The 288,358-nt window shown below is 39.1% G+C and overlaps 2 long non-coding RNA genes across 2 annotated transcripts; both read left to right on the top strand.

Moving 5' to 3' along the window:
- The first annotated feature begins 102,907 nt into the window (after positions 1–102,907).
- On the top strand, positions 102,908–234,999 carry LOC134761327 (uncharacterized). Its single transcript, XR_010139842.1, has 9 exons — positions 102,908–103,079; positions 175,169–175,303; positions 178,600–178,766; positions 182,255–182,442; positions 183,213–183,320; positions 184,227–184,407; positions 208,389–208,562; positions 210,410–210,543; positions 234,674–234,999. It is a non-coding gene; the product is annotated as an uncharacterized LOC134761327 (long non-coding RNA).
- Positions 235,000–250,776: 15,777 nt separating this feature from the next.
- LOC103890565 (uncharacterized) lies at positions 250,777–272,453 on the top strand. The gene is made up of 3 exons (XR_654882.4): positions 250,777–250,870; positions 252,548–252,659; positions 272,415–272,453. It is a non-coding gene; the product is annotated as an uncharacterized LOC103890565 (long non-coding RNA).
- Positions 272,454–288,358: the final 15,905 nt, after the last annotated feature.

The following is a 288,358-nucleotide window of genomic DNA, read 5'->3' as shown; positions in this document are numbered from 1 at the left end:
TGAGTTAATTTTTGTGAAGTGTGTATGGCCTGTTTCATGATTTATTTATTTGTTTGCACATGGATGATCAGTTGTTCCAGCACCATTTATTGAAAAGACTATATTTTCTTCATTGTATTGCCTGTTTCCTTTGTCAAAGATTACTTGACTATATTTATGTGAATCTATTTCTGGTCTCTCTGTTCTGTTCCACTGATCTAGTTGACTACTCCTTCACCAATATCACACTGTATTGATTACTGCAGATTTATAGTAGGTTGTAGTCGGCTAGTGCCTGTCCAACCTTGTTCTTCTCCTTCAATAATCTGTTAACTATTCTGGCTCTTTTCTCTCCCCATATAACTTTTAGAATCAGTTTATAGATATATCCAAACTACTTGGGATTTAGATTGGGATTATATTAAATCTATAGGTCAAGTTGAGATAAGCTGGCATCTTGACAATATTGGGGTTATTTATGAAAATGGAATATTTCCCTAATTATTTATTGATATATGTATTTTTTATTCTTTGACTTCGTTTATCAGAGTTTTGTAGTTTTCCTCATATTGATCTTGTATATAAGTTGTTAGACTTATGCCTAAGTATTTCTTTCTTGAGGATGCTAATGTAAATGTTATTGTTTTACATTTTATATTCCACTTGTTCATTGACTTTTGCATATTAACCATGTATTCTGCAACATTGTTGTAATTGCTTATTAGTTCCAGGAATTTTTTTTGTCAATTTTTTTGGATTTTCTACATAGACAATCATATCATCTGCAAAGGCAGTTTTATTTCTTCTTTCCCAATCTGTACACATTTTCTTTTTTCTTTTTTTTGCCTTATTGCATGAGCAAAGACTTCCAGTAAAATATTGAAAAGCAGTAATAAGAGCATACATCCTTGCCTTGTTTCCTTATTTTCAATATTTGCAGAAAAGCTTTGGGTTTCTCACCATTAAATATTGTTAGCTGTAGTTTTTTTGTAGATATTCTTTATAAAGTTGAAGAAATTCTTTATCTATTCTAGTTTACTGAGAGATTTTCATTATAAATTTGTGTTGGACCTTGTCAAATGTGTTTTCTGTATCTATTGATATGTTCATGTGATTTTTATTTCTTTGGCCTGTTGATTGTGATGGAATACACTAATTGGTTTGCAAATGTTAAGCCAGCCTTGAGTACCTGGGATAAATCCATTTTCTGTGGTGTTTGATTCTTTTTATACATTACTGGATGAAATTTTCTAGTATTTTACTGAGGACCCTAGCAGCTGTGCTCATGACAGTTATTGGTGCTTTCTTACATTTTCTTTTCTTACATTTCCAAAGGTCTGTCTGGTATGGTATTAGAGTAATGCTGGCTTTATAGAGTAAGTGAGAAAGTATTCCATCTGCTTTTGGCATCTAGAAGAGATTGTAGAGAATTGGTATAATTTCTTTCTTAAATGTTTGGCAGAATTGTCCAGTAAATCCATCTGGACCTGGTGCTTTCTGTTTTAGATGATTAATTATTGATTCAATTTCTTTTGTAATTTAATTCAATTTCTGAACTTATTCAGCTTCTTTATTTCTTCTTGTGTGAGTTTTGGTAGATTGTATTTTTCAAAGAATTGGTCCATTTCATCTAAGTTATCAAATTTGTGGGCATAGAATTTTTTACAATATCCCTTTACTATCCTTTTAGTGTCCATGGGGTCTGTAGTAATGGTCCCTCTTTCGTTGTTGATGTTAGTAATTTGTGCTTTCATATATAACTTTTAACACGTCCCATTTCATAGGACATCAAAATGCATCACATCTAGAGCCATATGGGAACCCAAAAGATTAATGTCATATGATACTACTGGCAGCAGATGAACACCATATATTCTCTTTTAAGGACAAAGACATTAAGACCCAGACAGGGCTACTGAGCAGCCCAAGTCGGTTAGCTAGTTCCTGGAGAGCTTAGATAAAAATTTTTCTTATCAATTGCACAAAATTTTCATCCACCACTACCTATTTTTTCCTCCTCTTCTAGTGTTTTTAACTCTATAATTCCCATTTACAGAATTTTGCTAATACACTTGGGACTGGCAAACCTGAAAAACTGGACGACTGAGAAACCATTTTCTACAACTACTTTAAAAGTTTTTAGTTCTTGGACTACATCATAGTTCATGCCAGATCTCTAGAAAGTCAATTGAATACTTGATTTAGAGGACAAATATTATCTTCCTGACATCTATTCAGTAATCCACGCTTATTATGAAACCTACACCATTCTTGCTCAAGAGACAGAAACAGAGGCAGAAATTGAGGCGGCCCAGAGTGAAAGAACTCAAGTTCATTGCATCATTCTGTCATTCAACATATCAGTTGTTTCCACTCACTGTCACTAAGCTAAGGATATTTTGAAAATCTGAATCCACAACTCTCTTTATTCATTATTCTAGAATTCAGCTTAACTTCTTTCATTGCATAAATACTCTATTCTCCACTTCTTTCATTTTGCATTTTTGTATAACTGTCCTGTAGAGGGATGTGTGTGTGTGTGTGTGTGTGTGTGTGTGTGTGTGTGTGTATCTGTGTGTGTTGCAGACTACAGATTCATAGGTTAAAGGAACCAAGAAATTAAGAGAGGAGACAAATGAATAAACTGAAAGGGACAAAATAAGGATGGATACCAGGAGGCTGTGATAAGGTCACTTGATTATTTTTCCTCAGGAAGAGAAGATTGCAAAAACATTTGCTCATGCATTTCTAAACCTGTAAACAGTTGTTATACAGAATAGGCAGAGAAAAGCTTCATAGAGGAACAAACCAAAAAAAAAAAAAAAAAAAAAAAAGGCTTTGGGATCCAACCAGAAAAAAACTGAATTAAATAGAAAGAAATTTCTTGACACTTTTTAAGATGCGTAGCTCATGATACAGGAAAGATAGAGAACTTTGTTCTCTACAAAATATGTACCTACAAGGAAAAATCTTTGACTCTAAAGTAGTTTTTCCTCTAATCTCATCTTTGAATGGAAGGTGCTAGATGTATTAGTGATGGCAATGTTTGAAATGACAGAAATGACAGCTGCCCTCTCAGTTTTCCCCTAATCTAGTATTCAATAGTTTTAAGATTACTGCACACACAGTTTTCATCCCTGAGTTTCAGAGTTGTGAAGATTATGCTCTAGTTTCCCTAAAATTTCTCAAACTATCGCAATATTTAATTTTGATGAAGTGTTGCTGCCGTTGAAGCTGACGATGGTTATGATGATAATGATGGTAAAGATAATAATGACTCTTTCTGCAACACTGAGATTACCTAAAAAGAATACACTCAGTGGACTCCATAGGTCTTTAAACTTAGCTAGCCCATGAAAACAAGAAAAAAGAAATTAATTTGGTAGATTTAGAGCAGATATTTTCCATCTTGATGCTATTAACATTTTGGGTCAGAATTGTGTGTGTGTATGTGTGTGTGTGTGTGTGTGTGTGTGTGTGTGTATGTAATGGGCTGTCCTCTGCATTATAAGCTATTTAGAAGTACTCTTGATCTCTCTACCACAAACGAAAATATCTCCAGACATTACCAAATGTCCCCTGAGTAGCAAAACAGCCCTGGTGGAGAACCACTAATCTAGAGCTAAGATTGAGAGTCCAAGTCAGACTTCACTTTTAATGTCACCATTTAATGGTCCACCTAATTTGACTCAAACTTACTATTTTATCTCCCAAGTATTTTTCATCTTCTAAGGTGAAGATTCTCATAATTTGATAGCCATTTTTTGATACCTGCTACCTTAGGTTCTTTGTAAAAATTAATGTATGATTACGGCTGTTGCCTTCAAAAAGATTACAATTGAGTAGAGAAAATGAGATATTCTTAAATGACTAGAATGCAGTATAGTCCATGCTAAGGGACACAGGAATGGAACTATTGACAAGCATTAGGCATTCAGGGTGAAGCAAATCAAGTAATAAAATGAGCTTCAAAAGAATAGCCTTTGCATTTTGCTTTGAAGGAAGGATTGCATAGGATTTTCATGAGGCAAAATGAAGAGAAATGCATTCCTAGGAGTGGGATTATCCCACGAAATTATATTGATCTTTGAGTGTTCGAAGTTGGGTGAAGGATGTCAAGTTAATTCTAATAAAGTGACTTTACACGTAGGTTGCCTCCATGAGGGGAATGCAGGTCTCTGTTGGCAAGGACAATCTGAAAGTGAAATGCAATGAGCGTCAGTGGGCAAGATTTATGTGATCCACTCCTGAGAGACTAAATTATTTTCAATGTGCTAACGAAGTCAGGGATCTGAGTGTACATGATTGTGTAGAGTCCAGCCCTGCTGACTCACAGGGAGGACACTGTGAAGCATCGTTTTCCTTACCTAGCCACCTGTATGGGCATGAGCCCTGCTCACCTTAATGTCCAACAAAGCCTTTCTTCCAAGTCTGTGGTACAGATTAGACAAAATTTGTATAAAGAATACCCACTGTGACCCCATCTCTGCCGATGCACCCCTGCCTTTGGTACTTTTAACTTTTTGAAGTATTTAGAAATGACAAAAACTAGACAGAGTGATCCAATCTGAGGAAATCTCTGCATGGCGTGAGAGGTGCTCATGTACCATTAGGACTTCCTTCTGCACATCCAAGTCAACAGCTCAGCTAGGTCAGGCCTACCACAGGCATCTTGAGCATTTCCTGATAAGTAAGAGGACTGCATCTATAAAGTAAGCTCAAGCCACACATAATATCCAGGTTTCTCAACAGGACATTACTCACATTTTGGCTGGGACAATTCTTCATTATGCAGAACTGTCCTTGGGATTTCAAAACATTTATTAGCTTTATCAACAAATATCTTCTGCTGCCCAAGTCCCTGTGACCCCAGCTTCCTTCCTTCCCCTATTTCCATCGCTCCTGGGCATGAGGGCATGATTACTGCTGTTGAAAATCACTGGATGATTTTTGACCTTAGGATGAGAGCGTAAGGTGAGCGGGTGCCAATGGGAAATCCTCCTTTTGATCTTTCCACCGCCTTATTGGCCTGCTGGCCAGAGAGTGTTTAAGGTAAGAGACACAAGTGTTCACTCTTGATCACAGAAAATTTCCACATGGCTCTAGACTCATTTGACATCTTGGCATCAAGGAGTCTAATACTTAAACAACGTGAGGGTGAAGGGTGCCAATGCCCATGTAGTCCAAAATCCATGTATAACTTTTGACTCCCCAAAACTTAGCTACTGCTAGCCTACTGTTGCTAGGAAGCCTCACCAATAACATGAACAGTCGATTAACACATATTTTTTATGTTTTATGTATGTTATACTGTATTCTTACAATGAAGTAACCTAGAGAAAGAAAATATTATTAAGAAAATCATAAAGAAGAGAAAATATATTTAATATTTATTAAGTGGAAGTGGATCATCATAATCACCTTCATCCTCATCTTCACGTTGAGTAGGCTGAGGAGGAGGAGGAGGACAGGGAGGGGCTGGTCTTTCTACCCTAGGGGTGGCAGAGGTGGAAGAAGTGGAGGAGGTGGGAAGGGAGACAGGAGATGCAGGCACACTCCATGTAACTTCATGGAGCTATGTTGTAAGTTCTGCCTGACTCTTTTCTTTTTCATTTCTCTAAAAAAGTTTCTTTATTGTATCAATCCTTCTTCCACTGATTTTTGTAGTTTCAGAGCCCATATCATAGGAGTGCTCATATAGTAAAAGAAGACAAAAGCTGTTTCAAATCATCAGAACCCTCTGCCAGACCGTCTGATGTCAATTTGTTTTCCAGGACTGCTTTTCCTACATCTCCTTCCTCATCGTCTGGCACTGGCTCAGCAGCACTCATCTTGTCCTTACTAATAAATTTCCTTTGTGGCATTCTTTCCCAGAATAGGGCACTTTCATCTGCATTAAAAGCCTGTTCAGGCAGATGTCCTTTCTCCTCAATGATTTTCTTAATGGCATCTGGGAACTTATCTGCTGGCTCCTGGCTGGCAGAAACTGCTTCTCTTGTTATCTGGACATTTTTGAAGGCCAACTTTGTTTTCTAGAATTATCAAACCATCCTTTGCTAGCGTTAAAATCTCCAGTTTTAGATCCTTCACCTTCCTTTTGCTTTAAGTTGTCACACAATGACTTTGCTTTTTCTCAAATCATATTACAATCTATAGACATGCCTTTCGTATAGCCATTCTGCACCCTCATAAATGCTGTATTTCAATGTGAGATTAAAAAGGTATTTTACAAAATACCTTTTGTGCAAGATTTTCACACCTCCTAGTTAGCTGCAGTGACAGCTTCACAAATTTCCTTTTCTTTATTTACAGGAGCCCTAACACCGGATTCATTCATCTTAAAATGGTGTCACCACAGCTGCAGAGCGCAATCGATGGTGCATATCAAGCAATTCAACTTTTTCTTGTAATGTCATGAGTTTTCTCTGCTTCTTGGGACCACTTCCAGTATTACAAGTGGCACTTCATATGGGCCATGTGGTGTTATTCAAGGTTTATGATATTGCATTAAACATGATGAAAAAATACACAAGAACCTTGAGAAATCACTTTTCACTACACCACAGAATTTACTGGAAAGACAAATTGCTCATGCAGAGATGATTAGCATCATGCAGTGTTGTAGGTGGATATTTGAGCTCATTGCAGTAGCAATGGGAGATGACAATAATATTATTGCAGCAGTACAGTAGGTATCTGATATGGTTTGAATGGCTTGCCCCTTCCAAATCTCATGTTGACATGTGACCTCCGATGTTGGAGGCGGGCCTCGTGGGAGGTGTTTGGGTAATGGGGACAGATCCCTCATGCCTGGCTTGGTGCTGTCCTCACCGTAAACAGGGAAGTTCTCTCTCTCTGAGTTCATGTGTGATCTGGTTGTTTTAAAAAGGAGCCTAGCACCTCCTGTGTGTTAGGCTGTTCTTGTGTTGCTATAAAGAAATACCTGAGGCTGGGTAATTTATAAAGAAAAGAGGTTGAATTGGCTCATGGTTCTGCAGGCTGTACAGGAAGCATGATGCTGGCTTCTGCTTCGCTTCTGGTGAGGCCTCAGGAGGCTTCCAATCATGGCAGAAGGTGAAGCAGGGGCAGGCATGAGGTATGGTGAGAGAAGGAGTGACAGGGAGAAGGGGGAGGCCCCAGACCCTTTTAAACAGCCAAATCTCACATGAATTAACTGAGTGAGAACTCTGTTACCACCGAGGGGATGGAACTAAACTGTTTGTGCGGCATCTTCTCTCATGACCTAGTCACCACCCTCCAGGCCTCACCTTCTATATTGAGAATCACATGTCACCATGAGATTTGGGGGGAACAAACATGCAACCCGTATCACCTCTCCTTCTCTCTCTTGCTCCCTCTTTCTGCATGTAACATGCCTGCTCCCCCTTCACCTTCCACCATGATTGGAAACTTCCTGCGGGCCTCACCAGAGGTTCCGGATGCCCAAATACTGGAGGTGAGCCCTCTATGGGAGGTGGTGGGGATGATCTCGTGAATGGCTTGGTGCTGCCCTCATGTTGATGAGTTATTCTCTCACTCTGTGAGTTCATGTGAGCTCTGGTTATTTTGAAGGGAGCCTGGCACCTCCCCACTCTCTCTCTTGCTCCCTCTCTCGCTGTGTGACACACCTGCTCCCCCTGCACCTTCTGCCATGATTGGAAGTTTCCTGGGGCCTCATCAGGAGCAGATGATGACACTTGTGAGCCAAAATAAACCTCTTTTAGTAAATTACCCAATCTCAGGTACTTCCTTATAGCAATGAAAACAGACTAATTCAGTAATGAATATAGTAAGTTATAATTTAACGCTGCATCTTCCTATTTGTTTACATTTCTCTCAACTGTGAATGGCTTCGTGTATGGTCTCTAAGTGTTAACTTTTTAATAATAGATTCATATATATTTTATGGTGGCAAATTATGAAATAGACTAGTATCTACATATATTTTAGGCATTCATGACACATCGTTTCTTACATTTTTTGATATTTCTAAGATACATAGCTCATCTTCAAGTATTTTGCAAATTGTCACAAATATCTAAAAATATTTCCAATACATTTATTTTTTAAAATCTGCATATAAGTGGAACCATGCAGTTGAAACCTGTGTTGTTCAAGGATCAACTGTACAGTGAAAGGCACACCCTTATTTCTGTACTACTAACAGAGATAATGCTGCTAATTCATTTACACATGCTTTTTTAAAATCACCTCCAGTTTTAAAATTTTATACTTATGAAAGAGCTCCTCTAAACTTAGATAAGGATTTTTAAAACCATATGGTATTTTTGTGGAATATAAACAATGCTGTAAGCCAAAAACACTGGAAATGTCTGCCTAAATCTTCATATTGATTGTGAATTTTATAAGAAAACATTGTGACTTGGTGGCTGTGTCTTTTGCTTAGTATATGCCATCAAGAGGGTGCTCTCTTGGGACTGAGCAATATTCCTTGCCTTCAGTTCCATTTGTTTGGCACACTGTAGGTAGCAGTTTTACCTGTATAGCAGTAGTCAAATGTAGCATATCTTCATTTCCTTGTAGATGTCTTATATAAAACTCTCTGTTGATGATTTATAAGAAAATATCAAATTATGGTTATTTCTCTAATGGCTAGTGTCTTTTTTTCTAATATCAACTGTTATATTTTATATAAAATTGCTTTGTGCTTTATGGATTATAGTTTTATGTCCCTGTCTTTCTGTAAACACAATAACTTATTTCAAAGACAAATTATAGTGCCATCTATTTGCAGATATGTTAAATATCAAAACTCCACATATGGATCACAACATGCAACATGCACAACTCACTTGAAATCATAACAAATTAACCCCTGGGATCACACTTGCTCACGTGCTGAGAAATGAACCCCTGTGATTGCTCACATGCTGAGAAATGAACTCGTGATCACACTTGCTCACATGCTGAGAAAATGAACCCCCCGGGAATCACACTTGCTCACGCACTGAGAAATGAACCCCTGGGATCACACTTGCTCACGTGCTGAGAAATGAAACTGTGATCACACTTGCTCACGTGCTGAGAAAATGAACTCCTGGGATCACACTTGCTCACGTGCTGAGAAATGAACCCGTGATCACACTTGCTCACGTGCTGAGAAAATGAACCCCTGGGATCACACTTGCTCACGTGCTGAGAAATGAACCCCTGGGATCACACTTGCTCACATGCTGAGAAATGAAACTGTGATCACACTTGCTCACGTGCTGAGAAAATGAACTCCTGGGATCACACTTGCTCATGTGCTGAGAAATGAACTCGTGATCACACTTACGTGCTGAGAAATGAACCCCTGGGATCACACTTGCTCACGTGCTGAGAAAATGAACCCGTGATCACACTTGCTCACGTGCTGAGAAAATGAACCCCTGGGATCACACTTGCTCACGTGCTGAGAAATGAACCCCTGGGATCACACTTGCTCACATGCTGAGAAATGAAACTGTGATCACACTTGCTCACGTGCTGAGAAAATGAACTCCTGGGATCACACTTGCTCATGTGCTGAGAAATGAACCCGTGATCACACTTACGTGCTGAGAAATGAACCCCTGGGATCACACTTGCTCACGTGCTGAGAAAATGAACCCGTGATCACACTTGCTCACGTGCTGACAAAGCCAACGGTTTCACAACTCTCCCTTGACAGCTGCTGATTTTAAGAGGCATCTTGGGGGAGGAGCCAAGATGGCCGAATAGGAACAGCTCCCGTCTACAGCTCCCAGCATGAGCGATGCAGAAGATGGGTGATTTCTGCATTTCCATCTGAGGTACTGTGTTCATCTCACTAGGGAGTGCCAGACAGTGGGCACAGGTCAGTGGGTGACTGCACCGTGCGCCAGCCGAAGCAGGGGCGAGGCATTGCCTCATTCGGGAAGCGCAAGGGGTCAGGGAGTTCCCTTTCCAGGGGTGACAGACGGCACCTGGAAAATGGGGCCACTCCCACTCGAATACTGTGCTTTTCCGATGGGCTTAGGAAACGGTGCACCAGGAGATTATAGCCCCCACCTGGCTCAGAGGGTCCTACGCCCACGGAGTCTCGCTGATTGCTAGCACAGCAGTCTGAGATCAAACAGCAAGGTGGCAGTGAGGCTGGGGGAGGGGCGCCCGCCATTGCCCAGGCTCGGTTAGGTAAACAAAGCAGCCTGGAAGTTCGAACTGGGTGGAGCCCACCACAGCTCAAGGAGGCCTGCCTGCCTCTGTAGGCTCCACCTCTGGGGGCAGAGCACAGACAAACAAAAAGACAGCAGTAACCTCTGCAGACTTAAATGTCCCTGTCTGACAGCTTTGAGGAGAGCAGTGGTTCTCCCAGCACGCAGCTGGAGATCTGAGAACTGGCAGACTGCCTCCTCAAGTGGGTCCCTGACCCCTGACCCCTGAACAGCCTAACTGGGAGGCACCCCCCAGCAGGGGCAGACTGACACCTCACACGGCTGGCTGGGTACTCCAACAGACCTGCAGCTGAGGGTCCTGTCTGTTAGAAGGAAAACTAACAGAAAGGACATCCACTCCAAAAACCCATCTGTACATCACCATCATCAAAGACCAAAAGTAGATAAAACCACAAAGATGGGGAAAAAACAGAGCAGAAAAACTGGAAACTCTAAAAAGCAGAGTGCCTCTCCTCCTCCAAAGTAATGCAGTTCCTCACCAGCAACAGAACTAAGCTGGATGGAGAATGACTTTGACGAGCTGAGAGAAGAAGGCTTCAGATGATCAAATTACTCCGAGCTATGGGAGGATATTCAAACCAAAGGCAAAGAAGTTGAAAACTTTGAAAAAAATTTAGAAGAATGTATAACTAGAATAACCAATACAGAGAAGTTCTTAAAGGAGCTGATGGAGCTGAAAACCAAGGCTCGAGAACTACGTGAAGAATGCAGAAGCCTCAGGAGCCAATGCGATCAAATGGAAGAAAGGGTATCAGCCATGGAAGATGAAATGAATGAAATGAAGCGAGAAGGGAAGTTTAGAGAAAAAAGAATAAAAAGAAATGAGCAAAGCCTCCAAGAAATGTGGGACTATGTGAAAAGACCAAATCTACGTCTGATTGGTGTACCTGAAAGTGACGGGGAGAATGGAACCAAGTTGGAAAACACTCTGCAGGATATTATCCAGGAGAACTTCCCCAATCTAGCAAGGCAGGCCAACATTCAGATTCACGAAATACAGAGAACGCCACAAAGATACTCCTTGAGAAGAGCAACTCCAAGACACATAATTGTCAGATTCACCAAAGTTGAAATGAAGGAAAAAATGTTAAGGGCAGCCAGAGAGAAAGGTCGGGTTACCCTCAAAGGGAAGCCCATCAGACTAACAGCAGATCTCTCCGCAGAAACCCTACAAGCCAGAAGAGAGTAGGGGCCAATATTCAACATTCTTAAAGAAAAGAATTTTCAACCTAGAATTTCATATCCAGCCAAACTAAGCTTCATAAGTGAAGGAGAAATAAAATACTTTACAGACAAGCAAATGCTGAGAGATTTTGTCACCACCAGACCTGCCCTAAAAGAGCTCCTGAAGGAAGCGCTAAACATGGAAAGGCACAACCGTTACCAGCCACTGCAAAATCATGCCAAAATGTAAAGACCATCGAGACTGGGAAGAGACTGCATCAACTAACGAGCAAAATAACCAGCTAACATCATAATGACAGGATCAAATTCACACATAAAAATATTAACTTTAAATGTAAATGGACTAAATGCTCCAATTAAAAGACACAGACTGGCAAATTGGATAAAGACTCAAGACTCATCAGTGTGCTGTATTCAGGAAACCCATCTCACGTGCAGAGACACACATAGGCTCAAAATAAAAGGATGGAGGAAGATCTACCAAGCAAATGGAAAACAAAAAAAGGCAGGGGTTGCAATCCTAGTCTCTGATAAAACACACTTTAAACCAACAAAGATCAAAAGAGACAAAGAAGGCCATTACATAATGGTAAAGGGATTAATTCAACAAGAAGAGCTAACTATCCTAAATATATATGCACCCAATACAGGAGCACCCAGATTCATAAAGCAAGTCCTGAGTGACCTACAAAGAGACTTAGACTCCCACACATTAATAATGGGAGATTTTAACACCCCACTGTCAACATTAGACAGATCAATGAGACAGAAAGTCAACAAGGATACCCAGGAATTGAACTCAGCTCTGCACCAAGTGGACCTAATAGACATCTACAGAACTCTCCACCCCAAATCAACAGAATATACATTTTTTTCAGCACCACACCACACGTATTCCAAAATTGACCACATACTTGGAAGCAAAGCTCTCCTCAGTAAATGTAAAAGAACAGAAATTATAACAAACTATCTCTCAGATCACAGTGCAATCAAGCTACAACTCAGGATTAAGAATCTCACTCAAAACCGCTCAACTACATGGAAACTGAACAACCTGCTCCTGAATGACTACTGGGTACATAACAAAATGAAGGCAGAAATAAAGATGTTCTTTGAAACCAATGAGAACCAAGACACAACATACCAGAATCTCTGGGATGCATTCAAAGCAATGTGTAGAGGGAAATTTATAGCACTAAATGCCCATAAGAGAAAGCAGGAAAGATCCAAAATTGACACCCTAACATCACAATTAAAAGAACTAGAAAAGCAAGAGCAAACACATTCAAAAGCTAGCAGAAGGCAAGAAATAACTAAAATCAGAGCAGAACTGAAGGAAATAGAGACACAAAAAACCCTTCAAAAAATTAATGAATCCAGGAGCTGGTTTTTTGAAAGGATCAACAAAATTGATAGACTGCTAGCAAGATTAATAAAGAAAAAAAGAAGAATCAAATAGCTGCAATAAAAAATGATAAAGGGGATATCACCACCGATCCCACAGAAATACAAACTACCATCAGAGAATACTACAAACACCTCTACACAAATAAACTAGAAAATCTAGAAGAAATGGATAAATTCCTCAACACATACACCCTCCCAAGACTAAACCAGGAAGAAGTTGAATCTCTGAATAGACCAATAACAGGAGCTGAAATTGTGGCAATAATCAATAGCTTACCAACCAAAAAAAGTCCAGGACCAGATGGGTTCACAGCCGAATTCTACCAGAGGTACAAGGAGGAACTGGAACCATTCCTTCTGAAACTATTCCAATCAATAGAAAAAGAGGGAATCCTCCCTAACTCATTTTATGAGGCCAGCATCATCCTGATACCAAAGCCAGGCAGAGACACAACCAAAAAAGAGACTTTTAGATCAATATCCTTGATGAACATTGATGCAAAAATCCTCAATAAAATACTGGCAAACAGAATCCAGCAGCACATCAAAAAGCTTATCCACCATGATCAAGTGGGCTTCATCCCTGGGATGCAAGGCTGGTTCAATATACACAAATCAATAAATGTAATCCAGTATATAAACAGAACCAAAGACAAAAACCACATGATTATCTCAATAGATGCAGAAAAGACCTTTGACAAAATTCAACAACACTTCATGCTAAAAACTCTCAATAAATTAGGTATTGATGGGACATATCTCAAAATAATAAGAGCTGTCTATGACAAACCCACAGCCAATATCATACTGAATGGGCAAAAACTGGAAGCATTCCCTTTGAAAACTGGTACAAGACAGGGATGCCCTCTCTCACCACTTCTATTCAACATAGTGTTGGAAGTTCTGGCCACAGCAATTAGGCAGAAGAAGGAAATAAAGGGTATTCAATTAGGAAAAGAGGAAGTCAAATTGTCCCTGTTTGCAGACGACATGATTGTATGTCTAGAAAACCCCATTGTCTCAGCCCAAAATCTCCTTAAGCTGATAAGCAACTTCAGCAAAGTCTCAGGATACAAAATCAATGTACAAAAATCACAAGCATTCTTATACACCAATAACAGACAAACAGAGAGCCAAATCATGAGTGAACTCCCATTCACAATTGCTTCAAAGAGAATAAAATACCTAGGAATCCAACTTACAAGGGATGTGAAGGACCTCTTCAAGGAGAACTACAAACCACTGCTCAAGGAAATAAAAGAGGATACAAACAAATGGAAGAACATTCCATGCTCATGGGTAGGAAGAATCAATATCGTGAAAATGGCCATACTGCCCAAGGTAATTTACAGATTCAATGCCATCCCCATCAAGCTACCAATGACTTTCTTCACAGAATTGGAAAAAACTACTTCAAAGTTCATATGGAACCAAAAAAGAGCCCGCATCGCCAAGTCAATTCTAAGCCAAAAGAACAAAGCTGGAGGCATCACACTACCTGACTTCAAACTATACTACAAGGCTACAGTAACCAAAACAGCATGGTACTGGTACCAAAACAGAGATATAGATCAATGGAACAGAACAGAGCCATCAGAAATAACGCCACATATCTACAACTATCTGATCTTTGACAAACGTGAGAAAAACAAGCAATGGGGAAAGGATTCCCTATTTAATAAATGGTGCTGGGAAAACTGGCTAGCCATATGTAGAAAGCTGAAACTGGATCCCTTCCTTACACCTTATACAAAAATTAATTCAAGATGGATTAAAGACTTAAATGTTAGACCTAAAACCATAAAAACCCTAGAAGAAAACCTAGGCATTACCATTCAGGACATAGGCATGGGCAAGGACTTCATGTCTAAAACACCAAAAGCAATGGCAACAAAAGCCAAAATTGACAAATGGGATCTAATTAAACTCAAGAGCTTCTGCACAGCAAAAGAAACTACCATGAGAGTGAACAGGCAACCTACAAAATGGGAGAAAATTTTTGCAACCTACTCATCTGACAAAGGGCTAATATCCAGAATCTACAATGAACTCCAACAAATTTACAAGAAAAAAACAAACAACCCGATCAAAAAGTGGGTGAAGGACATGAACAGACACTTCTCAAAAGAAGACATTTATGCAGCCAAAAAACACATGAAAAAATGCTCACCATCACTGGCCATCAGAGAAATGCAAATCAAAACCACAATGAGATACCATCTCACACCAGTTAGAATGGCAACCATTAAAAAGTCAGGAAACAACAGGTGCTGGAGAGGATGTGGAGAAATAGGAACACTTTTACACTGTTGGTGGGACTGTAAACTAGTTCAACCATTGTGGAAGTCAGTGTGGCGATTCCTCAGGGATCTAGAACTAGAAATTCCATTTGACCCAGCCATCCCATTACTGGGTATATACCCAAAGGAGTATAAATCATGCTGCTATAAAGACACAAGCACACGTATGTTTACTGCGGCATTATTCACAATAGCAAAGACTTGGAACCAACCCAAATGTCCAACAATGATAGACTGGATTAAGAAAATGTGGCACATATACACCATGGAATACTATGCAGCCATAAAAAATGATGAGTTCATGTCCTTTGTAGGGACATGGATGAAATTGGAAATCATCATTCTCAGTAAACTATCGCAAGAACAAAAAACCAAACACCGCATATTCTCACTCATAGGTGGGAATTGAACAATGAGAACACATGGACACAGGAAGGGGAACATCACACTTCAGGGACTGTTGTGGGGTCGGGGGAGGAGGGAGGGATAGCATTGGGAGATATACCTAATGCTAGATGACGAGTTAGTGGGTGCAGCACACCAGCATGGCACATGTATACATATGTAACTTACCTGCACATTGCGCACATGTACCCTAAAATCTAAAGTATAATAATAATAATAAATAAAAAAGATGTAAAAAAAAATAAAAAAAAAAAGAGGCATCTTGATTACAAAGAAGTTCTGCTGGGAAAAATATGTTTATCTAAAAATATGAAACTTGGGTCTTTTGACAGCTCCAACATCAATCGATTAGATTAAAAATCTAAAGTGCATCCATCTCATATATCAACCAGGGTAAAGGTGAAGGCAAAAATCTACGAACGTGAGAGATTCAGGTTTTCTTGACCTGGTCCTAACTTGCTAGAGAGGGAGACAATGGATGACACAGGGCCAGGAGAACGCAGATCCCAGAGGGCAAGTGAAGAAACCATGCTAACAGGACAGAACCTCTGCCAATGGCAAAGGAAGCCTGAATTCCAACTGGAGCAAGCCACAGATTGCCGAGTGTGGTCAGCACCTGGCACTTAGTAGGAGCTTAGTAAATGGTAGTCATGCTTCATATTTGAGGGCGGCAATGAATAAAGTGAGTGTTGGGTTAGGAGACATTGCAAGAGTCCCCTGGGAAGAGTGGTGGCTCGGTGCCAATCCATGTTTCATACCATGTTTCTGAGGCTGTGAATTCTGCAGGCCACTCTGCGCTCTCTCCCACCAGTCTTCTCTTCACCACTCCACTCCAACCCCACTGGCTTCTCTTCAAACACCCAGAGTTCAGTGCTCTTTCGAGAGCGAGGTTGTCCTGTTTCTTCTGCTGGACACGTCTCCCTCGGACCGTCACATGCCTGCCTCTTTCCCATCATCCAGATTGGACTGCACACGCCAGGGTCTCGGAAAGCTGTTCCTGACTCTTGTATTAAAAGTATTATCTGGCTGTAACATCAGCCGCTCTGTAATAGCATGCTTTTTTGAGTTTTTGGTATTACATCTCACTATGAAAAATGGTGCATAGCAATAGAAATGTGGATAAAATACAAACCATATATGTTATTTTAAATGTTTTCATAGTTATATTTTTAAAAAAGAAACAGTAAAATTAATTTTACTGTTATTTAACTCTGTATGCCTAAACTATTGTCATTTCAACATGTGATCAATGTAAAAATCATAAGTCATTTTAAATTAAGTCTTCAGCAGTTCGTGAGCATTTTACAGCTCATTGCGTCCATATTAGCCACAGTTCATGGAGCAATGGCCACATGTGGCTGAGGGCTACTATGTTGGATGCTGCAGATTCTAAAATAAATTTATTTTTAAATTTATAGATCTGTCTATCCATTTAATTATGCATGCATGTGTTACCAGAATGTCAATCTATAAAGTTTATGGAATTTAAATCTCAAATTCATCACTGAATTATAACACCAGGTACAGTAACCTAATACATTGTTGGCCCTGAATAATATTTGCTAACTTAAATAATAGATATGAAGTTTCAAACCAGAGATGTGAGTGTAGTGTTAACAGACAGGCCGATAGGGCAAGATGGACTAATGAGAGAGGAGAAAATGTAGATGCAAACGTTCTCTAGCCACAGCATTTTGCATGTCATACACTAATGGTGGACATGCAAAATGGTACAGTTACTTTGAAAAACAACTTGGCAGTTTACTGCAAAGTTAAATACGTACTTACCAAAAAACCTAGAAGTCCTACTCCTAGGCATTGACCCCAGTGAAATAACCTACACTCCCACGAAAAGCTATCCATGAATGTTTGTAATAGCTTTATTTGTAATTACCAAACACTGGAAACCCAAATGCCCTTTAGCTGGTGAATGAATAAATAAGCTGTGGTACAGCCCCACCATGGCATGAATAGGACAAACAACTGACAGGTGCAACAGCAGAAGTGAAACTGACGTGCACTCAGGGAGAGGAGCCAACTCCTGCTGTACTGATGCACAGAGAAAGGTATACGCTGGACGATCCCATTCATATGAGATTCTAGAAAAGGCAAACCGATAGGGGTGGAGAACATCAGTGTCACCAGGAGGTGATGTCAGGGAGAGCATGAGGGACAGTATGAGGGATTGCCCAGGAGCTGTTCCGTAGCTCATACAACTGCACACAGAAGAGAATTAACTTTACTGTATGAAAAAAACCTATAAATTAGTAAAAATTAAAGTGCTTTTTTTTTAAAGATAGGAGCTCCAGAAAGTTGGCATTTGATATCACAGATGTGTTAGGAGGCAAGTATGTGGCATCTGCTAAGATATCGACTTCCCATAGGATGGGAGGGAGCAAGGAAGGAGACTGGAAAGGAGGGACCAGGGATGCAGGCAAGGGGCCTGCAGAGAAATCCGTGCCAGAAGCAAAAGGAGATCTATCAGGACTTGTGCCTCCGCAGAGGCTGGCCCTGAGAACCAAGGTGAGTCCTCAGGCCTGGAAGGAAGACTCACACCCAGCCTGGGGACCCTGATCCTAGGCCACAGCAAGATGGCCTCACGGTGTCTTCTCTTCTTCCCTGCTTTGTTGGAGGCAGCTCTTTATCTAACAGGTTACATGTGTGCCTTTTTCCTTTAGGAACAAATCCTTTCAAGACAGTGCTGGGCTCCTGGACTTTCTGTTAGGTGCATTTCCCAGCATCCCTTGAATCTAGGTGTCCCCAAAGGCCTAACCTTGATCAGTGGCAAACAAACAGAAGTGACGTGGTGGCAGAAGTATTATATTTCTGAAAGAAATTCAAGTTAAGACTGTGCAGGTTACCATAATGGAAGTGGTGTAGAGAGACAGGGGCAGGCAGGAATTAGACCTACAAGGGAGGGTGGAAAAATGGAATCCGAAAACGAAGCTCAGGAGGAAGGAGAAAGAAATGGGAATTGAACTGAATGAGGAACCAAGTTCTACTCAAAGGGAGGGGGCCTTTCAAAAAGTCAGGTGGAGCTCATGGGGCACAGAGAGAGGGGAAACGAGGCTGGATTCTAACTGCACATTGTTCTGTGGTGGTAGGAACCAGGTCTTATAGCACAGTACATTAGGCTAATGTTAGCCTCCGAAATAGAACTGAACTTAGTACCTACATTTTGGTTTTATTTTACAGGAGTTAAGGAATTAGATTATATATTTCTATACACACCAAGCCGATTCCTGCTCCTATAGATGGTCATTACATGTTTGCTCAACCAAGAATGTTCCTGCTGCTCATAACTCTACTTTTTAAATAGTTATTTTTCTTATATTATTTGAGATTATTAAACATAACTGAAATCGGGCAAGAAAGTGTAAGCATCTTAAGAGAAAGATGACTTTTTCAGACCTGAGTATACAGGTCTGCTTATGCACCCTCAGTGAGTTTGTTTTCTGTGTTAAGCTTGAGTGCTATTTCTTTGAGGGACATAGAAGACTCAGATTTTTTTTTTTTTTTTTTTTTTGATGGAATCTCGCTCTGTCGCCCAGGCTGGAGTGCAGTGGCGCGATCTCAGCTCACTGCAACCTCTGCCTCCTGGGTTCAAGAGATTCTTCTGCCTCAGCCTCCCGAGTAACTGGGACTACTGGTGCATGCCACCATGCCTGGCTAATTTTTGTATTTTTAGTAGAGATGGGGTTTTATCATACTGGCCAGGCTGGTCTCAAACTCCTGACCTCGTGATCCGCCCGCCTCGGCTTCCCAAAGTGCTGGGATTACAGGCGTGAGCCACTGCACCCAGCCCTTCAGATTTTGAGACTCAAATTACTAGTGAAAATTAATTTTTAATATAATTCAATAAGCAGAAAGATTTGAGAAGTTATGTCAAGTGAACCGCCCTATAATATTTTTTCCCAATCAGCCTCACTCAGTGGGAACATTCTTGGTTGAGCAAACATGTAATGACAATCTACAGCATTGATGACATCCTTCCTCTGTACTGGATGCTGAGTGAAGTGCTGCCTTCGTGGTTGGACATTTGCCACACACCAGATAGGAAAGCTGAGGCTTTCTGAAGTCCAGCGAGGTGCCAAGTTCCCATTCCCCGGTAAGCGATGAGACAGGGTCTAAACTCAAACTGGAAGATCCTAAAGCCTGTTCAATTACCCCTGTTCTATATTGCTTCATTTGAAGACAGGAAACATGTGGGAAATGAAATCTGTGAACAGAAAATGTAGATTATAAGGAATTGTTTGGCTGGCTGCAGGACTTCTAATTTACACAGACAGGACCTTAGAATTTGCAGAAATAAGTTGTGTTTTTGCAATCAGCCTTCTCTTGGGATTGTTAAAATATTTTTCCATATATCCCTTAAGAGTAAAGATGGTACAAAAGTACATTTGTACTTTTTGTACCATAGAGGCAAAATATTAAATCAGGTATATTTCTTGGGAAAAGAGAAAATTTTTGTTTTGTTTTCTAAATTATAAGATTATATTTAGTTTAACTTATTCAGAAAGTAGAATCTCACTAAAGTAGTTGTAAAAAATAGCCTTTGAATTTTGCAAGGTAGTTGTATCAGGATATTATAGATATTAAGTGACAATTCTTTGGATTATTAATTTTATTTATTTGGTTAATTCTTTCAGTAAATGAGCTCTTACATCATTTAGGAAATATATGCACTTATAGTTCCTCAAACTTGAAAATAACTAGTCAACTCTTTATTTCCTTCAATAGAAACAAAAGAAAACAAAAACTTCTCCAAATGTTCCATTTGAAAGTAGACCTTTTTAGGAAATTGCTAAAACTCCTAATCACAATCACGTGGCAACGTGGCAATAATGTAAAGATACTTTTCCCTTATCAAGAGTTATTAACACAACAATTCTTACAAAAAACATACCTAATTCTCAAGACTGTTCTTCTGAGATGAAGAAAAGCAGCAGAACTATTGCCTCCTCTTTTATAGGCAGCACCCTGCACACAGTCACCTGGCCCAGGAGCTGGCTGAACCCCAGTTGTATCCATATACAATTCTGGTGGTCCTAAGCCTCTCATCTCTGGCCCTCTGCTACCTGAGCTTTTTCCCTCCCCACTCCATACGCATTTATGCCTCATTTCATTTCATTTTTATCTTACCTCTCATTTACTTATCTATGTTTTGATTACCAAAAATATTTATTGGGCCGGGTGCGGTGGCTCACACCTGTAATCCTGGCATTTTGGGAGGCTGAGGTGGGTGGATCATGAGGTCAGGAGATCGAGACCATCCTGGGTAACACAGTGAAACCCCATCTCTACTAAAAATACAAAAAATTAGCCAGGTGTGGTGGTGGGCACCTGTAATCCCAGCTACTCAGGAGGCTGAGGCAGGAGAACTGCTTGAATCCAGGAGGCGGAGGTTGCAGTGAGCTGAGACCATGCCACTGCACTCCAGCCTGGGCAACAGAGCAAGACTCCATCTCAGAAAAATAAAAATAAAAACAAAAAACCAAAAAATATATATTGAAAATGTGTTCCATACTTTGTACTGGAATCCAGGAGGCGGAGGTTGCAGTGAGCTGAGATCACGACACTGCACTCCAGCCTGGGCGACAGAGCAAGACTCCATCTCAGAAAAATAAAAATAAAAACAAAAAACCAAAAAATATATATTGAAAATGTGTTCCATACTTTGTACTGGATGTTCTAGATGAGGAACAGCCCCAAGTGTGTGTCATTCCTTTCCCTGTGTCCATGTGTTTTCATTGTTCTGTTCTCATTTATAAGTGAGAACATGTGATGTTTGTTTTTCTGTTCCTATGTTAGTTTGTTGAGGATGATGGCTTCCACCTTCATCCATGTCCCTACAAAGGACATGATCTCATTCCTTTTTATGTCTGCATAGTATTCCATGGTATATATGTAGCATATTTTCTTTATCCAGTCTATCATTGATGGGCATTTGGGTTGATTCCATATCTTTGTTATTCCTACCATTCTTAAAAACAAAAGACATTACACTCATCGAGTTTACCTAAAATCTTAAGTACTCTGATATAAAATTGTCTGAGGGAAAACAATTTTGAAAGAAACATAGATACTTCCTTTCTAAAGTCCATGCATGCTCTAAGCTCCTGGCTAGTAAGAACTCCATTGGAGTTCCATCTTCGGAAGGAGCTGGTGCTAGGCAGGGGATGGTGGCTCACGCCTGTAATCCCAGCACTTTGGGAGGCGGAGGCGGGCGGGTCACTTGAGGCCAGGAGTTTGAGACCAACCTGACCAACATGGCAAAATGCCGTCTCCACTAAAAATACAAAAAATTAGCCGGACATGGTGGTGCACACTTGTAATTCCAGCTACTTGGGAGGCTGAGGCACAAGAATTCTTGGAACCCAGGAGGCAGAGGTTGCAGTGAGCCGAGATCGAGCCACTGCACTCCAGCCTGGGCAACAAAGGGAGACTTTGTCTTAAAAATGAATAAATAGGCTGGGCGTGGTGGCTCATGCCTGTAATCCCAGCACTTTGGGAGGCTGAGGAGGGCGGATCACGAGATCAGGAGATCAAGACCATCCTGGCTAACATGATGAATCCCTGTCTCTACTAACAATACAAAAAATTAGCCAGGTGTGGTGGTGGGCGCCTGTAGTCCCAGCTACTCGGGAGGCTAAGGCAGGAGAATGGTGTGAACCCGGAAGGTGGAGCTTGCAGTGAGCTGAGATCATGCCTCTGCACTCCAGCCTGGGTGACAGACAGAGTGAGACTCCGTCTCAAAAAAAAAAAAATAAAATAAAAATAAATAAATAAATAAATAAATAAATAAATAAAGGACCTGGTGCTGCACCATAGAAGATGCTCACAACAATATATTTGCTTAATTCATCTTTATGCAATGAGTATATTCTATAGATTTAAATCTTTCGGTGTTTCATTACATTAGTGCAATTTCTTCAAGTGTTTCCAAAGCCAAGTGACAGATCACACATTCCCGGTTGGTCGTTTCTTCCAGCACTATGTAAATGCAGGTTGAGATTATGATTCTCCTTGTCTCCAACAATTAAAAAAGCTGAAGCACAGAGTTTAGAGTCACCAAGATAATATAGAACTATGCCATTAAAAAAGACAAAGTTCCTTGTTTTGTTTTCCAGCTATTCAGGGATAAAGATTTCATAGTTTTTAGTTCATGAAGTATTCAATTCAGTTTTAAAATCTTTGAATAATTAAACAGTGGCAAAATTGTATATACATTATACTTATTAATGAAAGAACAACTAGTTAAAATATGAAAATGAAATCAATAATTTGTGTTATATACTTTTTTCTCCTGTTCAATTAGTTATGTTTTAGGTCATGTTTTGATTTATTTATTTACCTTTAGCATGCAAAATTGGTCATAAGAGCAATTTTAAAGTTAACTTAGTAAGACAGATTTAATGTTAAGGATGCAAATATTTCTTGAAGTATATTATCCATTGGGAATTTGCCTGGCTTTATATCTGCAAGCACAGCCCTATAATCATGTGAATATTTAATCCTAATTATATGTCATACTTAAAAAAACCTATGCCCACTTCACAATTTTATGGACACTATACAAATCTCACAGGACCATCCATGTGATAAAATAACATATGTAACACCCTTCAAAAAGATTCTGAAAAATTAACATTTAAAATAAAAGTCATCCCAAGTCAGTAGATGAATAGCTAAAGGAACAGTTAATATTTCACATAGTAACACAGCATAATTTCCATTTCTATATAAAAAAGTATTTGTTGAATTTTATATCATCTGGTAATGTAAAAAAATCACTTAATTTTAATAACTAAAGCAAACTCCATATGTTAGCAAAAAGTTTTGAGATGTGAAACCAATGCTAAAAGCACAAACATAATAATGTTTTTCTCACATGGAGAAAATGTTTAAGAAAGTTTTTTTTCTGATATAGTTCTAAAGGATTTATATCTAGCTCTAGGACTTAGGGGTCTTTAGGGTTCCAATGGGCTATTGGCTGACAGCTCTCAGACAGATTCTGGTTTATGGACTGTAATATTTATAACCAACCTCTTTGCCTCCTTCCAGAAGATGGGAATGGCTGCAGAAGCAAGAATTAAACCAACAGCCTGCTCAATAAGCCCCTCAATCTTTCCCTTCCTGTCTCATTAGGACCTTATTATTATCTTAATAATCAGGTTTCTCCCGTCATCTCCAAGCTCTCTCTTTCTACTGGGTTCATCTGTGTACTTCAAATGTGTATACAGAGGAAGTTTTTACTAGAGCACTTGCTTCAAGTTACTCTTCCATTTTTTCAATTTTATTTAAAAAATATTTCTTAAACATCTCTTCTCAAATTTGTGATTTTCGCCTACATTTTCATCGCAAGGTCAGCTGTTTTGTTTGGTGTTTTGGTCTAATCCTAGCCTAAATGAACTGTAAGAATAGTTTGCTTTTATTAATATGACTATAAAAGCAAGTCCTATTGTTTACAAAATATTAAAAGCAATGATGGCTTTCCTCAGCTTGCTGCTTTGTTTGTATTTGTCCATAAACAAAGTCTATCAAAACATCTTATGTGCTGCTCTCTACTAAGGGCAAGGAGGACACACGAGGCAAATGGCTGAAGAAGCTCATTTATCTAAAGACAAATCAGAAAGTGTGGAATGGTGCATTAACTGGGCATTGCTATGAAAAGAAATTGTAAAGACATAAAGCTCGGTTTAATGTTTTCCAATAGTTTTTGAATTTGAAAATGTAGGTGTTTTCCTACATGCTTATTTGAGCATGATATATTTTTTCATATTACTGACACCAAGGAGACTTCAGTCCTACTAATTGTCTCCACTGCTCCTCCTGAAGTGGGAACAGGACTTCACACAGACTCGGAATCCTGGAGACATGGAACTCACACAGACGATGTGCAGTTGGCATGAGGCCTATAATTGCTTCCTTGCGTTGACATGACAATATACATTTTTAACTTCCAATGAGGTTGCCTACTTAGCTCTCTCCTGTGACAGGATTTCTGCCCATTTTCATTGACCAAAACTCACAGACTCATCCAAATAGAGCTAGAATCTGCTTTGGAGGTCATCTTTGCCTTTTGCAGACACATGTAGAAACAAAATTAACTGCACACAAGAATGAAGAAGGACTTATTTTATGGGTTCCCCTTTCCTAGTCAAGAGATTATTAATGTGTCTGAAAAGAAAAATCAGAAAAAAAAACCACAACAAACAACTTTTATAATCAGAGAATTTTGCCAGCAGTGCTGTGATAATTTAGCTGATTGGATTTTCTATTTCTGAGACTCATTTCTAAATGTATATGCTTTGATATTTTCTTTTCTTATCACAGGAACATTAAAGTCCCAAATACCTAAAAACAAACAAACAAACAACAAACAAGCAAAAGAAAAGATTCGAAAAGATTCTAGCCTGTAGATTCTTCTCAAATGTCCTTCCAATATTTTGAGTGGGACATGTTCTGAAAGGTTGATAATTATGAAGATTTTAGGACCTCATTTAGGCACAGTATGTAAAGTAACCGATGCACCCTTCTGCAGGGTTCGTGTGTCTAGACTGTAACTGCAGGATTCTGCAGTTAACATGGAGGGCACCTTGTTTGTATTATAGGTAGGATGATGAGCAGTTTGCTTTTAGAATTCTGGACTCAGATGCGTGAATATAAACAGAACAGAAATTTCTTGTAAACGGACTTTTGTATTTGCTCCCCATTGTAAAGCTATTACCAACGACTGTTAAAAATATTTCAAAGCTCACTGAAAGGGCAAGCATTTACAAACTATAGGACACCCAGTGAAAAGTATTCACTCTGCTCCATCATTTAATTATCTTGTTAATGAGTCAAAAGTTTCTCATAGAGAAATTTAGGTTAGATTCAATTGAAAAAAAAAGGAAAAAGAAAACAGATTATTGTGGAAAAAAACCCCAAAAAACCCAAGAGTATTAAGAGGCACTTACAGAAAACAATGACACAAAATGCCATCTAGGGTGTTAGAACTTTCTATTTTGTGACCCCTTCTCATTCCTCCTGCAATGCAACTGTCTAGGGCCCTGGTTCTGCCAGTCACTGCTGGAAACCATTTTTGCACTGCAGGCTTGTTCAAGCAAAGACTTACATTAGCACTGACCAAAAAGAGTCAAAGGAGGAAAGAAAAACAGCTGATAATAACTAGGCACACAGTTTTCAATGACTTGTGACTTTGTCATCCAAAAAGATTATTTTACCTCTTTTACTGCAATGATAACCGAACACCTCACTTCCTAAATGGCCATAGGCCTTTTTGTTGCAGGCCATAAACCATTTAGTCCTGCTTGTGGGCCTCAGAATTGAGGCTGGCACTGGCTCAGGTAATCATGAGCCTTCTGAACTCTAAATGCACAGTCCAACTCAATAGAATCTACTATTGTCATTTTATAAAGAAACAATCTGCCGTCAGAATATGTAGTTTGTTCTACTAGACGGCCCTTCTTACAGTGGAAATAATTATTTTTGACTCAGCTTTAGAGCTAGTTATGTTATTTTACAGTCATCCTGATAACTATTCTATAATTTGCTTGGTTTTGATATTTTATTGGCACATAATAACTGTTCTCATATATTAAGTTTATCACTGTTTTACAGAGGCATAATTGTATTTCAATTAGATTTGTATAAAATGCTGAATTGCAAATTATTTTCAAATAGAATGGTCTACCATCGTAGTTTCACCCATTCAGACAATTTGATTCATTTGACTTAATACACATGTAAAACAAATTGCTCTAGTAAATTTGCATATAAAATAGTACCAGTCTTAAGGCTCTAATATAAACAATTAGTTCCTCGTTTTTATCTTGCAGAAACACTGGTTTCCCGCATAACAAAAATCGACGTGGTAAAGTTTGTATTTCACCATTATGTTAGGGAGGAAATGGTATATAACAAAAATAGTCCTTTTCTGCCTAGCCATTCAATAATGAAAGGTCCCTAACCCATTTCAAATATATTTTAGAGGATCTACTTGCATGCATTAAGATAAAAAATGCTACAGAAATTTGCTATAATTCTGAGTTTAACTCATTATTCAGATGGAGCAAAACTTCTACTTGAAATATTATGTTTAATCTTGGACGAATAAGCTCATCTTAATAAGCAGGTCTATAAAAGCTTAATTTTAAAACCACACAGTTCATGCAATCCTTATTGAAACAAATTTATAATTTGCTCTTGATGGGTCTAAAAAAATCACAAATCCTGAATGCAGTTTATTTTTTAAAAAATGTATTGGTATAGTAGTTTTTCTGTGACTGAAATATGTCTAGAATATCTGAGTCATTAAGCAGAATATCAGGTTCATTGTCCCAGCATGTCAATAACCCCAGACCTTGAAGATGACTATAGAAGGCATAGTAGAATTTTGCAAAATCAGTTTCATCGTTGATTTTTCTAACCTGGATATGGTGTAGCATATTGTTATGGGGTGATTTTTGTTGTTGTTGCTGTTTTTTTTTTTTTGAGACGGAGTCTGGCTCTGTTGCCCAGGCTGGAGTGCAGTGGTGTGATCTCGGCTCACTGCAAGCTCCGCCTCCCGGGTTCCCGCCATTCTCCTGCCTCAGCCTCCCGAGTAGCTGGGACTACAGGCGCCGCCACCACGCCAGGCTAATTTTTTGTATTTTTAGCAGAGACGGGGTTTCACCACGTTAGGCAGGATGGTCTCGATCTCCTGACCTCGTGATCCGCCTGCCTCGGCCTCCCAAAGTGCTGGGATTACAGGAGTAAGCCACCGTGCCTGGCAGATTTTTTTTTTGTAACCATCTTTATATGATGATGGACAGCTCTGATCGTGCTTTAGAAATTATTATTAGGAAGTGTTTATAATGTTTAGTATGCCTCTCCAGAATACTTTCTCATCCTTCACAAATCTTAGCACAAAAAAAGGCACATAGTTAGTAGCCAACGAATATTTACTGGTATATTTATAGAAACCCAGCTGAGCATTGGGATCACAGATATGATACCAGAATAATTTTGAAGATTTAAACATTTTTTGTAGGCCAGAAATGACAAATACAGCAAAACTGTACTAGAATTCTGTTGTTTGATTTAACGTGTTTGAATAAAAATATATTTGGATTTTACATTGCTAGTGTGTGTGTGTTTATCTAGGACAGGGAGAGAAAGTGAAATCGATAAAGATTTCTATAATACCTGTAAGATAATATTTATTTCTCTTGTCCATTGAATAAAGTAATGAGCACCTTTATGTGTAACATCTTTTCTGGTACAAATATCAGCTCTAAGGTCTTCCATTAGATGATTCATGAACTGTCCAGAAACAGTACTGACTTTTTTTGAGAAATTCTTTTGCAAATATTGCTTTAAAAAAATAAAACTCAAAAGAATGTGCTAACCAAGATTTTCAGTGTGAGACATTTAACAAATAAACTGATATTTCTTATGTAATATGTGGGTATCAAACAACATAATTAAATATTTAATTAGTTTTAAAGTACCAAGAAATCTCTATCTTTAAATTACATTTTTGCAGATGCTGTCTTAAAAATTTTAAGCAGTGATTAACTTAAGATAATTTCCCAAATTATAAGTTTAAAGAAAAGTATTTTATTTGTTGAGGGGTACTTTTTGTTTTATTTTACTGATTTACTCATTTATGTAAGGGCTACTTTCTATCCTCAGGGTAAACTTGCTCGTTATTACATCATGGTTTTTATTGTTTGAAATATAGGAAATAGTGTGTCTTCCCTATTAGCTACAGTCTGATGAGGCATATGATTTCCAGAGCTCTGTATTTTGTAAGCTAGTTACTACTGACTTCCTAAAATGCACAGTTGTTGTGGGAGGAAAGGTTCATGGCAGGCAAATACTCCATCTTGTTTTCTGTTTTCACTGAGTCTATAGAAATTGAAGATCTGCTGCTGTTTAAATACTTATTAAAAATTTTCAGCCCCCAAATTTACTTTCATGGGACTTAAAAAGCTAAAAATTTTCTCTGCAAGAAACAATTTGTAGCCAGGTAGCACTGATGATAACTTTGTGGTTGTTTATAATTAAGCCAGGACTCTCCCATGGCTTCCCCAGTTACAGAATGACAAGAGGATCTATTAAAATCCAGAGTAAATAGCTTGTAAGTTCTTCTGGGATACCTTGTTGAACATGGGTAGGGAGGCACAGATAAACTTATTGAGCATGTCTTCTCCTCTTAGATGGCAGGATTGATGTTTTTGATAATGGAGTCCTCAGCACAGGGCGTAATCAGCACCCGCCTGCTGGTGCTGGTGCCTCGTAGCAGCTTCGTGACATCAGATAAAAATCAATTAAACTTTTTCCATAGCAGATGTTTCTCTTTGCTACCTAAAATTAAGCTAAAAACCCATTATGGTCCTCATTGATGAATCCCTTGCTGGATTATTATATGTCATTTAAGACACAACATTAAGGGAAGCTTAAATATTTCTCAAGGATAACAGTTGACAATGAACTTCACATACTTTAACCCATCTGATTCCCTTTCCTCCAAAGTCACACATATTTAAAGAATATTAAGGCCGGGTGCGGTGGCTCATGCCTATAATCCCAGCACTTTGGGAGGCCAAGGCAGGAGGATCACTTGAGCCCAGGAAATTGAGACCAGCCTGTGCAACATGGTGAAAGTCTGTCTCTAAAAACAAAAATACAAAAATTAGCCGGGCGTATGGTGCACACCTGTAGCCCCAGCTACTCGGGAGGCCGAGGTAGGAGAATCACTTGAGCCCGGGAGGCGGAGGTTGCAGTGAACTGAGATCACACTACTGCAGTCCAGCCTGGGTGACAGAATCAGACACGGTCTCAAGAAAACTAACAAAAGACTATTTCATAGCAGAAAGTGGAATCAAAAAAAAAATCTAATTTTGCACAATTTTTATGACCAAATTGATTATAACTTCTCTTATTACCAAACTGAACAGAAAAAGAACTCTCTGAATCTTGTGAGGGAAGACTGATAAATGCTGAATCTGACAATGATAAAATTCACTTGATTTGACTCACATTTCTACACAAGTAAATTGCCTCTTCATATTTCTCTAGCAGTACATCATGAGAATTAGTAAACATAGAATAAATTGTTAGAAGATAGTGCAAGGAATAAATGTCACCAATTTGTGTTTATTTCTAAGCAAAATGGACATTTTAGAAAATAAACAAATACTGGGATGATCTGGGATCCCTGGGGTCAGGAAATGAGGACCTTCCGTCTTAATCCACAATAACCCTGACAGCCAACATTTTGTGAACTTGAGGAATAATTGGAACAGAAAGACTCTCAAAGGGACTTTGATGCCGCAGGAAATTAATAAGGTGAAGAAGTCTGTCCTTCCGTCACTATTTTTGAAGGGGATTACATTGATGTCATCTAAAAAACCCCAAGGCATACATCTTTAGCACCCATCAGTGAAGGGAAACTTCAAGGAGATTCCTCAGTCCTCTCTTTCCATTTGCCTATTATTTTTAACAGGTTAGATTGCTGGCTCTTGGTTGCTATTTGGTGTATCAGCAGCACTAGCACACTCAGGCACTGACACCTTCATGTACAAATAATACAGGGCTCCGATCTCCATGCTGGTGCTCACTGCTCATTTGAAACATGGGTGTAAATTGAATACTCTGGGAAAAAGATACAATTTCTTACAATGCTACTGTAAAATCCCATGCTTGGCTGGGCGCAGAGGCTTACATCTGTAATCCCAGCACTTTGGGAGGCTGAGGCGGGCAGATCACCTGAGGTCAGGAGTTCAAGACCAGCCTGGACAACATGGTGAAACCCCGTCTCTACAAAAATACAAAAATTAGCTAGGCATGATGGCGCGTGCCTGTAATCCCAGTTACCCAGGAGGCTGAGGCAGGAGAATTGCTTGAACCTGGGAGGCAGAGGTTGCAGTGGGCCGACATCACGCCAGTGTACTCCAGCCTGGGAGACACAGCGAGAGTCTGTCTCGAAAATAAATGAAATGAAATGAAATAAAATAAAATAAAATCCCATGTTCCCCCAGACAAGTTGCACTTGGGAAACCAATCAATCTCTCCTTGCCTGCAGAAAGAGCACTACTAAATGTACAATGTACAATGTACATTTTGCCCTATTTCCTTCATGCATTGGCATATCACCCTCCGACTGCAACCAGTCAGCATCCATGCTGTAAACACACAGACTCTGGACCTAGTATCCAAAATAGTAAGAAGTTTTCCAGGATTTCCAAGGATGAAATAATAATATTCATGTAAAAAGCAAGCCTCTGTTTAGAGTCATGAGTCTAATTGTTTGTTATTCTTCTATGATAACACAAAATGGCAATTGCTGAATGAAAGAGCAGTGGAGGCAGAAAGAAGGAACTCGAAGTGATTATTGCAGGAATACTTCTATGAGATCAGTACATTATTATGACTTGGCCTGGGAACTTTTGAAAAGAAAGAATTTGACCATTTCTCTGAAAGCTGAAAGGCTGCCTAAGCCACATTTAACCAATCAGAATATGGGTTGGAAATGTTTTCTTGATGTCAGTGTGTGGAACACTGAGCAATCGGCCAAATGTGCTATGGTGTGCTTATAATGACTTTCCCCCAGGAATTTACGACCTGTCAATTGCAGCCAATTTGTATTGTCTTCTCTAGAATAGGTTATTCCAGGGTAGCTCTCACAGATGCTTTGATGAATTTTCTTTGTTTTGACTCCAGCAACACTGTGTGTTTGGGCATTATTTTGTTTCTCCTTTCTTGTTAAAAAGAAAACGAACCCATAATGAACTTTCTTAAATGTAAGCATGCTACTGTTTCTATTCAGCTAAACTAATAAAATGAATATTAATAGGAAATGTTTTGATGGATTCCTTCTAAATGATGATGGTTATTGGATGCCTTTAAATGTATTTTAAATGGCGGATGGCATGCTATCAAAAACCTCTTTTGCTACTTTCTGTGTTTGCGAATAGATAAGCTCAACAACAAAAAGGGAAGTATTTATTTCTTTGTAATTTATAATAAAATAAAACCAGATTGTTTTGACATTTTTACTATTTTTTTAAAAAAATAGCTGTCTGAAAACAAAACAAAACTAAACCCTTCTTTTATATCCATATTTTGAGGATTCATCTTTATAGAGTTTCAGACTGGTTATTAATAAATTTGACAAAATTTATTGTCAATATATATGACAATAGAGCAAAATTTACTAATATATGCTTTCAGACTGGTTTCAGACTGGTTATTAATAATAATTTACTAATATATGCTTTCATATGGTTTCAGACTGGTTATTAATAAATTTGACAAAATTTATTGTCTATATATGACAATAGAGCAAAATTTACTAATATATGACTAATATATGACAAAATTTACTAATATATGACAATAGAGCAAAATTTACTAATTACTATTTAACCAAAATTCTTTTTAAATAATATTTATCCTCAGACTAATCCCCAGAATTCTAATTTTTTACCTAAGAACCATGTAGGCTTACAGGTTCCCATAACCATACAGGCTATGGGAGAATGAAGGGAGGAAAGGGTGTCAATCAGAGCTGGTCTTGTTATGCAAATGAAGCACTTGCCCTCAAAAAGAACAGATGCAAGGCTATAATCTCAGGTACTCAGGAGGCTGAGGTGGGAGGACCACTGGAGGCCAAGAGTTTGTAACAAGCCTGGGCAATATAGCAAAATGCAATCTTAAAAAAAAAAAAGAATAGATGGGGGACTGTCACCAGACTCTTAAAAATATTAGACTTTTGGTCTCTCCTGTGAATTATTTTTCCTACATTTGGACAAGGGTGGGCTTAGAAAAAGACTTTTTGTATCTGCTATTTACCTTGCTGTAGATTTTGTCTACACATGCAAATGTTCCATAAAAAAAGACAACTTTCCAAATCTATTCCTGTGGTTTGCAGCTTCTCTGAATAGTCATCTTGAAGCATGCCAAAGAAATATATTTTGGGTGAAATATTTTGCTTTCCTTCACAGTTTTACCCATTGCAGTTAATGGCAAATCCATTCTTCCTGTTCCTGAAGCCAAATGATGGACTCCTCCATCTTTCTTACCTCTTCTATATCCAATTTTTTAGGAAAACCTATATGCTTCTACCTTTTAAATGTATCCAAGACCTTGTACATATCAGTCCCTCCACAGTTACAACCTTGGTGCAGCCACCCTTGTATCTCACCCAGATTATTTCAGTGGCCTCTCAACAGTTCTGCAGTGCTTCCAGCCTTGATCTACTGAAGTATCAACACAAAACCAGAATAATCCTTCAAAAATTCAGCACCGATCATGTCACTTCTCAGCTTAAACTTTCAGTGGGTTCCTATTTCCCTTCAATTAAAAGTTCAAGACTTCACATCACAGTGGTTTGCAAGATCCTGCACGGTCAGCCTTGCTTTATCACTCCAGTTAATTTCTTCCCTCCCTCTTCTTGTCCTGTCACAGAGCATGGACCCCTCTTATTCCCTGAGTGATCACATCCCTCTACAGAGTTTTTGCACTGGCTGCTGCCTCTGTGTACAAGTTTAATGCCTTTCATGTCCCCACAGAAATTTCTCTCTTTTTTTTCTTTTTAAAAAAAAGTGTTTTAGTGTTGCCTTCTCAATGAGGCTTATCCTGTCTACACCAATGAACTTCTACTCATACTATCCCTCCCCTACTCCCTGCAGTCTCCAATCTCCTTGTTTGACTCTTTTTTCTTGTTGCACTTATCACCTTTAAAATATTTTTGTCATGCATATTATTGTTATTATTATTATTATTACTATTGTTATTTTGAGACAGAGTTTCGCTCTTGTCACCCAGGCTGGAGTGCAGTGGCACGATCTTGGCTCACTGCAATCTTCCAGGTTCAAGCAATTCTCCTGCCTCAGCTTTCCGAGTAGCTGGGACTACAGGCACCCACCACAACCATGCCCGGCTAATTTTTTGTATTTTTTGTAGAGACGGGGTTTTGTCATGTTGGGCAGGCGGGTCTCGGACTCCTGACCTCAGGTGATCCGCCCACCTTGGCCTCCAAAAGTGCTGGGATTACAGGTGTGAGCCACCGCGCCCAGCCTGTTATGTATATTATATGTTATCTTTCACTTACTCGAGAGGAGACTAGTGTGATTAACAAACATTTGTGAATGAGTAAGTGAATAAATGAATGAATGAACCCCACTTTTTCTTTCTGAGGGAGCTATACTGTATTATAAATTTAGTATAAAAAGAGACCTAGTGTCTTTCAGTAACAATTCTCCATTCTTAATTATACATGTTTATATAGCTCTAAAATGGCCTGAGTCTTTTAAGCCTTTTCCATATGTTTTAGAAAGATATTGTTGGGGCTCATAAAATGACACCCCAAAGTGAAGGCCTCAGAGATGGCCTCAGAAGCAAGCTCAGTGGCAAAAAACCCTCCCTGACTTTCTTCTGCCCTTATGTCTCTGAGCCTCATTCTCTCTTGAGGCTAGAGAGAGAAACTAGAAATTTTCCTTCCCTAAGGTGGGTCAGAGAAACCAAAGCCCCTTCTCCCAAAGACAGCCTTGAAACCTAAGAATATTATTCTAACTTTCCCCCACCATTCTGTGTAAGAACTGGCCATAAAGAAACTGTGACCTACCTTGTTTGACTGTGGGTCAGAAGATCCCCATTCCAGAGAAGGTCCTGCCCCACACCAGAAGGAAAGGAAGCTGCTCAGAGTGGCCAGGAAGAGTCTGGACATACAGGCCTTGCTGGGTGTCCCCACTCAGCCTATTAGCAGTAGATCACACCCTTTAGTTGACTCGTATTTCTACACGCATGTCCTTACTTCTTTGTACCTGTCTTAGAGCATCGTCTGGTCTGGTGTTGCATAAAAATGGACAAATTCTCATGTATCTTTGGGTCTTCATTCTTCATGAAAAACTGTGATCAAACAAATTGGTATGCCATTTCTCCTGTTAATTCGCCTTCTGCCTGTTGATTTTTAGCAAACCTTCAAATGGTGAAGGGGAAGTTTGCACTTTACCCCACAATATTCCAGCAAATAAGTTTAAAGATGATTTAGAAAATAAACACCATGTCATGTCTTCTCATGAGTTCATAGACACCTGAAAAGATAGGCAAAATTCAAAAATAAGAAAAAAATTCCAAATATGAATTTGTATGTGTAATTTCTATTCGGCTTATGAAAAAGCTACATCCCAAAAAACCAATCATTATAAATAAGCTTATGCTATAATCCTGTCAGACCCCATTTTCCAGGCTTTCTAATAATCAAAGAAGCTGTTAATCTAAATGTCTAATTTGCACAGGACTCATGCTAAATTCAGTGAAATGGCCATTTAATCAAGTCTTTCTTATTTGCTATTTTCTTTATCTTTTATTGCTCTTAATAAACGAGGTGATCTGCATTCTGAGTCTACAGAACTGTAACTCAAGATGAACTCTTGAACATGAAATCTGACCGCTCTGTCTGTGTGATCTGTCTACTTAATGTGAGTACTGGTGGCTCTGACGCAATACATTTTGTCATGTCTCTAAAAGATTTCTACACCTATATTGAGTTTTTTCATGCAGAAAAATTTTAGTTCATTAGTAAACAAAAGTGAAAAATGTACTCATAAAAGTACAAATAAACCCCTTTACTATTCAACAATCCTATGTGTTTATTAAGGCTACAAATTTCATCTGCAGGACCTGGATCTTGAGTGCTCTGTGTTGGAAGAAATACCACATAGCTGCCTGGACACTTCCTAAAACGTGAGACACTCTGGCTGCAGGGTTTCTTTTGGAGTTTGTTGTCCAACTTAAACTGAAATCATGACTCAAGTTTTATAAGTAAATGGAACTTAGAAATCAATATTTCATTAAGAATTACATTGTTCAATATATACATGAATGTTCACAGATATGAAGTGTAAACGGTTCTCTATATGACATGAAGATTTGTTATCACTCATAATGTATGTAATGTTTATATTTTCAGGAAAAAAACTTCTCAGTACAGATTGATGCCCATTAATGACAACAGTTAATTTGAAAAATCAGTGCAGGAATTCTGGCATAACTAATGATGTCATCTTCATGAAGATGTTTAGAACCAGAATTTTAATTATATTTCCCAAATGTTTTACTACCATTTCATTTTAAACAACAGTATGAAAATTCAAATAGTCAAATACTTTCTTTCTAGTTAAAATTTCAGCATTTCCTTTAGCCATGCTAGTGAGCAGATTAGCAGAGACTACAAGAAATCAGGAGTTGACCTAACACTATCTATCGAGTTCTCATCTCTGAAATCAGGAGTTAACTTAATGGTATCTATTGAGTTCTCATCTTTGAAATCAGGAGTTGACTTAATGATATCTATCTAGTTCTCATCTCTAAATCAGGAGTTTAGTTGATATCTATCTAGTCCTCCTTGCTATCACAAAGAATTCCTGCTCAAATACAGTTTTAAGTAGCTTTTCACCAAACAATCTATCACCTAAATAGAACTTACTTTGAAAGTTGGTATCACATAAAAATGAGGAGTCTGAGATGGTAGGTCTTCCTGTTTTCTTTTCTTCTTTTTGTGGTCTTTCAGAAAATGATTTTGGTAAAGAAAAATATAAAATAAATGAAACAGGACTTCACATACTCTTGGGGTAGAAGCACCCCAGGATCCCAAGATACTCCAGTTATCGTCATGCCATAGTTCAGAGGACTGTCAGTAATTGTTTAGAATAAGGATAACTCATTATAGCATTTATTGATATCATAAGTTAGACAGGCCTCATTCCCTGAAACATACATTTAATTACATTTTCTTAATTTTCTTTTAGAAACTTTAAAGTCAGAGCCATTATATGTATAAGATTAAAAGTTCTATCGTGATAATCGACATACTCTCAAAATCAAGTAAATCTCAATAGTTAATAAAGAAGGAGATAAGGCATCCCCAATTCTAATATTTGTGATAAGGAACAAACAGCAGCTGGAAATATAAAGAGGGTGCATTCTAAGCATGTGTTTCTTGCTGGACCTTACTGAGAAATAAGGAGCAATACCAGACCAGACGACGCTCTAAGACAGTGCTTGCTTCAGCTCCTTTCCAGATAATGACTATTCCAATGTGGTGTAAGTATGTGAGTATGTTACCTGAGACAGTGGAATTAAAATTCAAAACTTGCTAGTCATGAGACTTCTGTTATAAAGGGAAATTACTTCATATTTGTAAATATGGACTTCTTTAATAGTTGAAATGAGCTTCTGTAAAAGAAGGATCGTTGCTTGAAAGGGTTGTGAGATTTAAATTAGAAAAACATATCAAGTAGGTAGTATGTCAAGGTAATGCAGTAGATGGTCGCTTCCTCTCATCTTATTATTTATCTGTATTTGCAGTAACCATAAGGGAGCTGTATAACGTAGTGGTTAACAGAGCAGTTTCTGGAGCCTACATAAAAAAAACAAACAAAAACAAAAATAATGACAGCAATAGAGACAAACTGGGTTTAAATATAGAATCAAACAGTATTTTTGCACCTTACTCAGTCTTCCTTCATTTATGAGATAAGGATAATAATGATGTTAATGCTCTCCAGCTTCACAGCACCAGGAAACTCGTAGTTGGAGAGTTGGTTTATTGACATGTTCCAGTGAGGGGCAACTCACATCCCGGGGATCTGTGGGCCACATCAGTAGGAGACTATTAGAAAGAACTGGTAGAACTGGGGTTTATCCTAAGTGATTTTGGAAAAGGCTCTAAGAAGGAAAGCTTTGCTCTGGATGAGATGTTTTTCAGAAGCAGTGGTATTTTTGTGACTCAGTATCTTAATAATTCTCATCCAGAAGACAGGAGGAAGAGAGAAGGCTAAAGCTATCACTGGTAAAGCAGCAGCAGCCTCTCACTTTAGCCAGGATAAGAGGATGTTTGGTGAATTTTGTGGTTTGGAAAATGTTCTTGTTTCTGTGTGGGTTCAGACATGCCTCTGGAGTGGTGATGTTTTTGCCTGGATCCATCCTGGTCACAGAGTGGTCCTAGCTGATGCTGACGCTGATGCTCTGTGAAATAGTTTATGTGCACAGGAGAACATCAAGGCCCAGGTCATAATGCCAAGCTAGCTCCCAGCTGCCAGAAGCTGTTTTTCTCTTTCTCAGCAGTAATAACCAAAATATGAAAATTCACTTTATCAGCCTAATACCTGATACCTCAAAATGTGTTACCTATTTTTATTTTCATCTTGTACCCAGATTTTTGCTAAGGCAGTCTTAATTTAAAATATTTTGTCTCATTATCTATAGACTTGATTTTTTATTATGTAAATAGGGAGACATTTCTTGCCCCCTAAAAGGATGAAAAATGACATCTGCCATAGTTATTTCTCAGCTTTCTGGGTTTTGCCCAGTTGAAAAGAACCTAAGAAGATGACTGAATATATTACTGGATAGATAGAATTGAATAGAGGTTAAGAGCATGGTCTCTGTCTGGACTTAGTTTGCCTGGATTTAAATACTGGCTCAATCTCAAGCTGACTATATAACCTTGGAAAATTTTTTTGAACCTTCTGTGCTTTACTATTTTCAGATCTAAAATAATTAAAATAATACAGACCTCATAGTGTCTGCATGAGGATTAAAGAAAATAAAACATGAAGTGCTTAGAACCAGTGTCTGGGACATAAAAAACATTAGCAGGAATGTTTAAGAAATGTGAGCTATCAGATTAGGTTGCCATTTGACTCTGGCCATTTCATCTAATGATCAGGCATTTTGGATTTGTTGAGTGTTGATTAAAACAACACATAATTCCCAACCATGAAGGATAAAAAATAATAAAACAACAAATATTCATTGCTTGCAATTCTGCCAGAAACTGCAAACAATATGTAGAAATTGCCTCAGTTCCTGCTTTTAAGGAGTGTGCTATCTCACTAAGAAGTACATGAAGAGATAAATACCTAAGGAAGCCTATAAGAATTAAGTACAAATGACTGTCACTGACAAAAGAATTGCAATGCTTTTATAGAAGAAGAATTAGCTTTTAGCTAGGGAAGACTGGTAAAATGTAGTGGAAGAGATGGCCAATGAGCTGAGTCCTGAAAGATTTATGGAATTTGATCATCCAGATGACAAAAGAGCACTCTAGACAGATCTTCAGGTGCAAAAACACATGAGAGGTCAGATAATAAAAGTTACAACAGCAACAACAATACAGAAACAAAAGGTAAGTAGATCACGCATGGAGCATAAAGCCAAGCACTGTGCTAAGCACTTGAGTTTATCATTTTATCTAGTCTTACGACCTTGTAGGAAAGATAGCATTATTATCCCCCCTCAGTGAGGAAAACCACATTTAGACAGTTTAATTCACGTGTTTGAGGCTGCTCAACTAGCATGTGCTGGGTCACAGTTTAACCCAGATCCAAAGGGCTCCTTCAACAATCTTTGCACGCATTGCATCACCTGGGGTCCCCAATAGCTAGTCCAAGTCAGTGTGACTGTGGTCGGATTATGCAAGACAATTCCCAGTGGCTCATTCCATCACTGGGAGATGGGGAGAATAGTAAGGGTTTCATAGACTTGAATGTTCCAGAAAGAATGAAGTCAAAAAGTTAAAATTAAAGAAATACTAATTAATATTTTAAAAGGCAAATTCCAAACCACGCATGCACTGTCAAGAAAGTTTTGTTTTTTCTTTTATAGAAGGGGTGATCCATCGCCATTTGGTGCAGCGAAGTGACATGATTATTTTGTAAGGATATTTTAATCAATAATTCTTTTATATTTACACATGTATTCTTAAAACACTGGATCACCCCATTCCCAATGATTTTACATAATCAGACTGAACTGTTATTTCTCATAAAGAAATAAACCTAAGAGGGTAAGATTGTATTCGACAAATTTTCCTTTCATTCTCATTTGTAGAAGAAGCTTGGCAGAAAGCTACAATCCAGATCACATATGAATACTTTGCTCATGAGAATATGAAGCATTTTTTTCCTCAGATTTGAAGCCTCACACACAGGGACACAGCCCACACAGAGAAATTAAAAACAATTAAATCATTAGAATTAGATTTAGCAATGGCAATCAAAGAGCAATCCATCTAGAATTATGCTGTTTGGTTGATTGTTCACAAAGCAACAAAAGGGGCCAATATTGCTTAATTTGAAAAAAAGGCAAACTGAAGTTTATTTTAACCAATAAACCCATCTGTGTTAAGCATCCAGCTGCTCTCCTTCCATTTGCTAACTACCAAAATGTCCATAATTTATTCATCTCAGGATACACTTATACATCTGTAGGATCATTACTTTGGCATGTGTAATTGTCTTTGAAATTAAATAAACCAATGAACAAGAGAAAAGATAAAACTCAAGGGAGAGCTACAGATTTAGCAAAAGTTGTTGCTGGATAATAAATAAATTCCAAAACTAAAGAACTTTTATCAAACGGCCAATAGTAACTATTGCATCACTTGCCCATCATTCCTAAATTTAAATCCTCTAAATGTACATTTGTCATTCTGTGGATTAAATTCACCTCTTCATAGGTTTCTCAATATTTCAATTACCTTTTAAAATTTCATAGAAGCAAAGATCTTGAAAAATAACACTATTCTCAAACCATAATCCTAGCTACCCAGGACTGATTCTGATAGTTGAAAGTTGAGTTCCTTCAAAGGCGTACAAACCTGCATTCTACAGATTACATGCGTGGTTTGGAATTTGTCTTTTAAAATATTAATTAGTATTTCTTTAATTTTAACTTTTTGACTTCATTCTTTCTGGAACATTCAAGTCTATGAAACCCTTACTATTCTCTCCATCTCCCAGTGATGGAATGAGCCACTGGGAATTGTCTGGGCCTCCATGACTGGGGAGGCCAGCATGACTATCTTACATTGATGAAGGGCACTGGCCCTAGGTAGGGAAGACCTGAGTTTGAACCACTGCCCTGTCATTTAGTGACTATGGGACTTTGGACAAATTATTCACTTTTTCTGATTTTTAATTCTCTCCTTTGTAAACAATCCCAGCTCATGAAAATGTTATGTGAAATAATGAACATATATTTTCAATATGTATTTCCATAATACTTTGAACAATGTCTGCAATAATAATACTCAATAAATGTGAACTCTTATGTTGAAAGTGAACTCAAGCATCAGTAGATTACTGAACTAGAAGACTTTTAATGTCTTTTCCAATGCTGGGGTGATATACTACTCTGATTTTCTGGATTACTTCTTTGTACCTCTCATTTTGCAGGTAACTTATACCACCCGTTTTGCTATTTACCTTTACAGGTGTCTATCTTATCTTCACCTAGATAATAATTTCCTTGAAGGCAGGCAGTGTGTCATATGTTATTGTTATTTTTCCCAGGGCACTATAGAGCACAATTTCCTACACAGAGCAGATTTTCTAAATGTAATTCTGTTGATGATAGTGATAAGTGCCTTAGACACACTTCTCTCCCATCCTGTCAGTAGTAATTAATTAAGATTACCTAGATGTCTCTGTTATTCCTCGAGAGTAAGGTAAGTGCCTTGAAGAGTGTGGGAGGCCACACAGTGTTCTAAAGGTTCCTTTTATTCTCCAAGAGGAGTTTAGGCACCAGAAACATCTAGCATATTAAATGAGTATTTACTTGTTTTTTGCCTGAATTTGCCTAAAAATTCATAGAGTGACATTTGCTTAAAAATTCATAGAGCTTCGAACCAAATAATACTTTGATGGCTTCCTGCATCTGTAACACTGAGGAAAATCAAGTGCTGTTTTTCAGATAGTTTGAAAATACTCGTCAAGGGTGGTTTCAGAGCTATTATGAAAAAAGGAACAGGACTCACTGCAGGGCACAGGTGGTTCCAAAGGACTGAGCAAGCATCAGCATGACACACTAAACTCTGAAACAACCTGTATTTGTCTATTCTCATGCTGCTAATAAAGACATACCCCAAACTGAGTAATTTATAAAGGAAAGAGGTTTAATGCACCCACAGTTCCACATGGCTGGAGAAGCCTCACAATCATGGTGGAAGGCAAAGGAGAAGCAAAGTCATGTCTTACATGGCGGCAAGCAAGAGAGCATGTGCAGGGCAGCTGCCCTTTATAAAACCATCAGCTCTTGTGAGACTCATTCACTATCAGGAGAACAGCGTGGGAAAGACCCGCCCCCATGATTCCATTACCTCTCACTGGGTGTCTCCCACTGCATATGTGGGCATTGTGGGAGCTACAATTCAAGATGAGATATGGGTGGAAACACAGCCAAACTATATAATTCTGCCCCTGAACTCTCCCAATTCTCATGTCCTTACATTTCAAAACCAATCATGCTTTCCCAATAGTCCCCCAAAATCTTAACTCATTTCAGCATTAACTCAAAAGTCCACAGTCCAAGGTCTCATCTGAAACAAGGCTAGTCCTTTCTGCCTATGAGCCTATAAAATCAAAAGCAAGTTGGTTACTTCCTAGATACAATGGTGGTACAGCCATTGGGTAAATACAGCCATTCCAAATGGGAGAAATTGGCCAAACAAAGGGAATACAGGTACCATGCAAGTCTGAAATCCAGCAGGGCAGTCAAATCTTTAAAGCTCTAAAATGACCTCCTTTGACTCTATGTCTCATATCCAGGTCACGCTGATGCAAGAGGTGGGCTCCCACAGCCTTGAACATCTCTGCCCCTGTGGCTTTACAGGGTACATCCCCATTCCTGGCTGCTTTCCCAGGCTGGCATTGCAAGTCTGTGGCTTTTCCATGTGCATCGTGCAAGCTGTCGGTGGATCCACCATTCTGGGGTCTGGAGGATTGTGGCCCTTTTCTCACAGCTCCACCAAGCAGTGCCCCAGTGGGGACTCTGTGTGGGCCCTCCCACACTACATTTTCCTTCTGTGCTGCCCTAGCAGTGGTTCTCCATGAGGGCTCTGCTCCTGCAGTGCACCTCTGCCTGGACATCGAGGCATTTCCGTACATCCTTTGAAATCTAGGCTGAGGTTCCCAAAGCTCAGTTCTTGACTTCTGTGCACCTGAAGGCCCAACACTGCATGTAGGATGCCAAGGCCTGGGGTTTGCAGCCTCTGAAGCAATGGTCTGAGTTGTACGTTGGCCCCTTTTGGCCATGGCTGGGATGCTGGGCACCAAGTCCTGAGACCGCATGAAGCAGCCAGGCCTTGAGCTCAGCCCATTAAACCATTTTTTTTCCTCCTAGGCCTCCAGGCCTGTGATAGGAGGGGCTGCCATGAAGACCTCTGACATGGCTTGGAGACATTTTCTCCATTGTCTTGGCGATAAATATTTGGCTTCTCATTACTTATGCAAATTTATGCAGCTGGCTTGAGTTTCTCCTCAGAAAATGGGTTTTTCTTTTTTGTTGTTTTTTGTGATGGAGTCTTCCTCTATTGCCCAGGCTGGAGTGCAGTGGCACAATCTCAGCTCACTGCAACCTCTGCCTCCTGGGTTCAAACAATTTTCCTGCCTCAGCCTCCTGAGTAGCTGGGACTACAGGTGTGCGTCACCCCACCCAGCTAGTTTTTTTGTATTTTTAGTAGAGACTGGGTTTCACCATGTTGGCCAGGCTGGTCTTGAACTCCTGACCTTGTGATCTGCCTGCCTCAGCCTCCCAAAGTGTTGAGATTACAGGCGTGAGCCATTGCTCCTGGCCTGGGTTTTTCTTTTCTATCACATTGTTAAGCTGCAAATTTTTCAAACTTTTATGCTCTGCTTCCCTTTTAAACGTAAGTTCCAATTCTAAACCATATCTTCGTGAATACATAAAATTGAATGCTTTTACCAGCACCCAAATCACCCGTTGAATGCTTTGCTGCTTAGATTCTTCTGCCAGATTCCCTAAATCATCTCTAAGTTCAAAGTTCCACAGATCTATAGGGCAGTGAGAAAATGCTGCCAGTCTCTTTGCTAAAACATAACAAGAGTCGCCTTTGCTCCAGTTCCCAACAAGTTCCTCATTTCCATTTGAGAGCACATCAGCCTGGACTTTATTGTCCATATCACTATCAGCATTTTAGTCAAAGCCATTCAACAAGTCTCTAGGAAGTTCCAAACTTTCCCATATCTTCCTGTCTTCTGATCCCTCCAACCTGTTCCAACCTCTGCCTGTTACCCAGTTCCAAAGTTGCTTCCACGTTTTTGGGTATCTTTACAGCAGCACCCTACTACCCAGTATGAATTTTCTGTATTAGTCCATTCTCACACTGCTAATAAAGACATACCTGAGTCTGGGTAATTTATAAAGGAAACAGGTTTAATGGACTCACAGCTCCATATGGCTGGGGAGGCCTCACACATGGCAGAAGGCAAAGGAGACGCGAAGGCATGTCTTACTGGTAGCAGGCAAGAGGCTTGTGCAAGGGAACTGCCCTTTATAAAACCATCAGGTCTCATGAGACTTATTCACTATCATGAGAACAGCACAGGAAAGGCCCACCCCCATGATTCGATTACCTCCCACTGGGTCCCTCCCAGGACACATGGGAATTATGGGAGCCACAATTCAAGATGAGATTTGGGTGGGGACACAGCCAAATCATACCACACCCCAACAACTGTGTTTTACAGAGAGAATTAAGTGAAAATCTTTTCTTGAAAATATTCATAGACCCATGTTTTCACTGGGCCGGGGGAAATCCTCTTCACGCTTGCCAGGTCCTGCAGTGATAAGTCCCCCTTTCTTTCTTTCACCCATGGTGTCCATTGTTTCAAGCAATATCTGGAACTAAAAACACCCAACTTGTCGATCAGAACATCATGTGTTCCCCACATGGAAACCTATATCTGCAGAGCTTGCTTTAACTACTTCTACTGTGCAAACATTAAAAACTGTGCTAGCTCTGCTACACTCAGCAATTAGAATCTAGTTTTTCTGACAGGCCTACTGAGATTTTTCTTCCAGCTACAAAGCTTCCATCCTATACCTTCAGATGAAAAATTTAGGAGAGAAGGGAAGGAAAATTTTGCCTTTTGGCAGCTTTCCCTCTAAAGTTAATGGTCAGCTTAAAAACACAATTGCCGTTCTTTGCTGTATGCAGTAAAAAGGCTGCACACATTCAGTGCAACTCAATGCAACCACATGGGCAAAGGAAATCATTGGAATGGTTCCCCGGGGCTGCCTTTACACATTTACCCTTGCTCAGTCTTTTTATTCAATACTTAGCCTTGAGTTTGCCTTCCAGTGCTATCTACCTTTCAGCACTGAATCCAGAGTCTGCTCTTCTAGGCACTCTAATTTTCTTGCATTTAACCTTTAAAAAATTGACAGTTTTTCTCCTCTTTACAATTTTATGACTTTGGAGTCCATAAAAGCAGGAAATAAAATGCCATTTTCTTTTTCCAAATTAAAAAAAAAATCTGAAAAGAGAACAGAAAATGAATTGTTGGACTGTCAAGATCTTCCATGTTAAGACATTGAATAATGAAATCAAAACAGATAATCAAGTATAGGTCAACTCATATTTGCATTCCAGCATTTCTTTAAAATAATATGACACATGAGGATTTTCTGCAGATCTGAAATGCCTCTTATCTTTAAAATCTTCTAAAACATATTTTTAATGTTTAGCCATTGTTTAATGAATATTGTCTTGCAGAGGAATGTTATAAAATATAAGAATAGCTAAGAGTTATGACCTTTAAGTCATTATTATTCATTACATTTGTTTGAAAATATTGTAAAAGGTTTTCATATACTGTATCACTCTGTGAATGCTGGATTCAAGCACTCAGCTGTGGGCTCCATATCAAGCAATTAGAATACATACAGTATAGACTAGCTATATTTAGACACATGGTCAGTTATAATGTAGACATGGAAAATATATTTGAAATTAAAACTTGGAAAGTCTTGGAAAAGTCTGGATTTTCTAAAACACTCAGTTATCCATGAATGAAAAGATTCTGTGTATGTGTGTAGCCCTGTTTTCTAACAAGCCATTTATTCTAAGCAGAAGTCCTGTCTCAATGTTGACGGCTAATTAACAAGGATGAAGGCTCTGCTTGGTACCCAGTGCTCCCGAGAGCCCTTGCAGGGGACTCTGGTCAACTTTTCCTGTCAGACTTCAGCAAGTTAATAGGTAACTACTTCTCTTCTCATTTTTCATATTTTCAAAAATCACTATGAAGAAAGATCAAAATATCATGCTCAGAACTATTAATATTCTAAATGTTAAAAATCAGCAACATTTGTGAACTTGTTATATGGAACAACACATTAATAAACTGAGCTCTAGACATGGAAGAAACTAAGTCTGCAGCTATATACGTTTTCCAGTGATCTGTGCACATGTGTAATTAACATTTTTTGGTCATGGTATCAATGCGTAAAATCATAGAAGATTAGTATTTGAAGGGTAATTGGAGCCTACACACAGCACGCACATGCTCACATGCACGTCCACATAGTCACACTGAATTACCCTCCCCAAGGAAGAAATTCTCCTCTAGTTGATTTTCCATAGAATTTTTCCCAAATAAATCTGTAGGCCCTTAGTAGTGGTAGGTAACTAATCATCCACTAGGCATTGTCTTCTCCAACGCCACTGCAACGTCCCCTGCCTGATCCCCTCAGCCCTCTCACCAATTAAAAAACCACCTCTCGGCTGGACGCGGTGGCTCACGCCTGTAATCCCAGCACTTTGGGAGGCTGAGGTGGGCGGATCACGAGGTCAGGAGATCAAGACCATCTAACACGGTGAAACCCCGTCTCTACTAAAAGTACAAAAAATTACCTGGACGTGGTGGCGGGCGCCTGTAGTCCCAGCTACTCGGGAGGCTGAGGCAGGAGAATCGCTTGAAGCCGGGAGGCGGAGCTTGCAGGGAGCCGAGATCGCGCCACTGCACTCCAGCCTCGGCGACAGAGTGAGACTCTGTCTCCAAACAAAACAAACAACAACAAAAAAATACCTCTCAGGAACATTAACGCTGGGGGGTAAAACAAAAACAAAAATAAATGTAAAAAAACCCACCTGAGACATAGGAGTCTAGGAACCTAGAAAGACTTAAGCTATTGGTGAACAATGAATTTGCTGCGACACTTTGGTGAGGAAGGATTTGAGATCAGTTGAACCTAATGTTGCACGTGCTCTTGCCATGATTTTTGTTGCCATGATGACATTCTGGTAAGGAAAGAAAAGAATTTCTAAAACCTTCAGTCATTCATGAATAAATCTCTCCTATTACATGGTATTAGCTAATTTTTCTTGGTGTTAATGCCTGTTTTCTTTGTGCCTTGTTGCTGTTTTTAACACAAACCTGATTATAATGTTATTCTTACTAAAAAACAGCTCCTTTATGCTCCAAAGAGTTAAAGAAACGTAACACCTTTTCTTTCAGCCGGGCCACGGGAAGGAGGTAGCGAGCCTTTTGCGACTGTGTAGGGAATGATGAGTGGGGTCCATTTGAAGGCAATTCCCCTGATCTTTCTTAGCTGCGTATGGAAGGGAGCTCTGTCCTAGAAAAATCTGCTGGCTTGGCGGAGGAGCTGCTATTGAAATAAATTGGTTACCAAGTGTTTATGATGTTTTATGTTTTCCTCTCATCATAATCCTTCATAATGTGTTTAAACAATTAATTGCCACAATATCCAGCCTTCTGAAGCTGAGAAAGGGGCCCCGGGTACACTGAAAGAGCTATGAGCCCCTATTTGGGCAAGAGGGAGAAGAGGTTTTTTGCTGTTGTTATTTAATCACATATTAACTTTGCAGTTATTGAGTGTTTCCAATTTAACGTGAACAACCAAATGTACTTAGAGAGACATATTAGGGTATTATGAGCTTTTCACACCCTGTGTACTCAAGAGTCAGGGACTGTTTCTTGTTGGGGGCAGAAGGTGTGAGGCAGTGCCTCGTGGGAACTTTCTTAGGTGAAGAAAAGGTTAGTAAACTTTTCTCTGTAAATAAGTCTCTCACATAGCCTAAGTTATATTAGTACGTAATAGTCAAAATAAAATACCATCTGGCTCTATCTTCTCTTTCTACTTTATATTCAGAGTAATTTAACTAAGCCGAAAAACTCTGTTTTTCAAGCATACCCTGCACTTTTTTGCCAATTATGTTGAAAATATGTATTAGATGCTTAGTCTGCACATCATACTTTATTTCATGTAATCTTCACCTTTATTAGGTAGGAACTATTATTATCCTCCTGTCACAGATAAGGAAAATGGAGGCTTCAGGATTTAAGTGACTTATTCAAGGTCATTTGATTAGCAAAGGGGGCAGGGACAATGTTTCAACCCAAGCAGTCTGACTTCAGAGCTCTTTTGTCTATCGGTATATCATCTATCTATCTATCTATCTATCTATCTTCTATCATCTAATCTATCTATTTATCTTTTTATGTATGTATATATCTATCTGTATGTATGTATCCACCTATCATCTAATCTATGCATCTATTTATGTATGTATCTATCTGTATGTATGTATGTATCTATCTATCTACCTACCTACCTATCATCAATCATCTAGCTAGCTACCCAGCTGGCTATCAGAGTATGGGAGGTTTGCGCCCTATCTTACATATGACAAGCTATTCTCAAATATATAATAATCCTTATTCCTCAGGTCACTAGTAAAATTTAAGAACAAGACACTGAAAACTTCTCAGAAACTCCCTGTACCTGGGTAAGCTTGTTGACTGATGGGCCTCACTATACACTGATTAAGGAGCCAGTCATTTTCTTGGTAGATTCCCAAAATCAGTATCCAAATTTCATTCCTTTGGAGTTATTCTTTTGCCTGAATGATATTATCTAGGGTGCCAGTGTTCAGGGTTCAAGTGCAAGGGACAGGGCTGTCACTCTTCAGGATGGAGACACCAATTTCATCCCTCTGTGTTCAGCAGCACCTGACACTCCCCTGGGGCAGTGCCTTATACCCACACACAGCTTCTCTCAATGAGTATCTGCAGAAAGCAAACCTTGCTTCTGCCAGGATGAGGAGAAGCAATTTCCCATAACTGCATGGAATCAGGGAGAGTACTTGGGAGCCTAACACAACTTCTATCCAATCCTATTGCTGTCAGCTCATCCTTATCTAGTATTTGGAGGGCTTGGAGGTGACTCCAACCCTGACTTATGACCAACAGTCAAGCTTTGAAGATTTATTTCTTTTAAAATGTGCTTCACTCGACTCCTACCAGTGTCATATCATCAAATACCTCCTCTCCCTTCAAATACACCACAAATGCTCCATGCTCCATGAAGCCCTAGTTCTTTTTTCATTCCAGTATTATCACTTTGTGTGAAATGTTATATTCATGTTTAATTATGCCCCACAAATTCTATACCTTTTCAGGACTAAATTTGAAAAATGTTCTTCATGCTTCTTTAAGTATCTAGTAAAAAACATTCAGCAGCACATTTTGCATCAGAATAACAATAGCCAGAGGACAGTTCTTGACGTGTTCCCTTCATTTGGTCATTATTGCATAAGGAGAAAAATCTTTCCTAGTGATTATACATTTTTCATAGCTTTGCTTCATAATTAATTAATAATTAGAAAGAAGTTAAACAAATTAGATAAATTTTGTAATGTGTAAGTGCCTACTTTGGGTTAGACACACATCAATGCTAATTTTCACAACAACCCTGCAAGACTGGTTTTTTTTTTTGGAGGTACTATTATTATTATTATTTATTATACTTTAAGTTTTAGGGTACATGTGCACAATGTGCAGGTCTGTTACATATATATACATGTGCCATGTTGGTGTGCTGCACCCATTAACTTGTCATTTAACATTAAGTATATCTCCTAATGCTATCCCTCAAGACTGGTATTGTTATATCCATTTAACAGCTGATGGAACTCGTGCTTGGAGAGGTTAGGAAGTTTGCTCAATAATGATCATTTATATTTATGCAACATATATGTAATAAACAAATCTTTGTGATTATTATTATCCAGCTTCTATAGTGAGAAAAAACAGTCTTTGGAACAGCATTTCTCACAACATGATGTGTGAAACTCTGGTGGTCCCTGAGACCTGTTTAGGGGTCCCCAGTACTGTTTCAAGGCCTTGGTGAGGTCAAAGCATTTTAATAATGAGACGTTGTTTGCCATTGTTGCTCTCATTCTCCCATGGGCATGCGGTGTTCTCCAGAAGTTTCACGAAGAGTGACTACGTGATCACTCTGACAGCCAATGGAACGTGTGCCTGTGTATTCATTCTTGTGTTTAAAAAATTTCTCAGTTTAAATTTTAATATGCGATATATTGACAGAGATAGTCGACATATATACAAACTCCTGAAGCCCTCAATAATTTTTAAAGTGAAAAGGTATCCTGAGACCAAGAAGTTTAACAACTGCTGCCTTAAAGGAATATATTCCTTGTATTCCACGAGGAATACAACTGATTTCTAGTGGAAATGAACTGACAATACAGATATTCCGAGGTCTCCATAGTAGACTCTGCCTCTCACATGGTATTCATGGTATTTTTGGATATCAGAATCTTCTCAATTTTAGCAGATGTTTAACTTTCCTGGAGGATAGCCTTTATATATCCAATAGAACAATTTTGTCAATTGGTAGTCAAATTATATTGACCTAAGTTAGTAAACAATTTCACCTGAAGACCCACAGATGTCGCTTTTCAATGGCAGATGCATTCAATATTATCACACAAATTCACCTGGAATCCAATTTACTTTGGGGCATTTGATATTGTAGAATTTCACTATCTGGCCAATAACGATGTCTGTACAACATACTTTGCTTTGCGGCCTCTTGTTTGTAGTTGGCTTTTACTAAACAAAGTGACTTCTTGGGAAGTTAATCTCTTTGATATTTACAATATAGAAAAAATCAAAATTTCTTACAAAGAGTCTTTGAAAAGCCTAGATATAAGAATTATTAAATCCTTTTAGGTTGCTGCCGGACTGATGACTGGAAAGCTACCTAGAAAAGCTGCCAAATTGAACATTTTTGCACATGATACATGCTAGAGAAAATTTTAAAAAGAGTATTTTTTTTAAGCAACTGGACTTTAATCTAAGTTTCTGTGAGCCACACACTGTTTTTCTAGACATTTAAGCTTTACTGTCCTGGAAATTATGATGGCAATTTTTCTCTGAGTTTTAAGTGTATATTTAGCACTAGAAGACTCACGATAAATTATTAAGATTTTACAGAAATTATCATTAATGAGATGTTGAAAAGATTATCTCAAACTTCAGGTTTTATTCTAGGGATCCAATATTTTGACTCAGAAAAGATGAAATTGAGAGTTTAAAAAAATAAAATGCGATTTTTTTCAAAATTCCTTAAATCAAACATGTAACAAGTGAGTACACTTTCCAACATCCCAGCAATTTTACTTGCACCAAGTTTCCTAGAGTGCATGAATAATACTGATTGCTGCGGTTGAATCGATTGTGCAACAATCCACATTGATCATGAAGACAGCTGAAATGAGCAGACCAGCCACGGGGCAGTTTGTTTATTTCACGTATATAGATATAGCTTTAATTCCCAGCACAGAAGTCTCAGAGAAATATTCCTAACACAAATATATTTTTTTTGACTGAATACACATTAAAGGGTCATTTTCTCTCATGCTGTAGGGAACAAGTGCTCAGGGAAATGGTCTCAGCATGTTGACACTGCATTTGAGGTTTGTAATGAAGTGCCTTATTCTCCACCCTACGGGTTAGAAACTGGACTCTGGTAAGTCCACACAGAGAAATGATCTGCAGGTGTTATAGTTAGGAAGGAGAGATCCATGGTCCTCCTAATGGGAATAAAATGCCCCCAGCATTGTAATTATAATGCTTTCTGAATTTTTGTAATTTGTTTTCTTCACATTTAGTTTCAAGCAAGGCTTGAATTATATAAGAGATAGATGCTTCCAAGAAAATGTCCAACTAAAAGCTCTAGCCTCCTCTAAAATTTTCTTGGGTGAGTACAAAGTCTGTCAGTGGCAACTAAAACAAGGATTGAGTCTGAGAAAACAATTGGTGAAGAAGTGAGCAACATTTGCTGTCTGCAATCAATATTTGTGAAATATGACACAGGTAAAATTTGAAAGAACATTCATCAAGAATTATGAGAGAAGTTCCACATATTAAAATGACTAAATCCCAAGATACAACCTTAATCCATTAAGTATTTTTTTTGTTTTGTTGTTGTTGTTTTCTTTTTAAAAAAAAGACGTAGAATCCAGTTAACACAAAAGAACTTGGACAGAAAGACTGGATTTTATAAAAATGACACTTGGCTTTCGTTTTTGTGAGCAGCTAATTTGAAATACTGTAACACTTTTTAGGTGAGTTTAGTATCCACAATTTCTATGAAATCTCTAGGCTAGATAGTCACCTTCTTTCAACTATAATCTTTCAGAGCAAAACGACTTATTTCTACTTTGTCGCCTACTATTGTTATTTTCTTTGAACTTGTAGTTGGCCAAAAGTTTCTTAATTGTTCTTTCTATAAATGTTGGATTTTGATTTCATTTTGTGTCTAATTGGCAAATAAGGGTTGCCTGCTATTTTTCTATAATCTTTTTTCTTAGCAAAAAAAAACAGGAAAACATCACTTACTTGTGTTCATCAGTGTTCATCAGTTTTCTAACACAAACACTTGATGTTTTCATTTGTGCCATGGTTTCTAAATAGATCAGTGAATCGCATTAGAAAAGTGTCCCTTTTTAGAAATCCTCTTGTTCCTTCAGTGCTAGATGGGTCCCCTTCATTATTGGGCATTCCAGAATTCTTTAAAGTTCTTCTGGAGTAGTCAGTCATCTACCAGGAAATCTGACTGGGAGCTTGAACTCATGTAGAAAGACTTCTTATTTTTGACTCTGTATCAGTGCAAGTTTACTCTTACATTGTCATATTATGTGGGAATCTTTTTGACAAAAGTGTCAAGTTTTCAGAGAGACTTTTTTAAAGAGTGAAGTCAAAGCTGCTCTGACAAATAATTTCCTAGTTGTTCCATATAATTCCAAAAGAATTTTACATGTGTGAAGCTTGCTTCATATCTACCATTATATTTAGCACAATACTGGCTGTACAGCAAACAGGGCATGGGAAGCAGTAAACCATTAGTAAATTGAATTTGTTTTAAGTGTTCTAAATATATATACAGACACGAGGGATACACATACACAAACACAGTTGTAGCTCTGAAGTCTTCTCTTTTCACTGTAATGATTTTCACATTATTCAACAAAAATGATCCATCACTTACATGCATTATTTCTAATAGAATATACCTTATGTATATACCTTATGTATATACCTTATTAATGTCCTATAGACAGGGCACATTTATCTCCAATCAACAGCACGCAGGTGCTATAACTGGGTGCTGTACTCAGATATTAACTTGTGTGTGTAAGTTTTGCTTTGTTTTGTTCTCCTCCTCCAACCCCTACCCCCATGCACACATTTTAACCTGTCTGTTTCTTTCAGTCAAGAAGATACCACAATGTCTTAGGAGGGAGCAGAAAGAAAAGTCTAAGTTCTTTGAAGAAATTAAAGACTTTTCAGACGAAGCAGAAGAAATGTATAAGAGAATTAGCTCACCAAAGAAGAGTATCATCTTGGAGCTGCAAATAGGAGAAAGGAGCTGTTCCCCCACCACAAATTAGAAAAAAAAAAATGTCTTCAATGGTTGAAGGGGAACAGAAAAGAAGAATATATATTTTGAGATCCTGCATCAGGGGAAACCCAGCTCCAGATTTCTGGCATTGCTTCCTGGAGGCTGTGAGCCTCCAGGTGAGTGTGGATTCAAAGAGCAGCCGGCAGAGGGAAGTAGGGGCAATTTCAAAAAGATCTTGTCCCCAACGTAGCAGAGAATCCGCCAAAGCCGTGGACCAGGATGGGGCCGTGTGAGATGAGTCAACACCTGACTCAGCCATAACATGGATACTGAGGACTCAGGCAAGCGTCCCTCCTCTCCACCCTGACACCCTTGACAACTTTAAGATGTAGAAACGGTCTGTGGCACCACTGCATGGTGGGTAGAAGCCCTCAACCTGATGAAGCCTGTGTTCTACAAGTACTGTAAAACAAGAATTTTCTTTCTTTTTTTTTCCAAAGGAAGAAAGGAAGGAAAGAGAGAGGGAGGGAGGAAGGAAAGAAAGAAAGAGAGTAAGAAGGGAAAAAAGGAAGGGATAAAGAAAGAAAAAGAAGGAAGGAAAGGAAGGAAGGAAGAGAGGAAGAACAAAAGTTCTCTGAAAAGTAATTTGGAGGAAAGAGACTATTCCAGTGAATAGTTTTCCTCCAGTTTAAAGTGAAGATGCGTTCTCCAAACAAAAGTTTAACATGAGAAATTGATCTAGTTAAATAACAAATTTATATGCTTACATTGTGGATTTTGGATTCTGACATTTCCATCTGGGGCAAGCATATTAGAGAAGAGTAATAGGATGTCTGAAGAATTTAAATAACTTCCTCAGGATGATAAAACTGATAAGTAGCAAAGCCAGATATGAATTCTGGTCTGTCTGACTTCCAAGATCCATGATCTGCTTACTATGTTTTCCTATGTTGACATGTTTTACTATGTTTCTTATACTCCAGGATTAGAGCAATAGTCTTCTTAGCCCAAGAAATGGAAGCCATCAGCAAAGACAGTACATGGACAGTTGTGCCTGGGACTAGGAGAGTGAATCTAATTTAAAAGGGGAGTGGGCAGTCTGCAGACCAAAATTGAATGCTCTAATTCAATTTACAAGTCATAAAGCTGATGATTTGAATTCTGCTAGATTCCCCAACTATTGCTTAACTGGATGAAAACGTGTAGGAAAAAGTGGTATGGTCAGTACACCAGTACCCAGCTGCTCACTAACCTGCACACTCATGCACAAGATTTGAAAACAGAATTAAAAACAGATTAATGGTTCTAACACTTATTCCTACTGTCATACCTCAACCAGATAGTTAAAAACAAGTATGATATTATATGACATTTATATATCTGTTAAAGACCAAGCAAATTCAGTGCCTTTAAGAAGCTTATAAGATAAAGCATTCACGTCTCCTTCATTATAGTTCTTAAGAACATATATTTTTTGCTTTATTTCAAGCTTATTTTGTATTTTATCTCTCAGACTTTTTTGAAGCATATTCCTGGTTTATATTTCAGCACCTCCTTCTCTCCAGATTTTCTAGTTTGCATTTTCTCAGGCTGTTGTCATTTTTTGATTGATATTTATTTCCTACCTTGGCAACACTTCCTTGTGTTAACATGACCTTCACATTTATCTTTGCACCATCTTTGATTTGAGTAGTCTCTGTTTTGTTCACTGGATTGGATCAATAAGTTTTTAACCTATGTCTTTGGGGATGTGTTGGTTGTGATTTCAAATCTCATTCCAGTGTTTTCTATGAGATGCCTCAAATGAGAAAGAATCATTATTTCGGGAAGTGGTGATTACAAAGGGAATGGAGCAGTAAATGGACATTATATATTGCAATATGAGCCAAGTCAAATAAAAGTCAGGAGGATGTATATCCATTGGCGTATTTATTTATAGGCGTCAGAGAATACAGTCTGAAAATAATAATTACTTTCATAATATTCAACATTATTGTGTCAGGAATCTTTCTGAGGGACTTATCTGTATGAAGATATCTAATCTCTATAAGAACTCTAAAAATTAGGTACAATTATTAAGCCCCAATTTACAGATGGGAAAACTGAAACAGATGTCAGACAGCTAGAAAGTGGCAGAGCCAGAAGTCTCTTTTATATGTGTGTGTGTGTGGTGTGTGTGTGTGTGTGCGTGTGTGTGTGTGGTTAAAGGGTATGGTTAGTAAAATCACTGCTGAAACTTAATGAAATGTTACTTTTTTTTTTTTTTTAGATGTAGTCTTGCTCTGTTGCCAGGCTGGAGTGTAGTGGCACGATCTCAGCTCACTGCAACCTCCACCTCCTGCCTCAGCCTCCCGAGTAGCTGGGATTACAGGTGCGTGCCACCACGCCCAGCTAATTTTTATATTTTTAGTAGAGACGGGGTTTCACCATGTTGGCCAGGCTGGTCTCGATCTCTTGACCTCGTGATCTGCCCACCTCGGCCCCCCAAAGTGCTGGGATTACAGGCTTCAGCCATGGTGCCCGGCCATGAAATGTTCCTTAAATGTCAGATGACAAGGTATCTATTCCTGCTGAAAGGCATGGGTTCTTTTCTCTCCTCTCTAGACAGAATCTCCCCAGTTCTTCATGGGTAAGCGTAAGAACCCTTCCCATCCTCCTCATTCTCCTTGCATGACAACTCATTCAACTTAGGTGGTGACCACAATGGGTGGGCTGACTCAAAGGCCAATACCTCAGTGACCCAGGCCTTCAGTTTCACTAGGAATGCGTTTGTCTCAGTCTAGGCCATGAAAATATAAGTAACTTTTTAAAGACTCCAATTGACTTGAGCAGTAAATCTAATTTTGGGAAGAATGTGGGTCAGACTATTTGCTAAAGTGACTGTGAAATCTACTTTGAAGTTCAGGAGCTTTGGAGGCATAAAACCTAGAAGGCAAATCTTAGCTCTACCACCAGCCAATTGAGTGGCCCTGGACAAATATCTTCTTTAATATTCAGTTTCTTAAAGTGTTGGGGAACTGTTAGAAACAAGGCATAGAAGCATCCATCAGGCATGTTCTCAATGAGCTTTAACTATATTTGTATCCAAAAGAAAAAAAATCCTACAGAAAAGAGGAGAACATTTACAAATACTTGGTCTTAAAAAACATTTATTTCCCACACAAATAAAATACTTAGCATATTTTCCTGAGCCCACAGAATAACTGATATATGGTGACTGATAATATAATTGAATAGAATGGCTCAAACTAATGTTGAATTAATGAAAGCCACATGTTGTAATTCACACATCATGGTCAGCATTAAGGAATTACAATCACAAACCTGTTTCAAGGGTCTTGTTCTGTTGTAGTGGTTCCCATGTTGGAAGTTCTCAATCCTGGCCGGGTGCAGTGACTCACGCCTGTAATCCCAGCACTTTGGGAGGCTGAGTCGGGCAGATCACGAGGTCAGGAGATGGAGACCATCCTGGCTAACATGGTGAAACCCTGCCTCTACTATAAATACAAAAAATTAGCCGAGCATGGTGGCAGGCGCCTGTAGTCCCAGCTACTCGGGAGGCTGAGGCAGGAGAATGGCATGAATCTGGGAGGTAGAGGTTGCAGTGAGCCAAGATCACACCACTGCACTCCAGCCTGGGCGACAGAGCAAGACTCCATCAAAAAAAAAAAAAGAAAGTTCTCAATCCTAAGGGTGCAAGGAGATAGCAAGAGGATTGAGAGAGCTCCTCTTAAAGAGTTATGTCTGCTATAACAAAATACCATAGACTGGGTGGCCTAAAGAACAGATACTTATTTCTCACAGTTCTGCAGTCTGGAGGGCTGAGTTCAGGCTGCCAGCACTGTTGGGTTGTGGTATGGGCCCTCTTCCTAATTTGCAGAATGCTGCCTTCTTGCTGCTATGTTCTTACATGGCTTTTCCTTGATGCGTGTGTTTGGAGAGAGATCTCTCTCTCTTCCTCTTTTTAGAAGGCCACTAATCCCATCACGAGAGGTCCACCCTCATGATCTCATCTAAACTTAATTATCTCCAAAGGGCCCTAGCTCCAAACACCATCTCACTGGAGGGTCAGGGCTTTGACATGTGGAAGAGGGGGAGGATGGGGGAACCAAAACCTGCGGCCCATAGCAGAGCTCTTATAGACACTTCCAAACAGTGAAATTGAGATCCATAAATTTACACTCCCTAAAGCAGCCCAGGCTAAGAAAAACTGCAAAATCGTTTGCTTCTGGCTGCGAGTTTATCAGCCATGTGTGGTAACAAATAGTTGTCTCACCCTGATCATGAATTTTGATTGATAGATCTGATTAATAAAGACAAAAATATTACTGAATGAAAAGCAATTTAATAGATAAAAATATTTCAAAATATAGCATCTTTGGTGCTGGAAGGAAATTATAGAATAATTTCAGGTCTTGATAAAAAGAATAGTGGCACTGATTGAAGCAGAAGAAATCAGGATGTGCCCAGGACACGAGGGCTGTTTGCTCTCCTTACAGCATGACCTTCCTAGCAGCACTTAACCCTGTAACAATAATTTTTATAATAAAATACAAGGAATTTCTGAAAGAGTGGGGGTATGTGACCGGTAAAGTTTATGGATCAAGTTCTCAGGTAGCCTGGTAGGACATTCTCATCCTGTTAGACTTAAAATCAGTTTTAGAATGTAGGTGTCCAGCTTCTGCTGTGGAGATAGGCAGTGGAGAGGGAAGGAATGGGGATGTGCAAGTACAACAGGGCAGGGTAAAGAGCGGCTTGGAGGCACAGCTGGCATACAGTCATTAATTAGTGAATTTCCTATTGCACGAATGAGGGAAGCCAAGTCGGATTCAATAATGATGACTGCAGCACAGCAAGGTGTTCCAGCATGGTACAAAGAAGGGAGTATGTACTCGCCAGACACAGGAGTCGGAAAAAAGAGAGAGAGTTCAGGACAAAGAGCAACATCCCTATAAGGCTTTTATACCAGATAATCACGGCTGGTGATGGAGTATCTTGTTGTCAAGTCAGTTCATAAAGAGTCTTGAAGTTTTCTGCTATATATGCAAGCAGAACAAAACCCCCGGCCACCTCAAGACAAATGTTGACAGTGCTGCCCTAGTCTTTCTTGCTACTTGTGGAAAAGACTGGCTAGAACTACCCCCAGAAAAATGAGATTCTGACCTACTTTTGAAGACTTTTAGCAAAAAAAGATTTCTGTCTCCAATTCCCTCACTCAAAAACAGCTTTATCTGTTTGGCCCTCACAGTTTACAAAGTGCTTTTTATGCATTTTCTTATTTGGACCTTCACAACAGGTGAGGTGGGAGGCACACACAGCTTCTTCCCATTACAAACAAGCAAGGGAGGCTTATCTGAAAACGTGGCCAAGATCAAGCCACCAATTAAGGAGAAGAGCTGGGTCATTCATACAGGTCTTCCAACTCCTAGCTCTTTCAGCTAAGTCATGTTGCCTCTACATAAATCCTATCAAAAATTACCCTTTATTCCTAAACTATTGATCTCATGCAGCAATAAAAACTCGGTTTTTCTTGATCTATAAGAAATGAAGGGCTGGGCACAGTGGCTCACGCCTATAATCCCAGCACTTTAGGAGGCCGAGGTGGGCAGATCATGAGGTCAGGAGATCGAAACCAGCCTGACCAACATGGTGAAACCCTGTCTTTACTAAAAATACAAAAATTAGCCAGCCATGGTGGCACGTGCCTGTAATCCCAGCTACTCAGGAGGCTGAGGCAAGAGAGTCGCTTGAACCCAGGAAGCAGAAGTTGCTGCGAGCCAAAATAGCGCCACTGTACTCCAGCCTGGGCGACAGACTGAGACTCTGTTTCAAAAAAAAAAAAAAATGAAGACAGAAATATTATTGGTAGCTACCTGAAACAGTTGGTTATTAAATCAACTCCCTCTTTAAAAAAAAGGATTAAACATGATACAGCATAACTGTGTTAATCCTTCTACTTAGGCCATATTTTCTAACTTAGGTGGGTCTCATTTCACCATCTAATTATTAGAATCTGTGGTACGCAGTGGGATAGTTACTTTACTATTTCTTGCAAAACAGCCTTTCACAATAAGATAATTATGCGTAGAAAAAATAAACATGAAAGTAACAGTCCCTATTTCCTATGAAAGAATGAGCAAGAGAACTTCTGACAGTCAGAAAGATCATTAAAATTGTTCTTTCACAATACAATGCAGTGAATTTGAAGTTAACAGTAAAAGAATGTGTTTAAATATAAAATAGATAAGAACAGTCTTAAAGTGTTATTGTTCTTATAATACTATACTTTAAAATTATAGTTCTTGTTTTCAAATGTTAAAATTGGGAATTTTATATTCTACCACCACATCTTTAAACATCTTATAGTATTGTGTGGTTAGATGAAATAATGCATATAAAAACATTTTAGAGGTATAGCACTATGAAAAGTAGGAGTTAAGAACAGTAATTGTGGAGGAGCCAAGATGGCCGAATAGGAACAGCTCCGGTCTACAGCTTCCAGCATGAGCAACGCAGAAGACGGGTGATTTCTGCATTTCCATCTGAGGTACCGTGTTCATCTCACTAGGGAGTGCCAGACAGTGGGCGCAGGTCAGTGGGTGAGTGCACTGTGCACCAGCCGAAGCAGGGGCGAGGCATTGCCTCACTCGGGAAGCACAAGGGGTCAGGGAGTTCCCTTTCCAGGGGTGACAGACGGCACCTGGAAAATCGGGCCACTCCCACGCGAATACTGTGCTTTTCCGACGGGCTTAGCAAATGGTGCACCAGGAGATTATAGCCCACAACTGGCTCAGAGGGTCCTATGCCCACGGAGTCCCGCTGATTGCTAGCACAGCAGTCTGAGATCAAACAGCAAGGTGGCAGTGAGGCTGGGGGACAGGCGCCCGCCATTGCCCAGGCTCGCTTAGGTAAACAAAGCAGCTGGGAAGCTTGAACTGGGTGGAGCCCACCACAGCTCAAGGAGGCCTGCCTGCCTCTGTAGGCTCCACCTCTGGGGGCAGGGCACAGACAAACAAAAAGACAGCAGTAACCTCTGCAGACTTAAATGTTCCTGTCTGACAGCTTTGAGGAGAGCAGTGGTTCTCCCAGCACGCAGCTGGAGATCTGAGAACTGGCAGACTGCCTCCTCAAGTGGGTCCCTGACCCCTGACCCCTGAGCAGCCTAATTGGGAGGCACCCCCCAGCAGGGGCAGACTGACACCTCACACGGACGACCGGGTACTCCAACAGACCTGCAGCTGAGGGTCCTGTCTGTTAGAAGGAAAACTAACAAGACATCCACACCAAAAACCCATCTGTACATCACCATCATCAAAGACCAAAAGTAGATAAAACCACAAAGATGGGGAAAAAACAGAGCAGAAAAACTGGAAACTCTGAAAAGCAGAGTGCCTCTCCTCCTCCAAAGGAACGCAGTTCCTCACCAGCAACGGAGCAAAGCTGGACGGAGAATGACTTTGACGAGCTGAGAGAAGAAGGCTTCAGACAATCAAATTACTCCGAGCTACGGGAGGATATTCAAACCAAAGGCAAAGAAGTTGAAAACTTTGAAAAAAATTTAGAAGAATGTATAACTAGAATAACCAATACAGAGAAGTGCTTAAAGGAGCTGATGGAGCTGAAAACCAAGGCTCGAGAACTACGTGAAGAATGCAGAAGCCTCAGGAGCCGATGCAATCAAATGGAAGAAAGGGTAGCAGCCATGGAAGATGAAATGAATGAAATGAAGCGAGAAGGGAAGTTTAGAGAAAAAAGAATAAAAAGAAATGAGCAAAGCCTCCAAGAAATGTGGGACTATGTGAAAAGACCAAATCTACGTCTGATTGGTGTACCTGAAAGTGACGAGGAGAATGGAACCAAGTTGGAAAACACTCTGCAGGATATTATCCAGGAGAACTTCCCCAATCTAGCAAGACAGGCCAACATTCAGATTCAGGAAATACAGAGAACGCCACAAAGATACTCCTTGAGAAGAGCAACTCCAAGACACATAATTGTCAGATTCACCAAAATTGAAATGAAGGAAAAAATGTTAAGGGCAGCCAGAGAGAAAGGTCGGGTTACCCTCAAAGGGAAGCCCATCAGACTAACAGCAAATCTCTTGGCAGAAACCCTACAAGCCAGAAGAGAGTGGGGGCCAATATTCAACATTTTTAAAGAAAAGAATTTTCAACCTAGAATTTCATATCCAGCCAAACTAAGCTTCATAAGTGAAGGAGAAATAAAATACTTTACAGACAAGCAAATGCTGAGAGATTTTGTCACCACCAGACCTGCCCTAAAAGAGCTCCTGAAGGAAGCGCTAAACATGGAAAGGCACAACCAGTACCAGCCACTGCAAAATCATGCCAAAATGTAAAGACCATCGAGACTAGGAAGAGACTGCATCAACTAACGAGCGAAATAACCAGCTAACATCATAATGACAGGATCAAATTCACACATAACAATATTAACTTTAAATGTAAATGGACTAAATGCTCCAATTAAAAGACACAGACTGGCAAACTGGATAAAGACTCAAGACCCATCAGTGTGCTGTATTCAGGAAACCCATCTCACGTGCAGAGACACACATAGGCTCAAAATAAAAAGATGGAGGAAGATCTACCAAGCAAATGGAAAACAAAAAAAGGCAGGGGTTGCAATCCTAGTCTCTGATAAAACACACTTTAAACCAACAAAGATCAAAAGAGACAAAGAAGGCCATTACATAATGGTAAAGGGATTAATTCAACAAGAAGAGCTAACTATCCTAAATATATATGCACCCAATACAGGAGCACCCAGATTCATAAAGCAAGTCCTGAGTGACCTACAAAGAGACTTAGACTCCCACACATTAATAATGGGAGACTTTAACACCTCACTGTCAACATTAGACAGGTCAATGAGACAGAAAATCAACAAGGATACCCAGGAATTGAACTCAGTTCTGCACCAAGTGGACCTAATAGACATCTACAGAACTCTCCACCCCAAATCAACAGAATATACATTTTTTTCAGCACTACACCACACCTATTCCAAAATTGACCACATACTTGGAAGCAAAGCTCTCCTCAGTAAATATAAAAGAACAGAAATTATAACAAACTATCTCTCAGATCACAGTGCAATCAAGCTAGAACTCAGGATTAAGAATCTCACTCAAAACTGCTCAACTACATGGAAACTGAACAACCTGCTCCTGAATGACTACTGGGTACATAACGAAATGAAGGCAGAAATAAAGATGTTCTTTGAAACCAACGAGAACCAAGACGCAACATACCAGAATCTCTGGGATGCATTCGAAGCAGTGTGTAGAGGGAAATTTATAGCACTAAATGCCCATAAGAGAAAGCAGGAAAGATCCAAAATTGACACCCTAACATCACAATTAAAAGAACTAGAAAAGCAAGAGCAAACACATTCAAAAGCTAGCAGAAGGCAAGAAATAACTAAAATCAGAGCAGAACTGAAGGAAATAGAGACACAAAAAACCCTTCAAAAAATTAATGAATCCAGGAGCTGGTTTTTTGAAAGGATCAACAAAATTGATAGACTGCTAGCAAGATTAATAAAGAAAAAAAGAGAGAAGAATCAAATAGATGCAATAAAAAATGATAAAGGGGATATCACCACTGATCCCACAGAAATACAAACTACCATCAGAGAATATTACAAACACCTCTATGCAAATAAACTAGAAAATCTAGAAGAAATGGATGAATTCCTCAACACATACACCCTCCCAAGACTAAACCAGGAAGAAGTTGAATCTCTGAATAGACCAATAACAGGAGCTGAAATTGTGGCAATAATCAATAGCTTACCAACCAAAAAAAGTCCAGGACCAGATGGGTTCACAGCCGAATTCTACCAGAGGTACAAGGAGGAACTGGTACCATTCCTTCTGAAACTATTCCAATCAATAGAAAAAGAGGGAATCCTCCCTAACTCATTTTATGAGGCCAGCATCATCCTGATACCAAAGCCAGGCAGAGACACAACCAGAAAAGAGAACGTTAGACCAATATCCTTGATGAACATTGATGCAAAAATCCTCAATAAAATACTGGCAAACAGAATCCAGCAGCACATCAAAAAGCTTATCCACCATGATCAAGTGGGCTTCATCCCTGGGATGCAAGGCTGGTTCAATATATGCAAATCAATAAATGTAATCCAGCATATAAACAGAACCAAAGACAAAAACCACATGATTATCTCAATAGATGCAGAAAAGGCCTTTGACAAAATTCAACAACACTTCATGCTAAAAACTCTCAATAAATTAGGTATTGATGGGATGTATCTCAAAATGATAAGAGCTATCTATGACAAACCCACAGCCAATATCATACTGAATGGGCAAAAACTGGAAGCATTCCCTTTGAAAACTGGCACAAGACAGGGATGCCCTCTCTCACCACTTCTATTCAACATAGTGTTGGAAGTTCTGGCCAGAGCAATTAGGCAGGAGAAGGAAATAAAGGGTATTCAATTAGGAAAAGAGGAAGTCAAATTGTCCCTGTTTTCAGACGACATGATTGTATATCTAGAAAACCCCATTGTCTCAGCCCAAAATCTCCTTAAGCTGATAAGCAACTTCAGCAAAGTCTCAGGATACAAAATCAATGTGCAAAAATCACAAGCATTCTTATACACCAATAACAGACAAACAGAGAGCCAAATCATGAGTGAACTCCCATTCACAATTGCCTCAAAGAGAATAAAATACCTAGGAGTCCAACTTACAAGGGATGTGAAGGACCTCTTCAAGGAGAACTATAAACCACTGCTCAAGGAAATAAAAGAGGATACAAGCAAATGGAAGAGCATTCCATGCTCATGGATAGGAAGAATCAATATCGTGAAAATGGCCATACTGCCCAAGGTAATTTATAGATTCAATGCCATCCCCATCAAGCTACCAATGACTTTCTTCATAGAATTGGAAAAAACTACTTTAAAGTTCATATGGAAACCAAAAAAGAGCCTGCATCACCAAGTCAATCCTAAGCCAAAAGAACAAAGCTGGAGGCATCACACTACCTGACTTCAAACTATACTACAAGGCTACAGTAACCAAAACAGCATGGTACTGGTACCAAAACAGAGATATGGATCAATGGAACAGAACAGAGCCGTCAGAAATAACGCCACATATCTACAACTATCTGATCTTTGACAAACGTGAGAAAAACAAGAAATGGGGAAAGGATTCCCTATTTAATAAATGGTGCTGGGAAAACTGGCTAGCCATATGGAGAAAGCTGAAACTGGATCCCTTCCTTACACCTTATACAAAAATCAATTCAAGATGGATTAAAGACTTAAACGTTAGACCTAAAACCATAAAAACCCTAGAAGAAAACCTAGGCATTACCATTCAGGACATAGGCATGGGCAAGGACTTCATGTCTAAAACACCAAAAGCAATGGCAACAAAAGCCAAAATTGACAAATGGGATCTAATTAAACTCAAGAGCGTCTGCACAGCAAAAGAAACTACCATGAGAGTGAACAGGCAACCTACAAAATGGGAGAACATTTTCGCAACCTACTCATCTGACAAAGGGCTAATATCCAGAATCTACAATGAACTCCAACAAATTTACAAGAAAAAAACAAACAACCCCATCAACAAGTGGGCGAAGGACATCAACAGACACTTCTCAAAAGAAGACATTTATGCAGCCAAAAGACACATGAAAAAATGCTCACTATCACTGGCCATCAGAGAAATGCAAATCAAAACCACAATGAGATACCATCTCACACCAGTTAGAATGGCAATCATTAAAAAGTCAGGAAACAACAGGTGCTGGAGAGGATGTGGACAAATAAGAACACTTTTACACTGTTGGTGGGAGTGTAAACTAGTTCAACCATTGTGGAAGTCAGTGTGGCGATTCCTCAGGGATCTAGAACTAGAAATTCCATTTGACCCAGCCATCCCATTACTGGGTATATACCCAAAGGACCATAAATCATGCTGCTATAAAGACACATGCACACGTATGTTTACTGCGGCATTATTCACAATAGCAAAGACTTGGAACCAACCCAAATGTCCAACAATGATAGACTGGATTAAGAAAATGTGGCACATATACACCATGGAATACTATGCAGCCATAAAAAATGATGAGTTCATGTCCTTTGTAGGGACATGGATGGAATTGGAAATCATCATTCTCAGTAAACTATCGCAAGAACAAAAAACCAAACACCGCATATTCTCACTCATAGGTGGGAATTGAACAATGAGAACACATGGACACAGGAAGGGGAACATCACACTCTGGGGACTGTTGTGGGGTGGGGGGAGGGGGGAGGGATAGCATTGGGAGATATACCTAATGCTAGATGACGAGTTAGTGGGTACAGCGCACCAGCATGGCACATGTATACATATGTAACTAACCTGCACATTGCGCACATGTACCATAAAACCTAAATTATAATTAAAAAAAAAAAAAAAAGAACAGTAATTGTGGAGTGAATACTTTACATTTCCACATTAGCCTTGCACACATGTATTTGCTTGTCTTATAAAGTAGGCATTATAATCTATAACTTATGGTCAAGTAAGTTGAAGTGCTAAGAAGTTAGGAGACTCCTCCAAATATCACACAGCTTTTTACTGAACTCAGGGAACAGACTCAAAATCCTTTTTTTTCACAGCTGGGACTTGTTCCATTTTTTACACTTTCCCTTTCCATCTATTCCACATGATTCACGAACCAATTTTCTACCATCCATCCAATCTAAAAATGTAGATGACATTCAATTTTAAAAGTTTTAGTCCCTTTTGTCTCTTCTGTACTGACAGAATGTACAGAACGCCCTTATAATAAGAAATTGCCTTTTTTACACATTCAGAATATTAAAACTCATGTGTTCACTCCATTTTCCCACACATCAGTTATCATCTTTCACGTGTATGTACTGGATTTTATTCTTTCCAGAAGGAGTGTAGTTTACCATCTGTATTTAGCACTGTGGCCACCTTTGCCCAGAACAGTGAGTTACTCCTGACAACTCTTGGAGAAAGGAAGCTTCCCCCTCCTCTGAAACTCAGATGGGATTCCAGTGTGCAGCCTGAACGCAGCTTGAAGAACTTCCGTAGTTTACCATGGCCACTGGTTGTGTTCTCAAGGGCTTGCCAATTTCACAAGCCCTGAGTTGCAAAGATTTGTTTTAAGAAGGGGTAGAGAAAGTAGTTTGGATTCTGAGATTGGTCATAGATTCGAGTCCCACTCTACCCTTGCACTTGCTAAGTGGAAATGGCTTAATTCCTTCAAAACTCAATGTGTCTAGGTGGAATATGGGACTCACAATTAGTGAATAGAACTCCTGTGAAAATTACAAATAGTGGAAGCTACTTAGCACTATGCCTAGTACACAGCATGTATTTAATAAATTGGGGCTACTTTTAAAAAATAAACTTATGCTAAATGTTAGGTGGTAGACAGGCTGAGAAGAGTATCATATTTTTTATCAGAAAATTTGAGGATACTGGTGAGATGTGGTGACTTGCACCTGTAATCTCAGCACTTTGGGAAGCCAAGGAAGGTGGATTGCTTGAGCTCAGGAGCTCAAGACCAACCTGGCCAACACGGTGAAACACCATCTCTCCAAAAATACAAAAATTAGCCGGGTGTGCTGGTGCATGCCCTGTAGTCCCAGCTACTGGAGAGGCTGAGGCAGGAGGATGGCTTGAGCCTGGGGAAGGTCAAGGCCGTAGGCTGCTGTGAGCCATGACTGCACCACTGCACTCCAGCTTGGGTGACAGAGTGAGATCCTGCCTCAAAAAATAAAAAATAAAAAAAGAAGCTTGAAGATGAATTACTAATAGTTACATGGAAAACTAAGCAAACAAACAAGAAAATTATTTACTTAGGAAAAACAAAAAGAAAAATGGTATCTGACAGTAAAATATGATCAAAGGAGACTAAGTCGTTCAGTTGTAACTGATGTTTACCTAGCAATAAAGATGTAAATTCCAATAAAGAAATGTTAGGTGGTAGAACTTTTACTTCTTTTAGGAACAGAGTACACAGAAAGCGTATATGTATAAAGACTCAAAATACTTACACCTCTAAAGGCAACTCCCTTCTTTAAGAATGAGTCTTCCTTTATATGTGTTTATTCCTTTAAAAATTAAGATTATTTGAATGGTTCAGAGCCTAAACTACCAAGTTAGAATTCTGATTTAGAATGGGCTCCCTGGTTGGGTACAGACATGGAGTCATGTCTGTAATCCTAGCACTTTGGGAGGCCAAGGCAGGTGGATTGCTTGAAGTCAGGAGTCCAAGACCCGCCTGGCCAACATGGCAAAACACCGTCTTCACTAAAAATACAAAAATTAGCTGGGCATGGTAGTGCGTGCCTCTAATCCCAGCTCCTTGGGAGGCTAAGGCAGGAGAATCACTTGAACCCGAGAGACAAATGCTGCAGTGAGCCAAGATCATGCCATTGCACTCAGCCCAGGTGACGGAGCCAGACTCTGTCTCAAAAATGTAGACTTCCTGACTTGATTAGCACTTCCTAGCTGTGTGACTTTGGGGAAAGTGACTTAAACTCTCTGAGCTTCAGTTTTATCATCTGTAGAAACAACGATAACAATAGTTTCTACTTCATAGGGTTATCGTGATGAATACAGTAATAAGGTATGTAAAGTGTGTAGAACAATGCTGAACTTACAACCAGCATTCCCTAATGGTTAGCTGTTAATGTTGTGAACACAGAGTCAATTTCTCCTGTCCTTTATAAAGAAAGATCATCCTCATCTCATATGGTTTCTCATCATTTAGAACCTTTGCATTTCCTGGCTTTTTCCAACAACCTATAAACAAAATATACATATATATATATATATATATTTAACTTCCCACTTTCTGTTTGCAGCCCTCTTCTCGGTTAGGGGAGGCTGTGATTTACTAGGGGAGGCAGCATCTTCTGAGCAGCTTGTGAACTGCACAGACAGTGGGGCTCCAGGCATTCCAGTGCTGGGGGCTCAGTGTGGCCTGGGACCACTGGGAAGGATGGTGTGGAGGATGTGGACAAAGAGCTGGCATTGGCTCACAGAGGGCAGGGGCTCATTCTAGTCCCATGGAAATGCACAAAAAAGAAATAGGGTATATACCCAAAGGATTATAAATCATGCTGCTATAAAGACACATGCACACATATGTTTATTGCGGCACTATTCACAATAGCAAAGACTTGGAACCAACCCAAATGTCCAACAATGATAGACTGGATTAAGAAAATGTGGCACATATACACCATGGAATACTAAGCAGCCATAAAAAATGAGGAGTTCATGTGCTTTGTAGGGACATGGATGAAACTGGAAACCGTCATTCTCAGCAAACTATCACAAGGACAAAAAAACCAAACACCGCATGTTCTCACTCACAGGTGGGAATTGAACAATGAGAACACATGGACACAGGAAGGGGAACATCACACACCAGGGACTGTTGTGGGGTGGGGGGAGGGGGGAGGGATAGGATTAGGAGATATACCTAATGCTAAATGATGAGTTAATGGTTGCAGCACACCAACGTGGCACATGTATACATATGTAACAAACCTGCAGTTGTGCACATGTACCCTAAAACTTAAAGTAGAATAATAAAAAAAAAAGAAATAGGACAAGCTTGTGACATTTGGTGGAAACCCTCTGCTTGAATATCCCACAGGCACCTCCAACTCTAAGTTGAGTTTCAACCTTGTTATTGTCCCAGCTTCCCTGTCCCAAATACTTACCCAGCTCTACACACACACACACACACACACACACACACAAACACACTCAGTTCTCCCAACCTTACGGAGGGCCCAGCACCACTCTGCATCCCATTTCCAATCCAGAATCTGCTAAATTACCCATGACTTTGCCCTGTTGTTGCTCGGGGTCTCCAATTGGTCACGAAGTGCTATTGATTCTCCTTCTACATATCTCTCAAGTTTATCCACTTCCCTTCATCCAACTGCCACTGCCAACTCATGCCATGATAATTTTGTACCTGAATAATGAGGACAGGCTCCTGATGGTTCTCCCTAAATCCGGTCCCTATCCAGCAGCCAGAGTAAAGTTTCTCCAATACAAATCCGATTGTTCTTTTTGCACTTGAACAAAGTTGTCGCTACTTTTTGGGAGTGTCAAGCTGTGATGGAGGAACTGCACGCCCTCCATCCAGCAGGATATACTGTCTCCCCCCGACATTGACACTGACCTTCATGGGTCACGCCACTTACCCATGAGCAGCTTTCCATGGGGAAAGTGGAGCAGCAGAACATGAGTGGGCATCTCTCTCAACATCTCTGATATTTTCCTACAGGTTCTGGGATAGAGAACAGTGGATGGAGCATGTTTGAAGACAGCGCTGGCTAATGCCCTTCAGTTTGGCTAGTAAGAGCCACGGTGATGTGGACATTAAAATGCCCTTATTCGCACTCACTAGCAGGGAACAAATGGGGTATATACAAATATATAATTTGTGATTCAGTACTTCATAATTTATTTCATCTGCATGGAATACCCTCCCATATCTGTCCCACCAATGCAATTCCTTATTTTCTTACAATAGCCAGTTTTGAAGGATGCTTTCTCTGAGAAATTTTTCTTGACCTCATGGGGGTGGATTTGGGGACTCCTCTGTTCTATCACCTCTGTGGTTGTATCATGCAACTTTGATCTATGTGTTCTTGGTATATTTCCCACATCTGTTCACACCTGATACTCTAGAGACCACATTTCTGAGCATGGCAGCTGCTGCAAAGCTAAGACAGACTCTGAGAAGCTGGCCTAAGTGACAGGCAAAAGGATCTGTGTTAAGACTTGTGGAATGAGATTTTTCTGCTCCCCAAAACCTGTAGGTGTGTCTGCACACTGGGGAGAAAGAATGACTCATCCAAAGGTGAGGCAGCAGAGCTTACAGAACATTTACAGCTTGTGTAGTGACCCAGGAATGAGGGTAGACCTCTCCCCATCTGTCCCCGCCGACCACCCAGGACCTGAGCCACTTGAAACTTTTCATCAAACAAGGTAAGCAGCGGCGGGGCATGGTGGCTCACACCTGTAATCCCAGCACTTTGGGAGGCCGAGGTGGGTGGATGACAAGGTCAAGAGATTGAGACGATCCTGGCCAACATGGTGAAACCCCATCTCTACTAAAAATACAAAAATTAGCCGGGCATGGTGGTGGGCGCCTGTAGTCACAGCTACTCGGAGGCTGAGGCAGAAGAGTCGCTTGAACCCGGGAGGCGGAGCTTGCAGTGAGCCAAGATCGCACCACCACACTCCAGCCTGGTGACAGAGCGAGACTCCATCTCAAAAAAAAAAAAAAACAACTAGGTAAGCAGGAGATACGTTACATATGCGTAATGCTTAAGCAATATTTTGACTGCTATCGTGTCCCAAATACATGCTCGCTGTTTTACCACACTCTTTCCTTTCACTTAATTTCCACTATAATTTCCTAACATAGGCATTTTATCCCCTTTTAGGATAATGAAACTGAAGCTCATGGAAGTTAAATAAGTTACCCAAGTCACATAAATGACACATAGGAGTTTTGAAACTCTAACTCACCCACCAAGTCCGCACTTGGTCACTGTGCCACTCTGCCCCTTTGCTTCTATTCTTTTATATAGATTTACAACTTTCTTTATACATATTCTTGTGCTAGAAGCAGTCATGGCTTATTTATCTATATACCCTAAACTTAGCAAAGTACATGGCATGTTGTAGGGAGCAAAACATATTTGATGAATAAATGAAAGAATGGAAGAATAATTTGAGAAAGTAGAATATCAAAAGGGCAGCCACGAAGGCAGCTGTTTGCCTGGGATTGATCTTGCCCCCGGTGTTCCAGGAAAGTGTTGATTTTGTCCTGTTTTAATTGTCTGGTATTTAATGTGTCTATGGGCACAAGCAAGCCCAGGTGTTCACTCACCTGTACCATGCACCCAAGCACTGAGAGAGGCAAAGTTGCCTTAACTTTTCTGATTACTAAAGAGAAGGTGTCTATCGCCCACCTTTATTCCTCTCTACTTAGAGGCCTCTGAATTAGTTGACATTTTTTATACAGAAGATTTAAAGCCAATCCTTAAGCCAGGTACCAACTACTGTTGCTTCTGCTTTGCTCACTTCAACCAAGTCAGCCTCTTTCCTTCCGTGTTTATTCTAGACTTGGATTAAATCTTGTGAAAAGCAGGCACCATTTTTGTTTTCTGTAAAATTTTAAAAATGAATACCTCTCCACTCACGGCATTAATATTATTGGCCCACGAAAGACATTTCTCTTGAAATGTTGAATTACTTATGAGTTGCCTCTTCCCTGTTCATTATTGCCAGTCTTATTTTGAAAGGAATTTATTTTTTTGAAGCAGCACTTTAATAAATTGTAGGATATTTATTTATGAAAATTTGGAAACTCAGATAAATAAAAAGGAAGAAAATACTGTTAACCCTTTACTCTGTAGTAAACATTATTAAGATTTTGAACAATGCACTTTATTTATCATGTATATATTGGTCTGTATTTAAATAATGGAATCATGTTTACATGGAGGCTTAAAGTCTACTTCTTCCAAACAGTCCTACTGTATATCATTAATTTTATCAAACACCATTTTAAATGATTGGTTCCTATTCAGTTTTGCAGATGCACCATAAATTTAACTCATCCTGTGTTGCTGACGATGGAGATGGTTTCCAATTTTTTGCTATTATAAGTAACACTTGATGATTACTTTCACAGCTAAAGTTTTGCCCACTCTCATTATTATTTTCTTTGGATTTGATGAGTAACTTTACATTTGTATTTTAAGGCTTTCAATACAGATTGCTAACTGTACTCAAGAAATGTTTTACTAATTTATATTATTATATTATCGCTAGATGTGTACGTGATGTTCGTCTCTCCCCTCCACCTCTTACCTATAGATTCTCAGGTTTGTATAAGATCAGAATTTATCTCTTCGGAAGAAACTTCATGTCTCTTATAACCAATTGGTAAATACACATGAATAATGTTTCCATGAAATTCCAAAAGTCTTTCTTTTCTCACAACATTTAACAGAAGCCTTTTGCTAACAAACTTTAGTGCTTTTTAAATAAATGTTAACTACGTTTTAAAATCATCTTTCAATTATCTTTTGAATCTTCACATTTTCCTGACACAAGAAAGTCTTTCTTTTCTCCCAACATTTAACAGAGGCCTTTTTGCTAACAAAATTTAGTGCTTTTAAAATAAATGTTAAATACTTTTTAAAATCATCTTTCAATTATCTTTTGAATCTTCACATTTTCCTGACACAAGAACAGAGGGATATATGATCAAAGAAAGAAAATACTGTTGGTATTTGCTTTCTTCTCATTTGGGAATTAGAAAAAAATGTGTGGAAATATGCTAAGCATGTAGGAAACACTAAGAAATGTAAAGTGACATAGAAACATATAATAATAGGCCAATAATTATCAATGCAACCCATGGAAATGAACCTGCTGTTCATAGGCGTGGGTAGCGCACACCGATTATGGCTTCTGACACACACCAAGGGCCGCTGAGAAAGAATATGGGTCTGGAATGAATTTCCTGCAGGAGAACAGATCATCACGGTGGACGGGAGGCGGGACTAGATTGCGGCTCAGGACAGAGCAGCGTTCCAAGCTCGCATTGTGAATTTCAGCTCCAGATCGAGGACAGGAAGGAACCAGCAGTCCTGAGAGGAGCCACAGACCCTCTGAAGGAAGTGGACTGCCCCTGCAGGACCCAGGAGACCCCCGCAAAAGTGTGAGTGCCCCAACTGCAGAAGTGGGAAAGGGAGACCCTCCTCTCCCAAACACACACCCCCACTGGGGAAGCTGAAGGTCTGTTTGCGGGAGAATTTCCAACTTTACCTGGAGCTGAGTCCGTCTGGAGAGCCCAGTGAAGTACAGGGGTAGAGGAAGCAGCAGAAAGGCCCCGGGAGCTCGCTGGGTCCCCGAGCAGCCCATTCCTGCCTGGCACCGCAGGCATCCATCGGGAGAGGAGGGGGGTAAAACTCCACAGGGAGAAGGAAATCTCTAGCTGAGCTTTGTAACAATTTGAATTGAGTGAGAATCCTCCTGGCCAGAACTAGGGGAGGGCACAAATCCGAGGTGCAGACTCCACAGGCGGGGGAAGAACCAAGCCTTTTTCTCTCGCAGCTGGGGGGCGGGTTGCCTGGGGCAGGTTTTCAAGCCCGTATCCCTCTCCGCCTGGAAACGGACTGGGGGCTGTTGGGGGGTGCACAGTGGGAGTGAGACCGGCCCTTAGATTTGGGTGGGAGCTGGGTGAGCCCTGTGACTGCCGGCTTTACCCCACTTCCCTGACAGCCTGCATGACTCAGCAGAGGCAGACATAATCCTCCTAGGTACACAAATCCAGGGACCTGCGAATCTCACCCCCAGCCCCCACAGCAGCCGCAGCAAGGCCCACCCAAGGAGTCGAAGCTCAGACAGGCCTACCCCACCCTCACCTGAGGGTCCTTCCCTACCCACCCTGGTAACAGAAGACAAAGGGCATATAATCTTGGAGTTCTAGGGCCCCGCCTACTGCCAGTTCCTCTCCATGCTACCACAGCTGATGCTTCTGGAAAGCGCCACCTCCCTGCAGGAGGCCAAACAGCATGAAAATAGAGCATTAAATCACCAAAGCTAAGAACCCTCACGGAGTCCATTGCGCCCCCCTCACTGCCACCTCCACCAGAACAGGTGCTGGTATCCACGGCTGAGAGACCCATAGACGGTTCACATCACAGGACATTGCAGACACGGAGTCTGTTGCACCTGCCTCGTTGCCACCTCCACCAGAACAGGCACTAGTATCCATGGCTGAGAGACCCATAGACGGTTCACATCACAGGATGTTGCAGACACGGAGTCCGTTGCACCCACCTCGTTGCCACCTCCACCAGAACAGGTGCTGGTATCCACAGCTGAGAGACCCAAAGACGGTTCACATCACAGGACATTGCAGACAAACCCCAGTACCAGCCCGGAGCTGGGTAGACTCGCTGGGTGGCTAGACCCAGAAGAGAGACAACAATCACTACAGTTCGGCTCTCAGGAAGCCACATTGTAGGACACGGAAGAGAGTACTACATCAAGGGAACAACCTAGGGGATGAAAGAATGTGAACAATAGCCTTCAGCCCTAGACCTTCCCTCAGAGATCCTACCCAAATGAAAAGGAACCAGAAAACCAACCCTGGTAATATGACAAAATGAGGCTCTTCAACACCCCCCCAAAATCACACTAGTTCACCAGCATTGGATCCAAACCAAGAAGAAATTCCACATTTATCTGAAAAAGAATTCAGGAGGTTAGTTATTCAGCTAATCAGAGAGGGAACCAGCACGTAGACCAATGGAACAGAATAGAGAACCCAGAAATAATCCCAAATACTTACAGCCAACTGATCTTTGACAAAGCAAACAAAAACATAAAGTGGGGAAAGGACACCCTATTCAACAAATGCTGCTGGGATAATTGGCTAGCCACAGGTAGGAGAATGAAACTGGATCCTCATCTCCCACCTTATGCAAAAATCAACTCAAAATGGATTAAGGACTTAAACCTAAGACCTGAAACTATAAAAATTCTAGAAGCAAACATTGGAAAAATCCTTGTAGACATTGGCTTAGGCAAGGATTTCATGACCAAGAACACAAAAGCAAATGCAATAAAAACAAAGATAAATAACTGGGACTTAATTAAACTAAAGAGCTTTCACAAGGCAAAAGGAACAGTCAGCAGAGTAAACAGACAACCCACAGAGTGGGAGAAAATCTTCACAATCTGTACCTCTGACAAAGGACTAATACCCGGAATCTACAACAAACTCAAACAAATCAGTAAAAAAAAAAACAATCCCATCAAAAAGTAGGCTAAAGACATGAATAGACAATTCTCAAAAGAAGACATACAAATGACCAGCAAACATGAAAAAATGCTCAACATCACTAATGATCAGGAAAATGCAAATCAAAACCACCATGCGATACCACCTTAATCCTGCAAGAATGGCCATAATCAAAAAATAAAAAAAACGGTAGATGTTGGTGTGGATGCAGTGATCAGGGAACACTTCTACACTGCTGATGGGAATGTAAACTAGTACAGCCACTGTGGAAAACAGTGTGGAGATTCCTTAAAGAACTAAAAGTAGAATTACCATTTGATCCAGCAATCCCACTCCTGGATATCTACTCAGAGGAAAAGAAGTCGCTATTTGAAAAAGATACTTGCACACTCATGCTTACAGCAGCATAATTCGTAATTGCAAAATCATGGAACCAACCCAAATGCCCATCAGTCAACAAGTGGATAAAGAAACTGTGGTATATGTATATGATGGAATACTACGCAGCCATGAAACGAAATGAATTAACAGGATTTGCAGTGACCTGGATGAGATTGGAGACTATTATTCTAAGTGAAGTAATTCAGAAATGGAAAACCAAACCATCATATGGTTCTCACTGATATGTGGGAGCTAAGCTATGAGAACACAAAGTCATAAGAATGATGCAATGGACTTTGGGGACTTGGGGGGCAGAGTGGGAGGGGGCGAGGGATAAAAGCCTACAAATATGGTGCAGTGCATACTGCTCGGGTGATGGGTGCACCAGTATCTCACCAATCACCACTAAAGAACTTGCTCATATAACCAAATACCATCTGTGCTCCAATAACTTATGGAAAAATAAAAAAAAAAGAAGCAAAGTACAAACAAACAAAAAAGTAATTTACAGCATGAATGACGTTAAAAAAAAAAACCCACAGAGACAAGATAAGAGATAAAAGGAGATGATGCACTGTCTATTCTGTGTGGGAGGGGGAGGGGGAATAGAAAGAGCATGAAACAAGTCAATTAAGCAATTCTTTAAAAATTTCTGTATTCTCGCTCTCTCTCAAGACAGCCTTTATGCTCACTCTACTATTCTAGTTTTGCTTGTAGAAAACATCCTTGGGAGAAGGAGAGACACACGTGGTAGGTTTGCCTTAGGGTCTGCACTGCCAAGGGTGCTCTTGGCTACAGCTCATAGATCACAATGCAAGGGAAAGTCATGCTCTCTTTCAAAAGACAAAATGTCTCTTTTCCAAGTAAATTTTACACAGCTAAGTAGAGGCAAGCATATATCCTGCCCCATTTGGTCTTTCTCCCAGGCATAATGCACTCTAGCATTTGGAATGCAGTAATCTTATAAAGTCGCTTTTTTTTTTTCTCCCAAATTTGACAAACTGTTGAGAGACATGAGGTGAATGGACATACTAGTTTAATCATTACAAAATAAAATAGTTTTACCTAGTAAGACAGCTAATTTTAACTGTGTGGGAGGACAGCCCTTTAAGGGAAACTATTACAGTTTTCTGTTTTAAAGAAACAAAAACTTATTCTAAGCTCCAAATTCCACAAATAACTATATTATTATATACAAACTTATAGGAATCCTTGTGCTATCAGCATCAACACAGCATAAGCAAAGTCCAGGAAAAATAAAGTATGACAATGTAAAATCAAGCCTTTTGATGTCTTCGTAGCACAAAACCACTGTCAGTCATGAAACAGGCCCCTGCCTCCTGGACTGTTGCTAGAAACTTAGTTCACTAAGTATAATGAGTCAAAAGGGAAGTTATAGGAAAATATGAGTTCTAGACAGTGAAACACCCATCCCAATGATTCATAATATAAATTGTTTAGAGATAAATTACTTTAGAGAAAAAGGAGACTCCCACACATAGTAGACATTATATTCAGCTGCTTAACAAAATGAGAGAAACAAACAAAGTGACATGGCTTTGAAAGTAGCACTTGCTATATTAGGCTCTGAACAGCCAGCACTGAGTATCTAGGACAGGCTAGACATTGTAAAACAAGCACTGGGCCTGTGTCACCTCCAGTTCTCACAATGATGTTAGAAGTAAGAGATTATTCCTTCCCTTCCTTCCTTCCTTACTCTTCCTTCCTTCCCTCTCTCTCTCTTTCCTTCTTTCTCTGTCTCTTTTCTCTTTCTCTCTCTTTCTTTTTTTTTTTGATAGAGTCATACTCTTGTCACCTAGGCTGGAGTGCAATGGCACTATCTTGGCTCACTGCAAGCTCCACCTCCCGGGTTCAGGTGATTCTCCTGCCTCAGCCTCCCTAGTAGCTGGGATTACAAGCACCTGCCACCATGCCCAGCTAATTTTTTGTATTTTTAGTAAAGACAGGGTTTCACCATGTTGGCTGGCTAATCTCCAACTCCTGAATTCAGGTGATCCGCCCGCCTCAGCCTCCCAAAGTGCTGGGATTACAGGCATGAGCCACCACACCCAGACTTATTTGTCCATTTCATACATGAGCCACCTGGGGTTCAGAGAGAAACTATAGTTAGATGCTTTGCATGTGGAAGTGCCTGGACCCTGAAACCATGCATGGTCTTTCTCTATCTCCTGATGCCTGATTACACCGTAGGATACTGTTATTTCATGAAAGGCTAAGATAAAGTATAATAATATCCAAAGCAAAGTAAGCCCTGTTGAATACTAAATAATCACATCCTATAATAATTAAATTAAAAATTAAAAACAAAGGAACTCTGTGAAATTAAGTCAAATGTTGAAAGTAGCATTTCTTTTGGGGAAAAAAGTGCTATTGAGAGATGAGGCTGTGTGGTCTTGAACAGACAGAAGTTACCGTGATAGAATAACTTGGGATCCTGTTGTTCTGGGCTGTTCCTTAATTCACCTTTGAGGACTCTTTTCTGGCAAATCACCTGTGTCGTGAGTCGATGTTAAGACTCATTAACTGTCTCTCCCAAGCAGAGAGTACGAAGATAAATCCCCAACAGCAAGGAAGCAGCCGTACAGGAATCTCCTATGCCACTTCCAGTCTGGCCTACTCAAATCATCTCTCCCAAATTCTCTTTCTCCTTGTCCTTGAACATAAACAAACAAGACTTTCTCATATTAAACATGCTACTGCCAACAATTATGAAAAAAAAATAGGCCAGGATTTGTCCAGTTTGGCCAGAAATACTATCTGAATTTTTACAGAAAATATTTCCCAAACCCTGATCTAGATAAATTAGGTGATTTTAGATTGGATAATTCTTTTATTATTATTATTATTACTATTATTATTTTTATTATTATTATACTTTAGGCTCTATGGTACATGTGCGCAATGTGCAGGTAAGTTACATATGTATACATGTGCCATGCTGGTGTGCTGCACCCACCAACTCGTCATCTAGCATTAGGTATATCTCCCAATGCTATCCCTCCCCCCTCCCCCCACCCCACAACAGTCCCCAAAGTGTGATGTTCCCCTTCCTGTGTCCATGTGTTCTCATTGTTCAATTCCCACCTATGAGTGAGAATATGTGGTGTTTGGTTTTTTGTTCTTGCGATAGTTTACTGAGAATGATGATTTCCAATTTCATCCATGTCCCTACAAAGGACATGAACTCATCATTTTTTATGGCTGCATAGTATTCCATGGTGTATATGTGCCACATTTTCCTAATCCAGTCTATCATTGTTGGACATTTGGGTTGGTTCCAAGTCTTTGCTATTGTGAATAATGCCGCAATAAACATACGTGTGCATGTGTCTTTATAGCACCATGATTTATAATCCTTTGGGTATATACCCAGTAATGGGATGGCTGGGTCAAATGGAATTTCTAGTTCTAGATCCCTGAGGAATCGCCACACTGACTTCCACAAGGGTTGAACTAGTTTACAGTCCCACCAACAGTGTAAAAGTGTTCCTATTTCTCCACATCCTCTCCAGCACCTGTTGTTTCCTGACTTTTTAATGATTGCCATTCTAACTGATGTGAGATGGTATCTCATTGTGGTTTTGATTTGCATTTCTCTGATGGCCAGTGATGGTGAGCATTTTTTCATGTGTTTTTTGGCTGCATAAATGTCTTCTTTTGAGAAGTATCTGTACATGTCCTTCGCCCACTTTTTGATGGGGTTGTTTGTTTTTTTCTTGTAAATTTGTTGGAGTTCATTGTAGATTCTGGATATTAGCCCTTTGTCAGATGAGTAGGTTGCGAAAATTTTCTCCCATTTTGTAGGTTGCCTGTTCACTCTGATGCTAGTTTCCTTTGCTGTGCAGAAGCTCTTTAGTTTAATTAGATCCCATTTGTCAGTTTTGGCTTTTGTTGCCATTGCTTTTGGTGTTTGAGACATGAAGTCCTTGCCCATGCCTATGTCCTGAATGGTAATGCCTAGGTTTTCTTCTAGGGTTTTTATGGTTTTAGGTCTAACATTTAAGTCTTTAATCCATCTTGAATTGATTTTTGTATAAGGTGTAAGGAAGGGATCCAGTTTCAGCTTTCTCCATATGGCTAGCCAGTTTTCCCAGCACCATTTATTAAATAGGGAATCCTTTCCCCATTTATTGTTTTTGTCAGGTTTGTCAAAGATCCGATAGTTGTAGATATGTGGCATTATTTCTGACGGCTCTGTTCTGTTCCATTGATCTATATCTCTGTTTTGGTACCAGTACCATGCTGTTTTGGTTACTGTAGCCTTGTAGTATAGTTTGAAGTCAGGTAGTGTGATGCCTCCAGCTTTGTTCTTTTGGCTTAGGATTGACTTGGCGATGCGGGCTCTTTTTTGGTTTCCATATGAACTTTAAAGTAGTTTTTTCCAATTCTGTGAAGAAAGTCATTGGTAACTTGATGGGGATGGCATTGACTCTGTAAATTACCTTGGGAAGGATGGCCATTTTCATGATATTGATTCTTCTTACCCATGAGCATGGAATATTCTTCCATTTGTTTGTATCCTCTTTTATTTCCTTGAGCAGTGGTTTGTAGTTCTCCTTGAAGAGGTGCTTCACATCCCTTGTAAGTTGGATTCCTAGGTATTTTATTCTCTTTGAAGCAATTGTGAATGGGAGTTCACTCATGATTTGGCTCTCTGTTTGTCTGTTATTGATGTATAAGAATGCTTGTGATTTTTGTACATTGATTTTGTATCCTGAGACTTTGCTGAAGTTGCTTATCAGCTTAAGGAGATTTTGGGCTGAGAGAATGGGGTTTTCTAGATATACTATCATGTCATCTGCAAACAGGGACAATTTGACTTCCTCTTTTCCTAATTGAATACCCTTGATTTCCTTCTCTTGCCTAATTGCCCTGGCCAGAACTTCCAACACTATGTTGAATAGAAGTGGTGAGAGAGGGCATCCCTGTCTTGTGCCAGTTTTCAAAGGGAATGCTTCCAGTTTTTGCCCGTTCAGTATGATATTGGCTGTAGGTTTGTCATAAATAGCTCTTATTATTTTGAGATACGTCCCATCAGTACCTAATTTATTGAGAGTTTTTAGCATGAAGTGTTGTTGAATTTTGTCAAAGGCCTTTTCTGCATCTATTGAGATAATCATGTGGTTTTTGTCTTTGGTTCTGTTTATATGCTGGATTACATTTATTGATTTGTGTATATTGAACCAGCCTTGCATCCCAGGGATGAAGCCCACTTGATCATGGTGGATAAGCTTTTTGATGTGCTGCTGGATTCTGTTTGCCAGTATTTTATTGAGGATTTTTGCATCAATGTTCATCAAGGATATTGGTCTTAAATTCTCTTTTTTGGTTGTGTCTCTGCCTGGCTTTGGTATCAGGATGATGCTGGCCTCATAAAATGAGTTAGGGAGGATTCCCTCTTTTTCTATTGATTGGAATAGTTTCAGAAGGAATGGTACCAGCTCCTCCTTGTACCTCTGGTAGAATTCGGCTGTGAACCCATCTGGTCCTGGACTTTTTTTGGTTGGTAAGCTATTGATTATTGCCACAATTTCAGCTCCTGTTATTGGTCTATTCAGAGATTCAACTTCTTCCTGGTTTAGTCTTGGGAGGGTGTATGTGTTGAGGAATTCATCCATTTCTTCTAGATTTTCTAGTTTATTTGCGTAGAGGTGTTTGTAATATTCTCTGATGGTAGTTTGTATTTCTGTGGGATCGGTGGTGATATCCCCTTTATCATTTTTTATTGTATCTATTTGATTCTTCTCCCTTTTTTTCTTTATTAATCTTGCTAGCGGTCTATCAATTTTGTTGATCCTTTCAAAAAACCAGCTCCTGGATTAATTTATTTTTTGAAGGGTTTTTTGTGTCTTTATTTCCTTCAGTTCTGCTCTGATTTTAGTTATTTCTTGCCTTCTGCTAGCTTTTGAATGTGTTTGCTCTTGCTTTTCTAGTTCTTCTAATTGTGATGTTAGGGTGTCAATTTTGGATCTTTCCTGCTTTCTCTTGTGGGCATTTAGTGCTATAAATTTCCCTCTACACACTGCTTTGAATGCATCCCAGAGATTCTGGTATGTTGTGTCTTGGTTCTCATTGGTTTCAAAGAACATCTTTATTTCTGCCTTCATTTCATTATGTACCCAGTAGTCATTCAGGAGCAGGTTGCTCAGTTTCCACGTAGTTGAGCGGTTTTGAGTGAGATTCTTAATCCTGAGTTGTAGCTTGATTGCACTGTGATCTGAGAGATAGTTTGTTATAATTTCTGTTCTTTTACATTTATTGCGGAGAGCTTTACTTCCAAGTATATGGTCAATTTTGGAATAGGTGTGGTGTGGTGCTGAAAAAAATGTATATTCTGTTGATTTGGGGTGGAGAGTTCTGTAGATGTCTATTAGGTCTGCTTGGTGCAGAGCTGAGTTCAATTCCTGGGTATCCTTGTTGACTTTCTGTCTCGTTGATCTGTCTAATGTTGACAGTGGGGTGTTAAAGTCTCCCATTATTAATGTGTGGGAGTCTAAGTCACTTTGTAGGTCACTCAGGACTTGCTTTATGAATCTGGGTGCTCCTGTATTGGGTGCAGATATATTTAGGATAGTTAGCTCTTCTTGTTGAATTAATCCCTTTACCATTATGTAATGGCCTTCTTTGTCTCTTTTGATCTTTGTTGGTTTAAAGTCTGTTTTATCAGAGACTAGGATTGCAACCCCTGCCTTTTTTTGTTTTCCATTTGCTTGGTAGATCTTCGTCCATCCTTTTATTTTGAGCCTATGTGTGTCTCTGCATGTGAGATGGGTTTCCTGAATACAGCGCACTGATGGGTCTTGAGTCTTTATCCAATTTGCCAGTCTGTGTCTTTTAATTGGCACATTTAGTCCATTTACATTTAAAGTTAATATTGTTATGTGTGAATCTGATCCTGTCATTATGATGTTAGCTGGTTATTTTGCTCATTAGTTGATGCAGTCTCTTCCTAGTCTCAATGGTCTTTACATTTCGGTATGATTTTGCAGTGGCTGGTACCAGTTGTGCCTTTCCATGTTTAGCACTTCCTTCAGGAGCTCTTTTAGGGCAGGCCTGGTGGTGACAAAATCTGTCAGCATTTGCTTGTCTGTAAAGTATTTTATTTCTCCTTCACTTATGAAGCTTAGTTTGGCAGGATATGAAATTCTGGGTTGAAAATTCTTTTCTTTAAGAATGTTGAATATTGGCCCCCACTCTCTTCTGGCTTGTAGGGTTTCTGCCGAGAGATTTGCTGTTAGTCTGATGGGCTTCCCTTTGATAGTAACCCGACCTTTCTCTCTGGCTGCCCTTAACGTTTTTTCCTTCATTTCAACTTTGGTGAATCTGACAATTATGTGTCTTGGAGTTGCTCTTCTCAAGGAGTATCTTTGTGGTGTTCTCTGTATTTCCTGAATCTGAATGTTGGCCCGCCTTGCTAGATTGGGGAAGTTCTCCTGGATAATATCCTGCAGAATGTTTTCCAACTTGTTTCCATTCTCCCCGTCACTTTCAGGTACACCAATCAGACGTAGATTTGGTCTTTTCACATAGTCCCACATTTCTTGGAGGCTTTGCCCGTTTCTTTTTATTCTTTTTTCTCTAAACTTCCCTTCTCGCTTCATTTCATTCATTTCATCTTCCAGGGCTGATACCCTTTCTTCCATTTGATCGCATCAGCTCCTGAGGCTTCTGCATTCTTCACGTAGTTCTCGAGCCTTGGTTTTCAGCTCCATCAGCTCCTTTAAGCACTTCTCTGTATTGGTTATTCTAGTTATACATTCTTCTAAATTTTTTTCAAACTTTTCAACTTCTTTGCCTTTGGTTTGAATATCCTCCCGTAGCTCGGAGTAATTTGATCGTCTGAAGCCTTCTTCTCTCAGCTCGTCAAAGTCATTCTCTGTCCAGCTTTGTTCCGTTGCTGGTGAGGAACTGCGTTCCTTTGGAGGAGGAGAGGTACTCTGCTTTTTAGAGTTTCCAGTTTTTCTGCTCTGTTTTTTCCCCATCTTTGTGGTTTTATCTACTTTTGGTCTTTGATGATGGTGATGTACAGATGGGTTTTTGGTGTGGATGTCCTTTCTGTTAGTTTTCCTTCTAACAGACAGGACCCTCAGCTGCAGGTCTGTTGGAGTACCCGGTCGTCCGTGTGAGGTGTCAGTCTGCCCCTGCTGGGGGGTGCCTCCCAGTTAGGCTGCTCGGGGGTCAGGGGTCAGGGACCCACTTGAGGAGGCAGTCAGCCCGTTCTCAGATCTCCAGCTGCGTGCTGGGAGAACCACTGCTCTCCTCACAGCTGTCAGACAGGGACATTTAAGTCTGCAGAGGTTACTGCTGCCTTTTTGTTTGTCTGTGCCCTGCCCCCAGAGGTGGAGCCTACAGAGGCAGGCAGGCCTCCTTGAGCTGTGGTGGGCTCCACCCAGTTCAAGCTTCCAGGCTGCTTTGTTTACCTAAGCGAGCCTGGGCAATGGCGGGCGCCCCTCCCCCAGCCTCGCTGCCGACTTGCTGTTTGATCTCAGACTGCTGTGCTAGCAATCAGCGAGACTCCGTGGGCGTAGGACCCTCTGAGCCAGGTGCGGGCTATACTCTCCTGGGGCACCGTTTCCTAAGCCCCTCGGAAAAGCACAGTATTCGGGTGGGAGTGGCCCGATTTTCCAGGTGCCGTCTGTCACCCCTGGAAAGGGAACTCCCTGACCCCTTGCGCTTCCCGAGTGAGGCAATGCCTCACCCCTGCTTCGGCTGGTGCACGGTGCACTCACCCACTGACCTGCGCCCACTGTCTGGCACTCCCTAGTGAGATGAACACGGTACCTCAGATGGAAATGCAGAAATCACCCGTCTTCTGCGTCGCTCGCGCTGGGAGCTGTAGACCGGAGCTGTTCCTATTTGGCCATCTTGGCTCCTCCCCCCTGGATAGTTCTTTTTATGTTGAACGATCATAATATAAACATAACTGATTTAGAAAGACAAATTGTTCAGCATTCACAGGTAAGGAACAAAGAAAATGAATGAGCTTGTGTCTGCTACTTGTTTTCATGGTACACCCCCTCATTAAATGCCTTAGCTGGCATTTTTGACAACATTTCTAGTTGTTGGCTAGAAGAAAATTAATGCTGACGAACTTTCAAAGTTCCTAACTCTTATTTTTGTGTTTCAAACATAACATCACCTGATAAATTATTCCTTGCAGCCTCTGAGTGGCAGGCCAGCCCATCTATTTTCTCCCTCAGAATAACAGCAACAAAGATCGACTTGCTTCTTTCATTATTTACACGTGAATCCTCATCAACTACTTTATCTGACCTCTATGCTGAGAGTCCTCACACACTGGAAACTTAACTTCAGCAGCAGACATGTGTGAACAGGCTTCAAAGGCAGCTTCCAAATGTACTGTCCTTTTAGGATCAGAGCCCAGAAAGCCTCACGGGACATGATGGCTTTTCTTGAGAAAAGTTGGGCTGCACTGTAAGTGTGAATGATGTGCAGAGGAGACGCTAAAGGAAGATGGATGTTTAATGTTGCAGCTGAGCCTGCCCCAGCCCTCCTTAGACATCTCACAGCATTTTCCATCTTGTGGAATGCTGCCATCAGGTTATCAAGAAAAGTCATGAGTGGGTGTCACAGGTCGGTTATTTATTTCCAATGACTCGTTCGCTTGCTGAAACACAAGCAGGAACTTCACAAACAGAATTTCCTGAGACCATGCTAGTGGACGTGCCGAAGGCACTCTAACGAGGTAGAAAGACTGGGATTTGGGACCCCGGTGACCAGGTTTAAACTCATTCTCCATTTCTTTGTCAACATAGTAAGAGGCACTTAACTGCTCAGAGTGTCAGCACCCTCAGCTGGAAGATGAGGTGTTTCTCATAGGGCTGTTTGAGAATTAATGTGACAATATAGGTAACATACCTCGTTGCATACCTAGCAGGCGTGCAATAAATATTATTATATTATTTCCATCCACTAGGATTCTACACTCTTTAGATGTTTTGAGACACATAATACTTACAACAGGCCCACGGAAATACTATACTCTTAAAATGGCCAAACACATACACATACACACGCAACTTACTTGTATGTAACATAAACATAATCTTTGCATAACTCAGTGGAGAAAGACAACCCAGTCTGGGTCTCAGTGTGGTGATTCATCTCTCTGGCTTATATTCTTCATCTGCAAAGTGAGAGGATGGAACCAAACGCTCTCGTAGGGCCGCAGCGATGATCAGTTTCTGTGGTACTCCAATCCTGACACCTGTGAGTGTATTGCTCACAGGTCTCAATTATCCATTCATCTTTATTTAAATTGGTACCAAGGAGTGTGTTGCTCACAGGTCTCAATTATCCATTCGTCTTTATTTGAATTGGTACTAAGTACAATATTGCATTTATACTTGGCCTGGAAATGTGATTCTGTACTTTAACTTGTGCATGAGTATGAGATTTTGTAAATTTGCTTTAAGTAATATAATGAAGTCTCACCTTCAGGCTCCCCCTCTGTCTTCTGCTCACAGCTGAATGCAACAGCCCCTGGTTTCCTGCTCTGTGAGGAATGGCTGGACCACATCTCCTGCTGGTGACAAGTGTCAGAGTAAGCTAGCCTTCTTATCTCTACTCTCCTTCTCTCGCGCTCTTGCTTTCTCTTTCTCTGCAGTTTTTCTCATCACTACTTCCTCATTTGGGGAAGGGAATGAAGTACTTTGGTTTAAATATCTCCACCTGATTTGTAGACTGCATGTGGGAATGAAAGCCAGAGACATGGAATAATACGAACAACAAATGTTTCTGCTGAACTGTGTCATTGTGAACCAAGAAAGATGACTGAGAGTTGATCAAATTCTTTTTCAGAATATGATTGTTATTTGCACTGTTTTTGTCTTCTTGTGTCTGATTTCCTTTATAGAACTGAAGTGGTGTCTCTGGTCTCCTGAGATTGTATGCTTCGCTCTCTCCTTTTTATATCACACTGCAAGCTATTATTATGAGTACAGCAGTGAACAAAATAAAGCCTCTTACAGTAGGCAGATAATCTCTACTCCACGAGATAATTATCAGATCTCATGGGAATTTGTTTTTAAACTCACTTCATAATGATGGCCCTCCTCTCTGAAAATGCTTCATCACGTTTAATATAATGTAGTCATAAACCATGGTGGGATGCATAGAAGTTGTTTAAAAGCCATTTCGTAAGAGGGAAGGGATGGGGAAAGTTAATTATAGCTCATGGCCTCGATCTCCCAGGAGAATAGTCCTTCCCACCTGATGGAAAAGAGTGGTTTGAGAAACCAGGAAATCTGAGAAGTAGCTTAACTGTTTTGTAATAGGTGAGGGGTCCACTGTACTGGATGTCAAAGCTACTGTCTAAACAAGAAGCATTTAGAATTGCACATTCCCTAAAGAAGAAGCGACAAGCAGAATAAGGGTCAAAGCTAACACCAAAAATAAAAGAAGAAATCCTTTTGAATCTCAAATCATATGTCTGCAAATACAGGGTTTTGTTTGTTTGTTTAATTATGGCAACTATCCTGAAGGCTTTACATATTGGCAAATATAGCAGATAATGAACTGTTGATCCAGAAGTTGTTCAAGAAATGCAGAGCCTAACTAAATTGTCTATTTTCCCTTGGAAGGTACATTGATGTAGTGGGGGGTTGGCAATCTATTGATCCACTCCCAAAATTCCTCTGACCCACACTAATTAAAGAGAAAAGGAAAAAAAAAGACCTTGAATATACTCTCTCTGAGCCCATTGACTTCTAAGAAATAATCCTGTAAAGACAGAAGTACTTGGGCCTCCCTAAATCTGATGTCATCGTCATGCTATTCTGCCTTGTGACCCATTTTGAGTTTTATCAGTGCCACGTGTAAAAAATAGCAGTTAAATCTTTCACCTTGAAGCAGACACTTAACATTATAGTACTAAGTGAAGTACAGTGGATTTTATCTTGCTCATAAGGGACAGGAGCACAGATAACCTCTTTGAAGATGTTTTCTTTTTCACTCATTTCTGAAATAAGGTGAGTTGGGGCCCGGCTGTAGTGGGGATTCTTGTTTCTGATGAGAGATCTACTACTTTACCTATAATGCCCCGTCAACTGTCAGAGGTGTTGAAACCAGAGCGACTCCATCTTGAGTGAGGCGCAGGAAAATGATGCTGGGACTTGCCGGGCCGCATTCCCAGAAAGTCAGGCATTTCTCGCCTCTAGATGTTTACAGTTAAGGGAACAGATTAATAATGTTTATTAAACAAACCTGACCTGGGGGTGTCCAGATAGCCCTATATCTGGAGAACAAAGGCGTTCCTAATTTTGCTTTAAAGATAATAATATTGATTCTTGCAAAATACAGTAATTAAGAAAATTAATCCTTTATCACAAACCCCTGTGGCAGAACACATCTGCCCGTGTATACAAGATTGTACTTATGGTAGACGTATTCCTCCTCTTACTTTCAGAAACGCCCTACTCAGTCTATGGAGTAGCTGTACTTTCACTACTTTCTTAATAAACTTGCTTTTACTTTGCACTGGGGACTCACCCTGAATTCTTTCGTGAGAGAGATCTAAGGACCCTCTTGTGGGGTCTGGATCGTGACCCCTTTCTGGTAACACAACCTCACAACCTTAAAATTCTAAAATTGAGCCCATCAGAGTCAGGCACAGTAAGAAGAGTACTGCAGTGAACTGGGAAAGAGAAGCCCATTGTCTTCGTGACTCGGATCTCATTTTAACATATGTATCTGCTTAGTTAATATATATCCATTATATATCTGTATGTGCCAAGCACGGTGTCTAACATTGTGAGATGGAAAAATGAATTGGTTTGATTACTTGGAAAGAAATAAACAAGTAAATCACATCCACACCAAAATGTAATAAGCTTTGCAACAAATATACATACACTGTGATGGGGGAGAAAAGATACAGGAGAATCTGAATTATTAAGGAAGTTTCCCTAAGATGTGAGTAAGCATTTGCTTGATAGATTGGAATAGTGGCTAGTGCCTCGTATATCCAGGTGGGATGTACAGACACATGATCTGCATGACTCATTGGAAGTGCTCAAAGCAGTTGGATCTGTCTGTTGCAGAAATGGCAAGTCTTGAGAGCATTAGAGATGAGGTTAGAGGAACAGAGGGTGCTCAATCCGTGAAGGGACTTGTGTGCTAATGAAAGGAGTTTTTACTTTAGAAAGAAAGCCTTGGGGAGCCATTGAAGGACAGCGGGAGATTGGCATGAACAGTTATGTACTTTAAATGTAACCCTCTGGCACCTCTGTAGACACGCGGAGAAACAAAACCAGAGCAGGAAGAATTGCATGTTCCTGAAAGAAAAACTGACAAGAAAGCCATCAGTGCAGGAAATGATTAAAGCCTGAATCATCATCATCAATTTTAATTGAATACATATTATAAGCCAGTAGCATGCTAAATATTTTGTGAACATTATCTCGTTTACTCTTCACAAGGAACCCATGAGTGGGTACTCTGTACTCACTTCAATGACGAAGGAACTGGAGGCTCAGAGAATTTCTATCTCTTGGCTGAGATTGCACAGGTGTTGGTAAAGCAGAGTTTAGATGCAGCTCAGTCTGATTTCAGAATGCATCCATCAGGATGCATCATGCTGTAAACCAAAAGTGTCTGCGACAGATTTAGAGGTGTATATTGCTAAGGTTGAGGATGTGCCTGGAATGTGGACTGTGCTTTTTCCAAAGAAGGTTTTGAGAACTTCAATACTACAGGGAGAAAGAGCAGGCAGGAGGGGAAGGAGGAAAGAAAAAAAAGTGGGGGGAGGTAGAACTTAGGCAGTGTGGTCATTACACTCTTGTGAGGCTTTGGTTAGCACTCACAAAAATCTTCGTTTGACATGTGAAAAGAGAGGAGTGGTGGAAAAGGTCAAGTATGCCTTTTCCTGGCTTGGCAAATCTACCTTTCACATGTGAAATTACAGTTGTCTGCTTGGGAACAAGAGGAAGGCAGTTTTTTTGTGTGACTTGCTTTCCCTTTGACAGAGAGTTTGGGGTCCTGAGATTTTCTTTTCTTTTCACAAAGTATATTTCCAAAGTTATTGGTAAGAGTAACTTGAAGGAAATTTTGCTATTCATCAAAGAATTCAGGTATAGACACAGAGTGTGGGGGGAAAGATGATGAGATATTTTGTGGATGTGCTGAGTTTGAGATACCTAAAAAAAACCCTTAAAACATGGGAAAGAATGGGGTTGAAATGGTTTTGTCAAAGCCATAAAATGCTTCATAGTAAGTAAGGTACATGGGTTTGAATATGTTATTTCAGAAGACAGTTGTCAAGTAGTAAGAGTGACATTCTGTTTTATTCAGGACCCTACTCTTTGGAGAATTATAGCACTATCAGAAATCTTTTTGCTACATAGAAAGTAATATTTAAAACTATCCCTTAAAACACACAGTTATTAATTGCTGTTTTAACAACCCATGAAGTTACTCCTCCAAATTACAGATGTGAAAATACAGGCAAAAAGTGGGAATTTAATCCAACAGTATGATAATAAATTGGCATGCCTTAACTTGCTCTTATTTTGAAATTTGCTTTAGAAGGTTTTGTTAGTAGCACATCAGCTTTTATTCTATTTTATTTCAAAATAGAATCTTATTGAGAATTTAAAGGAAAAAAAGGAAGGGGAAGGAAGAAGGTTTATAATTTAATATTGTGACTTTTTTGACTGCCACATGTGAACCAGACATCCCTGAAGGCTTTGTTCTACCGCACAAACATGCTACACATCTCAGGACATGCTGGACTCATCCAGATCCACTTGCTTATAAGTTGTTACTTTCATCTAAGACCCATCACTGACTGCTGTGAAGGTGTAACAGCCTGACTACTTCTTCTTGCCACTGCCAAGAAAAGCCAATTCACTGAGAACAGTAGGTTTTGCAGCAAAGAAAGTGTTTGATAATCACAGGGCCAACCAAGCAGAAGGATGGGAGATAATTCTCAAATCTGCCTGCCCAAGAATTCAGAGGCTAGGTTTTTTCAAGGGTAGTTTGGTGGGCAGAGGCATAGGGAACGGGGATGCTGATTGGTTCGGTCAGGGATGAAATCATTGGAGCTGGAAGCTGTCTTCTTATGCTGAGTCAGTTCCTGGATGAGGGTAACAAGACCAGATAAGCCAGTTTCTTGGTATGGGTTATCAGGCCAGATGGTGCCAGCTGATGCAGGGTCCAAAAAATAGCTCAAACACCAATGTTAGGTTTTACAATAGTGATAGTATCTATAGGAGCCATTGGGAAGGGAGTTAGTTTCAGGAAAGGATGGTTGTCTTTGTTTAAAGTTCAACTATAAACCAAATTCCTCCCATAGTTAGCTTGGCCTATGGCTAGGAGTGACCAAGGGCAGCAGGTGAGGTTAGAAGCAAGATGGATTCAGCTATGTCCGATTACTTTCAGTGTCATAATTTTTGCAAAGGTGGTTTCAAACATCTTGCTCAGACTGTACTTTTGGGTCCATGGAGCTTGACATGCAAAAATATAGGGTGAGAGGGAAAACTAATATAGAATCAAATACATGTAGACTTCATTAGATGGCCATAGTAGGGTGGAGACAAATAATGTGGAGAAAGGAGAAGAAGTACTTGTTTAGAGAGTGGACTTGCCATTTTATACAGTGCTATTGGAGAAGACCTTGCTGATGGAGTGACATCTGAGTGGGGACCTGAGTGAAGACACTGCCATTCAGGTGTCTGAGGCAAGGAAGTTTTAGATGATCCCTTTACTATAGCATTGGGTTGCAGTTTTCACTCTGTTGAGGTGCTGTGCTGGAGCGATGTCTTCATAGGTATAGACCAGAAGCCTGTGGCAGTGATAAGCATTTTCATAAATAACATTTAATGCTATGTCCAATGAGATAATAACATATTCATCTTAGGTACAATAACCACCTTTCAAACCACTATATTTCCCAGAGCAACTCTGTCCCAAACATTGCATTTAGAGAGATGTTATTGCTGTAGAGCAGAAGAGCAGGACATCCAAGATGGTTAGTAATATTTAAATTCACCTGTCATACAATATTTTATAAACTTAGTTTTTCTAGAACCAAACAGTAAACAACACAAAGTTAAACCAAATTTCGGCTTCTCAGGGCAGGTATCATGATAGTTCTTTCCAAGTTTCTTTATCCTACCTTGACCAATCCATTGCCATAAATTGATAGTCCATGAGAATAAATTTAATATCAGTTGCAACCTATGTCTTGAGGAGAATTAACCAAACAACAAATTTGTTTTGTTTTACAGAGTTATCTATAGATACTGTGTTTTGAACTATTTGTTCTCTGCACTCATAAAAATAGACAAGGTTTTGACAAATCTTTCCAGCACCAAATTCAGGGTTAGCTAATGTAATGTCCATTGTCCTAGCTTCATCTAAGTGTCTTATAAGTCAATCTCAACTTATTCCTTTCCCAATGCTCAGTCTATAATTGTCTTGGATGCTTGTCTTTAGTCTCCTTTGCATCTAGGTTGAGCTTTACAGCAAAATTCTCAAGTCTCCTAAGACAGAAGTCTCTTTGGATGTACATCTTCTCCTAAATCAAAACACTTCACTCTTATCTTTTGCTTCCTACTAAATGTCAAGCTTCTTCCCAAACTCTCCACTTTGCAGCTCATACTCTGTTAAATTGGAAAATAGTTATCACCTCATAAAATTGTATGCAGCCAGCATAGATAATAAATGTAGGCAATTAATAAAGAAGGTATGGTTTTGTGAGCTTAATGTGGACCTGGTTTCTAGTTCTAATAAACATATATGTGGACATTTCAACATTAGGTTTCAAATATTATACTAAACAAGATAGATATGCATCAGATGATTCAGTCCTCTAAAGGCCAAGCAAAGAAATGATTATAATTCCAGAGCAGCAGTAGCAGTAAACACTTTCTTGTGGCTTTATTCCAATGTCAGCACTTCATTTTAATGATAACTGGATCTCAGCTGTTCATTGTGAAATCCTTGAATGTACTTAACAACCTGCTTAGAGTATATTGAGTTTATAGGGATGACCAAATGAAGCTTGACAATTTATTGTAGGGAAATTGTGCAGATTAAATGAGAGATATTTATTGTAATGTGGGGCTGAGCAGCAGCATACAAAATGTAAAGATTTGAATAGGGCTGCATTGAAGCAGGTGGGGTCTTACCTGCCATCTCTCTTCATCATTGTCGGGTGTCTCCTCTAATTAGTATATTTCTCTTAATTCTTGATTAGAAACTGCCAGAGCTCTCCCAAGAGTATAACACTAATATGCTAATTTGTATAGCACTTTACAGTTTGCAGAGCATTTTTTCACACATATTATCTTTTTAATGCTCTTAACAATCCAATGAAGTAGGTGTTTTTATGGTTATTTTATATGGGAGAAAAATAGGCTTAATGCGTTGACCTCATATAGCTAGTTGAGTAAGGATGGCCTTCTTCCTCCCAATACAATGTATATTTCTTTGGGTTTTGCCTTGTTTGGCTGTCCAGCATTCACTTCTCTCTCCTTATTAATAGAAGAAGAGCAGGTCATCGCCATTGTGTGTGTTCCTGTGGGTCAATAGGGCCCTGCCTCCCACTGGAGAGGCTGCCAAAGGCCATATCCCCCTCTCTCAAGACCTGGCAGCAAGGGTGTGACTCATGACCTGGGATGAATATATTTGTTATCTGGGTCTTTGTATCTTGAGGGAAAAGAAATGCAAAGATAAAGGAGTGACCAGTATATACTTAGAATTTGTTAGGTTTGTCTGGCAATGATGACATTTGCAAGACCCAACTTTAAACATGGAAGTCCACATGCCATAAAACTAAATATTTAAAAGTTGTAAGTTAATCTTAAAAACTGCTTAATCATATACATAATATATATATCTATTCTACTCCCTGGAAAAATGTGCCTTCATAAAAACCCAAGTGGCCAGGTTTGAGTTTAGAATTCTTAGCTCCCTGGGGCTTGCATGCTGGATTCCAGAAGCTTGGGAGTACTGGTCTCCAGTGTTTGGTCTTAGTATGCGAGCCCTTTTCCCCTAGATTCTTGCTCTTGGCTGTGTTTTGCTCTGTAAGAAATTTTTGCCTACACAAGTGGACAGCTTGACCTATAGATCTAAGCTTCATCCATAACCCCCAACAGAAAGCTGCATGTTGGCTACTCTTTACCTAGGTCCACCTGTATGCAGTTTCTGTTCGAGTGGGTGGAGCCTGTGAAGAGGACTGCATAGGCTTTGAGTGAGTTCAGGACTACTTGTGCAAACAATCCTGGGGTCATACGTGTCCCAACATGGTCTCAAGGCAGGGCTTGGGCTCTGGGTAACATGTATCCTCAACTTCATAGACTCTTGTCTCAGGGACAAGGCCACAGGGCCAGAGTTTCTTTAAAACCCAGAGCTGGGGCAATGGCCCTTCTTGCCCGGGCCTAAGAGTGGTCCTGGGTACTGGCATTCCATCTAGGAATTTGTTGCAACTTGGCTTCTAGAACTTCTTTTGTTCTTACTGGTTATTTAAGCAGGTTCCCCTACTTCACCTTTGTTTTTTGAGCCCTGTACATTCTTCCAGTTGATTCATTTATCTTAACATAGCCAACTTCATTTTTTTTTTTCTTGTTGCTTGTACCTGGGAACCTTGCTTGATACACACAGTCTGTCATTTTTTCCCCCCACAGGATGAGGATGGTAGAGGATTAGCAATAATTGGACAGTGATTGATGAAAACAGCTAATGATAGTCTGAGCAATGTTAAGTCTCATCCATCTGTGATTAATATTCCACTGTCACCACGGAAAAACAGGCAGGTAGAACTACTCCTCAGCCACTCTCTCTATTCCATCAGGCTCACCATTTCTTATTGTCTTCCTTCCAGGGTAATGTGAGTTAACCCTTCTGGTGAAATATTCAGGGAGCCACACAGTACTTTGTGTTGCTTGCTGTTAACACTAAAATGCGATTTGGTTATTTTTTAAAATTAAAATTATCTTACATGTTACCAAATCAATAGATACTCATTATAGGAAAGACTTGTAAGTATAGATGAATAAAAGGAGACACACCATAATCATATGCTCACACTGCCCAGAGACAACCATTACTATTAATAGATAACTTCCCATGCATATCTTTAAGAAAAATGATCACACTGTAAATGCTCATTTAAAACTGTTTTAGTCATTAAACTCCATATTATAAGTATTTTCATTTCAATAGGTACGTTCACAGCTTTTTTAAAAGGGGAAAATATTGAATCTTTAAATAATGTGAAATTATCTAAACTAATACTTAATGTTGGGCATTTTCATTGTCTTAAATTTTTATTATCAGAAACATTATTAGTGAACATTCTTGAAGTGAAATAATTATACATGTGGTTAATTATTTCCAAAGGATATATTTCTATAAGTGGGATATTCATTTCAAAGACTTTTCATACCTAGAGTGATTTAGTACTATTTAAAAGCCTATGCAGAGTAATTATAAATTGAACAGTATTCATCTAGCATATATTTTGATTAAGAATTAGTAAAGTATGATTAAAATCCAGTACTATTCATCGTTCAATTTATTACATATACTACACTTTGGCAAGATTTTGAAATAAATTTGGAGGGAAATGAAGATTTTTTCATTTAAGTGTGACACACTTCACTGTTTCTCTTTTTTTAACAACTTTGTTAAGATATAATCTTCACACCACAAAATTTACCCACTTATAAAATACAGTTTAATTATTTTTAGCATATTTACAGAGTTATATAGCCATCATCACAATCAATTTTAAAACACTCTTTATGATCTCTAAAATAAATTCTGCACTCAGACAGGGCTCCTAAATCTCCCCATTTCCCCAGCCTTGGGTAATCACCTATCTAGCTTCTGTCTTTATAAATTTGCCTATTCTGTACATTTGTAATAAGTGGAATCACACAGCCATCCTTGGTGACTATCTTCTTTCACTTAACATGATTTCAAGATTCATTCATGTTGTAACGAGTATCTGTACTGAATTCCTTTTTATTGCTGAACAGTATTCCATTGTATGAATGAGGGCATTTGTTTGTCCCTTCATCAGACGGACATTTGGGTTGATTCCACTGTGGGGCTATATGAATAATGCTGCTGTATACATTTGTGTACAGACTTTTATGTGGACACATGGTTTCATTTTTCTTGGGTATTCACCTAGGAATGAAATTGCTTGATCATATGGTAACTCTGTTTAACTGTGTGGGGAACTGCCAGACTGTTTTCCAAAGAAGTTGCACATTTTATATACACACCAGCAGAACATGAGGGGTCCGATCTCACCACATCCTCACCAGTACTTGTGATTATCTGTCTTTTCTACTGTAGCCATTCACTTCACACTCAGTGTGAAGTGGTATCTAATTTTGGTTTATATTTGCATTTCCCTGATGGCTAATCAAGCTTCTCTCTCTCTCTCTCTTTCTCTTTTAATATTAGCTCTTTTGAAAAGTCTAGAAATATTACAAGTAAGATATTAACTCCGTTTCACAATATTTTATGTTGATAAGTGAATCGGCTTTCTTTTAAAATTATTTTCTAATGAAATAATTCAACTCAGTCTGTGGACCTACAGTTATTGTAGTTTAAAAAATTTTATGTTTCTAATAGATGATGATATAACGAAACATTATTCTACTTCTTATAAGTGTAGACATTCATTATTATCTGTATGTGGTTTTCAAAAATTATTTATGATTTTATCAAGAGTGACGACTAAGCTTCAGTCATTTTCTATTAATAAAGAGGCACTAGATATCTCTCATCAGATTGCTATATTCTCTGATAGAAAACTTGAAATATACCTTTAAAAACATATTTTAACAGATCTATAACTGAGATTCATTATAAATTTCCTATTTAGCATGCTTAAAACTTTTATCAAAAAGATAACTTTTTACTGTTAATATTTGACTCAGTTCAAAGGAGGACATACAATGTGAACCAATGGTAATATAATGTTAAATAAATACAATGCAGTGAATGATTTAATTGAACATTGAAAGTTAAGTCTTGCTTTAGATAGAATAACTCTGTGACAATACTTTGAAAAGTATAGGTAAATAAATATATAGCTTTATTTTATGATATAAAAATGGGCCAGGCACAGGGGCTTACGCCTGTAATCCCAGCACTTTGGTAGGCCGAGGTGGGTGGATCAGTTCATGTCGGGAGTTCAAGACCAGCCTGGCCAATATGGTGAAACCCCGTCTCTATTAAAAATACAAAAATTAGCTGGGTATGACAGTGAGCGCCTGTAGTCCCAGCTACTCGGGAGGGTGAGGCAGGAGACTTGCTTGAACCCAAGAGGTGGAGGTTGCAGTGAGCTGAGATCGCGCCACTGCACTCCAGCCTGGGCGACAGAGCAAGGCTCCATCTCAAAAAAAAAAAAAAAAAAAAAATGGCATTCAACACTGAGGTAACAAACTTCAATACAACTTGATACTTTGAAGAAAAACGGAAGGATAGAGCAGTAAACTTGCTTTCAATAAAAAATCCACATGCATATATTGTATGTCTCAGGTGGATTTGCAGAAAATTTTGTTCTCGAATGGATAAAAGCATGCAAACTTCTTTGAATCCAACAAAAAATATTCAGAGAGCAATATTTGAGAGGTAAGCTGGAACAGGTATTTCATCAGCAAACTTAGAGTTGGCTCCCAGGGTTGCTGGAAGAATCAAGCTTTACATTGTTATGTATTCTTTCTCTTTTTTCTTTTTTTTTTTGAGATGGAGCCTCGCTCTGTTGCCCAGGCTGGAGTGCAGTGGCGCGATCTCAGCTCACTGCAAGCTCCACCTCCCGGGTTCAAGCCATTCTCCTGCCTCAGCCTCCCGAGTAGCTGGGACTACAGGCGCCCACCACCACGCCCAGCTAATTCTTTGTATTTTTAGTAGAGACAGGGTTTCACTGTGTTAGCCAGGATGGTCTTGATCTCCTGACCTCGTGATCCTCCCCGCTCGGCGTCCCAAAGTGCTGGGATTACAGGCTTGAGCCACCGTGCCCGGCCTATATTGGTATGTATTCTAAGAGAGGATTTCAGCTCTCTATTGCATCAAGGACAATACTGCTGAGATTCAGATCTAACCTCTTGACTTATGGAGAATAGGCCAAACTGATGACATGGCCAGATGGAAAGATTCATAATAAAGCCAAGAAAAGAAAGGCTATGAAGAAATGCTAAGGTACCTACAGGATTGTTTCTTCTAGCTTTGACCTTTGCTGCCTTAGCATGGCCACTATCTAGCTGTGTGACCTTGAGCCGATTGCTTCATTTTTCTGGCCCTCATTTTCCTCATAAGTAACATGAAGAACAGCTATACATTAGGGTTATTGTGTGGATTAAATGAGATGATGTGTGTATGAGCAATTATCCAAGAGAAACCTTCTTATTGTCTCTGGCATATGATAGGCATTCAAAAATAATAATAACCTGATGGCTTGCTCTGCATCAAGCACATTTTCAGTGCCTTACTGACTTATATAATTTTCACATCAACCTTAAAAGGAAGGTATATTTAACAAATAAGGCGCAGAAATTAAAATACAGAAAAGGTCAGAAACTTACGTAAGATCCTACAGCTGTTACCTAAATGCGTCCAGATGAATATGACTTTCCAATCATAACATAAAATCCAGTGTATCTTAATATATAATTATTTTTGTACCCAAATTAAATTACTTTCTTAAAAATTTGTTTATGAATAATATGAAATCTATGAAAGAAATTAAGAAAAAGTGGCTTATTTCATGGGTTTTGTAGTCATCCCTGATAAGATGATTTAATGAAATGACATAATTTGCTTTCCAGCGAACTATTTCATAGGTCACATAACATGATTAATGTAGTGTTTGAGTCAACTAAGTTATCTTGGACCAACTCTTAGTGATTCTAAAGACAGGTGACTTCATGACTTGAACAAGTATTGTCTCAAAGCCAAAAAGAAGAGTCAACACCCTGCTGTGCTGTAATTAAAGCAGTCATTCTATCACACAGTCATTCACCCTCTCTTCAAGTGTGTTAAGCACCATGGCACTGTAAGTCGAGCCCCAAACTTGAGGCGCTCAGAGTGCACTGCACATCTCTGGGCTGATGCCTACCAGTGCAGGGAGGAGAAAGGGAAGGAACAGGCCCTTCAATCCTGCAGGAGAATCTGGGCAGCTCAGCTGTGTCTACTATAGTTCATTCCCTGCTGTACTTGTTCTGCTTCTTTACATAATGTTGGGGTAGCCTCTCCAAGGATTCCAGTGAGCATCCTCAAGGAAAATTACAGGCCTGACCACTGCATTTTGTCTCAAGACCCACAATTAGTACACAGTCTCCCTCTTCTACTGTCCATCCTAGATTCTACTCACCCTCAGATATCACCTCTGCTCTTCTAGATGGGTCATCACTGGCATGAAATCCTGGGCACTATACCTGCCTGAGGCTGGGGCTGCTACACTTGTCCACTTACCAAAACAATTGGTCAAGGACTTTCCAAAGGTAGATTGCCAGCATATTCCTCCCTGTAGCAGCAGCTCCTCCTCCTGAGGTGGGGGATAAAGGAGGGCCAGAATCCATTACCTCTGTTAGGATGGTGACTCCTTTTCTTGTCCTTTTGTCCTTTGCCATGAGAAATTTAATGTGTCCAGGAAGCTACCACAGCTTAGATTCAAGGGAAATGATGATGTGTTCATGGCAGAAATGTTCTTCCTTAGGGAACCAAGATCTTTAAACCCACAGACCCCAGAGTTGCAGGAAGGAGAAGCACAAATCCTCCAGTGGGTCACTGGGAATGTTGGTAACAGAGGCCACTCTTGCTTCCAGACTTTGGTTTCTCATCTATGTATTCTGTTTATCGGGAACCCAGAGCCCACGAATGCTCATTGATTCAGGATAGATGCTGTGTCCTGGAGAGTGCTGTCTCGTTCTCACAGGGAAGCATGTCTGGGCCTACACCTCCATTGTGTTTCAACAGGCTGTTTCAGCACTCTATCAGGTTGATGCAATAGAGTGGTGTGGCTTGTAATATGACCAGCAGATCCTGTCATTATGGACCCACTGATGGACCTGCTTGGTTGTAAGGTTTGTCCCTCTGCCTGACATAATTATAAGTGAAATTGCTGTTGTTGGATCTGACACTCTGTAAGCACTCAGATAATGGTGTTGGCTGAAACCATGGGGGCAGAAAAAGCAAATTCATGTTCAGAATTTGTTTGTTACTGTCAAAATGAACCACTGACCCTTGCAAGATGAAAGAAGTAGACTGTGGTGAACTTGCCGCTTAGTGATGGGGTGAGCTCCTCAAGAAATGATACAATATTGGGGATGAAGATGTCATCTTTGTTGCTGGCAAGTTTGCTGTTTGGCAGCACCTGGAGCTAGACCAGCTTTGATGAGTGGGAGCCCATGCTGTTGGGCCCGAGCATAACCTAACATCTCTGACACTAAAGCTACTCTTTTCATGTGTTCATTTCAGCAGCACTGGAATGGCCAATGACAGAAGCTGGCTGGCATCAAGTGGCTGAGTCAGCCCATCTACTTGGCTGTCTAGTGCCTCTTTCAAAATAGGTGATTTCTGGTGGGTGTTAACCTGCAGCTGAAAGATCTTCCCACATTGTCTTCTCCCATAGTGTCATCTACACAACATTACTCCAGATATCCTTGTCTATGATCTCCTAATTTCTCTCCCACTAGGCCTCTGATGATCTGTCTGTGCCATTCCGCACCCACCCGTCTGTGTATATTCCAAACTGAGGCTGAGGCTGCATCTCTTTCTACATGAATTAGGTGACCAAGTGTAGTGCGTGAAGCCCTGCCCATTGAGAGAATTCCCCCTCATAGCTGTCTTTGAAAGCCACACCTGAGTGAGTGAGGGGCCAAGCTTCTTCAACAGGCATTGGAAACAGATTTCCCTTAGGAAAGGATTGTGACATCAAGAGAGGCAGCTCTCTCTACCAACAGGCAATTCCAAGAGAGAGGTGACCATTGAGGACTGTCAGCCGTAGCACTCTACGCAGCTGAGGGACTACATCCTTGAAGACTGAAGGGGGACCTGGGCAGAGGAGAGCAGCTGCTACAGTCTATTTTATCTGTGGATAATCTAGGGATATGAATTGCTATTGCATTATTATCTTAGAAGCTCAAGTTGGGGACGAATAGGGAAATGTACCATAGAGGGAAATTGGAAGATGGAAGAATATTTAGTATCCTGTGAATTATTTGCATCCCTACTCATTTCCTCATCATTCCTCCTTGATTGTGCATTCCTCCTTGCATTTCTTACATTTAAATATATTTTTGGCTCTTTCTAAATATTTCCAGTGGAGGTGACTGCCTAGCACAAAATTATGGGGGAAGCATAAAGAAGAGTAGCTAAAAGTAGGTATGAGACAAGGTGGGCAAGTCTAGCACATAAGTAGTGAACAGTGACATTTGTGGCATATTTAGAGGCTGGAGATTAGATGTTAGATAGCAACTGAATCATTATGCTACTGTAAATACAGTCACAGGTCTGTGGAGCATCTGTGTTCAAAACCCAGGATGGTACTAAAGCTTCATATAGATCCATGAAACCTCTTTGGTTCCTAAGTTGACATTTAGGAAGTTCTGCCTGCAGTGAGTTACATAGTTCTGTAACAGCCTGGATGAGTTATTGCAGCTGCAGAAAAAACTTCTGTTAACAATCTGTGAGTAATTTATGCAGCAAATGAATCTGGCTGACTTTTATCAGAGCCCCAATCAAAATAGAAATCACAACTCTTGTTTTAAAAACCAAATGCTCTAGGATTTAAGAAATTGACATTATTTTATGTACATCTATATTCATTTTCTGAGTTTTAGTGCTCATTTTAAAGAAGATGATTATTACTGTAACACCTTTTAACAAAATTTTTTGGCAAACAAAGTCATTGAAGCTGAACATCATTTAAGTGGAGCTATTAGATTTCTTTTTTCCAGCTTTATTTAGGTATAATTGACAAAATTGTATATATTTGAAATATAAAATATAATGCTTTGATATACTTATGTATTGTGAAATTCTTACCACAATAAAAATATCATATCCATCACCTCACCTCATACCTATTTTTTCTGTGCCTGGTGTGAGACGGTGGTCAAAAGATGCAAACTTTAAGGTAAATAAGTTTTGGATACCAATGTATGGCATGATGACTGTAAATTAATAATAAGGTGTTGTATACTTGAAATTTGCTAAAAGAATAGATAGATCTGAAGTGTTTTTACCACATACACAAAAATAGGAATGAGGTGAGGTGATAAGTTTATTTAATTATTCAGTTCTGTATTTCACATGTGAGATCATGCAATATTTATTTGTCTTTCTATGCCTGGCTTATTTAAATTAGCAGGATGTCCTGGTTCATCCATTGTGTTGTAAAGATTTCCCTCTTTTGTAAGACTAAATAATATTTCATTTTATATATATATATATATATATATATATATGCGCTACATTTTCTTCATTCATTTGTGGATGGACAGTTAGATTGTTTCTGTATCTTGGCGACCATGAATAATGCTGCTATGACTATGAGAGTGCATAGATCTGTTTGAGATAGACGTTTTATTTCCTTTGGGTATATACCCAGAAGTGGGTTTACTGAATCATATGGTAGTTACATTTTTAATTTTTTGAAAAACTTCCATACTGTTATCAATTTAAATTCCCACCAACAGTGTACAAGGGGTCCCTTTTCTCCATACCCTCAACACCACTTGTGATCTTTTGACTTTTGATAATAACTGTCTTATTGAATGCTATGAGATATCTCATTGTTGTTTTAATTTGCATTTTCCTGAGGATTAGTAACACCGAGCACATTTTTATATTCCTGTTGGCCATTTGCATGGCTTTTTTTGGAAAAATGTCTATTGAGCTCCTTTGCCTATATTTTTATTGGGCTATTTGCTTTATTTGCTATTGGATTATATATGTTCTTTATAGAGTAGTCTCTACCTTTCTGGGGGTATATCTTCCAGTACCTATAGTGGATACATGAAACAGCAGATAGTACCAAACCCTATATACACTATGCTTTTTTCTCTATACATACATACTTACCATACAATTTGATTTATAAATTAGGGACAGTAAGAGATGAACAATAGCTAACAGTAAAGTAGAACAGTTATAACAATATACTGTAATTAAAATTATGTGAATATGGAATATGGTCTCTAAATTTTTTTTTTTTTTTTTTTTTTTAGAGTCTCACTCTGTCACTCAGGCTGGAGGGCAGTGGCATGATCTGGGCTCATTGAAACTTCTGCCTCCTGGGTTCAAGCGATCCTCCCACCTTTGCCTCCTAAGTAGCTAGCATTACAGGCATGTGCCTCCATGCCTGGCTAATTTTTGTATTTTCTGTAGAGACAGGGTTTTGCCATGTTGGCCAGGCTGGTCTAGGCTCAAGTGATCCACCAACCTCAGCCTCCCAAAGTACTGGGATTACAAGTGTGAGCCACCATGCCTGGCCCATATTTTATTGCACTGCATTCACCCTTCTTATGATGATGTGAGATGACAAAATGCCTACCTAATGAGATGAAGTGAGGTAAATAATGCAGGCATTGTGATGTAGCATTAGGCTACTATTAATCTTCTGATCATATGTCAGAAGGAGGATCATCTGCTGTGGGTGTTCCTGATCTTTGAGCCATGATGATGTTACCGGTTGGATGTCAGGAGCAGGCCATGTGGATGATTAAAAGATGAATATCATATACAGCGTGGATATGTTGGACAAAAAGATGATTCACATCCCAGACAGAATGGAGCAGGTCAGAGTGAGATTTCATTATGCTAATTTAAAACTTGTAAACTGTTTATTTTCAGAATTTTCCATTTAATATTTTCAGACTGCAGTTAACCATGGGTAACTGAAACCATGAAAAGTGGAACTATGGATGGGGATTGAGGGGCTATCGCATATGTTGCATATGAACTCCTTATTAGATAATTGGTTTGTAACTATTTTCCCCCATTCTGTAGGTCACCTTTTCATTTTCTGGATTGTTTTCTTTGCTGTGTAAACATGTTTTAGTGTTTTGTAGTACCACTTATTATTTTTGCTTTTGTTGCCTGAAACTTTTGGGTTGTAACCAAAAAATATATACATAGCCAGAACCAATATCAAGGAGTTTTTCCCTTGTATTTTCTGTTAGAAGTTGAAGGGTTTGGGTCTTAAGTTTAATTATTTACTCCATTTTGAGTTGATTTTTCTATATGGTGTAGGATAAGTGTCTAATTTCATTCTTTTGCATGTGGATGTCCAGTTTTTCTAACACCATTTATTGAAAACACTGTTATTTTCTTCATTGTTTTTTCTGGACACCTGTGTGGAAAATTAGTTGATCACATATGTGTGGGTTTATTTCTAAGCTCTCTATTCTGCTCTATTGATCTGTACGTCTAATTTTTATCCCAGTACCATACTGTTTTGATTACTATAGCTTTGTAACATAATTGGAAATCAGGAAGTGTAATACCTCCAGCTTTGTTCTTCTTGCTCAAGATTGCTTTAGCTATTAGGGGTCTTTGGTGGTTCCATAAAAATTTTAGAATCTTTTTTCTATTTCTGTGAAACATGTCATTGAAATTCTGGTACAGAGTGCAATGAGTCTATAGATTGCTTTGGATAGTGTAAATATTTTAATAACATCAATTTTTCCAAATCATGAACGTGGAATATCTTTTTATTTATTTGCATCTTCTTCAATTTCCTTTATCAAAGTTTTATAGTTTTCAGTGTACAGATCTTTCACCTTCTTGTTTAAATTTATTTCCAAATATTTTATTTTTGATGCTATTTTAAATGGGATTAAAAAAATTATTTTTCAAGCAGTTTCAGTTAGTGTATAGAAATATTACTACCTCTTGTATGTTGCTTTTGTATCCTGAAACCTTAATGAAATTGTTTCTTAGTCCTAACAGTTTTTTTTGTGGAGTCTTTAGGATTATCTATATATAGATCATATCATTTGCAACAGGAGACTATTTTACATCTTCCTTTCTAATTTAGATGCCTTTTTTTTTTTTTCGTTTTCTTACCTAATTGCCCTAACTAGGCCTTCTAGTACTATGTTAAGTTGAAGTGGTGAGAGTGGGCAACCTTGTTATTGATCATAGAGGAAAAACTTCCACCTTTTCACTTCTGAGTATATGGTTATTTTGGAGCTTATTACATATGACGTTTGTTATGTTGAGATACATTTCTTCTATATCCAATTTGTTGAGAGCTTTTATCATGAAACAATGTTGAATTGTGTTAAATACTTTTTCTGCATCTATAAGATAATCATATGATTTCTACTTTTCATATGGTTAATGTGTATCACATTTATTGATTTTGGTATATTGAACCATCCTTGCATCTCAGAGATAAGTACCACTTGATAAAGGTATATGATCATTTTAATGCTGTTAAATTCAGGTTGCTAATATTTTGTTAAGGATTTTTGCCTCTATGTTCCTCAGGGATATTGGCCTGTAATTTTATATTTTCGTGTCTTTATCTGGCTTTGGTATTAAGGTAATATTAGCCTTAATACCTTAATATTAGCCTTAGTTTAAAATTTTCTTTATCTTTCAATTTTTTGGATGAATTTGAAAATGACTGACATTAATTCTCCTTAAATGTTCAGTAGAATTCACTGTTGAACTCAACAGTGAGGTCTACCAAATAGTAAATTTTATCAGGTCCTGGGTTTTTCTTTGGTGAGAGATTTTTTATTATTGGTTAAATTTCCTTAGTCATTATTAGTCTGTCCAAGTTTTCTATTTCTTCATGATTCAGTTTTGGTAGGTTGTGTGTTTCTAGAAATTTACCCAAATTCATCTAGCTTATCAAATTTGTTGGCATATAATTATTCATAATAGTCTCTTTCAGTAATTTGTGCCTTTGTGATGTCATTTAAAGGCCTCCTCTTTAACGTGTACTTTTATTTATTTGGGTCTTCTCTCTTTCTTTCTCAGTTAATTTAAATGAAAGTTTGTTAATTTTTTAAATTTTTCAAAAAACTTCTTTTAGTTTTCTTGATCCTTTACATTTTTTTTTTCTTTTTTTGAGCAGAGTTTCTCTCTTGTTGCCCAAGCTGGAGTGCAATGGTGCAACCTCGGCTCAACACAACCTCTGCCTTCCAGGTTCAAGCGATTCTCCTACCTCAACCTCCCAAGTAGCTGGGATTACAGGCATGTGCCACACGCCTGGCTAATTTTGTATTTTTAGTAGAAATCGGGTTTCTCCATGTTAGTCAGGTTGGTCACGAACTCCTGACCTCAGGTTATCCACCCACCTCAGCCTCCCAAAGTGCTGGGATTACAGGCGTGAGTCAGTGCGCCCAGCCATGATCCTTTACGTTGTTTTTTAAGTATCTATTTATTTCTGCTCTGATCTTTATTATTCCTTTTCTTCTGCTGATTTTAAGTATAGATTGTTCTTTCTTTTCTAATTTCTTAAGGCGTAAAGTTGGGTTATTTATTTGAGATGTTTCTTTTTTCTTAACATAGGTGTTTATTACTGTAAACTTCCTGTACTGCTTATGCTGCATCCCATAAGTTTTGGTATGTTTTACTTTTATTTGTTTTACAATCTTTTTATTTCCCTTTTGATGTCTTCTTTGACTCATTTGTTGTTTAGGAGTGTGTTGTTTAATTTCACATATTTATAAATTTTTAGTTTTTCTCTTATTGTTTATTTCTAGTTTCATATCATGTGGTTGGAAAAATACTTGCTATTATTTCAATTTTTTTACCTGTGCGATGGCCTATTTTTTTTTTTTTTTGCCTCAACTATGATCTGTCCTGGAGGATGTTTAATATGCACTTGAAAAAAATGTGTATTTAGTTACTGTTAGATGGTGTGTTCTGCATATGTCTGTTAAGACAGTTGGTCTGAGTGTAGTTCAAATCCAATGTTTGTTTATTAATTTTCTTTCTGGAAAGTATGTTCATTGTTGAAAGTGAAGGTATTGAATTTACCTACTATTTGTTGTAGTGTTGTGTATTTCTCCATTTAGTTCTGGTAATATTTATGTTGTATATGTAGGTGCCTCAATGTTGTGTGCATATGTATTTACAATTGTTATATACTCTGGATTTGTTGATTCTTTTGTCTGTCTATAATGACCTTCTTTGTCTCTTGTGGCAGTTTTGGACTTACAGTCTGTATTGTCTGATGTAAGTATAGCAACCTCTCCATTGTTTTGGTTTCCATTTCCATTTCCATCCCTTCACTTTTGACCTATAAATGTCATTAAAGCTGAGGTGAGTCTCTTATAGGCAGCATATAGTTTGGTTTGTGTGGGTGTGTGTGTGTGTGTGCATGTGTGCACATTTGTTTATTTTTATCCACTCTATGTCTTCTGATAGAATGATTTAATCCATTTATATTTAAAGTAAGTATTGATAGGCACGGACTTACTATTGCCTTTTTTCAATTGCGTCTGTCTCTTTTGTAGTTCTTTTGCTTCTTTCTTCCTCTCTTGTACACTTCCTTTGTCACTGATGTTCTGTAGTGATATGTGATGATTCCTTACTCTTTATCTTGTCTGTATCTACTATAGGTTTTTCCTGTGCAATTACCATGAGGCTAACACAAAACACATTAGATTTATAACAGTCTATTTTATTTATGCTAATAACAAGTTAACCTTAATCACATACAAAAACTCTGCCCTTTCTTTCCTCCACTCCCCCAAACATATTTTATGTTTCTTGATCTCACAGTTTACATATTTTTATTATGTATGTTTGTTGAAAAATTACTTTAATTATAGTTTTAAAAAATACTTTTGTCTTTTAACCATTATACCAGAGTTAAGAGTGATTTACCTATCACTATTACAGTATTTGAATATTTTGAATTTGACTACGTATTTATTTTTACTAATGATTTTTATATTTTCTTATGTTTTCATCTTACTAAAGTCTTTCCATTTCAGCATGGAGAACTTTCTTGTAAGGCAGGTCTTGTGGTAACAAACTCCCTCATTTGTTTTTTGTTTGTTTGTTTTTTGGTCTGGGAAAGTCTTTATCTCTTCTTCATTTCTTAAGGACAGATTGGCTCAGTAAAGTATTCTTGTTTGGTAGTTTTTTTCTTCTTCTTATTTTAGCACTTAGGATTTATCAGCCTATTCTTCTGGCCTGAAAAGTTTCTGCTAAGAAATCATCTGTAGTCTAATGAAATTTCCCCTTTATGTGAAGAGTCTCTTTTCTCTTGATGCTTTCAAAATCTCTCTTTCTTTGATATTTAAAAATTTTATTATAATGTGCCTCAGTGGGGACCTCTTTGAGTTAAATTTGTTTGGGAAATTTTGAGCTTAATGTATCCTGATGTATATATATTTCCTCAGATTTCAGGAATTTTCAGCCACTATTTCTTTAAATATTATTTCTTTTTCTCTCTCTTCTCCTTACATTATCATAATGTGGAAATTGGGCTGCTTGATGGTATCTTATAAATACTATAGGCTTTCCGCACTCGTTTTCACTCTTTTTTTATTTTTCTTCCTTTAACTGGGTAATTTCAAATTACCTGTCTTTGAGCTTGCAAATTTTTTTTCTGCTTGATCAAGTCTGCTTTGTCACTGTTGTATTTTTTTTTCATTTCATTCATTGTATTCTTCAGCTTCAGAATTTGTTTTATTGTTTTTGAAAATTATTTATATCTCTTTATTTACCCCATTTTGTTCATGTATTGTTTTCTTGATATCATTGAATCTGCTTGTAGCTTGAGCTTTCTTAAGGCATTTATTTTGAAATCTTTCTGTGACAATTTGTAGATCTCCATTATGGAAGATTGGCTGCTGGAAATTATGGTTTTCCTTTGGTAGTGTCATGTTTTCTTCATGTTTTCTGCTTTTCTTGTCTTGCATTGATGTCTGTATATTTGCTGGAGCAGTCACCTATTCCAGAATTTACAGGCTACTTTCTGTGAGGAAAGTCTTGCACCTATAAGTGGTATGAGGGTACTGATGGGTGGGATGCAGCAATTCCAGCTCCAGTGAAGGTACAAAAGTGTAGTCTCTGTGCATTTCCATCAGTTGAAGATTGCAAGGGTCCTCAGTGGCCAAGGCTGCAGATGTCCACAGTGGTGGTGAGGGCTGTTGGGTTAATTGTTGGTGAAGGTGCTAGGAGCCCTCCTGATTTCTTGTTCTCCCATGTGGGAAGTCATGGCCAAGGGGATCCCTCTTGATGTTGGATTTGGTTCATGGTATGTTCATGGTGGCAGTGCCACTGGTGCTTGAGATGCAGGCACCCCAGCTCCAGTGTTGGTCTCAACGTGCAATGAACAGATGCTTATGGAACAGCTGGAAAGCTAGGGTCTGAAACAAAGGCATGTGGATACCTATAGTTTCTGTATGGTCCAGGGCATGGGTGCTTCTAAAGCAGTAGTGGCTCTTGTGTTGGAGGCACTGGCACATGTAGAGCTGTTATGGAACGGGGTCCAGAATGTGGGTTTGTGTGGAACAACCATTGCTCTAAGGTCTGTGATGCAGATGTGACTTCTATAGCAGTGACTGTAGGGTCCAATGCCTGTCAGGTCACAGAATGGCTGCAGAGCTAGGATCCAAAGCATGGGCTTGTGGAGTTATTATTATTAGTATTTTTTGACAACGCAATTGACTCAAAAGATACCACTCTCCTTTCAGGAATCCCTAATTTCATAGGCAGTTTATATGAACAAAACTAATGAGCCTTCAAAGTTCCTTAGTCTAAACTATTCAACAGTGTTTTTACCCTAAAGCAATAATTTTGGTAAAGTATATAATACTAATGTATTTATAATAATAAAAGTGTCAGGAAAGCTTTAACTAAAATGTAAAGGCAGTAAGTCTAAAATAACACAAGAATAAGAGGATATTTTCCTCACACTATAAGATGTGTAAGAATTCTTACAATGTTCCTTTTAATATGTAGTAACACTCTCTAATAGTAATTTTTGGCTGGGTGCAGTGGCTCACGCCTGTAATCCCAGGACTTTGGGTGGCCGAGGTGGGTGGATCATGAGGTCAGGAGATTGAGACAACGGTGAAACCCCGTCTCTACTAAAAATACAAAAAATTAGCCGGGGGCAGTGGCGGGCGCCTGTAGTCCCAGCTACTAGGGAGTCTGAGGCAGGAGAATGACATGAACCTGGGAGGCGGAGCTTGCAGTGAGCCGAGATCATGCCACTGCACTCCAGCCTGGGCGATAGAAGGAGACTCCATCTCAAAAAAAAAAAGAAAAAAGTACTTTTTTCTTTTAAAGTAAGAAAAGTATTTTAATAGTATTTTTAAGTACCATGTTTTTTCTTTGTATGTTACTAAAAACCACTGTCATGCAAATTCTAGTAATGAAAACAATTTAAGCTCCAAGTATTTCCTACCAGAAGAGCCTCAGGCACAGATGGCCTTTTTTATCTAGTTAACACCATATCCCAGGTCATCATCTGATTAAGCAATAGTGCATTTCTATTAACAAAACACTATCCTTCGGGAAATATCCATAACTTATATTTAACTAGGAAAAGACTGAAATTGCTGTGACACAGCATATAACTGCTCCCTTCAGTTTTTTTGAAAGTATCTTTTCTTGATAATAGGCAATTGTGTGGGCCTCCTGAGAAAAACACTGGGTTAGTGGGAAGTGATGGATGAAGAAGATTTCAGTAAAAATTTGAGCAAATATTTCTCTATAGTTTCCACATACTTTAATATTTAGGAACATTTTGTAATTTTTGAAACACACTTTCAGAGTAAACAAATAATTACTAAAACCAAAAAGCAGAGAGAGAATATACAAAATTATCTTATGCTAGGGTGATAAAAATTATGAATATGATTGTACATATCAGTGAACACTGTTTCTTATATAACATATTAAATGTATAAAATATAAATTTAACAACTGAAATTATGTGTGTATTTTTTGGTAATCTTTTCTGTCTATTATATATTATTAAATGCATATCAATAGATACACTTCTAAAATATGATTTTACAATAATAAATAGCCTACCAACCAAAAAAAGCCCAGGACCAGATGGATTCAGAGCTGAATTCTACCAGATGTACAAAGAAGAACTGTTACTATTCCTGCTAAAACTATTACAAAAAACTGAGGAGGAAAGACTCCTCCCCAACTTATTCTATGAGGCTAGCATCCTGATAGCAAAGCCTGGCAGAGATAAAACAAAAAAAGAAGACTTTAGTCCAATATTCTTGATGAAAGTTGATGCAGAAAGTCTCAACAAAATACTTGCAAACCAAATCCAGCAGCACATCAAAAAGCTAATTCACCACAATCAAGTAGTTGTTATCCCAGGGATGCAAGATTGGTTCAACATATGCAAATCAATAAATGTGATTCATCACATAAAGAGAACTAAAGACAAAAACCACCTGATTATTTCAGTAAGCACAGAAAAGTCTTGATAAAATTCAACATCCATTCATATTAAAAACTCTCAATAAACTAGGCATTAAAGGAACATACCTCAAAATAATAAGAGCCACAGCCAACATCACACTGAATGGGTAGAAGCTGGAGGCATTACCCTTAAAAACCAGCACAAGACAAAGATAGCCTCTCTTACCACTCCTATTCAACATAGTATTGGAAGTCCTGGCCAGAGCAATCAGGTAAGAGAAAGAAATAAAAGTCATCCACATACAAAGAGAGGAAGCAAGACTATCCCTCTTTGCAGATGACATGATTCTATATCTAGAAATCCCCATAGTCTCAGCCCAAATGCTGTTTCAGCTTATAAGCAACTTCAGTAAAGTTTTAGCATACAAAATCAAAGTATAAAACTCACTAGCATTTCTGTACACAACAACAGCCAAGCTGAGAGCCAAATCAGGAATGCAGTTCCATTTACAGTTGCAACAAAAAGAATAAAATACCTAGGAATGCAGCTAATCTGGGAAGTGAAAGATCTCTACAAGGAGAATTACAAAACACTGCTCAAAAAAAATCAGAGATGACACAAATAAATGGGAAAACACTCTATGCTCATGAGTAGAATAAATATTAACATGGCCACAGTATCCAAAGCAATTTACAGATTAAATGCTATTCCTGTCAAACTACCAATGAACTAGAAACTTCACAGAACTAGAAAAATTTATTTTAAAATTAATATGGAACCAAAATAGAGCCTGGATAGCCAAGGCAATCCTAAGCAAAAAGAACAAAGCTGTAGGAATCATGTTACCCCACTTTAAACTAGACTACTGAGCTACAGTAACCCAAACAGTATGGTACTAGTATAAAAACAGACACACCAACCAATGGAACAGAACAGAGAACCCAGAAATAAGGCCACACACCTACAACTATCTGATCTTTGACAAAGCTGAAAAAAACAAGCAATGGGGAAAGGATTCCCTATTTAATAAATGGTGCTGGGATAACTGGCTAGCAATATGCAGAAGATTGAAATTGGACCCCTTCCTTATATAATATACAAAAATCAACTTAAGATGATTGAAGACTTAAATGTAAAACCCAAAATTGTCAAAACGCTGCAAGACAACCTAGGCAAAACCATTCTGGTCGTAGGAGATGGCAAAAGTTTCATGACGAAGACACCAAAAGCAATTACAGCAAAAGCAAAAATTGACAAATGGAATCTAATTAAACTTAAGATCTTCTGCACAGAAAAACTATCAATAGAGTAAACAGCCTGCAGGATGGGAGAAAATATTTGCAAACTATGAATCTGATAAAGCCCTAATATTCATAATCTATAAGAAACCTAAACAAGTTTACAAGAAAGAAAACAATCCCATGAAAAGTGAGCAAAGGACATGAACAGACACTTTTCAAAAGAAGTGTCAAAAGAAGTGCAGCCAAAAAGCATATGAAAAAAACCTCAGTATCACTGATCATTAGAGAAATACAAATTAAAACAACAATGTTATACCATCTCACACCAGTCAGAACGGCTATTGCTAAAAGTCAAAAAATAACAGATGCTGTTGAGGTAGTGGAGAAAAAGGAACACTTTTATACTATTGGTGGGAATGTAAATTAGTTCAACCATTGTGGAAAGCAGTGTGGCACTTCCTCAAAGAGCTAAAAAGAGAACAACCATTCAACCCAGCAATATCATTATTGGGTAGATACCCAAAGGAATATAAATTATTCTACCATAAAGATACATGGATGTGTATGTTCATTGCAGCACTATTCACAATAGCAAAGACATGGAATCAATGGCAGATTGAATAAAAAAAGTGGTACATATACACGATGGAATACTATGCAATCACAAAAGGGAGGGGGAGGAGCCAAGATGGCCAAATAGGAACAGCTCCGGTCTACAGCTCCCAGCGTGAGCGACGCAGAAGACGGGTGATTTCTGCATTTCCATCTGAGGTACCGTGTTCTTCTCACTAGGGAGTGCCAGACAGTGGGCGCAGGTCAGTGGGTGAGTGCACCGTGCACCAGCCAAACCAGGGGCGAGGCATTGCCTCACTCGGGAAGTGCAAGGGGTCAGGGAGTTCCCTTTCCAGGGGTGACAGATAGCACCTGGAAAATCGGGCCACTCCCACCCGAATACTGTGCTTTTCTGATGGGCTTAGGAAACTGTGCACCAGGAGATTATAGCCTGCACCTGGCTGAGAGGGTCCTACGCCCACAGAGTCTCGCTGATTGCTAACACAGCAGTCTGAGATCAAACAGCAAGTCGGCAGTGAGGCTGGGGGAGGGGCGCCCGCCATTGCCCAGGCTCGCTTAGGTAAACAAAGCAGCCTGGAAGCTTGAACTGGGTGGAGCCCACCACAGCTTAAGGAGGCCTGCCTGCCTCTGTAGGCTCCACCTCTGGGGGCAGGGCACAGACAAATAAAAAGACAGCAGTAACCTCTGCAGACTTAAATGTCCGTCTCTGACAGCATTGAGGAGAGCAGTGGTTTTCCCAGCACGCAGCTGGAGATCTGAGAACAGGCAGACTCTCTCCTCAAGTGGGTCCCTGACCCCTGACCCCTGAGCAGCCTAACTGGGAGGCACCCACCAGCAGGGGCAGACTGACACCTCACATGGCCTGCAAGCTACTCCAACAGACCTGCAGCTGAGGGTCCTGTCTGAAGGAAAACTAACAGAAAGGACATCCACACCAAAAATCCATCTGTACATCACCATCATCAAAGACCAAAAGGAGATAAAACCACAAATATGGGGAAAAATCAGAGCAGAAAAACTGGAAACTCTAAAAAGCAGAGTACCTCTCCTCCTCCAAAGGAACGCAGTTCCTCACCAGCAACGGAACAAAGCTGGACGGAGAATGACTTTGACGAGCTGAGAGAAGAAGGCTTCAGACAATCAAATTACTCTGAGCTACGGGAGGATATTCAAACCAAAGGCAAAGAAGTTGAAAACTTTGAAAAAAATTTAGAAGAATGTATAACTAGAATAATCAATACAGAGAAGTGCTTAAAGGAGCTGATGGAGCTGAAAACCAAGGCTCGAGAACTATGTGAAGAATGCAGAAGCCTCAGGAGCCGATGCAATCAAATGGAAGAAAGGGTATCAGCCCTGGAAGATGAAATGAATGAAATGAAGTGAGAAGGGAAGTTTAGAGAAAAAAGAATAAAAAGAAACAAGCAAAGCCTCCAAGAAATGTGGGACTATGTGAAAAGACCAAATCTACGTCTGATTGGTGTACCTGAAAGTGACGGGGAGAATGGAACCAAGTTGGAAAACACTCTGCAGGATATTATCCAGGAGAACTTCCCCAATCTAGCAAGGCAGGCCAACATTCAGATTCAGGAAATACAGAGAACACCACAAAGATACTCCTCGAGAAGAGCAACTCCAAGACACATAATTGTCAGATTCACCAAAGTTGAAATGAAGGAAAAAATGTTAAGGGCAGCCAGAGAGAAAGGTCGGGTTACCCTCAAAGGGAAGCCCATCAGACTAACAGCGGATCTCTCGGCAGAAACCTTACAAGCCAGAAGAGAGTGGGGGCCAATATTCAACATTCTTAAAGAAAAGAATTTTCAACCCAGAATTTCATATCCAGCCAAACTAAGCTTCATAAGTGAAGGAGAAATAAAATACTTTACAGACAAGCAAATGCTGACAGATTTTGTCACCACCAGGCCTGCCCTAAAAGAGCTCCTGAAGGAAGTGCTAAACATGGAAAGGCACAACCGGTACCAGCCACTGCAAAATCATGCCAAAATGTAAAGACCATCAAGACTAGGAAGAGACTGCATCAACTAATGAGCAAAATAACCAGCTAACATCATAATGACAGGATCAAATTCACACATAACAATATTAACTTTAAATGTAAATGGACTAAATGTGCCAATTAAAAGACACAGACTGGCAAATTGGATAAAGACTCAAGACCCATCAGTGTGCTGTATTCAGGAAACCCATCTCACGTGCAGAGACACACATAGGCTCAAAATAAAAGGATGGAGGAAGATCTACCAAGCAAATGGAAAACAAAAAAAGGCAGGGGTTGCAATCCTAGTCTCTGATAAAACAGACTTTAAACCAACAAAGATCAAAAGAGACAAAGAAGGCCATTACATAATGGTAAAGGGATTAATTCAACAAGAAGAGCTAACTATCCTAAATATATATGCACACAATACAGGAGCACCCAGATTCATAAAGCAAGTCCTGAGTGACCTACAAAGAGACTTAGACTCCCACACATTAATAATGAGAGACTTTAACACCCCACTGTCAACATTAGACAGATCAACGAGACAGAAAGTCAACAAGGATACCCAGGAATTGAACTCAGCTCTGCACCAAGTGGACCTAATAGACATCTACAGAACTCTCCACCCCAAATCAACAGAATATACATTTTTTTTCAGCACCACACCACACCTATTCCAAAATTGACCACATACTTGGAAGTAAAACTCTCCTCACTAAATGTAAAAGAACAGAAATTATAACAAACTATCTCTCAGATCACAGTGCAATCAAGCTACAACTCAGGATTAAGAATCTCACTCAAAACCGCTCAACTACATGGAAACTGAAGAACCTGCTCCTGCATGACTACTGGGTATATAACGAAATGAAGGCAGAAATAAAGATGTTCTTTGAAACCAACGAGAACCAAGACACAACATACCAGAATCTCTGGGATGCATTCAAAGCAGTGTGTAGAGGGAAATTTATAGCACTAAATGCCCATAAGAGAAAGCAGGAAAGATCCAAAATTGACACCCTAACATCACAATTAAAAGAACTAGAAAAGCAAGAGCAAACACATTCAAAAGCTAGCAGAAGGCAAGAAATAACTAAAATCAGAGCAGAACTGAAGGAAATACAGACACAAAAAACCCTTCAAAAAATTAACAAATCCAGGAGCTGGTTTTTTGAAAGGATCAACAAAATTGATAGACTGCTAGCAAGATTAATAAAGAAAAAAAGAGAGAAGAATCAAATAGATGCAATAAAAAATGATAAAGGGGATATCACCACTGATCCCACAGAAATACAAACTACCATCAGAGAATACTACAAATACCTCTAGGCAAATAAACTAGAAAATCTAGAAGAAATGGATAAATTCCTCAACACATACACCCTCCCAAGACTAAACCAGGAAGAAGTTGAATCTCTGAATAGACCAATAACAGGAGCTGAAATTGTGGCAATAATCAATAGCTTACCAACCAAAAAAAGTCCAGGACCAGATGGGTTCACAGCCGAATTCTACCAGAGGTACAAGGAGGAACTGGTACCATTCCTTCTGAAACTATTCCAATCAATAGAAAAAGAGGCGATCCTCCCTAACTCATTTTATGAGGCCAGCATCATCCTGACACCAAAGCCAGGCAGAGACACAACCAAAAAAGAGAATTTTAGACCAATATCCTTGATGAACATTGATGCAAAAATCCTCAATAAAATACTGGCAAACAGAATCCAGCAGCACATCAAAAAGCTTATCCACCATGATCAAGTGGGCTTCATCCCTGGGATGCAAGGCTGGTTCAATATACGCAAATCAATAAATGTAATCCAGCATATAAACAGAACCAAAGACAAAAACCACATGATTATCTCAATAGATGCAGAAAAGACCTTTGACAAAATTCAACAACACTTCATGCTAAAAACTCTCAATAAATTAGGTATTGATGGGACATATCTCAAAATAATAAGAGCTATCTATGACAAACCCACAGCCAATATCATACTGAATGGGCAAAAACTGGAAGCATTCCCTTTGAAAACTGGCACAAGACAGGGATGCCCTCTCTCACCACTCCTATTCAACATAGTGTTGGAAGTTCTGGCCAGGGCAATTAGGCAAGAGAAGGAAATCAAGGGCATTCAATTAGGAAAAGAGGAAGTCAAATTGTCCCTGTTTGCAGACGATATGACTGTATATCTGGAAAACCCCATTGTCTCAGCCCAAAATCTCCTTAAGCTGATAAGCAACTTCAGCAAAGTCTCAGGATACAAAATCAATGTACAAAAATCACAAGCATTCTTATACACCAATAACAGACAAACAGAGAGCCAAATCATGAGTGAACTCCCATTCACAATTGCTACAAAGAGAATAAAATACCTAGGAATCCAACTTTCAAGGGATGTGAAGGACCTCTTCAAGGAGAACTACAAACCACTGCTCAAGGAAATAAAAGAGGATACAAACAAATGGAAGAACATTCCATGCTCATGGGTAGGAAGAATCAATATCGTGAAAATGGCCATACTTCCCAAGGTCATTTATAGATTCAATGCCATCCCCATCAAGCTACCAATGACTTTCTTTGCAGAATTGGAAAAAACTACTTTAAAGTTCATATGGAACCAAAAAAGAGCCCGCATCACCAAGTCAATCCTAAGCCAAAAGAACAAAGCTGGAGGCATCACGCTACCTGACTTCAAACTATACTACAAGGCTACAGTAACCAAAACAGCATGGTACTGGTACCAAAACAGAGATATAGATCAATGGAACAGAACAGAGCCGTCAGAAATAACACCACATATCTACAACTATCTGATCTTTGACAAACGTGAGAAAAACAAGAAATGGGGAAAGGATTCCCTATTTAATAAATGGTGCTGGGAAAACTGGCTAGCCATATGGAGAAAGCTGAAACTGGATCCCTTCCTTACACCTTATACAAAAATCAATTCAAGATGGATTAAAGACTTAAACGTTAGACCTAAAACCATAAAAACCCTAGAAGAAAACCTAGGCATTACCATTCAGGACATAGGCATGGGCAAGGACTTCATGTCTAAAACACCAAAAGCAATGGCAACAAAAGCCAAAATTGACAAATGGGATGTAATTAAACTAAGAGCTTCTGCACAGCAAAAGAAACTACCATCAGAGTGAACAGGCAACCTACAAAATGGGAGAAAATTTTCGCAACCTACTCATCTGACAAAGGGCTAATATCCAGAATCTACAATGAACTCCAACAAATTTACAAGAAAAAAACAAACAACCCCATCAACAAGTGGGCGATGGACATGAACAGACCCTTCTCAAAAGAAGACATGTATGCAGCCAAAAAACACATGAAAAAATGCTCACCATCACTGGCCATCAGAGAAATGCAAATCAAAACCACAATGAGATACCATCTCACACCAGTTAGAATGGCAGTCATTAAAAAGTCAGGAAACAACAGGTGCTGGAGAGGATGTGGACAAATAGGAACACTTTTACACTGTTGGTGGGACTGTAAACTAGTTCAACCCTTGTGGAAGTCAGTGTGGTGATTCCTCAGGGATCTAGAACTAGAAATTCCATTTGACCCAGCCATCCCATTACTGGGTATATACCCAAAGGACTATAAATCATGCTGCTATAAAGACACATGCACATGTATGTTTATTGCGGCGTTATTCACAATAGCAAAGACTTGAAACCAACCCAAATGTCCAACAATGATAGACTGGATTAAGAAAATGTGACACATATACACCATGGAATACTATGCAGCCATAAAGAATGATGAGTTCATGTCCTTTGTGGGGACATGGATGAAATTGGAAATCATCATTCTCAGTAAACTATCGCAAGAACAAAAAACCAAACACCGCATATTCTCACTCATAGGTGGGAATTGAACAATGAGAACACATGGACACAGGAAGCGGAACATCACACTTCGGGGACTGTTGTGGGGTGGAGGGAGGGGGGAGGGATGGCATTAGGAGATATACCTAATGCTAGATGACGAGTTAGTGGGTGCAGCGCACCAGCATGGCATATCTATACATATGTAACTAACCTGCATATTGCGCACATGTACCATAAAACCTAAGGTATAATAATAATAATAATAATAATAAATTTAAAAACAAAAACAAAAACAAAAACAAAAATCACAAAAGGGATCGCAATCATGTCCTTTGCTGAAAAATGGATGGAGCTGGAGGCCACTATCCCTAGCAAACTAACGCAGAAACAGAAAACCAAATGCCACATGTTCCCACTTACAAGTGGGCACTAGATGATGAGAATACGTAGAGAACAAGAGGGGAACAACATACACTGGGGCCTACTTGAGAGTAAAGAGAGGGAGGAGGGAGAGGATTAAGAAAAATAACTATTGGCTACTAGGCTTAGTATCTGGGCGATTAAATTATCTGTATACCAAACCCCTGTGTCGTGAGTTTACCTTTGTAATAAACCTTCAATATACTTAAAGTTTGTTTTAAAAAAAAAATTTAAAAATATGATTTAATGTCTAAATTATAGTTTATTACATAAATATACCATAAGTTCATAAATCAATCCTCTATTATTGATCATTTAGGTTATTCACAATTTTTACCATTATAAAAACTCAAGGTAATTAAATATTGATGCTAATTTTTATGTTTTGCCAGTATAAATTCCCAGAATTAGAATTGCTGTATGCACATTTTAAGGCTTTTGATAATTTTTAAGTTCTTTACTGTTCTTAAGCACAGATCTAATAAATTTTGGTCACATGCCTGGAATAACAGTAGAAATTAATTATGTAGACACAAATCTGACATTTCTAGGGTTATTTTCCTTCCCTTGGAAGTGCTCCTTCTCAGCCGGGCGCTGTGGCTCATGTCTGTAATCCCAGCACTTTGGGAGGCCGAGGCAGGTGGATCACGAGGTCAAGAGATCAAGACCATCCTGGCCAACATGGTGAAACCCCATCTCTACTAAAAATACAAAAACTAGCAGGGTGTGGTTGCGTGCGCCTGTAGTCCCAGCTACTCGGGAGGCTGAGGCAGGAGAATAGTTTGAACCTGGGAGGCAGAAGTTGCAGTGAGCTGAGATTGTGCCACTGTACTCTAGCCTAGCAACAGAGCAAGACTCTGTTCAAAAAAGAAAGAAAGTGCTCCTGAACATTTCATTCATTGACAAAAGCTGTTCGTTCAATGACTCCATCATCTGTTGAATTCCTGTTACTTGCAAAGTGCCTGATAAGTACTGGGGATACAGCAGTAAGATTTTTAAATACAGGCACAACCCTGATAGAGCTACCTTACAGGCTAATGTAGAATATAAATAAATAAACAAGAATTGCAATAAGTAGTGTTTCTCAACGTATAGTCAGAGATGTTGACCCAAAGATGTGTTGGAATCACCCATGAGGTTATTCCAAATCTAATCTCCACCTTTAAAGAAAGTATGGGACCCCAGTCAAGAAACTCAATGATACTAAGTTAGTGAAAGTTTTCCAAGTATTAAAAAAGAAAAAGAAAAATAGAACCAGTGTTAAGCAGCACTGAAAAATAATATTTCAGTAATATATTTGATATGATTAAGAAATGAAAGTACATAAGAGGGACACCTAGATCAGCTTTGAGGCCCTAAAGATTGCGTCTCAGAAGAAATGATATCTGAGATGATATATGAAAAATAAAGATGAGTAGAAGTTGGTTAAAAATGAGCATGAGAGGCAAGGAGAGAGGACTGTCCACAGTATTCTGGGCAGAATCAACAGCAAATATAAATGCTGAAAGTGAGAAATAGCATACCATAAAAAATAAATGTAATTTAGAATTGTGGGACTATTGCATTTAAAGGTGTTTTGGTTGGGTAGAAACGAGGTTAAAAAAGTAAATGGAGATGACAACATGAAGGAATTTATAAACAACTTACCTAGATTTACTTAAGAACTTTGGGAATTTATTGATTGGTATCAAGCAAGGGAATGGCACAATCAGATTAGAATTTTACAAAGATCCCTTGGATACAGTGTGGAAAGCAGATTGGAGCAGGGCCAAGTTAGAAACAGGGAGGTAAACTGCAATGAAGCTACAAGAGATGAGAGTAGCATGCTGTACAGTGATGCCAGTAGGGGAGAAGGGCAGGGGCTGGTGTTTCTAGTGATGAAATTGACAAAGCTATGTGATTTCCAGGATGGGTAGTGTCGGATGGCAAAGAGCAAAGGGAGAGCCCTAGAAATCTGGTTTGAGCAGCTGAGAAAGCAGATGCACTCACTGAGAAAAACATTTGCAGAGAAGCCAGTAGAGAGGGGAAGTCCAGAGACACTCAAGTTGAACAAGTTGCCTTGAGATTCCTGTGAGGTAAACAATGGAGAGCTTGAACAAGCAGTTGAGCCTGAAGTTTAGAAAAGAAATGGGTGGACATAGAGATGGGGTGTTGGGATTATTATTATTATTATTGTTATTATTATTGTTTTTTTGAGATGGAGTCTTGCTCTGTCGCCCAGGCTGGAGTGCAGTGGTGTGATCTCGGTTCACTGCAACCTCCGCCTCCCGGGTTGAAGCGATTCTCCTGCCTCAGCCTCCCAAGTAGCTGGGATTACAGGTGCCTGCCATCGCGCTGAGCTAATTTTTGTATTTTTCAGTAAAGACAGGGTTTCACCATCTTGGCCAGGCTGGTCTCGAACTCCTGACCTCATGATCCACCCACCTCGGCCTCCCAAAGTGCTGGGATTACAGGCGTGAGCCAACACGCCTGGCCAGAATTATTAATATACATAGTAATCAAAGCCAACTGAATGTATGATTACTCGGAGAATTTAAAGAATGGAAAAAGAATAGAGCTTAGGTTAGGAGCCCCCAAAACATCAATATATTAAGGACAGAAGATTGCTGCAAATAATTCTGACATGAAGTAACCAATGACATGGAGTAACCAACAAAATAAAAAATATAAAAACAAAACAGAAAAAGTGCAGGTCAGAAAAATCAAGGGAGGAATATTTTTATGCCCATTTATTAAAGTTTGTGGATAAGATCAGACATTCCTATAAAAATTTAAAAAACTATTAGGTGATCTATTGAACAGTTAAAACTTAAGACACAATGGCCCTTGGTCCCTTAACTATAATTCACTATTTTACATATAAAGACTGCCTTTCAACTAATACAATTAAAAGCAATCTGTTAAAAAAAAATGTATAATCTTTTACATGCTTGCTGCAAAGGGGAAAATATAACCTAGCAATAAGTAGCTAATTGAGTTCAAATCATCACACAAATATTCAGTAAGCAGGCTTCGTGAAGGAAAACGTGATCTGAGTTACAAACAGTAAAGACACTGAGTAATGAACAGTAAATCCACTTGGCATATGGGTGACTGTGAATTTAAGAAAAGCCTCAGAGTAAAGATTCTATATTTGCATAAATATAGCAATATTTTCCCTCTGTGTTTCTGTGTCACAAGAAAGTACTAGACAGATTTTACCCAAATGTTAGAGACTGTGTTTGGAATCATTTGACTTAAACTATAAATTACACAGCAGAGAGCAAATGCCTGTGGGAATAGGGCCTCTGAGCAGAGACTGGCAGTCAGCTCCCAGGGTAGCTGCAGGTGTGGATTCCTGAGTGAGCCACATTTCACTCACATGTGCAACTCTGACAGCAGAGCTCCAGGTGGGAAAGAAACAGAAGGAACTGATTGATTGATCGATTGATGATTAATGAATCTCCTGAGCAATGCGGTGCTGGACAGCAAAGACTGACCATTGAAAGTTAACTTAGGCTGAAATTATTACGCTCTGGAAATAATGCAGTGAAAATAAGAAATGCATTACCTTTCAAAAAATAGATAAATATGGATTTCATTCATGCTTAACTTTTGCTATTCTATTCATTACTGTCTTTGAAACGAACTAGAGAAAGGTTTTTTCTTCTTCACCCATTCACTGAAGATTATTGGTATCCAAAGTTCATTTTGTTCAACTTTCTATTCAGGTTTCTAGTTTTCTTCTCCTTCGGGTATCCTCACTCACTGCTCCATTCAGCAGTGTGTTTCATAACCATTTCTTTGTCTCTTCTGAAGATCCACTACAAAGAATCCCAAGGCTCGTTTTCTTCAGCAACATGAGATCCACGCCAAACCTATTATAATCCTATGTATTCTTTCTCTTCCACCTACATCTATTTTTTTCCTTTTTCTGAGAAGTCATTGATTTTTTCCCTTTGTAAGTTTCAAATAAACCTAAAAACAATAACAAAACTAAAGATGCATGGCCAGGTGTGTGTTTTTTGCCTTGGCAACTTTTCCCAGATACGAAAATAAATTTTCTTTTTAGTGACAGAGGTTCCTATAACAAAACATACAATTGAATAAATAATCCATTAGCTTTATTACATATGTGAGAATGGCCACACATTAACATATTGGAAAATAATGTGATTCAACACACAAAATTATGTTTAAATTTGGCTTTGCTCAGCCTAGGCCATGCTTAATATGTTCTGTCCATACCTTTGATTTGCCCTTTTCTCCTCTTACAGCACTTTGCTATCAGGTCTTATCTAAAGTGCCTTTTTTCATGCAGATCCGATTCAAATGACTTTTCTAACCTGGTCTCTTTCTTTCCCATAGCCCTGCTATTTTCTGCATAGCACTTTATAAACATGAGTAAGAAACTGCTCCCATCCTAGGAGCTGGTCCTTAGTCCACTGGTAGAGACAAACATGCACTTTTGAGCTGAGAGTTGGCACATGAGTTCAGTGTGGGAACAGCATTTCCAGCAGAAGCAAGGGATATTTCAAACGGGTAGTCTCCTGTGCCTAGTACATGGGTGCCTCAGTTGGGGCATTTTGTAAAGAAGAAAAATCTTACCAGATGGGAAGACTTGAACCTTGAAAGTATAATTGGAGCCAGATCATAAAAGTTCTTTTCATTTTGTCCTATAATCAAGAAAAAGCCGTAACAGGGGTGTGATATACTCGGTTCAACTACTATGACTTTAAAAGTGTTAAATGAGATTGTGTGAAACTGCTTTGAAACAGGAAATGCTGTATAATTCAAGCACACAGAAGCACTTCAGTATTTAAAGATGATTCTTTGATGGCACTCAATTTTCTCAGCTCCTAGTTACATCACCTGTCCTAACTCTGTGATACTACTGTGATTCACTTTTAAGAAGCTTACCATTGTTAGCATGTGAACAAGAACAAAAACTTCCCTGCTGTGATCTCCTCTTTTCCATGCCCCACGATAAGGACAAAAGTTGAGATCAGAAGGAAAACATTTACCTGTGATCCCAGATAGTTCCGGTTGAGTCAGCTTCAGATAGTTCGGGTTAAGTCAGCTTCAGTTAATAAAGGGGCATGATCCTGGTTTAAAATACAAAGCAGATCAAGAAAGATCACTTCACAAGAAATAGGGTAAAGTCATGTTACTGGAAGAAAATTTTCATCCTTCAAGTAGAATCAAGTCCTATTATCTTAAAACCTCAAATCCCAACCCATTAGTGCAAGAAAAAGTGTACTGTGACTTATCTCTAATAGAGGTTCCCATCTGCCCTGTTCAGAGGGAGCCACACTCATGAATGTTTCTTATACTTTTACTTCCTGTTTCAGAATCAATCAGTAGAATAAGCTGAGATATCCTAGTTTTACAAAATTAGCATCATTCTGCAACCCTATGTGTTTTTAACTTAAGAGTATATTGTTGAGCATATCTGAAATGGTACAGGTACTACAAGTTCATATATGATCTCTATTAGCACATTACTCCATTTTATGAATATGCCATGAGTTGTTTGTTCTTTTTTTTTTTTTTTTTTTTGTCCATCTACTTGTCCAGTCCAGGGTGCTTAGGTTATTTCCAGTATTTTGTTACAAGTTAAAAACGCTACCCATGAGCATGGAATGTTCTTCCATTTGTTTGTATCCTCTTTTATTTCATTGAGCAGTGGTTTGTAGTTCTCCTTGAAGAGGTCTGTCACTTCCCTTATAACTTGGATTCCTAAGTATTTTATTCTCTTTGAAGCAATAGTGAATGGGAGTTCACTCATGATTTGGCTCTCTGTTTGTCTGTTATTGGTGTATAAGAATGCTTGTGATTTTTGTACATTGATTTTGTATCCTGAGACTTTGCTGAAGTTGCTTATCAGCTTAAGGAGATTTTGGGCTGAGACAATGGGGTTTTCTAGATGTACAGTCATGTCATCTGCAAACAGGGACAATTTGACTTCCTCTTTTCCTAATTGAATACCCTTTATTTCCTTCTCCTGCCTAATTGCCCTGGCCAGAACTTCCAACACTATGTTGAATAGGAGTGGTGAGAGAGGGCATCCCTGTCTTGTGCCAGTTTTCAAAGGGAATGCTTCCAGTTTTTGCCCAGTCAGTATGATATTGGCTGTGGGTTTGTCATAGATAGCTGTTATTATTTTGAGATACGTCCCATCAATACCTAATTTATTGAGAGTTTTTATCATGAAGTGTTGTTGAATTTTGTCAAAGGCCTTTTCTGCACCTATTGAGATAATCATGTGGCTTTTGTCTTTGGTTCTGTTTATATGCTGAATTACATTTATTGATTTGTGTATATTGAACCAGCCTTGCATCCCAGGGATGAAACCCACCTGATCATGGTGGATAAGCTTTTTGATGTGCTGCTGGATTCTGTTTGCCAGTATTTTATTGAGGATTTTTGCATCAATGTTCATCAAGGATATTGGTCTAAAATTCTCTTTTTTGGTTGTGTCTCTGCCCGGCTTTGGTATCAGGATGATGCTGGCCTCATAAAATGAGTTAGGGAGGATTCCCCCTTTTTCTATTGATTGGAATAGTTTCAGAAGGAATGGTACCAGTTCCTCCTTGTACCTCTGGTAGAATTCGTCTGTGAACCCATCTGGTCCTGGACTCTTTTTGGTTGGTAAGCTATTGATTATTGCCACAATTTCAGCTCCTGTTATTGGTCTATTCAGAGATTCAACTTCTTCCTGGTTTAGTCTTGGGAGAGTGTATGTGTCGAGGAATTTATCCATTTCTTCTAGATTTTCTAGTTTATTTGTATAGAGGTGTTTGTAGTATTCTCTGATGGTAGTTTGTATGCTCATGGGTAGGAAGCATCAATATCGTGAAAATGGCCATACTTCCCAAGGTCAGTTATAGATGCAATGCCATCCCCATCAAGCTACCAATGACTTTCTTTGCAGAATTGGAAAAAACTACTTTAAAGTTCATATGGAACCAAAAAAGAGCCCGCATCACCAAGTCAATCCTAAGCCAAAAGAACAAAGCTGGAGGCATCACGCTACCTGACTTCAAACTATACTACAAGGCTACAGTAACCAAAACAGCATGGTATTGGTACCAAAACAGAGATATAGATCAATGGAACAGAACAGAGCCCACAGAAATAACGCCACATATCTACAACTATCTGATCTTTGACAAACCTAAGAAAAACAAGCAATGGGGAAAGGATTCCCTATTTAATAAATGGTGCTGGGAAAACTGGCTAGCCATATGGAGAAAGCTGAAACTGGATCCCTTCCTTACACCTTATACAAAAATCAATTCAAGATGGATTAAAGACTTAAACGTTAGACCTAAAACCATAAAAACCCTAGAAGAAAACCTAGGCAACACCATTCAGGACATAGGCATGGGCAAGGATTTCATGTCTAAAACACCAAAAGCAATGGCAACAAAAGCCAAAATTGACAAATGGGATCTAATTAAACTAAAGAGCTTCTGCACAGCAAAAGAAACTACTATCAGAGTGAACAGGCAACCTACAAAATGGGAGAAAATTTTCGCAACCTACTCATCTGACAAAGGGCTAATATCCAGAATCTACAATGAACTCCAACAAATTTACAAGAAAAAAACAAACAACCCCATCAAAAAGTGGGCGAAGGACATGAACAGACCCTTCTCAAAAGAAGACATGTATGCAGCCAAAAAACACATGAAAAAATGCTCACCATCACTGGCCATCAGAGAAATGCAAATCAAAACCACAATGAGATACCATCTCATACCAGTTAGAATGGCAATCATTAAAAAGTCAGGAAACAACAGGTGCTGGAGAGGATGTGGACAAATAGGAGCACTTTTACACTGTTGGTGGGACTGTAAAGTAGTTCAACCATTGTGGAAGTCAGTGTGGCGATTCCTCAGGGATCTAGAACTAGAAATACCATTTGACCCAGCCATCCCATTACTGGGTATATACCCAAAGGACTATAAATCATGATGCTATAAAGACACATGCACACGTATGTTTATTGCGGCACTATTCACAATAGCAAAGACTTGGAACCAACCCAAATGTCCAACAATGATAGACTGGATTAAGAAAATGTGGCACATATACACCATGGAATAGTATGCAGCCATAAAAAATGATGAGTTCATGTCCTTTGTAGGGACATGGATGAAATTGGAAATCATCATTCTCAGTAAACTATCACAAGGACAAAAAACCAAACACCGCATGTTCTCACTCATAGATGGGAATTGAACAATGAGAACACACGGACACAGGAAGGGGAACATCACACTGTGGGGACTGTTGTGGGGTGGGGGAAGGGGGGAGGGATAGCATTAGGAGATATACCTAATGCTAAATGACAAGTTAATGGGTGCAGCACACCAGCATGGCACATGTATACATATATAACTAACCTGCACATTGTGCACATGTACCCTAAAACTTAAAGTATAATAATAAAAAAATAATAAAAAATAAAATAAAAACGCTACAATGTGTTTTTATTCTTGTCTTCTTGAAGTAAAATTGCTTGGATGAGAATATATCATGTTCAAATTTATTGCATTTTGCTATGTGTTTCTTGTCATCTTAATGTATTTTCACACCAGTCATGTGTAAGCATTTTCATTTCTTAGTATCATTGCTAGCACATGGTGTAACAGCACTTTTTGTATTTCTCATATTCTTTTGTGTGGTTTTAATGTTTTTGCTTTTATTGAGACCTGTTTTATGATCTATCTTATTCAATGTTCCATGGGAAATTGAAAAGAATATACCTCCTGCTTTTGTTGGGTGGAGTTGCTCGATGAATGTCAAGATGGTTGGTGATGTTTTCAATTCTTGTAAATGCTTACTTTCTCTACTTGATCTATTAATGATTAAGAATAAGTTGTTGAACTTTGCAAATACAATTGTAGATATGTATATCTAGCCACTCAGTTCCACTAATTTTTCTTTTATATATATTGAAACTGGGCTATCAGATATACACATAGACTAATCTTATGTTCTCTCAAATATTTTACCCCTATAATATTGTGAATTCAACCTCTTTATCCCTGGTACTATTGTTTGCTCTGAAATCTACATTTTCTGATATTAATGCAGTCATTCCAGCTTTCTTTTAATTAGTGTGAGCATATTATATATATGTATTTATGACAGTGACTTATGAGTTTTACTGAATCTATGTCTTTATATCTGAAGTGGGTTTCTTGCTGAAAGCATGTAGTTGGGTCTTACTTTTTTATTCAACGATCTTTGTTTTGTAATTGGAGTATTTAGCCTATTTATGTATAATGTGGTTATAATATGATTAGGTTTAAATCTGTCATCTTGCAATTTGTTTCATTTTTTTCATTTTTTTTTGCTCCCTTTTTCTTTGTCTTCCCATATTCTGGATTGATTATATTTTATCATTCTATTTTATCTCCATTTGCTTATCATTTATAGCTTTTAAAAATAGTGTTAGTGGTTGTTCTAGAGTTTATGATATATATCTGTAACTTCATGCTCTAAATTAGGATGATATATCATTTCATATATAAAGAAATACAATATGCTATATAAAGGAATACAATATATTCCTGTAGTACAAAATATACACAAAATATTTTATTCCCTTGAATACTGTTGAGAAGCACCCTGGGTTACAATTAGATGTTTTGTACTCAGTTTGAGCCTTTTGAGAGTTGCTTTTAAGCTTTGTTATAGCAATATCAGAGCAAACTTGGGTTTATAGCTAATTTGTCCCCACTACTGAGAAAATTCCTTCTGAGGACTCTGTCTCAATGCTCTTTCAATAGGCAAGATTTCCTACTCGATTTTATGAGTTCTCAGCATTATACTATGCTTTTTTTGGTTGGTTCTTTCTTCATCCTGAGTAAATTCTATACATGCATGTGCAGAACTGTGCTCAGTAGAAGTTTCAAGGAGAGCCTCTTACAGATCTCCAGAGTTCTTTTTCTCCAGGGCTCCCCCTTCACCAGTACTTTGCCTGGACTCCAGTACTTGCCTCCTCAACTCAGCAAAGCCACTAGACTGTTTTGTCCCCACTCCTCACGTTGTAGCTTTGAAACTTTTTCCAGGCGTTGATCTGGGTCTATAACAGTGTCACCTCATTTGTCTTCCTTTTCTCAGGGATCACTTTCCTGGGCTACATGTTGTCCAAAGTCTGAAACTGTTTTTAAAAACATATATTTTGATTATTTTTTAGTGATTTTAGCTGGGACGGTTAGTCCAGTTCTGGCTATTTTGTTGTGGCTAGAAGCAGAAGTCCTTCTTTAATTATTAAAGGCACTTAGAATGCTACTTATTTTCTATATAATTATTCAATTATATAGTACTCTAGCAACTATACCAAATCTTCTTACATGTTTTAGTAACTTATCTGTATGGTTTCTTGGATTATATACTTAGAATATTAAATTGAATATAAATATTGTCAATTTTGTCTCTTTCCAATTCTTTGCCTATTTCTTTTTATCTTAAAATTTTCCATAGAAATTTGACAATTTTGCTCAATAAGAAATGACATTTAAAATGTGTTTTAAGACAAAATAAATTTAGAAAAATATATGCATTTTTATAGTTTTTTAAAAATCTTTTGTTTTGGCATTATGCTGAAAATCAAATATATCTTGCAGTAATACAATATGCCAATTCATAAAATGTAAGTTAGCAGGATTCTCAATTTAACATTTTCAAAGTTAATATTAAGATAGAGAGTTTTACATCTATGATAGTACATATAAAAGTGTATTATAATCTCACATCCATCTCCATGTGGCTCACAAATTTGACATTGCTCCATAAAAGCTTTTAGATTCACATTAAACAGTGTCACATCCAAAGAATCACAAATCTGTCTTTGGAATATCTCCTCATAAAATCTTTATCTTTACACATACCTCCAGTGTAATGTTTAACGTAAGGGAACATTGCAGATATCTTGGTTCTTATTCATATGTTTAATGGGAATACTTTTTCTAACCTGTCACCATTAAGTCTGATGTATGTTAAAGTTTTTACTAGAAACTCTTACTCAGGGGAAAAAAAATCCTTTCTCTTCCTGCTTTGAAAATGGCCTCTTTTGTTGTTATTTTTCTTGATGAGTCAGTATTAAATTTTTAAAATTAATTTTGCCTTTATAAACATACTATTTTGTTTAGATTGAGACCTTGCTGGCTAACACGGTGAAACCTCGTCTCTACTAAAAATACAAAAAATTAGTGGGGCATGGTGGCAGGTGCCTGTAGTCCCAGCTACTCAGGAGGCTGAGGCAGGAGAATGGTGTGAACCTGGGAGGCGAAGCTTGCAGTGAGCCAAGATCACGCCACTACACTCCAGCCTGGGCGACAGAGCGAGACTCTGTCCTAAAAAACAAACAAACAAAAAGAATATGTAAATGTATTGTATTATGTTTTGTGATGTATTATCTTTATATTTCTGAGATGAACACTTCTTGCTATAATTTTTTATTATAACGACAATTTTAATTTGCTGATAGCTTATTGAAAATTTTTGTATATATACTATGTGAGATTGTCATCTTATTTCTTATCTTAAAATTGACTAGTTTCAGTACAGTTTATAATCTTTTTAAGGATATGAGTAGTTTTTCATTCTCTTCTATCCTTTGATAAATATACTTTAATGATTGTTTTGTCTTCCCGACAAAACTTTCATCATTTTTATCTGTTAATATTCCTTATCTTGAAATCTATATGATTTTACCATAAACACTCCAACCTTCTTATGTGTACTATTTGCATGGTAGGTATACCTTCTGTCAACCAAAACCTTTCTATTTCTTTATTTTTAATATGTTTCTCTTGTAGATAGCATATAGTTGAATCTTGCTTTTTTATTTCTTGCAAAAATTTCTGCCTTGTAATTGGAGTGACTGATGATCTAATGTAATTCTTGATGTAGTTGGATTTATGTCTATCATTTTCCTATTATGAGTTGCATTTGTCTATTTGTTTTTGTACTTCTCTTTCTCCTTTTTGGCATTCTTTTGGAATATATAAATTTTTTAGTAACTTTATTTTCTTTTACTTAATTTTTTAAATTTTTGTAGCTATTTTCTTTCTTAGTGGTTGTTCCTATAATTACAATGAATCTTTACCTCCTCATAGTTTACACAGTTAATATTAAACCACTTTGTATACAGTGTACAAATCCTGCAAGTGCATGATCACTTTACCACACCCTCGGTTTTGATTCTCTAGTTGTCATATGTACTGTATTTGTATGTGCTATAATCCCTATAATACTAATTTTAAAATATTACAGGGATTGCAATGCATGTAAATGCAATACATCTTATTTCTTCCAGTAGATTCATGTTTCTTTATAGTTTTATCTTAGCCTGAAGAACTCCCCCTAGCATTTCTTATAGTAGAGATTCGTTTATTTCATTTTTCTGAAAATGTCTTCATTTTATCTACATTCTTAAAGGATATTTTCATTGAATATAGAATTCTTGGTTGACTTTTTTTTCTTCTAGTATTTTTAAAAAGTTGTTTTATTTTTTTTTCTGGCTCTTACTATTTCTGATGAGAATCCTGAGGTTACTCAAATCATTATTCACTTATATGGAATTTATCATTTTCCTCTGTCTTTTTTCTAGATGTTCTCTTTATCTTTGGTTTTTAGTAGTCTGTCTATGATGTATTAAGGCCTCTGTGTGTGTGCATGAGTACGTACATATGTATAACTTTATCCTGTTAGGGTTCACTAAGTTTCTTGAATCTGTAAATTATGTCTTCCATCAAAATTGTGTAATTTCAGACATTATTTCTTCAAAATTTTTTTCTGCTTTATTGTCTCTTTTTTCTCCTCTGAGACACACACACTTGACATTTTGATATTGTCCCACAGTTCTCTGAGGTTCTATTATTTATTTTTCTGAATCATCTTCCTTCTTATTCAGGTTGGATATTTTATATTGAGGAGTCATCAAGTTCACTAATTCTTCTGTCTTCTCTATTTTGCTGATAAACTCATCCAGAAAAATTTTTATTTCAGATATATTTTAGTTTTCTAATTTTCATTTGTAATAGTTGTAACTTCTCTGCTGAGATTTTCTGTCTTATATTTGTTTTAACAACCTATTCCTTGCTATGCTTGCGCACAGTTGTAACAGCTACCTCAAAATCTTTATCTGGATGGTCTCAGGGTTAGTCTCTGACATTCTTTCTTCTTGAGAACGTTTATTATTTTCTGTTCTGTTGTATACCAAGTAATATAAGATTGTCGAATATTGTGATACATTGTAGAGACTCTAAATTCTAAATTATGTTACTCTGAAGGATCTTCATTCTTCTTATTAAAAAAAATGTTAAGCAGTAGCTGAACTTGAGCTTCTGATTCTATCTCCCCTGTGTGGGTAAAACCTTAGTTGGCCTTTTGAAGTCTAGAGATTCAGACTGCTTTTTATGCAAAATTGTTTCCCTGTGATTGTCCTTTCTTCTTTGTAATATGCTCCTTCACTTACCAACAGCTGCAGTTGCCCCAGTCTTTGCCCCTGGCCTTTCAAGTCAGTAAGTCCATGGGTTTCCATACGAATTTTAGCTGCTTTGTGTGGCAACACCTGCAGACTGCTCTCATTCTAAAAGCAGTTAACAAGTGGAGAGTCACACCCTGCTGTTATCTTATTCATAACTTCCCTCCAGCGTCTACCACATTATTTTCACTCTTCAGTGCCTGCAGGTAGTTTCTTTTTCAACATTTTGTTTAGAGTTGCTATCTGTGGAAGGGTTGGTTCAATAAGAATTTGCTTAGCCACGAATGGAAAAGGAACACTTTTCTATTCTTTGAAATAAAAAAGAGAAAATGAAAAGTTTATATCTTAAAGTTTTCTAAAATGCATCTGCAAAATTACATCTGTGGTAACTTGGGGTGTGCCAATTTAAATTACTGATTCAATTTCTATAATTGTATTTAAATTTTGTAATTTAAGGAATACTTTAAAATTATGTTTTCAGAAAGGTATTAATTTTATCTTCTTCAAATGCATTAACTTAAATTTTTGATATATTGTCTATATATAAATATATATGTAAGTATTTATTCTACTGTAGTTATGTCCCCTTTTAATTTCTGATACAGCTATATATACTTTTTTTCTTCCTGTCTTAGTTTGCTCAGGCTACTATTACAAAATACCTTGGACTGGGTGAAATAGAAATAGAAATTTCTTGCTTACAGTTCTGGAGGCTGGGAAGTCCAAGATCAAAGCATCAGCAGATTTGGTGTCTGGTGAGGGCTTGTCTTCTCCTTCATAGATGGCACCTTCTTGCTGTGTCTTTACATGGTAGAAGGGCAAAGAGTTCCTCTTAAGTTTCTTTAATAAGTAAGGATACTTATTAAAAGTGTTATTCCATTCACAAGCATGGAGCCCTCATGACCTAATTACTTCCCATAGGCCACAGCTCTTGATATTATCACATTGGGGATTAAGTTTTAACAGATGAATTTTGGGAGGACACATATACTCAAACCACAGCACCTCCCTTTAAAAGTTGGCTTAAAGACTTGTATATTTTATTCATTTTTTTTGGGGGGGAAGGTAAATAACTTTTGTATTTACTGATCCTCTTTGTTATTTCCTATTTTGCTACATTCTCTTTTTTACATTTATGTTTTCCTTTTTTCTTTAGACCTGTGTTTATTTTGTTAAAAAAACTTAGACCTTTTAATGTAGGTAATTTATTTATTTAAAAAATATATTTTAGGCTATAAACATTAAAGATAATATTTCAAAATACTTTTTTATTTTATATTTTAATTATTTTTAATGTATTTTTCTTTAAAATGCTATTTATGAATGCCTTTATACCAGTCGATATTAAAAACATTTATTATATTTTCATTTTGTTTTATATTTTAATTGTTTATGGTCTAATATATAGCTTGAAGGAGCAATTTGGTACATATTTTATGGGTATATAACATATATATGGAGATATACATATATACATAGAACCTAAATATGTATGTATTTTTCCCCTATGTATCATACACCTACCTCATAGCTCAAATCTTTGTCTTTTTGGTCATCTTGGGTGAATAAAGTCAAGATAGAAGATAGAACGCAGAGTCACAAAGAAAATAGTTTAAATAATAATATAAGAGAAAGTATCAATTGGAGTGTTTGTATACATGAAGAGTGGGAGGAAGGAGGTGATATCAAGTCTTCATGCTTTTCCAGGAACCTCAAGGGGCTAATTTATTATAACAGGAATTTTCATCAAGTGGGATGCTGAAAACACAACATGAAATGTTAGCATTAAAAGGAAAGCTTAAAAATTGCCTAGTTTTTTTTTTTTTAATAGATAAAGTTAACCAAAGTCATGGAAAAAGACTTGAATCAAGGGCCTTGTTTATAAGTTATTTTCTTTACACTAGTAATTCCCAATTTCAACTTCTCAGACTATTAGAGATTTATATTTCACTATTTCAAAAAGCCAAATATAATATATCTTTAGGCTCAGAAGCACCTCACAACCTAAAAATGCCTTTGTAGAAAGCCGATATGGTACTGCTGGCTATCTCGTGGTAATAGAAAAATATCTTTTAAACCACTGATACTGATGAAAAAAAAAACAGTGATAACAAAAGATGTCCTTTGTGGGAAATTTGGAGCTATTGCTTTATATCATGCACATAATTCATTCATTCTGACATGAAAAACATACATTTTATCAAAATCTTTCCACAGTCAGTGCACAATATTATTCAGGTGGTTTTATAGGAGTCTAGGAATCAAGGAACATTTATTTCTACAAATAATCTATATTGGTTTCTTGTTCACCACAAGAGTCATTCATGGAAGCTGGCTTTAAATTGCATATAAGCCATTTTTAATAATAACTTAATGACATCTCACTGTGACATGCCACCTGAGGTTTGTTTTCCTTTTAGATGTGAATAGTAATCATATCATTAAGCAACTAAAAATTAAGCATCAAAAAATAAATATTTTTTGAAAATAACTTTAAAAGTTATTTTCACCTGGAGACAAAAGATGCAGTCTAATGAAGACAGCAAAAGTTGTGTATGCTTTCGATAATTTTGCTTGTAAATATTAATGTTTTGAATAGTTTATAAATCATTGTGGTTTATAAAATTGCAAATTTACTAACAGACCAATGATTTAAGTCCTTTGAATTTTCATTCTTTTTAATGTTCCACCTTTCCTCTTTGTATAACCTGACAATAATTCAAAAAAGAATAACTCATCCAGTTTATATAGCTTGTTCATTGGGTAATGGAAACTTATAAAATTTACATTAACAAAGAGAGAGAACTTCTTGACCAAGAAGTACTTCATACCAGATTTCATCTGGGTCTCATCAGATGTTATTAACATGCTAAGTATTCATCTAGCTTCAATGAGGGTTTTAATTTAAGATCACATGGGCAGAAGTTACCACATTTAAATGTGAGTGAATAATTACATAAACAGGTTTAAATGTAAATTTGCAGGTTATCCAAGCACATTAAAATCTTTAACTTAAAACTATTTTTAAATTGTAGAATTAAGATTGGCCTCAAAGATTATTGTGGCATTAAAATATATACAGTTAGAACTCCTAAAAACATCGAAGACATCATCAAACCCTCAGGCTTAGATAAGGAAACTAAAGTACAGGGAGTCAAATCTACTTTTCCAAGATGATTTATCTGCTTTCAAGCAAAATTTGCAGTAAAATTGTGCATTGCAATTTCTGTCATTATTCTACCTATAATGAGACTACTGGGCCCAGATGAGGTTTTTTGGTTTGTTTTTTGCTTTCAACCCTTAAATCATTTAAATCATTTTCACAAATGATTGTAAGCCCCTTCATTGCTTTCTGAAAAAGCAAAACACTTCTAGAGGTTGCTCGGCTGGGCACCCAGAGCCCACCGTTGGTTTTGTCTCTTTAAACACTCAGCCTCTAGATACAACTGTGTGATTTAGAATGAGAATCTGCTCCTGAAGATCAACCTCATTCTAAATTTAACCCAGAGATTTGATGCAATAAATCTATGAGAGACCTTGGGTATTCAAATGTTAGCATTAGAAAACAGTATTTCCAGTATCAGTTGGGAGCTTTTAGATAATCAGAAACCAGAGTTCTTTCAATGTTTTGTTTGATTTTATTTTTATTATTATTATTTTATCTTTATTTTTATTTTTGTTGTAGAAACAGAATCTCACTCTGTGGCCCAAACTAGAGTGCGGTGGCATGAACATAGCTCACTGCCTCAAGCTTTTGGACTCAAGTGATCCTCCTGCCTCAGCCTCCCAAGTAGCTGGGACTACAAACATGAGCCTCCATGCCTAGCTAATTCTTTTAATTTTTTTATTTTGTACAGATTGGGATCCTCTATGTTGCCCAGGCTTGTCCCAGACTCTTGGCCTCAAGCGATTCTCCTGACTCCGTCTCCCAAAGCACTGGGATTATAGGCATGAGCCACTGTGCTAATGTCTAATTTTTATTTTAATTGTGTCTTTGTTTTTGAGCAGTTATCTCCCAGGAGAGAAAGGTATCTGGCATAATCTTCTTCCAGAATCCGGGATTCAAAGTGTGTGGCAGTACAAATGATTGAGAAGGAGGCTGATTTCCTTAAAGGAGGCGGCACAGCAGCCCAGAGTGATGCTGACTTCATTTAACATGGGGGACACACTGGATTGGTGAGAGGCTGATGATCATTTTAGTTTTTACATGAATCCTTTCTCAGTCACAGGCAAGTTGTTTAATTTGACAGTGGTTAAGCAATCTGTGATTCATAGCTCCACAGACGAGAGGGTGTAATTTCTTGGTCTTTATTATTGAAATCAATAAGCAAATTATATAGGAGGCCATGCATGTCTGAAATAATAAAGCAGAGTGGCCAGAAACTATTTCTCTATTACTCCTCTTTATGAGGACCCAGAGAAAGCTGGGATTTACAAAACAAATAAATAAAAGCTATTCTGACCTGCTGGTTGTTTACTTATTTGAAGCACACTGCATACAACTTATGTTGCATGAAATAAAAGTGCCTAACAGGAAGCCATACTTTTTAAGGTTAACAACAGTGAATAATCAAAACAGTACAGAAAGTGTGTGGGATGTGATGTAAGTCTCACCGTGCAGGAGGTCACATGTGGGGATGGGAGCCAGCAGAGGGATGACAGATATTCAAACACGGCATAAACCCCAGGCTGAATGATTATGCTTAAATCCCCTCTTCCAAATCAACTCACCATATGCTGACTATGTTCCACGTTTTTGCTTCATAAATTATGTAACAAAAAGTGCTTTGCACATAAATCGTATTTTGTTAGACTCAGTTCCAAATGGGTCCATGTAACTTATTTTAAGTCCAATCTCATCTTTTTCTTTTTTTCCCTCAGCATGAATTCTTTCTTTTTATCACAATCTATTACTTAGTGCCTTAGTTTCATTTTGGGATTACCAGTTACCTAACATGCTTTCATGAAAAATTCTTAGGAAAGTACGAATTATTTTGTATTTAGGGTGAATTGAACACATCAACGCTCAACTTAAATGAGAAAATATATTGAAAGCAGATTATATTTCTTTCAAACAACTTTCTCATGTTTCATGGGCATGCATTTTAAAGAGATTATTAATACTACTTATTTTAAACACAATGTTTTATCTGACATCATTTATTTATACAACAAAATGTGACTCAGTCCAAATACACATGTATGAAGATCAGTGGTAAAATCCTAGTGACTCAGTCCAAATACACATGTATGAAGATCAGTGGTAAAATCCTAGGATGATTTTAATATGATAACTGTGGAAGCAGGTGGCTCTGTGATATGGATTTTTTAAAGAGGAAAACAAGTCACCCAGGCCAAAAAGTTGAAAAGTTTGGCCCTAAAATTTCTATTATTTTTCCTCAAAGGATAAGCACAACATGGTTATATAGTAAACACAGCACTATGTGTCATATCTGCATTTAAGTTTGGAAGAGATGTTCAACATGACTTAGCCTTGCCATGTTCTCTCATTGTTGGAGAAACAAAGATCTAGAGAAGTAACATGATTGACTCTAAGTCACAAAGCAGCTCCAGAACTCAGGTTTCCCAATTCCCTCATTTTAATGGGAAGGACAGAGCCTGCGGGTTCAGGCAGAACTGGGTCTGAATGTCAGCTGTGTGTCCCTGGACCCAGGGGGCCTAACTTCTCTTGGGCCAGCTTTCCTCATGGGTGATAAAAACGCTCTGGAGATGGAAGTTTCTGTCTTTTGAGTTGGATGGCTGGGTTGAAAATTTATGTAAAATGCCGATCTCAGCCCCAAAGTGTGTCACGTGTGCCAGATTGGTAGCTATGACAGTGCCCGGGATTGATACAAACTTGAGTATAGGAAGAAAAATTCCACATAGCAGTTTGGCTTTTCCTTAACCACTTATTTTAAAACCACGAACTGAAGTCCGCCATTGTTCAGCTTTATTTTACAGATAAGCATACTGAATAATTAAAAGTACAATTCACTTGCTAATCTTTGTTTCCTAATACTGATTTAGCCTGAATAACTTTGGTCTGAGAATACAAAGTGAGACAAGAAACTGAGTTAGGAACAGTGGGAAACGGGAGCCAAATTTTTGGACTGAGTGCCCCCAGACTATTTTAAATCTAGTAGAAGAATTAGGCAATACTCTAGCTCTCACAATTGCACTCTATTGCATCATGGTTCTCTCTGGTATAATTGTGATGTATGTAAAGTACCTTGGCCTTCAACTACATAATTAAGGCAATTTTAAAATTTTAACAGGAAAATGCATTGTCTATCATTTGAGGAACAATGTAATAATATATAATTAAAATGAAACATAAGTTCTATCAGAGCTAGAGATACAGGCATAAGGATTTGATCTGTGGGAAAAAAATGAACTCTTGGCTATAGAGATGTGTTAAACTACAAAATTCTACCTAGGAGATAGAAAAAATTTGCTATCTTTTTCTTTAAAAAGAGAAGTAGCTACAGAAATATTGTCATTTAAAAATCCCATCATCATCCAAAGTATCACCTAAAGTCTCTAGGACATTTAGAAAAAATTTACTGATCAATTTCCACACAAATTCTCTCAAAACTAGCATGTGAGCCTATTGGCCACCAGAATGTCTTCTCGCTTTAAGTATGGGAAATACTGTTTTCCAGGAGTATTTTTTTTCTTTATATTCATGTTAAATTTTCCATTTTCACCTAAAACAATGTCATTTTTTTCCTCAAATTTCCATTGTATATCATATTAATGCTAACAAAATCCCTCATAAATTGATAGCAATGAAGATATTGAAAATGACAGCCAAAGTTGATTCCTATATTATTATGTAACATTCCAGAATCATCAAAGCTTTTCTTGTCAACCTTTATGTACTATTTGTTTATTCTGTATCTGTTTATTCATATGATCATTCATTATTTTTCTATTTATTAAATCTTGTTTTTTACTAATGGGTCTAAGTTGGCAGGTCTCAAAATTATCCAGAATTCCTAAAAGTAATACATTATGGTTGTCCAGCTATAATGCTTTAAAAAGTTAAAAGTATGATTCATTCCAATATAAAATTAGTATACACCAAAGACTTGTTAGCTCAAGAATGAGCAAACTAGGTAGAATATAAAGTATTCCCAAGAGTCTTTGAGGTACACAGTGTTTATAGGTATTTTAAAAATAGACCTTTGTCATAGGGTTGCTAGGTTAGTACAAAACTGGCTAATACCCTACAGGGTAATGAAACCATAACCTTTGAAAATATCTTTTCTACTGAAATGAAACCTGTCAAGTTAACATGTTAATTTATAAAACTTGAGCTCTCAATCAAATCAAATTAGCAAAATGTAAAAATGCATTATTATAGGAAATTAAATAATCCTTGTTTGAAATTGATAAACAGTGTTCCAATATGACATTGAAAGGACGTGCTACTCATCTTTTTTGCCTTTTTTCCTAGTTTTAAATAATCTTCCTTAACATGGTTCACATAAATCCTTTTATAATTCTTTAATTTCTTTTTCATGCCATTGTGTATTAGTTTTCTATTGCTATCTTAATGAATTAATCATAAACTCAGGGGCTTAAAGTAACACAGATTTGTTATTAAATTTGGACTAAATTTTTGGACTAAGAATGCCCCCAAACTATTTTAAATTACAGGTCCATACATGAGAAGTCTGGGTTGGGTTTCACCAAACTAAAATAAACATGACAGTAAGCTATGTTCCTTTCTGGAGGCTCTAGGAGACAATCTCATTCAGTTTGTTGGCAGAAATGAATTTACTATGGGTGCAAGAAGAAGGTCCTTAAATTCTTATTGACTGTCAGCTGACAGACATTCCCAGCTTCTTAGAGCCTGTCACATTGCTTGGCTCATGGTCCCCCCTTCCATCTTCAAAGCTAGAAATGAAGGATGAAGTCCTGCTCATAGTGAGTCTTTTTAACGCATCCTTCTGCCCTCCCCTTCCTCTCTTGAGGACTCAAGTCACTAGACTGGACCCTCTGCCCCCAGGTAATCCAGGATAATCCCCCCATCTCTAGATCTAGACTGTTAATCACACTGCAAACTCTCTTTTGCCATGTTTAAGGTAACACAGTCACAGGTTTGGTGGGTTAGGGGTAGACGTTGTGTGTGTGTGTGTGGGCAGGCTTTTATTGAAAGCCCTATACTTTCCCCATTTAGTTGTTTTAGAACATTTGTGAAAAGTAAATTTTCCATAAAGGCATGAATTTGTTTCTGGACTCTCAATTATTTTCCATTGATGTACATGCATCTAAGCTTGTGGCAGCACCACGTTGTCTTGATTACTGTGGCTTTAACATAATTTTTGAAATCAAGTAGTTCTTTGTTTTTAACAGTATTTTGTTTTTAAGAGGTTGTCGGAATATGCAGATAAGTTTTAGCATCAGCTTATGAGTTTTTGCAAAAAAAGCCTGCTGGGCTTTTGATATGAATTGTGTTGAATTTCTAAACTAATTTGGAGAGAATTTCCATCTTGAGTCTTCTAATCCATCAATATGAAATGTCTATGTACATATTTAATTTCTCTCAGCAACATTTTGTAGTTTTCAATAGATGTCATCTTCTTTTGTTAAAGTTATTTCCAAAAAGTTTACATTTTCATATGTGTGAATGAAATTTTCTTTATTTAGTTTTTGTGTTTTTGTATTTCTAGTATATAAAAATGCAATTGATTTTAAATATTGATGTTGTATCCCAAGCCCTTCCTAAACTCATTCATTAGTTCTAGATTTTTTAATGGATTTTTTGGGATTCTCTCCCTATAGAATCATTTTCTTTTTAAATAAAGACAGTTTTACTCCTTTATTTCCACTTTGGATACATTTAATTAATTGATTGGTTGGTTGGTTGGTTGATTGGTTGTTTTCTTCGAATGGCTAGAAAATCCAGTATAATTGTGAATACAAATAACAAAAGTAGACATCTTTGCTACTGATCTTAAGGGGGAATTTTCAGTCTTCTGCCATTAGATATGATGTTACCTGTAGTGTTTTCCTAAATTCTCTTTGTCAGTTTAAAAAAGTTTTCTTCTATTTCTAGTTTTTTAAGATTTTTTTTTAAAAATCATAAATAGGTCTTACATGCTGTCCAATTCTTTTCCTACATCTGTTGAGATAATCATGGAGTATTTCAGTCCTTTATAAATTGAATGTAGTTGGTATATTACATTAAATCGGTTTTTGGATGTCACATGAACCCAGCATTGTTAAATAAACCCCATCGGGTCATAGGATATAATCGTTTTTATATTTTGCTGGATTCACTTTATTAACACTTTGTTAGGAAAATTTGCAACCACGTTAGTGAGAGATACTGGTCTGTGATGTTTTTCCTCTTGTGATGTCTTTGGCTTTGCTATCAGGGTAATACAAGCCTTGTAAAATGATTTGGGATTGTTCCTTAGTCCACTATCTTCTGAAACATCAACAGTAAGTGATGAACTGCCATGATTTCTTCTGTGACTATTTGATAGAACTTACCATAGAGGCCAGTTGGGCCTAGGCTTTTCTTTGTGGGAAGATTTCGAATCCCCTAATTCAGTTTCTGTGCTTGCCGTGGATGTATTCAGATTTTCTATTTCTTTTTGACTGAGTTTCAGTAATGTCTGATTCATAGGAATGTGCCTGTTTCGTCCACGTTGTCTAACGTTTCATGACAGGACTGTTCAGAACATCCGCTGACTCTCCTTCAGTGTGACGAGGCTTTCTTCCTCTGCCGCCCGTCTGTGTGTGGGGAAGGGGCGCAGCCACAGTCCGGGGCGTTTTCACGTGCGCGCTGGATCTCCGTTTCTTTAACGTCTCATCTCTCGGGCACGCCGGCGCCCTTCGGGGCGGGGTCTCGGCCTGCACCCTCCCGCGCAGGCGCTGTGTCTGCAGGCACCAACCGCTTACCAGGGTCAACCTCAGGCGAGTAGAGCGGCGGAAGGCGCATGGCAGCCACGGTTCGAAGCCAGGACGGTTCGAAGCCAGCCACGGTTCGAAGCCAGCCGTTGGCCAGCTTTTGTATGACCTGTGAGCTAAAAACTGCTTTCCATTTAAAAACAAATGTTAAAAAAGAAGAGGAAGAAAAATCAGGAGGAGGAGGCAGAGAGGAAATAGAGCCTGTTTGTAGCCCACAAAACACAACATGTTCACTCCCGCCCGTCCCGACAGAGCTTTCCCACGGGACGGCTGTGGGCCTCCCAGTCCCTCCTGCCGCCCCGCGGGCCCTGGCGCTGCCCCCTCCCCAAAGCCACAGAGGCCCTTCCAGCAGCAGAAAACTCTCTACAGTTCGCCCCACCCTGGACAAGGGGGGCAGCCCAGGCCAGAGTGACATAGTTCCCACGTTTTTCCCAGAAGCTGAACAGTTTTTAAGCATCTGTGCCTCTCAAATTTGTGTTAAGCCTTTGCTCAATTTCTACAGTACGGAAATGGATGATTTTGTTCATTTTTTTTTCAGCGTTGTACTTGCGGATTTGGAAGACAATTTCCTGATCTCATTTAGCAATAGCTAAAAGTGCTATCTCTTTTTTTCACAAATCTTTTTTAAGTAAACTACATACAATACTGAAAATAAAAATAAAATACGAATCCATCATGACAATACCTCCTTGGTGATTTATTAAGCAGAACAACTTGGCACATAGAAATTTGAAAATTTAAGAGCTAACAAGGCAAGAATGTTACAATTTTATTTATTTTCAGGATTTAAAAAGGTCATGGGATTGCAAAGCTGCCAAGTGGCTGACTGGGGCCGCAGTACATTACAGAAGTATAGACAGATCATTCCGTGGATGGACTGAAACTGGAGACTGAGTAATTGGTGGCAACTTTTCCAAAGGATCCTTTTTTTTTCTAAATGTGAAATCTGCAGCCAAAGCATCTTTTCCGGTGGGGAATAAATCAGTCAACCACGGATACTGAATCCCTCTTTAGCACCACAGTTACAAAGATGAAGAAACCCTGATACGGTTCATTTATCTATCCTGTCACGATAACTAAATTTCCTCAAAGTTAACATCACTGCTACTTTCACTGACACCTCACGTAGGAGTCAGGGAACCCACAAGCAGATCTGAGTCCCCAGAGCAAGCAAAGTGAAGGCGTGATCCCTGGAGCTGATCTCACGTCACTCCATTTCCCCATGACTCATACTTTTAAGTCACATTGGCTTGTTTGTGACTCTGCTACAGTAACCTGCCTGTGTATTCCCTTTGAAAAAAGGAAAATTATGTGCTTAAAATGGGCCTTTTCTACTTTCACACAGAAGTCTTTTCCCCTGCCTCTCTTCATCCCTTATTTCTTAACTTATCACAAAGGGCCTCTCGCCTTAGAACCTGCAATATTAATATCCTCCTGTAAGGAAATAAACTGAACCCACCCACAAGGTGAAAGTGCTTTGTGAAACTATCAAAATTCTGTTCATGTCATTGGCCCAAGTGTAGGTGAGAGAATATGACCATAGGGGGCCTGGACACACAAGAGACCTGAGGCAGAGCAGGGCTTTGGAGGCACATGGAGGATGGAGAATGAAGACACCAAGTTTCCAATAGAGAATTACCAGCGGTCACCTGCACTCATGTTTACACAGCAATGTGGTGTGGGAATGCAGAAGAAAAGATCTCCTCAACTACAAATTTGACTTCACTAATTTCCCTTAACAATATATGGCCAGCTACACATTGTTGTTAAATTAAAACACTTTAAAAAGTCAAATGGCCGGGCGCAGTGCCAAGGGGTTTCACTTTGGGAGGCCGAGGCAGGTAGAGGTCAGGAGATGGAGACCATCTTGGCTAACATGGTGAAACCCCGACTATACTAAAAATATAAAAAATTAGCCGGGTGTGGTGGCAGGTGCCTGTAGTCCCAGCTACTCGTGCGGCTGAGGCAGGAGAATGGCGTGAACCCGGGAGGCAGAGATTGCAGTGAGCTGAGATTGTGCCACTGCACTCCAGCCTGGGCAACAGAGCAAGACTCCGTCTCAAAACAAACAAACAAACAAACAAAAAGTCAAATTGACTTTTGCTAGATTTTCTTCCAGTCTACCTGTTCTGATTCTCTTTTATTAAGCAGACTCTTAGCTATTTGATATGTTCTGCATGGAAGACACAACCTGAATATTTCTATATGTTTCTCTTCAACTTCTGATTCTGCAATATTCTTTACTTAGGGAGCTCTCTTGAAGAGAGCTCACAAGGAAAATGACTACCCCCAGGACTCAACCAGATTTTCATGTCAATTAGGAACTTTGGCTGTAGTTTTAACAGTTCCTTGTTGTGAATGCGAGCACTTTGTTAGAACAACTCCTTCCTACTTCCTCCAGTGCTTTAGAAACTCTTCCTTCGTGTTATATTCAATAGAAAAATGAGCAACAGTTCAGCTGTTACACATACGGTGATCTTTGTCATTCTTATTCATAAGTAAAGCAAAAACTGTTAAGGTGAGTAGACATATAATAACCAAAGAAAACTTACATATACAACAAAACAATAATGTTTTTAAAATGGGGTGTAAAAGAAATATTTTCTTTGCAAAAGTGACCCCTTAGTATAGTGATTAGTAAATTATCACTTCTTCCAGCTCACAAAAAATAATCCCAACTTCCAGCTGAAATAAAAATCGCATTTATTTTGCTAATCTACATAAAAATCATTTAAATTTGTTTCAGTGAAATAAGACTAGAAACAAAATCGTGGGATGCATTTTTATGGAATTTTGCAAACTTAAATGCAAAGAAATCACAAATCTAAATATTATAGAGTTTCATCTATTATGAGTTTGTAACAAAAATAAGATATATAATGTTCTTTTTTATATTTTAGCAATTTAAAAATGTAATATGATCTTCATTGTATCATGATTTAGTAACTTTGCCTAACTTGTTTAAACATAACTGAAAACTGAGAAACATTTTTAAATCAAATGTTTGAATAAATATTTGAGTATGGTATGAAAAGCTCATAAAAATAAATAAGATTTTCAGACAAGGTTACCTTTTTCTTTTTCTTTCTTTTTTTTCTTTACAGATAGAGTCTTTTTAAAATTATTGTTATACTTTAAGTTCTGGGATACTTGTGCAAGGTGCAGGTTTGTTACATAGGTATACACGTACCATGGTGGTTTGATACACCCATCAACCCGTCATCTACATTAGGTATTTCTCCTAATGCTCTCCCTCCCATAACCCCCCAACCCCCAATAGGCCCCAGTGTGTGATGTTCCCCTCCCTGTGTCCATGTGTTCTCATTGTTCAACTCTCACTTATGAATGAGAACATGCGGTGTTTGATTTTCTGTTCCTGTGTTAGTTTGCTGAGAATGATGGTTTCCAGCTTCATCCATGTCCCTGCAAAGGACATTAACTCATCCTTTTTTATAGCTGCGTAGTATTCCATGGTGTATACGTGCCACATTTTCTTTATCCAGTCTATCATTGATGGGCATTTGGGTTGGTTCCAAGTCTTTGCTATTGTGAATAGTGCTGCAGTAAACATATGTGTTCATGTGTCTTTATGGTAGAATGATTTATTTATTTATTTATTTATTTATTTATTTATTTATTTATTTTTGAGACGGAGTCTTGCTCTGTCGCCCAGGCTGGATGGAGTGCAGTGGTGTGATCTCGGCTCACTGCAAGCTCTGCCTCCCAGGTTCACACCATTCTCCTGCCTCAGCCTCCCGAGTAGCTGGGACTACAGGCACCTGCCACCACACCTGGCTAACTTTTTGTATTTTTAGTAGAGAAGGGGTTTCACCATGTTAACCAGGATGGTCTTGATCTCTTGACCTTGTGATCCGCCCACCTCGGCCTCCCAAAGTGCTGGGATTACAGGCGTGAGCCACCGTGCCTGGCCAGTAGAATGATTTATAATCCTTTGGGTATATACCCAGTAATGGGATGGCTGGGTCAAATGGTATTTCTGGTTTTAGATCCTTGAGGAATCACCACACTGTCTTCCACAATGGTTGAACTAATTTACACTGCCACCAACAGTGTAAAAGCATTCCTATTTTTCCACATCCTCTCCAGCATCTGTTGTTTCCTGACTTTTTAATGATCGCCATTCTAACTGGTGTGAGATGGTATCTCATTGTGGCTTTGATTTGCATTAGAGATAGAGTCTTGCTCTGTCACTCAGGCTGGAGGGCAATGGCATGATCATAGCTCACTGCAGCTACAAACTCTTGGACTCAAGTTATCCTCTTGCCTCAACCTCTTGTGTAGCTGGGACTACAGGCGTGTGCCACCATGCCCGGCTAATTTTTAAAATTTTTTTGTAGAGATGGGATCTCACTATGTTGTCCAGGCTGGTCTTGAACTCCTGGCCTCAAGCAATCCTCTCACCTGGGTCTCCCAAAATGCTAGGATTACAGTTATGAGCCACAGTTACCAGCTTAAGCTTACCTTTTTCAAGAACAATTCAGAAACCTTAAATGTAGATAATACAGTGTTTTTGAATAGGTCTGTAAAAAGAGAGCTTTGTTTAAGATAAAATAAAAATACACACATATCTTTAAAAATAGCATTTATTCCCATATTCTTTGCAAGAGTAAATATCTTTCTTTTTCTTTTCTTTTTTCTTTTTTTCTTTTTTTTTCTGTACAGTGTCTTAGTCTGCCACCCAGGCTGGAGTGCAGTAGTGCACTCATGGTTCACTGTAGCCTCAAACTCCTGGGATCAAGTGATCCTCCTGCCTCAGCCTCTCAAGTAGATGGGAATAGAGGTGCATGCCACCATGTCCAGCTAATTTTTTTTTTTTTTTTTTTTTTTGGTTGAGATGAGGGTCTTTCTGTGTTGCCCAGGCTGGTCTTGAACTCCTGGCCTCAGGTGACCCTCCTACCCTGGTCTCTCAAAGTGCTGGGATTATAGGCGTGAGCCAGTGTGCCCAGCCTCTTTCCTGTCTTGTTTACCAGATGAAACCTACTGCTTAGTCTTTCTAATCTTGACACTTCTCCCTCATTAAACCTGTCATCATTTGGTATAAGTCTTTCCAGTCAAGAGGAAAGGTGAGCAGATGCTTCTATAGAAGAACTCAATGCTGCAGCCAATGGGAGTGTTCAGACCAAAAGCAAGAGCCACGCTCCCATTCTTCCACCTGCTGTGTCTACTTTTTTCAACATCAGGCATGTCTTGCTGCCAGCCCCAGTGAAAATCCAGCTGACTCTCAACTTTATCATCATTGGCCACCTTGAGTCATCAATTGGTTTACTGTAACTGATATGCCCACAGGACACTTCCTTCATTTGAACCCAGGTTGAATCATAAATATTTCATTTACTTTAAAGGATTCCAAAGTGTGTGTATAATATCAGATTTTAATTTTTTCCCCACTGCAAGCTGTTAGAGCAGAAATATTATAATACTGAATTAGAGTTCTGAGAAAGCACGGTTCCGGTTGATGGAATGCAGAAACCCAGCTTTTGCTGCAATTTTTCTGGCTTGGTCAAATTACTCACTTGATGTTCTTGGGCAAACTATTTAAAACATCTCCTTATGATTCTTCAACTGAAAAATGGGGATACTATAAAATATAAACTGAAAACATGAGGATATTAGAGGCCCCACAAACACACACACACACACACACGCGCGCACACACACACACACACACACACACAGAGTTCAGCATGTGTCATTGTAACAGGAACTTTTTTTAAGAACTTAATTTCTTTAAAACTTAATTCATAACACTGGAGCATATAACCTATGCTAGTGATTTCTGTCTTTTCATTTTAGAACTATTCACTTTATGAAATTTCCATGGAGCTCCTAATGTGAATACATTTCCTCTCTCTCTATGGGACAGTCACTATAGAATTATTTCAAATATTTTATGTTTAAGTTAAACTTTGTTAAAATGGAAAAGAATGGGAGTGAGCCCCTTTAGTAAGACAAGCTCATTTAGTGCAGATATGGCATCTGGCATAAAGCCAAACCTTCAGGTGCAAGCCTCCTAGGGTGTTCTTAATGGAGCAGCCCTTGCTTAAGAGGTGTGTGCTACCACAGGCTCAGGAGAAGCACAGAAGTTACAGATTAAAATAAAGATCTTGGAGCTAAATTTATAAAAAGAACCTTAGGGAACCGTATCATCAACCCCCATTGTTTCAGAATGTTGGAGTAAGTTCATAAAGCTCACTAATGGAAACACAAATATTCCTGAACCATTGCCTATCTTTTATCAATCTGACCATTTCAGGGAAAGATTTTTCGCTAAACTAGAGTGGCAGTATCCACCTTGAAAGGGAAGAGGCCAAGTTGCTTTCCGTTTATTGTTCAGACCTCAGGGTAGTGGGGAGGGAGTGGGGGATGTATCCCAGAGGCAGTGAGTGGGGACCTGGGAGGGGACTATTGGGGAACTACTGAGGACAGGGCGAGTGATTGCTGAACCTCTGTGATGAGACACGAAATCTACATTTACTTTGCCTTTAGCCAACCTCTCCTCCATAAGAACCATACATTCAGTGGTTTTAAGATGAATTGTGAGAGATTATTTCCAAGTTTCTGAAGACCAGTGAAATCTTGGGTGGCTACTACAGGACTCCACCAAGCCTTGAACCTGAGGCTGCAATGCAAAAAGAGTTCATAAAATGCAGCAGCAATGTAAACTCAAAAATAGTATGAGGAGAAAACAGTACTCTAAGGATGTTTTTCTTTGAGTACTGTCGTTTGGTATTTCTAAGTATACTTTTCTTTACTGGTGTTGATTTGATTGACTTATTTCCTTTGTGTTAACAAAAGGGTGCTTGTCCAGACTGGTGCCTGAGTCCTCTCTACTCAAGGGCATACCCCCATGGGAAAGCAGCTTTGTGCAGAATAAGCCACCATGTGACCTGCACTGCCACCTACTGGTATTTATCTCAAACTGCAGCTCAGGCTAACAGACCTGGGGTTGTATAATATTATTAGCCTGGGAATTACAAAATATTTGCAAACTCTGCATCCAACAAAGGTCTAATGTCCGCAATCTATAAGAAACTCAAACAAATCAACAAGCAAAGGGCAAATGACCCCATTAAAAATGGGCAAAGGACATGAACAGACATTTCTCGAAAAAAGATGTACACGTGGGCAACAAGCATATGAAAAAATGCTCAACATCATTATCATCAGAGAAATGCAAATCAAAACCTCGGTGAGATACCATATCATACCAGTGGAATGCCTATTATTAAAAGGTAAAAAAACAATAGATGCTGGTCAGGCTACGGAGAAAAGGGGACGCTTATACACTGTTGGTGGGAATGTAAATTAGCTCAGCCATTGTGAAAAGCAGTTTGAAGATTTCTCAAAAAACTTAAAACAGAATTAGCATTTGACCCAGCAATCCCATTACTGTGTGTATATCCAAAGGAAAATACATTATTGTACCAAAAAGATATATGCACGTGCATGTTCGTTGCAGCACTGTTCACAATAGCAAAGACATGAAATCAACCTAAGGTGACCATCAGTGGTGGACTGGTTAAAGCAGATGTGGTACATATACACTACGGAACAGGACTGGTTAAAGCAGACGTGGTACATATACACTACGGAACAGGACTGGTTAAAGCAGACGTGGTACATATACACTACGGAACAGGACTGGTTAAAGCAGACGTGGTACATATACACTACGGAACAGGACTGGTTAAAGCAGACGTGGTACATATACACTACGGAACAGGACTGGTGAAAGCAGACGTGGTACATATACACTACGGAACAGGACTGGTGAAAGCAGACGTGGTACATATACACTACGGAACAGGACTGGTGAAAGCAGACGTGGTACATATACACTACGGAACAGGACTGGTGAAAGCAGACGTGGTACATATACACTACGGAACAGGACTGGTGAAAGCAGATGTGGTACATCATATACACTACGGAACAGGACTGGTGAAAGCAGACGTGGTACATATACACTACGGAACAGGACTGGTGAAAGCAGACGTGGTACATATACACTACGGAACAGGACTGGTGAAAGCAGACGTGGTACATATACACTACGGAACAGGACTGGTTAAAGCAGACGTGGTACATATACACTACGGAACAGGACTGGTTAAAGCAGACGTGGTACATATACACTACGGAACAGGACTGGTTAAAGCAGACGTGGTACATATACACTACGGAACAGGACTGGTTAAAGCAGACGTGGTACATATACACTACGGAACAGGACTGGTTAAAGCAGACGTGGAACATATACACTACGGAACAGGACTGGTGAAAGCAGATGTGGTACATATACACTACGGAACAGGACTGGTGAAAGCAGATGTGGTACATATACACTACGGAACAGGACTGGTGAAAGCAGATGTGGTACATATACACTACGGAACAGGACTGGTTAAAGCAGATGTGGTACATCATATACACTACGGAACAGGACTGGTTAAAGCAGATGTGGTAAATCATATACACTACGGAACAGGACTGGTGAAAGCAGATGTGGTACATATACACTACGGAACAGGACTGGTGAAAGCAGATGTGGTACATATACACTACGGAACAGGACTGGTGAAAGCAGATGTGGTACATATACACTACGGAACAGGACAGGTTAAAGCAGATGTGGTACATATACACTACGGAACAGGACAGGTTAAAGCAGATGTGGTACATATACACTACGGAACAGGACCGGTTAAAGCACATGTGGTACATATACACTACGGAACAGGACTGGTGAAAGCAGATGTGGTACATATACACTACGGAACAGGACTGGTGAAAGCAGATGTGGTACATATACACTACGGAACAGGACTGGTGAAAGCAGATGTGGTACATCATATACACTACGGAACAGGACCGGTTCAAGCAGATGTGGTACATCATATACACTACAGAACAGGACTGGTGAAAGCAGATGTGGTACATATACACTACGGAACAGGACTGGTGAAAGCAGATGTGGTACATCATATACACTACGGAACAGGACTGGCGAAAGCAGATGTGGTACATATACACTACGGAACAGGACCGGTTAAAGCAGATGTGGTACATCATATACACTACGGAACAGGACTGGTGAAAGCAGATGTGGTACATATACACTACGGAACAGGACTGGTGAAAGCAGATGTGGTACATCATATACACTACGGAACAGGACTGGTGAAAGCAGATGTGGTACATCATATACACTACGGAACAGGACTGGTGAAAGCAGATGTGGTACATATACACTACAGAACAGGACTGGTGAAAGCAGATGTGGTACATCATATACACTACGGAACAGGACTGGTGAAAGCAGATGTGGTACATATACACTACGGAACAGGACTGGTGAAAGCAGATGTGGTACATCATATACACTACGGAACAGGACTGGTGAAAGCAGATGTGGTACATCATATACACTACGGAACAGGACTGGTGAAAGCAGATGTGGTACATCATATACACTACGGAACAGGACTGGTGAAAGCAGATGTGGTACATCATATACACTACGGAACAGGACTGGTGAAAGCAGATGTGGTACATCATATACACTACGGAACAGGACTGGTGAAAGCAGATGTGGTACATCATATACACTACGGAACAGGACTGGTGAAAGCAGATGTGGTACATCATATACACTACGGAACAGGACTGGTGAAAGCAGATGTGGTACATCATATACACTACGGAACAGGACTGGTGAAAGCAGATGTGGTACATCATATACACTACGGAACAGGACTGGTGAAAGCAGATGTGGTACATCATATACACTACGGAACAGGACTGGTGAAAGCAGATGTGGTACATCATATACACTACGGAACAGGACTGGTGAAAGCAGATGTGGTACATCATATACACTACGGAACAGGACTGGTGAAAGCAGATGTGGTACATCATATACACTACGGAACAGGACTGGTGAAAGCAGATGTGGTACATCATATACACTACGGAACAGGACTGGTGAAAGCAGATGTGGTACATATACACTACGGAACAGGACTGGTGAAAGCAGATGTGGTACATATACACTACGGAACAGGACCGGTGAAAGCAGATGTGGTACATCATATACACTACGGAACAGGACCGGTGAAAGCAGATGTGGTACATATACACTACGGAACAGGACTGGTGAAAGCAGATGTGGTACATCATATACACTACGGAACAGGACTGGTGAAAGCAGATGTGGTACATATACACTACGGAACAGGACTGGTTAAAGCACATGTGGTACATCATATACACTACGGAACAGGACTGGTGAAAGCAGATGTGGTACATCATATACACTACGGAACAGGACTGGTGAAAGCAGATGTGGTACATCATATACACTACGGAACAGGACTGGTGAAAGCAGATGTGGTACATATACACTACGGAACAGGACTGGTGAAAGCAGATGTGGTACATATACACTACGGAACAGGACTGGTGAAAGCAGATGTGGTACATATACACTACGGAACAGGACTGGTGAAAGCAGATGTGGTACATCATATACACTACGGAACAGGACTGGTGAAAGCAGATGTGGTACATCATATACACTACGGAACAGGACTGGTGAAAGCAGATGTGGTACATATACACTACGGAACAGGACTGGTGAAAGCAGATGTGGTACATATACACTACGGAACAGGACTGGTGAAAGCAGATGTGGTACATCATATACACTACGGAACAGGACAGGTTAAAGCAGATGTGGTACATCATATACACTACGGAACAGGACTGGTGAAAGCAGATGTGGTACATCATATACACTACGGAACAGGACTGGTGATAGCAGATGTGGTACATCATATACACTACGGAACAGGACTGGTGAAAGCAGATGTGGTACATCATATACACTACGGAACAGGACTGGTGAAAGCAGATGTGGTACATCATATACACTACGGAACAGGACTGGTGAAAGCAGATGTGGTACATCATATACACTACGGAACAGGACTGGTGAAAGCAGATGTGGTACATATACACTACGGAACAGGACTGGTGAAAGCAGATGTGGTACATATACACTACGGAACAGGACTGGTGAAAGCAGATGTGGTACATATACACTACGGAACAGGACTGGTGAAAGCAGATGTGGTACATATACACTACGGAACAGGACTGGTGAAAGCAGATGTGGTACATCATATACACTACGGAACAGGACTGGTGAAAGCAGATGTGGTACATCATATACACTACGGAACAGGACTGGTGAAAGCAGATGTGGTACATATACACTACGGAACAGGACTGGTTAAAGCAGATGTGGTACATCATATACACTACGGAACACTATGCAGCCATAAAAGAGTAAAATTATGTCCTTCACAGCAACGTGGATGCAGCTGGAATCCATAATCCTAATCGAATTAATGCAGAAACAGAAAACCAAATACATCATGTTCTCACTTACCAGTGGGAACTAAACATTAACCACATATGGACATAAACATGGGAAACATGGAGACACTGCAGACTACTAGAGGGGGTAGGGAGAGAGCAGGCAAGGGCTGAAAAACCGCCTATTGGGTACTATGCTCACCACCTGGGTGTAATATACTCATGTAACAAATCTGCACATGTATTCCCTGTGTCTAAAATGAAAGTTTTTTTTTTTAAATGCAAAAATAGCAGACCATACCCAGAGTGAGTAAGAATTTTGGAGATGTTCTAGCCATTGGTTCAATCCCTTAATTTTACTTCTGACACACTGAGAGCAGAGAAGAAAGATACACCATGCACATGGTCCAAAGAGAAACAAAGCGTGCCATTAGGTAAAGCAGGAAGGACAGGTTTTAATCCACAACGTACCATTGTAGAGGAAAAAGGTCCAGCGTGAACTGAACTCAAGTTTTATATGTGCAGAGGTGACTGGGCATTTTAAAGTAAGAGCGAGAGAAGAGAGCAGGGGTGATGGGGGATCAGTCTGGTCAGAGAAGTGGAAAATTACAAAAAGCAGGAAATCAGGGATTGGTCCGTGTGAAACCCACATTGTTTTGTTAACTGGAGCTTGTCAAGGTGAGGCCCTTACCCTCCCACAGAGGCTAGGAGATGGGAGCCCTCTCTCCAGGGGTTGGCTGGAGCAAACAGTAGACTCCTTGGGCAGCCTGGAGTGTCCTCAGGCAGGCACCTGAGCCGAGCGGGGTCATCCCTGGGGATGCAGCTTAAACTGTGAGAAACTAACTTAGAGTTTGGAGGCCACTACAAACATGTCTTTATACACTAAGGTCAAGGCGAGGGGAAGAATGGGCTCGGAGAAGCCTGGCTAAAGTTCAAAGACAGAATCTTTGTCAACATTTATTAAAGCAAATGGGTACCTTCTGAATAAGACAATCTGTCTTTTCACTTAACAAAAAAGTTTTGAATTCTAGACATTATACTGTAGGAGAACTTCAGAAATATTTTGATTCTACCCTTTAGTAATCCATAATTATAGAAAACAAATTACTCAGGCAGACATGTCAGATATAGTCTCATCAATAGTGACCCTGAAAAGAAATATTAATTTATTCTGGAGGTTCAATAATACGTTTGAATTCCAGCCTCAAAAAAAAAAAATAAAAACCATTGCAAAGGAGGATCCACATCTATATGAGAGCAGTAGTAATCTGAGAGTCAAGCATTGAATTTTCAAGTCAGACAGAGATTACTTGCCTAGTAAATTTACAGAAAAAGAAAACCATAAGCAGCAGAATTGTTGAATGTAACTTCTTCTGAAGAAATGCTATAAACGGCAGGAACTCCTGTGAAGTGGGTGGGGATGATCAGCTCTGTCTGTTGACAGGGGCTTACCAACAGGTATACTAGGTATACTAGGAGGTTCTTAGAGAAGCAGCAACACATATTCACATACTAATATTGTTACTCAAAATCTGTGACTTTTTTTCAGATGATTTACATCTAAGTGGTAAGAAAAATGGCTTTCGGGTGGGAGGGACGCATGTTTTATGGTTTAATAATACAATTCTAGAAGTTTCACTTGTAGATTCTACTGCAGAGCTTGCCTCTGGTACCAAAGAAGCCTTATCCCTCAACCTGATTTGTCAGTGTTATGTGCTATCAGTATACTGAATCTACTGAGTTTATTACCTCTATCTTACTTTATACAAAAGGAAGGAAGGGAGGAAGAGAAGAGGGTGGGAAGGAGAGAGGGATAAAGGAAGGAAGGGAGGAAGAAGAGAAGGAAGGGAGGGGAGGGGAGGGGAGGGCAGAGGACAGGAGGGGAGGAGAGGAGAGGGGAGGAGAGGAGAGGGGAGGAGAGGAGAGGGGAGGAGAGGGGAGGAGAGGAGAGGGGAAGAGAGGAGAGGGGAGGGGAGGAGAGGGGAGGAGAGGAGAGGGGAAGGGAGGAGAGGGGAGGGGAGGAGAGGGGAGGAGAGGAGAGGGGAAGGGAGGAGAGGGGAGGGGAGGAGAGGGGAGGGGAGGAGAGGGGAGGGGAGGAGAGGGGAGGAGAGGAGAGGGGAGGGGAGGAGAGGAGAGGAGAGGGGAGGGGAGGGGAGGAGAGGAGAGGAGAGGAGAGGGGAGGGGAGGGGAGGGGAGAGGGGAGGGGAGGAGAGGGGAGGGGAGGAGAGGGGAGGAGAGGAGAGGAGAGGGGAAGGGAGGAGAGGGGAGGGGAGGAGAGGGGAGGAGAGGGGAGGGGAGGAGAGGGGAGGGGAGGAGAGGGGAGGGGAGGAGAGGGGAGGAGAGGAGACGGGAGGGGAGGGGAGGAGAGGAGAGGGGAGGGGAGGGGAGGGGAGGGGAGGAGAGGAGAGGAGAGGGGAGGGGAGGGGAGGAGAGGGGAGGAGAGGAGAGGAGAGGGGAAGGGAGGAGAGGGGAGGGGAGGAGAGGGGAGGAGAGGAGAGGGGAGGAGAGGGGAGGGGAGGAGAGGAGAGGGGAGGAGAGGAGAGGGGAGGGGAGGGGAGGAGAGGAGAGGGGAGGAGAGGAGAGGGGAGGAGAGGAGAGGGGAGGAGAGGAGAGGGGAGGGGAGGAGAGGAGAGGGGAGGAGAGGAGAGGGGAGGAGAGGAGAGGGGAGGAGAGGAGAGGAGAGGAGAGGGGAGGAGAGGGGAGGAGAGGAGAGGGGAGGAGAGGGGAGGAGAGGGGAGGGGAGGGGAGGGGAGGAGAGGGGAGGGGAGGAGAGGGGAGGGGAGGGGAGGAGAGGAGAGGAGAGGGGAGGGGAGGGGAGGGGAGGAGAGGGGAGGAGAGGGGAGGAGAGGAGGGGGAGGAGAGGGGAGGAGAGGGGAGGAGAGGGGAGGGGAGGAGAGGGGAGGAGAGGGGAGGGGAGGAGAGGGGAGGGGAGGGGAGGGGAGGAGAGGGGAGGGGAGGAGAGGGGAGGGGAGGAGAGGGGAGGAGAGGAGGGGAGGGGAGGGGAGGAGAGGGGAGGGGAGGAGAGGGGAGGAGACGAGAGGGGAGGAGAGGAGGGGAGGGGAGGGGAGGGGAGGAGAGGGGAGGGGAGGGGAGGAGAGGGGAGGGGAGGAGAGGGGAGGGGAGGGGAGGGGAGGAGAGGGGAGGGGAGGGGAGGGGAGGAGAGGGGAGGGGAGGGGAGGGGAGGGGAGGGGAGGGGAGGAGAGGGGAGGGGAGGAGAGGGGAGGAGAGGAGGAGAGGAGAGGGGAGGAGAGGGGAGGAGAGGAGAGGGGAGGAGCAGAGAGGAAAGGGAAAGAAAAGCACATTCTTTTCATTCCTGAATTTGTCAGTCTTTGCCCATCAAATTAACAGGTTACAGTACTATAAATAAAATTCCTTGATTCCATCCTTACTTTAGACTAAAGTTGTATTATCATTGATGACTCCAATAGGAACACTTTATTACCAAGAAGCAAGAATAGCGCCTCTGCTTATGATTTGAATTAACTCATTAGATACCCACATTTCCCACATACTATGCACTTAGACACACTGATTCTACAATCGAAATATTTTCTCTATTGCTCCAATAATAAGCTACAAAACTCTGAAAACTGTGTGATATATTTTAGGCCTCTAAGCTGAAGCATATAATACTAAAAGCCGACATATCTAGCTGAATGATTTATACATTCACTTTTCAGCCTGGCTTTATGCCCAAGCAAGAGAGGGCCTAGATATACCCAATGCCATGTGCAAAGCACTCATTTTAAACTAGCAAGTCATTATGAAGCATATCTATTTCTGTTTCTCACTGTTGCAGCACTTTGTGTAGAAGGTTACCACAAAGATAGATCACATCAGAGAGTTTTAAGAAAGTATTTGGGGCCATTTAAAGTCAATGGCACGCTACAAAATTATATGAGTTCCTGTGGGAGCCCGCTTTTCAGCAGCGAAGTTTGTGGTTTTTGCTAATTCTGGAAATAAATGGATGGCTCCTTCGGCATTTTTAGACATTCCCATCACATGAGGCAAGAACACTTCAAATAGGACTTAACTGACAAGAAGAATAAGGAACAGCTAATACTCCCTTTCTGCGTAATTGTCTAGGAGAAACATGCTCTTTTCTATCTTTGAATTCAACTCACTGAACTCATAAATCATCAGAGCCGTCCCTAAATTGAAGAGTAAGCAAATTTCAAATGGTTGCTTTGCCAAAATTGTTCCATGCTGAGTGTGGCATCAAGAGCTTCAAAGTTCCCCTCTTTCTCCTCAAATATTTAGCTGTAATCACACCAGAAGCCCTTGGCATGGTTTGCTGGCAGCCATACCGATGACAGCAAGATGGTAATTTTGTGGAGGGAACTGACTCTGTAACAGAAGAGCACACACATTGTTTAGTCCAAAAGTGAGCAGGTGAGAGCAGAGCACCCCAGGAAGTCTGTCTCCTTAATGGCAGGAAGTCGAGCTCCATAGCTGATAGACGCTGGTCAAGAGGCAGAAACAGGCAAAGGCAGGAAAGACGCACATGCATAGGCTAAAATCTCACTAGGGTGTGCTCAGTGTGGGTGCACGGCATTCTCGGAAAACAAAAGCAATACATATCTCCTCATCCCTTTTCCTTATATGTGAGAAATCCTTACTCTGAGGAAGCAAATAGTGATGTGTTAATACCGGAAAACTGGGCAGCACAATTGGCAAATTATTATCACTTCCTTTGGTGTTCATGGTAATAACATTAATCATTAGAAATTCCTGCAGCGTGACATTATTTCCTCTTCTTTGATCTCAGAAGAAAATCTCAAGCAAACTGTCATTTGCCAATGGACCAGTGAAGAGATTTTTTTTTTCTCTTCGTGGTTGTAAGTGATTTTAAAATGAAGACCCATTGTCAAATCTATGAAGAAAAAGTGAGGCACAGTCCAGGTTTGACTGGACTGGATTAAACCTAGATTCATGCCCTAATATTAGCAAAAGCAAACCATCATTCACATTTAGGTGTCAATTCTGTCAAACAACAGTATATTGCACACAAATAACTTAGAATGTCTTTCAGCAGCTGATACATACAATCTTTCTTTTGTTTGACAATGGTTATAACCTTGTTTAGGTGCTCATTGCATTATTTTCCATATTATATTTACTATTAAGTCCAACAATACTCTTCTTCTTTCAGTCCATATAATGTGCTCATAATAATAGGAGACAAAGCTGGAGGCATTAAAACTACTTCACAGTGTTAAACAGTTTAAAGAATGCTAGTTTGAGAGTTAAAGAGCTAAAGCAGGAACTCGTAAAGTGACAGTTCCATGTCATGGTCTGTTTATTTAAATTAGCTCAATTTTAAGTATAGAGAATGTTGAGGTTTAAACTATCTTATTCTTTCAAAAGAGAATGCCTTTATCTTTCTTACACAGACTTCTTAAATTTCATGATACTTTCACATAGAAAATACTTAGCCCAGTTTGATTATTGTTACTTTTCTTTAACAGCCGACTGGTACCGGGTCCTATAAATGCAGAGTGAAATGTTCTTGTTATTATCTGGCTGTAATGTTGACTAAAGTACTTACTAATTTATATCATCTTCTATGTTGATAGCACCTGTTGTCATTGTCAACAGAGAGGTATATATTGTTTACATTGATTTGGATTTTGCTTGTTTGTTTTTCATTGTTAAGTAGCAAATCACTGACCGTTATGTTGCTTGGACACCCTCTTTTTTTTTTATGTTTTTAGTTTCAAAGGATTTGGCTTTAGTTTTCAGACTTTACTCTGCTTCAATAAAGCATTTAATGACTATGTAAAATATGGATGAAAATATTGTACATTCATGGAAGTTTAACCACTGGGTATTTATGCCTATATTACCCTGATACAAATATTCAGCCGTATCTGAATAGTTAAAATGTCTTTTAGAATACCACGTGGGTTAGATAGAAGTTCAGTATCGATAATTTAGAATATATGTAATCTTAAATGCTGCCAAGAAGGAAGTAAAAATAAGTACATAATCTTTCAGAGGTCAAGATTCATTTTTTCTGTCGTGTATTCATTCATTAAAATGATCGAATATTGAATGTTACTCTCAGGATTTAAATTTGGAGCAAATATAGTCCTTGCTTTCATGCAGCTTATAGTCTCTGGATGTGATAGACTTTAACTAATTAATAACACTCAGATAATACAAATATGGCTTGTCCTGTGAAGAAAAACTCGAGGGAGTAGTGAGAGTGCAATGGACTAGATTGAAGACAGCAAAAAGGTTCTGTGAAGAGGAGCGGTTTAGGTGGGAGCTGATGATGAGATCGCCATGATTAAATGGATTAGGCTTATGTTGATCCATAGCAAGAGAAACAGTGTTCCGGGCCAAGGAGCAAATCCTCACATGCACTGCAAGGAAGAGGAACACAAAGATACGGCTGGAGAGTGGGGAGATAAGAAACGTCGACTCTGACTTTAGTTTTTAGAACAGTTTTAGGTTCATAAAAAAAATTAAGAAGATGGTACAGATAGTTCCCATACACCCAAGCCAGTTCTCACTATCATTAACAGCTTATATTAGCATGGCACATTTGCATAATTAATGAGCTAATATTATAAACATCTTATGAACTGAAGCCCATAGCTTATTCAGACTTCCTTAGGTTTTTTGTTTTTTTTTTAACTTAATCTCACTCAGTTCCCCAGGCTGGAGTGCAGTGACTTGATCTCGGCTCACTGCAACCTCCGCCTGCCAGGTTCAAGCGATTCTCCTACCTCAGCCTCCTGAGTAGCAGGGATTACAGGCATGCACCACTACACCTGGCTAATTTTTGTATTTTTAGCAGAGACAGGGTTTCACCATGTTGACCAGGCTGGTCTCGAAATCCTGACCTCAGGTGATCCACCAGCCTTGGCCTCCCACAGTGCTGGGATTACAGGAGTGAGCCACCGCGCCCGACCCAGACTTCCTTAGTTTCTACCCAACATCATTTTTAGGTTCCCGAATCCTGTGTGACACTATGTTACATTTAGTGGCTGTGACTCCTCAGGCTGCTCTTGGGTGTCATAGTTTCTCAGACTTCCTGTGTTTTTGATGACCCCATCAATTTTGAGAAGTCCTCTTTTGTAGGTTGCCCTCTGTTGGAAATTTTCTGACTTTTTTTTCCCTCATGATTAGACTGGGTTTGTGTCTTTTGTAAAGGAAAATCACAAAGCTAAGGTGCCATTTTCATTGCATCATATCGCGGGCAAGCTCTGTCAACATGATTTGTGACTGTTGGTTCTGACTTCGGCTTGAATCACCTGGCTGAGGTAGTGTTTTCTCCACTGGAAAGTTGCTCCTCCGCTGCCTCGCCCTGCACTTTCCAGGATCTACCCCTTGGAAGGGAGTCTGTGTGTGTAGCTCACACTTAGGGATTAGGAGTTACGCTCCAATCCCTTAAGGCCAGAGTAGCTTCCTTAAAGGCAAAACAGTGGCATAAGTTATTAGAAATGATTCGGCAGGGATTTGATTTGACTTCCCGATTTATTAATTTATTCAATCATTTCTTTATATCAGTGTAGACTCGTGGATTTTTTTTTTTTTTTTGAGAGAGGGTCTTGCTCTGTTGCCAGGCTGCAGTGCAGTGGTGCTATCTGGGCTCACTGCAACCTCTGTCTCTCAGGTTCAAGCGATTCTCCTTCCTCAGCCTCCTGAGTAGCTGGGATTACAGGCATGCACCTCCACGCCTGGCTAATTTTTGCATTTTAGTAGAAATGGGGTTTCACCATGTTGGCCAGGATGGTCTCGATCTCCTGACCTTGAGATCCACCCCCCTTGGCCTTCCAAAGTGGTGGGATTACAGGCGTGAGCCACTGCGCCAAGGCCATGGATATTTCTTTTATAGTTTGGATTATAATCCAACACGACTTATTTCGTGGCTCAAATCGTTCCAGCTTTGGCCATTGGGAGCGCTTTTAGTTGGCTTTGTGCCCCTTTGACACACCCTCATGATGTGAGGTTTTCTGTGGGGAGGACAGTGCACGCCCTGCTTTCTGTGGCTACTGGATGCTGCAGGCTCATCCTGTATACACCTGGCCTCAGTGTTAGTATCAGCCCTCTCTACAGGAAGACTTGGTTTGTTTTATTGGAGGATGTAGTCAATGCAAGATCTAGGTGTGTTCATTGATACGAGGGTGCCATTTCTTTTAGGTCTTCTCAGCTGACAGAGCAAAGAAATAGATGTGTGTATCCTAACCCATGTATATACATACATCTATAAATATTTCCATAGGTGGCCATCTGTATCTATATTAAGCTAAACATGAGTTCATACTGTCTCCAATTCAAATATGCTAATGAAGGCATCATTCTAGCCTCCTTCTTTTATCTGTAAATTCTAACCAAAAAATAGCCTGGCTTTTCCAACCCACCTTCATTTATATACCTATTCATGTTTAGCTTTGTATGAGTTTGCCAAACTCTAAAGTGGCTGTATCGTTTTTGTTCCCACCAAAAATGAATGAGAGCTCCTTTTGCTCTGTATCCCCATAAGCATCGGTCACGTGAGTTGCTTGTATTTCAGCCATTCAAATAGTTGTATAATGGTGTCACATCACTGAACAGCTACATAAACGATGGTGGGTGAGAGAAGCCGGGTTCTTACAGTTAGACTGAGAATTTACAGAGAAGTAAGGGGAGGGCTAAGAATCATGAAGCTGTATTCCCATGGGAGACAACTTTGCCAGCTACAGTACAGTGCTTACGTGCAGTTGCTGTTCTTTAATTTTTATAAACTTTGCTCAATTCCAAAGTTATTTAGGTCAGCCCCTTTCTCCTGACCCTGTTCAGTGAGGTAATTTGATGTATTTATGATACAGTCACATTCCTCTGTCATATTCTGCATATCTTTCTGGGATTCCCAGCCTCCTATTTTTGAAATCGTGCATTCATTAAGGCTCACTCTTGATGCTATGAAGTTTGATGAGTTTTAATGGATGCATAATGTCATGCATCCACCATTACAGCATCACACAGGATGGTTTCACCATCAACCCAAGCCCCGTGCTTGATCCCCTCTAACTTCCCTTCCCAGCAATCAGGATTTGTGTTTTCATAGATGGCAGGTTTTCCTTTTACAAGTCGTATAATTGGATCATATCATATGTAGCCTTTCACACCGGCTTTTTTCACTTACCAACATGCCTTTCAGTTTCCTCCTTGTCTTTGTGGCTTGATTGCACTTTTTTTAACCACTGAATAATATTCCATTATATGGATCTACTAGCTTATGCGTTCACCTATAGAAGGACTTCTTGGTTCCTTTCAATTTTGGCAATTATATATAAAGCTGCTTAAACATTCATACATGTTTTTGTGTAGATATAAGTTTTCAAATCAAATATGGATGAGATTACTGGATTGTATAGTAAGATTATGTTTAGTTTTGTAACAGTTTGCCAAGATGTCTTCTAAAGCTGCTATACCATTTTTCATTCCCACCAAAAATGAGCGTTCCTGTTGGTCTGTATCCTCATAGGAATTTGGTAATGTGAGTTACTTTGATTTTAATGGTATAATGGTATCAGCGTGCTGTTCTCAATCACATTTCCCTGATGACGCGCGACACTGAGCATCTTCTCACATGCTCCTTTGCTATCTCTGTATCTTTGACAGCCTGGTCTTTTTCCAGTTCTTTTGCCCAGTTTTGAATTGTGTTGTTTTCTTACTGTTGAGTTTTAAGAGTTTCTTAGAGTTCTTTGTAGATTTTGAATATAAGTCCTCTATCAAATATCTGTTTTGCAGATATTTTCTCCTATTCTGTGGCTTGTCTTTTCATTCTCTTGATAGTGTCTTTTGTGGAGAAGTTTTAAATTTTAATAAAACTGACCTTATTTTGATTCTTTCACTGATTATGTCTTTTGGTGTTATATCTAAAAATCCAGTGCCAAACTCAAAGTCACATTAATTTTTCTCCTCTTTTTTTATTCCAGAAGTTTTATAATATTTTGGTTTATATTTAGGTTTATATTTAGGTTGAAGATCTGTTTTGAGTCAGTTTTTGTGAAAAGTGTAAGTTCAGTATATTTATTTTTTATATTTGCATATGCATGTCCAATTATTCCAGCACCATTTGTTGAAAAGACTATTTTTTCTCTCTATTGAATTGCTTTTGTCCTTTATCAAGGATTAATTGACTTTATTTGTGCAGAAAGAATGTTATGTTTTTTAACAATACTATTCAGTTATAATTTCACACCATAAAATTCTCTGAGATTTAGTGTACAAATCAATAAGTGTTGATGCGATTAAGTGGAAGAAAGGGTATCAGTGATGGAAGATGAAATGAATGAAATGAAGTGAGAAGGGAAGTTTAGAGAAAAAAGAATAAAAAGAAACGAACAAAGCCTCCAAGAAATATGGGACTATTTGAAAAGATCAAATTTACGTCTGATTGGTGTACCTGAAAGTGACAGGGAGAATGGAACCAAGTTGGAAAACACTCTGCAGGATATTATCCAGGAGAATGTCCCCAATCTAGCAAGACAGGCCAACATTCAGAATCAGGAAATACAGAGAACGCCACTCCAAGACACATAATTGTCAGATTCACCAAAGTTGAAATGAAGGAAAAAATGTTAAGGCCAGCCAGAGAGAAAGGTCGGGTTACCCACAAAGGGAAGCCCATCAGCTTAACAGCTGATCTCTCGGCAGAAACTCTACAAGCCAGAAGAGAGTGGGGGCCAATATTCGACATTCTTAAAGAAAAGAATTTTCAACCCAGAATTTCATATCCAGCCAAACTAAGATTCATAAGTGAAGGAGAAATAAAATACTTTACAGACAAGCAAATGCTGAGAGATTTTGTCACCACCAGGCCTGCCCTAAAAGAGCTCCTGAAGGAAGCACTAAACATGGAAAGGAACAACCGGTACCAGCCACTGCAAAATAAGCCAAATTGTAAAGACCCTCAAGGCTAGGAAGAAACTGCATTAACTAATGAGCAAAATAACCAGCTAACATCATAATGACAGGATCAAATTCACACATAACAATATTAACTTTAAATGTAAATGGACTAAATTCTCCAATTAAAAGACACAGACTGGCAAATTGGATAAAGACTCAAGACCCATCAGTGTGCTTTATTCAGGAAACCCATCTCACGGCAGAGACACACATAGGTTCAAAATAAAAGGATGGAGGAAGATCTACCAAGCAAATGGAAAACAAAAAAAGGCAGGGGTTGCAATCCTAGTCTCTGATAAAACAGACTTTAAACCAACAAAGATCAGAAGAGACAAAGAAGGCCATTACATAATGGTAAAGGGATCAATTCAAGAAGAAGAGCTAACTATCCTAAATATATATGCACCCAATACAGGAGCACCCAGATTCATAAGCAAGTCCTGAGTGACCTACGAAGAGACTTAGACTCCCACACAATAATAATGGGAGACTTTAACACCACACTGTCAACATTACACAGATCAACGAGACAGAAAGTTAAAAAGGATACCCTGGAATTGAACTCAGCTCCGCACCAAGTGGACCTAATAGACATCTACAGAACTCTCCACCCCAAATCAACAGAATCTACATTTTTTTCAGCACCACACCACACCAATTCCAAAACTGACCACATACTTGGAAGTAAAGCTCTCCTCAGCAAATGTAAAAGATCAGAAATTATAACAAACTATCTCTCAGACCACAGTGCAATCAAACTAGAACTCAGGATTAAGTAACTCACTCAAAACTGCTCAACTACATGGACACTGAACAACCTGCTCCTGAATGACTACTGGATACATAACAAAATGAAGTCGGAAATAAAGATGTTCTTTGAAACCAACGAGAACAAAGACACAACATACCAGAATCTCTGGTACACATTCAAAGCAGTGTGTAGAGGGAAATTTATAGCACTAAATGCCCATAAGAGAAAGCAGGAAAGATCCAAAATTGACACCCTAACATCACAATTAAAAGAACTAGAAAAGCAAGAGCAAACACATTCAAAAGTTAGCAGAAGGCAAGAAATAACTAAAATCAGAGCAGAACTGAAGGAAATAGAGACACAAAAAACCCTTCAAAAAATTAATGAATCCAGGAGCTGATTTTTTGAAAGGATCAACAAAATTGATAGACCGCTAGCAAGGCTAATAAAGAAGAAAAGAGAGAAGAATCAAATAGACGCAATAAAAAATGATAAAGGGGATATCACCACTGATCCCACAGAAATACAAACTACTATCAGAGAATACTACAAACACCTCTATGCAAATAAACTAGAAAATCTAGAAGAAATGGATAAATTCCTCGACACATACACCCTCCCAAGACTAAACCAGGAAGAAGTTGATTCTCTGAATAGACCAATAACAGGCGCGGAAATTGTGGCAATAATCAATAGCTTACCAACCAAAAAGAGTCCAGGACCAGATGGATTCACAGCCGAATTCTACCAGAGGTACAAGGAGGAACTGGTACCATTCCTTCTGAAACGATTCCAATCAATAGAAAAAGAGGGAATCCTCCCTAACTCATTTTATGAGGCCAGCATCATCCTGATACCAAAGCCGGGCAGAGACACAACCAAAAAAGAGAATTTTAGACCAATATCCTTGATGAACATTGATGCAAAAATCCTCAATAAAATACTGGCAAACAGAATCCAGCAGCACATCAAAAAGCTTATCCACCATGATCAAGTGGGCTTCATCCCTGGGATGCAAGGCTGGTTCAATATATGCAAATCAATAAATGTAATCCAGCATATAAACAGAACCAAAGACAAAAACCACATGATTATCTCAATAGATGCAGAAAAGGCCTTTGACAAAATTCAACAACACTTCATGCTAAAAACTCTCAATAAATTAGGTATTGATGGGACATATCTCAAAATAATAAGAGCTATCTATGACAAACCCACAGCCAATATCATACTGAACGGGCAAAAACTGGAAGCATTCCCTTTGAAAACTGGCACAAGACAGGGATGCCCTCTCTCACCACTCCTATTCAACAGAGTGTTGGAAGTTCTGGCCAGGGCAATTAGGCAGGAGAAGGAAATAAAGGGTATTCAATTAGGAAAAGAGGAAGTCAAATTGTCCCTGTTTGCAGATGACATGATTGTATATCTAGAAAACCCCATTGTCTCAGCCCAAAATCTCCTTAAGCTGATAAGCAACTTCAGCAAAGTCTCAGGATACAAAATCAATGTACAAAAATCACAAGCATTCTTATACACCAATAACAGACAAACAGAGAGCCAAATCATGAGTGAACTCCCATTCACAATTGCTTCAAAGAGAATCAAATACCTAGGAATCCAACTTACAAGGGACGTGAAGGACCTCTTCAAGGAGAACTACAAACCACTGCTCAAGGAAATAAAAGAGGATACAAACAAATGGAAGAACATTCCATGCTCATAGGTAGGAAGAATCAATATCATGAAAATGGCCATACTACCCGAGGTAATTTATAGGTTCAATGCCATCCCCATCAAGCTACCAATGACTTTCTTCACAGAATTGGAAAAAACTACTTTAAAGTTCATATGGAACCAAAAAAGAGCCCATATCGCCAAGTCAATCCTAAGCCAAAAGAACAAAGCTGGAGGCATCAAGCTACCTGACTTCAAACTATACTACAAGGCTACAGTAACCAAAACAGCATGGTACTGGTACCAAAACAGAGATATAGATCAATGGAACAGAACAGAGCCCTCAGAAATAATGCCGCATATCTACAGCTATCTGATCTTTGACAAACCTGAGAAAAACAAGAAATGGGGAAAGGATTCCCTATTTAATAAATGGTGCTGGGAAAACTGGCTAGCCATATGGAGAAAGCTGAAACTGGATCCCTTCCTTACACTTTATACAAAAATTAATTCAAGATAGATTAAAGACTTAAATGTTAGACCGAAAACCATAAAAACCCCAGAAGAAAACCTAGGCAACACCATTCAGGACATAGGCATGGGGAAGGATTTAATGTCTAAAACCCAAAAGCAATGGCAACAAAAGCCAAAATTGACAAATGGGATCTAATTAAACTAAGAGCTTCTGCACAGCAAAAGAAACTACCATCAGAGTGAACAGGCAACCTACAAAATGGGAGAAAATTTTCGCAACCTACTTATCTGACAAAGGGCTAATATCCAGAATCTACAATGAACTCAAACAAATTTACAAGAAAAAAACAACCCATCAGAAAGCGGGCGAAGGACATGAACAGACACTTCTCAAAAGAAGACATGTATGCAGCCAAAAAACACATGAAAAAATGCTCACCATCACTGGCCATCAGAGAAATGCAAATCAAAACCACAATGAGATACCATCTCACAACAGTTAGAATGGCAATCATTCAAAAGTCAGGAAACAACAGGTGCTGGAGAGGATGTGGACAAATAGGAACACTTTTACACTGCTGGTGGGACTGTAAACTAGTTCAACCATCGTGGAAGTCAGTGTGGCGATTCCTCAGGGATCTAGAACTAGAAATACCATTTGACCCAGCCATCCCATTACTGGGTATATACCCAAAGGACTATAAATCATGCTGTTATAAAGACACATGCACACGTATGTTTACTGCGGCAGTATTCACAATAGCAAAGACTTGGAGCCAACCCAAATGTCCAACAATGATAGACTGGATTAAGAAAATGTGGCACATATACACCATGGAATATTATGCAGCCATAAAAAATGATGAGTTCATGTCCTTTGTAGGGACATGGATGAAATTGGAAATCATCATTCTCAGTAAACTATCACAAGGACAGAAAACCAAACACCGCATGTTCTCACTCATAGGTGGGAACTGAACAATGAGAACACATGGACACAGGAAGGGGAACATCACACTTTGGAGACTGTTGTGGGGTGGGGGGAGGGGGGAGGGATAGCTTTAGGAGATATACCTAATGCTAAATGACGAGTTAATGGGTGCGGCACACCAGCATGGCACATGTATACATGTGTAACTAACCTGCACATTGTGCACATGTACCCTAAAACTTAAAGTATAATAATAATAAGAAAAACAAATTAATAAGTGTATAAACTTATAGACTTACGCTACTATTAATGCAATTCAGTTTTAGAACATTTCTTTCACTCCCAAAAGATCTCTTGTGTCAATTTTTATTAGTCCACACTCTTTCCCCAGCCCTAGGCAACAATTAATTTAATCTACTTTGTGCCCCTATAAGATTTGCCTTTTCTTACTGGTATGAACACTTGCATACAAGTCCTTGTGTGGCTATGTGTGTTATTTCTCCTGAGTAGATTCCTCTGAGTAGAACTGCTGATTCATATGGTAAGGGGTGTATTATTATTATCTTTTCTTTTTTTGATATTACCATTTTACTGATTGTGAAATAGTTTCTCATGCATGTTTTAATTTGAATTTCCCTGATTAATTAATGACATGCAGAATATTTTCATGTTTATTAGCCATTGATATATCTTTTTAAGTGAATATCTATTCAAATATTATGCTCAGTTTTTAATTGAGTTGTCTTCTAATAGAGCTGTAGGAGTCTTTTATATAGTCTGGGTACAAGTCCTTTGTCAAATATATGATTTGCAAATATGTTTTCACGTGTGTAACTTGTCTTTTCATTTCCTAATGGTATATTTTGGATGATGAAGTTTTTAATTTTGATGAAGAACAATTTATCTTTTTTTGTTTCCTAATGAATTGAGCTTTCAGTGTCACGTCTAAGAGCTCTTCTCTAACACAAGTTCACAAAAAATTACTTCTATGTTTTTGTTCTGGATGTTTTATAATATTAACTCTAACGTTTAAGTCTATGATCTATCTAGAGTTAGTTTTTGTGTATTATATGAGTAAAGTGTGTAACTTTCTTTTTTTTTTTTTTTTTGAGACAGAGTCTCGCTCTGTCTCCCAGGCTAGTGTGCAGTGGCAGAATCTCGGCTCACTGCATCCTCTGCTGTCTGGGCTCAAGCAATCCTCCCAACTCAGCTTCCCAAGTAGCTGGGACTATAAGTGCATGCCACCATGCCTGGCTAATTTTTTTTTTGGTGGGGAGGATGGAGTCTCGCTCTGTTGCCCAGTTTGGAGTGCACAGGTACCATCTCGGCTCACTGCAATCTCTGCCTCCTGGGTTCAAGCGGTTCTCCTGCTTCAGTCTCCTGAGTAGCTGGGATTACAGGCACCTGCCACTATGCCTAGCTAATTTTTGTATTTTTAGTAGAGACACGGTTTTACCATGTTAGTCAGGCTGGTCTAGAACTCCTGACCTCGTGATCCGCCCACCTCGGCCTCCCAAAGTGCTGGGATTACAGGCATGAGCCACTGCACCCAGCAAATTTTTATATTTTTAATAAAAATGAGGTCTCACCATGTTGCCCAGGCTGGTCTTGACCTCCTGGGCTCAAGTAATCCTCTCAAACTGCTTGGATTACAGGCATGAGCCACTGTGCCCAGCCTAAATTCCTTTTTCTGCATGAATTTATCCAGTGGTTCCAACACATTTGTAGAAAAGACTATCCTTTCCCTACTGAAGTACCTTGACAGCTTTGTTAAAAATTAGTTGATTTTATACATAAGGGGGCTATTTCTGGATTCCTGTCTCTACTTTATTGATCTGTATTTCCATGCTTATGTCAGTACCACACTGTCTTGATTATTGTATCTTTATAGAAATTTCGAATTCAGGAAGTATAAGTAGTCTAAATTCATTTTTATTTTTCAAAATTATTGTGGCTAATTTGATTCCTTTGTGTTTTTATATAAATGTTAGCACCAGCTTGTTAATTTCTGCCAGAATTTTAAATGAGAAAAGCCTGCTGAATTCTTGATAGGGATTGTGTTGAATCTATAGATCAATTTGGTAAGACTTTGCCATCTTAACAACACTCAGTCTTTGAATCCATAAATGTGGATTATCTCTCCATTCACTTAGATCTTCTCTGATTGTTCATAGTGATGTTTTATGGTTTTCAGTGTGCAAGTTCTGCACTACTTTTATTAAAATATCCCTCATATTTTATTCTTTTTATGCTATTGCGAATATAATTTTTTAGAACTGATAATTTAAAGAGATGGAAATAATAGGCCGGGCGCGGTGGCTCATACCTGTAATCCCAGCACTTTGGGAGGCCGACGCGAGCGGATCACGAGGTCAGGAGATTGAGACCATCCTGGCTAACATGGTGAAACTCCGTCTCTACCAAAAATACAAAAAAATTAGCCAGGCGTGGTGGTGGCGCCTGTAGTCCCAGCTACTTGGGAGGCTGAGGCAGGAGAATGGCGGGAACCCGGGAGGCGGAGCTTGCAGTGAGCCGAGATCAGGCCACTGCACTCCAGCCTGGGCGTCAGAGCGAGACTCCATGAAACAAAACAAAACAAAACAAACAACAACAACAACAACAAAAAAGAGATGGAAATGACATAATAAGATACATGATTTCCACGTTTCTCAATCCCTCATCAAACTCACCTTCCTTAGAGCTCCCTGTTTTAATAAGTGTCATTGCCATTCGTGGAGTTCTCAGACTAAAACCTTAGAATCAGCTTTGTTTTCTGTTTTTCTCTACTACTTCTTTTTTAACACGGCAGCAAACCTTGAGAGCTCCACATGTTAGATTATAAAAGCCAAGAGTGGAAAGAAGGGATGATGAGGAATTAGTCAAAAAGTAGTTACAATAGTTCTCAAAAAAAAAAAAGACATGGTTTGCACAAGGAGGTTGGCAGTAGAGACGGAGAGAAGTGAATAGATTTGAAATATATTTCAGAGTTTAGGACTATTGTGTTTTTATAATGGACTCAATATGAGTGAATGGGTTAATAAGGGCCATTTATTGTAAGGGTAGGAAAACTGAAAGAAGGGTGGGCTTGGGAGAAATTTAGGAGGTGGAAAAGGCATGCAACTAATATTACATACGTTAAATATTAAGTCTTATGTGCGACCCTCTAGACTCAGATTCTGGAACTCAAAGCAGTGGTGACCTATTCAGTCTCTCAATAGCATATCACACAGTCCAGCTGCTTTTCCTTCTTTGTTTGGCTTCCAGGACACCACGACTATTGGGTTACTTTTTCCCTCTATCCCATTAGCGTCTTCTCCATCTACGTTGATGGATCTTCCTCCTCTTTATGACATCTAAATATTGGACTGCCCAAGTTATTTTTTTCCTTATACTTTGTTTTTTCTCTATCATTACTTGCTCTCTGGTTGATAATATCTAATTGCATCAGTTTTAATTCTGTATCTAATGTGAAAATTCCCAAATGGATATCTCTAGCCAGAACGTTCACTTGAACTACAGAATGGTGTCATCAGGTCCACTTGTATGGCTGCATCTGACATTTAACATGTCAGATCTGAACTCTTGGTTTCCTCACTTGTATGGCTGCCAGGCATCTCACATTTAACATGTCAGATCTGAACTCTTGGTTTCCTCACTTGTATGGCTGCATCTCACATTTAACATGTTAGATCTGAACTCTCGGTTTCCTTTCTAGTTCTTCCCCAGCCAAGTTTGCTTTTCTTACTGGGCCCCTCAGTAAGCGGCATCACCCTTCAAGCAGTTGCTCAGGCCAACACCTGGGAGGTGTCCTTTATTATTTCTTTCTGTGTCTCAGCACGTACCTAAACCTTTAGCACATCTTGTCACTTGTAAACTTGTCATTGGCTCTTGCCATTACCCACAACTATAACCCATTTTCCCATATTCAGCACCTTAAAAAGTTAACAAGATTTTATGTATTAATATTTTCAAAACAGAAATTGTATTATACTGCTTCTCATCATATCCACCACAGCAACCCTAGTCCAAGCCTCTGTCATTTCTATCCTGATTTCACTTCTACCACTCGTTTCTCTAAAATCTATTTAGCATAGACCAGTCATAACGATATTTAAAACATAAGCCAGATGAACCACTTCCTGGCCTAAAAATGAGGGAACGAGGGGCTGCGTGAACTCTCTGAGTGCGTTCTCGTTCTGCTCTCCTCCTTCAGACGCCTGCAGGTGCACTCTGCTCCCATCTCACAGCAGCTTAATGGCCTTATGGTATTCCTGGCCCTAGAAGATATTTGTTGTTGAGAAAATTACTGAATATTATTACACATAGCTGTAAGCAATATTAACTTTTTTTTTTTTTTACCATAGCACATTTATTAAAAGCCAGAAGCTAGAAGGCGAGGAAAGAAGAGGTGGTTAAAGAAAGATACAGTAACAGCAGTAATATCTAACAGGAAGGCTATAGGGGAAAATACAGAAATTCTATAAAGAACAAACACTGTAACTCAAAACCAAAGCTTTGCTAGTCACTAATGCCTGCTACATCCTAACAGGTGCCACGTATTTAATTGTGAAGTCTTTAACAATCACAAGAATATCTCTGAATCATTAAGAGAATGTTGAAAAATAGCCACATAAAGAAAGCAATAAAGGAGCTAAATGACTTAGTAGAAAAACAGACTTTATAAATAAGTTTAATTTTCCAAATATTTTATTGCTTAAGAAAGTGACTTCCCTGATTTGGAGAATTTAGTTCCAAGAAGGGATTCATTTCCTAGTGATGTTGAGGGTTGCTCTGCCCAGGTACCCTTAAGATATATAATTGAAGAACTTTTTATTAGTATGACACAAAGAGACTCAGCGTTAATAAGAATTTTATACTCAACATGAAATTAATATTTTGCTTTTGAAACAGTGTAGTGCCATTATTTTACTCTTAACATTTAACAAATTTTTTTAAAAGAAAGTAACATGCCATTTTTATTTCTTGTTAAAATAATGTTAATTGTAAAAATGTAGACAATGGGGAAAAAATCATTCATAGTCCCACCAGCAAGACAAACACTGTTAAAACGTATGTGTGTTATTTTAGCCTCTTTTTTTTTTTTTTACATTGCTATGCTCTTCTAAAGATTCCTCAGGTTATCTAATTTTTATTATCGATAGAAACTAAAGTTATTACCCTTTGTGTTTCCAAACATGTGCAACATCTCAATAATGTGCTTTAAAAGAATAAATTATTTCAATATCCATAAACCCCAGATATGGCTCATGCCTTAGTTTATCTAAGTCTATCACCTTTATCTAACAATAACTGTAATACATTTTGTTTACTTTAAATACTTTATAAAAGTATTATCTCATCATATTAAGAAAAATAAAACCAATAGAATATTTAAGTTATAGTATTAAAATATTTAGAATAAAAATGAACAAATATGAAATAGAAGTAGCTACTTATTTGCAACAGTCACCTCTCTGGGAAAAAAATCCAAACTTGATTTTAATTTAAAATGTATTCGAGCTGCTTAGGTAAGTTAGGATCCCAAATGGAATATACAAATACTATTTTAAAATATTGTAATTTAATTTTCATGTGTATGGCCAAAACTGTAGAAAGGACTCAGTAGTTCACGACAAAAGGAGATCAGTGTATTACCATTCAGATTAAATATTTTATTTCTATTCTAAAGGATATTACAGTTTTGGAAACAAAATTAAATTGGGGTAATCATTTACATATGTGGAAATATTTTACCAAGCTTTAACTTATCAGAAATCTTAACCTTTACATTTTTATATCACTTACTCTCCTCTTAACAGACAAGACAGCTTGTTTTCCAAGCTTGTTTGAACAAGTTCTAACACTTAAACTATAATGATAACCAGAACTATGGGAGAAAATTTGCTCTTACTTGCTCTCTTATATAGTATTATGTCTAAATGTATCTTAGAAGTCATGTAGGCCCATGGGCTTCTTTCAGCAGTTCTTTCTCTGAGGTCCCTCATAGATGGTCATCCTCCAGGCTTGCCTGGTGCTTTTCTAGTGGCTAGGATCTCACAAGCCATTCACTTCATAGTGATTTATTATTCAGTCATTTGGCCAGTACACATGTAACATCTGCTGTCTGCCTGCCAGTATATTTGACACTGAATACATAAAGATGGATCCACGTGGAGAAACAGGAACACTTTCGTTTTATTTAGTTTGCATGAGCTGGTATCTCTGTTTTTGCCACTTTTGTCTTTTCAAAAATGGTGACTGTGAAGAATAATTTTAATTTTTTTAAACATCTATTAAAAATATAAGGCAGAGTAAAAAGACAAATGTAAGACAAATGTGTTTTCTAAGATATAGTCCTATAAATATTTGCACAGTAATGGCATCCCTTTATTTCCTCTCCCAATCATCATAACAGTCACCCTCTCTAAAAGCATGCACCCAAACGCAAATGCATACACCTTACATTTCTAGGCTAAAAACATTTGGCTTCCTATTACACACTTCCCAATATCATCACCATATTTTAAACTACCTTTTGTCTACGCATGTCTGTAATCTGCTTTTAAATATAGTAACCAGAACTAAAAAGGTAACCAAATATTTTAAATATGGTAACCAGAACTAAACATGGATTCCTAGACATAGACTAACCAAGTGCCACTATATTTTTGTGTGTATTGAACACTAATAGTTTAGTTTAAACTGCAGTCATTTTCAGAAGGAAGAAACACAGCCAGTCACACCACTGGCTCATACTGAGCTCGCTGTGAACAAATAAACTTCTATGTCTTATCCACAGAGAATATCGGTAATTTGGGTTTTCTATTTATTTTATCCTTTCTACATTTCATCTTGCTCAGTGTTTGCCTTTTCTTTTGTTAGAGACAGTGTCTCCCTTTGTTGTCCACGCTGGGATGCTGTGGCTATTCACAGGCGTAATCATAGCTCACTGCAGTCTCCAACTCCTGGCCTCAAGCTGTCCTCCAGCCTCAGCCTCCAGAGTAGCTGAAACTACAGGTGTGTGCCACTGCCTCCAGCTCCCATCTTGCTGTTTTAATCTCATGTTTTCAGCCTATTAAACTTTTGGAATCATATTTTTGCTACTAGATGTACAATTAGCCATGCCTCTTTGATTTAAATGATTTGTAAACTTGATACTCTCTATATCTTCAACTTACTGATCTAAAAAAAGTGTGCACTGGGTCGGGGCCATGGACAAAAACTTCATAAAAAAACAGATATCCTCTTTCAGCTTGACAATGAATGCATAATCAATCCTTTTTATTCTACAAGCCACAAGAAGACCTTGTTATTGAACTTTTCAATCTTCTTATAAAAAATATCTGGATAACAACCTGAAGGCATGTCATATTTACTGATTAGTATTGTTTGATAAAATTTCTCATGCAACCCATGCTAATCACTATTATTACATTTACTATCATTTTATTTTCATTTGCCAAATACTAATGGATCACGTCTTTGAGGATCTGTTCTGGAATTTCATCAGAGTTAGACCTATATTTTATTGTCTTCTTTACAAATAATTTACAATTGTTCTAATTTTATATGGTATGATATCTGTAGAAGAGCATATATGTGTATATACATTATTTTGTAACTGAAAGATAGGATTAGATCATCTAATCGAATCTCATTTTTAAAATGAACAAATACATGCATAAGGAGATATATTTATGTCAGTGTAAAACTAATTATGCATTTCATTTAGTGAGGTCCTTCACCATCTGCCAAGGACAATACTAATTTACTTTAAAAAGTTAACTTCCAAGTTGAAGATACCCTTGGAGTTTCCAAATATGACTTTCCATCATTATGATGTTGAGCGTATTTCAAAACTACAGTCAAGGGATTTTGTGATTGGCCTGACTCCATCTATTCCAAATAACTTACATTAATAAGAATTGTCATTAGGTGATAAAGAGATGAATTGGACACAACCATCGCATTAAGTATAATACATGAGACTGTTGACCTTATATCTAATTACTGAAGGACACACCAAAAAAAGACAGGTTTATGTGACATAAGCTGCAAGGCAGACCCAAAGTTACTGATGTTTCTGTGATATAAGCTTGTTATAGAAAATTTAACGTTTTATCTATAAATGATTTGAATTCTGCAGAGCTTGTTTGCAGGCGTTTTAAATCAGCATTAACTGTGTCACTTTTTAACAATCAAAATTAAAAACCAATGGCAATTTATTTTTGCCTTTCTCAAATAAATTACATTTCTGTCTGCTACACAGATATAGCATATTAATGTGATTTATTTAAAAAGATGAAAATAAAGCATGAATAAATAAAGCAAAAAAGACACAACCCTTAAAATGCTAATTCTCTTCTTTCCCTTTATGTCTGAAAGTATACTCCCCTTTGCAAATGCCCAGCTCTGTGCTGCTTGGGCCAGGTCTACCAAAGTAAAGTGCAGTACAAGATTGCTGCAGTGGAAGTTCGAGCTTTTCTTTCATTTCGAATCAATCCAGACAGCTGTTCCTGATCACTTTATGAAACTCTGCAGGCTTCCTCTTTGCTTTGGTTGTATGAAACTGGTTTGAAGACTTCAACTAAAAAATAACAGTACAGTGGCATTCTGGTTGTCAGACAAGCAGACTCTTGGTACCTTAAGAGCAAGAGATGGCCGGATGCGGTGGTTCATGCCTGTAATCCCAGCATTTTGGGAGGTCGAGGCGGGTGGATCACATGAGGTCAGGAGTTCGAGACCAGCCTGACCAACATGGTGAAACCCTGTCTCTACTAAGAATACAAAAATTGGCTGGATGTGGTGGTGTGCACCTGTAATCTCAGCTACTTGGGAGGCTGAGGCAAGAGAATCGCTTGAACTCAAGAGGTGAGGGTTGCAGTGAGCCAAGATCATGCCATTGCACTCCAACCTGGGCAACAAGAGTGAAACTCCATCTCAAAAAAAAAAAAAAAAAAGAGCAAGAGACTAATAATTTCAAGATTAATAATTACATTCACATCTACAATAACAGCAATTATTTACTGAATATTACCTATATGTCAGGTCTTTTTTTTAATTTTAAAATTTCACAATCAGTAAGTGAATGCATTCTTATTGTAAATAATTCAGCCAATACACAGCCAACAAAATTCAACCTTGATAAATCTCTGTTCCTCCAATCCCCTACCCATATGCCTGCCCCTTAGAATTGATCACTGTTGCTCTTCATTTACATATGATACATATGATTGTACATATGTTCTATAAGTATGTTTTATATACTATATATGTTTATATGTGTAAATCCTATATTATATACTATTTTTTATTGTGGGCTTTAAAATATATATGGGACTAGTTTTTATGTACTGTTCTTCAATTTAAAAAATAACAACAGTATGACTGAAAATTCCTTGGCAGTATGTACAGACGTGCCTCGTTGCATTGAACCATGAACTACTGTTTATCTTACGGTATTAAGTAGGGCATTTAGAGGCTGTCCTACCTCCTCAGCGATGAGCAATACCTGTTTAGAGTGTTTCTCTAGTGCAGACTCAAGGATTGGAGCTGTTAGATCAAAGAGTGTGTACATTTTACATTTTACATTTTATAATATTCTACCAAACTGACCCCCCAAAAGAATGCATGGGTTTATATTCAGCAACACTGGTAGGAATGACTGCCTGCCTGTCAACAGGCTGACTATGGTGTTGTCGTATCCATCGCCATAGTTATCCCATGTTTTCTAACCTGACGCATGCAGGTTGGCATCTTACTGATATTTTAATTTGCATTTCTTTGATTATCATTGTGGTTGAGAATTTTTGTTTTTTTGGTTTCTATTTATTGGATATTCATGTTTCTTTTGTGAGTTGCCTGTCTTTATCTTTTGCTCATTTGTAAATTGTATTGTTTATACTTCTAAAACTAATTTTAGGAGTTTTTCACATAGTCAAATATTCTAGATGTTTTTGGTTGTATATAAGAATAATAATAACACCCAATGGTAATTGAGTCCTGGTACTGCTCTAAGCACTTTGTATAGATGACTGCATTTCATTCTTTCCGTACAGTGAGCTGGCACATCTGTTCCCGATTTACAAATAAGGGAATTGAGACACAGAGAGCTGAAAGACTGGGGTGGGTGGGTGGGTGTGTGTGTGTGTGTGCGTGTGTGTGTGTGTGCGCGCACACGTAGCTTCTAATTTCGTCTGGAGGTCTCTCTCAGCAGAGTGGCTATAAACTTTAGCCCTGCCCTGGTGAGATTCCTGGGCATTTGGTCACGGATGTTGACAGTGTGCCTTTTGCTAACGACTTCCTTCTGGCAGACAGCCTACTGCCTAAATGTCCAACCTGTGACCGGGCCTCCCTTCCACAAGAAGCTTGTTGATACTGGCAGACACCGTGTGGCTCTTGCCTGAGCTGTGTGCAGTTTATTCCTACCAGGATGGCCGATCTCTAGGAGAGTCTTGACGGAGAAAGAAGCTGGGTTCAGGTGAGTCAGCCAGGTGAGACAGTGGAGGCAGTACGGCGAAATCCGGAACAGAGCAGCTTTATTACTCACAGACCCCGCGGCGGGAGGGCAGCACGCCTTACGGGGCCAGCAGGAAGCGGGGAGCAGTCAGGGCTGTCAGGGACACACGCTCAAGCAGAAGGTGCGGCTGACTGAGAGAGGGAGGACTTGGGGGCTGCGCCTTTATTGGGGTCCATGGGTGTTTTCCCCTAGGCCTTCCCTGTGCAGGTGTGGATGGGCGACTGTAAAGAAACCACGGCAAAGGGAGGAACTTTGTTATAGGTTCTGGTGCTGACCAGGAGGCTTCACCACCACCAGCAGCTGTGGGGTGTGCTGGGTTTTGGGTCAGTGAGATGAGGAAGAAGCAGGCTGTATCACAACTACTCACACACGAGGGAGGTTTAACTAGGACAAAGGTGATGGGGTGCGGCTGAGCTTCAAAAAATAAAGGCTGAGCAAGGTGGCTCATGCCTGTAATCCCAGCACTTTGGGAGGCCAGGGTGGGTGGATCCCCTGAGGTCAGGAGTTCAAGACCAGCCTGACCAACATGATAAAACTCCGTCTCTACTTAATAAAAAATCCCAAAATGAGGTGTGGTGGCGCACTCCTGTAATCCCAGCTACTCAGGAGGCTGAGGCAGGAGAATCGCCTGAATCTAGGAGGCAGAGGTTGCGGTGAGCCAAGATTGCCCCATTGTACTCCTACTCCAGCCTGGTCGACATGAGCGAAACTCTGTCTGGGGGGGCGGGGGGATATATATATATATATATATATATATATATATATATAAATATATATATATATAAAAATATATATATATAAATATATATATAAATATATATTAAAAAATATATATAAATAAATATATATAAAAATATATATAAATATATATATAAATATATATAGAGATATATATATAAATATATATATAAATATATATATATATAAATATAAAAAAAAATCTGGCTTAGGAATGGATGCCAAAGCAGCAACTATATTAAACAAATTGATGACAAGGACGTTGCCCAAGGTCACAGTTGGTGGCAGAGCTGGGCACAAAGTCAGACAGTCAGACAAACGCAGTCTACATCCTTTCTTCACCAATGTGTGATATTGCCTTTGTATGTTTTCTAAGTGGAAGAGTTTCTCCCAGTCTGTCTCTTGACTTCTATTCATATTACTTTTATTATTATTATACAAAAGTTTACATTTTACGTAGCCAAACTTGTCTGTCTTTCCCATTATTGTATTTTTCCCAGTTATTACTTACAAGGCCTTCCATATTCTGAAAATTATTCTATTTTTTACAATAATATTATGGTTTCACTCAATCTGGAATATATGACATGTGAGCTGTAAAGTTATTTTTACCCTATAAATGGATAATTAGGTTTTCAAATTCTATTTTTATTGCATTTTCCTATCCATTCTTTTCCTACAATTTTGAATGATTTGCCTTTATCATTCTGCACATGAGTGATACACATGGGTCAGTTTCTATATTTCCTATTCTGTTTCACAGATTGATTTTTTCCTTTCTTATACCAAATTCACACTTAACAACAGTAATGGAGATTAACTGAATTATTACAACTTTATGGTATGTTTTTATGTTGTTAAGGGCTAGTTCTTTAGCTTCACCTCACAGTCTTGTTCTTTTTAAAAAATTCCTTTGTTGGCCAGGTGCGGTGGCTCACACCTGTAATCCCAGCACTTTAGGAGGCTGAGGTGGGTAGATCCCATGAGGTCAGGAGTTCAAGACCAGCCTGACCAACATGGTGAAAACCCATCTCTACTAAAAATACAAAAAATTAGCTGGGCAAGGTGGCGGGTGCCTGTAATCCCAGCTACTTGGGAGGCTGAGGCAGGAGAATTGTTTGAACCCAGGGGGCAGAGGTTGCAGTGAGCCGAGATGGCGCAACTGCACTCCAGCCTGGGTGACAGTGCAAGACTCCATCTCAAAAATTAAAAAAAAAAAATTCCTTTGTGTATGTTTTTAAATTCAATCTTCCAGATGAAGCTTTGAATGGTAGTGTTTCTTGGAAAACATGCTTATCTTTAAAAATTGAACAGAATTTATTAATTTAGGAATTATAAACATTTCTATTATATGGAACTCTCTTAACCTGGCATAGGATGTAGGTCTGTTTTCACTTTCTTTTATGTTCTTAAATTCAATTTTATGTTTTTCTTCATACGGGACTCACACTTTTCTAATTAGGTATGTTCCTATTTAGATATGTGTGTTGCTAGTGTAATTGAACATTTTAAGTTATATTTTCAAGTAGGCTAGTGCTGATGTTACTGATTTTGTCCTGCTTTTATTTTATATTTCGAGCTGGCTAAAGTGACTTAACAGTTTGTCAGTTGATTTTTTTGGCTTTTCTAGGTACAATTTCTTTTTTCGTTGTTTCCAGTAGTCCTATCACTCATGTTTCGCCTGTATATTTTTGGCAGGACTTTCTATACAGTTTTGAATAGTACCAGTGATAGACAGCATTTGTGTGTTGTTGCTGGGATATTTAACAAGCAGGCTTCTAATGTTTTCTGCTAAGTATATGCTGCAGATTAAATATTGTTGGTACCTACCCTTTGTCAAGAGGTCATCCTCCACCCCTTGGTTGCTAAGTAATTGTTCTATTCATTTGTCAGTTTGTTTTGTTTGTATTTAGAAAAGTGGGTAGATTTTATTAAGTAATACTCCAGTACCATTTTTATCTCTAAGACTCACAAAAATGATGCCAGGCTAGAGTGTGATGTGAGCTTCAATAGGATTAAGTAGAGGGACAGAAGTATCATCACAAATACTAGAGAGAGGGTGGGGAGCTGTTAATAACCAAAGAAAGCCAAGGAGAGAAAACTGTACTTCACCCTTTTTTCTGATGTTTCCCTCCAAAAAGTGGCAGAAGCCAGTTCTAAGGTGATTGGCTTCTTACAACCAAAACCCCATAGCAGTTAAAGACAAAGTCTCCACGACTGTGTCCTAACCTAAAGTGACACAACCTGGGTAGATCTGAGTAGAATGAAAACACTGATTCGTCTGATTGCTCTTTGTAAATCAGGTATGTCCCAACTCTGGTATTTCTGGTCTTTGCTGTTTGTTTAAACCAAATAGATGAACTGTTGTAAATTACATCAGCCAAATTCCATTCCAGGCCAGTTTGGCAGCTGTCACATAGATATAAATGCAAGATTCATTTGGGTAGAAATATATGATTATCTAAAATTCAAATCAAATTCACTGATTGTAATAACGTATTTCTGCTTTATGATTTCTACAACAACTATTTATCCTACTTGGATATGGTTGTATAATATCTTTCTAATCATTTTGTTGTGGCTATTGTTTAGATGCAAAATATAATTTCTTTTAGAAGAAACACAAAATTATGTTTAATAATGAAAAACAAAGCTATTCGCATAACAGCGAAATTTCTGATAACTACAGAAAAATTTTCTTGCTGTTTTAGTTAGTGTTCTTTTACTCAAAAAAAAAAAAAGAAGAAGAAGAAAGAAGAAAACCATGAAGGACTTGTGAGCCAAAGGTCTGAGGCTTTTGGAGATGAGGGCAAGAGAAGCAGATATTGGGAAAAAGCTGTCAGAAGCCAGATCATACCCCTGCCCCCCATGAATGCTTCCTCATCTCAAGTGACGGAAGGTGATTTCCAAGCGCATGCTATGAAGTTCTGGGAATTTGGAGCTACGTGGCCTGGTCTGGCTCAGACATGAGAAATTTTACTTCACTTTGGCTACTCAAATTTTACTTCAGTTTGGTTAAGAAGCTATTCAATGTCCTATTTAGACTCTTTGTGAAGAGAAGCCTTTACAGTAATCTTATATTGCTGAAACTTATCAGATTTTTTTACCAAAAAGATGCAAAATTCCCTTGTTATTTTTTTCATTTGATCTAAGTTATAATGATAAATACAACATATCTTACAAAAGAAAACAAATTAGCTTCTTTCACAAGAGGAAGTTCTTCCTAGAAATTCCATTGTCTTTATTAAGAATTAAATGTGGTGGCTCATGCCTGTAATCCCAGCACTTTGGAAGGCCAAGGTGGGTGGATCACTTGAGTCCAGGAGTTCGAACCCAGCCTGGGCAACATAGTGAGACCCTTTCTCTACACAAACACACACACACACGCAATTAGCCAGGTATGATGGCATGCACCTGTAGTTCCAGCTACTCAGGAGACTGATGCAGGAGGATCACCTGAGCCCAGAAGGCAAATGTTGCAGTGAGCCAAGATCGTGGCACTTCACTCCAGCCTGGGTGACAGAGCCAAACCTTGTCTAAAATAAATAAATAAATAAATAAATAAAATGTGAATGCCCGCAGTAGTAGGAAACTTGGACAGCAGGATTCCTGCAAATATTTATGATTATATTATCACCTATTTTACTCCTTTTCCCCCTGCTGATACAGATGCAACTAGAGAGCCTGGGGTGAGAACAAGAGCATTCTATAATCAGAAAATCCCTTTGGGACAAATTGACAAAAATATAAACCACTCCACAAAGGAGATTATAAATGGTAAGTGAATGGGATAATATTTTTAGTAAAAGAAGAGATTCAAATTTAAAAGATTGATATTTTATATTTATTAATTTGTATTTAAATAATATCTAGTTCTAGTAAAACAGATGTTCACACACCACTGGTAGTAATGAAGGGGGAACAATGCCTTTAGGGAGCCATTTGTAAATGCATCAAGAGCAAAAACAATTTCCACCCATGGGTCATACATAAATAGTAAATAGCCCAAAAGGATGAAAAATCTATTACATAAAATTACATCCATTTCAACATTATTGATCATATAAAAAATGAAGGAAAAACTCCTAGATTGTTTGCAAATAGGGTTTGATTAAGTAAATGATGGCAAATGCATGAAATCCCCAGCAATCTCACTTCTGAGGATTTATCCAAAGGAGATATACTAAAAGAATGCAAAATGTAATTGCAACATAATTTTTTTTCTTTTTTTCTTTTTCTCTCTTTTTAAGAGACCGGGTCTCACTCTGTTGCCCAGGCTGGAGTGCAACAGTGTGATCATAGCACACTGCAGCCTCGACCTGCTGGGCTCAAGGGATCCTCCTGCCTTGGCCTCCCAAAATGCTGGGATTACAAATTGTAATCCGTATTATAGTCTGACTGTTATGTTGGAAAAGCAAGACTCTTGGTACAGTATCAGGTATCAGCTTGCTATCTGCTGACTTCTTGTTACAACCATTCTGTAAATCTCATTCCTGCCATCTTCCCGGATAACAAGGAGCTCAGATCTCGTGGTCCCCCAACTCATTCTTAGATAGTGAAGAGTCCTACTGATGCTTATGGTTAGAAAAACAAAGAAGAATCATTTACAAATTAGTTTCTTTACTCTAGTAGAGTGATTACAGCTTCATATTTATTCAAAAATATTCTTTCTTGTCTCCTCAGCCTCAGTCCTGTGATGGGAGGGAGGAAGATTTCCCATCTGTTTTTCCCTCCTTTGCTTTTCTGGCTTCCCTCTCCAACCCGTTACACGCCATGTACATTTCACTTAAAAGAGGCATGCCATGCATGTCTCACTTGACTGTGATTGGAATGAGAAGGGACAGGCGCTCCTTCGGTCTGGCAGGTATTTAAGCCAACACATCCCTCCTGGATGCTCACATGGGTTCTTTGAAGACCGTATTTCCAGGGATCTTTTACTTAGAGTGCTCTTAATATTGGTGAGACTTATTTTCTAATAGGTTGCTGGTAATTTTGCTAATCTTTGAGGCATCTGGGAAGTCTTTCTCTTTCTGACGTGTTTTAGACAGTATTTGAGACAATTGCCACACATCCTTTGTCCAACAATGCAGTAACCTCTCCTTGCCAGCCAAGGTCTCCTGTGTTTTAGATTTCTCATGTCTGAGCCGGACCAGGCCACAAGGTTCCAAATTCCCAGAGCCTCATAGCATGCTCTTGGAAATCGCCTTCCGTCACTTGAGATGAGGAGGAAGCATTCGTGGGGGGCAGGGATATGACCCGGCTTAACACAGTTTTTCCCAATATCTGCAAAGGTCCTTCATGGTTCCTTCCCTCCTTCCCCCCTTCCGTCCTTCCCTTTCTTTCTTTCTCTCTCTCTCTTTCTTTCTTTCTTTTTATTTCTTTCTCTCTTTCTTTCTCTTTTTTTTGAGACAGAGTCTTGCTGTGTCACCCAGGCTGGAGGGCAGTGGCGCAATCTCACTCACAACGTCCACCTCCCAGTTTCTAGTGATTCTCCTGCCTCAGCCTCCCGAGTAGCTGAGACTACAGGCATGCGCCACCATGCCCTGCTAATTTTTGTATTTTTAGTAGAGATGGGGTTTCACCATGTTGGCCAGGCTGGTCTCGAACTCCTGACCTCATGTGATCCACCCACCTTGGCCTCCCAAATGCTGGGATTACAGGCGTGAGCCCCTGCGCCCGGCCCTTCATGGTTTCTTGACTTAACTTTGGAATACGGTAGCTAGTATTTTGGGACTTCAGTGATAGTCTAAATAATTATCACATTTTAAAGCCCTGTACCAATTACATTGTTTATTATGATCACAAAGCAGAAAAATTCTAAATATCCAACAATACAGACATGATTCAGTAAATTATTACTTAAATTTAATACAGTGCTGCCATAAAAACAAACAGTGGTTACCACTGGGGACATGTTTAGGATATAACACTAGGCATATAATACATGACACAAACTTGCATATACTCTATGAGGACAATTATATAAAATAATATACAAAGTATTATAAAGTGTTAAAGTATTAAGATTTTAAAAAATATTTTATTTTTTCTCACAGCAGAAAAATTTTTACACATTAAAAATCATTTTTTTGGAAAATAATTTGTTGTGAAAGGCTAACTCGAAGCATTTGAAAACTTGTATGTCCTGTAGAAATAGTATTTGTTGGAGTTTGAGACACAGAGGTTTTTTGCTCTTTAAAATATTGTTTAATTTTGTATGTCTTTTGAGAGTGGCATGATAATATTGGAAGCAGGCTCTATAGACTCAGCAGGAAACCATGCCAGTGCTATAAGCTTATGCTTTGTTATTCTAGAATTGTGCATTCTTTGATGGCTGGGATCATGTTTAATTCAGTTTTATATTTCTTCTTTTTTGTTTTTTTGAGATGGAGTCTTGCTCTGTTGCCCAGGCTGCAGTGCAGTGGAGCCAACCTCCACCTCCCAGGTTCAAGCGATTCTCCTGCCTCAGCCTCCTGAGTAGCTGGGACTACAGGCGCTCACCACCACACCCGGCTAATTTTTGTATTTTTAGTAGAGATGGGGTTTCACCATGTTGGCCAGGATGGTCTCGATCTCTTGACCTCATGATCCACCCACTTCGGCCTCCCAAAGTGCTGGGATTACAGGCATAAGCCAACGCACCAGCTGCATTTTTATATTTCTAAAACTTGCACAGTTATTCACAGAGGAAGTATCAATAAATATATTATATGAATTAATAAATGCACTAATAAATCAAATAGATATTTATATTGGGTCCTATTTTTAAATTCTTACTTCTGTTATCTTTTCTATGGTCTTAATTCAGGCTATGTGATACAAGGCACATCTAATTAATTTATGGTGTTGCATGCCATATATACACACACACACACACATATATATACACACACAAACACATATATCTTTCTTCAGGCATCTGAGAATGTAGGATAATTATTAGCTGGAAAATCATGGTAACTTTATTGTCTAACTTAGCACCCAACCTTCTTCTCTCTTCTTATTTATCACGGTTCTTGGCTAATGTCCCACGAAGCTATTTCTCCTATTCTCATCTCATGATTTGGTAGTAAATTTGCATTTAGGGATGTAATCTTCCTCTTATTTCAGTAAAAACGTGAAGGGCAGTGTGAAACACCGGTTATGTAGCTTCTATGAAAAGCCAACTTGAGGAATTTAGATAAAATGTCAACTTTATGATTTTGAATATCTGAAGGTCCTGCCTGCTCTGGTTTTTCTTCTTGATTAATTATCTGACAAATTTTTACTTCACGTCTGCTTTTTATTGCCTCAGAAAATGACATGAGAAGGAAGAAGATCACTTCAGAGGGCCTGCAGCTTAGAACAGTGGGAACATCAAAGGTTTCCCATGTGTCATTCCATCTGGTCTTCATGTTGTAGGGGTCTGTATTACTGTTTCCGTTTTAACGACCACGAAACCAAAGGGCTAGGGAAGTAACTCGCTCACATTCCCACATTAAATGCAAAAGTGGAATCTGAAACCAGATCTTTCTGATTCCAAAGGTTTAGGAGTCAATAAAGCCAATTTGGTTCCCACTTTGTGAAGGACTGGACAACTATTTATTTCCTGGATGTCAGCTTCCTCATCTGGAGTTTCCTCCAGTTTCCCTGTACTTCTAGAATCCCATGATTGTAATTTCTACTGATATAATCAATAGGATTTACTCATTTTGAATCTCAGACTTTGCAGAATGATATGCTTGTTTTCAGACCCTTTAAACACCAGGAGTCAGATGCAGTTCATCAGCTGACAGAAGGCTCAGTCATGTACTGCAGCATATGCTTTAGAGGAGTGCACACCACTGTGATCTGAAACAAAAGCTTCCTGAAGGCTTAGCGAGCTCTGCACTGCGCGATATCTGGTGCACGAACAAGCCTGTATTCGGAGGTTCAGGAACGCCGGCTCTTAGCCCTTTCCAAGACATTTCTTGCAAGCGCATAGAGATGAATGAAGCAGATTGATCAAAGTGCTATCCTTAAAACTCTTTGTAGTGTGATTGCTGCAAACTGTTCTTGTGGGAGCATTCAGGGCCAAGTTTCTGTCATCTATATTTTATAATATCCATGAGTTGAGGATTCTTTGTAATTCTCACTTTTATGTATATTACAGGCAGCTAGAGTGGGAGAAATATAAGCCTATTACAATTTGGAGGGAGACCTTTAAAGGCAATTTTTTAAATGCAAAGGCATTGTTGCATTAGGCACAGCATTAACAGTATAATTAGGGTAAATCAAAATGCTCCTGAAACAGTTTCATTTTTGGAAAATGTTAATTGCTTGTTGCTTTATGTGCTGTTGATATGATGGACTTCCTTAATTAGATTATGAGTTTTGGTTGGAAAGTCCAGCTTCAGGGTAATTAAAACACTGGATAATTAAGCATATTTCCTAAAACTTACACTCTGAAAATATTCTTGTAACTATCTCGCCATGTCTTACCTCTTTTATATGACTTTTACCTTTTTTATTCTTCATGGAAGAACAGTATTGGGGATTGTTCCTGATGGGTTCCTGTTATAATAAGAAATAGATTTTAATTTGGACAATCCTTCTCTTGGTGTATTGGATGAGCTGCATCCTTCAAAAAGAGAGGCTTGTAGTGGTCATTTAAAGTCCTGTCTCTGTCTGCCAGGCTGTGCTTGGGCAGCAAGAACCCCTACCTACACCCAGAAGAAAAGTGTCATTTAATTGTTGGCATATTTCTGGTGTATTTCTGGGAGCTTATGGATATTGTAAAGTAATACCCTGGACGTATGGTTCAATATCAGCCCCTATGAATTGCAGCAAAGGCTTATTTCTTTGAGGAAAGAAAGAAATAGAAAACAAAAAGAGGATAAACAAGAAGCAAGTGACTATAAAATATAAAAAACACAGATACTTAGATTCCAAGAGAAAATGCCAAAGGAAAGGAGCAAGTAAGATTATGGACACTTGTGAAATCAAATGAGAGAGGAAAATGTGGCAGTGCAGTCCACAGAAGGGAAAAGGGGTAAGTGAATTTTTCTGGGAGGAAAAATGTCATCAAGATGGTCAATGGATTACAGAAAATAACTTATGAAAGCCTCAGAAGTGTTCTATCCTCATACATTTGGCTTTAATTTCCCTGGGGCCCAGCGGAAACAGGGTCAGCCATGCCTGAAGCCCTGAGCTTCCTGGCACCCATCCAATGGCCTCCTCCTGGTCCCCAGCACAGCCTGCTTCTAAAGGGGCAATGATGTAATGGAACACACCAATCTCCACATTGCAGCTTTGATTCAGGATGAGTTAGCTCACCCTACAGAGTCAATTTCCTCCTTGGAAAAAGGAGATAATAATACATAGTATTAGCATAAATAATAATACGTAGTATTAGAATATAACAGGAATAAATAACATAAGATAATATTAATATGTGGAAACCTCCTTGAGCATGCTAAAGACCCAGTACATTCTTCTTCCTCATGACTTGTTTTTCTTTTTAATAACAGTAGTGTCTCTGTTCACTTTGAAGATGACATTGATACTTTCTTCCTTCAGGCACTGGTTTTGCATTAGCTTTCCGGGTGCCTAGACTCAGATTTGGCAGTGTTGCCTTTTCTTGTATATAAAGAAGGCTGGGCCTCACAAACCCTCTCCTTTTTGCAACTACGGTAAAATATTCCAACTTCTTTTACTGCTCTGTGACTTACACACTGTTGTCACTTTCTTTCCATATCTTAAACTCCACAAGACATAAGTATAAATTTTAGCTAGGTGTGGTGGCTCACACCTGTAATCCCAGCACTTTGGGAGGCTAAGGCAGGCAGATCACGAGGTGAGGAGATCCAGATCATCTGGCTAACACAGTGAAACCTTATCTCTACTAAAAATACAAAAATAAATAAATAAATAAAGTAGCCGGATGTGGTGGCATGTGCCTGTAATACCAGCTACTCGGGAGGCTGAGGCAGGAGAATCACTTGTACCTGGGAGGCAGAGGTTGCAGCGAGCTGAGATCATGCCACTGCACTCCAGCCTGGGCCAAGTTTATGTAGCTGATCTTTATTTAAATTTTTCACATATTTACCAGTCTTGTCATTTTTTATTCCCTTCTATATTCACAACTTTCTAACTGGGATCATTTTCCTTCTGCCAGAAAATTGTATTTAGTGACAAGCTCTGTTCTGTGTGTCTGAAAATGTCTTTATTTTGCCTTCATTCCCATTGGAAGATTTTTGCTGGAAATGAATTTCTGAGTTTTCTCTTAGCATTTTGAAAATATGATTCTACAATTTTCCAACTTGCCCTGTTTCTGTTGAAAAATCTGTTTTCAGTTTATGCAGCAAGTTACATGCCTGCTATCTCTGATTACTTTTAAGATTTCCATGTATTTGATGTTCAACAGTTTCATTAAAATGGATTGAATATATATTGTTTATTTTGTTTGATATTTCTTGGGATTCCAGTATCTTTGAATTGATGTCTTTCATCATTTCTGAATACTTTTCAGCCACTCACTCTTCAAATACTGCCTTTGTTTTCTTCACCCTTCTTAAACGACAATCTTACCTTTTCTTTCATTTATTTGGTAGCATTATGAAGACTTTGTATTCACTGCCTCCACTTCTTTAGTGTCATTCCCTGCTTGGGCTGCCATAACAAAATATCATAGCTTGGGTGGCTTATAAAACAGAAAATTTTTCTCACCGTTCTGGAGGCTAGGAAGCCCCACGATCTGGGTGCCTGCAGATTTAGTTCTTGGTAAGGGACTTCTTCCTGGCTTGCAGATGACAGCCTCCTATTTGTCTTTTAAAGACATTAATCTAATTAAGTCCCATTTGTCTTTGATGTTGTTGCATTTACGTTTGAGAACTTGGTTATAAATTCTTTGCTAGGCCAATGTCCAGAAGAATTTTTCGTAGGTTTTCTTCTAGGATCTTTATAGTTTTTGGTTTTACATTCAGTTCTTTAATCTGTCTTGAGTTAATTTTAGTATATGGTGAGAGGTATAGTTCCAGCTCCATTCTTCTGCATACAGCTCTCCAATTTTCCCAGTACCATTTATTGAATAGGGTGTCCTTTCTCCAGTGTATATTTTCGTTGATTTTGTCAAAGGTCAGTTATTTGTAGGAATGTGGCTTTATTTGCGGATTCTCTATTGTGTTTCACTGTTCTTCATGTCTATTTTTATGCCAGTACCATGCTGTTTTAGTTTCTGTAGTTTGTAGTATACTTTGAGGTCAGAAGATGTGATACTTCCAGCTGTGTTCATTCTGCTTAGAACTTCTTTGGCTACTGGAGCTCTTTTTTGGTTCCATATGAATTTTAGGATTTTTTTTTTCTAATTCTGAAAAATGATGTTGGTAATTTGATAGGAATTGTGTTGAATCTGTAGATTGCTTTAGGCAGTATGGTCATTTTAATGATATTGATTCTTTCAATCCATGAGCATGGAATGTTTTTCCATTGTTTGTGTCACCCATGATTCCTTTCATCAGTGTTTTGTATTTGCTTCTGCACAGCAAAAGAAACAATCAATAAACAGATAATCTACACAATGGTAAAAAAATATTTGTGAGCTATGCATCTGACCAAAGGCTAATATCCAGAATCTACAAGGAATTCAGACAACTCAACAAGGCAAAAACAATCCCATTAAAAAGTGGGGGAAAGACATGAAAAGACATTTTTTCAAAAGAAGACCTACAAATGGTCAAGAAAAATATAAGAAAATTCTCAACATCACTAATCATCAGAGAAATGCAAATTAAAACCACAAGAATATACCATCTTACACCAGAGAAAATGCCTATTATTAAAAAGTCTAAAAACAACAGATGTTGGTGAGGATGTAAGAAAAAGGGAACACTTATACACTGTTTTTGGAAATGTAAATTAGTTCAACCTTTCTGAACAACAGTACGGAGATTTCTCAGAGAACTAAAAATAGAACTACCATTCAATCTAGCAGTCCGACTACTGGGTATCTACCCAAAGGGAAAGAAATCATTACATCCAAAAGATACCTGCACTCCTATGTTTATCACAACACTATTCACAATAGCAAACATATGGAATCAAACTAAGAGTCCATTAACAGATGACTGCATAAAGAAGATGTGGCATATATATTCCTTGTAATACTATGTGAACATAAAAAGAATAAAATTGGCTGATTGCGGTGGCTCACACCTGTAATCCCAGCACTTTGGGAGGCTGAGGCGGGTGGATCATGAAGTCAGGAGATTGAGACGATCCTGGCCAACACAGTGAAACCTCATCTCTATTAAAAATACAAAAAATTAGCCGGGCGTGGTGGCGGGTGCCTGTAGTCCCAGTTACTCAGGAGACTGAGGCAGGAGAATGGTGTGAACCCGGGAGGCGGAGCTTGCAGTGAGCCGAGATGGCGCCACTGCACTCCAGCCTGGGTAACAGAGTGAGACTCCGTCTCAAAAATAATAATTAAAAAAAAAAAGAATAGAATTATGTCTTGCAGCAACATGGATGGAACTGGAGGCCATTATCCTAAGTAAAATAAATCAGAAACAGCACATTCTCACTTATTAGTGGGAACTAAACAATGTGTACACAAAAACATACAGAATGGAAAATTAGATATTGGAGACTACAAAAGCTGGAAGGTGGGAGGTTGGTGAGGGTTGAAAATTAACTGTTGTGTACAGTGTTTCCTGCTCAGGTGATGAGTACACTAAATGCCCAGACTTCACCAGTACACAGTATATGCCTGTAAGAAACCTGCACTTTCACCCTCTAAATCTATAAAAATAAAATCAGTAAGGACACTCATCTTCTCATGAGGGCTCTACCTTCATGACCTAATTACCTCCCAAAGGTCCCTTTTCCAAATTCCATCACATTGGAATGAGGGCTCCAACATATGGGTTTTAGGGCGTCACAATCCAGCCAGTAGCATTTACGAAATATTGCTATTCATTGCTCTATATCTTAAACTTTTCCTAACATACTAAAGCTGATTTCTTCAAGCTTTCCTGTTTATTTTTGTTCCCTAAATCTAATCTTTACTTATTTCTCTTTCTCTTCCATTTCTCTGTATGGTTCATCAATGTTTGTCATCTTTTTCTTTCGTTTTAAAATTTCTTCTCTTTCTGATTTTAAGAGAAAACCAGCTGGGCATGGTGGCTCACACCTTTAATCCCAGCACTTTGGGAGGCTGAGTCGGGTGGATCACATGAGGTCAGGAGTTTGAGACCAGCCTGGCCAACATGGAGAAACCCCGTCTCCACTAAAAATACAAAAATTAGCTGGGTATGATGGTGGGCGCCTGTAATCTCAGCTACTCTGGAGGCTGAGGCAGGAGAATTGCTGGAACCTGGGAAGCGGAGGTTGCGATGATCCGAGATCGCACCTTTGCACTCCAGCCTGGGCAACAACAGCGAGACTCTGTCTAAAAAAAAAAAAAAAAAGAAAACCAATTTTATATCATTCTTTCACCTTTCCAACATCCCCTTTCTCCTCTCGCTTTCACTAAGAGTTATTTTACAGTCTCTTTGTTTTCTCTATTGTCTCTCCCTCAGAGATCCCCCTCCCTGCCCACTCTTATCCAGGGTTATCACACCTCTCTCCAGGGTTATCACACCTCCATCCAGGGTTATCACACCTCCATCCAGGGTTATCACACCTATGTCCAGGGTTATCACACCTCCATCCAGGATTATCACACCTCCGTCCAGGGTTATCACACCTCCGTCCAGGGTTATCACACCTCAGTCCAGGTTTATCACACCTCTATCCAGGGTTATCACACCTCTATCCGGGGTTATCACACCTCAGTCCAGGGTTATCACACCTCAGTCCAGTGTTATCACACCTCCATCCAGGGTTATCACACCTCCATCCAGGGTTATCACACCTCCGTCCGGGGTTATCACACCTCCGTCCGGGGTTATCACACCTATGTCCGGGGTTATCACACCTATGTCCGGGGTTATCACACCTCCGTCCGGGGTTATCTCACCTCCGTCCAGGGTTATCACACCTCCGTCCAGTGTTATCACACCTCTATCCGGGGTTATCACACCTCTGTCCAGGGTTATCACACCTCTGTCCAGTGTTATCACACCTCTATCCAGGATTATCACACCTATGTCCAGGGTTATCACACCTCTATCCAGGGTTATCACACCTCCGTCCAGGGTTATCACACCTCCGTCCGGGGTTATCACACCTCTATCTGGGGTTATCACACCTCTTTCCAGGGTTATCACACCTCTATCCAGGGCTGCCCTTCAGTGGGTAGGCAGTCCCTTGGCAACATTGTGCATTTATGGCCACTGTGCCTTCGGGGCTGTCAGTGCTGTGCTCCACTGGCCACTTTGAATATGTTCTTAATACCACCCCTGATTATGAGCCCAACTACTATGACTCTCACTGTTCCAGGGCCCATATGTTCACCGGCTTTGGAAACATTTCCATTTGACTTACTTCAGACTTTGTGTGTTTTTTTTTTTGAGACAGAGTCTCGCTCTGTCGCCCAGGCTGGAGTGCAGTGGTGCGATCTTGGCTCACTGCAAGCTCTGCCTCCTGGGTTCCCGCCATTCTCCTGCCTCAGCCTCCCGAGTAGCTGGGACTACAGGTGCCCGCCACCACGCCCGGCTAATTTTTTGTATTTTTAGTAGAGACAAGGTTTCACCATGTTAGCCAGGATGGTCTCGATCTCCTGACCTCGTGATCTGCCCGCCTCGGCCTCCCAAAGTGCTGGGATTACAGGCGTGAGTCACCATGCCCGGCCTTACTTCAGACTTCTTAAACTGAATGTGCCTAGAGCTAAAATCACTGTCTCCACCCTCACTTCCACCCCACTTCTTGCCCCAAATGTTCTTAATGATATCTACATACTTCTAAATAGTAGCACTTTTTTTTTTTCAGTCACGCAGGCATGAAACATCAAGAACATTTTTAGATTTTATCTTTTCTTTCATTCTATCTATTGACAATTTGTTTCTTTTTTTTCTTTGCATACTTCTCTGAAACCTTTCCTCTTTCTTTCCATTACCATTGGCATAACTGAATCCAAGCATGTTGTAATGGGGACTTCACACTGATTCGCATTCATCTCATCCATCCAACAATCCAACATGCCAGAGCCACACCGATGTTAAAACGGCACACTTTCCAAACATTGTTTCCCATTCACAAATGCCACCGTGGCCTGGAGTGATGACACTTCCTAGATTATCTTTGTTAAAAACCCAGTTTTGCTTTTGTTTTTAATTTCCAATTCTCATGTAACAATATCTTTGTAAAATATAATAAGATGAATTGTGCAAAAATGAACAAAACACATATAAAACACATTGCCATTTTAAAGTTCTGTGTCTCAACAGATATAAAATTACTTCATCAAACTGCTATAGAGTTTTTACCCTTTCACTAATCAATTTCTCTTCATGGGCACTAATCCTTTGAAAACTAGCACAGTCTACAGACCACATGCCAAGTGGACCATGCTTCAATCACCATGATGCGGATCCTCTACTGCACCTACAGGGTAGGATCAATAGAGGACTCTTAAAATATGCAGATGTCCATGCCCCTGAGAGCTAATGAATAGGATCTCTGGGAGTGCTGCCAAGGTGTGGGCATTTCAAAAAAAGCTATAAAATCGACTCTGATTCTTAGCCAGGGCTGAGTACTACTGGCTTTGGAAAAGAGTGAAAACTTACAATTATCTACAATCTAGTTCCAATCTAAATTTTAAATATTGTCAAAATCACTTCTTTCTTTCACATACCCCATATTCTAGTCAGCCAGGGTGGTTGGCCTTCCTAAAATATGATCTGTTCTAGGCTGGGCATGGTGGCTCATGCGTGTAATCCTAGCACTTTGGGAGGCCGAGGCAGGTGGATCATGAGGTCAGGAGATCGAGACCACCCTGGCTAACATGGTGAACCCCGTCTCTACTAAAAATACAAAAACAAAATTAACTGGGTGTGGTGGTGTGCACCTGTAGTCCCAGCTATTCGGGAGGCTGAGGCAGGAGAATGGCGTGAACCCAGGAGGCGGAGCTTGCAGTGAGCCAAGATCACGCCACTGCACTCCAGCCTGGGCGACAGAGCGAGACTCCGTCTCAAAAAAAAAAAAAAAAAAAAAAAAAAGTCTGTTCTTTCCCACCTCTGTTGTCCACTTCCTGTTTTTTCTCCAGTTTTCCAGTCTGGAATGTCCTTTCCACCATCTCCACCTGTCAAAATCCCATTCATTGTTCAGCGCCCATGCACTGAAATGCCATCTGTGTGAAATTAATTGCAAACATTAACTTTACTCTCATCTAAATGTATTACTACTTTGGCACTTATGATACTTATCGTAGTTTATTTGGATTATGGTTGTATAGACATTTTGTCATGGGGGAAAAATAATTATATTCAGGAGAACTGCATATGAGTATAGATTTCTCCTCTTTCTAGCTGTGTCACCTTGGGTAAGTCCAGTTCCTTTTCCAAACCTGAACACTGGGAATGAAATTCTTAACCTTCATCACAAGATAGTTATTATAAGTAAATGAAATAACATATGTAAAACAATATAAATACAAGATATTATTGTCTGCTTTGTTAGATTATGAGCACGTTTGAGGGTAAAAGTAAGTAATATAAATCTCTACACTTCTACACACCCAGCAAAATATTTCCCACAGCAAGAATTCAGTATGAATTTTTCAACTCAGTGAATAAATGAGTAAGTAGATTCCTTACATAGTAAGATTTCTAGGATGTTTCCCATAGGCCATCCTGTTCAAAATTACTTCCAGCAGTTTGTTTATTGTTAATGCCTGACATTCCAACATTAAAGGTTCTCCTTTGGATTAGCAGTGACTGTATTATCAAAGATAATTTTTTAAGTCATTCTTACTTACGCCTTTATGTAAATCTCCTCATCAAAGTATTTTATCTCCTGACAAAGAAGTGTCCCGAGTCACATAAAGACACAGAGAAGTTACTGGAGAGATGGGAGAGTGGTTTTGGGCATACCAAAGATAAATTTAGTTAATTTCACCTTTTTTTAATGAAAGGAAGCTGACCTGATCAAATTACAACAGCTTGTCTTTATTGATAAGTTACTACATAATAGATATGTTATTAATGAATTTCCTAGAAATAGTTATCAGTAACATTTGTTGATATAGTCAGAAAGTAGGTGTTAGTCAACTAGTAGGTAATGGAGAAATAATTTGAACTCACATTTGATGCTAGAGTCCAAGCTCTTGATCATTAAACTCAACTGCATTTAGAGCAGACTTCAGTGAAACCCAAGGAATATTTACTGCCATTCAATAATTACTTGCCTAAAAGCTAAATGGGGCTAAGTTCGAGTGTAAAAATGTCTAGGACATAGAGTCCCTGACCTCAAAGACCTATATTCCAGTGGCAGAAAAAGTCAAATAAAAATTACAAAATCCAAACCAGAGTATGATGGTCTCATGCAAGGAGACTTGAGCATGGCGTCAGCTGGGAGAGGTGAGTGATGTCATGCTTCCGGGAGAAGGCCTCGTCACCACTCATCTTAGTGAAAAGGCACCAAGAAGCCTCTTCAGCATGAGCAGAGAATAGGCAGAACAAGAGAATAAGATGAGAAGTGCGGAGTATTCCATACCGGAAGGAATCTGCAAAGGCATGGAAGTGAGAGTGCCAGGTGCTTGGGGACACTTATTCAGAGGTTGTGTCTGGAGAGTGTAGTTAGAGAATGTAAGAGACAGATGACATAAATAGAGTCCAGGGAAGATTCAGAACCCACAATTATTTTAGGGCTCATTTACCCTGTGGTTTAGAAAAAAAGAGAAAGATGCAATATTATGGATCTTGAATTAAGATCTCTGGAAAAAAGAATGCATGCTGAATTCTTATTTCAAAGAAAGTGTAATCCAGAACTTCACTCATACTTCTCTATGCCTTTATTTTTGAATTGCTTTCAACAGGAGCCACCTAGTCAGGTACATGTTAACATTTACCACAAATAGATACTGGAAGCCAAGGAAAGTTTCATGATTAAGATTCCTGACAAAGCTATGACACTTGCTTTAGTTACATTCAATCTACATGAAAATTATTGCACTAAATATTAAAAACCAAAGGATTCTAGGGATATGGCAGTTAGAACACATTCCAACTGTGCTTCCCTCCTAACTCCAATCAACTGATCAACCATCCCTCCTGGGTCCAGCAGGTATGGGTTCTTCAGGTGTTCAGGCTTGGGAGGTATGAGCAAGGCCTCTGGGAAAAGCTGAGGCTGCTTATTGCTGTAGTCCCCCAAAATCAACGTGGGACCAACTGTAGATACAAGGGGAAAGATACCAGGAAGAGAGAGAGAGACAGACAGACATAGAGAGAGAGAAGGGATGGAGGGAGGGAATGAGGAAGGGAGAGATGGAGGGAGAGAGGAGAGAGAAACCACCCTAGGGAGACTGAAGGCTGGCTTGAGTTGATGTGGATGGGAAAAGTAGGTAGATGGTCCTGGGTTGAACCATGGTTGAAAGTTTTGGCAAGAGAACAACATAATAGATTGTAGAAAAGTTTTCTTAATTCATTAAAAAAAATATCCTCCAGAGTAGCAAAAAGTAACAATAGCCCAGTTTCTTACAGATGTGTTCTGAAGTTATAGTAAGCAGATCAAAAGTCTTGTAAGGGTGGGAAATCTTTGGAAAAATGTGGGCCTAACAGCCTCCCTTAGACATTCACTCCGCTAGCCTCTCACAGCACTCAAGGTTGGTGGACAAGATCCTAGAGTGGCTGCCCTTTCCCAGTGGGGTTTCGTCTTTTTTTTTTTTTTGGAGATAGAGTCTGGCTCTGTCACCCAGGCTGGGGTGCAGTGGCTCAATCTTGGCTCACTGCAACTTCTGCCTCCTAGGTTCAAGCAATTCTCCTGCCTCAGCCTCCTGAATAGCTGGGACTACAGGTGCCTACCACCATGCCTGACTATTTTTTTTTTTGTATTTTAGTAGAGATGGGGTTTCACCATGTTGCCCAGGCTGTTCTCGAACTCCTGAGCTCAGGCAATCCACCCGCCTCGGCCTCCCAAAGTGCTGGGATTACAGGTGTGAGCCAACATGCCTGGCCGGAGCTTCATCTTAAGACTTTGAAGTACAGCTATGATCAGAAGGACTGTTTGGAGGAATGTCATTGGATAAGGGGGATCCTACAATGCCTGGGCTCTCTGCATTTTATCTTAACCCTAGCTTTTTCCTCAAACTTACCCAAGACTGGCACAAATATGGCCCTTACACCTTTATGAGCTGAAATAAAGAAACAAGATGAAATAGTCACTATATATTCTGTAAATGAGAATTGTCAGAGCAGATAGACTAAGAATTTTATAAATGGATGATAAGTATAGTTAAGATGATAATCTAAGATGTTAACAATATAAAATAAGAAATAATCATAAAATAGAGTATAGGAAAAATATTATATAATAAAATATAATTGCTGATATAAAGAACATAATAGATGGAATAAATATTTTGATGTTTACAGCTGAAGAGTAAATAAGTGAGTTTGAAGATCAGATAAGGAATTCCTTGAGGGACCAAAGAAAGAGAAAAAATAATAGAAAAACTGAAAGATATAGAGAATAGAATAAATATCAATACCTGGATGAGTCCCAAAAGGAGAGAAAAGTGAAAAGGGAAAAAATGTGGAGAATTAATAGATATTTTTCAGAATTAAAGAAACTTGAAAGACTTCAAATTGAAGAGTTTATCAGGGAAAAATGGAAAGATAAGGAACAATTTGCATTTAAATATTATAATGAGAATTAAGAATTCAAAGGCAGAAAAATTTAAAGAGTGTCAGCAAGAAAGATCATCTGCAAAGAAACAATGAGATTAGCCAACTTCTCAGTAGCAAACTAAATATAATAGGAAAATTTAGGATTATTTTTAATGTACTAAAGAAAAAGAACTATGACTATAAAGAGAAGCTGACTCATAAAAATGAGGGCTTTATAAAAGTATTTTCATACATAAAAGACCTCAGAACTTTTAACTATAAAATGGCCCTCATTTAAAACACATTTTGAAGAAAAAAAAAACAGATGTTAAGGATAAAATATATCTTAGTAAAACTCATTTTCATGTTAGGTAAGTAGAAGGATGAAAACAAGTAAAAGTCTATCCACAGCAATCTGAAACTGAAGCCCTAGGAAATAACAACGTAATCACTAGAGGCAAGACAAAATAAATATTAGAAACAATCTAGTTTTTATTGTGTTAGGAGGAAGATGTGAATATATATAAATTTAGGAAATCAACAAGGACAGAATATGGGTCATAAATATGACAATCATAATTATAAAAATAAAAAGATATTACCTTTAAATCAGAAAGAGAAAATGTTATCTTATTGAAAGGAGGAAAGAAGGAGGGTAGAAATGTCTGAAGAGTGAGAATAAACAAAAAACAATATAAGATGGCAGAAATAAGTTTTAATTAATTATTATTATTGTTATTATTATTATTGAGAGGGAGTCTTGCTCTGTTGCCCAGGCTGGAGTGCAGTGGTGTGATCTCAGCTCACTGCAACCTCCGCCTCCCAGGGTCAATCCCACCTCACTCCTGAGTAGCTGGGATTACAGGCATGCACCACCACCCCGGCTAATTTTTGTATTTTTAGTACAGATGGGGTTTCACCATGTTGGCCAGGCTGGTCTTGAACTCCTGACCTCAAGTGATCCCTCCTGCCTCGGCCTCCCAAAGTTTTGGGATTACAGGCATGAGCCACTGCGCCTGGCCCGTAATTTAATAATAATTATAATTTACACTTAAATTGAAAATGTGAATTAAGATGTCAGAAATAAGATCTAATTTAATACTAATCACACAAATTAAAACCCAAGGTAAACAAAAGAACGTGACGCCCTGAATTGGATGAAGAAATATCTTGTCTGGAAGAGAAACTGAAAACAGGAATACTCAGGAAGACTGAAAATAAGAGGATGGAGAAAATATATCAAGCATTTTCTAAAATTCAACGAGTGCTGACAGACAGGAGTCAATACCGCAGCAGAGCTGGGTCAAGGTCGGACATATAATAGAACAGCAGCAGCAGAGGTAGGAGGAAGGATGTAGCAGCAGCCGAAGGAGACACCATGAGGCCAGGTCAGGGGCCCAGGAGCCTCCGCATGGACAGCTTCAGCTCCATCCAAACCGCTGGATTGGAGGGCGCCTGCCCCCAGCAGCAGGTGGCCTTAAAGATGCAGCTCTGAGAAACAAATGTGGAGGGGGTTTGTGGAGGGATTATTGTGGGGTGCGTGGGGCCCTCTGAGGTGATCTGCTGCAGAATAACTAATACCTATTGTAACAGAGGAGTATAGATTTATAAAATACATGACAAATGCTTAATAAGAAAAAAGTGAAATGAAAAATGAAAGTCAGAGTAGTAGACAAAGGAAGAAAGGGGGGAAGAGGAAGGGAGGAGGGAGGAGGAAAATGAAGACAAGAATAGGTTATAAATAAAAATAAAATGTGTCAAATGAATTTAAAAAGAATGTATTATAATCTGTACTTAATTTCTTGCTCAATCATCTGAAAGTGCCCATTTTCATGCCCTGTACAGTTACCATAATTCCTTTTTTCTCCACATTCATTTTTGTTCTATTATATTTGTAGAAATGTAATCTTTCATGTTTAAAGTTCAATAATGAAAGTACCGTCTTGTAAAAAAAATGAAAACAAAAATAAAAATCAATAAAAAATAAAAATAAAATAAGTAAAAGGCAAAAATCCAGTGCTGTTTTGTTTTGCTTTGCCTATAAAATAGCTTTATCTCTGCTTTAAAAGAGCAACCAGATTGTGTTGCATGTTGGCCAAAATATTTGAATATTTAAATATTTAAATTTTATTTATAGGTATATCTGAGATCTGAGATGATAGGTGACTCCATTCAAAGCAAAAGAAAACAAAACAAACAAGAATACTTTTATTGGATAAAGAGAGCTGCCACCACCTGCTTCCTGTCATGGGGTCAGTTGAAGGAAAGAAACACAAACGTCTACTATGTTCAGCCTTTGTCTTACTTCTTCTGAAAGCTCCTAGGTAGTAGGTGTTTTGCATGACTGGACATTGCCCTTGGCAGAACTCACTCTTGCCTCATTTTGCAAGAGCATCTGTAGCTGAGTGCCCAGAGAAGAAAAAATTCATGAAACTTTTTGTCTTCTGAGAGATATAACAGGAAAATAGACGTAAAAATTGATTCTACAAAAAAAAAAAAAATTGTCTACCACAAGGGGATTTCTAGAGCATAGATTATCTTTCCTTGTTGTGAGAAATTTCCATTTGAATGCTGAAGGTGGAAGCTCATTCTGATATAAAACTTAAAATGTTAGTACGAGAAGTCCACTCACATTGACATATATTATTCCTTATCATTTGTGTTACTGCTTTAACATTATTTTAAAATAAACCTCTCATTTGGTATGTGGAAAAGATACAAACCTCTATCTCATGTTGTCTGTCTGCAAAACTAACATCAAGGAAAAAATTAGAAACTCTGTCTTGACTTTTTCATTGACTCTATTAATTGAATTTTCCACTTTTAAGAGTCCTCAAGGCCGGGCGCAGTGGCTCACGCCTGTAATCCCAGCACTTTGGGAGGCCGAGGCAGGCAGATCACAAGGTCAGGAGATCAAGACCATCCTGGCTAACACGGTGAAACCCCGTCTCTACTAAAAATACAAAAAATTAGCCAGGCCTGGTGGCGGTAGCTGGCCTAGTAGTACCAGCTACTCGGGAGGCTGAGGCAGGAGAATGGTGTGAACCCTGGAGGCGGAGCTGGCAGTGAGCCGAGATCGAGCCACTGCACTCCAGCCTGGGCAACAGAGAGAGACTCTGTCTCAAAAAAAAGTCCTCAAATGTTTTCAGACTAGCAACTCTGGAATCATTATTTATATTACGGGGAGTTATTAATACTTACTTTATAATATTGCATACAAGAGTTAAGTTGCTCATCTAAAGTGAAACTTGAAAGCAAATTTAATTGCTAAGGGTTTTAATTTTTCAAAGGGAATTGCTTCACAACCCTATCTCATGCTTGGGAGGTGGATATTCAAGTGATATTTGATAAAGACAAATGGACACAGGGAAGGAGGTTTGTCAGTAATGCGGCGCTGGGCTCTGGCCTTTTTAAATGAGTTAATGACTTTTGCTTCATGACCCATTTCTAATGGTAGCTTGGTCTTTTCAAAGAGGATGTCACTGTCATAGTTCAGCGATATTAAGGGATCACATCATTGTGGCACATTAAAAGCAAGTGACTCAGACTTAAATGTTAAATACCTCACAGAATAAAAGGCCACCAACTAGTTAAAGAAAGAAGTTATTTGCACACAATGGCTTATAAAGATAGTGCTTAGTAAGAAACTGTCTTGGTCCAATTCTAAAGCACAGTTACAATATCTAGGCTAAGAATTATGGTGTGCACAGCTTTTCTCATTCAAATACCATCTCATTAGGGATCATACGTTTTAATACAGATGGTGTTTTATTTGTATAAAGGCAGTGTCCTTAACTCTTTATTCCCAAAGTACCGTTTTGCTTTAGTTGGGATTGTAAAACCATCTGATTTTGCTTTAGTTTGGATTTGCTTTAGTTTGGATTGTAAAATATCAGTGAGGAAATATGATTATTTTTCATCTATGAAAACAAAATATTCCTGTATGATCCAGGCTATAAATCAAGTAGACGAAATCATTTCTTTGACTTTATAAAGTTATCTTTTGGATCGGGGGGCCAAATCTGATAGACTAATGATTTTGGTCTAAGAATGAAAACCCTGCATTATCTAGCCCCATCACTGATGTGGATTCATGAATTATTTAACATCTCTCATCAAGGAGTTACTCTTCAAAAAATTTATTTTGCCTCTTCCTCAATTACAAAATACCCAACTCAATTAAGCTTATTCATTTAGTGTTTTTTAAAAATGTGATATTATACTGTGGGTTGTTATGGAGAAGTATAGAATTGTTCAAGTAGGTTCAACTGTTCAATAGATAAAATCACCATGTGCGCAATCTAATAAACAATTCATGGTAATAACTGAGAAACCCTAGGATTATTCTGTGCAGAATTTACAGGGAGACAATGATGTTCACAGCTGAATGTGAGTCAGGGATGGCTTTATGCAGGAAGTGTTTTTAACTGCTGGGAAATGTCACTCACTTCTCATCTCCTGCACTCATTCTTAGTGGCTGCTCATTCACAGCAATTCCAGGTTGTGTAAAAGCTGTTTCAGATATGATGCTAAATATAAAGGTACAAATGAAATAATGGTGAGCAATAACTCACCCATGACCCAGACACAGGGAACGTAGCCGTCATGTCTCTTCCGGCATGCTCAGCCCTTGCATATCTTTAATCTATCATTTGAGTTTAACATGTGCCCTCTTTTTAGGTCAAATTTCTCCTCTTCTTCCTAGCTATCCACAATGTCTCTAATATTTCTAGCTCTGTATCAAGATAGACATAAGTTAGAATTCTGATTCTGTTACTTATTTTCTATGACCAGACTTGTACATTACAAATTGTATTTTGGCAACAGCAGGCAGAAGACAATAAGGGAGGGAGAGATCTGAAGAGAGAAATCACAATTTTGAGATCATTACCAAACCCTAGATAAGAGCTTAAGAAGACTTGAACTTAGACACAAAGAATAAAGTGGAGATTGACCCAATAAGTATTGATGAGAAACCTACCTACGTTTGGTGAACACTTAGATGTGAAGTGAGCCCAGTGAGGGTGGAGGAGCTCCACAAGCATCAGGAACCTCCATGCTTGCTACGTGCAGGCTGGGAGCATGCAGCTTCCACTTTGTAGTCCAAGGGGGCAAGAACTGCTCCATCTCTGCCACCGTGTGTGTGTGTGTGTGTGTGTGTGTGTGTGTGTGTGTTTACGTGCGTGTGTGTCTGCGTTCCTACCAGCAGGAAACAGCAAGAGAAGAGTAGGCTCCCTTTTTAAAGAACAGGTACAGTAAGTTGTATGCATTACTGTCGCTGACTTCAAGGGGAGAAATGGATGTGATCTTTATCTGAGTCCATCTGAAATGCAGGGTTTTATTAATGAGGAAGAAGGAGAGGACAGATACTGAAAATAAGTCTCTGTTGTGAGAAGAAAGGACAATTCCCCTGACCGCCAGCCGCCCAGCAGAGCAGAAGAATGAAAAAAAACTTGGATGTTTTTCATGTCCTATTGGCCAACAGTAGATGAATCTATAGATATAGATCCACACGTTTACACATCTACACAGGCATATATAGGTAAACACAGGTGTATATGTGTGTGTTTGTGTGTGTGAGTTTGGGGACAACAGTGTCTGAGCAAACAGCCCTACACCCTACCCTCATATTGACTTGAATCACACTTTTGGAGGAAGCTATAAAAGAAGCCAAGCATTGGCCGGGCATGGTGGCTCACGCCTGTCATCTCAGCACTTTGGGAGGCCGAGGCGGGTGGATCACGAGGTCAGGAGATCGAGACCATCCTGGCTAACACGGTGAAACCCCGTCTCTACTAAAAAAATACAAAAAATCATCCGGGTGTGGTGGTGGCGCCTGTAGTCCCAGCTACTCGGGAGGCTGAGGCAGGAGAATGGCGTGAACCTGGGAGGCGGAGCTTGCAGTGAGTCGAGATCGCGCCACCGCACTCCAGCCTGGGCGACAGAGCCAGACTCCGTCTCAAAAAAAAAAAAAAAAAAAAAAAAGCCAAGAGTTTAAGTTGTGTGACAACTACCCAGTGAGAAAGATAATTCTCAAGCCAAATGGTGCTTAAATTCTCTTTGATTTCAGCTGTAATGTTATTTTCTTTAAGCTGGGGTAGAAATGGAAAGATCTGGGAAGGAGTACAGAACTGCCAGGGTATTACTAGAAACATGAAGTGCTCCTAAAGCAGTAATAAGTAATATTATTTCAATCATTAAATTATTATTGAAGATATACTTACTTATATGTCTTAAAATTTTTTTGAGATATGCCTTTTATCCTTTCACAGTTCTTATGCTGCCCTCACTATCATTTGAAAATGCAATTTTGAAGCTCATAATTAATATACTAAATGTTCCGCAAGTTAAATTATAATCTGCCAATTTTCTATTTGTGAAAATCAATTTCATACCTATTGAAACACCGGAATAAACCAAGAGCTCTTATCTGTAGCTGTATCCTGTTGTATAGCCTAAGATTGAGTGTTACTGTTCTAGAATTTTATGGCTTTGTTGTTTTTTGAAAAACAAATCAAATTTAGTGCTTTGAGCCATTTCCTGTAGGAGGGATTATGAAGTGTGAAAAAGAAAATAGGTTTAGTGAATCTCTACCGTTAGAATCCAGCACACTTGGGGAAGCAGCTGAGACACGTAAGCTTAGATATTTCAAGGCAGATGTATTTGGAAATTACAGTGAAGCTTTAAGCCTTAGGTGGCAGAGATAATAACCAGGCAGGTCTCTTGTAACATTTTTTTTCTGGGAGATAAGAATGTTAATGAGGTCAGAGAGCAGTTCAACAATGGCATAATAAGTCATGCAGATTTTACACCGAAGCAGAGATTAAAAGGAGTGTAAGAAAGGAAATAAGATTTTCACCTCTGGGTTTGAAAGGACTTCACCGTTACTCACACTGGGGCTACCCATTTTAGTGTAAACAGCAGGACCAATAGCACTTGATTCTGCAGCTTCTATTCTATCAGTACTGGTATTAAATTATCGCATTTTAAACGTCAGCAATTGCATATAAATACATGCTCTGGGTCTCGTTGGTACAAACGGTCTCAAAGTTTATGACATGCTATGGGGAGGAAAAGAGAAGACTTATGTTGGCTTATAGGATCCACAGCTCTAAAGCAGAATGACTTCGTCAGCACAGAAATGCTTCTTCATTGTCATCAAGACTCTTGTGGCTTTTATAGCTGTTGTGTTTATGGATTGTAAGAACAGAAAGTCGTCATATTTAGAATGTACTAAGTAGTCAGTGAGACCAAGCAAACATTTCACATTATCATTTTAAAAGGCAATCTGGGGAGTCATTGTAAGATATGTCTATTTTAAAATTATCTGGAGAATTTTGGTCAGTAATTATATTTTATGCTTCAAATATATAGTTCTCTTTTACCTATTTACCAATACAAATTTGGGATCAGATTATGAGTTCCTTGATAAGGAAGCATTTTATAACGATTAAATGTTATCTGGAGGAGAATTTCTACCATTTTGGAGTCGGTGTTAGAGGAAGCCAGTGGTGCACAGTCAGAGGGTGGGGCCTGGCCCCATGTCCTTCTGCACACAGGAAAGCTTTTGACTCAGGACCTTCAGACAATTTAGACTTTCTCTCTTCAAGATTAAAAAGTGGTTGAATTCATAACACCCAAGGACTCCTTTGATCTTACATATGATCAGAACAGGTAAATTGAGTGGAAAAACAACAGTGAGGTGGAATGCTTGAAAAAAATATAGCAAATATTATGTAGCTATAAAAAGAAATAAAGTACTGATCCATGTTACAACATGGTAAACGTCAAAAACATTATGTTAAGCAAAATAGGCCAGATACAAAACACTACATATTGTATAATTCCATTTGTGTGAATATGTCCAGAATAAGCAAGTCTATAGAGACAAAAAGTAAATTAGGGGCTTCCCAGGGCTGGGGGAATTTCTTGAAGGGTAATGGCTAAGGGACCTGGGAGGGGTCCTTTTGGGGGTAGTGAAAATATTCTAAAATTGATCATGGCAATAGATGCATAACTCTGTGTATACAGTAAAAGCCATTGAATTGTGTTCTTAAATGGGTGAATTGTGTGTTCTGTGAATTACATCTCAATAAAGCTGTTAAAAAATCACTTGGATTTAAGTGCCAAGGATAGATACTGGAAGAATGAAAATGGTCCCTTTTTACTGTGATGCCAGCCTCTGGTTTAAAGTGACTGGATTGTCTTTATTAAAGAAGATGACCATTAGCATAGGAAATGCAAAATAAGTAGATTCATCTCAGTTGCTTTCTTACTGCCTCCTACTAACTTTTTGCAGCACCTTTACCTGCTATGAGTGTTACTGTTCTCACTAGATCTCACTGGACAATGAAGTCTCTATTGCGGGTCTCTTACATTCTATGCTTCTGCTGCAGCCATACCCACCCATCCAGCTATCAGCTGGACTCTATGTCCACAATGAGTATCAGTAATAAAAGCTAATCTAGAGAGAAGGTCACTCACAGTTAAGCAATAGTAAGAAATGTATTTGCATAACATATACATCATCTAATTTCATTCTTACAGTTCTGTGACATGATTAGAGAAGATATTATTATCCCCATTTCACAGAATAAGGAATCAAGGACCAGAAAAATTAAGTGTTTTGTCTAATGTCTAATTGCTGTTAGTTGCAAATCCTAGATCAGAATGTAGTACTATCTGATATCAAAAACCATACTCTTTCCATCACATTATGCTGACTTTTTTACCAAAATGAGAACCCTTTTGAAATGCTCTGTTCTTTTAAAATAGAGTTGTTATGTAAAACCTCCTAGCGAAAGAAATAGTCCAGAAAGCTTGAAGAGAAACTGAAACTTGAAAAATCTACCTAACAAAGGTGATAAAGGATTTTCAGTTTTGCAAAAAACGCAATACAGAGTGTCTTTGGAAAGAAAGTTCTCATATGGATTTAAAATATAATTCAATTTACAGAAGTCAGAGGCAATTGCTATGTTGAAATATGAAATAGAGAGCCTAAATTTAACTCCTAGTTCTTAACCACCTGAGTAAATTGTGAAGCCTGCAGGAGCTTCAATTTTCTCAATAATAAAACATGAGTTTAGTTATATTTCATTCATTCATTCATCAAATATATGCCCAGTTGTTCTTCCAGATGGCATGAATCCCACAGTGAAGAAGTCAGAATATGTTGCTTTTGTGAGGGGCAGCTGCTGATTTTCTCTGAGCTCTGTTTCCAGCCTTCACATTCTCTGCTGTTCATCAGAGAGTAAATTCTGACTATAGAAGGTACTGACAGAAGATTAGGGAAGAACAGGTATGGAAAAACCAAAGTATTTCTCCCAGTCACCCACCTTCAGTGAACCCTGCTTCTGTCAGGAAACCCGCCATGATTGTCCATCTGGAAACCCTGCCTCCTTCCACTGTGTCTGTAGCCACAGGAGCAGTAACAGCTTCCCAAGCATGGCTCATGTCTGGGTAACTCATGATCCCCTTCCTAATAAAAATATACCTGTAGATCAAAAATCTTGACAAACCCTAAGCAAGAGAAACACTAAGAAAAACATATCAAGGCACATTATAATAAGATTGTTGAAAATACATTAAGAGAAACTCTTAAACGCAGTCAGAGATAAAGAGAAACAAAAATGAGAAATCCTGCTAACTTTTTATCATAAATAATGAAAGCAAGACTGTGCCAAAAAGCAACAAGAGCAAAAGTCCCTCCCAACCTAGAATTCTGTATCCAGCAAAAATATCTTTCCAAATTGAAACCATTTACTCTGGTGTCATTATTATGCATTGCATGCGTATGTCAAAATATCTCATGTACCCCATAAATATTTACACCTACTATGTATCCATAAAATTAAAAAGTAAATAAAAACATCTACTTGTGTGTTATTCAAAATTTTGATTCTTTTATATTTCAAGCATAAAATTGTAGCATACACAATTTTTAATTCTAGTTGGCGAAGAAAAACCAGAAGAAACATATTGGTGACGACTGGAGCAACTTCAATACTCTTTAGCAATTTACCCCTGTTTTCTCAAAGAGTCCTGGACATTTGACCATTTCATCTCTTCATGGAGGTGCTTTTAGTACATTATAACCTTGGCATTCCCATAGTTCTTGGGTGGTACTAGGCTGTCAACACTAGATGTATTAGCTTTTTGAAGGCCTTTGATGTTTTCCTGGCTGTGTAGGTACAATATTTTGGTGCTTTTTCATTGGATAGCTTTCATTTTACTCAAGTAGAGATCTGATTAATTTCAAGTTCGGCATTTAATGTCCAGTGAAAACTACAACTTTGGTTCCATCTGGCATACTGTGACAGCTTGGAGAGTTTCTGTGTTTTTGGAAAGAACTTAAGATCAGAAAAGCAAAATTAGATACTCTCAAAGACTTAACAGAGACACAAGTAAAAATTTTAAAATCACAAATTGTTTGGTCAACATTCAAAAAGAAAAACAGAAATTTTTGTTAGAGTTCTCATTTAATTTTTCTGTTGTTATAAAGTTGAAGACTACTCATACATATAAATACATTGAGATTTCTTTGTGAAACACAATAGTACTTCTGTCAATCTTGGCATATTTCATCCTGGAATTTTACTATTATAACACCTTAAAAAATAAAGGCTGCAGTTTCAGATATAACACCTCACAATTTTGGCAATATTTGACACTATGTATCATGTTTTCAAGGAATTTGTGAATAGGAAAAGATTAACCTTGATAACACAAAGATTTTCAATATGAATGGTCATGCTAGGTCAACTGGTGTATCAGACAACATTGGTTTATAGTAGAGTGAGCACCTGTCACAAATCCCCATGCTAAGTGCTGTGAGGAGCACTGTTGGGCACTAAAGGCTTAAATTTCCCTGTGTATATTAGAGTTTGTATCCTAGTATATTTAAGAAAGAATATTCTAGGTAAAAAAAAATGAGTACTGTGGGGAGAGAAGAGGCAAAGAGAGATTAAGTGCAAAGTGATTTAAAACTAATTCTGCTTTCTTTTAACTTTTGGATTCGGGGCTTAAATCATTAGACCAAAAGAACACGGATCAAATCGTTGTAACAAATTTAATTTGCTTCTTTGATGTCTCCTCAGAGGGCTAAATGTTTATTGACTTCTTAAAAAATGCTATGTGTCTTGCCAGACTTAGCTTACGAGTTTGGTTAAAGAGAGACTGACATGAGCATAAAGGAAGGGACACTGAAAGAGGCAGAGATGAAGGAAGAAATTGTAACTTACTCCTTTTATCCCACCCATCAAACGAAAGACAAGTTGACAGTAAGTTTTCTTAAAAAAAAATTAACTGCTGTATAGTCATTTACATTCTTGATAATTTTCAGATGGTTTTAGTTGATACTTTAAATATTAAATAAAAATTGTTTGCTTATTTACCTGTAAGAATATGTGCTGAAGATACTGAGTGAAGAAATTTGTTGGATTCCAAGTATTTTTCTTAAAGGAAATATTTCAATGAGCAGAATAAATGTAAGTAAATATATCATTGCAAAATCATTTATATTATTTCAGAGAATATGGAAATTGAGCCTACTGTGTTTTTATTAGTGTGAAGCAGAGCATTAAAAATTTTCCTCTTCAGCCATTTGGTTCATCAGTTTATTCAGTGACATATGTACTATATCTTGAGACTGATTATGACTCATATATTTACTTTTTCTGTAGACCTCCCCTGTGGACAGTATTTACTCTTTGAAGACAAAAGTTTAGCATTCAGTCTGTACATACTAAAAACATGATTTCTACAGAGGTCCTGGAAATAGAAAAGGCCACAATTTTGAGATTAGTTACTTTTATTAATTACCTGTTGCCTCCTGCCCCGCCCCCCAAACGCACAGGCACATGCACACCAAACTCAATGACTTCAAACTATAGTCACTCACTATTTCTTACAAGTTCCCAGGGTGGATGGATCTAGGCAGGACAGAATCAGAAGTTGTAGTCTTAATTGGACCAACTCACGCATGTCACCAGCCAAGTGTAAGCCATCTGGGTTGCGTTGGGGTCCTTGGGTGTGGCTCTGTCCCACATGTCTTTTATCTTCCTCCTGAGACCCCCAAAAATGGCTGGAGCCGAGACACAGAAGGGCAAGCAGAGGTACTGTGAACCTCGTGAAGCCCACGCTGTCATCTCACCTCATCCTATTGGCTAAAGCAAGTCCGATTACTGGACCCAGAGTCACCTATTGTGGAAAGAATAGCAGACACACGTGGCAAGACAAGGACACAGACAAGGATGACTAAATGGAGTGATTGATGCGGTCTATGGAATGTGTGCTGCAAATGGAAGCATCTCTAAGGCACATTTGAGAAAGTATCAGCCATGAATAGTCCTCTAAGATTAAAAAATCTACTTCCCAAACCTTTGTAACTAGATCCCAGCACTCAAGACCTTTACTGGGCATGTCTTTGTTTTTTGTCTATTTTTTTTCGTGCCAACTTTGGAAACAGAAATGTCCTATAAGTGGACTAGTCAAAATATTGTATATGCCTGCAGCATACAGTTATGGGGGATCCTATTTGAACATTGCATTTTGTCATTGTATCATGAATCTATGCATCTTATGTCCCAGTCGCAATACTACCATCATTTTGATGCTACTCTGTTAACTCACTTTACCAATTCTGCTGCAAATAGGAAGATTGAAACAGACCTGGCTGGGCATGGTGGCTCACGTCTGTAATCCCCGCACTTTGGGAGGCTGAGGTGGGTGGATCACCTGATGTCAGGTTTTCGAGACCAGTCTGGCCAACATGGTGAAACCCCGTCTCTACTAAAAACACAATAATTAGCCAGGCCTGGTGGAGGACGCCTGTAGTCCCAGCTACTTGGGAGATTGAGGCTGGAGAATCGTTTGAACCCGGGAGGCGGAGGTTGCAGTGAGCCGAGATCACGCCATTGCACTCTAGTCTGGGCAACAGAGCGAGACTCCGTCAACAAACAAACAAACAAAACCACAACAACAACAAAACTCAAAAAAACAGACTTAACAGTCCTGTAGACAGTTGTTTTTGGATAAAAGTAGAAATCGACCATTCTGGTCTTAAAGCTTGAAACTATCTGGTTCTGTAAGTAGTCATTTTGTTTTCTATACATTTCCAACAATTCATTATTTGTTCTATTGATCTGAAGTTCCTAATATACCTTTGTGAAGCCTCTAAAAATTGATAGAGGACATCAGCCATTTAAAATTTCATTGGTTTTCCTTACCTCTGATGATCTAGAGAGCTATGAGAGCTTTAAGGTCCCTGGCAAAAAGCTGCATAAAAGACTTTTTTATAACTTCTGAACAGAAATAGTACATTATTTAGTATGTGAAAAAGTAGGTGAGAATAAAAATGTTTAAATGGTATTTATTTCCAAGGTAATTCAATACAGTTAATAATTTGAGTTGGTTTCAGATCTTTTCTTTTAATGAGGAAAACCTGTTACGCACGCAAAGTTAATGTTCAGGAAATATTGGTCTTTTCCTTAAGGAAATTATAGTGATTGGGATTTTCCTCAAACTATTGTAGTTGTGTTTATCATTATTACCATTAAGTGATATTCATTTGGATTAAGCAATAATAGTATTTAAAACATGTGAGACTTTGTAGTGATTTCTGATCCTAAGCCGTTTATCACTGGTGGGCCTTCATGTGTGTACCTGGAAACAAGATATGCACCAGTGTTGCCCTGCTTTGAAAATGTTGGTGGTCAGTACTGCATCGAGAAACCAGTCATGGAAAAGTGTGATGATGCTCTTTTAAAATAGCTGAAAATAAATTGCTGTGTGCTTTTCCTTACTTTATCCCTGTTTTATTGTATAGTATTTAAGTGAAAGGAGATAATTAATTCTTATATTGAATTTCCAAAACTGATATTTGCGCTTACCATTTTTTAAATGACGTTTTTTCCAAAACTGATATTTGCATTTTCCATTTTTTTAAATGACAACAAGAAACATTAGTTGTCTTACTTTGAAAAGTTTGGCATAGAACCTGTCACGTTTTGATGCTTTTGGTCACAGTTCTGTCACTAGAATACTAGCAATTATGCAATAAGTAACCTAACTACTTTAACACAGTGGTTTGAAGCGCTGCAGGCAGTAACCTGCAAATGCCAAATCACAGTGTTTTAATTTGTAACATGTTAGAGGGAATGATAGGACTTTCTGTAGTATAAACATCCTATTAACTAACACTTGTGCTGTTAAGTAACAGGGCTTTGACTCTTGGGTTGAAGAAGGCACCAATCCCTGCTAAATTTTGAGCGCTGACAGCAGTCAAAGCTTTGTCTTCAGACTCTGGAGAAGGTGACGATCACAAGGAACTGTTTCGTGAGACACAGGCCAGAAATTAAAACTACTTAATCCCTCTAGGCCCAGGGATTATTGTGGAAGAGATAGGCATGTGAGATTGTCAGGGCTGACTTTTGAGGCATAGGATTAGTTCAGAGTTTTTCTATACATTAAACAACATTAATATCAAAAGCTCATTGATACAAGAATAGTGTCTGGACCCATGTCTTGGAATAACAGTTTTCTTGAAGCATTGATCTGCTGTTTAATAGAAAATTGGAAAAAGGTTATAAAAAGTTTATAGAAATTGGCCAGGCACAGTGGCTCATGCCTGTAGTCCCAGCACTTTGAGAGGCTGAGGCTGGTGGATCACGAGATTAGGAGTTCAAGACCAGCCTGGCCAAGATGGTGAAACCCCGTCTCTACTAAAAATATAAAAATTAGCCAGGCATGGTGACGGGTACTTGTAGTCCCAGCTACTCGGGAGCCTGAGGCAGAGAATTGCTTGAACCCGGGAGGTGGAGGTTGCAGTGAGCTGAGATGGCGCCATTGCACTCCAGCCTGGGTGACAGAGTGAGACTCTGTCTCAAAAAAAAAAAAGTTTATAGAAATCTGTACCTTATAGTCAAAGTGGTTAAATTAGATAGATTGTTTATAATATTTCATTAAAATTAGCTTTAACATTAATACCATGCCATTCAAAGGAAAATTTTGGTTTTTTTAAACAAAATATGTAATATTGAGAGATAAAAGATTTTGTTTACTTTTTGAGTAAATTGCAGAGAGAAAAGGGAGTGGAGAGAGACAGATTCAGTTGGCCTCATGCTGTCTTTATTAGGTCTTATTGTTTGGGAAAGAGAGTCTCTATCAAAATGTAAATGTTTTTGATTTATCACTTTGGCTAAATGAAGGATTATTTTATAGTGACTTGTGATCCTATTTTGTGATATTAAGTGTCTTAAAATTTTGATATTTGGTAAACTTTCTAGGAGTAAAATTTCAAGTTCCGAATTCAGTCATTTTGTCCTCAAACTAACTTTTCTAGATATTAGGTTCCCTGACATGCAAGAGAGACATAATAGGCTTATTCATTGTGTTAGAATTATGTAGGAAGCATTGTCAAATCTGAGGTGGTGTTTATCTTCCTTTGGGTTATATTTATATAAATGTGGTGATAATATGTGTTCCAGGATTGTATGAGATTCTTAAAATTCTGGTATTTTTAAATATATGTTGTCAGTAATAATTATAATTATTAAATTGTTATATGCCACAGAAATAACCAAATTTTCTTGTCAACTGTGCCTTTAACTATGGCTGTCTCAAGACTTTTTGTTATCCACAATTGTTGTTTTGCTTTGATCCTTCTCAAAAAGTGACTTACAATCAGCCACAGTCCAAACATTGCTTCTTTGGAAGAGTTCATAAAAAGGACTCTTGAAAGAAGTTTCTGGTAACTTTGGAGATTGTGCCATTGGATTGGAGAGAAAACTTCTAGGCCTCTAATTGAAAGGCTGATGTGTTCATAAAGATTTCCACTAACCCAATATGAAGCAGAACAGGAGCTGATTGCATAGACTGAACTAATAAGGACTGAAATAATCTTTTATGATTTTTATGTTTGAAATATTGCTGTTTCTTTTTGCTTTGTTTTTCAGAGTCTGAATAATTTTTTCCTTTTGAGATATTTACAGGCTTTAAGTATGCTTTAAGTGTACTGAATAGAGTATACTTTTATAAACAGAATTTAAGGCCATTTCTCTCTATGCTCGATTTCTCCATAATTTGTAAACTATTTGTGAATATTCTTAACTCATGGCAATGTGTTTGTTTGCATAATAACAACATGTCTTCTTTTTTTCTTTTATAATGGACCCTCCCACCCCCAGTTGGAGGAACTGGTTATTTCCCAGGGCTTTGACTGAAATGACCTTGTCAGAGGTTCCAGCAAAGCCAGTCTAGGAATGTCTATGTAGACAATGATCTTGTTGCATTCTGTGTGGGTAATCAGGCTAGTATATGGGACTGAAGCTTATTTTGCAGGTAGATTGGTCCTGCTGTGATTTTGAAACCATCCCCAAGAGTCTCATAGACAGTTGCTTTTGGATAAACATAGAAATGGGCCCTTCTGCTGTTGAAGCTTGAACCTTACATTGGTTTTATCTGAATTCCTTCCTCAAGAAATGACCTTCAGGCCTCTTACAAAAAGCATCAAAGAACTGAACCCAGATCACCACACCAGATGCCAGACCCCTCATTCACCAGGATCGCTTCCTTGCCCCTCCCGAGTTCCTGTTTTCTTACACATTGTTACATTCTTTCCTGCTATATAAACCCCTGCTGCAGCACCAAATTAAAGCCTTCTTCCTTGGCAACACTGTTGTCTCAGCGATTGGCTTTCTGTGTGGGGAGCAGCAGGACCCAGACCAAATCACTGGTGTTTCAGTAACAATTTGTCTCTGGTGGATGTGGGGGAGCTAGAGAGAGAAATACTGTGTTTCAGAACAAAACTCTAATATGAGATTAACCTTTGATTCCTCATGTCACCCATGGTATGGAGCTGCCCATGACACCCCTCCTCAGCAGGAAGCAGCCAGGAAGATCAACAACCAGATTCCCCATGATTGAGGAATTGATAAATAGAAAGGAAGGCCTGAAACTGATCCAGGAGTCCCATAGACAATCATGTTTGGATAAACATAGAAATTGATCCTTCTGGTTTTTTTTTTTTTTTTTTTTTTTTTTATGGAGTCTCACTCTATTGCCCAGGCTGGAGTGCAATGGTGCAATCTCAGCTCACTGAGACCTCTGCCTCACAGGTTTAAGCAATTCTCCTGCATCAGCCTCCTGAGTAGAGGTGTGCACCACCATGCCTGGCTACTTTTTGTATTTTTAGTAGAGACAGGGTTTCACCATGTTGGCCAGGCTGGTCTTGAACTCCTACCTTCTGATCCTCCTGCCTCGGACTCCCAAAGTGCTGGGATTATAGGCATGAGACAACAGGCCCAGCCGTGGGCCACTATGACCAGCCAATCCTTCTGGTCTTAAAGCTTGAAATTTACATTTGTTTTATCTGAGTTCCTTCCTTGGGAAATGACCCTTCAGACCTCTCAAAAAAAGTATCAAAGAACTGAAACTCACTAGATCATCACATCCAGACAATGAGATGCCAGATCCCTCATTCATCATGATTGCTTCCTTTCCCCTCCCTAGTTCCTGTTTTCTTACACATTGTTACAATCTTTTCCTGCTATATAAACTCCTAGTTTGAGTAGGTCCCAGAGATAGATTTGAGACTGAGCTCCCATCTCTTGGCCTGCAGCACCGGATTAAAGCTTCTTCCTTGGCAATACTCATCATCCTAGTTGTTAGTCTGTGTGTCGGGAGCAGCGGGACCTAGACCAAACCCCTGGTGTTTCAGTAACAATATGACAAAAATCTCATCTAAAGAACGGTTTTCTTTATGGCCATCGCTTCCTTCACCTTCCAATTCTTCTTGGAAGCCTTGTTAAAGAAAAGCAGTAAAGATTTGGGGATTAGAAGGCAAAAGAGAAATTTTTTTCTTAATAGGATTCATGGACTGGAGGAAGGACAAAAATACCACAAAGGAAGGGAGGTTTCCAGAAGAAGTTGCCCTTTCATTTGTGTTTCATTTCCTTTCCCAGATTTAGCTTGTGCCACATACAATTTAAAGGTACTCCTTTGCCAATGTAATGTTTAGACCTGTTACTTTGCATCCTCTCTGAGTAAATAGCAGTTGTTAGAAAAAGACTAACTCAAAAGCTGTAGGGCAGACCCTAGTTCTATGTTATTCACAAATGCTCTGCACTAATTGTGCTAATACAAAGTTGTAAGAATCCTATCAAATATGTATATTTTTATCCTCTATTTTTATGTATTTATTCATAAAATGGAAACTAAAGCTGTGCATACAACAGCAAAAACAATATTTTGGTGCTGACTATTGCTTCCTAAACTTTAAAAATTTTCTACTGTAATAATTTTCAATAGATTAAAATATCATCATCTATGACAGCTACACAGTTTTATATTTAATTTGTTTTTAAGCAACCAGAAATTAGTATTAAAGTTTTGGGGTTTTTTTTTTCAATTATAAAAATAAGGAAATAACATGATCAATCTAGTTAGTGATATTTCTCCACAGTTTTTGTTTTTCCTTTTTAAATCATGTATCTTAAAATTACTGACTTTGGAACAGTAGGGGAACATGTGAATTAGAATGTTTTATAAAAATTTCAAAAAATGTTAGCATTAAAGTCATAATTATATGTTTGTAATTCATTCAAAAAGTAGTGTTTTCTACTTACACCCGCAGAAATCATCTGTGAATAATAAATAATCTTTACAGTTTTCAAAGAACTTTCAGCTTCATTTCACTGAGATTTAAAGAGGTGACTTGTTCAAAGTTACCTAAAAAATAGGATGTGGAGCCCATATTTACATCTGATTTTAGACCTCATGTTCTAAAAAAATGGTGTACAAGCTCCATAATCTTGCAAAACCTCTCCATTCTTGTGATTTCCTCTCAAATTTTTATAAACTGAGGTTATGCTGCATACACAGCAAGATTTTCCTCAGGTGTTATAGATGACATGTTCTGTCTTTACAACTACATTGGCACTTCATTACAGGTCAAGATCTCACATGCAGGCTGTTACTTCAGTATCTGTCTTCTGTACCCCAAAGCCCTTAACGTCTTCAAGCTTATCATCGGCTCAATAACATTTGGTGACTGAATATAAAGAAACGAATTATCATTCATGTAACTTACAGCATTTCAAAGTTCAAGCTAATTTGAAGTTTCTTTGATTTAGTACAGAGGACTTAACGTGTGTGGGTACATGTTTCTAAATCATCAAAGATCTTGTAACAATAAATGGTACTGAGTTTTCAGAATATATGAGAGTTTGATCTAAGGAGGGTTTTCAGAATTTTGTTGAATCGGTATCTCTCCTGAGGCTTAAATTAATGCTTTCTCTTCCCATTCACTAAAGTTCCTAAATCTGCTTCTTAAAAAATACATTTATGTTTTTCTGCTCTGAATGTTGAAAGGCTTCCAATAGGTCCTGAAAGCACAGTATTTCATATCCTGGAGTTTCAATGAACTTTTTTTTCTTAATAGCTCTGTGAAACTGGAGAATAATTACTTTTTCAGTTAATGTTAAACTGATGGCATTTTTAAACAAGAAGCTGGCAGCAAATATTATGTCAAGCTATAGTGCATTAAAGAGTGGTTTGGCCACTTTGCAACTCACCTCTGAAATATCAGACTTCCTTTGTCGAGCCAAGTACAGCATTAAGAAATCACACTGTAGAGGTGGAGGGGATGCTGAGATTTTTTGCTCCAGGCATAGAGTCTGTTTCTCTGCACACTACTAAGTGAGCCTGACTTTCCAATCCTTTTTACAACCCGGCAGTTCTTTTGCAAAGATCCGAAGTTCCATTTACTCACAGGCTAACAAATATGTAGATATAAATAGGTTAACATTAATAAGCCATTTAAATGCTTTAATGTTTCTCTGGTTTGTTTAAAAATTAGGGCAAATTCAGGATCTTTTCCCATACCTTTTGCAATGCCTTAAGAAGACAGGAAGGTAGTATTTTCCAGCAGTAACTCAGGCATCAGTGCGTGCTATACTGATAACTGAAATAAACTGTAGCAGAACCAACTCTTTCACTTAAACTTAACAGATATTTCAATCAATCGGGACACTTCGGAAAATATACTTCTTGAGAGCAAAGCTCTGTATTCCATGCTTTGAAAGATATTAAGTAAAGATGAAACAATTGAGGTTATGACAACTACATAAATAACTATATTTAACGTATAGTGGAAAGTATTAAATTTCATAACAGATGTACAGATAAAAGGCTCTGTATGTGGAAAAGAAAAAGATGGCTTCCTCTTCGAAGGGGTTAGGAGATGGTGAGGGAGGGATGAGGACAGAGCCCGAAGGCCTGGTTCAGAATTGGTTTTGACATGGCTAGAGCAGAGGGTTTCTCCCAGAGACAGACACACAGGAGACGAACTGTGCAAAGAGAGAGAGAGGGAGATCAATTCAAGGCCAAAAATCTAAGGTCCGTGATCAAGATTGAGGTCACAGAGTTGGGAGATCAGAGCTGGGAAGATCAAAATGAGATCTGAAAGGATTAGAATTACAATAATTCGGGAACAAGTAAAGACAGGTAGACAACCACAAACACTAAAAACAGTTCTTGGGACACTGGACTTGAGGTACTTGGTTTGGGCCATCTTCTTAATGGGGCAGGAGGATCATGTGGAGAAGATGTTATGTGAGGAATGAAAAGTTATGCCTAATTCTGCTTGTACTGATGGCTGTGTGTGTGTGTGTGTGTGTGTGTATCTGTGTGAAGAAGGACTGTGTCATTTGTGCTACAGTTTATGTTTGGAATAAAGTTTTATGTGATCCAGAAAACAGTTCACAAATGAATACATCATTCCGAATCTAAAAATCACGTGAAGTCCTATATTACCTATACTGTTAAGGTTCAGGTTATCAATTGGAAAACACAGTTTCTTAATCTTATCTTTAACTGGATAAATGCGATTTTGGTGGACATAGATTCTCTAAATATATGAAAGATATAAAGGAGGCAATGGATAATTGGCGTACTTAAAACTTCGTTCTGTTATCTTACTTCAATAAAGTAAGAACTTTATTGAGGTCTATTTTACATATCATAAAAGCTCAGCCATTGCAGGTATACAATTCAATGACTGTTTTGTAACTCTGCGGCATGGTGGGAATATCACCGTAAATCGATCTCGGAGCATTTTTTCATGCTCCATCTAAAATCCCTACTGCCTGTTTACAATTAATCCTTTTTCACACTTTAATCACCAGGCAACTACTAATCTAGTATTGATCATTAAAAATGGAATCCACAGTCTGTGGTCTCTTGTGACTGGCTTCTTTCACTTAGTGCCATGTTTTTGAGGTTCATCCGTGATGTAGCATGTGCCAGCAGCTCTTTCCTTTTTATTATCCAATGCTATTTCATCATATGAATAGACCATATTTTTATCCATTCACCAACTGAGGGGTGGTCAGGTTGTTTTCAAGTCCTGGCTTTTATGAATAATGCTGCTATAAACATTGATGTGCAAGTCTTTATGTAGATAGATGTTTCTTTTCTCTTGGATAGATACTTAGGAATGGAATTGCTTGGTGATATGGTAGTTTTTTATACAACATTTTGAGGAAATGCCAAATTATTCTCCAAAGGGTCTGAAATGGTTTTATTATCTTGATGATGATGAAGACAATATCTGCTACTACTACTGCTATGTGAGGTGGGCCAAGATTAAGTTAAAAATTACATATATATATATATAATTTTCCATTCAATTCTCACAAAAATTCCTTGTAGTAATCATCAATATTATTACTCCCATATATACATCTTGGGTACTTTCACTATGTTTATGATTTCAGTTGCTCCCCAGATTGGTAGTCTGCTATTTAACAAATATACCTAATACATTTAGGGAAAAGACACCATGTGATCTAAAATAAAACAGGGAAGTATCTGTTGGTATTAGGAAGCTGGGCAATTTTTGAACAATCCTAAAGTCATGGATGGATGAATTGAATTAGATGAGTGAAGAGGCACATGTCTTCCTTGGGTGGCTGATTTATTCAAGAAATGTACTGCATTTTAGAAGATGAGGAATCAGCCTGACACCCTAGAAGTATCTATGGTTGCTACTGTTCTAGGCTGATTGTAACTCAAACTTGGCACACATCAGCTCAGTAGAATGACTAGATGAATTCTTTGAGGTGAGAGACTGGTCCTGTTTATTGTTGTATCACTGGTGACTAGATCAAAATAAGGACACAATGTATATTTGGTTGATTATATGTGGCATCAAATGAATATGCACTTTCCAGGCATGGTCTCAGCGATGCCAGAGTTACATCATGGTGAGTCCAAATCAAACAGAAAGTAGCAACAACCCTGAGTATCCAGACTACAGGACTGATGCTTTACAATTGTTACAATTCTAAATTCATTCCAGCAAGGTGGCCTCACCTTTGTGCTTTAAATTAGCCATTATGAATTTTTGTCCCAAGGCTAAACTAAATCTCTGCAGGTACTTGTATTGCATGCAGTCACATATATTTCTTCTCGTAGAAAAACCCAAGTTAAAGATAACTCAGCAATGTGGAGCTTAGAGTGCCACATGCCTCTGATGAGAGGGAAAGAAGAGAACATCCTACCTGTGTGAACCGTATTAAATGAAACAAAGTAGCATCTGGATAAAGTCATTTTTTTTTCAGGCCAGTTAACGTTTAGGCTTAGATCCCCATATCTTCTCCTATATTAATCTTTTTAATATTAAGGAGCTTTAACTTAATAAATAATTAATAATGTTCTCTCTTTTTCTAATTGACTTTGAAAAAAGGCAAATAAACAATGGCAGATAATTAGGGCCAAAATTTATTATGACATTGATTTACTTCATGATTAAAGCTATAAGAAATGTTGGAAAGACAGCTCATATATATCTCTATATATGGACTATATATAGGTTTTATATATATATATATAATATATATGTACACACACACACACACACACACACACACACACACATATATATATGAGAGAGAGAGAGAGAGAATGTAAAAAAATGCAACCAGGAAAAAATGCTGGGAAAATTATACCAAAATGCTAACAGAAGTTGTTAGGGTCTTGCAATTGGGAGCATCTCTCTTTTTTTTTTCTTCAACGTTTATTTTAAGTTCAGGGGTACATGTGTAGGATGTGCAGGTTTGTTACATGGGTAAACATGTGTCATGGGTGGTTTGCTGCACAGATCATCCCATCTCCTAGATATTAAGCCCAGCATCCATTAGCTATTCTTCTGATGCTCTCCCTCTCCCTGCACCCCTCCACAGGCCCCAGTGTGTGTCCTTCCCCCATGTGTCCATGTGTTCTCATCATTCAGCTCCCACTTATGAATGACTGCATGTGGTGTTTGGTTTTCTGTTCCTGCATTAGTTTGCTGAGGATACTGCTTCCAACTCCATCCATGTCCCTGCAAAGGACATAATCTCATTCCTTTGTATGGCTGCATAGTATTCCATGGTGTATATGTGCCATATTTTCTATATCTTTTCTATCACTGATGGACATTTAGGTTGATTCCATGTCTTTGCTATTGTGAATAGTGCTGCAGTGAACATACATGTGCATGTATCTTTATAATAGAATGATTTATATCCCTTAGAGTATATATCCAGTAGTAGGATTGCTGAGTCAAATGGTATTTCCATCTCCAGGTCTTTGAGGAATCGCCACACTGTCTTCCACAATGGTTGAAATATTTGCACTCCCATTTACAGTGTAAAAGCATTCCTTTTTCTCCACAACCTTGCCAGAATCTGTTGTTTTATGACTTTTTAATAATAATGCCACTCATTCTGACAGGCGTGTGATGTTATCTCATTGTGGTTTTTCCCTGATGATCAGTGATGTTGAGCTTTTTTTCATGTTTGTTGGCCACATGTATGTCTTCTATTGAGAAGTGACTGTTCATGTCCTTTGCCCACTTTTTAATGGGGTTATTTATTTTTTTCTTGTAAATTTGTTTCAGTTCCTTGTAGACTCTTGATATTAGACCTTTGTCAGATGGATAGATTGCAAAAAATTTTCTCCCATTCTGTAGGTTGTCTCTTCGCTCTGATGACAGTTTCTTTTGCTGTGCAGAAGCTTTTTAGTTTAATTAGATCCTGTTTGTCAATTTTTGCTTTTGTTGCAATTGCTTTTGGTATTTTCTTCATGAAATCTTTCCCCATACCTCTATGTCCTGAATGGTATTGCCTAGATTTTATTCTAGGGTTTTTATTGTTTTGGGTTTTACACTTAAGTCTTTAATTCATCTTGAGTTAATTTTTGTGTATGTTGTAAGGAAGGGTTCCAGTTTCAATTTTCTGCATATGGCTAGCCAGCTCTCCCAGCACCATTTATTATATAGGGAGCCCTTTCCCCGTTGCTTTTTTTTGTCAGGTTTGTCGAAGATCAGATGGTTGTGGGTGTGCAGTCTTATTTCTGAGTTCTCTTTTCTGTTCCATTGGTCTGTGTGTCTAAGAAAATCTTCTTTTTTCTGTTTTCCAGTTTCTGTACATGGTTACATCAAATAAAACAATAAATAATGATGAAATTAATTATTAACTCCTAGGCTAAAAGATCTTTGGAGTGTAGCGGTGCGATCGTAGCTTACTGAAACCCTGGCCTCCAGCAGTCCTTCTATCTTGGCCTTCCAAAGTGCTTAAATTACAGGCGTGAGTCACTGTGCCTGGCCCTAGGTTTTTTGTTTGTTTGTTGTTGTTGTTGTTGTAAGTAGCTTTCACTGATTGTTAAGCATGTGCCATATAGGATGTGTCCATACAGCATATCATTTAATTGTATTTCTATTTCTGTGGCACAGATATTACTATGACTTTCATTTTAAGGAGTAGGAAATTGTGGCTTGTATAATTAATTGTGCTAAGTCAGGTTAAGTAAGGAGTTAAGTATATCATTGAGTAAAACTCCAGTTCTGATTGATTCTTAATCAGGGCATAACCTCTTAGCTCTTGTTGAGGGCTCAAAATAGGAACCTCAAATAGGAACTAAGGACTGAGTAATAAACTTGAGACCTCATAAATTTAGCGTCTGGGGGAAAAATGTATGCTTTGTAGATTTTGGTTTTCATAAACAGAATTTTCATATGTCTAACTGAGTTTTTCGCTTGTAATCGGAGTATTTAGCAACATGAAGTCAGCTTCGTGGGATCGGAAGTCAGAGAAGGCAAAAGTTTTTAGCATGTTTCCTCGTGACTAATTTTAATTGTCTACCCCACCCAATTCTAAATTGCTATCACATTCTTGCCTGACCTCAGAGATCACTCAGATTTCTTGGGGACAAAATTTGCTGGCCATATTTAGTATTCCTCGGCAATTGTCCATCTTCCAAGTAGGAGAGTTTAGGGAAATGTGCACCCTCTGTACACAAGGGAACACGAGGACCCTTTCCTGCTCAGTGAATCGTAAGGCAAAGTGCTCCCATAGCCCTAATTCAAGGGCAATGACAGCCAGATCATATGGAACCTTTCCAGTGGAGCCTTTGCAGAGTGGGTGGGTGGCATTTTCTTTCTCTTTCCTTGGGACCATCTGACTCACCGTGTCTGATTGTCCACCCTCTAAGAACAACTCTTAATGACAGCAACAGCCTTTGTCTGACAGCAAACAGGTTTCTCTGAGCCAGTGTGTTTGGCCTGGAGATAAGCCCAAAACAGTTTTACACTAGAACAGTTGAATTCGCCTTTAAAAAAATTTGTTTGTACTGACTGTTTGGAATTTGAATGGCGGGGGTAGGTGAATCTTGCTGGTGGCTGTCAAGTACGATAGTGTTAATCTGAGTTAGATGGTTAAACAGGGAGCATAATTCAAGGACAAAACTTCTTTTCATGTGAAATGTTAGCACTTTCCATCTTGGTGAGGGTTTCCTGCTCATTCCTTTTGAATTGATCTGACATGTTTGCTTTGGTCTTAAAACAAAAACAAAAATAAAGAGAAGAAGCCCATATAATGTCTTCAACTCTCTTATTACATAGTAGACTAGCTAAGAGTGCTGATGGAATTAAATAAAGAACAGTGCAACTTCCATGCTGCTTAAAACCATTTATAACACAGCCCAAAGGCACCAGGATATGTTCAGCATTGTCTAATTTAGAAAAATGAAGAGCTGAGTTGGAAGGAATAATGACCATCAGATCACAGTGTAGAATTGTGGTGAGTAAAAGCACAGCCTGTCTTTCTTTCACGGGCCACACGCAGTCTTCTCTTTGAATTGTCAGAATTTCACCAAGTAAAAGGCACTCACGGCCTCAATCTCCAAATTCATATTCCCTGTTTCGACTGCCCCAAACATGTGCAATTTGTCACAATTTACCCAATAATAAATAAATGATCTTATTGTGATGAAACAAATGGCCTTTAATCATGGAATTTTCATTGTATCTTTAATGAACGTTGATTACCATCGTGATTATAATGATTGTGATCTGTTACAATAAATTTTCAGGTAAACAGTTCTACATCTGCAAGCAGCCAGGGAAGGTTTGAAATCAATCCAGCAACAAAAGTTATCTTTCTAACCTTCCAAGTTCTCAACTGCTATTTGTTTTGAAAGGGATTTCAAATGAACATTAAACATGTCACAAAACTTGCTTTTTGTGCTCAATAATTTATTTCTTGTTAAGACCGTCTTTCAGGCTAATTAAGATGAATTGTTTGTAATTAACAGAAACCTGGCATTCATAGATTGGCTTGAAGTCTGAATTTTAAATGACTAAAAGAATAGGAACCTTGAAATTAGAAAATGACTACTTATTCTGTAATTTGCTGCCCAAGCGAGTACCTGTTCACGATGTAGATTACCACAAATATTTAGCTTCTGTTGTCTCAAGCAATACTAATATTGAAAAGCAAATCTTAAGGTTAAAAAAATAAGTCTTTAAAAAAGATCACAGATTCAAGTTGAGTACATCTTGAACAATTAGAACATTTCTCTGAAACTGGTTAGTTGACTTCTTCCAGATATATGTTTCTTTCCTTTTCCATTCTTTCAGATTTTCTTCATTTCTTCAATTTCTAGACTAATGACATTTTAGATGGGAAAGAATGTCAACTGATTCAACTTGGTGACCTGGGTTAAATAACATATTTTTCTCTACTATAAAGACATAGGGTTGAGCTAGATGATCTTTTAAGGCCCCTTACAGCCCCTAAATTGCAAAATTCCAACTAATTTTTCTTCTTCCTTTTGTGTTCTCTTTGCACTCTGAGTAATTCTTTGGGCCAGGTTTGCTGTCTATGAAGATCCAACCGAGTGGTTCAGAGACCATTAACTTTCAGATTGCTTGGCCGTGTCCCAGGTCTTCAGGATTAATAGGTCCAGGGAAGTCTTAGGAATCAGCATGTTGAGAACCCACTTGTGTTGATTCTGGGGTAGATATTCTGTGGACCCATCCCTATGGACCAAACAGTTTGCTTCCTTGCTTCCTTGTTTACAAGTTTTATGTAATAACACACCATTAACAGCTGGCCTTGTGTTGAGCATCATCTATTATAAGCAAATAAAATTTAGCAAATACCATGAAAGGTAATTTTTAAAGAATTCTGTTTAATGAAGACGTCTATTTTTGTTATAGTATTTTATAAAGGAGCATAAAAGAGCGAAGATACTGAAACAATGAATAAAGCTTCAGTTCTAACTACCAGAAAAAAGTCATTTATCAGTCTCTGTCTGGAGAAAAGTATAGCTCAAGATCAAAGATTCCATGTGGCCTGGCCAGGTTTAAGTGGAAAAAGCTGATGAATTTATAGTTATAGCTAATGAATGCATAGTTAGTTTAGGCCATCAGAAATGAGAGGGAACACTGTTTACATCTTATCATATGATGTTCTAAAGGGTTTCAGGTATCTGGAGTTGAGCTTCTTGGGTTAACTCGAGTGGGCAGAATTCTGGCTGGTAGAGAGAGCTGAGTGATCTCATTGACAGGAGTCCAGGGCCCACAGCGGCCTTCTGTGCCTTGTCCATGCAGACTATCCCTTGTCCATGTGGTCACCTTGTGTGCTGGTCCATCCATCACTGTTTTATATAGGAAATCCAGTACCATCCACTTTCCTCATCTTGCAGACTTTTACTGATGGTCTAAGGAAGGGTGATGTGCTGCATACTCCTCTGACTTCTTTATCCATATCTCCACTATATTTTCTCTCACAATTTTTAATTATTTATTTATTTTTAATTTTATTTATTTATTTATTTTGAGATGGAGTCTTGCTCTTTCGCCCAGGCTGGAGTGCAATGGTGTGATCTCAGCTCACTGCAACCTCCACCTCCCAGGTTCAAGTGATTGTTCCACCTCAGCCTCCCGAGCAGCAGGGATTACAGGTGCCTGCCACCATGCCTGGCTAATTTTTGTATTTTTGTAGAGAGGGGGTTTCACCATGTTGGCCAAGCTGGTCTTGAACTGCTGACCTCAGGTGATCTGCCCACTTCAGCCTCCCAAAGTGTTGGGATTAAAAGCCTGAGCCACTGTGCCCGGCCACTCTCACCCTTTAAAAATCTTTAAAGTAGAAATTGCTCCCTTGTTTCAAAAAGGACAGTCTTAGACACATGACTTCTTCTAATCATGATGTTTTCTAGGTAATTATGGTGCTGCCTGAAAAAAAATTCTGATGCATCTCTCTCCTCCACCGCCTACCCATGGGGTCCCTGACATGTAAATATAGTTTGGAATGCTACTTTGTTAATTGTTTTAATTCTAATACTTCTCAAACCCTTTAATGGGCCATTAAATATTGTGTATCTCCATGCATGGAGAGAGGGAGAAGTGTAATGAGTTATATTAAACAGATGGAATCTTTGTTTCATAGAACCTTTAATGACATCTTGCTTAATACCAGAATCTCATGGAGCACAGTTTTAGACAATTTCTCTTGAGAAAGAGAAAGAGAAATTTTCCCTTATGTGCTTTGAGGGAACGTAAAATTCGGAAGAAAGAGGAGGCACAGCGTGAACTGGGAGGCTGCACCAGAGTTTCAGGCAAAGGAATGGTGTGTGGCCAGAAAGTAAAAGGGGACATTTTTGCACAAGTACTTTAAAATGTACAATTTTCTCATCAGGATCCTTTTACATAGCCTTACTTCTTTGAATATGAGAGTCCCTCTTTCCAACAAAATTTTGAGTTTCCCTTTATGATTAAGTAATTATACTTTTTCTGTGTTTTTACTGAGATACTATATCATGATGAAAAGCTACTGTGATAAAACAGCAATGAAATATCACTACACACTTATTAAGATGGCTAAAATCTACAACATGAACAACACCAAATGCTGCTGAGAAGCAACAGGAACTCACATTCATTGCTGGTGGGAATGCAACATGCTATGCCCAATTTGGAAGACAGTTTGGCAGTTTCTTTAAAAATTAAACATCTTCTTACGATAGGATTCAGCAATTGCACTCTTTGATAGTTACCCAAATGTGTTAAAAATTTACATCCACACAAAAACCAAAACGTGATGCTTACAGCAGCTTTATTCATAATTGCCCAAACTTGGAAGCAAACAAGATGCCCCTCAGCAGGTGAATATGTAAAAAAACTGTGCCACGTTGGACAATGGACTTGTATTCCTCAGCAAAAGGAACTGGACTATCAAGGATGACAAACATGGAGGATCCTGAAATAAATATTATTTAGCGAAAGAAGCCACTCTGAAAAGGCTACATACTGTGTGATTGCAACTATATGATCTTCTGAAAAAGGCAGAAAAAGATCAGTGAGTGCCATGAATTGGGGTAGAAGAGAGGGATGAGGAGACAGAACACAGAAGATGTTTAGGGCAATGAAAATTGCTGGATGGTACTAAAATGGTGAGTACGTATCTTTATACATTTGTCAAAACCTGTAGAATACACAACACCAAGAGCGAACCTTAATGTATACCGCAGACACTTTGGGTAATAATGGGGTGTCCTAGTAGGTTCGTGGATTCTAACATGTTCTGCTCTGGTTCAGGACGTTGGTAGTGGGGGAAGCTGTGCATGTGTGGAGGGAGAGGGTATATATGCACTCTCTTCACTTGCTCTAAAACTGGTCTAAAAATAAAGTCTATTTCATTTTAAATCATGAAAAATGCACTTACCCTATGACTCGGCAGTCACATTCTTGGGCATTTACCCCAGAGAAAGAAAACCTTCTGTATACACACACACACACACACACACACACACACACGCTACTATGACCTTAACAATCCATCTGAGTTAATTTGTAGTCTATTAATCAGAATAGCAGCTTGTGATTAGTTTGCAAATAGTACTTGGTGCGATTGTAGGTTGGGGGAACCCTTAAGGGGTGGTGTTAGGGACCAGCAGATTGGGACCATTGCCTTACAGCTAAATGGCCTCTACTTTCAAGCTTTGGAGATTCTACCAGCAAAGTCTCTGTCTTGCATAGATGAGTTTCATGCTACATAAATATTTTGAGTTGCTATACACATCTGCTACTTGCATATTGCTAGTTTCAGCCAAACCCGTTAATGTGGGAGAATGATCATTGAAACTCAGCACAAACATCAGCCCCAAGCACGTATCGAACACCTTCCATGGACACCCTATTTTCAAAACTGAGGCTGTGAAGTCTGGGCCAAGACTTCTCCTTATGCCCTAAGTTATACGTATGCGATACACAACAGTAAAACACTACATCTAGGAAGTTCATTTTCATGACCCAATACATTTTTTGAAATGTTTTATTGAGACATTTGCTGGTGCGGGATTTATATTTTTTATTAATATTCAGACATATCTGCTCAATTATATGGTAAGCAGTTAAGGTATGTGGCATGCATGTATCACTGCCGTTATCATACTTATAATAAAAATACCCCCATTTTGGAGCACCTGCGATGTGCCAGGAAGTTGTGTCAGTGGTTTACATACATTCATAACAATCTCGCAATAACCCTGAAAGACAGCTATTGTACCATTTTACAGAGGTTAAGAAATATGTTAACGATGGAGTTCATAAGTAGCAGAACTAAATTGTGCTTTAAACCCAAGCATATCCAATATTTAAATGATGGTGGTGGTGATGATGTTAAGATTAATTTTCCTAGTTTTAGATAAGGACTTTCTTTTCACAAATGTTTGCTTACCATTATACCTAGTGGTTAAGAGCCCAGGCTCTAGACCAAACTATCAGAGTTAAAATCTTATTTACAAAATTTCTGTGCTGTGTAATCTTGGGCAAGATATTGACTTCTTTGTGTTTTTGTTTCCCCATTTAAAAATGGGGATAATAATATACTTACAGAAATGCTGTAAGAATCAAATGATGTAAAAATGTTTAGAAGAGTCCCTCGCACATAGTAAGCACTTAATCTATATTTAATATTATTATTATTGTTAAAGATTTTTAAAACTTTAGGTGGCATTCCGGCAACATTTTTATTTTAGAGTGTTTATGAGTTTTCTGTGTCATTGGCTACTGCTTGAAATTCTGATTACTCAATATTTTCCATTCAGTGTGAAACTCCCTGGAACTGGCAGGTTCCTGCCCTTAACTGGTTTGATTGGGTTCATCCCTGAACACCTCTAATCAGCACCTTCAGATTGCTGTCCAGCCACCATCTCCCTGATTGCAGAAATGGCACACATTTAGAAGATGCTTGAAATGAAGGCTGTGGAGCCAAAAATTTATATTTTTCAAAATTTTATGGAGTATGAGCTACATAGCATCCTTTTATTGCAAACATATGAAATTATTCTTATCTGCTTATTTATAATATGGATACCTGGGATAATTTAGTGTCAGTGTTGATAAGAACTCAAGGTATTTTGAAGCAGATTTAGAAGTGTATTTGTGAGTCCTAATATTCTATAAGAAAAATGCTTTAAAACCTCATGGTTGCTCTATGTTAGGCTACGTACAGTAGCTTGGAATTGCGTTAGTTATAGAAACATCAACTTTGTTGATATGAGATACTTTTCTCCCAAGAGGAAGACTGAAAACAGCATATGAGCCAGTTAATCAGAATGAGCTGTTGTTTGTGGCATACCCTGATGTTCATTCACTAGTGTTGATATGATTACATTCAGCATGTCACATGCAAAACATAGGTACTCATTTGTGGCAGAGTCTAGTACACAAACCCTTTCCTTCATTGATCTTTTAAGATCAAAATGTGCATTTCTAAAACTATGTTTTCAAACCATGACTGTGTATTCTGGGTTTGTGTTTTTCTTTGTTCTTAAAAGCACCTTTTTGTTTTTCTAACAGTGACATGAGAACATACAACAATGGTTGAGCTCCAACTCTGTATTCAAGAAGGATCAATTTTACACAGTTTAGGTTTAATGCGACTGAAGTAAAGAAAAGCATATGAAGTATATTTTATTTTATGTCAGGCCATTAGTAGCAATATGTATGAGAGAAATTAGGATCTTGGAAGTTACACATCAGAATACTGTTTTATAATTAACTTATACTTTATTTTAAAGAATAGAAACATACAAGTAATTTGGAGAAAATTGTGCACTGTATAGATTCCAGATACTCAGGTAAACAATTGCCATAAACAGGCCTTAACGTTTTCATCTCCTTTGTATGGCACAAAACAAATATGCCATAAGATATGTGTTTAATGGGGAAAACAATATGAAAAAAGATAATTTTTAAACAGAAGAACACTCCACAAAACGTATCCAGTGAGGACCATCAGGAGACGCAGACAAGAAAACGCTTCCCTCTCTGCTCCCAGACCCCCTGAGGCGAGGCTTACAGGAGAAAAGGAATGTGCATCTCATTAAAAATTGTAGTCTCGAAAATGTCGTAAATCTTTCATTTCCCACTCAGGAATGTAGTCTTCCTGCAGCCTGACAGAGACAGAGAAAGGAAGCAAGGCTTTTTTTTTTCATCTTTTTCTTAAGTTAATTAAGAGTCTGCTGTAGCTCTAAAGTGTTTTCATTCTTACAAAGAAAGAAAATGATGGCAAGTGTGTTTTAAGGTGTAATAGATGCTTCTTCAAAGCAATGAACATAATGCACTTGGGAATAGTATCACCACAAAATGAAAAATTTAACTCTTGCATTTTAAACTAACATAGATGAGCATGGCTGGAAAATGTGAATTTACATAAATATTCTCTTAGTACCTACAGCATTTGTGGAAACTTTTAAATACAGTAATTGAGTAATTTAGATAGAGTGTATTTCTATTCCATCGAACTCTAAGTTGGCTAAATATGAAATACAGAAGAGTGACAAAATGGAATGCTGGTTTGACTTACACCTTAGTGGATGGAAATCATCAGTAATAAATGCATCTTATAACAGCAAAATACTGCAAGACAAGTGGTATAAAATATTGTGTAATAAGTTCAGGAAATTATAGTTTGTCTCTTGGAAGATATTTGATGGCTCAATCTGGTAACTAATGCTCATTCTAAGGTTGTCCTCCAAATGAACGAATTCACAAAAGAAATAGACTAAAGGATCCTGGAAAAAGCAATCAGTTGCTTTATCCACCTTTCCTCAATTCCTCTAGGGTATCTGTAGTCTTGCCAATTAGGCCTGCAAAGGAACCAAACACACGTGTGTTCCAATCGGAGGAGTCAGAAGTCACTAATGATGCAGAAAAGCACATTCCAAGTTTTGGCAATGCCATATATGTTAGTAATTATACTACAATGCAGTTAGAAAATATATTTTTTAAAAGTCCAAAATGAAAAATCAATTCAAGATGGATTAAAGACTTAAATGTTAGACCTAAAACCATAAAAACCCTAGAAGAAAACCTAGGCATTACCATTCAGGACATAGGCATGGGCAAGGACTTCATGTCTAAAACACCAAAAGCAATGGCAACAAAAGCCAAAATTGACAAATGGGATCTAATTAAACTAAAGAGCTTCTGCACAGCAAAGGAAACTACCATCAGAGTGAACAGGCAACCTACAAAATGGGAGAACATTTTCACAACCAACTCATCTGACAAAGGGCTAATATCCAGAATCTACAATGAACTCCAACAAATTTACAAGAAAAAAAAAAACAACCCCATCAAAAAGTGGGCGAAGGACATGAACAGACACTTCTCAAAAGAAGACATTTATGCAGCCAAAAAACACATGAAAAAATGCTCACCATCACTGGCCATCAGAGAAATGCAAATCAAAACCACAATGAGATACCATCTCACACCAGTTAGAATGGCAATCATTAAAAAGTCAGGAAACAACAGGTGCTGGAGAGGATGTGGAGAAATAGGAACACTTTTACACTGTTGGTGGGACTGTAAACTAGTTCAACCCTTGTGGAAGTCAGTGTGGCGATTCCTCAGGGATCTAGAACTAGAAATTCCATTTGACCCAGCCATCCCATTACTGGGTATATACCCAAAGGACTATAAATCATGCTGCTATAAAGACACATGCACACGTATGTTTATTGCTGCATTATTCACAATAGCAAAGACTTGGAACCAACCCAAATGTCCAACAATGATAGACTGGATTAAGAAAATGTGGCACATATACACCATGGAATACTATGCAGCCATAAAAAATGATGAGTTCACGTCCTTTGTAGGGACATGGATGAAACTGGAAATCATCATTCTCAGTAAACTATCGCAAGAACAAAAAACCAAACACCGCATATTCTCACTCATAGGTGGGAATTGAACAATGAGAACACATGGACACAGGAAGGGGAACATCACACTTCGGGGACTGTTGTGGGGTGGGGGGAGGGGGGAGGGATAGCATTGGGAGATATACCTAATGCTAGATGACAAGTTGGTGGGTGCAGCGCACCAGCATGGCACATGTATACATATGTAACTTACCTGCACATTGCGCACATGTACCATAAAACCTAAAGTATAATAATGATAATAATAATAATAATAAAAAAAGAAAAAAAAAAAAAAAAAAAACCAAAAAAAAAAAAAAAAAAAGAATTTATGTTTAAGTATAGTATCAAAAAGAGATATTTAATTTTCCCACGGATAAAAGCAATCTTCCAATAAGTACAAAGGGCTTTTTTTTTGGCTATTGCTTTTGTCTCAACATTCTATTTGTGTACATATGTATCCATCAGCATTCTTTTAATTATTGTTTTACAAAATGCATATAAGCCAAGTTGCAAACTGTGTATGTTGATCAAAATTGTCTTTGTTATTTTGTATTTTTATTCAAGATCAAATTTAGAATGAGTTTATCCATTATATTACAGGCATATTTTTGAAAATAAAAAAAAAAAAAAAAAAAAAAAAAAAAAAAAAAAAAGTCCAAAATGATGAATGAACTATTTGGGATCAGGCTGCAAAGCTCTTTATTATCTTTTTGCCACTATATAAATATGGAAATGGAAAACGTAAGTGTAGTAATTTAGCAGGATAATTTTGTTTATTAATTCTAATAATTAAATGTTGGGGGCTATATTTTGTATGTGTTTTTTTTTATTTCATTTTTATAGTAACTCAGTTTTTATTTTGTTTAACAGAGTATTGATTCTGCAACAAACTGAGAAGAAACCTGGCGATTCACCACAGATAGCTGAGAAACCCTAAGTCTGGATTCCAGCTAAATGGGAGCAGACTAAATAGAGCGGCAGTCGGCGAAATACATGTAACCCATGAACAAAATCCGGTCCAGCACCTGTGTTTTTTTTATGGCCCACAAATGAGTCTGTCTTTACAGATGAATGTTAAAACTGGTTTGACGAGAGAGGACACTCACTTTGAACCCCAACTAAGCAAAATATTATCACCTTTCCCCTCAAAAAAGTTTTTGTTCTTCTCATTAGTAAATTTGTATTTGTATTATGACAAAATCATAGTCAATTTTTATCATATTCTAAATTTTGACAATACAAATTGTGGGATTTTTTTCCCTGGTTATATATGTACATACATAATGCCCTCAATTGTTCCTTATGACCCACGAAGCCCTAAATATTTACCGTCTGGCCCTTTACAGAAAGAAACTGTCAACTGCTAGAATAGAAAAATATTTTTTACAGAAAGAAACTGTCAACTGCTAGAATAGAAAAATATTTTCCACCTCTTAACAGTTCTTACAAGTGCAAAAATATGTATATTTCCCAAGCTCACACAATGTTTTATGTATATACATAGTAATATCATTTAAATGTTTACAGATACTATTCTAAGATAATCTAAAGTTTTCTAGCTTTATAATTACATATTTTACTCATGTATTTATGCACACATTTGTATCACAAAATAATACAATTGTCCCTAGGTATCCATGAAGGACTGGTTCCAGGAAACCTAGGGACACCAAAATCCTGGGATGCTCAAGTCCCTGATATAGAAAATGGTGTAATATTTGCATATAACCCATGCACACCCTTTTTATACTTTAAGTTATCTCTAGATTACTTATAATACCTAATACAATGTAAATGCTACGTAAATAGTTGTTATGCTGTGTCGTTTAGGAAATAACAAGAAGGAAAAACGTCTGTACATATTCAGTACAGATGCAATTTTTTTCCCTCTGAATATTTTCTGTCCACGGTTGGTTGAATCCATGGATGTGGAGCCCACAGATACAGACGGCTGACTACATGCAAAGTGTTTTTTTAAAAATAGAGAAGAGTGTGAAATAAAAGCTAATAGAATCCCCTCAATCCAGTTTGAAACCAAATCCAACTCTCCAGAGAGAACTTGTAATAATTTCTCTTTTAAATTCTGCTGGTGTTGCCTACTGTAATTGTAAACAACATACTTCTTCAGTTTATCAGCTTTAGGTACTAACTGTTGATTCTCTTGTACATAAGAGGAGGGATTTAGCTTGACAATCCCTCTTCTTAAGGAAAGTTATTTTAGTTCTTCAGTTAATATTATAGTACCTTTAAATAATGTATATAAATGGTTTTCTGTTTTCGACAATTTTAAACATCACTTGAAGCTTCAATTTAAGGGACCTATTCTCTACACATATCTTACGTAGTTCTTTTTCTCATCTTATGTAAACTGTACCTTTATATTTACATAGGCAAGACTGATAACATTTGCATTCAGATCCATAAATTTTTACATATTTGTTCTGTCTTTAAGCCATCTTAACATTTGAAAATCAATATATCACTTTTATGTTTTCTCCATATCTCTGGTACAGTAATTGCTTCAAGGATAGAGTTACAATTCAAGTTAGTCCAGTGAGACTGGATCCCAGGACTTATGTTTTAATTATTGGAGAAGAAAGACTCTTCAGCTGCCACAGGTCTGTCCTTCAAAAACCTGTATTAGATATTTATTGGACCATCTGGATCTAGCCTCCATTTCTCTTACCGTTTGTTTCATATTATCTCTTTGCCTTTTTATTTTGTATTCTGTGAAATTTCCTGTATTTTTTTTTAAATTTTTTTTTCCAGCTGACTAGTGTGGAATTCAGCTTCATGGGTAGTTACCTGACAGCCTTATTTTAATTTCCAAGAGTAATTTCTTAGTCTCTGATGAGTCCTTCCTCATTGCAACCTCTAACTATTTTATGGTAATGTGTGTTCTCACATCTCTTAAGGAACTGGAATTGTTCAAGGTCCTTCATTTCTCACTTCATTATTTTTGTTTGCCCCAGAATCAGCGGTCCTCACTGCAGTGTTGTTTCTCTTTCATAATCTTAGGGTTCCACAAATGTTGGATGTCCTTGGAGTTGGAGAGTGGGGGTGTCTCCTGGGGCTCTGTCTCCCATCTTCCCAGGTCATGGAGCATCATAGATAGGATTTGCAGGGGGTCTCTCCTGGGGTTCCGTCTCCCATCTTCCCAGGTCGTGGAGCATCATAGATAGGATTTGCAGGGGGTCTCTCCTGGGGTTCCGTCTCCCATCTTCCCAGGTCATGAAGCGTCATAGATAGGATTTGGAGGGGGTCTCTCCTGGGGTTCCGTCTCCCATCTTCCCAGGTCATGAAGCGTCATAGATAGGATTTGCAGGGGGTCTCTCCTGGGGCTCTGTCTCCCATCTTCCCAGGTCGTGGAGCGTCATAGATAGGATTTGCAGGGGGTGTCTCCTGGGGTTCCGTCTCCCATCTTCCCAGGTCGTGGAGCATCATAGATAGGATTTGCAGGGCAGGAGTACAGGCCATGTGGGGAAAGGGAAGGGAAGATGACCCTTTACACAAAGTGAAGGCTCTTTGGAAGCATCCACAAGTCAGAGGGCCATTCCTGAGACAGTGGGAACAAAGAAATTTCTCACTTTGATGTCACCTAGACCATTGGTCCCCAACCTTTTTGGCACCAGGGACCAGTTTCGTGAAAGACAATTTTTCCATGAACGGGGTGGAGGGTGGTTTCAGGATGAAACTATTTCACTCAGATCATCAGGCATTTGGTTCTCATAAGGAGCGCACAGCCTAGGTCCCTCACATGCACGGTTCACAATAGGGTTCACGCTCCTTTGAGAATGTAATCCCACCTCCGATCTGACGGGAGGCGGAGTTCAGGCGGGAATGCTTCCTTATTCCTGCTCACCTCCTGCTATGTGTACCAGTTTGCCACCCAGGGAGCTGACAACCCCTGGCCTAGAAAATGGCCTCCATTTGGATGCATTTCAACTGGGAGAAGAGGTGGGTGTTCATGCTTCATGTACATCTCCCAATGGGCCGAGCTATAGTGACAGCCAGACAGGCTGAGCTTCTAGAGAGACTCTGCTCTGAACAGAATGACATGCTGAGGCACAATGGAATAGCTGGGCTGCACTGATCATCTTTATGTACTCATAGCATAGGGACACTGATTACTTCAGATAGGCTGATCCAAACTATGGTGAGGCTCAATTTATTCATCTCATAATGCAAAATGTCACTTCTCAATACAAAAGGAAGCCAGACACCCCCAGATATACTGCAGGCACTTCAGAACACTTGGAGTCCTGTGGGCACGCTGCCCTGGCCATCTTACTGGGGAGGAGGTCGGCCTGAGGTCCATTAGGATCCCTCAGTGGATCAGCTTTCATAGTCCTTTTACTTATGAAATATTTTGACACATTTCCCTAACTTGCAACTTGGTGGGGATTTCCCATGCTCATTCAAGCCAAATTGCATTTATACAATTTAGAGACCATGGCAAGTCATGTCAATTTGGAGATGTCAACAAAGACAGAGGAAAGGTCAATAAGAACAGTTCCAAAGATTTATATGCAGCTATAGTGTTTACTTAATTTTCTGGAAATTAATCTGATAATTTTATACTGGCATGCATTTTTAACATCTGTCATTATTTTGACCCTAGGAAGGCATTTATTTGTAATTTTATATACCTTATTCTTCTCAGTCTGCAGTCAAGTCTGCCTCAGCAGAATGCTAATTCTTTCCAAAACCTGTTTTTGTCATTGACGTAATGTTACTACAAAATACTATATTAAGAAGAACAAAATAGTTAATTGTATTACTAATGAAATATGTAAATAAATACATAAATGCATTAATATAATGCTAAAAACATATTTTTTTGTTTTTTGCGATGGAATCTCACTCTGTCACCAGGCTGGAGTGCAGTGGCTCTATCTCGGCTCACTGCAATCTCTGCCTCCCAGGTTCAAGTGATTCCCTTGCCTCAGCCTCCCGAGTAGCTGGGATTACAGGCATGCACCACCACGCCTGGCTAGTTTTTTGTATTTTAGTAGAGACGGGGTTTCACCATGTTGGCCGGGATGGTCTTGATTTCCTGACCTCGTGATCTGCCCACCTCGGCCTCCCAAAGTGCTGGGATTACAGGTATGAGCCATCGCGCCTGGCCACTAATAACAATTTTTTAAATGTTAGATGAAAAATAATGGCTATGAAGGTCTTCACAACTGGCCTGATAAAGATCCTGAAATCATTCTTACATGCCAGACAGCAAGAATCTGTAATAGAGATGTCTAATTTTTATAAATAAGATATTATTGATCCCAATGTACACAGTTAAACACTTTTTATTAAAACCAACACAAAAAAGGAAAAATATCTTCAAAACAATACATACACTATCAAAATGAAGTTGAAGAGAAGTTGAGTAGGCCATTCATTTTGTTTGCTGTTCTCCCTCTTACTCCATATTTTAAAAGATAGGATTTTTAGTTGAAGTCTCAAATACAGTGTAGACACAAGGCATAATTCAATGACCCTTGGTTTGAAAATGCATGGACAGGCTGGGCATGCTGTCTTATGCCTGTAATCCCAGCAATTTGGGAGGCCAAGGTGGGTGGATCACCTGAGGTCAGGAGTTTGAGACTAGCCTGGCCAACATGGCGAAACCCCATCTCTACTAAAAATACAAAAAATTAGCTGGGCATGGTGGCGCGCACCTGTAGTCCCAGCTACTTAGGAGGCTGAGGCACGAGAATGGCTTGAACCCAGGAGGCAGAAGTTGCAGTGAGCCAAGATCACTCCACTGTACTCCAGCCTGGGCAACAGAATGAGACTCTGTCTCAATTCAAAAAAAAAAAAAAAAAGAAAGAAAGAAAAAGAAAAGCAAAGCATGGACAAATGTGCAGCTCACCAAAAATGTATTTTATGCCTGTCAATTAATATGTGAAATCTGATACACTCGTGATATCTCATTTTCTTTCACATCTCTAGCAGCTGTCCAGATTCCAAAATACCCTCTATTTTATCATTTGTATGATGCCTAAAATCTCTTTAATTGCTTAAAATTTTTCTTGTAAATCCAGTTATTGTTGTGCACTATTTATGACACTAATTAGACCAAACAACATACTATGGCCTATTATTTTAAATTATGCATGCATGTTGTCTTCTGGGATTGAATGACTTACTTTCATGGCATTGTAATTGTTACAATCTAAGTTTGAAAGGAAAGGGAATGTTCTAATGACTATTTTCATTTTTTTTTGACAGACTGTCAAATCATTAGGAACCAGCATGATGACTGTAAGTATATAGCAATTGAGTGTCATAAGAATGCTTTCATTTTAAACATGTAATTTGTTTGGTTATATTATGAAATTTATCTAGACAATGAAATAAAAACTAAAATCAAGAAAATTTCCTGCATTTATAGGACTCTTTAAATTAAATGAATATCTTTATTTTGTAATATATACAATCAAAATTTAGAAATGATATATTCATGATGTGATATGATCTTAAATTCCACTAGAGTTATGTGATAATATTATAGAAATTATGTCTTCCTCAGTGAGCATTTAAAAATCAATGAACATTTTCATTTATTTTATATTTTTGCTTGGTTCTTAAAAGTTCGTTTAGGTATTATGCTTACTTGTTTATTTATTTTCAACTTTTATTTTAGATTCAGGGTGTTATATGTGCAGGTTTGTTATGTGGGTATATTGTGTGATGCTGAGGTTTGAGGTGCAGATGATTCCATCACCCACATATTGAGGCTAGAACCCAAAAGTTAGTTTTTCAACCCTTCCCTCTCCCTTCCCCCTCTATTAGTCCCCAGCATCTATTGTTACCATCTGTATTTCCTTGAGTTTCCAATGTTTAGCTTTCACTTATAAAGAGAACATGTAGTATTTGGTTTTCTTTTCCTGCATTAATTTGCTTCAGATAATGGCCTTCAGCTGCATCCATGTTGCTGCAAAGTACACAATTCCATTATTTTGTATGGCTGTGTAGTATTCCATGGTGTATATGTGCCACATTTTCTTTATTCAATCCACTGTTGATTGGCACCTAGGTTGATTCCATGTCTTTGCTATAGTGACTCAATTAACATGCAAATGTATCTGGCTTTTTGGTAGAATAATTTATTTTCCCTTCGGTATATACCCAGTTAATGGTATTTCTGGGTCAAATAGTAGACCTGTTTTAAGTCTCCAAACTGTTTTTCACAGTAACTGAACTAGATTACATTCCCACCAACCATTTATAAGTGTTCCCCTTTCTCTGCAGCTTGGCCAGTATTTGTAATTATTTAAATTTTTTTTTAATTATACTTTCAGTTCTGGGATACACGTGCAGAATGTGCAGGTTTGTTACATAGGTCTACACTTGCCATGGTGGTTTGCTGCACCCATCACCCCGTCATCTATATTAGGTGTTTCTCCTAATGCTCTCCCTCCTCTAGCCCCCCCACCCCACAACAGGCCTTGGTGTGTGATGTTCCCCTCCCTGTGTCCATGTGTTCGCATTGTTTAACTCCTACTTATGAGTGAGAACATGCGGTGTTTGGTTTTCTGTTCCTGTGTTAGTTTGCTGACAATGATGGTTTCTAGCTTTATCCATGTCCCTGCAAAGGACATGAACTCATCCTTTTTTTGTGGCTGCATAGTATTCCATGATATGTGCACATTTTCTTTATCCAGTCTACCATTGATGGGCATTTGGGATGGTTCCAAGTCTTTGCTATTGTGAACAGTGCTGCAATAAACATATGTGTGCATATGTATTTGTAGTAGATTGATTTATAATCCTTTGGATATATACCCAGTAATGGGACTGCTGGGTCAAATGGTATTTCTGGCTCTAGATCCTTGAGGAATCACCACACTGTCTTCCACAATGGTTGAACTAATTTATACTCCTACCAACAGTGTAAAAGTGTTCCTATTTCTCCACATTCTCTCCAGCATCTGTTGTTTCCTGACTTTTTAATGATTGCCATTTTAACAGGCGTGAGATGGTATCTGATTGTGGTTTTGATTTGCATTTCTCTAAGGACCAGCGATGGTGAGCTTTTTTTCATGTTTGTTGGCCGCATAAATGTCTACTTTTGAGAAATGTCTGTTCATATCCTTTGCCCACTTTTTGATGGGGTTGTTTTTTCTTATAAATTTGTTTAAGTTCCTTGTAGATTCTGTATATTAGCCCTTTGTCAGATGGATAGATTGCAAAAATTTTCTCCTATTCTGTAAGTTGCCTGTTAACTCTGATGATAGTTTCTTTTGCTGTGCAGAAGCTCTTTAGTTTAATTAGATCCCATTTTTCAATTTTGGCTTTTGTTGTCATTGCTTTTGGTGTTTTAGTCATGAAGTCTTTGCCCATGCCTATGTCCTGAATGGTATTGCCTAGGTTTTCTTCCAGGGTTTTTTATGGTTTTAGGTCTTACAGTTAAGTCTTTAATCCATCTTGAATTAATTTTTGTATAAGGGGTAAGGAAAGGGTCCAGTTTCAGTTTTCTGCATATGGCTAGCCATTTTCCCCAACACCAATTATTAAATAGGGAATCCTTTCCCCATTGCTTGTTTGTGTCAAGTTTGCCAAAGATCAGATTGTTGTAGATTTGTGGCGTTATTTCTGAGGCCTCTGTTCTGTTCCATTGGTCTATATATCTGTTTTGGTACCAGTACCATGCTGTTTTGGTTACTGTGGCCTTGTATAGTTTGAAGTCAGGTAGTGTGATGCTTCCAGCTTTGTTCTTTTTGCTTAGGATTGTCTTGGCTATACGGGCTCTTTTTTTGGTTCCATATGAAATTTAAAGTAGTTTTTTTCTAATTCTGTGAAGACAGTCAATGGTAGCTTGATGGGGATAGCACTGAATCTATAAATTACTTTGGGCAGTATGGCCATTTTCACAATATTGATTCTTCCTATCCATGAGCATCTAATGTTCTTCCATTTGTTTGTGTCCTCTCTTATTTCCTTGAGCAGTGGTTTGTAGTTCTCCTTGAAGAGGTCCTTATATCCCTTGTAAGTTGTATTCCTAGGTATTTTATTCACTTTGTAGCAATTGTGAATGGGAGTTCCCTCATGATTTAGCTCTCTTTTATTGACGTATAGGAAAGCTTGTGATTTTTGCACATTGATTTTGTATCCTGAGACTTTGCTGAAGTTGCTTATCAGCTTAAGGAGATTTTGGGCTCAGACAATGAGGTTTTCTAAATATACAATCATGTCATCTGCAAACAGAGACTATTTGACTTCCTCTCTTCCTATTTGAATACACTTTATTTCTTTCTCTTGCCTGATTGCCCTGGCCAGAACTTCCAATACTGTGTTGAATAGGAGTGGTGAGAGAGGGTGTCCTTGTCTTGTGCCGGTTTTCAAAGGAATGCTTCCAGATTTTGCTTATTCAGTATGATGTTGGCTGTGGGTTTGTCATAAAGAGCTCTTATTATTTTGAAATACGTTCCATCAATACCTAGTTTATTGAGAGTTTTTAGCACGAAGGTGTGTTGAATTTTGTTGAAGGCCGTTTCTGCATCTATTGAGATAATCATGTGGTTTTTCTCTTTGGTTCAGTTTATGTGATGGATTATGTTTATTGATTTGCATATGTTGAACCAGCCTTGCATCCTAGGGATGAAGCCAACTTGATAGTGATGGATAAACTTTTTGATGTGCTGCTGGATTTTGTTTGACAGTATTTTATTGAGGATTTTTACATTGATGTTCATCAGGGATATTGGCCTGAAATTTTCTTTTTTTGTGTGTCTCTGCCAGATTTTGGCAGTATTAGGATGATGCTGGTCTCATAAAATGAGTTAGGGAAGATCCCCTCTTTTTTATTGTTTGGAATAGTTTCAGAATGTATGGTACCGGCTCCTCTTTGTACCTCTGGTAGAATTTGGCTGTGAATCCTTCTGGTCCTGGGCTTTTTTTTGGTTGGTAGGCTATTAATTACTGCCTCAATTTCAGAGCCTGTTATTGGTCTATTCAGAGATTCGACTCCTTCCTGGTTTAGTGTTGGGAGGGTGTATGTGTCCAGGAATTTATCCATTTCTTCTACATTCTCTAGTTAATTTGCATAGAGGTGTTTATAGTATTCTCTGATAGCTTGGATTTCTGTGGGATCAGTGGTGATACCTCCTTTATCATTTTTTATTGTGTCTCTTTGATTCTTCTCTCTTTACTTCTTTATTAGTCTGCCTAGTGGTCTATTTTGTTAATCTTTTCAAAAATCCGACTCCTAGATTCATTGATTTTTTGAAGGCTTTTCGTGTCTGTATCTCCTTCAGTTCTTCTCTCATCTTAATTATTTCTTGTCTTCTACTAGCTTTTGAATTTGTTTGCTCTTGCTTCTCTAGTTATTTTATTTTATTTTCTTTTATATGGAGTCTTTCTCAGCCATCCAGGCTGGAGTGCAGTGGTGCAATCTAGGTTCTCCCAGGTTCAAGCGATTCTCCCATCTCAGCCTCCCAAGTAACTGGGATTTCAGGCACCCACCATCATGCCTGGGTAATTTTTGTATTTTAGTAGAGACAGGGTTTCACCATGTTGGCCAGGGTGGTCTTGAACTCCTCACCTCAGATGATCCGCCTGCCTCGGCCTCCCAAAGTGCTGGGATTACAGGCATGAACCACCGTGCCTGGCCTCTAGTTATTTTAATTCTGATGTTAGGGTGTTGATTTTAGATTTTTGCTGCTTTCTCTTGTGGGCATTTAGTGCTCTAATTTCCCTCTAAACACTACTTTAGCTGTCTCCCAAAGATTCTTGTACATTGTGTCCCTGTTCTCATTGGTTTCAAAGAACTAATTTATTTCTGCCTTAATTTTGTTATGTACCCAGTAGTCATTCAGGGGCAGGTTGTTCAGTTTCCATATAGTTGTGCAGTTTTGGGTGAGCTTTTTAATCCTGAGTTCTAATTTGATTGCACTGTGTTCTGAGAGATTGTTTGTTATGATTTCCATTTTTTTTTTTGCATTTGCTGAGGAGTGCTTTACTTTCAATTGTGTGGTCAATTTTAGAATAAGTGCAATATGGTGCTGAGAAGAATGTATTATTCTGTTGATTTGGGGTGGAGAGTTCTGTAGATGTCTATTAGGTCTGCTTTGTCCAGAGCTAAGTTCAAGTCCTGAATATCCTTGTTAATTTTCTGTCTCGTTGATCTGTCTAATATAGACAGTAGGGTGTTAAAGTCTCCCACTACTATTGTGTGGGAGTCTAAGTCTGTTTGTAGGTCTCTAAGAACTTGTTTTATGAATCTGGGTGCTCCTGTATTGGGTGCATATGTATTTAGGATAGTTAGCTCTTCTTGTGCGTTGATACCTTTTGTAATCTTTTATCAGAGACTAGGATTGCAACCCCTGCTTTTTTTTGCTTTCCACTTGCTTGGTAAATATTCCTCCATCTCTTTATTTTGAGCCTATGTGTGTCTTTGCATGTGAGATGGGTCTCCTGAATACAGCACACTGATGGGTCTTGACTCTTTATCCAATTTGCCAGTCTGTGTCTTTTAATTGAGATATTTAGCCCATTTACATTTAAGATTAATATTGTTATGTGTGAATTTGATCCTGTCATTATGATGCTAGCTGGTTATTTTTCCCATTAGTTGATGCCGTTTCTTCATAATGTGAATGGTCTTTACAATTTGGTATGTTTTTGCAGTGGCTGGCACCGTTTTTTCCTTCCCATATTTAGTGCTTCCTTCACGAGCTCTTGTAAGACAGGCCTGGTGGTAACAAAGTCTCTCAGCATTTGTTTGTCTGTATAGGATTTTATTTCTCCTTCACTTATGAAGCTTAGTTTGGCTGGATATGAAAATCTGGGTTGAAAATTCTTTTCTCTAACAATGTTGAATATTGGCCCCCATTCTCTTCTGCCTTGTAGGGATTCTGCAGAGAGATCTGCTGTTAGTCTGACGGGCTTCCCTTTGTGGGTAATCCGACCTTTCTCTCTGGCTACCCTTAACACTCTTGCCTTCCTTTCAACCTTGGTGAATCTGATGATTATGTGTCTTGGGGTTGCTCTTCTGGAGGAATATCTTTGGGGTGTTCTCTGTATTTCCTGAATTTGAATGTTGGCCTGTTTTGCTAGGTTGGGGAAGTTCTCCCGGATAATATCCTGAAGAGTGTTTTCCAACTTGGTTCCATTCTCCCCGTCACTTTCAGGTACACCAATCAAACGTAGGTTTGGTCTTTTCACATAGTCCCATATTTCTTGGAGGCTTTGTTCATTCCTTTTCATTCTTTTGTCTCTAATGTTGTCATCACACTTTATTTAAGTTGATCTTCAATCTCTGATATCCTTTCTAATGCTTGATCAATTCAGCTATTGATACTTGTGTATGCTTCACGAAATTCTCGTGCTGTGTTTTTCAGCTCCATCAGGTCATCTATGCTCTTCTCTAAACTGGTTATTCTAGTTAGCAATTTGTTTAACCCTTTTTCAAGGGTCTTAGCTTCCTTGCATTGGGTTAGAACATGCTTCTTTAGCTTGGAGGAGTTTGTTATTAGCCACCTTCTGAAGCCTACTTCTGTCAGTTTGTCAAAATCATTCTCTGTCCAGCTTTGTTCCATTGCTGGTGAGGAGTTATGATGCTTTGGAAGAGAAGAGGCGATCTGATTTTTGGGATTTTGAGCTGTTTTGCACTGGTTTTTCCTCATCTTTGTGGATTTATCTACCTTTGGTCTTTGATGTTGGTGACCTTCGGATGGAGTTTCTGTGTGGATATCCTTTTTGTTGATGTTGATGCTATTCCTTACTGTTTGTTAGTTTTTCTTCTAACAGTCAGGCCCCTCTGCTGCAGGTCTGCTGGAGTTTGCCGGAGGTCCACTCCAGACCCTGTTTGCCTGGGTATCACCAGTGGAGGCCGCAGAACGCAAAGATTGCTGCCTGTTCCTTCCTCTGGAAGCTTCATCCCAGAGGGGCACCCACCAGATTCCAGCTGGAGCTCTCCTGTATGAGGTGTCTGTCGACCCCTGCTGGGAGGTGTCTCCCAGTTAGGAGGCACAGGGGTCAGGGACCCACTTGAGGAGGCAGTCTGTCCCTTAGCAGATCTCAAGCACTGTGCTGGGAGATCTGCAGCTCTCTTCAGAGCTGGCTGCCAGGAACATTTAAGTCTGCTGAAGCTGCACCCACAGCCACCGCTTCCCAGAGGTGCTCTGTCTCGGGGAGATGGGAGTTTTATCTGTAGGCCCTTGACTGGGGCTGCTGCCTTTCTTTCAGAGATGCCCTGACCAGAGAGGAGGAATCTAGAGAGTTTTTTAACTTTTTAATGATAACTGTTGTGACCGTTGTAAGATGGAATCTCACTGTTGTTTTGATTTGCATTTCTGTGTGATTAGTGATATTGATCATTTTTTCATGTTTGTTGGTCATTTGTATGTCTTCTTTTTAGAAGTATCCATTCATGTCCTTTGCCTACTTTTTAATTGGGTTATTTGTTTTTTTACTTGTTGAATTAAGTAATGAACATTTCAAAAACATTTAAGACGTAGAACATGTGTCTCCAAAGAAAGAAAACTATTAATTAGATCCCATTTAAGTTGAAACTAAGGAGATGCTCAGTGATATTTCTTACATAATTTTACCTTGTCAATCAGTATTTCAGTTATGTTTTTAAAGTCTAAGTTGTGACTTCCTGTAACATTGATGAACAAAACAAGATGTTTTCAAATGGTGCATATATACATACAGTTTATTTTCATTCCATAAGGAAAGTAGGATAAATTGGAATGAAAATACTGTAAATTACCAACTTATTTTTTCACTGGTCACTTATTACTCATATAGTTAGGCCTTTATAAGGGATAAAGCTTTCAGTCAATCAACATGCAGAGGACATTGTACTAATGAAGACTTGCATGGGAAATTAGCATGCTTACCAAATTAGGAGACTGCATCACATAGTAGGGAAAAAATTTGTTGAAGATCAAACAACACATTACTGTAAGAGTTAGGTTTTTAAAAAGCAGACTGTAATTTTCCATATTGAGAACCTATGTCACTCTGCTCCTATATATCTGGAGATAGGCCTACTAGTAGGCAGTCAACGGATACTCACCCTGACCAACTTAAGCAAATAATAATAAAGTGAAAGCATTGGCGAGCTTACAGAAGCAAAGTGAAGCCTGGGAATTCAGGCTCTAAAGCAGGACAAGAACCAAAGGAGTTGCAAACTCAGCCAAGATCAAGCCATTGGAAAATTGTGGTTACAATGGTTCCCATAGGATGCTTGATATTCTTGCCAATGGATGCAAGACTCCAGGGTTAGTCCTGATATTTGTAAAAACTTAGCTTTCTTGCTGTCTAATTTACATAGACTAATATACACAATTTTAATTATAGTTTGATAAGTTTTGATAACCGTGTGCACCTCCATAACTACCATCATGGTCAAGACACAAAACATTTTCATCCCCTAGAACACTCCCTTTACAATCCCTAGTCTCCCACTCCTGGCAACTACTGATCTAGTTCTATCACTTCAGATTAACTTTGCCTATTTAGAATGACTTATGAATGGAAAGATACACTAATGGAGTCTTTGTGTTTCGCTATTTTTCACTTAGCATTACATTTTGAGATTGATCTGTGTTGTTGAGCATCTCGGTTGTTCTTTAGTGCTGAATAGTATTCTATCATATAAATATTGCGTAATTTGTTTATGCATCCATCAGTTGATGGACATTTGCACTGGTTTCCACTTTCAGGCTATTAAGAATAATGCTGCTGTCAACATTCTTGTATAAGCCTTTGTATGGACATATGTATATATTTTTCTCTTAGGTAATATACAGAAGTTGAATTGCTGTACAATGTTGTAAGTATTTGTTTAACTTTACAGGAAACTAACAAGCAGTTTTCAGGTGTTGCATCATTTCATCATTTCACTTGCAGTGTATGACAGCTCCAGGTACTCCACATTCTTACCAATATTTCATATTGTCAATTTTTAAGTTTATCCTTTCTAGTGGGTAAGTAGTATGTCATTTTATTATAATTTGTATTTTACTGGTAAATTAGGATATTGAGGATATTTTCGTGTGTTTATTGATCTTTATCTTCTGTTTTGTTGCATCTATTTTAAGCCTTTTGACAATTTTGTAATTGGGTTATTTATTTCACCATTGAGTTGTAAAAATTCTCTTTATATTCTGGACATCAGCACTTTGTCAGATACATATTTGCAGATATTTTCCAGTCCAGCTAGATTTTTCATTTTCTTCATAGTATTTTTAAGAGCAGAATTAATTTAAAGTCTATTTCATCATTTTAAAAGTGTTTCATGCTTTTTAAGTATTCTCTAAGAAATTTTTACCTATATCAAGGTCAAAAATGTTTTTCCTCTGTGTTTCCTTTTTAAAGCATTCTTGTTTTGGCATTTACACTGAATTCTATGATCTATTTGAAATTAATTACTGTGTTAGTGTGAAGATTAATTACTGTGTTAGTGTGAGGGAGCATGCTACCCTATTCAGGGTTCATTTTTGTTCGTATGCATACAGATGTCTAACTATTCTATCACTATTTGTTGAAAATAGACCATTTCCCCCTTATTAAATTACTTTGGTGCTTTTATAAAAAAATCAATTGCCCATATGTGTGGGCACACTTTGGACTCTGGTGTATTTAATTGATCCATGCAACATTAGGTATTTTGTTTACTGTAGCCCTATAATAAATTTTGAAGTCAAGTAGGTTAAATCTTCCAACTTTTTAGTTACTTCTTTTTTTTTCAGAATTGCTGAATTTTCTAGGTCATTTGATTTCATACAACATTTAGAATCAGTTTGCCAATTTTTAAAAAGTCAGTTGGAATTTTGATTCGAATTGCATTGAGTGTATAGATTTTTGGAGAACAGACATCATGTCAGTATTGAATCTCTTCAGTCCGTTGCCCTGCAGATAGCAGCCCCTTCAGCAGCCTCAGATTCTGATCTCCACTTCTCATCCCAATGAGACCGTAGTTCTCCGCCTGGACTTCAACTCCTTGTGTTTTGGTCAGGAAATCATTCGAGGCTGAGAGTGGGGCGGCCATGCATCTCATCTCCTGGAGCCCTGTTCTCTCAGAGATCGCATAAAGCATGTGATCCTATTGTTCAGTGCCAGAAAACCATTTCTCCATATATGGTTTTAGAGTTTAGTTTTAGAGTTGCTTGTAGAGAGTTACTCCAGCATGGTTGGAGGTGGAAATGCACTTCCTGGATCTTGGGTCATGCTTCCTTTTTTCTCAGGAGATTTTCAAAGCTTATTGCCACTACTAATACTGTATTAACTGGTCTTTCATCTTTGGACTTCAGTTTCTGCATCTTAAAAATGTGGAAAATAGAAGTCTGTATTACGTAAAGTTGTGGTAAGAATTAAATGAGACCATTTAGAACATAGTCTGCAACATAATCAGAAGTATATGCATATTAGCTATCTTATATTTAAATCCCCATGTTAATATTCAAAAGTCTGAAGTAGAAACCTGCACTGGCAGAGCCTAGTTTATGTCAGTTCTGCTGATTCCCTTGATGCCAAGAAGAAGGAATACCTAGTTCTTTTAACCCCATAGAGATTCTTTGAAAATGGGAAGGGTTTGAGACAGTTACCAGAAAACATAAATGTTTTTTAGTACAATGAGGAAGGGGTTTGCAAATAGAATCATGGAAAGGTGAAAGCAATTAAGCTCCCTTTGAAGACTTCTATTCAGCATTGTTTGTCACTGCATCATAAGACAATCATAAAACACATACCCTATATAGTAAATGTAAAATAAACAAATGCTCAAAGCCATTTTGCTACAATCAACCAACCTAGTTTTTATATGCTTCTCAAATTCCTTTACATATCACCTCTGAAAAGAATAAAAATATATAAAATATATTTCTATATATTTTTATTCTTTTCATATATATATATATATATACATGAAAAGTATTAAAACAATACCGAAAGAATTGTGTGGATTCAGAAATGTCATGCCATGTTATTCCTCTGCTTTTTGTTTCTGCTCCAATTACGCATAGGTGTCTGAGGGCAAGGGTTGAATGAGGAGAAAAAGAAAGAAACAAGAAGATAATGAACTTAGTTTTAAAGATATTGGACCCTTTGACTGTAAGTATTATGGATACATTTACCATTCTTTCTCAACTTAAGGTAGGCAACTTGTACTGAGTAATCTCAGTAATGGAATTTTCCCCAAATGAGTTTACAGGGCTGGCAGCAAAACCCAGGATGAATCTCATCAAATAGCCTCTCACTGGTAGATATTTGCCAAATGGGATTCCCCAAGATCCCTTCCTCTTGCATCCTGTTAATTAAGCCCCAGTTGCATGATACCCCTTGTCCATGAAACACCTGTACTTCACGGAAACTGACCGCTGCCCCAACCCTCGCCTCCACCGCTGGAAACGTAAAACAGTTTTGGCCAATGCAAATTGTAGCGACATTTTCTGTGGACTTCTCCAATAGAAGTTGGATTGTTTTTCCAAGAAGCGTACTGGAAGAAACAACCTTTCTTCCTACTGAGTGTGATTAGAAGCATGGCTCTCCTGCTAACAACTGGCCTCCATCTTATGACCAGAAACAGAGCTTTAGATAAAAGCTAAAGCCGGCTTTGGATTGAAGCAAAATACTGTAGAAGACAGAGATGGAAGAAATCTGTCTTCAGTAATATTGCGCCACTTGATCAAGGCTTTGCAGACATCTTCCAAGCCAGTGATATGTCTTCATTATTTAAGACAGTTTGAGTTTTATTTATCATTATATGCAACAGATTCCTGAACAATGCACTCATGTGGAATGACAGCTTCTATTCACTTTCTATCTGAAAACATTTCTTAACAGATAATTCCCATTTCCTTTTTCCCATTATTTTGAAGAAAAAAAACTATAATTTCAAATCATAGCTCATTGTCTATTCAAGTTCAAGATCAACCATTTTCTCACTAGATACTGTAATCTCAGTTCTTTCAAAGAGATCTCACATGTCTGTTACTAAATTTTAATTATTTACCTCGTTTTTCATATTTTTATGTCAAAAAATTCAATAGTTGATTCACGGAACTCCCATCTCATATATTCAGCAATGTTTCAGTCTAAAATATCGAATACCTAAGAAGGAACCAGATAGATTACTAAAGGTATCATTTATCTTAAAAGAATACGGGACTTAAGGACCAGTGAAAATAAATTTATATAATGGAGGAGATTAATATTAGGAAATGAGAATGTAAGAGCCTCTGTTAAATAGAAAATAAAAGTAATCATTTTATAGCTATTGCTGTCTACATTAGAGGTAGTACGGCTATTCATGAAATAAAATGTATTCATTTACAAATTGATTCTATTTTCCCAACCCCCCCTGCAATCACTTCTTATTAGTTTCTCAATGTCTAAAATTTGAGTGTATTATTGGAATATAAAATTTAATTTGTGTATTTTTGTTAGAAATATTTCATGAAAAGTTTTGATAGAAGAATGGAACTGAAAGTTTTGGTCAAAGACAAAGGGAAAAACTGAGAAATTCACAGGAAACAACTACTAGTAGTGACTTTCCTAATGCAGTGGTCTGTGGGTTCACTGGGGTCCATGAGAGTCCAAGTTCTGGGAACTGATCACTTATTAATGTCATAATAGTTTATCCGTACATCTCTATTGCGAATACATAATTTGTGATATTTGGTAAAAAAGTTTAAGTTATTATATTCCATTGAAGGTAATTTTATTATTTATCAAAGCTATCTCCATTATTCACATAATTCAGATTTTTTCTTTTCTTGTTGGAATCAGGGATAGGTAGAAAATGGTCTGCAATTTGATAGCTCCAATAAAATACAACACGAGTGAAAAAAACGTGAAGGTCTTCTGCTGTAGAGGCAGCTAATGCCTGCCGAAGTAAACGGTAAGCTGGAAAGAAACCAGGGCTGAGGCTGGAGCATGCTGTGTGTCTATGTGTTTGCACGTGTGGATTTTGTGTAACAGGCCAGAGAAAGAGAGCATTGTATAAATGCATAAGAAAGGTTGAAATACCTGAGGAACTAAAAGAAAATGTTTGCTTTTTATGTGTCTATATTTTATAACTTTATCTCATTATTAAAGATTCATGGGAAAATATTAAATGGTGGAATGTATTTGCAAAATTTTAAGCTATACTTTATGTATGGCATTAGACATTTGTGTGATGATAACAAAGAGCTCTTTATTATAGTTGGAAAAAAAGCTGAAATATGCACAGAGTACTTTTCCAATCATATGGATGGATTTGTGTTAAACAAACAGTTTCTCACTGCTTGGTCCCTAAGCACTACATTGTATGCATGTTAGAGCAGATGGTCAAAATGGAAGAAGGCTCTAGAAACAGGTGGCCCAGAGAACCAACAGAATTGCCTTGATGAGTTGAAATACATGAACTGCACGGGCATCTCTTCGTCTGCAGTGCTCTTTTGGATTCAGCTTCAGAGGAATGTTTGTAAATGTAATAAGACCTTCCCTAGCCAAGTTCTAGACCAGCCTGACCAACATGGTGAAACCCCGTCTCTACTAAAAATACAAAAATTAACCAGGCATGGTGGCGTGCGCCTGTAATCACAGCTACTCAGGAGGCTGAGGCAGGAAAATCGCTTAAACCCAGGAGGCGGTTTGTTGTAGTGAGCTTTGATTGCACCATTGCACTCTAGCCTGGGCGACAGAGCGAGATTCTGTCTCAAAAAAAAAAAAAAAGACATTCCCTAGCCAAAAAAGATCTCTTCCAGAAAGGTGTTGTTCTTGTGCAATATGGGATAGTGGGTTCCCTCGTTGTTCTCGCTTTCTTCAGTTTCTATATTTTGCAATTAAAATAAAAAGATCAGCCACTACAGATAGGAATTTATTTTAATAATAATAACAAACATTAGTATAAAATCTAATAATGCATCATAGGCTCACAGATAATAAAAAGAACAGTACTTTTTCAATCAAGTTAAAATATTTCTTAATTAAAATATGCTTATGATAGAATGCCCTTTTCTGTCCATGTGTATGCACCCAATCATAGTTGATCTTATATTTATTGCCAGTCATAGAACTTTGTGCCTACTTGTAAGGAGTTCTAAATGCTGATGAGGGTTTGCAAAAGAATGCATCATGTTTGAAAGGGAGAGTAGAATTGACCTCAGGACACAGACTGAAAATCGTTTCACAAAACCAAGCAGGAGCCCAAAAAGTGAGTGAAGTGTGGAGCCTGAGTCATTAAAAAAATGGGAAAAAAGTGAGGTGAGGCCGGGCGCAGTGGCTCACACCTGTAATTCCAGCACTTTGGGAGGCCAAGGCAGGTGGATCACCTGAGGCCAGGAGTTTGAGACTAGCCTAGCCAACATGGTGAAACCCTGTCTCTACTAAAAAGTACAAAAATTAGCCGGGTGTGGCGGCACATGCCTAAAATCGCAGCTACACGGGAGGCTGAGGCAGGAGAATTGCTGGAACCCGGGAGGCGGAGGTTGCAATGAGCCAAGATCGCACCATTGCACTCCAGCCCCGGCCAACAACAGTGAGACTCCAACTCCAAAAAAAAAAAAAGAAAAATGAGGTGCACATAGGGAAGGGTTTATGACAGAGCCTATTCACAGAAACAAATTAAAATAAATCATTAGGCACCTGTGTGATTATAAAACAATGAGATAAATATTCCTGTGAGGCTTGTGGAGATATCCTCTTACTTCAGAATCACACTACACTCATAAATCTGCTAATATTTGTCATGTGCTGATCCCCATAGCAACAAATTTCCCATTAGGCAAAATCTGAAAATGCAAAAGGGCTACATGATGAATTTCTCAAGGGCAAGAACAGTGTCATTCACAATTGAATACTCCGTTCTCAACACAGTGTGTGGCACATAGGGTACATTAATACATATTTAATAAATATATTAATAAAAAGAAATTTAAATATAATTGAAATTATGACATTTAAAATTAATATCCACACATTATCTCAATCTGTTTTTTTCTGAATTTTATCTAATTAATTCCACAATTGATTTATCTTACTTTGAAGCTACTTATTAAAGATAAGAATAACATTAATTAGTTTTACAGAAAGCATAATTATTTTTAATAATTATGACACTCTATCGTTTCTTCTAACACTGAATATTGTAGCAGAAAGGGCTTGACTTTGCATTTAAATTTCTGGGCTTGAATTTCAGATCCACTATTTACTGTGTCATGTTGGGCATGTTGTTTCACTTGTCTGGGTCTTGAAATGGGTATAAAATAACCTAAAATTAATATTGTTCAATTGAATGAAATATGTATATATATATAATATATATAGAGAAGTGATATATAAATATAAATTTATTTCTTCCTTCTCTTCTGAATTTTGAGGGGATTGACTGGTAGGCAGGAATTGGCCTCATAATATTCTGAACAGGAATTTGTTCCTATTCAGTTGGAAGTTAGTGTATTTCTCTACTCTTCCTCTGAGGATATGTCAAAAAATATGTTCTCCTTTACTCAACTCATCTCCATTCATCAAAATGCTATTACTGTGTTTTTTCTTTTTGGGATTCAAATGCCTATTAATTTACTGAAAATTATGTATCCGGTTAAATAGTCTTTTGAGTCTATAGTCCTGTAGAAATGTATTTAAACAGTTTCCTGGAAGTAAAAAGAAAAAGTTTTTAAAACTAAATTTTATAATTTCTCCTTGTCATTCCCTATTTGCCTTTCAATGCGCAGCTCGTTGTCACAGAGTCTTCACCTCCCCCTTCAAAACTTCATTGTTTGCTGCACTCTTTGAGTTCCTGTTCAGCTTGCATTCTACCATATGTAGTAATAATTTTGTTTAATTAACAAATACTGATGAGAGGCCAATAATGAGTCAGAATAAAAATATACACACATTTGGCAAAGAAGACACAAATATAACTATCATACAATGAGATATTTACAATGAATATGGATTTATTCTAGCTGCATTTTTATAATTTAAACATCTTTACTACATTTACAGAACACTGGGAAAAGTCTTTGCTATATAAAATCTTTCCATTATATTTGGTAATGAGAAAACCCCAGAAACTAAATTTAAATGCTTTAAACAATACTACTTAGAAGGAATCTAACATTTTAATGATTAACTTTCTTCTGAATCAGATTTGTGTGCAGTCTAGTAGTTATACAGAATTGAAATCAAAATTTTCACAGATAGTCTTAGAACCAAATCTTGCCAAGGTCAAAACTAAAATGCTCAATAGTACATCAGCTGATTATAAACCATGTGTTACTCTTTTCAGATGTCATTAATTAGTCTGTTACTCATCCTCTCTGTTCATATAGAATAAGTTTTCCAGTTCAAAATGAAAACAGTATCATTTCCCATGGACTGTATTATAGCAGAGTCTCTCTGATTAGACCTAAGGACTTTGGGAAACACTCAAAATTCTATAAATGACTTAGACGTCAGCCTCCTCCCCATTTCAGTCTGGATCTCAATGAAGAGAAATGTAATATATTGAATGTACATTGTAAAGTAGGTCTTCTTGTGTATTATCACTTATTTATACCTGTGCTTTTAGTGAACATGAAATATGTCTCTCTCCTGTGCATTACTCTCAATTTCATAATGAACATATAGTAACTACTAGTAGATACTGATTGAAGAATCCAGTAGTTCCTCGGTCATGCCCATCTGATATGCGTTTTGTGGAAGGATAAGTACAATACTGATTTTCAGAAGGAGACTTTTTATTTTATTTCATTTTATCCTGTCATATTTTGTTATGTATGAATTGGTTTAATGCACTAGCAATGAGACCGGGTACAGTTTGTGAAATTTCTACTGCAGTGGTTACCCTATTACAGTTGGCTAAGACAGCAAACAAAGCTTCTGCATTGTGAAACAGTGACAGAAGTATTTAACAAGTGGAAACTAACTACGGCATAGGGATTCTTCAACTGCCTTGCAAAGTGGTGCATGGGTGGAATCTTACCAGCATTCTCACCTGCCATAAGAAATTAAACCTGTCTCTTCCTGTGGTAACTGGAAGAGGAGTGATCTAAACTTGAACACCTAATTGCATCTCTCCCAGGAAGGGTCTGAGCCAGAAACTCAGGTAAGAAAATTCCACACTAGGTTCTCGTTTTGTCATCGGTGATGCATTCCATTTTCAGCAGTGAATCCTGGACAGGGGGTAGGATCCTGAGAGGAGACAGCGGGCTTCCTTCTGTGCCTCTGAAGGGCTTTTCAGATGTTTGCTTTTGCCATTTAGATTGAATGGCGAAACACCTATCATACCTACATATTCTAAAGTAAAATACAAACTGGATTGTGGTGCTCTCGATAACTTAAATTATCCACTCAATTGCACCCATCTATTAGTGCAGATAATAGAGAATTGACTGAACATCTTTTCCATGCAGGAACAATCGAATGAGACTCTTCATCTACAAGAGTGACTATTGCAATTACTGAATGTGTTCAAAACCCACCCCGAATCCTTACTGAAAGTAGGTAGAAAATAAATAATAACTCCTTGAGGTATTTAATGGCTGATGAAAGGGAAATTAAATACTATAATCATTTGAAATTAAAATTATTTTAAAAAACAATCCGTGGGATACCCAAACTCTAAAAGCCACAGGCTTGCGTTATTAAGCAAACATATGGCAGAGTTTTCTAAACAACTGTAGTCCAGCCAACACACAAGACCTCCCCTCCTAAATATTTATGAAACATTTTTGAAGGGGGCAAGATAGATCTAGTCTAACACACACATACACACACATACACACACGTGCACACACATTCTTAAAAGATACTCTTCCCTAGAAAACACCCATGACAGCATATTCTCGAAAGGCCATCTTTTTAGATGGAGCTGTAAACTGAGCTTCCATAAACCAGTGAGGGCAGAGCAATCCCATACTTCTTAAGGGCATTTTAGCTATGTGATGAGAAAAAGACTATGCTCTATCAACATGCATAGTTTTACTTGAAGACTCCCTTCCAAGAAAAAAAAGAAAAAAGAAGAGTAGAATGAAATAAAAAAAAATTATAGCTTCAGTTTAGCACTCCCTCTCTTTCCCTCTGTGTCTGTGTGTGTGTGTTTCAACAATCTAAGATTGTATCTAGCAGCTATATTAAAACTACTGCAGGCCTGGCACAGTGGCTGACACCTGTAATCCCAGCACTTTGGGAGGCCGAGGCGGGCGGATCACAAGGTCAGGAGATCGAGACCATCCTGGCTAATACAGTGAAACCCTGTCTCTACTAAAAATACAAAAAATTAGCTGGGCGTGGTAGCATGTGCCTGTAATACCAGCTATTTGGGAGGCTGAGGCAGGAGAATCGCTTGAACCCGGGAGGCAGAGGTTGCAGTGAGCCGAGATCGCACCACTGCACTCAAGCCTGGGTGACAGAGCAAGACTCCATCACACACACACACACACCCCCCAACAAAATACTACTGCAAAGACTAACACATAGAGGTGGTATAAGTATTTTTTCCACATCTCTAGATTAATATTTAAAAGACAACCTAACTATGTGTTAAAGATGTTGTGGGAAAAAAATTCTCTAAGAGCTTTATTTCCAGAATCTGGCAGCAGTAAGCGTGCTTATAGATCACTGGCCCTAGTCTTTGTTTTACAGGTGGAAAGATTATGGCTCTTAGAGAACAATTCGAGTTGTCTAATATCACACAGCGAGATATGTCAAAGAGGGACCCAGCCTAGAACACAAGTTGCAGCTCTGACAACAAAATGATTTGTAGGAGAATATAAAATATTGGGAAGACAAATTACTTGATCAAAAACCTATTTATTTTGTGGAATTGTTTAACATGTTTGTTGACAATGAATTGTCTTGCTGTCTTGAGTCTCTTAATCAATTTTTGCTTATATAAATTTGTTTTATATAGCTTGACGTTCTGCTGTATTGTTGGTTTGTTAAGCTCATATGTGATGAGGAATGCTATACCCGCCGATTCAATAAACCTCAAAATATACTGTGCAGAATGTTGTCATTACAAGTGCCCTGGAATGTGATATCCCAAAGGTCAGGGCAGCATTTTCTTCTTAAGTGTATCCTAGCCGCTAGCCATATTGGCTATTTAAATTTAGATTAATTAAAATTAAGTAGTTAAAATTCATTTTCTCAGTTGCACTAGCCGCATTTAAAGTGACAAACAGCTTCAAATGTCTCAATAGCTCAAATGTGGCTACTGCCAACTGTAGGGATAGTGCAGGTATGAAATGCCACTGACCTCATAGAAAGTTCTATGAGATAGTGCTGGTGCGGAGTAATAAAAATAGAAACTATTTTAGGAAGATAGCGGCAGAAGAGACAGAGGAAGAAAGGTGACGGATAGATGATAGATTAGATGGATAGGTAGATAGATAGATGATAGATATGATATGATAGAAAAAGGAAGGAAGGAAGGAAAGAAGGAAGGGAGGGAGAAAGGCAGGAATGAAAGATGAGAGGAAGGGAGGAAGAAAGATTTTTTTAAAAGAGTAGAGGAAGGGAGAGAACTATCTGATATTCTGAGTATTTTTAGACGTGTTCTGCTGCTGGGAAACTGTAGAATTTGGCTCCTCTGCACTTGTCTAAGCCTTATAAACTGTGAGTCTAACCCACAGTGCACAGTGTATAAGAACCATGACTTATTACAGGAACCATCTCACCTCAATTAAAACAGCATACCCACCATGAGGCCCGTGCTTTGAAGCAGAGTAAAAAATAGTGGCTTTCAAATTCTTCAGGCCAAAAGGAGACAAAAACAGCAGTAATAATAATTTAGAATGTGGTGCCTCTGACATTTATATTAGTGGTATAGGGATACAAAAATGAATAAAAATGTCTGTATACCTGTGGTTTAAATCCATATGTATAACTTTTCCTTGAAGATTGTATGCTTCTTTCACTGTTCTCATCTTTCTGTCATTTCCTACTTGTTTTATGATTGTATTATATTATACCTAGAATTAATGTTAATACCTTACAAGCCATTTACTAGAGCCAATATGCATCTGTTATTAGCCATTAAACAACATCAATGAGGATTATGATCCTTGTCTAATGGGTGCATGCAGGAATTTTAAAAAATTTCTTAGAAATATATAAAATGAAATGTCAAAAGTGAACCTATCAGGTTACATAGTACTTTCCCAGAGCTGAATGTTTCTCAAAATAGTTATCTCAGTGGCTTCTCCTCATCCCCGGTGGAAATGCCATGTGGAATGTGGAATGGCATGGCAGCCTGCTCCCTGGGAAAGCTTCTGGATCTAGAACTGAGGCTTGGCGTCTTCACAGATTCCCATGGTGGCGGAGTGGGGCTTTCCCGCCATGAAAGATCGTGCACTACCTAAAGCCCTAACACGCAAAACGTTTCATTAAATATTCTACAAAATCTACATTGACTTTTCACTTTGATCTTATAAACTTTTGTGATTCAGAGCATAAATCATTCGAATGGGAAGGCATCTCATCTTTTCTTCTTCCTGAAGGCGTACTCACCAGAAAACATAGCCCACTTCAGTTGAACGTTGCTGTTTCGATATGTCAGTATATTGCAATATTTTTAAAAGTCAACAATATGACCCCATCATACCAATATTTGTTGAATACCTTGCAGCCTCAAGATCCATTCGCCTTCATAGCTAAGGATGCTCTTATTCCAAGGAAAGCTTCCGACTGATCTCTTTCTGTAAATAGGCAAAATGTATTTTAGTTTCCACCACACATGTTCTTTTCTGTACGGCTTGTATGTTGGAAATTTTATCCAATTATTCAATTAACACTATACCAACAATCTGCTAATTCTGGAGATGTGGCAGTGGATAAAAAAGTTATAGTTTCTGATTTTGTGGAGCTTGGACTTTAATGATGGACAAAAAGATTAACCACTTTCTTACATAAATATATATTTCATCAAAATTATAGTGGACGAATTATTTATATGTGAACTACATGTGTATGTATACATAAATGGGCGGTTACTAGCTGCACTGAGAATGTACACGTGGAGCTAACGAGGCTGGGTGGTCAGAGAAGGCCTCCCAAGGAGGTGGCTTTGAAGCTGAGTGGTGCTTCCACGTGAAAAGGCTGGAAAGGGCATTCCAAGAAAAGGCTGAGGCCGGCAGGAAAGAGGTTCCAGCGCGCTCTGGGAACGGAAAGCGCACCTGCCTGGAACGAAAATGAGTGTGCTGAAATAGGACGCTACGAAGGGAGACAGAGGCTGGCAAGAGCGACCGAGGAGGAGCTCAAAGGAGCGAGCGGGGAAGGCCGCTGTGGAGCGTGGAAGAAGCGCTTCTGAGCGGGGAAGGCCGCTGTGGAGCCCGGAGGAAGCGCTTCTGAGTGGGGAAGGCCGCTGTGGAGCCTGGAGGAAGCGCTTCTGAGCGGGGAAGGCCGCTGTGGAGCCTGGAGGAAGCGCTTCTGAGCGGGGAAGGCCGCTGTGGAGCCCAGAGGAAGCGCTTCGGAGCGTGGAGGAAGCGCTTTTGAGCGGGGAAGGCCGCTGTGGAGCCTGGAGGAAGCGCTTCTGAGCGGGGAAGGCCGCTGTGGAGCCCAGAGGAAGCGCTTCGGAGCGTGGAGGAAGCGCTTCGGAGCAGGGAAGGCCGCTGTGGAGCCCGGAGGAAGCGCTTCGGAGCGTGGAGGAAGCGCTTTTGAGCGGGAAAGGCTGCTGTGGAGCCTGGAGGAAGCGCTTCTGGACGGGGAAGGCCGCTGGGAGCATGAACTTCTGAGCAGGTAAGGCTGCTGTGGAGCGTGGAGGAAGCGCTTCTGAGCAGGGAAGGCCCCTGTGGAGCGTGGCGGAAGCGCTTCTGAGAGGGGAAGGCCGCTGTGGAGCGTGGAGGAAGCGCTTCTGAGCAGGGAAGGCCCCTGTGGAGTGTGGAGTAAGCGCTTCTGAGCGGGGAAGGCCGCTGGGAGCATGAACTTCTGAGCAGGTGTGTCCGGAATTGGTGGGTTCTTGGTCTCACTGACTTCAAGAATGAAGCCGCGGACCCTCGCGGTGAGTGTTACAGCTCTTAAGGTGGCGCGTCTGGAGTTTGTTCCTTCTGATGTTCAGATGTGTTCAGAGTTTCTTTCTTCTGGTGGGTTCGTGGTCTCACTGTCTCAGGAGTGAAGCTGCAGACCTTCGCGGTGAGTGTTACAGCTCTTAAGGCGGTGCCTCTGGAGTTGTTGGTTCCTCCCAGTGGGCTCGTGGTCTTGCTGGCTCAGGAGTGAAGCTGCAGACCTTCTAAGTGAGTGTTACAGCTCATAAAAGCAGTGTAGACCCAAAGAGTGGTCAGTAGCAAGATTTATTGCAAAGAGCAAAACAACAAAGCTTCCACAGTGTGGAAGGGGACCCCAGCAGGTTGCCACTGCTGGCTGGCAGCCTGCTTTTATTCTCTTATCTGGCCCCACCATATCCTGCTGATTGATAGAGCCCAGTGGTCTGTTTTGACAGGGTGCTGATTGGTGCGTTTACAATCCCTGAGTTAGACACAAAGGTTCTCCACCTCCCCACCAGATTAGCTAGATACAGAGTGCCAAAGGTTCTCTCCAAGGCCCCACCAGAGTAGCTAGATACAGTGTCGATCGGTGCATTCACAAACCCTGAGCTAGACACAGAGTGCTGATTGGTGTGTTTACAAACCTTGAGCTAGATACAGAGTACCGATTGGTGTATTTACAATCCCTGAGCTAGACATAAAGGTTCTCCACGTCCCCACCAGACTCAAGAGCCCAGCTGGCTTCACCCAGTGGATCCCACACCAGGGCTGCAGGTGGAGCTGCCTGCCAGTCCCGGGCGGTGCGCCCACACTCCTCAGCCCTTGGGTGGTCAATGGGACTGGGCGCCATGGAGCAGGGTGCGGCACTCATTGGGGAGGCGCTCACTGGGGAGGCTCCCGCCGCACAGGAGCCCACGGAGGGGGTGGGAGGCTCAGGCATGGCAGGCTGCAGGTCGCGAGCACTGCCCGGTGGGAAGGCAGCTAAGGCCGGGGGGAGCAATCAAGGGCAGCGCCGGTGGGCTGGCACTGCTGGGGGACCCAGTACACCCTCTGCAGCTGCTGGCCCAGGTGCTAAGCCCCTCATTACCGGGGGCCCGCAGGGCCGGCTGGCAGCTCCGCCAAGTGCGGGGCCCGCCAAGCCCACTCCCGCCCGGAACTCCAGCTGGCCCGCAAGCGCCGCGCGCAGCCCCAGTTCCCGCTCCCGCCTCTCTCTCCACACCTCCCTGCAAGGTAAGGGAGCTGGCTCTGGCCTTGGCCAGCCCAGAAAGGGGCTCCCACAGTGCAGCGGTGGGCTGAAGGGCTCCTCAAGTGCCGCCAAAGTGGGAGCCCAGGCAGAGGAGGCGCCGAGAGCGAGCGAGGGCTGTGAAGACTGCCAGCACGCTGTCACCTCTCACAGGGAAGGCCGCTGTGGTTCCTGGAGGAAGCGCTTCCGGGCGGGGAGGGCCGCTGTGGAGCCTGGAGGAAGCGCTTCCGGGTGGGGAGGGCCGCTGTGGCTCCTGGAGGAAGCGTTTCCGGGCGGGGAGGGCCGCTGCGGAGCCTGGAGGAAGCTTTTCTGAGCGGGGAAGGCCGCTGTGGTTCCTGGAGGAAGCGCCTCCGAGCGGGGAGGGCCGCTGCGGAGCCTGGAGGAAGCGCTTCCGGGCGGGGAGGGCCGCTGCGGAGCCTGGAGGAAGCGCTTCCGGGCGGGGAGGGCCGCTGCGGAGCCTGGAGGAAGCGCTTCCGGGCGGGGAGGGCTGCTGCGGAGCCTGGAGGAAGCGCTTCCGGGCGGGGAGGGCCGCTGCGGAGCCTGGAGGAAGCGCTTCCGGGCGGGGAAGTCCCCTGTGGAGTGTGGAGGAAGCGCTTCTGAGAGGTGCAGGAACGTGAGGACACCAAGGCCTGGTGAGGGAGAGAGGGTGCGCGGCTGGGGGCAGAGGCCTCTGGGGCGGAGTGGGTGGCGGTAGTCAGCCTTATTGAAATGGGCTGGGAGAAAACGGGAAGAGGAAGAGACAAAAAGCATAAATAGTGCTTTTGAAAATTTTGGTTTTGATTTGCATTTCTCTGATGGCCAGGGATGATGAGCATTTTTTCATGTGTCTTTTGGCTGCATAAATGTCTTCTTTTGAGAAGTGTCTGTTCATATCCTTTGCCCACTTTTTGATGGGGTTGTTTGTTTTTTTCTTGTAAATTTTTTGGAGTTCATTGTAGATTCTGGATATTAGCCCTTTGTCAGATGAGTAGGTTGTGAAAATTTTCTCCCATTTTGTAGGTTGCCTGTTCACTCTGATGGTAGGTTCCTTTGCTGTGCAGAAGCTCTTTAGTTTAATTAGATCCCATTTGTCAATTTTGGCTTTTGTTGCCATTGCTTTTGGTGTTTTAGACATGAAGTCCTTGCCCATGCCTATGTCCTGAATGGTAATGCCTAGGTTTTCTTCTAGGGTTTTTATGGTTTTAGGTCTAATGTTTAAGTCTTTAATCCATCTTGAATTAATTTTTGTATAAGGTGTAAGGAAAGGATTCAGTTTCAGCTTTCTACATATGGCTAGCTAGTTTTCCCAGCACCGTTTATTAAATAGGGAATCCTTTCCCCATTGCTTGTTTTTGTCAGGTTTGTCAAAGATCAGATAGTTGTAGATATGCGGCATTATTTCTGAGGGCTCTGTTCTGTTCCATTGATCTATATCTCTGTTTTGGTACCAGTACCATGCTGTTTTGGTTACTGTAGCCTTGTAGTGTAGTTTGAAGTCAGGTAGCATGATGCCTCCAGCTTTGTTCTTTTGGCTTAGGATTGACTTGGCGATGCGGGCTCTTTTTTGGTTCCATATGAACTTTAAAGTAGTTTTTTCCAATTCTGTGAAGAAAGTCATTGGTAACTTGATGGGGATGGCATTGAATCTATAAATTACCTTGGGAAGTATGGCCATTTTCACGATATTGATTCTTCCTACCCATGAGCATGGAATGTTCTTCCATTTGTTTGTATCCTCTTTTATTTCATTGAGCAGTGGTTTGTAGTTCTCCTTGAGGAGGTCCTTCATTAAAAAGTCAGGAAACAACAGGTGCTGGAGAGGATGTGGAGAAATAGGAACACTTTTACACTGTTGGTGGGACTGTAAAGTAGTTCAACCATTGTGGAAGTCAGTGTGGCGATTCCTCAGGGATCTAGAACTAGAAATACCATTTGACCCAGCCATCCCATTACTGGGTATATACCCAAAGGACTATAAATCATGCTGCTATAAAGACACATGCACACGTATGTTTATTGCGGCACTATTCACAACAGCAAAGACTTGGAACCAACCCAAATGTCCAACAATGATAGACTGGATTTAGAAAATGTGGCACATATACACCATGGAATACTATGCAGCCATAAAAAATGATGAGTTCATGTCCTTTGTAGGGACATAGATGAAATTGGAAGTCATCATTCTCAGTAAACTATCACAAGGACAAAAAACCAAACACCGCATGTTCTCACTCATAGATGGGAATTGAACAATGAGAACACTTGGACACAGGAAGGGGAACATCACACTCTGTGGACTGTTGTAGGGTGGAGGGAATGGGGAGGGATAGCATTAGGAGATATACCTAATGCTAAATGGCAAGTTAATGGTTGCAGCACACCGACATGGCACATGTATACATATGTAACTAACCTGCACATTGTGCACATGTACCCTAAAACTTAAAGTATAATAATAATTAAAAAAAAGAAAAATAATAAGATTTGCCAATTAAAAAAAAAAAGAAAATTTTGATTTTGAAAAGTAGACATTAGACAACAGTTGCAGGCATCATTTTGTTTTTATTAAGGATGGCAAAAACTAAATTAGATTTACATGATGATGGAAAAAGCCAAGTAGAGAGAGAAAGAAATGAAGACAGAAAAACGAAATAGGAAAGAGGATTAGCAATACAGAAAGGAGACTATAGGCAGGGTTCAGTTATTTTGAATGGTTTGTTTCTCCTGAATATTGTACCTATTAATTTGGAAAAATATTCTATTCTGTGCTATCTGAAAGAAATCCTCTTCTTAGTTCTCTTTTAACATACCATTTGGAATTAAATTGTTTACTGTGTGTTGTTCTGAAACCATTCACAACATCTATATTAATGATTGGTGATATTCACTTAGCATTCCCTTCCTATTAATAAATTGCTGGGCCATATCATTGCTTATAGAACCAAATAAATTTTGATGTAATTGGCCAGTTTTAGAAGGTAAACATCTCTTCATAGGCAGTGCCTTATCTTGGGACTAAAAGAATTTACGCAGCAGAGTGAATCTCTGGATCTGCTGAATAGGGAGGGAGGACAATGAAAAGCGAAGCGGGGAGGCTCAGGGAAGATGACGGCTCAGTCCAATTTCCAGTGGAGCTGCAGGGTCAGGAGCTGTGTGCTGTAAAGCCAAGGGATCCTCTAGGCTTCTGGGACAGTTAACCACAGGATATTCTGTGAGCCACAGAAAAGTCTGAGAAATAGCGTCCTAGAGCTGTGGGTGATAATTGAGAGCTTAGCAAATGGATTTCCAGAGCTGTGAAAGTAAAGATGGCATCTGACCTTTTGCATGATCTATGGTGATCTTCTAGAAACATGAGGAAGTCACAGACCTTTCTACCCTGATAGCAGAAGAGTGTTCATCTTCGAATTTGGGAGAAAAGAAAAAGAAGGAGAGGTGGAGGAGGAGGAAGAAAGAGATAAAAAAGAACAGAAGAAGAGAGAGGAGGAGAGGGGAAAGAGAGAAGAAAATGAATAATTCTTATGAACAATATTATAAAACGTTATGGAAAAATATTAAATAAGACACAAATATATGGAAAAATAAAACATATCTTGGATAGAAAACTCTGGAGAACATTCTGGAGGTAAAGGTTGAATTTGGATAGATCCTGTTACCCAGCAATTCTATTCCTGGATGTTTAGGCCAGAGAAAGCCTGAGACTTATATATACAAAGAGACACCATCATTGTCATCACCACTGCTATCATTACAGCTAATACTAAGTACTGACTGTACACCTCCATTCTAAATATGCTATATCAATTATCTCATTTATTAGGTTTCACCATATAAAAATGCTAATATGTGACCGTTTTTGGACTATGAAAATTACAATTGCATATGCCTCAAGCTAATACTCTTCTCAATAGTCCTATGAAGTACATACTATTTTTATCTCAGTTTTAAAATGGGGAAGTGAGGCACAGTGGATTAACTAACTTGCCAAAGCTGCTGAGCTCCTACATGGCGCCACCACACATCAGATGAATGCAGTCTGCACTGGAGTCCCCCTTCAAAACTGCTTACTATGCTGCCTTAATCTGGAAAAAAGACTCACAGCCACAGACCACAGGAGAGCAAAAGGATGAAAACAACAGCAATGTCCATTAACAGAGGAATTGACTAATACCTTGATGTACATTCACACAAGAGAATGTGGCAAAATAGCAAATTCAAGAAACTAGACTTACTCATATTAATCCGCATTAAGTGAGAAAAGAGAGATTCCAGGAAAATATATATAGCTGTGACCATTTGTACTGCGGTTAGGAACATATAACGCAGTGCTACGTACTGTTTAGTGCCAAAGACGTATGTGACACACATGTAAAGGTATCCGTGAGAATGACAAACACCAAAGGAAGATGCTGGCTAATGTGGGTGCAGAAGGAGGCAGTTGGGGAAGAACTAGGAGGAATATCAGCTGTTTCGGTGATGGGTGATTTTTAGTAAGGTCATGGGTACATGGGTAATTGTTGTGTCATTCTTAACACAATTCTGCAGCCAGAGAGAGAAAAAGGAAAATACACCCGTAATAAACAACTTTCAATGAATGATATGAGGAATAAATAAATTAATAAGGACACTTGTGGAGTGGGGAAAGCAAGAAAAGGGCAACAATAAAAATTTAAAAGATGTAAACAGAAATGATTCCTTTTATGTAAAATTAATTTATGTTTGCATATTTTCATAACAGAAACAGATACCAAGATCTTGACAGTGGTTGCCTTAGTGTGATGAGATTTTGAAATGACTTATTTATTTTTTCTTATGTTTTTATGCAGTCTTCAAATGTTTTACGGTGTAGTTATATGTAGTCAGGAAAATACACAGCATTCTAGATAAATAAAAGTGAAAGGCAGCAGTCCAAAGGGAAGCTAACTGTGGACTAGATCTTGAAGTATGGCAAATGCAGGTTTTTCTCCCTTTTAGGGATGATAAATGAGCAGTTAGTATCTCCACCAAGATCATGCATCAGGTTCAAATTCCAGGTCTGGTGGGTCAATCTAATAAATTATTTAGCAAGAGCCCTCAGAAAGGTTGGGCTGGGAAGCCATCTTCTTCTAAGATCTGCTTCTGTCTTTGGCATGCATGGACGTCGTTGTTTTAAACTGGACAGTTTTTAACTAGGCAAGTCTGGGAACTGGGAGAAAGGAAGAATTCTCAGTTCTAAGCTGGGAATAGACTTCATCAGAAAAATAACATGGGAGATTGATTATAGGAGGATACATGGGAGGATGGTTCTAAGTGGGGATGGAATTTAGGAGGATAATAGGAGGGTCTCTCCCTCGTGGGAAGAAATCTGTTTCATGCATGCCCCTTGGGTTGAGAGTGAGCCTTGTATTGCCCAAATCTGGCCAAAATATGGCAGTGGTCTTTTTCATCAAGAACAGAGGTGCCCACAGAAGTAGAACCGTGCCATTGTCCAGACGATGCAGTGTGGGAGATCTTGGAGAGTAGGCATTCTCCCTACCTTTACGTGGACTCCAGAGATTCTTTGTCCTGACAGGCATGAGATTTCATTGGCATCCAGGGTCAGTATCTTGGCAGGGTCCACGACCTACTTCAGAAGGGCAGATGGATGCCAGGCTGCTCCAGATGGCTTCCCGGGAGCCCGAGCAGAAGTCCAAGTGGAGCGTAAGCCAGGCCGAGTCTCCTGCTGACAGACTAGGTTCGGAGCTATTGCTTCCAGAACTCTGAAAAATTGCTGGAAGGCTTGGGGAAGCTAGTTTCTGATAACAGCAAAGATTGATCATTTGTTCATTACAAGTGAATCTCATTTGGTAACATGATGGTACAAAGTGGGAATGTGTGTTGTCCTGATTTTATTAAATATTTGTGTATTGTATTGTAAAAATATTAGCAGTGCTTTTTAATGTTGTGGAGGATGTTTTAGGAAGTTAGTAGACATTTCTAAGTTGGGTTAGTTTTTTAAACTTGTGGAGTGAGTGAGAGAGCAGTATGGTGTGAAGGAGAATGAGAGCAAGATTGAGGAAAAGTGGCAGCCAGAAACAGAGCAAAGAAATGGGGAGGGTAATAAAGAGCTTTGGAAGACACAGATGCAGAGGGGATGGAGAAGAGGGATGGAGACTTAGCAAAGCTCTTCAATCTGGTTTTATAGGTGTAAAGAATTCTTAATAGTGAAAATACAGAGCTGAAACTTTAGATCTGAAAGGAGCCTTCGCTTTCATAAATTCCAGAAAGCTCCTTATACTGATTAGGAAACACTGTCTGGAGACTTCCTTAAAGGAACAGAATCAAAGGAAACAGATTTCTGTTGAATGTCATTTGTTAAGGCTTAATATATATATTAGTAGTATTTTCTGAATTGAGTTTTCGGCAAATTAGTAGCAAATGAATCATCCATAATCATCCACATTGGATTAAAGGAGAGTGTTTTCCTACTTAAAAGGTAGGCTGGGGTCAATTTCATGGCACTGTTATTTACGCAGATGCATAAAGACATCTGGTGGCCTGAAATTTCCATTTTCATTTCCATTCCTTTTATGTTTTCACAAGTTTGTACAAATTGAACAGGAATGTTGGTTTCCTGCTAAATCCATTAGAAACTGATATAAGGGTGAGAAGAAAGGATGTAATGGAAAACGTAAGGTATTAGAATGTAAAAGAATGTAGAGTAACAGACCAGACTATGGAAAACATGGGCGAAAAGATTTATTCTCATTCTCAGAATGAAAAGCTAAACCACAAAAAGTGAAATCATATATTTGTGCTCTGCTATTTAAGAACGTATGTCTCTGAGGTGGATAGGAAATGCTGTCTTATTGTAGTTTTAATTTGCATTTCTTTGATTACTAGTAAGATTGGGTATTTTTCATACCTCATGCATCAATTATGCTGCTTATTTTGAGAAATTTCTATTTATAGCTTTTGCCAATTATCACATCACTTATCATTTTAAAATTCATTTATAAGTGTTTTTATGCTCTTCAAACCAAGCCTTTGCTGCTTCTGTGTTGTTCAAACACATTCTTCCTACTTCAGACTTGTCCAATCACTTTTTAATAGTTTCTTTTGATGATCAGAAGCTCTGTATTTTAATGTAGTAGAATTATCCATCTTTTTATGGTTAGTTCTTTTACATCTTTTTAAAGCAAAGTCCTACCCTGAGGTAATTAAGATATTTCTGATATTGTCTTTTGAAAGATTGTAGTTTTGCCTTAAATATTTAAGCCCTAAATCTACCTTAAAGCTATGCAGTTATGCATCACTTAATGATGATGAGGATGCATTCTGAGAAACACAATGGGGATACGTTCTGAGAAGTGCTTCATCAGGCAACTTCATCATTGTGCAAATATCACAGAGTGTACTTCCACAAATCTAGATGGCACAGCCTACTACATACCTACACTATATGGTATAGCCTATTGCTCCTAGGCTATAAACCTGTACAGCAGGTTACTGTACTCAATACTGTCAGCATCTGTAACATGATTGTATGTATTTGTGTATCAAACGTAGCTAAACATGGAAAAGGTAATGCATTGTGTGACTATGTTATGACAGCTGCTACATCACTAGGCCATAGGAATATTTCAGCTCCCTGATTACCTTATGGGACCACCGTTGTATATGCAGTCCACTGTTGATCAAAATATTATGTGGGAGTTCATGACCATACTTGTATAGGCTGTGAAGTAGGAATCCAGTTTCCATTATTTGGTATCCATAAGTTAATGTGCAAGTACCATTCATAAACAGCCCTTCCTTTCACCACAGAGCTTCGATCCCTGCTTTTGCACTTCATACATTTCCGTATATGTGAGTTTATTTCTGGAGTTTCTATTTTGTTTCCTTGGCCTATTTGTCTATTTCTAGACAACTCTTGCACTATCTGAATTACTTCTGGTTTACAATAAGGTCTGATATATCCAATGATGAATCCCCACTGTGCTTGGCCCTTTACTCTTCCATATAAATTAAAAGTCAAGGTCTAATTACATAGAAAAACTCTGTTGGGCTTTTTATTGGAATTGCACTGAATCTGTAAATAAATTTGGGGAGAATGGACATTTTTATGGTATTGAGTTCTTAAAGTCTGGTTGTAGTCTCTGATAGGAAAGTCATTATTTTCTTAGGCCAATAAGCATGACATTTTTTAAATTTTAAAAGTAAAGTAATTTATATCTGAATCAGCATGTAATAAACCAAGACAGGATTAATATTTATAAAAATCTGAAGCTCTTCTCTAATACTGGAGGCTAAGGGGTAATATACAAAACTGAGACACTTTCATAAAGCATGTGTTACCTGAAACAATTTTTCTTTGCCAAATTTATTGAATTATGAGAACAGACAATCAGCTTTAGATATTTTAAGGAAGTTAATTTATCTGCTTTGAGTTCATCTGCTTTGATATTAAAATAAAGTAAAAGCTATCTCTGCAGGCTACCAAGAAATTTATGTCTTTTGAGATTAGTGATAATTTTTGTGTGGATTTTTTTTCTTTTTCAAAATACTCTTTTTGCACCAACAAATCCATTTTGAATGACAATCTCATCAAAATATTTTTATTTATGTATTTCTGATTTTATTTATTCTTCTCACAATAAAATTAACAAGCAAGTGAACCTAAAAGGGTTTGGAAACTGCAGAATACTTTTTTCTTGGGATGTGAGATTCCAAATTCACTTATAAAACCAGTCCAAAGTTCTTATTGCTCATATGGTGGCATAAATGAAGCTTCCTATTCCTTCCCCATGGATAGAGAGAAGGTCTTGCAGCTGGGGTGACAATGCTCGGCCACAGCATTTGTCGACTGGGCTTCTCCATTTGGTAGTGGCCAAGACCTGGGTGCAGGGATGTGAGCAGCTTGGCCACTTCAGCCGTGTGGAAGACAACCCTGCTCAGGCGAATGCAGGAGAGGAAGCAAGTTGCACCTCTTCTCACACATTGGGCAAAGGCCCTAGCTCTCTTACAGATCTGTAGGGCAGGAAATAACAAGTCACTCCACAGCACATGTGCTTAAGAGTTGAAAGAGAAAGGTTCAGGAAGGGTTTGAACTTACTTTGAAGGAAAAGTTACCTGCACCTTTTAGTGAAATGGAGCACAATCAAAGATTATGACCCTCAGTAAGGAGGAGAAAGGAAGTGAAGAGGGTGAAACAGGACGGAAGTTCTGTCCCTCAAAACCACCTGCTCAGACACCCACATCTTAGACCAGACTAAGCCTTCATTCCTTGTGCCCACCTGAAACTGATGGTCATGTTCACACTAGGGGGCCTGACAGTGTTTGCTTGTATTTGTGTCCTTTCTTCTCGTGGCTACTTGTGTAGCAGACATCGCTTTCAGTTTGTGCCATCATTATTTGCTGTGTGTCTACCTTCTCTGGTAAACTGAACATTTTCTGAGGGTGTGATTCTTGCCTCATGCCTCCTTGTTTTCCCCTGCACATGCAGCACTACCAGAACGTGTGAGGAATCACTTGAGGAATCACGATTGGAAGTCACACTGGTCCCAAGGGCTGTCCTGCACAGACGTCTCCATGCAAATCCGGATATCTTCTGTGACCTAATGCATCCTAAGGGAAGTGAGGTTAAGGCAAACAAAGATGTGGTTCAAAATCACACCATCATTATCCAAAACAAAGGATAGTTTTGAGCATCTAGCCCTCAGATATATCCCCTCACTTCATGTACATGAAACTTACAGAGAGATTCTACAGAAAAAAACAAATAACAATAAAACAAAGCAGACAAAATTGAGATTTATTTACACACAAAAGTACCTTTGTGGTGGAGAGAGTCTAAGATATTATTGTCTGTCACATGGAATACCAAGAGGCTTCAATGTAATTAGGACCCCAAAGGACACAACACAGTTTAATCCAGTGCATTCAGGGCACTGTCGCTTTGCTTACAAACCAGTCATCAGGGGGACCGTGGCCTGAGTTGGTAGTTTAATAGTGCTGGGGGACCCCATGCTTGGCTTGAGTGTCAGACGCATCACTACTCTCAGACACCAACTGAACTCATGACATGCTTTGTGTTTTCTTGCACAGAAATTGCCTTGGCCATTAGAAGAACTAAGATAAATTACTCATGAGCTCAGTTGAAACATTTGTACTTATAAGTGTGGGAAATTTTGAAGAGGATTGAGATCTTAGGGTTGGAGACCCCACAATGATAAAAGGAGACACAGAGAACTCATTTACTTATGCATAGTAAATGCACAAAAAAATATTTCTTGACTGACAGCCAATCTTCACAATTATTTCTACGAGGAACCAATTCAAAATCATTGAAATCCATGGAGATATAGAAGACATAAAGAGAAGATTACTTTTCACAGCATTATTTCTCTCTTTGATTGTCCAATAAATTTTGGACTTGGACTGGCAGAATTGGATTTATGGAGACTCTTGTTTTCCTCCTGGCTCAATGGCTGTGATTTGTTCAGCGCATATGAGCCTTGGGTTGTGCTTACATATGGGCCCACCAAACAGGCCTATACCCACCCTCCCTTTGGCTTATTGCACTGGCTATCTGCTTCTTTTCACTTTAGAAAAAAACTAGGGGAAAAATCCTAACTGTTCAAGCATGTCTCTAAACCACAGCCCTTTGTCTAATTTTGTTTTTCTCACAATCAGCAGATTGTGTTGCTGATGCCCGAGCTGCCGTATCACTTACTCTAATTAAGGTCTTAGGCCTTTCCTGTGCTATACTTCAATAATCCAGATTATGAGACAACCAGCCCAGGAGATTCATAACATATTTAAACATGCTTTTTAATAGGGCTTTGCATTTTTCTCCTCTCTGGACATTGTAAAATTCAATCAAACAGAACCAGACGTAAACTTTGTATTCAGGGCATTTCTTTTCTCTCAGTCTATTTCAGGACCTCACCTAATTTGCCTATTTTTCTTATTTCCTTCATTGAACAGAAAGAGTAGCCAACTTCTTTGTAGCCCAGAAAATATCAATGACACTTTTTGAAGGTTAAATGATAGCCATAGAGAATTATAAATTATAGGTAGGTGTATGTGATGTGACAAAGCAGACTATTTTGAAGAATGCTTTTGGCTTTAACAGCTTATAAATTGGTAAAGTAGAAAATATACTTTACCAATTTTGGGGCTTGGAAGGAAAACAACTACATGTGAATCTACTATTGTTTCTTAGGAACATATTTTCTATTACAAATCAAACGCATGAAAACAACATATGGCAGCATTATCAGCATTTTAGAAAAATGCACTTTTTCAAAGACTAAAGTTTATATATATATTTTTAAAAGATAATGAAGTGGCTCTTAGACCCATTAAGAAACTTTCAGATGGTCTATAACTTCAGAAATGCTTTACAACATCCAAATTCTCTGCAGAAGTTTTGTATGTGAAAACTGCGAATTGGAAAGGCATAGCAAACATCTTGATGGTCAAATTTAGGAAAAATAAAATTTTTAGGGCAAGCATATTATAGCACAAATCCAGCAATGGATGTTTTTAATCCTTGTCCTCTTTAAACACACCTCCTTTTAAAATATGAAAGATAATATTTTGATTTAAGAAATAATTTTGCAAGGCAGATGTTTATCTTTGCCACAAGCAGGCTTCGTGAAAACAATAAACAAAAACATTCATGAGCTCAGTCTTGCACTGAGCTAAACCTGTCACTTGGGCTCAGAAATCAAGAGCTACTTAACATTACAATCTTGTTGTTATCATCCTTTGTTTTCTCCTCTTTTACTGCATAGCTCTAAAAAAAGGGTGAAATACTTTGAGTCCCGAAACTCTTCCCTGCTCCTTTAGAGCTCCAAGGTGTATATTCCATTTCAGCAGTGTAGGACATGCAGGAGCCGTATGGGCACTTGAACCAATATTCCCGATCTTCAGTTCTAGGGCTCTTCTGGGCAGAACGGAGAGTTAGGTTATTTGTCTTTGGTACTTTAACTTCCATGCACTGAGCAGCTTTAGTCTGGACGCCTGAAAAGCACACTTCCTCACCCTCTGCCTGATCTGCTCTTCAGCCTTGGGGACCAGAGGTGTTGGCAGTGGGGGGTAGGCAGGGAATGGAAAAAGTTTATTGTCTCTGAATTATTAGGCTCTTTATTCCGCTACTACTCAAGATGCACTTTGAGTGGCACCGCTGTTTCCCACTATGTGCTTGCCTGTGCTGGAGCAGCCTCCACACCTGGCACGATCCTACTTTTCAGGAGACCAAATGTTCTGCTTAGTCCAGGACTGCCCCAACATAATTATTAACAGTGTCCTTCTACATTCAGAAATGTATCTGTCTGGACAATACATTACATGAACGCCTTAAGTATAGAGGTACACACATATCTTCCATTTGTACAAAAGGACAAGTAGGTTAAGGCCTGAAAAGAGAACACTGGGTTTAGTGATTGGAGTACATTCCTGATCTTTGAGAAAGCCAATTAATTGAGGATTGGGGGGCTTGAAGAGAAATGGAACAATTTGAAGTATGAATGAGATGTGAGGAGAGGACTGTAGCTGGAGGACAAACAAGAGCCAGGGAGGAGCCAAGATGGCCGAATAGGAACAGCTCCGGTCTACAGCCCCCAGCGTGAGCGACGCAGAAGACAGGTGATTTCTGCATTTCCATCTGAGGTACCGGGTTCATCTCACTAGGGAGTGCCAGACAGTGGGCGCAGGTCAGTGGGTGAGTTCACCGTGCACCAGCCGAAGCAGGGGCGAGGCATTGCCTCACTCGGGAAGCGCAAGGGGTCAGGAAGTTCCCTTTCCAGGGGTGACAGACGGCACCTGGAAAATCGGGCCACTCCCACCCGAATACTGTGCTTTTCCGACGGGCTTAGGAAACGGTGCCCCAGGAGAGTATAGCCCGCACCTGGCTCAGAGGGTCCTACGCCCACGGAGTCCCGCTGATTGCTAGCATAGCAGTCTGAGATCAAACAGCAAGTCGGCAGCGAGGCTGGGGGAGGGGCGCCCGCCATTGCCCAGGCTCGCTTAGGTAAACAAAGCAGCAGGGAAGCTTGAACTGGGTGGAGCCCACCACAGCTCAAGGAGGCCTGCCTGCCTCTGTAGGCTCCACCTCTGGGGGCAGGGCACAGACAAACAAAAAGACAGCAGTAACCTCTGCAGACTTAAATGTCCCTGTCTGACAGCTTTGAGGAGAGCAGTGGTTCTCCTAGCACGCAGCTGGAGATCTGAGAACGGGCAGACTGCCTCCTCAAGTGGGTCCCTGACCCCTGACCCCCGAGCAGCCTAACTGGGAGGCACCCCCCAGCAGGGGCAGACTGACACCTCACACGGCCAGCCGGGTACTCCAACAGACCTGCAGCTGAAGGTCCTGTCTGTTAGAAGGAAAACTAACAGAAAGGACATCCACACCAAAAACCCATCTGTACATCACCATCATCAAAGACCAAAAGTAGATAAAACCAAAAAGATGGGGAAAAAACAGAGCAGAAAAACTGGAAACTCTAAAAAGCAGAGTACCTCTCCTCCTCCAAAGGAACGCAGTTCCTCACCAGCAACGGAACAAAGCTGGATGGAGAATGACTTTGACGAGCTGAGAGAAGAAGGCTTCAGACGATCAAATTACTCCGAGCTATGGGAGGATATTCAAACCAAAGGCAAAGAAGTTGAAAACTTTGAAAAAAATTTAGAAGAATGTATAACTAGAATAACCAATACAGAGAAGTGCTTAAAGGAGCTGATGGAGCTGAAAACCAAGGCTCAAGAACTACGTGAAGAATGCAGAAGCCTCAGGAGCCGATGCAATCAAATGGAAGAAAGGGTGTCAGCCATGGAAGATGAAATGAATGAAATGAAGCGAGAAGGGAAGTTTAGAGAAAAAAGAATAAAAAGAAACAAGCAAAGCCTCCAAGAAATGTGGGACTATGTGAAAAGACCAAATCTACGTCTGATTGGTGTACCTGAAAGTGACGGGGAGAATGGAACCAAGTTGGAAAACACTCTGCAGGATATTATCCGGGAGAACTTCCCCAATCTAGCAAGGCAGGCCAACATTCAGATTCAGGAAATACAGAGAACGCCACAAAGATACTCCTCGAGAAGAGCAACTCCAAGACACATAATTATCAGATTCACCAAAGTTGAAATGAAGGAAAAAATGTTAAGGGCAGCCAGAGAGAAAGGTCGGGTTACCATCAAAGGGAAGCCCATCAGACTAACAGCGGATCTCTTGGCAGAAATCCTACAAGCCAGAAGAGAGTGGGGGCCAATATTCAACATTTTTAAAGAAAAGAATTTTCAACCTAGAATTTCATATCCAGCCAAACTAAGCTTCATAAGTGAAGGAGAAATAAAATACTTTACAGACAAGCAAATGCTGAGAGATTTTGTCACCACCAGACCTGCCCTAAAAGAGCTCCCGAAGGAAGCACTAAACATGGAAAGGCACAACCGGTACCAGCCACTGCAAAATCATGCCAAAATGTAAAGACCATCGAGACTGGGAAGAGACTGCATCAACTAACGAGCAAAATAACCAGCTAACATCATAATGACAGGATCAAATTCACACATAATAATATTAACTTTAAATGTAAATGGACTAAATGCTCCAATTAAAAGACACACACTGGCAAACTGGATAAAGACTCAAGACTCATCAGTGTGCTGTATTCAGGAAACCCATCTCACGTGCAGAGACACACATAGGCTCAAAATAAAAGGATGGAGGAAGAGCTACCAAGCAAATGGAAAACAAAAAAAGGCAGGGGTTGCAATCCTAGTCTCTGATAAAACAGACTTTAAACCAACAAAGATCAAAAGAGACAAAGAAGGCCATTACATAATGGTAAAGGGATTAATTCAACAAGAAGAGCTAACTATCCTAAATATATATGCACCCAATACAGGAACACCCAGATTCATAAAGCAAGTCCTGAGTGACCTACAAAGAGAGTTAGACTCCCACACATTAATAATGGGAGACTTTAACACCCCACTGTCAACATTAGACAGATCAACGAGACAGAAAGTCAACAAGGATACTCAGGAATTGAACTCAGCTCTGCACCAAGCGGACCTAATAGACATCTACAGAACTCTCCACCCCAAATCAACAGAATATACATTTTTTTCAGCACCACACCACACCTATTCCAAAATTGACCACATACTTGGAAGTAAAGCTCTCCTCACTAAATGTAAAAGAACAGAAATTATAACAAACTATCTCTCAGATCACAGTGCAATCAAGCTAGAACTCAGGATTAAGAATCTCACTCAAAACCGCTCAACTACATGGAAACTGAACAACATGCTCCTGAATGACTACTGGGTACATAACGAAATGAAGGCAGAAATAAAGATGTTCTTTGAAACCAACGAGAACCAAGACACAACATACCAGAATCTCTGGGATGCATTCGAAGCAGTGTGTAGAGGGAAATTTATAGCACTAAATGCCTACAAGAGAAAGCAGGAAAGATCCAAAATTGACACCCTAACATCACAATTAAAAGAACTAGAAAAGCAAGAGCAAACACATTCAAAAGCTAGCAGAAGGCAAGAAATAACTAAAATCAGAGCAGAACTGAAGGAAATAGAGACACAAAAAACCCTTCAAAAAATTAATGAATCCAGGAGCTGGTTTTTTGAAAAGATCAACAAAATTGATAGACTGCTAGCAAGATTAATAAAGAAAAAGAGAAGAATCAAATAGATGCAATAAAAAATGATAAAGGGGATATCACCACCGATCCCACAGAAATACAAACTACCATCAGAGAATACTACAAACACCTCTACGCAAATAAACTAGAAAATCTAGAAGAAATGGATAAATTCCTCAACACATACACTCTCCCAAGACTAAACCAGGAAGAAGTTGAATCTCTGAATAGACCAATAACAGGAGCTGAAATTGTGGCAATAATCAATAGCTTACCAACCAAAAAAAGTCCAGGACCAGACGGGTTCACAGCCGAATTCTACCAGAGGTACAAGGAGGAGCTGGTACCATTCCTTCTGAAACTATTCCAATCAATAGAAAAAGAGGGAATCCTCCCTAACTCATTTTATGAGGCCAGCATCATCCTGATACCAAAGCCGGGCAGAGACACAACCAAAAAAGAGAATTTTAGACCAATATCCTTGATGAACATTGATGCAAAAATCCTCAATAAACTACTGGCAAACAGAATCCAGCAGCATATCAAAAAGCTTATCCACCATGATCAAGTGGGCTTCATCCCTGGGATGCAAGGCTGGTTCAATATACACAAATCAATAAATGTAATCCAGCATATAAACAGAACCAAAGACAGAAACCACATGATTGTCTCAATAGATGCAGAAAAGGCCTTTGACAAAATTCAACAACCCTTCATGCTAAAAACTCTCAATAAATTAGGTATTGATGGGACATATCTCAAAATAATAAGAGCTATCTATGACAAACCCACAGCCAATATCATACTGAATGGGCAAAAACTGGAAGCATTCCCTTTGAAAACTGGCACAAGACAGGGATGCCCTCTCTCACCACTCCTATTCAACATAGTGTTGGAAGTTCTGGCCAGGGCAATTAGGCAGGAGAAGGAAATCAAGGGTATTCAATTAGGAAAATAGGAAGTCAAATTGTCCCTGTTTGCAGATGACATGATTGTATATCTAGAAAACCCCATTGTCTCAGCCCAAAATCTCCTTAAGCTGATAAGCAACTTCAGCAATGTCTCAGGATACAAAATCAATGTACAAAAATCACAAGCATTCTTATACATCAATAAAAGACAAACAGAGAGCCAAATCATGAGTGAACTCCCATTCACAATTGCTACAAAGAGAATAAAATACCTAGGAATCCAACTTACAAGGGATGTGAAGGACCTCTTCAAGGAGAACTACAAACCACTGCTCAAGGAAATAAAAGAGGACACAAACAAATGGAAGAACATTCCATGCTCATGGGTAGGAAGAATCAATATCGTGAAAATGGCCATACTTCCCAAGGTAATTTATAGATTCAATGCCATCCCCATCAAGTTACCAATGACTTTCTTCACAGAATTGGAAAAAACTACTTTAAAGTTCATATGGAACCAAAAAAGAGCCCGCATCGCCAAGTCAATCCTAAGCCAAAAGAACAAAGCTGGAGGCATCACACTACCTGACTTCAAACTATACTACAAGGCTACAGTAACCAAAACAGCATGGTACTGGTACCAAAACAGAGATCTAGATCAATGGAACAGAATAGAGCCGTCAGAAATAATGCCACACATCTACAACTATCTGATCTTTGACAAACCTGAGAAAAACAAGAAATGGGGAAAGGATTCCCTATTTAATAAATGGTGCTGGAAAAACTGGCTAGCCATATGTAGAAAGCTGAAACTGGATCCCTTCCTTACACCTTATACAAAAATCAATTCAAGATGGATTAAAGACTTAAATGTTAGACCTAAAACCATAAAAACCCTAGAAGAAAACCTAGGCATTACCATTCAGGACATAGGCATGGGCAAGGACTTCATGTCTAAAACACCAAAAGCAATGGCAACAAAAGCCAAAATTGACAAATGGTATCTAATTAAACTAAAGAGCTTCTGCACAGCAAAGGAAACTACCATCAGAGTGAACAGGCAACCTACAAAATGGGAGAAAATTTTCGCAAGCTACTCATCTGACAAAGGGCTAATATCCAGAATCTACAATGAACTCCAACAAATTTACAAGGAAAAAACAAACAACCCCATCAAAAAGTGGGCGAAGGACATGAACAGACACTTCTCAAAAGAAGACATTTATGCAGCCAAAAAACACATGAAAAAATGCTCACCATCACTGGCCATCAGAGAAATGCAAATCAAAACCACAATGAGATACCATCTCACACCAGTTAGAATGGCAATCATTAAAAAGTCAGGAAACAACAGGTGCTGGAGAGGATGTGGAGAAATAGGAACACTTTTACACTCTTGTGGGACCGTAAACTAGTTCAACCATTGCGGAAGTCAGTGTGGCGATTCCTCAGGGATCTAGAACTAGAAATACCATTTGACCCAGCCATCCCATTACTGGGTATATACCCAAAGGACTACAAATCATGCTGCTATAAAGACACATGCACACGTATGTTTATTGCGGCACTATTCACAATAGCAAAGACTTGGAACCAACCCAAATGTCCAACAATGATAGACTGGATTTAGCAAATGTGGCACATATACACCATGGAATACTATGCAGCCATAAAAAATGATGAGTTCATGTCCTTTGTAGGGACATGGATGAAATTGGAAATCATCATTCTCAGTAAACTATCGCAAGGACAAAAAACCAAACACCGCATATTCTCACTCATAGGTGGGAATTGAACAATGAGAACACATGGACACAGGAAGGGGAACATCACACACAGGGGACTGTTGTGGGGTGGGGGGAGGGGGGAGGGATAGCATTGGGAGATATACCTAATGCTAGATGACGAGTTAGTGGGTGCAGCACACCAACGTGGCACATGTATACATATGTAACTTACCTGCACATTGCGCACATGTACCATAAAATCTAAAGTATAATAATAATAATAATAATAATAAAATAAAAATAAACTGAGGGACAATTAAAAAAAAAAAAAACTTGGGGGAAAAAAAAAAAAAAACAAGAGCCTTCACAACCAATCAAACAATTCGACCTCGACCTTTTCCAGGTAAACCTCACTATTCTCTCCCCATCAGATCCCTCCAGTGGCTCAAAACATTTTCTTGTTGAATCTTTTATTGTCTCTGCCAATCCTCTTAATTTCTGTGTTAGTTCATTCTCACACTGGTATAAAGAAACACTCAGGGCTGGGCGCAGTGCACACCTGTAATCCCAGCACTTGGGGAGGCCGGGGCAGGCGGATCACGAGTTCAGGAGTTCGAGACAAGCCTGGCCAACATGGTGAAAGCTCATGTGTACTAAAAATACAAAAATTAGCCGGACATGGTGGCACGTGCCTGTAATCCCAGCTACTCAGGAGGCTTAGGCAGAAGAATTGCTTGAACCCAGGAGGCGGAGGTTGCAGTGAGCCAAGATGGCACCACTGCACTCCAGCCTAGGTGACAGAGCGAGACTCTGTCTCAAAAACAAAAGAAAACAAAACAAAAGAAACAGGCATATCTGTGTAATTTCTCGGAATGAGACCTGGTAAATTTTTTTTTTTTTTTTTAAAGAGGTTTAATTGGCTCACAGCTCCACAGGCTGTACAGGAAGCACGGCGCTTGGCGGGTCCCACTTCTCTGGAGGCCTCAGGGGATCATGGTGGAAGGAAGGCGAAGGGGAAGCAGGGAAGTCTCGCATGGCAGGAGCAGGAGGAAGAGGAGGGGGCAGGGGCCACACACTCCAGATCTCACAAGAACTCATAATCGCCATGGCAGCTCCAAGGCCGACGGTGTTAAACCGTGAGGAACTGCCTCCATGATCCAATCACCTTTTACCAGGCCCACCTCCAACACTGGGGATTACAACTGAACATACGATTTGGGTGGAATCACAGATCCAAACCATGTCAATCTCTATCCAGGCTTTGCCCTGGAATCTATAGTGTCCTGCTCCATTTTTCTTCCACATGCAATTAGTCTCCATTTCTGTCTGTTCCAATGCTGTCTTGAGGCCTGAATCAGAGATTCAACAATTGGCTTTGCCACTGTTTGGATTATTGTCACAACTGTCTCACCACCTAATTGCTCCCCTTTTCTAATTTATTTTCCACGCTACTGACAGGCTATTTTTCCTGAAAAAGAGTCATCCTTTCCAAGCCTGCTTTGAGGCCTTTGTTGTCTTTCTATTGCCAGTAAGATAGTGATCAAACTGCCTACCAGGGCACGGGAAATGCAATGCATGTTTCCAGTTGCAGCCCTTGCCCTCTCGTCACTAAACTGAAAATCTGGCCGTGCCAACATGTGGTGGTTCCTAAGACCCAGGCCTCCCCTCCTCTCTGCTCCTTTGCTAGAAGCCCTCTTCTTCCCCACTTCCACTGCACCCTCTTCTATGCCACATAAATGTCTGTATGGGCTCGAGGCCCAACCCAAATGTTACCTTTTCTCTTGAAGCTGTCTCCAACCCTTCTGAAGGAGCATTTGTGATCTTTCCCATTGCATCGCACTTTTCCTGTATTTCTATTCCAGCAGTTGCAGTGTGGGTCCTACATGGTGAGTGACTGACTGTCTTACTCTCCGTGGCCTTTCCTTCGAAGACAGTGGCCAAGTTTATTTTCTCTGTATTGATAAAACTTAACAAGTCATAATACACAATTAGTACTTAAGATGTATTTGTTGGCCAGGCGTGGTGGCTCACTCCCGTAAGCCCAGTACTTTGGGAGACCAAGGTGGGTGGATCGTGAGGTCAAGAGATCCAGACCAGCCTAGCCAACATGGTGAAACCCCGTCTCTACTAAAAATACAAAAATTTGCTGGGCATGGTGGTGCATGCCTGTAGCCTCAGCTACTTGGGAGGCTGAGGCAGGAGAATCGCTTGAACCCGGGAGGCGGAGGTTGCAGTGAGCCGAGATCGTGCCACTGTACTCCAGCCTGGCAACAAAGCAAGACTCCGTCTCAAAAAAAAAAAAAAAGGATGTGTTTGCTGATGAAGGTGAAGATGTTTTTCATAAATTCCACCCTGAGAACTCTCTGTGCTTATTTTCTACTTTCCACTCGAAAGCGTATTCACTTTACTTTTTATTTTACATAAATTCTGGTTCTCTTTAGTTTTTTTATTCTTTGTGTTTCTCAAACTTAAGTACTTGCAGAGTCCCAAGATAACCCAAAGCATTCTTCTGATTCCATTTGGGGATATATAACATAAATTAGTTTTGATATTTGTGGTGATCACTTGGAACTACAGTGATAATATACAATAATACATATTCTGGATACTGAAATTGCATTTATTGAGAGTTCAAGTGCCAGGTAACATTCTAGTTACTTTACGTATATTAAATCATTTAGACTGCAAAACAACCCTAAGAATTAGGTGCTATTTGTTTTTTTTCTTTTTTTTTTTTTGAGATGGAGTGTTGCTCTGTTTCCCAGGCTGGAGTGCAGTGGCACAATCTTGGCTCAACGCAACCTCCACCTCCTGGGTTCATGTGATTCCCCTGTCTCAGCCTCCCGAGTAGCTGGGACTACAGGTATTTGCCACGGCACCTGGCTAATTTTTTGTAATTTTAGTAGAGACGGGGTTTCGCCATGTTGGCCAGGCTGGTCTTGAACTCCTGACCTCAGGTGATCCACCCGCCTCGGCCTCCCAAAGTGCTGGAGTTACAGGCAGAGATGGGGAAACTGCCAAGCGTCACATCTGTTGATCGTACCATTATGTCCATTTGATCTTCTTTCCAATAAAGGCTTTGGTCACAAAGAAGACTGACAGCAAGGATAGCTTGATGCAGAAAAAGCATATCCTTATGGTTAGAAGTAAATTTGGAACATATGCCCTATTAGATATGAGTCAGCATTTATTCAGTGAACACTTATTAAGCTCAAACTTGAAGACACTGGGCTAGGGTCCAAGAATAGGTAGAAGTAATGTAACTAATAATTGAGAAATATATGTGGAAACATGCTGTTTGGAAGCCAATCTATCTATAAAGAGTAGGTCTAGAAGGCCTTCAGAAGAACCATGCAACTCCCCAGACTTCTAGTTTATTCTTTCTAGCCCCACAGAAGAATTTACCAAGGCAATAGCATTTTCACTTCAAAATAGGTCCACTCTATTCTTTGTGCCTGAAAACCAATACTCGATTTAATGCCCTCTTCTTCCTAGGACTGACCAGAGGAGACTTTATTGTGTCTAAATAGAACTGTCATTTGTCCACTAGAAAAATTTTGTTCGGCACCTACTATCTACCAGACACTGCTAGGTGCTGTTTAGACAGTGGCGAATGAGACAAAAATGGTTCTAATTCCCATTCTCCTGGAGTATGCTGCCTAGTGTGTGCTTTGGTGGGCTACTACTAAGTGGAAAAACATCTGCTATAAATCATCAAAGCTATTTATTGAAATTTCCAGCCGTAAGGTGGCACACCTCCAGTGATTTATCGTGCAGGATTCTCCCTTGCTGTGCGTGTTCCTGCAAAGTCTCATTAGGACCTTTAAACTAAAAATATCTGATCCAGCTAAATTTTGGAAGAGGAAACTATTATTTGAGGAATTGATTTTCAACAGCTGAGTGCCTCAGGAAGTTAGGAATGCCCTGTGGAGCTTTACGCCTCTGGTCCTCTCATTTAAAACCAGCAGAGGTTGGAACAGTTCTTAGTTATTAACATCTGATGGCTGTTTTGTGACTTCTCAAGTGCGTTGGACTCCTCCTCCCAAGTCCCAGGGAATGGAAAGATACTTATTTGAATTTAATTAACTCAGAGGAGATTCGGCCCAAAGGATAATGATTGCATATACCGGGGACTGAATGTTCCTACATCTCCCCTAAAACTTTATGATGGATTTGTTGGACTAACAATTGCCAGGAGTATGTGAAAAAGAAGTCTCCCCCAGAAGTAAAGCCAAGGACAGAAAGTATTTGTCACCACGGCTCTCCCTCTGTGCCTCGGTTATGTTCTCACCTCTGTCTGTACGTGTCTTTACTGCAATACTCCCCTTGCAGAAAACCACTTCATGGTCCAGGTAAAAGATCCACCAAAAACAGAGAAGAGAATAGCAACAAATGAAACTTCCAATCTTTGCTTTCCCTTTGAGGTAGATTGTCAGTCTATCTTTTCTTCCTAAATATGTGCATACAGATTGTCACTTTGTTAATTTGAAATTTTTTTTTTTTTTTTTGAGACAGAGTATTGCCCTGTTGCTCAGGCTGGAGTGCAGTGGTGGGATCTTGGCTCACTGCTATCCCCGCCTCCCAGGTTCCTGCCATTCTCCTGCCTCAGCCTCCCGAGTAGCTGGGACTACAGGTGCCTGCCACCACGCCTGGCTAATTTTTTTTTTTTCTCAGTAGAGACGGGGTTTCACCATGTTAGCCAGGATGGTCTTGATCTCCTGACCTCATGATCCACCCGCCTCAGCCACCCAAAGTGCTGGGATTACAGGCCTGAGCCACCGTACCCGGCCAACTTGAAATATCTTTCATCTTGCTAAGAGTCTTCTATAACCTCCTTTGTGCCGCCCAAATTCCTGTGTAGACTAAGGAGATGCTGCGTGTAGGAAACATGTTTTTGCAGGTGGTATGAAATTGTGCACAAAGCCATTTGTTTACATAGTCATTCATTCTCACATATGTGTTGTGGACCTGCTGTGTGTCCAGCATTGTGTTAGGCCCTGCAGGCATAACTCTGAGCAAGATAGGTGTAACTGGGGCCCTCATGCAGCTTACAAGCATTTTTCTTCTCACTTGCTTAACTAGTACAGGGCATGTGCTAGGCACTATATGAGGGATCACAGAAGATTCCAAAATAAATAAGAAGCATTTCCTTTTTTTTTTTTTTTTGAGATGGAGTCTCACTCTGTCTCCTAGGCTGGAGTGCAGTGGCGTGATCTCGGCTCACTGCAACCTCCGCCTCCCGGTTCAAGTGATTCTCCTGCCTCAGCCTCTTGGGTAGCTGAGACTACAGGCATGTGCCACCACACCCAGCTAATTTTTGTTTTGGCCAGGCTGGTCTCGATCTCTTGACCTTGTCATCCTCCTGCCTCGGCTTCCCAAAGTGCTGGGATTACAGGTGTGAGCCACCTTGCCCGGCCTTTAGTGTGTTTTCATGCTGCTGATAAAGACATTCCCGAGACTGGGTAATTTACAAAAGAAAGAGGTTTAATGCACTTACAGTTCCACATGGCTGGAGAAGCCTCACAATCATGGCAGAAGGCAAGGAGGAGCAAGTCCTGTCTTACATGGATGGCAGCAGGCAAAGAAAGAGCTGGTGAAGGAAGACTCCCATTTTTAAAGCTATCGGATTTCATGAGACTTACCATCAGGAGAACAGCATGGGAAAGACCCGCCCCCATGATTCAATCATCTCCCACAGGGTTCCTCCCACCACACGTGGGAATTGTGGAAGTTACAATTCAAGATGAGATTTGGGAGGGGACACAGCCAAACCATAGTATTCCGCCCCTTACCCCTCCCAAATCTCATGTCCTCACATTTCAAAACCAATCATGCCTTCCCAATAGTCCCTCAAAGTCTTAACTCATTTCAGCATTAACTCAAAAGTCCACAATCCAAAGTCTCATCTGAGACAAGGCAAGTCCCTTCCACCTATGAGCCTGTAAAATCAAAAGTAAGTTAGTTACTTCCTAGATACAATGGGGTACTGGTATTGGGTAAATACAGCCATTCCAAATGGGAGAAATTGGCCCAAACAAAGGAGCTACAGGCCCCTGCAAGTCAGAAATCCAGTGGGGCAGTCAAATCTTAAAGCTCTGTAATGATCTCCTTTGACTCCATGTCTCATATCCAGGTCACAATGACGTAAGAGGTGGGTTCCCATGATCTTGGGCAGCTCCACCTCTGTGGCTCTGCAGATACAGCCCTCCTCCTGGCTGCTTTCACCATCTGGTGTTGAGTGTCTGTGGCTTTTCCAGGCGCACGGTGCAAACTGTCAGTGGATCTACCATTCTGGGGTCTGGAGGATGCTGGCCCTCTTCTCACTGCTTCACTAGGCAGTGCCCCAGTAGGGACTCTGTGTGGGGGCTCTGGCCCCACATTTCCCTTCTGCACTGCCCTAGCAGAGGTTTTCCATGAGAGCCTCACCCCTGAAGCAAACTTCTGCCTGAACATCCAGGCATTTCTTTACATCTTCTGGAATCTAGGTGAAGGTTCCCAAACCTCAATTCCTGACTTCTGTGAACCCACAGGCTCAACACCATGTGGAAGCTGCCAAGCCTTGCAGCTTCCACCCTCTGAAGCAACAGCCTGAGCTGTACCTTGGCCCCTTTTAGTCACGGCTGGAGCAGCTGGGACACAGGGCACCAAGTACCTAGACTGTACACAGCACAGGGACCCTGGGCCTGGACCACAAAACCATTTTCTCCTTGGTCCTCGGGCCTGTGATGGGAGGGGCTGCCGAGAAGACCTCTGACATGCCCTGGAAACATTTTCCCCGTTGTTTTGGGGATTAACATTCGGCTCCTCATTACTTATGCAAATTTCTGCAGCCAGCTTAAATTTCTCCTCAGAAAAATGGGTTTTTCTTTTCTATCACATTGTCAGGCTGCAAATTTTCTAAACTTTTATGCTCTGCTTCCCTTATAAAACTAAAAGCCTTTTTAACAGCACCCAAGTCACCTCTTGAATGCTTTGCTGCTTAGAAATTTCTTCCACTTGATACCCCAAATCATCTCTCTCAAGTTCAAAGTTCCACAAATCTCTAGGGCAGGGGCAAAATGCTGCCAGTCTCTTTGCTAAAACATAACAAGAGTCACCTTTGCTCCAGTTTCCAACAAGTTCCTAATTTCGATCTGA

Source organism: Pongo abelii, chromosome 3 (assembly GCF_028885655.2).
Source record: "Pongo abelii isolate AG06213 chromosome 3, NHGRI_mPonAbe1-v2.0_pri, whole genome shotgun sequence".
Lineage (NCBI taxonomy): Eukaryota > Metazoa > Chordata > Mammalia > Primates > Hominidae > Pongo > Pongo abelii.
This window is presented reverse-complemented; position numbering and strand designations above follow the sequence as displayed.